General features: G+C 42.9%; 2 protein-coding genes and 1 long non-coding RNA gene across 9 annotated transcripts; 1 reads left to right on the forward strand and 2 right to left on the reverse strand.

The window, feature by feature from the left end:
- Window positions 1–75,498: 75,498 nt before the first annotated feature.
- LOC119715579 (uncharacterized) lies at window positions 75,499–79,600 on the reverse strand. Of its 4 annotated transcripts, none has more exons than XM_072034540.1 (4): window positions 79,403–79,599; window positions 78,243–79,196; window positions 78,126–78,182; window positions 75,499–78,065 (listed from the first exon to the last, which is right to left on the reverse strand). In XM_072034540.1, exons 2-4 carry the CDS (start codon window positions 79,015–79,017, stop codon window positions 77,215–77,217), a joined length of 1,683 nt encoding a protein of 560 aa, XP_071890641.1. In that variant the 5' UTR covers window positions 79,018–79,196; window positions 79,403–79,599; the 3' UTR covers window positions 75,499–77,214. The 4 variants fall into 4 exon arrangements, with proteins under 4 accessions (XP_071890641.1, XP_071890638.1, XP_071890634.1 ...); XM_072034537.1 differs by having other exon boundaries at window positions 78,213–79,196; XM_072034533.1 differs by having other exon boundaries at window positions 75,499–78,182; window positions 79,403–79,600.
- Window positions 79,601–103,117: 23,517 nt separating this feature from the next.
- HMGA2 (high mobility group AT-hook 2) lies at window positions 103,118–219,824 on the forward strand. 4 transcript variants are annotated; one of them, XR_005269008.2, is made up of 6 exons: window positions 103,118–103,966; window positions 106,571–106,657; window positions 114,214–114,264; window positions 147,227–147,359; window positions 196,480–196,512; window positions 216,725–219,824. XR_005269008.2 is itself a non-coding variant. In XM_027456232.3 (6 exons), exons 1-5 carry the CDS (start codon window positions 103,856–103,858, stop codon window positions 202,102–202,104), a joined length of 306 nt encoding a protein of 101 aa, XP_027312033.1. In that variant the 5' UTR covers window positions 103,121–103,855; the 3' UTR covers window positions 202,105–202,144; window positions 216,725–219,824. The 4 variants fall into 4 exon arrangements, 2 of the variants coding, with proteins under 2 accessions (XP_027312033.1, XP_027312025.1); XR_005269011.2 differs by having other exon boundaries at window positions 147,227–147,348; XM_027456232.3 differs by lacking the exon at window positions 147,227–147,359 and adding an exon at window positions 202,081–202,144 and having other exon boundaries at window positions 103,121–103,966.
- LOC119718199 (uncharacterized) lies at window positions 184,649–186,167 on the reverse strand. The gene is made up of 3 exons (XR_011807481.1): window positions 185,893–186,167; window positions 185,288–185,482; window positions 184,649–184,849 (listed from the first exon to the last, which is right to left on the reverse strand). It is a non-coding gene; the product is annotated as an uncharacterized lncRNA (long non-coding RNA).
- Window positions 219,825–220,254: the final 430 nt, after the last annotated feature.

Consider the following 220,254-nt stretch of genomic DNA (forward strand, 5'->3'; position numbering starts at 1 on the left):
AAGTCATTTCACCACAGCTTTTAGCCCAGTAGGAAAAAATTCCCTACAAACTTATTTTTGGAGGTTAAAAATAGCATTTGTGTATGTGTGTGCGAGGTTAGTAAAAACAGAAATGAGAAAGACAGAAGCGAGGGTATGCGCCTTCAGCATTTCTGGGCCACCTGGAGCTGGCCCCTGGCTGGGGGGGTTGCCTTCCCTTTTCTTTGGACAAGCACCCTTTGTTTGGAGGGACCAGGTTGGGGATGGAGAGCAGAGGGCTTGTCCCACCAGCCCCCAGCTGCACTCCTGCTCTCTCCATGGGAACAAGGCAGAGATGGACCACTGTGGACAAGTACCAAGGGTCCCTAAAGAGAAGCAAAAGTGAGGAAAGGATTGCAGGGCCCACAGTGGTGTGGTGGCGATGGGGCATCCCAATGTGCAGGCTCCCTGGGGCAGGAGAAGAAGCAGATGCCTCCACCTTGGCCCTGCCCGCTGCACCTGGAGGTGGCCAGGGCCATCCCCTGGGTCCACCGCCAGCAAACATCTTTCTGTGGGAATAGCATGGGGGCCTCCAGGCCATAAATTTCCTGCAGGAAGATTACACTTTTTGGCAGCCCACATTTTTGATGTTGCACCTCTCCCGCGGCACTCTGCTTTCACTTACTGCGAGCAGCGTGTGATGTGGATTTTCATCCAGCGCTGCTTTGCTCAGGCTTGGAGCCGTGCAGCGCCAGATGCTGCCCGTGGGCCCTCACATCTGGCGGAGGCAGAGCGGCCAGCTCTGTGGAGGCTGCTCTCCCGCAGATGCACTCAAGTTCTTGCAGGGTGTGAAACCGTTCTTAAGGACAAGATTACCTTATGAGCCACCTCCTGATCCCATCTGCAATCCCCCAGCCGTCGGTATGACAATTGCTCTGCTTGCTCACGGCAAAAATTATGCCGGGTAATATTGCTGTGCTTATCCTTGCCTTTAATATGATGGCTGTCTGTGTGTGTGATTGCATCCCCAAGTGTTCCTCTGATCTCAGGGGTCTGCAAATGTTTAAGTTAACAATGAAAATAAAATATTTTCCTTATCAAAAGCTTGCCTTTCTCATGAACTGCTCTGGTGTGTCAAAGGGAGACATGGAAATCCTCGCTTTCTCTGGTTTCTGTCTGGTTTTCACCCTACTCTTTCTGCCAGCCCCCCTTTCCCCTGCTCCCCCCTCCCTGGCTGCCTGTCCTCGCTTCAGCCTCTCGCCTCTCCCCCAGCCTCACGCTTCCTTCTCAGAGGAGGAGGGAAGCCTGGGGAAGGAGATGTCCTGGCTCCCACACCAAGCTGATCCACGATCAGCCTCCACTGTACCACAGTTGTGCAGGCCCCCCAAGCACGTACCTCAGCTTTTCTCCAAACACGTGGACAGCCTTAACTGCAGTACAGGCTGGGGACAAAGAGAAAGAGCAGTGTCCCCATGCCATCTTCCCCTATCAACACTCAGGACTGCTGTGCCAGCTCTGTGGCCAAAATCTTTCTCCCTCAGAAGGTAAGAGAAGGCTGGAAAGGTACCATTTTTAATGATAAGATATACTTTTTTTATTTGTCTTTCAGAGTCCATGTTGTGAAGGCCAATCTGTTGTGTTCCACAGAAAAATGAGAAGGACTCTCAGCCATAAGAAGATCTATTAGATATGCTTAGATTTCTAGGCTCCACTTCAAGTTATCAGTGTGTAACCACAACATATTTCAGTTATGCTGCTTTATGAACCATAAGTGCATTCATTCATCCCACTAGATAAAAGGCAGAACTAAGGGACTGCTGTTGGCTTTCATCAAAAGTAGGTAAAGGTACTGCTGAGATGCAGTTCAGGCAGGAAATACAGCACTGATGGGAGAGTAAATTGCTTATAATGAGTGTGATCAGTGGAAAGGGGCCACTGCACAAAGGGTAGAAGGATTTGTGTCTCACCTAGAGCAATACGAAGTGTGTGAATTTTAATTTTGTGATTTAAATGCAGAGGGAATTCATCTACCCTAGAAACCTCCAGGCCTCTTCATCATCCCAAAGGTGCCCCCACCTTCTCCTCCACTTACCACAGTACAAAGGGGCCTGTCCTGATCAGACTTGCTCCTCAGGATGTCAAAATGCAATAGTATTTGTATTCCTGTCAAGTTTATTTCTGCAGTCTGTGAACTCTAGGATCCTGGGAGAGGAGAGTTCAATTTAAAATTGAAAAAAAAGTATCTGCTAGCTAAAACCTCTCCTATGTCTTTTGTCCCAATAACATTTGAATAGCATAATTTTACCAGGTACATCTCCTTAACTCTGCTCATACAAATAGATACTCCAACAAAAAGACATTAAATTCCCCTACAGTTACCCTAATTTTCCTGATATCCAAAAGGCGTAGCAAACAAGTGAGATTTGGATGCACTTTGAAGATCAAGAGATGGGTAAACATTTGGAAAGGTAAAGGTTGAATTCTAGTTTTCTGAAGCAATGTATGAGCTAAGTTCCACTCATTTCCATTGAAACTGGACTCAGAGAATTGAACATCTTCAAGACGAAGTCTGAGGGTTCAGCTGTTCTCATGCATACTTTCTATGAAAACAAGTCTTGGCCTATTCTCTGAAGTCCTTTGAGCATTCACAAAAATCTTATCTTTTGGTTGTTGCAAGGGCAAGTATAAGGAGTATGTGCTATGTGACATTTCATCACATTGCCAATATTGTAGCTAATATCTGTTTCTTCAATCTTTAGGTATGAACAGAAATGGAACTATGCAGAACATTCATTCTCTAGTGCTACTGGCACCTTTGCCTGGTGCACTCCAGGCAGATCAAGTGATATCTCATGGTTAAAACAGTGATGAACAGGCTCTGGTCTGGGGGCTGGCTGTACAGAAGGAGATCTGAAGCAGTGCTTCCCTCCACAGTGCCCTGAGCCAGAGCTGCTCCACAGTAACCACCACAGTGCTTGTGTGCTTCATCCACTGCCTCTGCTGGGCAGGTTGCACATCAGCTCCAATTTATAGCTCTGGAGGAATATAACACTTCTAGAGTCTCAGCTGCTGAGTGGGTATCCCTCAAAGTGCTAGGAAAATCAATATTTAACGTAGAGGGATGACTCAGATAAAAGAGACTATGGATAGCTTCTCCTCCTCCTTTCTCTTTCTCAGTCCCTTTATGAACATCCAAATTGGGGCAAAAATCATCTAGAAGGTGGTATGTTTACATGAACCGCCTCTGTGCAGAACTGAGGAGCTATGTTTTGGCTAGGTGCTGTCTCTCTCCCCCAGCTCTTGTCTGGCATGCCATGCGCTAACATACTAGCTTCCTTCCACCTTTCTCCCCAGAGGACGTTTTATATGAGATTTACTATCTCTTTCTAGTTTTGCACTGAGGCTCCCTTTTCCTGAGGAATTTCTGAGGAAATTTGGGGTAACATTGGTGAATTCCGTTAGAGCATTCTTTTCTCCCATGTGGAAATTCTCGGTGTCTCAGCCAGGTCAAGGTTTCTGAGATTTACTTGCTTCTGATGATCTATTTCTGGCTTTCTCAGAGAGCCTGCAGCTTCCTTCCCTCCCTTACAATGGCAACGTGGGCAGTTAACCTTTGGGGAAATACTTATTGTACTTCTTCTGTTCCTTGTGCTGCTGAAGTGGTTTAGTCTCTCTGGTGGTCAATACCACAACTTTAGTCTCGCTTTTGAGACCATCTAGATTGCAAACAGTACTGCAACTCCTTTTCTCTGTCAGTGTCTTTCTAATCTTCCTCGGATATCTCCTTTCTGCTGTAGGCTGTCAGCAGTGAAGGAAATCTCTGCTTCTGCTCATCCAAACCTCCTAACAGTTTGTGAAAAGGATTGATCCATGAAAGAGTTGATTGATGTTGATTTTTTATGGTCTTTGAAGCTTGACCTTGAATATCTGCATATGTGTCTCCTGATTATTGCAGCTGACAATAAAAATATGAAGGAAATGACTCTTCAATATCACATAACAGTGAAGCTTCATCATCTGTGAAGCTCCTCCTCAGGAACACAAAATAACTCACAGGATGGCAGCAAAATGCATGCGGGTGCATCGCTGTGTGCTTTTTCAGACATGGTGTGTTGGTCATGATAAAAGCCTGTTTGCAGACAGTAGCCTTACGGGCAGGCAGGAAAAACAGAGCCAGAGACTCATTTGGTGGAAACTGGCATTGCTCCATTGATGCCACCAAAGCTCTGTTGGTTACACAACCTGAAAAAGACCATGTAGATCCTGGAGAAACTGCAGACATGCCTTCTAAAGGGGGAGGGCTGTGTGTGCCTTCTTGGGGTTTAGCTCATATCTGGAATATCCCTAAATTCCACTCACACAAAACAAATAACTCAGAGCTCATTATTTCTTTAATAAGACACTAAAGTCCCTGTTTATTTAAAGCTCTGCAGAGATAATCGGAACTAATCATCATATGTAATACAAATAAAGGCATTCCTCCCTTAATAGTAGGAGCAGATCTAAGCCAGTTGTTCTTCAGCTGAACTCAGCTGGACTAAGAGGGCTTTTCTGTACTTGTAGTGATTGTTATTCTGTCACTAAGGGGATAATGGGAGGAGATATTCTGTTTTACAAGGTAATAATTTGGTTTGCAAGGGAATAAACCATGAGGAAGAAGTCTGAGTCATTTATCTCAGTGAGGGGATTGGATTATTCCTGAGGAAGATGAGGCGTTCATTCTGAGGGAAAAATTGCATTTATATTATCAATAAAAACCAAAGTCATTCCTTCCCATCATGTCATCCTGAGCTCAATGTCTCCTACCCTCATATACATCTCTCTGGGCTTAACCTGTGTATGTTTCCATTCATTAATAAAAATGAGAAATCTCTCCAGTGGCTCTCCCAGTTTCATCCTCTGCACGCCTCTCTGTGGCTGATTTAGCCAAATGTTACACAAAATATGCACAGTCTTTCCTTTCTTTTCCCGTTGTGCTTGTAGCTGTCTTAACCAAGCTGAACCGTCAGCTTCAGTGCTGAGTGGCTCAGAGCACTCGTGCTCCCAGGGAGCGCTGAGCTGCTCGGGACTCCAGCTGACACTCAAAACTGGTGCAAGGCGTGAGAGCTATTGGGGGAGGCAAGGACAAGGTTAGGTTGAACGTAGCCAACATTTTTATAAATAAACATGGCAGAAGCCTGACTGATTTGTTGGTTCAGAGATACACAGAGGGAAAACTATTTACTGAAGTAAAACTAGAGAGGAGTTGAATGCCCATAGGGAACGCTGTCCTTTCCACAAATACTGCATTGCTCACAACGCTGCTGTGTCATTGTGGAAGTGTGATCATTTCAGGTATAGCACTAGAAAACTGAAACATGTATTTCTTAATAGGTGGAAAGATTTCCTGTCTCAAAGGCAGAAAAAGGCTTTGGAATATGATCTTGTTCTTTGTGTTGATACCCTGGGGGTCTTGACTCCCCAGTTCTTCATATATGCATCATGAGCAGAGCATATGGAATATCACCATTCTCAATAGAGCTGACGTTATCTTCACTGACTTAAAGACATAAAAGACTTAAAATATTGCAGGACATTCAATACCTCAGAAGTAAAGACAGGGACATACAGAAAACCATCTACATCTGACTTTGTTAACTGGATTCTCTTTATAATCAATGAAGAGAAAGAGACAGGCCCAAATTTATCTCCTCCTAAAGTATGTATCTAATACAGGTCAAATAACTCACACCCTATCCATTTCTTTCCACTGGCTGTGAAGTGGATCTAAAGCTGTATCTTCATCAAACGTCATGTGGAGTGGAAGGACCACCCCTGTGGTGCAAAACATCTGACACCAAGAACCTGACATCCACACTATATGCACTTAGGGCTTTTATTTTTGACTAGCTCTAATCTGCTCCTGTGAACTAAATGCTCATTAGCAGTTGGGGCACATTAGATGCTCCTCCAGAGATCATTTCATGGCTTAGTTTTTATCCTAAATGAATCCATTTTGCACACTGAGAGGACTCCACAATGCAAACAAAGTGTGCAAAGTGCTGGCAATGAGGAGAATGACTTCTGAAGTACTATCCAGATCCAGCTTAAAACACTGATGTAGTTGCAACCTAAAGTACTTAGCAGTTAGTCCACCAATCAGCAACACAGACATTTACAATTAGGTGACATGAGTTTCATCCTACTTGTGTCCAGCACATTATAAATCATCAATAGCCTCTTCACAGAGAGGAACAGTGATCAAAAGAGTCTCCCTGTATAAATTTCATCTCCTGCACCAAGAACCTTCGCCGTAATTTTTCTGCAAAGCAGAACCTAACATCTTCTGAAAGTCAGTGCCCTGTCAGTATTTTGTTTTGGAGAGAGATTCCTGAAGAAAACAGGACTTGCTCCAGAGCTTCGTGTCACCAGCTCTCCTTCATTTCAAGCAGATCAATATGAAATCAGCACGAACACCTGGATCCCAGCAGTACAAAGTGCAAAAGGGAATGTCAGCAATGTGTGCTTTTGTAAAAACCAGTAAAAATATTGTGCACATCTCTGGATTACCTAAAATCCATTTTTTTTGTATACAGTTTGCACTTCTGCACATACATGGGGGCTTACTTATCTGGTGTGCTCAACTTTCCCAACTAGACATGCACATTCTTAGATATCAGCAAGGATAATGCTATATACAGAGAAAAGAGACTCTACTTACAGTTCAGCTCTTCTGCAAATTTCTGAGTATATGCCTTATTTTATGTAAAACATCAATTCTCCATAAATTTTCATCTCCAATTTAACACTATTGTAGAAGCGCATATGGAATGACACAATTCACATATGGCTGTACTTTTGTCCATTTAATGGGACACAAGCAGCAAGTAAGCTGTATTAGGCTGTTCAGGCCATTATATATATATATATATATATATATCCTATGCTCTATACGTACACGCAGAGTGTAACATCAGCTCACATTTCAGCAACAGCCTGGCACACAATTGCTGCTTGATTCCAACTGCCTCTTTATAGCAAGCCTTTCCATAAAGGCTTCCCACTCTGCTTTGCTCATGCTGTTGCAAAGCTGGCCCTTAAAATTTGACACAGACATGCAGCTGTGGTCCTAAAATGACCATTTGGCTTTTGGCTGCTGCCATTTCTCCCTCCTTTCCAACAAGCACACTTAACATGTGCGTTGTTTTTCCTAGCTCTCCTTTTGTTACTCCTCACGAGTCACCACTTTTGTGCAGAGGCACATTGTCTGCATCCTTTGCATGGAGTGTCAATGGGTCACCATCCAAGGAATGGCAGATTTTTTCTTAATATAGGAAGTCTGTGGAGATGATACTGAGAGAATTTGTGCTTCTGAGGTCCTCTTGAGTCACCGTGGCTGCACTGGCATGAGGGAATTAGCCAGAACCATTTAAAGAGACTATAAAGAGATTCTCTTTCACTTTCTGGCCAACTAGATGTGGCTAGATAAAGTTCTAACTTGAAATAACTTCAACACCTCCCCAGATATTTTGCAGGAAGATGTTAGGTGGGGATCCCCAAGGCAGCTGAAGATGCAAGCCATGAAGGGGCGCAGCGAAAGTGATACCCCTGCCTGCCTAGATGTCTGCCAGCATGCACCTCTCCACCTTTTTAATCTTTCTCCTTTAAATGGCAGCCCTGACGGCAGCCTGATTGTCAGTGGCACATGAGGTTTCAGCCTGATTGTCAGCGGCACAGGAGGTTTTTTCAGGAGCACAGCCTCCCGGAGCACAAAGACTCCCTGTTGCTCCAGCAGGAGGAGAACCTGTGAGGAAATGGGACATGAGGGGACCTCAGCACATTTTCTTTCCTTCAGGGCCTCTGCTTGTAGTTTTTTCCATTGTCAGGGCACTCCCTGTCTCCCTTTGCTGCCCTCTGGAGAAATGCTGGGCACCTGCTCTTTCCATCAACTTCCCAGGGAGCTGCAGGTACTCAACACCTCTCCGCGGTGACTCATGGACATCAATAGGGCTGAGGGCACTTTGCATCTCACAGCTGCTTTTAGAGGATCAGGCCTGGGGAGAGCCTCTGGGAAAAGCCATGACAAGCTGAAGGACACATGTACTTCTGTGAAAGAAACTAAAATTAAGTTTTTTTCCAAAAACTACACGTGCAACTGAGGCTCCAGGGATGTTGAAGCATTAAGGAGCCTGTAGTACTTCCTGAAATTCACACCATCCTGTTGACGTAAAAAAGGTCTCTTGCATGTGAATTTTAAGAGACCTGACCGTGCTCTTCAGAAGGAGAAAACACACAATGCCATAAGTAAACATATAAATCTGTTAGAGGACCTAGAGATTAAGGATTAGGTTCATAAAGCTTTATGTCCCATATTTGGAAAGTGCCAAAAGTTGCTCTTAATGACTTAGGAAAAGGTATGTGCTTTTTCTGTAGCCCTAGCTCTCTTACCCTTGTTAGCAAATGGTTTCATTCTACTCTTGAAAAACTCACAAGCCAAGAAAAGGGGGAAAAAAAGGTGAATGGAATTTAACCAAAAAAATAATAAAAGTCATTCGTGGTTCAAGGGCTCAGCCTAAGCTATATTTATTCAGTTGACATTTTTTCCAAAAAGACCAATGCGTAAATTAATGTGCACATGGGCAAGTCTGAATTATACCCTGGCCATTTATAGTATGCAGGGTTTTATGCGACTTTTTACTCTCTTGTTCAATAAAACAATAAGTAGTTATGCAGCAGCCAGAGGAGCCAGTGATTCATTTACTTCCACGGTTCGCCAAGAACCTTCTTAAGGAAATACACTCACCGATATGTAATGAAAACCTTTTGTACTTTCTGTGGTGCTTCAAGGATTAATCGAGTTTCCAAAGACAAGAGATGAATGAGATACAGTAGCAAGCGCGGCAGAGGTCGGGGTTGGCCTGGAGGTGACCAGATGCAACTCAGCCTTCTCTGAAGCTGCACAGCAAGTGCTGTGCTCACACTGCGGTAAATACCATCAAATGCTGCCTGCCGCCAGATGATCCATCCTGCATTTGGCTCGCTCGGTTGTTTTTGTTAATGTTGTAGGAACCGTAAAGTAAAAGCCTGCAAATCAACTCTGATGTGTTTAATAAAGAGTGCCCTGTGCGTGCTTGTCAGCCTTTCTGATGGACATAAAGTTTCCTTTTGGGTGGCTTTAGTAGGTGGAGAAGGGGCATTTGTATTCCGAACCAAAATCAGGTACATCTCCAGGACATGAAATACGAAGTTTTTCTTTATCTGTAAAGGAAACAAGGAATCATCCTCCCTGATGGGTGGTGAGAATTGCTAGAGGGAACCTCAGAACAAGAGAAAGCATCGCTGTGCCACTGGGTAAACCATGCTGAATGTACTTGTAGAATAGCATATGCATACCAAAAAAAAAATAATAATAAAATAAACAAAAACACTGAGAGTCCTCAGAAAGAAAAAAAAGATGCAGCTGAAGGGAGACATGACAGGCCAAAAAGAGGGGAGGAAGGGAAAAGATTATTTGTTTCTCCCTACAAACAAAAGCCAGGACGCCTTCAGAGAAAATACTGGAAAGAATAAGATTTAAGCCAAATATATTTTTTCACATAATTCATAATTATGTTGTGGAGTTTGCTGCCATCAGACTGAAAGTGGAGACTGAAAGTATACATGGGTTGCAAACAGGATTGGGACATATCCGTGGAGCAAAAGTGCATTGATGGCTACTGAGCAGTGACTGCCCAGATGAAACCTGCAGATCAAGATGTACCTCGCTGAATGCCTGAAACTGCAATGATTTAATTCACGTAGTGCCATGGAGTACCCTTTGCTGCCCATTGACAGTATTTCTCCTACTCCTAAGCAACAGATTTGGGGCAGGGGAAGAAGAATTTTCATGGCTAAATATTCCTTTTTTGTTTTGGTTTGGTTTGTTTTGGTTTGGTTTTGGTTTGGTTTTGGTTTTGTTTAGAGTAGCAGTGTAATAACTGGTACCCAGTCAGACAATGAAATCTTCATATTTCAACTAAGAATTCATTTCAGTTAACGAAAAACCACGTTTGCCTGCATAGATACTAAAGTAGGGTCTTATAAATCAGTATGAAATTTTGATGCTGCAAAAGTATTTTCTCTGACTTTTCATGGCTCTTGGTTGCAGCTGAGGACACTGCGGGGAAGGGTGTAGCATTATACCAAACAAAATCTGAAATGTATTCGTCTTTAGAGACTGAAGGGAAGATGGGAATGGCTCAGCATCACAATCCGAGATTGTAAGATTGTAAAATACAATCTACACATCCTGAAGAGCAAGAAAAGCAAATTGATTGCTTCTCATGGTAAAAGGGAGTCAGAAGGGTCTTTACCTACTTACTCTCCTGTGTGTTTATGTGGGCAACACTCACTTGTACCTGGCATGGTTTGTCCAAGACCACAAAAGTGCCCAGGTACAAGAGCTGGAGCTGAGGGAGTCCTGCATGCAAGGCAGGGTGGCTTGCCAGTCTCCTCCTTTCTTTCAGAAATGCTCGTTTCTAATGGAATGAACCCAGACTTAGGAATTCTTTAATATTTTTGGACTCCACATATTTCCAAATGGGCCTGGAAAAAGCAGCCCTCAGGTGACAAATCAAAGATTAATTTAGGTAACAAAACCAGAAAAAGTCACCTCCAATCATACATGCAAACAGAAACTTATTGTACGTTAAATTCTAGATGTCAGAAAGTAACTGTCGCAATCCAAGCGTGCTGCAATCCCCTTGGAGAGCTGAGTGATAAATCTGTGTCTTTTGCAAGAGATGAAGCATTATCATGCCCTAGAGATTCACTGGCTCTGTTTTCATGAAAGTCAAACAGGGAACCAGTGACCCTGGAAAAAGTCTTGTACTGGTCATTAACAAACAGCCAGTAACATACCTGTAAGACTTGTTTAATGCTCACTGATAAATGCTAATATATATTGCTAGCGAATTCTCTGAAAGGAATCCAGACCTTGAATGGACTGTTTCCTGTAGAGACAGTCTGACTGGGATTTTCATTCATATACCTTTGAGGTTATTCCAATACGTCTGACAGTGCTATACACACCAGAGCTTCATTCTTGCCTCTCTTACACTGTGTATATCAGAAGTAACTTCCAGACACAAAGAATTCTCACCAAGGAAGTGTTGATATGTAGGTATGAAAAAAACGTTATTTGTCAAAATTTAGTCCTTTTTTTAAATTCAGTTTTCACCTGTTTCATATTAATTTTAATAGAAAATGCATTTGTTTAAAAAATGTTTCTGCTTTTTACACTTATGGTAAAATATTTCAAAATCAGAATTTTGCCTAGAAGTGAAAAAAAAAAAAATCTATTTAAGAAATTGAGCAATGTGCAGATTTTTTTCTCAAACTTTTGGCAAGAAATCTTGGAATGACTGAAAACATTAAATTATTTTCTTTCTGTTTCAATTGACTTTTCAAATTTTCTCATCAACTCTATAAGCTTGAAATGGTATTAGGCAAGCAATGGTCTTATTTCAAACAATATTCAGATTTATCGCTCAAATTTAAAAGTCTAAAATCAAATACTGAATAAACCCAAATGTGCTAACTTGAGAATTTATAACAGCTACAAGTAGCATTGTAGTTTCCTCACATGTTATTAGATTTCCATACAACTCACCTTTAACCTCACAACATTATAACAGGCCTCATTGTCTTCATCGGTGATTCAGCAATCTCACAAAGATGGGAGAGGCAAGTGGACTCACAGTGTTAGAGGTTGCTCTGTTTCAATAAAAGGAGCGTTTGGCCTTTTTTTTTTTTTTTTTTTCTTGTGATGGGGAAAAACTCTTTACTGGTGAAAGGATTGTTAGATCCACAGCAGAAATCTTCAGATGATCCCAGGAAGCTGCTGTCATTGGTATTGGAGTGTAATTGGAGTGTAGTTCTTTGGGGATTTCAGTATAACTTAGATCCCTACATGATGACTGGTGTCTTGTGGATTTAATGCAAACTTTGTACCTATGTTATTGCAGAGAACATTTGTGGAGCTGTCTATCAGGCTTTGACCCATGGCATGGAGGCACTGAAATGCCACATCATCTATGACAAGTCAAGTATTCTTCCTTACTCTTAATGCTGTTGTTAGGGTTTTTCAGTATGGCCTTACAGCATAACAGATCCATCTTATTTTAGTAACTTTTATATTAGTGCAGCTCAGAGAACTGAATAACTCCAGCTGAAAGAGATCTCAGCAGGTCACTCAGACCAACATTCCACTGAAACCTGGGTCATCATTGATTCAGACCTGGTTGCTCAGGGCTTTGTCCAGCTCGAAAACCTCCAACTACAGAGATTTTGCAGTTTTTTAGACAATCTCTTCCAGTGCTTGACTCTACTGACAAAAGGATGTAAGATACTTATCTAGCCGGGAAAGTGGCTCATCAATAACCATGATTCATTCATAAGGGAATCTTTTGACTTGTGAGCTCTATACTATACCATCTCAGATTCTGGGAAGCCATTGGAGTTTAAGAGGGATGTGGAGTAAAAGCATTTGGATTACAGCCTGGAGAGGAAATGGCTGAAGAGCATCTTGGAATTTGATCATTTGTCGGACCTTTCAGGTATCCGGGGGTGGGGGGAGATCATGGCTGATGCTGGAAAACACAAGTGTTCTTAGCAGTACACGCTGCAACTTACCACCCTCTATATCTACCTTCTATAAAATGATGTGAATACTTTTTTACTGTTCATTTTGTAAAAGGTAAATTGGCAAGTGTTTTTTTTATTTATTTATTTTATTTTTACTAAGAGCTCAGGGTTTACATTTACAGGCCATTGCTTGGTGAATGGGTTCAGGTCAGCTTCTGGTGAGGCAGCCTCCAACATTATTACATCCTAAGAACTAAGAAGTATAATCCTCTCCTATCCTTCACAGTTACTTAAGGCAAGCAAAAAGGTACAGTCATTATTAGCATGTTATCTACTGAAAGTTAAACACCGATGATTTTAAAACATATGGGCATTTCACCCAGTCCTCAAGAAATCACCTCTTCTTGTGGAGTACTTGCCAGCATCATTCCATCATAAACCTCCTTTTTTTTTTGGAGAAACAAAATTGTTCTTCCATACTAAGGGATGTTGGTTCACATGTTGTTCCATCGTTTGGTCTTTCTTTGTAGTCAATACCACGCATAAGAAGCTACAAATCATAGAATCACAGAATGGTTTGGATTGGAAGGGACCTTAAAGCCCACCCAGCTCCACCCCCCTGCCATGGCAGGGACACCTCCCACCAGCCCAGGTTGCCCAAAGCCCCATCCAGCCTGGCCTTGAGCACCTCCAGGGATGGGGCATCCACAGCTGCTCTGGGCAAATCATTTCCTGCTTGTGTAAGATCAAAATCTACAAGCTGTTTTGCTTGTGCTGGACCTCTTGGCAGATAGTAATATATCTAATCATGGGCAGTTGCTTCAGCAGCCAGGGATATTGTTGCTTTGCTTGAAGCTGCTCTCCAGTGGTTCCTCTCCTTTCAGAGTGCAGGAATCCACTTCTAGTGATGGCTGCTTGGACTCGTCACGGAGGACTCTGAAATATGGGTCAGCTTTTCTGTCTGTGTTCTTTAAAGTATAGCCAGCTGGGGAGATCATTATAAAATATAAGGTAGAGTATATCGACAACAGTCATCTTGTATTTCACATGGACACTGCAAGTTCAGTCTAAGTTATGGAGGAATGTCTGAATGTTATTGCTTTTTGGCTGCATTAGGACTGTCTTGTCCTCAGCTTTGGAAAGACAGAAATATTGTTGCTGGATATACTGTCTTCTTGGCTAGAAGGGACTTATCTGGAGACTGGGAATCAGGTTAATAATACTGGCATCATTTTTAATATGTCCTTGACTCGGAAAGCCTTGTGTTGGCTATAGAGTTAAAACGTGATCCAGCTACGTGCTTTGCATAAGTAATTCCCCTATTTATCTCATGACAGCTTGGAGAAGCCTGAACCTGACACTGGGTCTTTTACCTCTTTCCCTTGCTGGATTATAACTTATTTGCTGTACTTTTGGTCTTGAAGTCCTGTGACAATATTCATTCTGATAGTGTCTCTTTTATACTGAGTGCTCTTTAATACAGAGTGAAGATTATGTGAGCCTTTATGCTGTGCAGATTTCCAGTCCAAAAGTAGCCTGGTTATATCCAGGATGGTGAACCAAGTTGTCCACCACTTAGTTACTTCTGCAGTCACAAGCCATTTGGCATATCAGTAATACTCCAAGAGATTTTATTTTTCTAAAATCTAGCTTGTTGTGTCTCTCTCTCACATCAAGAAAGGCTTAAAAGGTTTTCTATATAATTAATATTGTTTTATTTATGTATTTACCTACAGTGATGAAATTATAACCAATGTCGGTGATTAATCAGTTGTTTCTATTGTTTTTATCTATACATCTGCTTTGTCTTTTTTTTATTATTATTATTATTTTTTTTGAGATGAGAGTGTCCTTTAGTTACTACAGAATTGGTGTGGGAACCATTAGTGAGTGAGTGCCCTCCTTGGTTTTGAAGGGGATAAGTTTGCAGCACTTTTTAATACTGTTACCTCAATGCTGTATTTGTTGAACATTCACTCCTAAGTATTAAGTCTGTCTTTGTCTTGCACCTATTCAGGGGGGCTCTATATGCCTCAGTGATTTCTCAGGGTATACTTATTTTTGCCTGACTGAACACATCTTTAAAGACCTTTTCATACAGTTGCACTCAGGAGTTTTACTACAATGGTGTTATCACACCTTCTTTTCTCCCTTTTATGGAACTTTTTTTCTAGAGTGTTTTTGGTTTTTTAATCATTCACTAACACCTGCGTCATCTCCTGACGACAGGCATATGCCCATTGTCAGCTCTTCTCCAGCCTGAGCAACATCTACCTGCTTTTCCCCTGTAGGTCATGGCCCCTGACCTTTTTATCAACTGTGTGGCTGGATCTTAGCCCTGGTTTATCACTAGCTCTTCTGAACCAAGGGGCCCAGAACAAAACAGACTACATGAGTTATGCTCTTGGAGTCAGTGGGACTGCTGGTGTGACTAAGTGCTCACCAACATGAGCCAGGGTCTCATGCCTGAGTCCTGAGCTGTGAAAAGGGGAATGCTTTATGTCACTGATTTACTCAGGTTCCCTCGGAACGTGTCCAAAAATAGCAATTTGCTTTTTTGCACAAAGCATCCTGTCATGCACTCATGATTAGTTTATATACTGTCACTGCCTGGTCTCTTCATTACTGGGCTTTGGTATAGTATTTCTGCTGGTATTATTCCCCCCTAGCCTCCTGTGAACTGGAGTAATAACTGCAAATAAGCGATATTGCCCATATTGGCAATCCTGAAAGAAAAGTCAGCTTTTGTTTTTCCTCAGAAGACATTTCTGCATGAGGAGGTCAGTTTTATGTGCTCAAACATATTTTTTGGGGAAGGCCATGGAGAAGAGCAAGGAGTGGGGGCTGCAGTTATTGTGCCCTGGTACTTGGGAAGTTGCACATTATTCACACTGGTTGGGAATCACCCCCCTCACCACTGAGCATTTCATTAGGGCTATGTCATGATGAACACACAGTCTTAATACCTGCAAGAATCACCACCCATGTTGGGCCAAACCTGCTCCTCATGAAGGCAACCATAGTTTTGTTGATGACTTCAGTGTGAATGGAAGCAAGACTTTCTCCACACAATCAGTTTTACTCTCCAAGTGCCATATTCTCCCTACATTATATAATAAAAAGCTCCCTGTTGCCGTGATTATCACTATTCTGAATTGGAAGTTGTGTTAGTTTTGTTTATTTTGGCTACAATGGTTGTGCTCCATTGTATTACTACTCCCCATGAGTTGTGTACGTATTATTTCTTGACTCATTACACCTAATGGGGAGGTGCAGAAACCACCTGCCCCAAACCACAGATGTGACCCACAGGTGTCTACAATTCACCCAGTGCCTTCCCTCTGCTCCACTGGTGACCCACGGAGCCACCAGAGCAGAGCCACTCCGGTCTCTTGGGCTGCCAACATCCACCCCCACCACGCCATTGTATGCAGGTCAGAAGTGGCCATTAGGCATCTGGCAGGTGGCCAACACTGTGCTTGGTTGAGCAATATTTGGGAGCTCTTGTATGTTGTTTATTGCAATTACCACTGGGCAAGCCCTGCAGAGTTTGGTTTGTTTGAGCTGCTACAATCAAAGCTGCAGGGTTCAGTTTTCAGAGGTTAGCGCTTGAGCAACTTCTATATATTTACTCGGAGGTTCAAGATCTATTAAAAGGAACCATTCTGTTCTTTTGTCTCCTGTAAGCTGTATCACATTTGGCAGGAATAAAAGTACAATGGTCTCTTTGTACGTAATATATTGCCTAAAAAAAGGTATGTGATTGGAATGAAAGAAGTGCTGGCTGCAGTTACTGCCCGACTGGAAAGGGATGTATTTTCTCTGATGCAGAACAATTGTGCAAGCTGAAGAAATGGTACAAATCAATTGACTTATTGCACATAAAAGTAATGTTTGTACTCACAACCCTACTCATGTGACAGATAACATCCTGGTAAAAAGAAAGCACTTTACAAATCCAATGCACTAGCAATTATCTGTTGCGGCTTTCTTTTTCTTTTTCACATTTTTTATTTTATCCTGGACAGTGAAAATCAAAATCATCCTCGCTTTTAACAAATAGCTTTGTAAGAGTTCTTAGTGCTTGGGGATCTTAAAACAATACCCATTTGTTTCAAAATATATTTTTTTTTCAATTCACCTCTAAAATCAAGGAAAGGTGCATTTTAAAAGTTTAAAACATCATTTCTCATGAAATTCACACATCCCAATAATATTGACTAAGCAGATCTGAATGAATGACATACAGATGAGGAAATTTTTTTTTTTTCTTTAATTTCATGCTTCATTTCCACACACAACTGTAGGACATGGGATACTGAGACTGGGTAAACAGATTTAGTCTCTTCCTCAAAATTTAGGTATTCCACTTATAAATGAGAAATAGAGTATAGGATGATGAGATGCTGGAGGGCAGCCCTACAGAGAAGGATCTGGGGGTTGTGGTTGACAGCAAGTTGAATATGAGCCAGCAGTGTGCCCTGGCAGCCAGGAGGGCCAGCTGTACCCTAGGGTGCATCAAGCACGGCATTGCTAGTTGGTCAAGGGAGGTGATTGTCCCGCTCTGCTCTGCGCTGGTGCGGCCTCACCTCGAGTACTGTGTGCAGTTCTGGGCACCACAGTACAAAAAGGACATGAAACTGTTGGAGAGCGTCCAGAGGAGGGCGCCGAAGACGGTGAAGGGCCTAGAGGAGAAGACATATGAGGAGCGGCTGAGGGCACTGGGCCTGTTCAGCCTGGAGAAGAGGAGGCTGAAGGGAGACCTCATCGTGGCCTACAGCTTCCTCACGAGGGGGAGTGGAGAGGCAGGCGACCTATTCTCTGTAAACACCAGAGATAGGACCCGCGGGAATGGTGTCAAGCTGAGGCAGGGGAAGTTTAGGCTTGACATCAGGAAGAGTTTCTTCACTGAGAGGGTGGTTGCACACTGGAACAGGCTCCTCAGGGATGTAATCACTGCATCAAGCCTGTCTGAATTTAAAAAGTGATTGGACTGTGCACTTAGTCACATGGTCTAAACTTTTTGGGTAGACCTGTGCGGTGCCAGGAGTTGAACTTGATAATCCTTATAGGTCCCTTCCAACTCGGGATATTCCATGATTCTAATTCTTCTACAACAGTTATTGTCTGTAGGTCACCAGTTTTATCCTGGTAGATTTATAAAACCAGGCAGTAGTTGAGCCAAGACTGTCCTACTCCAAACTGAAACCAACTTTTCCTTCCATGCTGAATGCTAGAATTGGCCTTTGCAGTGTGTTTCCCATGAAAATATTTTTTATCAGCTGTGCCAATTCAGAAAATAAATGGTATGCATTTAGACTAAATGTAGTACGTATCTCTATAAAGCAAAGTTAAAATAAATACGGAAAAATATTAAGATTGCATTCGTTAAAGTTAGAATCTCTCTGAAATACTGATGCTGATGCAGGGATTTAATGTATTCTATGATTTAACTCCTTATCTTTCTTTCATCCAGTTTTCTTTTCCCTGGAACTTAGTTTTCCAAGGACACAAACTTTGAAATGTATCTGCAGTATCTTCAGTTATCTTTAGAGAAGTGTCAATTTTCAGGATGGGAAGCAGAAAAATCAATTGGTTTTAATTGAAATAGGAACCAGACCTCCTTCAATACTTATTTATTTTTACTTATTTATTTTTTGGATGGAGTTATTTTGAGAACGTTATGTTCACATCACATATTAATACTGATTAGAATTTATTATTTCTGAGTTGATGAGTCCATAAAACTTCATTTCTTCATGTAGATGTTTGGGTTCCTCTTTTACTCTTGATATTTTCCTGGAAATTTTATTCACCTTCAAAAGCCCGGTCATTTCACCCCCAACTTTATCCTGGGTTTGTTCCTAGAATAATGTGTGCCTTTGATCTGGTGCACAGACAATAAATAGTTATTTTCCATGCATTTTCTATTCAGTAATTGAGACTTTCTAAATTTCAGCAACATCAGTTTCTTCACATTTTCCCATCTGAGTTGCCGTATTAACTCTTGCTGAGCTGTTGCTTCAAAACATCACATTGCATACTTTAGAGTTGACAAGGTCATATGTCACCTATGTGAACAGGTGTTTGTAAGTTGTGGTTCTTTTTACTGATTTCACATTGCCAAGCAAAAACAGCGTAACATGATCCATAATAGCAGTCAATATTCAGAGAGATTAATTTCAGATATAACTATCTCTGCAAGTGTACTGGCTGTCTTGCAGCAAACTCTTCACAAGCATTAGTGTCACTAAATGCTGTAATTATAATTGCCTTTCATTGGAAAAAAAATCAGATTTTATTGACTGTACCAGCATATCACTTTCCTAGAAACTTCCTAGAAATATCCTTTCAGAGTCTGTGAACAGAATCTGTGAATTTGATTTGACTCTTTCTCAACCATCTAAAAACCCTGGGATCATATTCTAACTTCAGAAAAAAGCAGTTGAAAGAGTTGCGGACAAATACTTCATATTTTCATCTTGTTCTGAATCATGGCTTCATAGGACACGTTCTTGTTGGCAAGATAATATATTGCACTTAGCATTTTTATTAGAATCTTCCTGTTTTCCTTCTTCTTCTGAGAGTTCTGAAAACGAAGTATGTCACCACCATTCCTTGTGGTCTTTTGAAGAGTATCAACTCCTCCGTGATGACATGGGGAAACATGGTGCCGTTCAGATTTGTCTCAAGTCTTTTTCCAATTAGTGAATCCAGACTGTGTGAAAGCTTCCTCTGTGTGCTTCATCAAAAGTAGTTTGCAAAACAGTAGCAACAAAGTACATTAACCCCATTAGCATAGGAAAAACAGGTCCACTGAAAAACACAAAACCAGAATAAGCATAAAGAAAGGCTTGTTTTTCCAAAATCATGCACAGGGAGAGCCTTAAGGCACAGTTGACAAGGTGTTCAATAGTGTCAGGCAATTAGCATTTGGTTCTTGTTGCAGATGACACTGGAGATGTGTCAGCCCTACAACCAGCTAAATTTGATCCACTTGTTGTTGAAGGTATAGCCTCCTTTTTTTAATCAGCTATGGTTCAAGTGATTCCATTTTTGCACTTTTAAAATAAATACTTCGGGATTTTTCATTTCAGTAAGTCACTGATCACTTAGTAAGAATGGCATGGGATTAAAGAATTAGACACACACAATAACGAAACATGTAGCTGGCCCCTGGCTTTTGTGTAGTGCCTTGTTCTGCCTAAAAGGGTCTACAATGTGGCAGATGGGAGAAAGGAAACAGCCTTCACCTGATCTGTTCATTGCCCAGAAAACAATTGCCTTTATGTTTTGCTTATATAACCCCTGCTTTCCTGCCTCAGCCAGGGACCCTGACAAGGAAAACAAGACAAATAAGATGCCAGTTGGCGGCCCCTTGACCCCCAGAGCTAATTGCACTGGGGTCAGAGACTCCATGATGTCTGGCCTCTCTCCTCCTTTTGTGCAAGGAGCTCGTGGAAAACCCACAGGAAAGACAGAGAAGCAGCACCACGAAGGAGGTTCTGCAGATGTGCAGCTGGGATCTGCACCCATCCCATGTGCCTAGTAAGGACAAGTTTTTCCTCTGCCATGTACAGGGGTTAATCCAGAAAATGCTGAGCAACCCAAGCTCCTCCAAGTGATAGCCTCTTTGCCCACTAATGCTGGGGCCAAGCTACAAAGGAGCTGTGGCCTTTAGTCTACCTGACATCAGACACACAATGGGAGGGAGTGTAGGCATGGCCAGGGAGCAGACAAGATCAGGTTGGCCCCTTGTTTGTCCATCTCTGCTCTCCCTTCTTCCATACTGGAGGCCAGAGCATCTCTCCATGTGTCATACTCACACCCACAAAGAAAAGCATGAGGAGTCCTCCAGCAGCAGGTGAGAAAGGTGGCCGGTAGCTTTCAGGAGAAGTGGCGTGAAGCATATATATATATGTACATATGCGTACATATACAAGTGATTGTGCATTGATTAATTCCAGTGTCCTCAAAATCAACAACCAATAAAAGCTGAGCAAATTGTTGATTTGTTAGGAATTGTAACTATAGAAACATGAAATCCATAATACAGTTTGAATAAAACGTGGTTCAGTCTTCATTTTAAATTAGAAACCATATTGTAAGCTGAAAAGGATGCCAGTTGCAGTCTTAGATGAATATAATAACTGGTGAAGACCCTGTCTACATGCACTTCTGGACTGAGCATCGCTACAGACCAGTTTGGTCATAGGCCAAAAGAGCTGCAGAAAGCAGCAGTACATGGTCTATGAAACAACTGCAAGAAAACTCAGAGAAACTTGTGTTCCTTTCACCAGGAAGGGAATGAACAAGGTGCAGAAAAAGAGCAGCAGAACACAGTCATTCGGGATGAAGTCTGGTTAGTCACAGTATGTAGGTGAAAATCTGTGGAAGTTACAAGATAATATATGGACCTTTTTTGAAACGGGAGCTAAGGGGTGCGTATCTGGTCACATAGCAAGGAATGATGGAGACAGCAGGTGCAGGTTCGTGCAACAGTTCATCAAACCCCCCAGCCCCCAAGAGGAAGCATGGATTATGTGTCTGAGGGAGCTATGGTATGATGTGGCTGTTCTGGTGGGCTTGATCTGGCCTGTGGTCCCCAGTGGGCCACTTCTGGGATACAGGATCTTTGGAGAGCCATACAAACGCTACAATTCTCTGAATTAAACCACCCAACATGGCTCAAGGTAAATCTACCAGAATGTCTGTGTGAGGGATTGCTGTAGGCAAGCACAATGGCGTGAAGAGGACATAAACCTTGTTTTTGTTACCTGATGTTGCTCAAGAGGGAGTGGGGACAACAAGAGATTATAAATATCTGTCTTGGTGCACTAATGCCTCCAACACAGCTACTGGTGGTATCAGTGTCTCAGAAACAGTGCAAAGGTAGGTGATTTCATAAAGCACACTAGGGAACCCAGGACTTCTATGATTTCATTTTCCCTTCTAATAATGGCAGGCTACAAAGTAAAAATAGAAGCTTCCACAGAGATTTGAACAGGGAAATAAAAGCTTTTTTTTTTTTTTTTTTTTTTTTTTTTTTTTTTTAGTATTGTTAAATAAAAGGCTATTGTCACATTAGGAGCAAGCGGCCTAACTAAGGTCACTTAGTTTACTCCCTAGAAGATTTCTATGATATTTTAAAGTACCTGTTTATCACATTGGCTTGTGCAAGATTAAGCATCAGATTGAAACATGGTGCTGTAAGTTACCTGACTGTAAACTGCTGTAAGTGGATATCTGTTGAGAGCGACAGGCAAGTTTGTTGATGGGAAAGCTATTAACAAGAGGTTGTGAGGTAGTACATGGCAGGTACCATTACACTTTTCACCCTGCTTCTTGACTTTCCTACTTGAAATCTGCTTTTTGGTCCCTGTGGCATGTCAGTGACACCACCTTACACTCCTGTACACTTTCCTTCACTGCTAGCAAGGTAACTCAAGCTGCCTCTGAATCCAGCTGCCTGGGCGGCCTGGCTGGTTATTTCATAGTCACCAAGGAAGTGTGGCATTAAAAATGTACTTGAAAAAACTGGACAACATCCTCTCTGTCCCCAGCTGCAGACTGCAAAGAACACAAAGTGATTTTGGTGGCCAAAAGCTGCAAAAAAACATTTATTGCCCTTCCAAGGGCTTGCTGTCCACAACGTGCAAATTATTAGGAAGACACAGACTTCCATGAGCTATAGATCACACACATGCTGTGCATATACACACAAATAATAATATATATAAATGGTGTGAGTATGTAGGCCAAGAGTATATGAAATGGTCACGAGAAAACCTAGACCTTAGAATATGTTTTTATTTTTTAGTTCATACCAAAGCAAAAAGGAGATCTATATTAAAAAAAAAAAAAAAAAAGTAATCTGAAAAGAATGCCTGATTCTTATCTTCAGGGAGAGGGATGCCAGATGCCAGTACAGAAGCAAACCTTGACTTTCACAGTAGTGAACTGCACTACTTTGGGCAAGCTGCACAGTAGGTTCCCTCACCTTTTTGTGCCTGTTTCTCCCACAGTTTTTGACTTGTCTGTTAAATGTAAGCTTTTCCCAGCAGAGGCTCCATGCTCCCACTGTATTGTACAATTCATGGTGATCCTTTTGGTGTTTCATCACACAAACAGAGTAATTTGATCCACAGTAGCTCAGCAGGATGTCTGTTCACAAATGCCTATTTGGATCACATAGGTAGAAGCTTGATGCAAAAGAGAAAAGCTCAAAATGAAGCTTATGCTTAATTTTCATACAAAAATAAAATTCCAACTCCTATCCCTTCACACAAAAGAGATACACTATGAGCAAGAAGAATCAAATTGCCTTGGAAAAGAGAAGTTCTGGGTCAGGAAACATGGAGCCAACCCCATAGGAACATCAGTGCCAGGGGCATGTTAGAGCAGCTGATGGAGGAATGCTAAGAGAAGAGAGTCACCGCTGTGAAGATTTCAGCAGCCTCTCAATCTCTTGCATGCATTGGGAAAGCTGCTGCTGTTCCTCAGGAGTGCCCCTGGTGCCATTTGTACTATACCAGCTTAACCCTTCAGTCCTCAAATCAGCCCAGCAGCAAAAGGCTGTAAAGGCGGTGTATCAAAAAGGCTTTTGCCAGCTGTGTATCACACTGCTTGGAAGATGGGTTTTACTGTCCTTTATTGGGGGAGGGGGGAGGGGGGAAGAGGGAGAAGGAAAAAAAAATGGAAAACAATACATTAAAAAAAGCCTAGACTAACAAATATATAGTCTAGTTTTCTTCTTATACCTCTTCCTGGCTTGCTGCAGCCAGGCCCTTGGAGTATTCCCAAGCACGGCTTGCTTCAGGTACACCGCAAAAGGAACAAGACAATAAAGGAACAAGACAATATAAAGACCAAAGGCATTATACAGTTGAAAACGCCCCTGAAGTTACTCTCCAAGCACACAAAGCCACCTGCTTTCTCACTTGCATCATTGCACTTGTGTTATGGAAAGACTTTGAAATCACATGGAGTCTGATGAAATCCTGCACAGGAAGCTTGGCTGCCCAGCCCTGTCCAATTCAGTATCTCCACGGGGAGGTGTTGTCTGGGATCCTCTTACTAAATGCTGGAGCACACCCTAGTTCTTCCTACACAAAAGGGACGACATGTCTCGGGGCCAGTTTGCAGTTTCAGACACGCCCATCACACTGAGACAGAAGCTCATCCCTTTTCTTAGTAGTGAAGAAATAACATTTCTCAGGAGAATGACACTTCTTTCCCCAGGAATTGTGCTCCTTATTAGGCAATATTTTATGAAGTGAATTAAATCTCACTGAAATACTGCTTTTCTGTTCATAAAGTCACGAGAAGCTGTTTAGCTCCTTTACTTAACTCAGGTGGTGGAAGCTACAGGAGCTGCTCTCCCACACAGGCACAAGTCCAGGTGTAAAGGGAGCCCATGGTCTGAGCTCTGTGATTTGGAAGGCAACCCCAGGCATCAGGATAACAAACATGAGATCACAGAATCATTCAGTTTGGAAATGACCTCTAAGATCATCTAGTCCAACCTTCAACCTTAGTACTGCAAGTCCACCACTGAACCCAGCTAAAGGTCTAAAGTCACAGCTGGTCCTCAGCACCTGTACCGGGGCCTAGCTGCCACACTGCATCCAGCCATGACATTTATGAGCAGGCCTCTTGTACGAGCAAGCTTGCCTGCATGGTAGCTGACTCCCTCCCCTAATCCCTGCAGGGCCCATTTGTCACCGGGAGGTGACATTGCAGGGTCAGACCTGTCACATACAGGCAAGGACCTGTGGGGCACAGGAGAGGGGCCTGGAGCCTGTCCCCAGGTGATGAGGTCCCCAGGTGACGAGGTCCACGCAGCGTGGCTCTGCAGCCACAGGGGGACAATTCCTTACATCTGTGCAACCCCCTGAAACACGCTGGAGCTTGCGTAGATGTAACTGAGGCAAAATTTGGTCCTCATAATCTTTATTGCTGATGATGACGGTGATGATGATGTGTGAGAAGGAAATAGCGCAAGCTTGACCTTCATGTCCCAAGGGGAATTTGCAGAGCTGGCAGTTATAAAACCCCTCAGCTTTTCACTTGTGAACTGAGCAAATTTGTTCTGGGAATCATTAATACATAATGCCATTTTGAAGCCAGTTTTTGGAGTAGAATTGCACATTCGACTATCCAAATCCTTCTGTCATCCCCACACAATTCTGCAACAGGGCTGGGACTGAAAGAAGTCAATTGTACTTCAGAAATTACAGGCAGCCAGTTTAAATAAAGAAAAGTATCTGCTATTTGGTGCTTTCCATTCATAATGCGATTCCGCTCTGTTAAAATTCATTAGGTGACCTAGATCCTGAGAACCCATTCCTGCAAATTGCTGAATGCTTCCTGGGAAGTGCTGCGAGCTTTTGACTCCATGTAATGGGACATGAAAGAGGTCAGCACCGTCCAACAACTGTCCCTTACGTCTCTTCAAAATGCCATGAGTCTGCTCCCTTTCCTTGAGGTGATGTAGTGACAGACCTAACGGTTCTAAAGGAAAGAGAAAAAGGAAAATCAAAAATACCAGACTAGAAGTTAAAACTGAATGAATTCATGACCTCTTGCACAAGCCCACAGTGAGCTCATGCTCCAAGTAAGTGCTGAACATGAATTGGAAAAGCACTGCAATCCCAGCCAGGTGTAGCAACTTGAGACAGGTCTCAAGGTTTTTACTGATGTGCCTAATCTTAACACATCTTTACTGTTTAAGCTTTTTCCATCCACTTCCATCTTACTTTCTTTCCAGATTAAGACCTTAAATCAAATAGAAGAAGACCACAATTCATCCAAATACATCATTCAAATTGGAATTTCACACAACATTTGCATTTTTTGCACTTTAGCTATACAAGCTCAGAAAGCCTTTGATGTGCTTGGAGTGCAAGCTCTCCATTCTTGTACTGACTCTCCTTCATTAGAGCTATACAGACACATCCGCTCAGCCTGCAGAAAGGAAATCATGTGACTTTTTAATTTACCAAGGTTATTGTACTCAGTCTGTACTCAGTCTAAAATTAAATGGAGGGGAAAAGTCTGGACTGATGCTTTGCTACAGATGAATGGTTAAAATCACAAAATGTCTGGAAATGCAAAAGAGGAGTTTCCAACAGCACTCCTTAACTTAGCTGCTTGTCCTCTGTGCTTTTGGAATCTCCATTATATATATATGAAAGTAAATAATTACTTGCTTTTGCCATTTGATCAAGGAAAACAGGAATGGAAAACTCTTCCCATGTCACTGAGTTAACGTTCATCTTGGCAGTTTAAAGCCAGTGCAGGGTATGCCTGACTTTTGCCAATGCCACCTGCGTGCTGCTTCTGCCTTCCCTTCCCTTGCAGCTGAGAAGTAAAGACTGCCATAGTCCCGGTGTCCTCCATCCCTATGTAGGGCACCACCCTTTATTTTACTTTATGATTTTTGTATGGGAGCTTGCCTTGATTACTTTAGGTGGGTGTTGGATTTGCCCTTTAACTACAGTCCATTTTAAGAGGGTATCTAAGTTTTTTTCCCTCTTCCAGCACATCAGCAGTCCTGCTGGGCTCTCCCACTGCTGAACCATAACTTCCCTGCAAGCTGGTAGTTCACATAGAATCACTGAATCATTAAGGTTGGAAAAGACCTCCAAGATCATCTGGTCCAACCATCCCCCTACCACCGACATCACCCACTAAGACGTCCCTAAGCACCAGGTCCAACCTTTCCTTGAACACCCCCAAGGGATGGTGACTCCACCACCTCCCTGGGCAACCTGTTCCGATGCCTGACTGCTCTTTCTGAGAAGAAATGTCTCCTAATTTATAACCTGAATCTCCCCTGGTACAACTTGAGGCCATTCCCTCTGGTCTTATCACTAGTGAGAAGAGGGCTTCCTTTCAGCTTCCTTTCAGGTAGTTGCACAGAGCAATAAGGTCTCCCCTGAGCCTCCTCTTCTCCAGACTAAACACCCCCAGTTCCCTCAGCTGCTCCTCACAGGACTTGTGCTCCAGCCTCACAGCCCTTCTCTGGACATGCTTTAGGGCCTCGACATCTTTCTTGTACTGAGGGGCCCAAAGTTGAACAGTACTCAAGGTGCAGCCTCACCAGAGCAGTGTACAGGGGGACAATCACCTCCCTGGTCCTTCTGCTCTATTCCTGATCCAAGCCAGGATGCCGTTGGCCTATTTGGCCACCTGGTCACACTGCTGGCTCATGTTCAGGTGAGCATTGACCAACACCTCCAGATCCTTTTTCTCTGCACAGCTTTCCAGTCACTCTGCCCCAAGCCTGTAGCACTGCGTGGCGTTGTTGTGGCCAAAGTGCAGGTCCCAGTACTTAGCCATGTTGAACCACATCCCATTGACCTCTGCCCATTGATCCAACCTGTCTAGGTCCCTCTGCAGGGCCTTCCTACCCTCTGGCAGATCAACACTTTCCCCCAGCTTGGTGTCATCTGCAAACTTACTGAGGGTGCACTCAAATCCCTCATCCAAATCCTCAATAAAGATATTAAAGAGGATGGGCCGCAACATCAACCCCTGGGGAACACCACTAGTGACCGGTCGCCGATTCCCTGGTGGTCCCACATACATTGAGAGATTGTGTTCAAGATAACCCGTTCCATTACCTTTCCTGGCACTGAGGTCAGGCTGACAGGCCTGTAGTTTCCCAGATCCTCCTTATGACCCTTCTAATAGATGGACGTCACATCAGCAAGTCTCCAGTCATCTGGGACCTCTCTGGTTGACCATGACCACTAACAGATGACGGAAAGTGTCTTGGCAATCACGTCTGCCAGGTCCCTCAGCACCCTTGGGTGGATCCCATCTGGCCCCAAGGACTTGTGACAGTCCAGGCGAAGCAGCAGGTCTCTAACTGCTTCCACCTGAATGGCAGGGGGTTTATTCTGTTTTCTGTTCCAGACTTTCAGGTCAGAAGGCGGAGTACCCCGAGGATAACTGATCTGACTATTAAAGACAGATGTAAAGAAGGCATTGAGAATCTAAACCTTTTCCTTATCTTCAGTAGTCATGTTCCCCACCACATCCAGTAAAGGATGGAGGTTCTCCTTGGCCTTCCTTAATATATTTTTAAAAATAAATAAATAAATAAGTAGTAACAACAAAAAAATAATGTGTATATATATATCTTTTACCACAGTGGCGAGTTTGAGCTCATGTTGAGCTTTAGCCTTTCTGATTTTCTCCCTCCATATGATAGCAACCTCCTTGTACTCTCCCCGAGTTCCCTGTCCCTTTTCCACTGGACATGAAGTCTCATTTTCTCTCAGAGACTCAGCAAAAATTCTCTGTTCAGCCACGCCAGTCTTCTTCCCCGTGAACTCATCTTACAGCACATGGGGACAGCCTGCTCATTTGCCTTTCAGACTGCCTCCTTGAGGGGCGTCCAGCCTTCCTGGTCCCCTCTGCCCTTGAGGACTGCTCTCTGGAAATTCAAGCAGTTTTACTGACCCCCCTCCTAACCAAGAAAAGAGAACTCTACCATTTTGTGGTCACCCTGCCCAAGACAGCTCCCTACCAGCACATTTCCCACCAGTCTTTCTCTGTTCGTGAAGAGCAGCTCTAGCAGGGCACCCCCTCTGGTAGGCTCACTGACTGGCTGAATCAGGAAGCTGTCTTCCACACTCTCCAGGAACCTTCTAGACTACTTTCTCAGGGCTGTATTGTATTTCCAGCATATGCCTGGGAAGTTGAAGTCCCCCATGAGAACAAGGGCTGGTGATTGCACGACTTCTGCCAGCTGCTTGTAGAACGCCTCATCCATCTCCTCATCCTGGTTTGGTGGTCTACAGCAAACCCCCACCAAGATGTCTGTCTTGTTGGCCTGGAGGCTGTAGCTTTTTCTACCCACACAGCTTGATATAGAGAAATAATTCTCAGAAGAAGAACCAATAAAGTCAATCCATGGAAAGATGCAGTATGGTCACCCAGCTTCAAGATGAGTATTTCAGCTGTTTTTGTTATAGCTGTGTTCAGAAAACCACTTACCGTGGGAAAAGTGTTGCTTATTTTTCTCCACCATTCCCATAAGTAAAAAAAAAAAAAAAAAAAAAGAGAGAGAGATGAAGAGAACACTCCCCAATTTTAAAAAGTAATTGCTATCAGGCAGTGACTGAGAATGGAGAATTTCATCCCAAGAGGGATTTTTCAGGTTACAAGTCTATGGAACTAGCAAGTTATGATGGAAAATGTTTGTGAATCTTAACCAAAGTGACCACCGCTGCAACACTTTGCGAGGCATTATACTTTGAAAGATCAAAGAGCAATATGGAGCTGACAATATATTACTGTCTTTTAAAACGGTCTTGTAAGACTTAAACTTTAACATTTGATGTTGGTCTCTGGGAAAAGAAAAAAAAAATTAAAATAACACACAAAATATAATTAAGATAATAAATGAAAGGCCTTTCTTTTCATCATTTCCATAACTACCTTAAATATCTGCTGGAAATGATTATATCAGCACAGGCTGGACTATATTAAAATAATGAAGAGTGAAGTTTTCACTGTGTTCACATTTAATCATCACCTCACAACTTTACATTTTAATGTCTGACCTTAGGATATCCTCTTCCACTATCACATTAAGAATGTTGAAAGGAAACAGGAAGGGCCACAAGGGCTGTAGTTTCCTCAGAAGAACAGTGGCTATCAGCCTAATGGACTCTGAATTTCTCAGACAAAGAGCAGCAGCGGCTCAGCCCACAGCCAGTTATCAAAAGTTCACACAATACGAGCCTTTCCTCTAATTAACAGAGTTGCCTTCAGTGAGGGCACTACCTTTTTGCATTATGTTACTGAAAAAGAAAAAAAAATCAGCTGCATGGTGTGACTTATTCTATAAATAGCCCAATGAAATGCAGAAGACAAAACAAGGTCCATTCAGTTGCCTTAAAAAAATAGGAAAAAAATACCTGCCAAAATACTAGGAACTGCATTTGACCCACTGCACCTCCACAGTGATTCAAAGCCTAGACTTGACGTAAACTCCTGAAGTCATTATGCAATTATTTGGTAGGTTTCTGAATATCATTTCTGTAGGGAGAAGCTAAACATTACTCACTGCAGTGTACAGGTGAAAAGGTAGAGGGGAAGAACCAGAATGGTTTGTCTTCTGTAACGGAATTTATAACATTTCCAGAGGGGCAGGGGGAAAGGAATTGTAATGAATGAAAACTATAAGTGAATCATTAAACAGATTCCTTTCAGCAAACAGGTTGATGTCAAAACTCCGTGTTCATGTGAGGGGTGAAGAGGGAAAGGAGGAGTGCTCTCTATCATTGTAAATGCCATATAGAACCAAATAGCTGGGAAATCTTGGATATTGTCTTAAAGCAGTTCCAAATGTGAGAGCCGAGTTTGTTTCATACCAACCTAGTTGAAGCCTAGTATCTAATATCACCTAAAACAAATCAGTTTCACATGGTTTTCTCAATGAGAAATAGCTAAGGATCCATCCTGGAAAGAAAAAAAAAAAAAAAAGTAAGGAGCAATTTCACTTTCAACAGCCCCGGAGCTTGGCTGCCTATGAAAAGTGCAGTGTTAATGCTACTGGATGGTCATGAATTTTTGCAGACAGGAGGAGCTACAGTGTGAACTATGGACCACAGTGCTTGAATCCCGTCATTTTTAAATTGACTTTTCTTTGGTAATATCAGGATGTTTGTACTACATTCAAGGGACTCCCTCTGGTGTATAACTTAACACATGAAATTTCTTGCCTTGTTCTTTACCAAAGAGCCTGTGTAGCCTGGCGCATGGAGGAGCTGGTTTTATGGCAGTGCAGAAGGTGTGTGACATGTATGTTTCTACTATAAATGGAAAGAATGTCCCTGGGCCATAGTGGGCCTGGGAACCAGGGAAACACCAGGTGCTTCCCTGTATGATGTGTATCCATTAGACCAAAATGGCAAGGGTAATTTCAGGGGTGCCTCTGTGGCCCCACTACCAAAGGTGCTGAGCATCCCTAGCCTCCCTCCTTTAAACAGGACCCTTCTTTGAAAGTGTTAACAAAATTTTAGCCTTGAAAATGGGTACTGAGGAATAAATTTGTCCTTCACTCATCATTTTTCTTCACAAAGTTAATTGTCTGTCTCACATCCAATTCCCTAGGAAAAAGAGGGATATGCCATAATAATCTCAGTCCTGATCATCCCCAACCATAAAATGGAATTGCAAGGCAAGTGTGTTGTGGATGAGGGTGGGAAAACGTGTAGCCTTGCAATAGAAGCTTTTGCTGTAGTAGGGCAAAGATATGGATGGACAGGCAGTTTGTTTTTGGCATTACTTCATAGTCAGGTGGTTCAACGCCCAGCTGCCTGCCTTCCTTCCTTCCTTCCTTCCTTCCTTCCTTCCTTCCTTCCTTCCTTCCTTCCTTCCTTCCTTTCTTTTCCTTATTTCCTTCTTTTCCTTATTTCCTTCTTTCATTCCTTGTTTCTCAAAATCCTTTTCCTTTTCCTTTTCCTTTTCCTTTTCCTTTTCCTTTTCCTTTTCCTTTTCCTTTTCCTTTTCCTTTTCCTTGTCCTTGTCCTTGTCCTTGTCCTTGTCCTTGTCCTTGTCCTTGTCCTTTTCCTTGTCCTTGTCCTTGTCCTTGTCCTTTTCCATTTTCTTTTCCCTTTCTCATTCCCTTTTTCTTTTCTTTCTCTCTCTTCTTTCCCCCTCTTTCTCAATTTTTCTTCCTTCTTTTTCTTTCTCTTTCTTTCAGTCTTTCTCTTTATCCCCCTCTCCCTCTTTCTCTTTATCTCCCTCTCCCTCTTTTTTTTTCTGTGTTTCTTTCTCTTTTTATCCTTCTCAATTTCTTTCTTTTTCTTTTTCTTTCTTCTTCCTCTCTGTCCGTCTCTCTGTCTCTCTGTCTCTCTCTTTCCCTCTTTCTCATTGCTGTTCCTGTTCACTTTGCCTTCCTCTTTCCCTTTTATTGCCTTTTTTTTTTTTTTTTTTTTTTTTTCCCATGGAAGTGGTTGGTATGGAAGTTCTTAGATGTATCTAAAGAAGTAAATAGAACAAGGGATTATCTTATTTGCTAGGTAGCAGTTCAGTGCTCCTCCAGTCTGCACAGTTTTCGTGTTCAGCAAGGCAAGGCTTCCTTAAAAAAATGACTGGAAACAATGTACCAGACAGAGGATCTTCTTTTGGCACTCTCTCCTTTGATATAGCCTCTCACAAAGCTATGTTCTTTGCATATCACACAAAAAGAAGGGAGGTGCAGGGTTATTTTAAGAGCATCCACCAATTAAAAGTGAAAGTCATTTTCTTCTGCTTACTCTGACATCCAACTATAAATAAACCAACAGCAGAGCTGCTAAGAGATTGAAATTTCCCTTCAGTTCACATTCTGGCATGGGATATCAGAAAACTGCTCCTATGTATGCTTCATATTATGTGTAAGAATAAACTCCTATTCCCTCCTTCCATATCCCACATCACTGATACCCATAACAAAGGCATGCTGCGGGGACTACGGACTGTGTGGAGAAGTTATATTTTTTTCCTGATAAGGATTTGATATTAAATTATTTTTTATCTCAGACATTTTAGCTGATTAAAAGGTAGCTGCCTAAGCTCTTTTCCTCATCAAGAGTACTTCTAAGGAGTGATTTGTTTCCTCTGCCTTAGAAGTGTCATTTTATGATAGTCAAAATTTCCTTTTGTGGTGTCTTGTCTCTTGCCAATGACCACAGATGGTCTGAACTTAGGTACCAATTTTAGGGGAGATGGCTAAAGTGAAACAAGTCTTAATCCTCTGCATCTTTTCCAGTTTCAACACCTAAACCATAAAAATAATCTTTCTTCCCACATCAATAACCCATTACATGACAAAATCTACTGTGCTCTGCAAATATATTGATCTGAACTCTGTCTGTTTAGAACTGATTTTTTCAAAAGAACTAAGCTACAGTGTAATGACCATGTCCTCAGAAGGTATTGTGGTACCTAACTCCTACAAAGGACACCTGAAACTGAGTCCTACCACTCCCAACAAATCAGAAGTTTTAAGTGTTTCCTAAGGAGCAACTGTTCTCAATTTCAAAAAGCATGACAAGTAGTTTTAACAGTGCCCCAAACATGCTATTTCACTCCCCGCTTTCTAAAAGGGCCTGTCCAATTTTGATTGAAGCAGTTCAGTCCAAAACTTGAAACATGCATTCCAAAAAGCTGATGTTTTAACATAGTTCTGAGTATCTGAAAATGAGTTTTGGGGATGAAAGCACTTGTGTAACTTCATCTGGGGGAACCAGAATGCAGTCTTGTAGAAAAATGAATGGCATAATATTTTATGCTAGACTTTTAATGGCTCTGTACGTGTTCCTGCTTGTCTGATATAAATGCAGCACAAACACCATTCACTTTACTTTCGGTTGTTAGAGATAACCATGAAGGGAAAGCTCATTCATAATTTTGCTTTATTTTAGTACTTCCTAAGTTTGAAGTCATTCTTAATTCACTAAAAGGAAACATTCATTTCTGATTTATGATCCCCATACCCTTTCATTCACAGAAGTATTCACATTACAGTCATGCACACTCTGTCATTGCATGTCTGATGGTCTTTTAACAGAGTGGTAATGCCTCAGTGAGGCTCACTGCTAAACATAGTGACAAAAATTTCAGAAAATGCATGAGAATAACTGTAAAAAGAAAGGTGATGTTGTCCAGTAAGGATGAGTGCCTACAGCTGCAGTAAGGGAACTTTTAAGTCCTTTCTTGAGCTCCAGTGACTGAGTCCCTTGGTGATGGCTTTGGCCCTGTCCTTTCATTTCTGTTTCTGACCAGTTTCTAGTGGTAGCATAGGGTCTACCTACGGAACAATGCTGAAAATTTTCAACACTGATTTTCCACCTTTTTTTTTTTGGAACAGGGACCAACTGTTTCGGTACAGTGTGCAAGCCCTGGGCTCTGACTTGTGCTCCAAGAGAGTGCTGCTACATAAAGAAGTACTATACAGTAATTGCAGTACTAGTGGGATTCCAACAGCTCTTATCGCTGACAGGACTGTAACTGTTTGCAATGGTAGGAAAATGTTGCAAATGTTTCCTACCATAAGCAGCGTAACTCCATTTCGCCACCTATAAAATAATGCTTGCTTCTTTCACAGGGGCATTTGGAGGATTATTACTTGGTGTCTCTCTGTTCATCACTTTGAAAATGTAAAGCACTGTGTAAGTGTTATTATTGAAGGGCTGACATCTGTGAAATACAGCGTGTATTTTAAATTCTAATTTTAAACCAAGGAAAATCAAGTAAGCAAGAACTGACCATGTGTTAAAAACACTTGAAGCCCTCTTTCTTGTAACTGTTTATCTACATTTTAAAACCTATGTTTACATTGTAGTAACAGCTGTGTTTAAAGGGGACATGACAGAGCAGACTAATTTGTAAAGCTAAACTTGATTTTGAAGGAAAAAAAAAAGCTAATGTTTGAAAAAACACTTCAAAAGAAGACAAAAATGATTAAAATAGACATAACCATTTGTTTAAACTATGACTTTCTCAAGAAAAACCAGTCTAATGTAAACTGGCCTATGCATGGTCCAAGCAGCTGTTCTGTGTAGCTGTTACACAAACCCCTTGTTTCAGGGAGGGAAAAAAATTAAGACAAAACAGGTCATTCTCAATGAAGGAGCCAAACTAAGGACTGGATTACAAATGAAATGTACACAGACAGGTGAGGTTTGTCCTAATCCATCTGAAGGTGTGCCAACTTTTTTTGACCTATTTGCCTCCAACCATGTTTTTGCCATGTACATCATAAGTGTTTAGCATATTTATTTTTGTCTACACCTTCAGCAAACCTAGAGCCAGCACTGTCTGAGATTAAATGAAATGACTCAATCTCCTATTGTAGGCAAAGACTTTCTTAGGGGTTTTATAGTTGTGTGAGTTTTTTTGTTTGTTTGTTTGTTTCTGGGATGTCAAAATGTTACTGAAGTGGATTAGATCTGTACATTTCTCAGGGGACTTCCAAGAGATCCCTTGCCAAGGTAGTGGGAAATATATATTAATAACTCATTTCTACATCAAGTTATTTTGAGAAAAAAATGCTTTGTTAGGAGGAAGATGTTGTCAAATGCCCAAGCACTAGTCACACAGCATTAAAGTACTCATTTAAACCTCCTTTCATAAAGAAAAAAGAAAAAAAGAAAAAAAAAGTCTTTTGTTTGTTTGATTCATCAGGGGCCTTGTGAACTGTGTTATCTTAGGAGAGGGCAGCTGACCAGAGTGAATCAGGGTGGTGATATCATGGTGGTGATATGACTCAAGTGGGTCCTAAGTCAACCTCAGAGTCTTTTGAAAATCAGAAGTCAAATCTGGAAGCAGAGAACACAGTGTGCAACAAACAAATGCAGGGCTAGAGAGCAGAAAAACAGGGGTTTGTGTTATCCTGTTCCACTGATGAGCAGAGATTTTTTTTTGCATCTGGATCCTGACTCAGCTGGACAGGATGGACAGAAACATCAAAGTACCCACAGTCTTACTCACTTTAAGGTTTTGGTCTTGCTCACGAGTTTTAGTCAGCTCCAGTTAAGGGGAACTGAGGTTTCCCAAGCGAGGTTCTCCTGCAGTAGTTTTGGTAGCCAGCATCAGTAGCTGTGGGTAGCAGCTGGAAGATCCTATGAGAATCTCTGACCTTCAGGTCTTTTGTCAAAGCCAGAAGACAGGGAGGTACAATCACAGTGCAGGCCTCTATGATCCTCCTGTTCAGAGGACTTAGGGGAGGAAAAGAGGTCACATCCTTCACATCAGTGGCTTTTATTTTTCCCCTAAAGAACATTGCCAAACAGATGTTGCTGTCTAATGCTACCTACCTATAAACACCCTCTCCCAGGATCCAGTCAAAAATGTGAACCTTTGCACATAAATCTCTCCAGAAGGTGCTAGGCACACGGAAATGGACTCACACAGGTGAGCTGAATGCTGAATTGCCTGTCTTTTTGTACAAGATGCAGCTCAGGAGAAAACAGTAAACCCCATAAATATACAATCTCTTTGCTAAACTCATTTTTCCAATGGCAAATGAGTAAATCCCTCCAGAAGCAGGGAGGAGATGTTTCTTTGCTGCCCCTTTAGGCTTCAGTCTCAGCTCTGGAGACGGCTGATGGTCATTCCTTGCCACCTTCTCCTTTGTCCCGACTGATGATCCCTGGTGTCTAAAATGTGATCTCAGTGTCCACTTGGCCTACCTCCCTGGCAGCTCCCTTCTCCTCAGTAGGAGCTAGGTCATTGTTGTTGTATGGGGGTTTTCCAATGGCTTTGACAACTCAAATCCAAACGTAATGGGAAAGAGAAGGAAGTTCTCAGGGGATGTAAAGGCCACTGTGGCCACAGAATCTGGTATGGCCATGCTTCAGTGGGACTGCTCAAGGGTGTTTGCACCTGAATTGACTGTTTCCTTCCAAAAACCTTTTAAAAAACAATTCTGTGCCACCACTCTCTGGAGCTTTTTTCCCAAGGAGGTCAAAAAACAGTAAAGGAAAACTGGTGTGTGTTCAAAATGACACTGGTAAAGAGGCAAGCTCACCAAACAATTATGAATTACTTAGAAGCATTTTTAGGCTATGCTAGTGTCCAGGTATGCTACTTTCTTGAGTTTTAATTTTAGTAACGAATAAATCAACACTGAGGCATCAGTGCTCACCTCACTTTTCCTCAGAGCTGGCTGCTCAAGTTACCAGAATGAGCAGTGCTCCCATCGCACAAGAGAGCCCTTCTCTATCAAGGGGGCTCAGCTACCCTAGGGTTGTTTTACCTTTTATTGTGAATGGAATTTGCTGAATGAAAAGATGGGTCTGGCAGGGCAGCTCACCTGATCTGTTAAACACACCTGTAGGCACAAACGTGTGCAAAGTCCTGATCCAGCACCGTCCTCTATCCAGCTGGATGCAGAGACGAGGCTGGCTGACTGCTCTGCTTTCCCATCTTTGGTGGTACATGATGATTAAAAGCCATGTTATCATTTTTCACATGCCCTGGAGCCAGCTATGGCATTGGAAACGTATTGGGAAAGGGCAGCTGGAACAGATTTGCACTGTCAAAACAGTACAGAGGAGCACAGTAAGTGTAAAGCTTATATCTGCAGGCAGGTACTAGTTTTTCATGACATGTTTCCACAGAACGTAGCAGAGTGAGTGAGCTCCAGTCCTCTGAGTATCTAGGAAGTCCCAGAGTAAATAATGCAAACACTCCATGGGCATGCGGAAATGAGGAACATTTTCCCCATCCAGAGAGTCTGTTGTGGCTCAGTGTAATCTGCTTCTGAGGGAGATTGTGGCTATTTTTAAGACAGAATAGTGTTTTTCTTGGTCTTGTGTTCCAGCTAAAGACAGTGTAATGGAACAGTGATAGATTATGTACTCAGTTAATGGACATCCCACCGCAAAGCTTCCAGCAAGTTCATTTTTTGTATAGAATACCAAGGGAAATGTTTTCTAAATTCCAGTTGTATTTATTTGTCACTGGATCAAGAAGAAAAATGCATTGTATTATTAACCAATTCTCTGGATTCTTATTTTCCCATGAAATAAAAATGACTCATTTAACTTAAATATTTTATTTTAAATGTATAGTAATTTATAAAGATGAATCTGCAGTAGGAGGGTACCAATAACAGTTTCTCATTTCAGTGCAATATTCAGGAAGGAAAATGCTGAAATAGATACTTTTAAAAATATGTTTATGGCTGAACAGATAGCTGACTGTAACTTACTAATTTCAGTGCACCAGTGACAGTTTGATCTACAGTGCCAAACTCTCCCCCTGGCTGTACTAACATGTTTATATTTATTCCACTGGCTAACTGAGTTTATATATACAAACAGAACATATTTTTCTGTGGGTTAGATGAACCTATATGATACCTGGCTTGCATTATTTCACTATTTTGCATTATTTTTTTAAGACTGGGAAGAGTCTTCTCAGCATGAGAAGTGATCTCATTTGACTTTAGGTCTGACCCCAAATAGGAAATGGAATACTTGTGGCCTGATACTTAATGCAGTGTGTCTCATTTTCCAGGTGCATACATCTGGTCTTTAATGGCCATTTTATCAGGACTGCATCATTTCATCTTGGCCCTTTCACCACAAATGTTTGATTGTAATGAGATCTGAATGTGGGATGTGTCATCTGTAGTATTGAATATATAGAACCGCCTGGGTTTACTGTTCCTATCTTCAAGGCATCACGTGTGCTGTTAGGGATGACATTTTTTTCATGGCAAAACATTGCTGACAAGATATTGTGCAATGAGATTTGCATGACCAAATATCCTGTGAGTAGTCCAGTGGTTAGGATAGGAAACAGGGAGTCAGGATAGCCTGGCTCGGTTCCCACTTCACATACTGACTCACTGCGTGACCTCGGGGCAAATCGCTTAGGCTGGAATTTCCAAGGGGGCCTCGATGCACAGCTCCCAGGGGAAGCCAGGCAGGGCTGGGTGCCTGGCTCCTTCACAGCTCTTGGCAAGTCTCATGTCCCAACCGTTCTGCATCTCAGTGTACCCATGTTAGTACAAGGACAGGGTTTATAAAGCTATCTGGATCCTCAGGCAGAAGTATTTATTAAGGAAATTGTTAATTGTGTTAACACGTGCTATTTGGCAGGTACAAGCAGATGAACAAATGTTCTCCCTTGCTTCTTGAGAAATGCACTGCATTTTTTTTTCTCTTCCATTAAGAAGAGAAACTAAAAAGACTCAGGGGGTTTCCATTTTCTTGTTAAACCTATGTTTCCAAATTGAATTTGCCTACAAAGCAGCAGCCACAGGGCATCCCTGGTGGCATCAGTTCTTGGTGTTGTGGTAGGTCATCCCTATGGGCCTGAGGAGGCACAGCTTCTTCTCTACCCCATCACTTAATTCAGTCTAGGATCTCAGCCCTGGGGGTGTTCAAGGAAAGCTTGGACATGGTGCTTAGGGACATGGTTTAGTGGGTGACATTGGTAGTAGGGTGATGGTTGGACCAGATGATCTTGATGGTCTTTTCCAACCTGTGAGATTCTATCATTCTTCTCCACCCCATTGAAACATGCCCCAAAATGTACCCAGGCCCTCCACGCTTCTGCCTCTAACCCATGGAAACACCAACCTTATACCCACATGGTTCACCCAGACTCCTCAGTCTGCACCTTTCTATCACCTCCCACCTTGTGCTCTCTTCTTTTATCACCTCGCCTTACTTTTATGTTCTATCAGGAGATGCAGGTGTTGGCATTGGCAGAGCTTTCACTGCAGCTGCTGAAGCAATAAGGTATTGCTGATCTGCTGCTGGATGCACAAAGACCAGAGTGTGAATACACTCACGCCAGAACTTACAAAATTATCTCCACCTACTCTGCTGGAAGCTGTCTGCAGAGCTCGCTTCAAAGTGGCTTGCACATCACCAGGGAGCCATGATGTGCAGAGATCCCTGCTAAGCCACTGGGTCTGAGTGATCGCACTGTTGCAGAACAGATTTTTTTATTTTTTTTTTCTCTTAAAATGTGAACAAAATGTCATGTTATGGGACCAACCACTGTTCTGGTTTGAAGAGAGCAAAGGAGAAAAGGTAACTCTTCAGATCAAAGTGAAACCCTGTGCTTTAAAATTTCTGCTCAAAAGGAAGCACTGGGTTTGAGATGGCCACTTTTTGATATTGTTGGTATCTCTAAATTTCTACTGAAAAATGTGAAAATGTTCTCAAGAATGGCCACTCTCTGACCACTGTGATTGCTATGAAAACCTTAACTTAAATGGCCATCTTTGGGTGAAAATGTAAGATGGGCTCACATGATTCTGCACTGAGATTGTGTCTTTTTTAATTTGGAAAATACTTTAAAATAAATAAATAAATAGAAAATAGCAGAGGCCCAAATCTTCTGTGAAATTGGTGCAGTTACAACAATTTACAGCAGCACAAGGTGAAATAGTCAAGCTGGGCTCTTGTCTACTTATGGCATCTGGTGCTGCATTAGATTCCTGTGGTGTCTCTCATAGTCTCCAGCTGTGATTCTGGAAGGACAAGGGTCTGATTTAAATCCTCTCCCATAGCTACCAGCCCCATAGAGGTGTGTGGATACTCAGGCAGGTTTAAGAGGCCACTGGACACCATGCCCTTGTCCACAGCCCGTCCCTCCCTTAGGGTACATTTGCTGTCTTGGAGTCTTGCCTGGCTAGAGGAACATGGATAGGTGTCGAGGTCTGCTCAGCAGCAGCTAGGAGATTGAGTGTTTGCATGCACCACATTGTTCAGCCTTTGAGAGAGGTGCAAAGGGAAAGGAAAGGAAAACATTAAGGTGAACAGCAAAACAAAAGAAAACAAGGAAGCTTGGCTCAGCACTGAATGCCCTTTGAACAAAGCCAGGCAGGAGTGCAGGGGAGGGGGAGCAGTAGGGAGGGGGAATTTGGCACTGAAATAACTTTTAGCTCACATACAGTGAATTTCCTTTTATCACTAGTAGCCTGGGTCATGGAGACTCAGAGGAAACTCTCCCATTCCAAATGTTTGATACTGCATATATTTGGCTGGCTGCTACTTCCAGATGTGAGTGAATCCAGTTTGTGTGTTTGTCTGATAACAGTTTGGCCTCAATCTTTGCTCTCCCTTAGAAGCACAGAGTACAACTCCACCACCTTTCTACTGCCCCAATTCCTGACCCAGACTCTGCTGAAGAGCCTTGGTGGCGCAGGTTTGAGCAGCTTAGAGGCTGCTGCCATTGGTGCCAACACTTGGTATTTCCAAGGGGCTGCTACTGCACCTGGATCACGGAGATGCCAGGATGACTTCAGACTCATTCATTAGAGTCTGAAGGCATCAGATCCTGTCTTTACAACCGATGGTGGCGGCAAGAAGCATCTCTGCCTCCCAACACTGCTCCATCGACTCTACTGTGGCCAGCTAGGTCTGCTCTAGTGCAAGCCTGCAATAAAACCACAGCACAAATTAGCCTTAGATCAAAGATGATCTGGCCCCGTCTCATTGGTGTTTTTTTTCTTTTCTTTCTTTTTCCTTTTTAAATTTCTGCTTTATCTGCTTAGGCTGCCTGGTGGCTTTACAAGGCTCGTGAACTCATGACCAAAGAGCAGGAGAAGCTCCCTCGCCCCCCTTGTTAGCGTGCTGTCTGTATCGCATGCAGACCAACAGCTCACTCCTTCGGCTTTGAAGAAGACTCGGCTCAACTCCTGTGAGGGAGGTGACCAGGCAGATAAATTATTAGCGCTGCAGCTGTAAGGCAAAGAAGTTGAGAGAACAGTTGTGAGTACAAAGAAAGAAGGGGGAGACCGGGTATACTCTCCAGATAAGATTAATCCAGAATTCTACAAATTCTACAAATCTCTTGATACAGTCAACTCAACTCCTTTGGTGGAGATATGATTGAGAGGGAAGCGTTCTTTCTACTGGAAAATATACATATTTATGTTTGCAGCTATTAGAGTTGCTTTTTTGCAAAGCACTGTGGGCTTCTACAGAAATTACTTTTGGTGTCTGCAAGTTAAAAAAATGTCGTAAGTTGTAACAGTCTTTGGAAAACAGCTTTAAGAGAGCATTGCTTTGACAGAGATAAAAACAGGCGCATTAGGAATGAAGAAACTTTATTACATTCAAGGTCTTGCAAACCTTTCAATACACGCAGGGAATGTGTTATGCTGTTGACAACTTTTACAAATGTTTTTTCCGAAAAATTTTATCTTGTATTTTACAGGCTTTTCAGTTTACATATTTGTTTAAATCTGTCATGTTTATTAGAACAAAAAAGAGGTTATGGCTGCTTTTTAATATTTGTGTTATACTTGCACGGACAGGATCTCAGCTGCCCAGCATAGCGGGTTCTCTCCATACGCTATTTTTGTCCGTTGGTGTATATTTATTTTATGTGTCTGTTTATATAGGCAAAATATAGGAAATCCATATGTCACCAGCATGCCTTATTTGTGCACATATAAACATATGTAGGATCAAATGTAACATCTCCTTTTCCTGATACATATGTACTCCCACACTCGGAAACAGACGTTTTCTCTCAATTCATTTCTGCCTCATTGCAGCCTTTCTTAAACAAAATCTGAACCGAAGTGGGTGGGACCTGCAGGTTCAGACCTGCCATGAAGGGTGAATATGAAACAGGGTTCTTGAGGCGGAGGTCGCAGTTGCCACTGAGATGCCTGCTATTTCCACACCATTGGTTCCCCTCCACCAAGGAATGGGCTGAAATGCCAATCTGTTCGGTGGTGCTGGGAAAGCAAGTGAGCATGATTTCTGATTTTTTAGGAGGAAGAGGAAGAAAGAGAAAAGGAAGAAGAAGGAGAAGGAGAAGGAGAAGGAGAAGGAGAAGGAGAAGGAGAAGGAGAAGGAGAAGGAGAAGGAGAAGGAGAAGGAGAAGGAGAAGGAGAAGGAGAAGGAGAAGGAGAAGGAGAAGGAGAAGGAGAAGGAGAAGGAGAAGGAGAAGGAGAAGAGGAGGAGGAGGAGGAGGAGGAGGAGGAGGAGGAGAAGGAGAAGAGGAGGAGGAGGAGGAAGAGGATGAAAAAGGCTTTCACCAGAAGGCCCGTGCTGTCTCCCCACGCGTGTCCGACCCCGCGGGAAGCAGACGCGGGCTCGGGTCCCCCCCGCCGTGCCCGGGCGGCCGCTAGGGGGGGACCGGGCTCAGGCTGTGCGGGGAGCGGCCCCGGGTGGGCGCCGGGCTGGGCAGGGACCCCCCGGCCGCCTCTCCCCCCAAGTGCCCCCGACAGCCGCTGGACGGACTCGACCTCCCCCCGCCGCGGGGAGGGGGCTGAAGCTGGGAGGCTGCTGGGAGGCTACTGGGAGGCTACTGGGAGGCTGCCGGGCCGAGGGTGGGAGCCCACCTCAGCCCCCCCCCCCCCCCCGCCCGGCTCGGCCGTGGGCGCGGCGGGGAGCTCCGGCCGTCGGGGGGCTGCAGCATCCCCCGCCGCACAGCCCCCCCGACGGCGACTTCCAGGCAGCTGGAAATGCCTGAGTGTTTCTTCCAGCTAAAATAAAATGCTAGCTTTTTTTTTTTTTCCTTTGCTTTTTTCTTTCAAGAAAAGTATTTTTATTGAGTCCTATTCCACGCTAGCGTTAAGACACTAACGGCACTGTAAAAAGAAGTCCCTATATATCACTCAGTCAAGTAGTCTAAACAACCGCATTGGAAGTTTTCCAGTGTTGCCCAGTCAATGACCACAGAACGTATTTGGAAAGCAATCATTAGCAGTGGCAGTCATGTAATCCTGCCTTTCTGCCCGGCTGTTCCTCAGGAGAGACGCACACATCCCGGTGGCTTTGCAATGTATACTGTTAAGAGGTTAAGTGCATATTTAACATGTGATTATCACACCCGGAGAACCCATGACACAAGACAGAGTGTGGGTTTTTATGGCTACGAGGAGTCACAGCTACATCACAGTCCTAGAAGATTTCTCCAGCTCCGAAGAAACTGCACACAGTCGATTAAGAAGGATTAAGTTTATAAGCAGGCAGTTATTAACAAGATTCTTCCGGGTGTCTTTTTCATGGGAACCTGACGAGACACTTCAAGCACCCTCCAGAAATAGTACCTCCCTAGATGAGACTGCAGTGCTTTGGATGTTGGATAAAAGAGAGGGAAGGCCAAGTCCTTCCAATAGCATACGGTGACCATTTGTCATTATAACAGACCAGCTAATTCATCAAATATGTTGTTAAAAAAACAAACAAACAAACAAACATGGGGAATAAATGTGTAACCCTTATTCTTCTACGCACAGGACTTGGTTAATTGCAAGAGAAGAATTGCAACAACAAAGAGCCAGGTCTGCATCTTAGTTTCCTTATCGACGCAGAGGATAATCCTGCAACACTCATCTTCCTCCTAATAGATTTTTGTGCAACAATGCATTAATCTGAAAAATGCATTTGTATTTTCAGACAGTGATAAGCAAGCATGATGTAATCTATTCTAAAAAGTCTTCTGTAAAACAATATACTTGATGTACCTAATTTGAGCTGACAAGTTTTACATAGGTTGTCATATTTAATCAGTGTATGTCAGCTATTCTGAAATGTAAAGTGGCATAAACAGTTACTTACTTCTAGCCGGTATCATACAGACATTGGAAGTAATAATATGCACAGATTTCATTGACTTTACAATTAGCGGTGTTAAGAACATTAAAATGATAAAGTTGCAGGGCAAAACTATAATCAGTCTGATGGATGTGTTCATATCGAATCTTTTTGGAAACTATCCTACATCTTTGTATCGTTTTCATGGTTCATTATAACCTTAATAATTATTCTTGTCTGGGTATTTAGCCCTGAAAATAACAGTAACATTGTCCTATATTCCTTTTTTTTTTTTTCCTTTTTTTTTCCTTTTTTTTTTTTTTCTTTTTTTTTTTCTTTTTTTTTTTTTTCCCTGTTGGATAAATGGGAGAAAGAGTTTGTGTGTGCAGGTGTGTGCATGTGCCTGTGTATATGAGCAAGCAGTATAGAGACAGTGTCTGAAGCATCCAGTGAGGGGATGGACAAGTTCAGTATGCAAGCTCTACCTTTCGCTGTGATTGCTACACGACTTTTTGCCTCTGAGTTTCCTTATTATTCATTGGCCAAGGTCATGTCTAGTTCCCCCCCAAAATGAGTCCTTTTATGTACACCCTCCTACTTCCACTCACGCATTTTGGTATGAATGCTTCCCCACAGAAATGCTGAGAATCACATGAATGCATAGAAAAGCTGGAGGCACCCCTCATTTGAAACAACATGCAGCTGAAAGCCTTGCTTTCTGCACCTTTCCTTTAAAATACATATTTTTTTAATGTTATGTAGCCCTACATGAGAACAATTCCTACTGTAATTCAGCAATCTGATCTTGCAACAGACTAGTTTCTTCCTGTACGAAGTAAAAATGCAGAGACCTCTCTGTTTCCTGCTGCAAATATCGCATCTAGTATTTCTCTACCCTTGCTAGACCTTACGTCTAGACTTACACAGCAGAAAATCCCTCTTTGAATGTATTGGACACCACTTGGTGTGACTGCTGCAAAGAGAAACTTTCACAAAATTGCTTGCTGTAATCAATATCCTGACACTCCACTGCGCATGTTATAGGATTGTCACAAAGTCTCTGATTTCATCAGCCCACAATGAATGTGGTTGCAGCAAGTAATCTTAATACCCAATAAAATTATTTTACAGACGAGAAAAAGCTCTCTCCCCCCCCGGTATTGAGGAATTTGTGAGTAGGGCTTTGCAGACTTGCAATATTTAAATGAAGCTTATAGACAAAACAACAACAAGATATCTTAAATGCTTTTAATAACATGGTCAAAAACCACATGGCTCCTCTTAAAGGCAATCATGGAAGTTAAAGAGCAAAATAAGGTGCCTGATTAAATGTAGAGTCATGGAAGGATACCTTATTATAGATAATTACTTGTAACACACCTGAATACTTTTAATGCAGAATCTCATAACTTCAAATAGTTGCAATTTCTCCAAACAACGATATAGATTAGCCAACAGATTACTATGTTTATTTAGCTTTAAAACAAAGTTTTCTCTGAAGCCACTGGAGTTATTACTCTCCTTTTATACCATCCTGGTTTTGTGAAATTGTAGAACAGCATAATTTTGCCTGCAAAAAGATTGGTATTTGGACCATTCTATTCTGTATTTATTAACTGTGTTTTCCTGTTTGCACTTTTGTTTTTCTTTCCCTCTCAGCATCTTTTCTTACATCCTTGGCAATACAATTGCTAAGAAGTTAAATGACCCTAATGAAACCGAACACAGGTTCAGAACTGTTCCTAGCAAACAAATTACAGTTGTGACTTCATGGTAATTTGCAGGGAGTTGTAGCACCACTGATAGGAGCCTCCCCCCTGCACGTACACACACATGCATGTGAACATGGCAACAGAGCTATCCTGTATACCTACTTCTCCCTCATGAAACCAAAGCTCTGTCCTTCCAGTGCCCTGCTCTGTAAACTGCATTTTAAAATTATTTCCCTTGCTTCAGAGGAGGTAGATGTATCCTTGAAAAATGCACGACTAGGTGTACGTTAGAAGTAATTCCCTTTGGGAAAACAACATGTATTGTCCTCAGGATGACATCCCAGGTACTTCTCTACTGGGAAAGTCTCCATAGCGTAGACTAACAGCATCCCAGTTTCTTGTGAGGGCTTCCCATGCCTGGCTCCATTACCCATACTGGTGACCAGTCCCCACTGCCCAATCTAGTCCTGGAGGGACGTGGCATATCCAAAGTGCTTCTTGGCCATTCATCCTCCCAGTGCTCCTGGGACACAGAAAGTTCATCAGCCTTACTCATTCCATGCTGTTTGAGAGATGGGAGAGGAGGAGAAGGAGGTTGAAGACCTGTCCAAGACCTGCAATGGCCGAGCCCAGCATAGATCTGCTCCCAGTTTCTGCTCGCTCTTCCAGACCTTTCTTTTTTTTGGCACACCCCCAAACTCATCCTGCGGTTCGTGAACCTTAACAAACCTTTCAGTGAAGCTTGTCTGGGTTTTGGATTGGTAAAGAAATTTGAAACCAGGCAAGGTTTTGTGTTGGTGTGTGCTGCACTGTGAAAATTTCACATGCCTGTTTTTCACCCCACTTGTTCAGCCATAATACCACGGCAAGGCAGGCCAGAAAAGTGCAGGTTTTACTGAACAGCACAGTTTATAAGTAGAAGGTGGTGAGAGTGGCGGGTATGGAAAATGGGTTTTCAAGAGTTTATGAAAGTTACCACTTCCTTTGGGAATCCACATTCCTTGCAAAATCTATTCCTATTCCCACCCATACAATCCCTTTGTTTTTACTGCAGTGGTCCTGTGTATCTAAGAATTTGGCACTATGTATTTGTTAACAGAGTCTTCATGCGTGGTTTGAATTACTCATAAAATCCTGTTTTCCGCAACCTTTACAGAGAAATACAGAGTAGCTAGGTTAACTGAAATCAAAGGAAAGCAATCTTAAATCTTTCATAAAATTTTAAACAAGAAAGGACGAAGGGCTCAAACAATAGTGTTTTTAATATGTCTGTGCTTGTGCACTCTTGAAACCAGTTCGCAAGTCAGCCGTGAAAATGTGCAGCCTGAAACATGTTTTCTGCTTGCACGGAGGCAACTAGCCCACTAATCTTCACCCCGAATGTAGACGTGCACTGCAAAAAGAGCACAGCCTATGCAAGCTCTTGCTCAGCACAGTAGTCCTTATTTACTCCCCTGGGGCTTTTCACTACAGCCTATGGAGTATTAGATTAATGGGAGCAGTGTGAGACCCTTGCTTGAGATCAGGCTCTATGCTGTTGATCTGCACTGAGGAACAGGAAGGTACAAGAAGCTCTTTTACTTTCGCTTCATAGCCTGTTTCTGTTGTGTTTTAAGGAACAATACTTCCCATCAAATTGCCATGTAAAATTTTATTGTGTCTACTCAAGCTGTGCTAAAATGGAAGGCAAGTAATCTGCCTCAGTCAACGTGTTGCTGTATGTTTCATTTTCTCAGTAGAGCTAAGGTGGTAGGCAGACATCCGCTCTCGGATCCAATTGTGCTGACCAAAGAATCCACCATCTCTGCTGCTTCACACTTCCCCCCATCTGCTCCGCACTCCCCGGCTCTGCCAGCGGAAGGGCTTGCGGGAGAGTTTAGGTAACCCACTGCAGGCAGGGGCTGCTAGGAGGGCTAAATCCACTCTCAGCAGCCATCTGACACAAAGGAGTGATCATTTCTTTTTTTAGCTATACTGATCTTAAAGAAAAAAAAGGGGGGGAGAAGAAGGGGAGACAGCATCTCGCCCTACAAACCTCACCTTGCTTATATTCCCATCCACTGCTACAACAGTATTATATGTAGGTAGGCAGCCAGACAGATAGATACATTTTTTGTCGTAATGAGACACAGCCTAAAAACATAAGCTACTGCATACAGGCACTCATTTTTCCTCAGACCGTCGATTTTTTTTTGTATCTGAAGATCCCAAACAAATGTTGGGGCACACAAAACTCTCTGTGTAAGATGCTTGTCCATTTTCTCCAGCTCTGTCTTTCAGATTATCAAAGAATTATTTTTCCACTGCTTCTCTAGAATACGGTAAAAGCAATAAGGGGGAAATGTCTTACCATGAAAGAGGGTCAAAGTAATTGCTGGAGATGCATACAGTTTAGGTGTGCTGTGATGGTTCTGACATGAAACCCATTGATCTGTCCACTCCTTTTGACCTCTTTTCATTCTTCATGACATATGTCGTGCATGGTTAGCACATTTCGTTTCAAGTTTCCTGTTCCCTTGCTTTATCTCCTTCCTTGCATGAACACAATCGTTATGAGAAGATATTTACCATCCATACCTTGCATCTCTGCGGATAACATGTCAGGTACGGCTTTCGCAGACATACAGCATGACACATTACATTAGAAGGTTTACTTTGCTAAATATTGTTTGCTGATAATTTTACTCTTTTGTGATGTTTCTTCGACAGACTGTTTTTGACAGGCATTTTCCAGGCAGCTCGGTAACATCTAAATCAAACCAACCATTCTCCTGCCAAAGAAAAACATAATCAACAGCACCAGGACATCCCGGCAGATCAAGTAATTTTTCTCTTAAATCTTAGCAGTTTTCTGACTCGAAACTTTTATTTTCTAAGGATAGCTGTAACGCTGATAGCAATTTAGCTTCAAGCATTCAGACAGCACACAACCCTCCCCCCCTCCCAATTTGCCAGAGAAAAGGCATCTGAAGCAACATTTTCTGTAAAAGGATAATTAATGCTAAGTTACTACAAGGCTTGTTCAGAAATGGTGGCATTAACCACAATCAAATTTAGGTGTGTTTCTTTTTTTTTTTCACAAAAATATAGGTGATGTGTAAATTGACCTATCACACACAGAGTGTATGATTTCCAATTTTGTATTCTTGTTTCTATTGCAATTTTAAAATTATTTTTATGAACCACAATATCCTTTAAACTGACTGCCTGCAAAGGACAGGGACATAGAGGGTTGTCTAAACCTCTACAAGTGTGCTGAAAGTTTCTTTTGTCTTACACACCAGCTAACTTCTCGATTAGATAAAGAACTAAGAAAACTACTCTGGTGGATAAGATGGCAATCAAATGTGGAAATCTTCACTGTATAGAGCACCCTGGGGTTTGTTAAATATCTGCAGATCTGCTTGTTGTAAGTGACAATGTTTATTCTTGCAAGTGAATTCCAAGATAGCCTGGCTTCCTTGGGGTTTAATCTCAGCCTTTTTTTGTTTCTCTGATTAGTTGAAAACTGTAGCAGGTCACCCAGGCTCTTTGAAGAATGAAGGGTCTCATTCCAGGGTGAGGCCCAGCGAATTTGTGAATGAATGAAAAGTTAATTGAGGAAAAGGGCAGAGCATACTTCAGTCATAGTTAATTTAAGAAAAGCTGATAAGTTAGTAAATAGAAACACCAGTATATTCTTTCAAGTAGAATTTCTGCTCTTATGGATATCTTAGGTGCTGTTGCTCTGGCCATTCTAGAGATTGGTGCTTGTCGCTGACACTTTATTATCTAATCTCCTGCCCAAGGAGAGATTCTGTAGTGTTGAGTAATTACGAATAGATTGAGCTTGGCTGGAAAGTGCCTTCACAAAAATCCAAGGGAAGCTTATGCTCTGTAAACTTTGTGAATTTTATTTTAACCTAGAAAATACACATATATATTATATGTATAGTACTAACAAACATTGTGGAAAATACCATGAATGTTGTAGTCCATCATTTTTTAGGGAGGTGAATGAAACTGTTGAATCATGTTCTGGATTTTTATTGCACTTCAAATGTCTTTTGTAAGCACTGCAGGATTGTAGTAAAATACAAAAATGGAGTAGTGACTCGATAAAAGCCATCTATTCAATTTAAAACTGTTACATTAAAGCTATAAAAACAAAACGCAAAAAACTCATGTGCAAGCAAATGAAAGGCACTCTTTCTTCATGTGTAGAGAAGTGGAAGAGAAAGCTGTGTTTTGCTGGAGGAAAGCTGCCTAAGGAAAATGTGTAACTGTGAGCTGTGCAAGGAAGGGAGAGCAGTGAGAAAAGCAAGGGCCACAGGCAGCAGCTTTTAAAACTTCTGTAGCAACAGAGGTTTTTTTTGTTTTGTTTTGTTTTGTTTTTTTTTATTGAGTCAGTGAAGCCACAGCAGACAGCTGGATAGACAGAATCAAACATTTCTTCAATTTTAAATATGCTTTGGGCTCGCGTGGGACTTGCCAGCCACGCATCTCAGAGCACCCTGCCAACATCTCTCCAATCCTCTGAGGTGAGTGTTATCCTCACTTGGTAGATAAGGAAAAATGGAGCAGGAAAAGTGTAAAGAATTTGCCATACGTCACGCCAGAAGACTGCAGAACAGTTAAAAATAAAAGATTGTCTGAATAAAGACAGCACAATTTGGGGGAGGGTAATGACTCAATACTCTGGTTCCTGGGATAGGAAACTTACCCCTACCTTCCAGTGCACAGGCTGGGCTGTGAATTAACGTGTCCAAGTTACCTGGATTGGAATTACCCCACTGGAAAAAGAGAAAGGGGTGTTTCAGGTTGGGATCCAGGAGGGCTGGAGCCCTGCTCTCAGGTGCTGTCATGGCCATGTGGAGACTTAGGGAGGCCAAAGCCTCTCCCTGCACCTCAGCTGCTTGCTTGTCCAGGGTGGGGACGGCAGCACCCACCTTTATTTGAAAACAAGAAAAAGCAAGTGATCTTGGGTCCTTGGACACACACACACAGTACTGAAAGTCTGGGGTTTCCATTCCTTTAATCTCAGGCCTAGATTAAACTCATTGAATTTGACTTTAAAATCCTAAAAGAAAGAAGTAAGAGGTGTCCACTGCACAAGTTTTGCAGGTTTGTAACGGAGGCCTACCAGGGCCCCCATCTCCTTCTCCCTTTCTGTCTCTAGCAAAGGGAATGGCAGCGATTCAGATCGCTGGCCTTTTGGTTTCCCCCTTGAAGAGCAGGCCCTGCTGATGAGGGGAGCTAGCCATTGCCATGGCTAGCCATTGCCACTGCTGCGTGTGGACATGCACAAACTGATCTGTAACAAGGCTTTCTTTGGCAAAAGCTAAGTAACATCAGATCTGCTACTGCTGCTAGTGAAAGAGCCACCTCAGCCATTACAGATCAGAAACCTACCTCATGACTATGTTAAGGGTGCCAAATACACGTCCACTGCCTCTTCTCACACAACACTTTGATGACATGTAATGCAAACGTAATTTAATGAATCTGTAATCACATATAATAACAACTGCAGTGTGATTTAAAGATGTCTACACTGGCAGAACTGGCTCCAGGGAGAAGGAAACGGGCCTGAGGTCCCAACTCCAGCTGGGATTGGGGAGAAGAGCCTGTGCCTGCTTGACTCTAACCCTATGTCCACAGCCCTGTCTCCAGCTGCATGGTACCACAAACACAAATCCCCACAGCCCTCCCACGCACCCTATTCACTAACCCAACCAATTTAATTTCTGTGCTTAAACAATACTGGACACAGAAGAAATTGTGCTGTCAGGGGGTTGCAGGCCAGCTACTTTGCTGACCTGTAGCTCCTCTGAAGCAGAGATTTGTCTTACAAAAATAGAAACAAGAGCTATGCTCTTTCTGCTGATACCAAGACATCATTATCAGCAAAATAAACAGCAACTGATTAAATGAGAAGCTAAAGTTTTAGTTGCAGGGGCAACTTCTAGCAGCCTTAGGTCATGTTCAATTTAGGTAATCATGGTCAGCCCTATGCATAACCACAACTAACTAGCATGATTTTAATCATTTTTTACCATGGATACAAAGTACAAAGGTTTGTTTAAAAATATGTTGATTAAAACCTAGGAGTGAGCCCACTTCAAAAGCCTTCTCAAAATTGCATACATGGGTCCAGATCCAAAAAAGAAAAAAAAAAAAAAAGGCACCTGAAAGTCACATGATTCAGTGTTTCATTTGTAAGCCCTTGACTCCAGAGAGCAATGCAAGCACATCCTGACTCTGGCACCCAAATGTGCTCAGAGGAAGGAGGTGGCTCCTTGGGGACCCAGCAGGAGCTCCTCATGGCCAGGACACACAGAGCAGTGCCTCTGGAGGCCCATCACTACCGTGCCCTCTCCTGAAACACAAACAGGGCTTCCAGGCCCTCAGAGCTTCTCTCTCGGAAGCCAGTTCCTAAGTCGTGGTGCCAATACACTGCGCTGTGATGGCTAATGTGGCAGAGGTTATAGAGTGTTTGCCCAGGCTGAGGTTCAGCCCTTTCCTTTCTGAGAAGGGGCCTGTGCCCAACTCCTGCTGCCAAACCTCCAGCCTGGTCAAGACCAGGAGCCATCAGGGATGGACTTTGGCTTCCTCACCACTGGGTGGGCAGGGTCCTGGCTTACCAAGCAGGGCCAGCCCTTTCGTCCATTATCCGCTCTGCACTCAATCCAAAATACCTAAGTGCGGACGGGGACCAGGACATGGCTCTCTGCCCCATGGCAGGGACCTCCTGAGGGGCAGCTGCTTTGATTTATCTCTGGCCTGTGTGGCCAGGACTCCTCTCCCTTCCACAGATGTCAGTGCGGGGAAGTGTTGCCGCAGCCCAGGACCCTGCCACCTCCCCTCCTGGCCCCCTCCCCAGCCCCCAGTGGCTCCAAAGGAGAAACTCAGGAAACCCAAATCCTGGGAACAAAATACAAAGCACATGGAGGAAAGATGCTGCGCTCGTGTCTGCCACCACCTTTTGAAAGAAGGGAATCTTGTGTTTTTTGTTTTGTTTTGTTTTGTTTTTGGTCTGCCCTTTGTTTTTCTCCTTCTCTTCTTTTAAAAGTGCAATCTTTAATTCTGCAGCTCCTCTGCTACCCATTGCGTTGGTGTTTTTTCTCACTATAACCAGAGAAAGTGAATTTTATTTATTGTAGCTTAAGACACTCAACTTTTAATTTGAAAGAAGCCATTTCCCTCCAATTTTGTTGGAACTGCCTCCACCAACCCCATCCCCCAGCACCACATTTTTCCTCTGGCCAATTCCCACCATGGCACCGAGCGCTGCCGAACCTGGGCCGGACCCACTCTGCCCCTTGCCAGGCTGTGGTGGGCACGAAGCGCAGTGCCAGGGGGTATGGGGCATGCCAGGGGTGGAGGAATTGAGCCCTGTGTGCAGGGACCCTGCAAGGCAGCGTGCTGAATTTAAACTTTGACCTTTTCCCTCTCTCTGCTGTGATACACAACAGGCACTTACCAAACCCAAGCTGGTGAAATACATGTAACAGCCTTTTTTTTTTTTTTTTTTTTTTTGGCTTTTGTTTTGTTTTTGCTAACGATGAAGCCGTGCCAGTTGAGAAGTCAGTCTTTTTGATCCTTTGCAAAGCTAGCAAATACCTCCATGTTGCCAGTTTAGCTATAGGTGTGAAAAATATTTACAGGGTTCTCTTTAAAACTGAAACAGAAAAAAAAAATAAAGATCAGTCTCCTTCTACCCTCAAAAATAATAAGCTATGCCTTCCACTAACTGTCCTCTAAAGGTTTTCTTCTTTTAGGTATAGAACATGGTAATGCGCTCTGGGGAATACACTTTTAATTACAGCTACCACTTTTATTTTGGTTTTAATTACAGATTCAGTGCTTAAAAAAATTATATTTCAAATGAGTTAAGTTCTCTAATTACTTTAATTTCTTTGGATTTTTAGGCCTTTTAAAAGTCAACTGGATAAGGCTTTTCCATCTCCCAGTCAGTTAAGGCAAACAAATGCCATTCCTACTTGATGTTCTTTAAGCTTCAGTGATTTTGTTATTTTAACATCTCTTAAATGTAAAGAACTTTTCAAGATGTCAATTCTCCCACCAATAAACTTAATTAAAATGTACATTTAAATGAAAGAGATAATTAATTCACACCATTCCATTTGCTTATTACTTGACAGTCAGGGTGTATTAAAAGCTCAGACCTGTGAAAAGAAAACACACAGAAAGAGGCACAAATAAAACAATCGGCATCAAAATATCATTTTCTGTCACCATTTTCCTATGTTCCTATAATAAAACTGTCAACTGCGTGAAGTTATTTTCTGCTTTTTATGAGAGTGGATTATCCTCACTTTCCAGTGAATTAATTTCACTGACACTGTAAATTTTTGTTTGCACTCGTTTTTCTTTTTAATTTTAGAAGTCATGATGGTTATGGCTATTGCTATATTTAAACATCCCCCACCCCCCTGAATGGCCGCCTGGACTATCAGTAACTTTTTCCAGCTAATTCTGTATAACAAGTCAGTGTTTCCTTTGTTTGAAAGGTGACTTCGAGAACCAATCACTTCCAGCTAGGAATAATACCCATTTAGTTATTTTTTTATTATTATTTTCTTTACAAAAATCTAACCCCTGTGGGATTTTGAATGGAATGTGTTTTGTCTCAAGGCAAACAAATAATGTTTGTAGAAAGTCTAATTATTAGCAAACCACTCTTTTCTTGTTCAGGGGGCTGTATTGATTGGGGCGAGAGCTCCCTTTGGTAAAGCCGGGCCGCGCTGGCCTTTCAGTGGCCGGCTGATTAATTCACCCACATCTAGCACAGCCAGAAGAAAGGCACACGGAAACAAAGTTGGTTTTGTCAGCAGCTCTGGTCCCCCTTTGCTCTGCTTGGAGGCGCCTGGCCAGCACGGGTGGCAGGGCACTGCCAGCCTCCTGGCTCTCCCCCAGGTACTCGAGGGGCGTACATTGGTTTTCTCCCCAGCTTCCCAAAGGGCACCAACCGCTCTCAAGTGGCTGGAACCATGCTCTGTGTGTGCGCTGGAGCCTTCTGGCCTTGCAATGGGAGGAAAAGCCTCACTTTTGGCCCAAGCGTCATGGAGAAACAGGAGCTGTGGCTTTGTCGTTTGGTGTGTTGGTTGTTTGGGGGAGAGAGAGGGGTTTGAGCAGCCCACCTGGGAACATAATGAGGGGCGATGAGGAATCTCAGCTTCCAGAGATCTCCTCCTTGACCCCATAGGCAATCAGATAACCTCTCCCTGGTAGGGTTTCCAGGGAAGGGCACGTCACATTACTGGAAAGTGAGGGCTCAGTAATGGCCAAAACATTTACCTAAGGCCCTCTTTAGGAAGCTGTTCTTAGGATGTGGTGAGAAGGAACTACGCTGAGGAGCCTCTGGTACAAGTTGTCTCTGGCAGTGTGAACACAGCTGATCTGTTCTTGACTGCATGACTGGCTAGGAAACTTTGACTGTGAAGACTCTGTGACTGTCAAGAAAAAAATGAGTGAAGTACAAAGGATATTTTGGGCATAATAGCTAGTCATTCCGGACACTAAGGAAATACCCACATAGACACGCATCACAAAATGTTACATATATGGAAATGTTATGATAGCTCATACTGCCTCATCATTTCCATTAAAAAGTTCTGTTTTCAGGGATTTCATAATTCACCCATAAACATTTATTCTGGGGCAAAACTAGATGTACCATATCCCTTGAGAGAGAGTTTTAAAAAACCTACTACCCAAACCCAGTAAGTTGATGCAGAGGAAATGTTTTATTAACAAAAGTTCTAACCAAAAATGGTTAGTAGCAGAATAACAGGATTGTTTTGTGCATCCGTACTTTCTGAGACCATCAATATATTGTACTTTCTTGATATTCCACATCCCACATGGGATTATGAAACTGCTAGCAAATGTTAATTATTTTTCAGTGTTGCCTTCAGGTAGAGCAGAAGTTATTCCCTCTTGACACATGAGGAAACAAAAGGGTTCAATGTGATAAAGACACAAATGGCATAAGATGAGACAATTCCCAGTGTCACTGATTCTCTAACTTCCTTCTTTAAAATGCCACCTCTTTTTTAGATACAAAAATGTGTGTCCTTACTTTTGGCATGGAAAAACAAAGACAAGTTCATTTGATTTTCATTGTGATTTAGCAATGTACTTCAATAAATATGTACTGCATCACCTTTGAGACTACAATACACTGGAGTTTTGTCTCCATATTAAATGACTGATAGTAACAAAACTAGGTATATTATCACCCTAGAACATTTGTGCTATTATATCGAAAGAGGGCAGAGCAAAGTACTAGAGGCACCAAAGTTGTGCAGGTTACAAAGTGTAAGGTGGTGTCTGTCCTAGGAGGAGACCTCCCACACTCACATAACTGGAAACACCTTCCACTTAGCACTGGTTGTCTTAGGAACTGAACATCATAAGAAACACCAATTCATTGAAAATTAATTATAAAAAAAAAAAAAGTAAACAACACAACCTTCCCACCCTGGGTGATTTCTTTCAAGTTTTTAGGACACATTTCTCTCACCTTTTCATGCTTTTTTTCTATAGTTCAGAAAGGGATAGTGTGCTTCCTGATCTCTGCATATAAACAGAAAATCACTGGGATCCAGGAGCTGAGGTTTCAGATACTGGAGATGGGCAAATACTAAACATTACGTCTCCACTTCTGTTGGGCTTACAACCCCAGATGCTACTGTAAACAATTTAATTTCTGCCAAGCTCGTGACCCCACTTGTAACTTCTATGACCCCACTTCTGGCCATGAATTCTAGATTGGGAACTGCTGCTGGAGATATCTGATTGTTTATTTCAAACATTATGCTGAGGGTCACTAGCTTCCCCCCCACAACAGATGAAAACATCAGGAGCTGGACTCCAGTAAAGTTGCGAGACTGAAAATTTTGAAGTGTGGTCATTTAAAGCCTTGTCTGTAAGTCTGCCTTTCCATTTCAACACCTCCTCCCTGGGTGCAGAATGTATGCATGACCACCAGAGCCCTACCAACCTCCACAGATTTATAGCGAGCGAAGTAACAGTGATACCCTCTGGAAAAGAAACCTTGTGAAAAAGAAACCCATGGCAGAAATCATGTGTTATCTGCTGAGATCTCAAGGCTTTTCCCTCATGTAGAAATTGCTGGTGATGATGCCAGCTCAGCCCAGCCCAGCTTCCCAGGCCAGCTCCATGTCCAGGCCCAGGCTCCCTGGCAGGGTTTGGGCTGTTCCTTGGCCTCTGTCTTGCCCCAGATGCTGGCGAGGGCAGCAGCCCAGCTTGCCCCCAGCTTGTGGTGGTGTTGGAGGAGGGCAGGAGCTAGCACACGACCAGGGCAGCCTCCCCATGGGCAGGCTGCTGCTCATTAGGGCCAGAGCCCCACGCTGCAGCTTGTCTGAGCAGCCCGTGGCCTTTGGTGCTTCTTTATGACGCGTAAAGAAACCCTGAAATGATATTTTTCTTTTAGCGTTAGAAATTCAGGTGTTGTCTGGCTCGGAAATCTCCGAGGCAACCGGGGAGCAAGGAGAAACAATGACATTACAAGAGCCAAGAGAGTGAAAGCTGAGCAACTGAGAACCATTAGCAGGGTTGCCAACTCTAATGGTTTTCCTTACGGGCTTCAGGATTTCAGACCCTCGGAAGGTTTTGGAGGGTTAAGCTGCGCCTGTAGGAAGAGCTCCCCTGGCTGGTTTTTTTCTCTCTCCCACCAGCCTCCCGGGGAAGCAGTCACCCAGGGATGCTGCAGCTACATCCCCCCACGGCACCAAGTGCCCAAAGGCTTCGCTCCTGGCTGCCTGATTCCCCTGCTCACCACTTCACGAGAGGGGTGCCCTAACGGGAGGCATATACCAAGAGCTAAAGGAATAGTACTAGCCGAGTTAGCCGCTCCATTAATTAATGCAGCAAGGCTAAATTGTGTTTGGAGGAGGGATAGGTGGGCAGTCAATTTGGGGGGCTGCAGGGACGGAGGGGTTTTGTGCATGGGAATTATCCTATATTTATACATGAGAGCAGCATGCAATAATGCTTCTGTGTAGGGGCTGGAGCAGTTCCTGGGGGTGGAGTGCCATCCCTCTCTGTCAACGCTATGGGTTTGGAGTTGGCTGCAGGACAGAAACGCTGTGACAGAAGCAGGTTATCCCTCCCCACGGTTGTGGGACTGTACACAGCAGCACTGCCCTGGGATTTGGGGTGGGTGGGAGTGGGAGAAAAGCAATGAATGGTTTCTCTGTGGTAGAGCACACTTTGCTAATTGCTTCTTATAGTTGTGCTGTGAGGAACTCATGTTAAGCACGTAAACAGAGTTCTGACATATTATGCCAGGGACCTAATTTTGAAAAGTAGATACCAAGCCTGATCACCACCTGGTCCTTGTTTAATAATAAGTTCTTGTGACTTGCTTCACCTGACATTTGTTAGACCTGTCTCTTTGTTTTGCTGATTAAAGAAGCATTTATGGAATGGTAGTGAAATAAATGTGGAGGAAAAGTCTATGACAATGGTAAGTCTGTGGCACAAACCCTGCAAATGGAGTTGTAAGTTAATTCTGAAAAATCTCCCCTTGCTTTTCCCTAGGTATTTCACAGTTGTTCTGTATGTTAACATGTTCCACACAGGGGTCAGCAGTAGTTAACCATAATGAGGTAATTACAAGGTACATTGAGTACGGATGTATGTTAAGGGACATACATTAAGGATGTAGACTAATGTTGCTGCGGTGACAGCAAGTTCAGGATTTGAAGTAATGTTCTATATATTGAATACCTTTAATATCACTTTTTTTTTAATAGACTTCACCAGCTTTGGTTTTCCTTATTATTGTATGAATCACTGTGTATATATTTATCTCTGTGTGTGGAAACTAACTACAGAGGTCAGGGATGTCAGTTAATGATGTGAAATGTAATAGGTGTCTCAATTTGGCTGAAGATTTTGTTTTGTTTTGTTTTCCTGCAGATTTGAAATGACTGCAGATTTCAGCAGATTTAAAATGAGAAAATATGCTAAGCTTTTTTTTTGCTTTTTTTTGCTTTTTTTTTTTTTTTGTGCATATGTGTGTATGTGATTTTGAAGAATAGTTGCAGAAGAGGTGAAGAGGAGGCAATAGGAAAGCTGGCCATGTGAAACAGCTGTACTAGCTGCAGAGAAGAGGAATAATGTGTGAAAGGAGTTGATAGTGAAGACAATACACAGTTACATCATGAACACAGCTTTCGTAGATATCTGAGCTACTTAAGCAAGGTAGCAAGCATAAGCTCCCCTAGCAGGGGGGCTCACAGCAGCAAGCAGCTCAGTTGGGGTGGTAAAAACCAGCTTCAGGCTGGCTAAAGGCTTGCCTTGGGTGGTAATCTGTGCTGAGCAATGAGCTGCTGTGATACCACCACCAGCAGCACCTGTGCTGCTCATTTAAAACCTGTCCCTGAAGTGGTTTGCAGGTGCCTGTGGTACAGTTGCACCTCGCACCTCTGCAGCACAACAGCACTAAGGGCAAATTCGGAGTCTTGTCTTGAAGAGAACGAGGAGCCTCTACGGATGCTCTAAAATATATGATTGAACTTTAAACTTGATTATTTTAAATTATGGTATTTCTATCTTTGGTAATACGGGCATTTAATACACGTTGTATATGACAACTTACTTGCAGTTAAATCACTTTAGGGTGAATGCATCACCTAAACCGAGCTATCAGCATGCATTTTGTGTGTGGCTTGGTTACCTGCTCTAACCTATACCCAGACATGCAAGTGTATGCATGTACAGCAGATATATAATAATCCTTATACAAATAGACGCATTTAACACAGGATTCTTATTTACCTTGCTAGCCTAATTAACTGCAAGGTCGGAAATACTGGGCTTTTTTACCAACACGCGGAGTCATCAAATTAAACCTGCCTTAACATTCCCAGTGTTGAAACCATCAACAAAGCAACAAACCCTAAAAGCGCTCTGAGAAGGAGGATAACACTCGTGGAGCAGGGGAGTGCGATTTCCCTTGAGACCACAGCTTTCTCGACCCACTGCCGCTGCTCGGGTGGGTGCCTCTCACACCGGGGCCCCGTCGGATGCCAGGAGCCCGGAGCCTGAGTCAGGGCTTCCTGCCGCAGCCGGGACCGCCCCCGCGGGGGCTTACTCACCGGCCGTGCCGCCCCCAGCCCTGTCCTTCCCTTCCCTTCCCTTCCCTTCCCTTCCCTTCCCTTCCCTTCCCTTCCCTTCCCTTCCCCTCCCCGGTCCCGGCCGCCCTTTCTGGGGCTGCGGCGGTGGAAAGTAATCGATCTTGTTTAGGAGCCGGTGCGCGGCTAACACTTCCTGCAGTAATTTGTGACCGCGGCTATTGCCGGTGCTCGCCCCCTTCGCTCGCCGCCCCGACGCCGCGCAGTCTGCCGGGGAGGAGCCGCGCCGCCGGGCGAGGGGGCAGGGCCGGCGGGGAGGGGAGGGGAGGGAGGGGAAAGAGGGGAGGGGAGGAAATCCCCCTCCGCAGCCGCCTTCTTTGGGGGTCCCTGCAGCCCGGCACTGAGCCGCTTTTTCCCTTTTTTTTTTTTTTTTTTTTTTTTTTTTTTTTTATGAATGGGCTCGGAAGCCCGGTGACAAATTAAAGCGCTTTTCTCGGAGAAGCCAGCCGGCGTGCCATGGGTTCAAACCGAGTTTCAGCAACAAATCTCCCCATTCAGCGCGGGCCGGGAAGGGAAGAGGTGCTTCCCCCCCCATTCCTCCCGCACGGCTGGAAAGGGATGCGATGGGATGGGGTGGGATGGGATGCGATGGGATGGGATGCGATGGGATGGCACCCCGCGCTCTCGCCCTGTCCGCTCGCCCTTTTACCTCCTCCCTCATCTCCCTCCGTCCCCTCCCGGCCCCGGGGCTGTCCCAGCGGTGGGGCCACGGGCAGAACCGGGGCCAGACCCCAAGGTAAAGGCGTTGGTGCCGCCCGCAGGCGCTGCCGGCCCCGGTGCGGGGCGGTGCGGAGCGTGTCCCCCCCCCCAGCCCGTGTGCGGAGCCCGGGGAGGAGGTGCTTGCTCTCATCTCACCCATCTGTGCCGCTTAATTTTTATTTATCCACCCTTTAAACACCACCCCCTCCGCCCTCCCCCCCGCCCCATACCGATTCCTTCCCGTTGCATTTTAAAGACCGAGGCCGTGCGAGTCGCCCCCCAGCCCCTTCGTCCCTATACACCTCGGGTTATTTTTTGCCAACAGCTCTCCCCGGCGAAGCGGAGGGCTCGGGGCGGGGGCTGCGAGTTTTTCTGAATGGTGGCGAGGAGGAGCGTAGGGAAAGCGGTGATCCCTCGCTGCTGGCGAGCTGGCTGCCCCGATCGTGGGAAAGTGGCTGCACGTAAAGCAGCGGATTCTTTGTCCCTGTTGTTCTTCTGTAATCGATCTCACTTCAAGTCGAGGGGTGGAAAACTTCAAAGGCGGAGCAGGCTGTTGGAGGTCGGGGCGAGAGCACAATCAGCTCGTAATGCACCCACTTTGCCTCCTCCCCCCCCTCCGCAGCCCCCCCCCTCCTCCTCCTCCTCCTCCTCCAGGAGCAGGGGCTGGCTGGGCTGGGGGTGAGGGGAAGAGCCCTCCGATCCCTAAAGCACACCCCATCAATAAATAAAACGCAGACTTTGTGGAAAGAGGGAGGGAGGGAGGGAAGGAAGAGAGTTGGGGGCGTTAAGACACCCAAGTCAAACACACAGGCTCCTGACTGCACTGTTAATGTCTCTCCTGTCTTGTCTAAATAGCTGCTTTCTGGTCATATATGGAAGAGTTTTCGCTTTTTTTTTTTTTTTTCCCTCTAGGTCAATTTTAGGACTGTGCAGTTTACAGTGTAAGTTAAAGAAAAAAAATTAAAAAAAGAAAAAAAAAGCTGCTTGGCACTAGCCGAGGGTTGTCCTTCGTAGTTTGTAGTACAAAGCAATCTCCTATGGCATGCAGTTCGAGCAGAGGAGGGAGGAGGGAGCACGAGCGGTGCCAAGACAATGCACAACCACTCTGTGGACATCTGCCATGTAGAGCCAGCTGCGGCTGGGACTTTGGTCGGAGCTGCCAACATGTGAAAACTGCATCGAGGGATAGAAGGGATATCCGAAGACATGGAAGTGTGCTCTTGCACTTGCATGTGGGTAGACCAGAGGAGAAAAACTATGCAACTATTTCTGTTAACAGTGCTTCATGGCATTTTCTAAACAAGATATTTGGGATAAGATGTCAGAAAACTGCACACAGACAGTACTAGATCCACCCCCAGATCTGCCTATCTCGGTTGGTGTCTTGAAGCTTTTTAGTACTGTGAGTAAACTGAATTTAACTTCACGTGATCGATAATTTTATTCCTCTAACTGACGTACTGGTATGTCTTGATTCAATGTTAAAACACACTTTGATTGTATCATGTAATTTTTCTTGGAAACTATTGAATTTGGTGAGTAACTGCTTAGCAGAGATTAAGTTCCCCCCAGCCTCAGGTTGTGCCCACCTGGCAGTAGAAAAATGCATAAATAAGCTGCTGCCCAGGCCTATCTGAGCCTATTTTGGGATTCCCCTGTCGTGAAAAAATATGGTAGTACATTAGCAAGCAAGTGGCTGGAGCAAGCTATTTTGACTGCTGGGTTGTGTCAGCAACTGTAATTTCGGGTATGCCTCAGACAGCAGAGAGGTGAAAAGATAACTGCAAGTGAGTTTGGTATCTCCCATGCATTAGCTGTCAGCTATGTCATGCTAGGGACAGGGTTTTAGCTGTTCTGATTTATTTATTTATTTATTGTCTTTTATTTCTATTGTTGTTGAAAATAAGCAATATTTTAACATTCTACACATACATGACAGAACCTCAAATATCTTTCCACATGTACAGTTAGCAATGGTCACTTCCAATTCTGCAATAGTAAGATGATTACTTAACAATGCATGGGCACATAGCACAGGTGGAGCTCATGGTTGTATTAGGACATTGTAAAGCTCATTTCCATTCAACTGACTGTAGCCTTCAAGTTACTTGCTTTTTCGATTTCAATTTTCTCTGTTTTTTGTTTGTTTGTTTGTTTTCCTCAGACTATTTTTTTCAGGATCTGTTTCAGTAAATATGATTCATCTCTGCTTAAATACAGGGAAAAAATTTAAAAGATAAAGCTGTTGCCTATTGTTTTACAGCATAACCATATTCTCAACAGGGTTGTTTTTTCAGTGTTTTGGGGTAAGGACTTAAAAGTAGGCAGGAGCCTCTGTCAATTAGGAACAAGCCTTTTAGTGACATGCTTGTACTTGGTGTGATCACTGGGGCAGGATTTTTTTTGGAATGAATGGGTTATTTAAAAAAAAAAAATCCTTACGTCCAATTAACCCAGCCCATGCTGGCTTGGAGAACTATCGTTGCATTGTACATTTGCACATGGAATAGGAATCGTATTATAGTGGTAGGGCTACCATACATCTGATTTTTTTCCCCTTGGATGACAGCTCTCCTTCCCCTCACTCGCCCTCTGGGTCCCATCTGGGTAACCTTTTCATAATTGCACTCTGTGTTTTAAAATCTCTGCCAGAGTGGGAACTGGGGCTTTTTGTTTTGTTCTCTCTCTTGCTCACTCACTTTGTTTTGCTCCAGGGAGAACTAAGCAAGGGCTGGGCTTGGTCCTGTGTGGTATCTAATGAGAGCAGCAATAGAGCACAGGGGGAGAGGCGAGCAAAGTAATGGCAGCAACACGGAGCAGTTCAGTTTGGTGCAGATCCAAACTGCAGATGACTGTTTGGAGGATGATACTTAAGTGAGAGGAGACTTTGGGATGGGTTAATAAGGAGAATAGTGTTAATTTTACAAGGGGACTTTGGGCACAGGAGAAGTTTGGGGTAGTGACCTAAGCTGTGAAGCATTTGGGGAAAGGCGCAAGATGTTGGTGTTGGATAAACCCCTCAAAAATTGAGTTTGATGATCTCTGAGTCAGGGGAAATTAGGATTCTTGCTCTGGGCACTTCTAACCATGACCTCAACTTATGGTAAGGAAAATATTCGGGCCTGTTGGACATCATCTCCCACCATGAAACAGGACAAGCAGAAGCAGTAGGCATGCCATATGGATCTTCTACATACCTGCAGCAGAAACAGATCACAATGCCTACCACTACCACGATACTATTAAACCTTTTAGATATCATCAGTAAGGTCTGGGGGCTATAAATGGGAAAAACAAATTTCTCCCTCCCTCCCTCTCTTATTCATTAGATTATTGCTTGCCAGTTAATCCTCTTGGAAGAGTAGGGTTTATCTCTGGGACACCTCATCCTATGGTACAGGCTGCAGGACAAGATAACTTGAGGGTGCTGGGAATTAATCTTTGCACCCCTCCTACCTCCATCCATATGCCTTGGAGTCCTACTGTAGCACTTTGCAGAGGTTAAGGAGAACCACTTTGTCTCAAATAGAAGAGAAAGAGCATCTCTTCTGCTCCATCATCATTAAGGTGAGTGAGTAATATCAAGAAGGCTTGATTGAAGGAAAGGAAAGGCAGAGGTAAAACAGGGCTGGTTGGCATAAGGTGGCACATAGTGGGTCAGAAGTCAACATAACAAATATTGAAAGATTCCAGTAGGATCAGCAGCTTTTCAGACTGAACGTTTTCAAAATTTTACAGTTTAATATTTGAGTGCATTTTTAAATATAATGGTGGTGATGTCTGCCCTTTGTCTATGTGTCAAGTTTCATTTAAATCTGAGTCTGAAGTTCCATTAATTATTTCCTTTTTTTTGTGTTGCTGTTGAGTTTTGGGCATACATCCCAGTAAATCCTTGCCGCACTACTGTTAGAGAGGTAGTAATATTACCACTAAGCAAATGAGAAACCAAGGCTTAGAGACGCTCCAGGTAAATCATGATGGATGTGGACATTTTGAGGTGAAACCTCAAAGTCCCCCAGCTGTGCAGGTACTTCCTATTCCCTCTCCTGTCTGCACTGAATACAAACTTACAATGAGACCTGAGCTCTCCAGTAGCATGGTGTGATACAGCTGATACTTTACATCACATCGTGGAGAAGCTAGAGTGCTGAGCATCTTATCCTCCACACCAGTTATACAGTTTTGCACCAAAGCTATTTTTTTCAGGCATCTTTTGGATCCTTTCAAGATAGTAGTGTCTTTCTTTCCAGACATGTTCCTGTTATGTATGTTCTTGTTATATGTAATTAGGGCCAAGGGCACTTCTGACCTCAGACTCTGTGACAGTGCTTACAGGCAAAACTAGTTAGTTCTCAGGAAGTAAGTTAAACACATTTAGCATAGATGGTCAAAGAAGCTCAGTGGTAACCTTGCAAGTGACCCTGACAGACAAATCATGGCATTAAAAAGTCTCTGGCATGGCTGGGAAGTGAACCCAGACCTCCACAGTGCTTCCTCGCTTTTGCTAAACATAAGCTCTGCTTCACACTTACCAATACTACCCATATACCACCCATTCTTTTTCCCTCTTTTTTTTTTCTTTCTTTTTTAATCTCTCCCTTTAGCACTTGCCTACTCTTTTTACTCTTCATATTCCGTTTTCTTTCACTTTTCAACTTCGACTTAAAATGCTCTATTTAAAAATCTAGGGGCCAGATCCTCGGAGCCAGCCAAACCACACATGGTGCAGGCCCAGGGTATAGGGAGGGGGAAAGTGGCTTTAAGCCATTTTTCATCTCCCTGGATTCTAGGTTGACTTGATGCCAAAGTGGCCCCTGGCATAACTGAGAGCAGGAATGCTCTAAATTACACTAGTTAGAACAGTTCCCAGGGGCCTATCCTATGCCACTTGCTCCTTTCCGCCTTGGCCACCTATGAAGGCCTCCTACACTGCCTTATTCTGTGCAGGGATTTCCTACATTGGGGAATGCCCAGCTGCCCTATTACAGTACAAAGGTGATGGAGAATCATTCCCTAAACATTTCCAGTATAAATATAGAAATTCTGTTACAGAAAATTGCAGAGCTAACATAACATTAGCATTTTGTCATCTTAATGACTTTGCTTGAGCATCGCATTTTTCCTCCCTACCTTCCATGTGTGTTTTAGTATTTTGACAGAGAAAGGGCTTGCTTTTCATTAGCCTGTAAAGTCTTCAAGGTGCGGACTTTTTAGGTTGAGTAAAGAATGGTATGGAGAACAATACAGGAAATATTTTATACCGGTGATGAAGGGGCAACTTTTTACTTTAGTGAGAATCAGAGTCCCAGGATGGCTGAGGCCGACAGGGCCCTCTGGAGCCCACCTGGTCCAACCCCTGCTGAAGCAGGGACACCCATAGCAGGCTGCCCAGGAGCATGTCCAGGTGGCTTTTGAAGATCTCCAAGGAGGAAGACTTCACAGTCTTGCTGGGTCACCTATTCCATTGTTCAGTCATGATGAATATCATGATGAATATTGCATGTGGTACTATAGTACTGCCATTTCCAAAAGGAGACTGCCATTATGGAGATGTGACAGAAGGGCTGGAGCATGGGAGAACCAAAGTGGGGCTGGAACTGATCCACTCAGAAAACAAGCGAGAGACATTATCATAACATACAGTCTTAGATTTGACTGGGAGTCCTCTTTTACAAAGGGCATTTCTGGTCAAAGGTGGCAAGCTCAAAGCCAGTCCAAGAAAATATTTTCTCATGTAAGGAGGTATTGACTGTGACACTGGAGGCTTCACCAACACCTGGTGGTGAGGAATATAGAAAAAATATTCAAAGTGAGGTAAGTACAATAACAAGATCATCCCCTTTTATAGTTAATGCTTTAAAAGAGTAGTAGTTTGGGTAGAGAATAAAACCTGGTGTTTTATAGTTCATTATGTCTCATAGTTTAAGACTATGTTTTCAGTGTTAGGATACCATTTAATGTGTACAGACAATCCTACAGCTACCTGCAAAGCTAGCTCTGAGGTATCTGATTCCACCAGCTGACACAACTTCCTGGGCTTAAGAAGGTCTCAGATATGGCTCTGTATTGTTGCATATGTACAAGAGAGAGAGATTTGCCTTTGTATTTTGTGGTGATCCAAGTCCTTCTTTGGAACCACTGGGTGCTTTCAGATTATAAATAACCATAAGTTGGATCACAATAAATATAGCCAGAATTCAACACTGAGACATACTGAAATGACAGTTGAAAAACAGAAAAGACAGTCTCGGATCTGAGCTGGTTATCTTCAAAACATGTGGGAGAGTTGGGTTTCTGAACTGTCTGATGGCCAGTAACCTTTGAATTTTAGCTGCCATTCAGCAATTTCTTACCTTCCTTCCAAAAACGTCGTACTTTGTACCCACATCTTCCACTTCTTTGATGACAAGTTTCCAAAAGTATTTTGGGTTTGTCTAAATTTGACAATTTTAGCATAAAGCTTTATTACATGCTATTGTCCAAACCAATTAGAACTAGAGCTGAATTAACAAACCCAGGTTCAAACTGGTTTCCAAAAAATTACTAGATATTCCTGAGCTGCTTCATCTGTAGCCAGTAAGTCTCTCTCTTTCTAGTTGTCTTGCTATGTGTATCTTCCACCTGTATTTTGAACACTAAGTACTAAATCTGTGGCTCCAGTACATATAACGTTTGTGGTTTTTTTTTTTTTTTTTTTTTCTTTTCTTTTTTTAACTCCCTAGGGTATCAAAGAGTCATACAGCTTTCTGTCATGGAAAGCTTCCTCAAAGAGCCGAGGAGACAGGTTAGTGAAATTTCCCTCTGTGTTTTCCCAGAACTATTTCTTTTGGAGAGGGGGGTTTATAAATGGAAGTGTGAATTTTTAATTCCTCCTTTTTTTTTTTTTTTTTTTTTCCTCATCCTGTCTACCAGTTATGAAGATTTACAGGGTAAGAAACTCCTCTTGGATGTAAGAACTATGCTGTTTGCAGGAATGTAGGACTTGATATGCTGCCTTTCCATGCATTACTGCCATAGTTAAACAGTCCTAGGTTCAGATAGAACAACAGGACACGTGAAGGAACATCTGTGCAGTGAAACTGCCGTGGCACATGACAGGCATCTTCTTTTGAGCAAGGAGAGGAATATTTGTCTGCTGAAGGGATCCTCCCTTGTACTTCCTCACTCAGAACAAATGACTCAATCAGATGAGAAATATATATATATATATATATATTTTTTTTTTTTTTTTCCCTGTCAAATGCAAGAGATCATGTTTCTTGAGTTTCTTGAGCTTTCAGTACTTTTGTGCATGGCAGAATCCAGAATCTTAAAAGTGTGCTATTGTTATCAGACATCAGGCATCTTATGAAGAAGTAAGAAGCCGATCACATCCTTAGGACAAATTTTATGTGGTTTCAGTCTCCAGGAGAGGTCTTGTGACCTGAGGCTATCGTGTACTGTATTTTGCTCCACAAAATGTCAGATTTGGGAAACTGGGAAAATAGCTTCTTGTGTGGTGGATGGTTTGTCTAGCTGCTAAACTACAGGCAGCACCAGACAGCTCATGTGCAGACTTCTTGCAGGTCAGTCAGTGTTCAGTTTTAATTCAATTCAGTGAGATTTTATTGGCCTGACAAAGTACCCTAGCACATGAACATGCTGAAAGTTTAGCAAAATCACACCTACTAAAATTGCCCTCTTTTATAGGGCAATTTGTGAAGCACTGGTAGCACTCAGGTGGCATGTTACAGTGTCAACAGAGGCTTTCTGAACTTACTGCTTCCACTGACCAATAAAAGCACTAACAAAGACTTGTAGAACTTCTATTTTTCACAAACGGCTTAAATAACTGTGCAATGGCACTTTCAAGTATTGAAGTCATTCTGCTGTGCTTTAGGGAGATGTTAAGAAAGTTAATTCTATGTTATCTGTGCCGAGCTATCTGGGTACAGCATGTCAAATCAGCAGTAAGACTTTATGTTTTCCTGCCCAAACCCAAGGAAATCAGAGCCCCCTACAGACTATTTAGTCTTATAATATATCTGACAAATAGATACAATTCTAATTTTATAGGAGCAGAAACTGAGTTTATAAGATTTGTGTAAAGTCTCAAGGGCTGTCTGTAGCAGGACCTAGAAAGAACCAAGATCTATTTTAACTACAGGTTCAGAAACATGGCGTAAAATGACGTCTAACTGAATTTGGCATTTTTTTACTTGAGAAAGACTGATTTAGATGGAAACTTCTCAAGGGATCTGAACTAGAATTCACCAATGTTAAGTTGATAGTGTACCTGCTTGAGCTGGGTGCCTCTTTGGATGTGCATATGTGGATATGTAGAGATCAAGGACTCTAGGGAAAAGCAGAACCCACAACCCAGACACTGCCAAGGTTGATTGCACGTCTCAGAAGGAAATGGAATAGTGTTGAACAGTGCTAAATAGTGTTGAATAAATAGTGATTAAATTATCAATTCAAATCCAAAAGCCAGAATAAAATATTTTACATTTTCAAATGGAAATACATCATGTAGACTGGAGAACAAAAAAATCATTCAGCAGGAAATGCAAATAATTTGATGTTTTCAGCCAGAACAGAGATGTTAAAACCTTTACTAAACAGCATTTTTCCTGACAACTCTTATTTACAGTATCAGAATACCTCACTGCAACATTTTCAGTCACCTCCAAACACAATTATATGATTTATAAGTGCAACAAAAATGAGACACAGCTAGGTTTTCAGTCAATATAGACCCCAGCATTTGCAGGTTGCTGGATCTGTTTTTCAAGGTCAGTTCAGAATGCTGGTGTCTGCATCACTTCAGATTAACTGGAGATCCTGCATCTGGGACCAGTTCTTTCATCTGAGAACCATTTATTTACATGCGAGCATTACGTAATTTTGTCTGTGAGGTATGTGAAATAGACTATAGGTCTCATTAACTGATGGGCCAAGTTCTCTTTATGATGTCTGAGGAGCCCAAAAGAGGCCATGAGGCTGGCTGCAAAGGCAGCTTCCCATGCCAGAGAAATGCTTGGGTGGCCGTCAGTGACTGCACCAGCTTGTGTCAGGGGGCAGAACACTACAAGCCAAGTGTGTGAGGATCCGAGCCCAAAAAAACACACCTGGCTGCTGGAAAACTCAAATCTTTGCAGCATTGTAGCACGATCTGTGATTCCAGTGCAGAAGAATATCTGATATGGTCTACATGAGTGCATCCAAGAAAGATAATGGAAAGTACTAGGAAGGACAGGACACGTGGTAATGGTTAACTGTAACTGCTACTTTTGCCTTCTTAAGTATCAGTATTAATTGCACTCAAATTTGTTCTGAGTACCAGTGATTGTTCTCCCACTGGTGTCTTCTTCATTGTGATGAGGGCTTAGCCGCCCCGACAGATGAGTAGGTGTTCAGCACAGCTGACAGACCGAAACAGCTGCGGAAAGGCACGGTACGCAAAGACCTCGCAGATTGATAGTAAAAATGAACTAAGTTGACATTACTTAGCTCTAAGTAACCGTGCTTTCCACAGCTCTAATGCTTGACGTTTTTGGATGGTGTCTGAGTGGAAGGAAAGCTTTATTCTTCTGAAGGAAGAAATCTGAAGGAATAACTTTATTCTTCTGTGCCTGTGAGCAGCCTGACTGGACTGATCGATGGCAGTGGGCATACTCGGTGTCAGGATCAGAACCAGAACCAGAACCACGCAGAGGTGTCACCATTTGCAAGGACTTTGCCAAAGCCTCACACTGAAGCGGTGCAGATAATAACTTGGATGTACTGATACCCATATGTGAAAGTTTAAATAGTATTTGCCTGCAGTTATTCCTGTCTCAGGCCACTGCAGTTTGCCCTTTGCTTTTATATGCACCCACAACATTTTTTCTATGAAAGTAATATATGTGTTTAGTAGCTAATTTGCAAATATTAAACTTACCAATCTTTATTACAAAAATGGTTTTAGAAGAGGCTAATCATCATTATGGACTGGTTTTATAAAGCATAAAACAGCTAGTTTTCATCTACGTAACAGCTCCCATACCAGTACTGGCTTCCAACCTTTACAATGACCAAACCAATATTCTTGAAAAAGTACTGGGATTAATTTATATTTATTTGGAAGTCTGATATAGAATTATATGCAGTGTGACAGAAGCATACTACGCTGCTGCTCTATTGACTTTTAATACATCTTTGCATTGCTTCCTCCTTTGTCAATCTTCTGAGCCCTGGTGCAGAGACTACTTCTAAACGTTTATGCTCACACCTTCTTGGTCTCAAGTGAAATTACCATTGTGATTGCTCCACATATCTGTTGTGTTTTATTCTGATCTTTCTAATCCTGCACTCACTTTGTCTCCCTTACACAGATCCTGTCCCATGCTCCATCCTCAGCAAATCAGTCCCCCATTTTCTCCATGCAATTTCAAGCTTGATACCCTTTGCTACCCTGTGGTTCCCATCATTCCTCCCATAGTGATGTTGTTTGAGATACATACGCAGTTTGTTCCCTTCCCCATTCAGATTCTGTCCCCTAATCTTTGCTTATCTAATGCAAATCCTTTGGGCAAAGTCTGAAATGAAGGTAAGAATTTTATGAATGGAAAAGTGCCAGCGTGGCTTCAATGCTATCATCATTTATTAGAGATTTTAGAAAGAAATTTTCCAGCATATCATTATAGAGGGGGAGAGCGTCCATGTATTAAAAGTCCCTATTAATCCCTTATTCTGGTCTATCGGTTACAGGTGTTGCTGGGGAAAGCAGCTATAACGTGCACCTGTTATTCCCATTTTTCATGCTATGCCTTTTCACCAGTAATTCTAGTCCCCTTCTCAGGCCCTTGTGAAATCATACTCAAATGAAAGCCACAGATGGTGCAATTTAACATTGCTCCACAGCCTTTGTGCAGCTGAATGTTCACATTGGTTTACTTTTTTTTTTTTTTTTTCCTGCTGTAAGCAAGAGTCAGCATACACAGGTGGCTTCCAGTTGCTCTGAAGGTTTTGAGATGATGGCCATGAGAAGCTGGAAGGGCAGAACTGGAAGAAAAATAAAGGGTGAAGAAGGAATGGTATTGGGAAAAGCTGTTGGTTATAGACTGTTCCCTGAATACACCTGTAGATACTCAAAAGAATGCCATTCCTGCCAGTACTTTACGGTGGTTGTTTTCCTGAAACTTCACAAGTTGAACATTATTTTTTCGTGTAGTACATTACTAAAAGAGCTATGGTTGAGCATAGAATAACATGGGATCTCAGAAACTGTTTTCACTTAGTGGGACTGTCATCCTGCCTTTTGCTTCAGAAACACAAAAAGAGGGATATGGTCTTTGACTAGCTGGATTTAGTAACTCAGGTGTTATTGATCAAATGGAACAATTTATTTAATTTTTTTTCCTGGGTTTTAGAGAGTAGTTAGATCTCTCCATTAGAACAGTTTTTGAAAGCAGAGTCTTGCAGAAATACAGATGGTAGTTGGCAGCCACTAGCCTAATGATAGAGTGTATTTGTAATGCTAATAACTCATTATCCATGGAAATATAGCAATTTTTAAGTAAACATAAAGAAAGCTGAAAAGCGAAGGCTAATGTAATGCATTCTTTAAGAAGAAAGAACTAGACAATGTAACTTTTTTTCTTTCTAATCCTTGGCTACTAGCTGCAGGCTGTTACTGAACATACCACTGTGCCCCAGCACATCTGTACATATTTAGACACTTTGGTATAATCCATGAGAAAAATCTTGCAAACATGCTTGTTGTTTGAGGTTCTGCCCTACCACTAGGATATGTTAACTAGTTAAAGTGAAGCCACTAATTTAGATTGTTTATAAAGAAGTTTATTGTTGGTGGCTTTTGTGGAACACATTAAGTGCCTAGATTTCAGAGCAACAAAACTCATTACTCCCTTATTTATTTATTTAATTGTAGGAAGGTCTCAGGTGGAAGAGAGCTTCTTAAATGAATATGGTCTGTTTTTAGTGTCTCCAAGAAGTTTGTCTGTCTGGTGTAACCAGTCTTCTTGGCACTGTGGCAAAGTGGGATACATTCCAGTTTTGTCAATTATTAGAGTATGAAGAAGAATACAAAAAGAGATTAACATTCAATAAATCTACAACGTAAGTAAAATAGTAAAATAATATATAAATAAAATCATAAAAATCAATAAATCTACACCATATAGAAATATGTTGCCATCTGGTTGCTGTCATTTTTACAACCAGGTAAAAACTGGAAAGATTATAGGGCTATAATTTTTAGGAAATCCACTACATTTAGAAGTGTGCAAGTTGAGGCATCCACTTGAGACAACTAAAACCTTAGCGGAGCAAAGAATCAGCAAAATTAACAAATACTGTAAATGTGACCTGGTGGCTCTTTCACTGTGACAAGAAGCATTTACAGTGTCCCTGTAAACCTTCCCAAGTGCTTCACATTTTGCCAAATATTTATTAGAGTTTCATGGGTCTTTGTGCAAGCTTTTGAAGACTTGCTTCGGACAAATTTTTGTCTTAAGTACCTGGCCTTTGTGGTGCTTATTCTCCTCAAATCCTGTTAAGACCAGGGACCGATTGCCCTTAGATTCTTGCAAGGTTGGGCCCTTTGTGGGAATGTATTTGATTAGTTAAACTGGACCGTTATTAGCTGCTGACTTGCCTCCCTTTCTGCTTTCTGTTGATGGCCAGTTGCTCTGTGTTGCCACTGTCTATAGATTGGTAGAAACACATTCAGAGTCTTGATAGAAACTGTTCAGTTGCCATGTATATTTAGTTCTTGATATTTTTTTCCCAAGTGAAAAGGAATCAGGGTTGGCCTTATTTTATTTTATTTTATTTTATTTTATTTTATTTTATTTTATTTTATTTTATTTTATTTTATTTTATTATTTTATTTTATTTTATTATTTTATTTTATTTTATTTTATTTTATTTTATTTTATTTTATTTTATTTTATTTTATTTTATTTTATTTTATTTATTTTATTTTATTTTATTTTATTTTATGTGGTTTTGCTTGGATTGTGGGAGAGAGATAGTTCTTTACTTAGATAAATAAAGCAGATAGCTGCTACATGGTAGTTCAGAACATTAGAAAAGCCCAAGCCATATCCAGGTTTTCTGGTATAAAATTTTGTGTTTTTATCTTTAGCTACTTTCCATTCCAAGTGGTCTTTAAGACAGACTTTTCTAGTGCATATTATAATGCAAATCATGAGTTTGGTAACTTAATGCAGAGAAAATGAAAAAGGAATGAAATCTTTGAAAATTGGTTGTTTTTGTTCTTTTGTGTATTGTTAGTACCATCTGTCTGGCTTTGTTGAACTGTATTAAATAACATTTTTGAGCTTTGGATAAATGGCCGTTCCCCAGTATTTGAAACCCTTACCACTCCAGGAAAAAAGAGAGATCTGTAAGGGAATTTCTGGAGCTGTTGATAGTTTAAATTTATTTTCCTTGACAGAAGGAGACTTATGAAAGGTACAACACTAACAAATAAATGAAACTAATCTGTTTGTCCTCAGAACACGCACAACATAGACAGCAGCTATGGACATTATTTCACCACTAAGCTGCCAATATGTTCCCACCTTGCTCTGCAGGGAACATGATTGTTCACTCTCTGCTGTGCCTGTGTCTTTGGCCTTGCTTACAGAGACACCAGTGGTGATCTGAATGAGCTTGTCCATCAGAAGGAGATAGAAATTTACCCATTTATCCTGAGCTTTTAAACAGCCCATATAAAAATAAGAATAAAACCATCCCTTTTGAATATGTAGCAATAGTAGAGAAAATAACAGTAAATTTCATTCAGAGATGTAAATCTTTGAATTACTGTGTATTCCAATCAATTACCATATACAACAATACTTCTAATTAACTAAACAAAAATGCCTGCATCCACTAATAAAGCCTTTTAATATCTTCAGACATGTGCTGTCAAAAAAGAAGACAAAATACAATTTCTGCTTTTAAAAAATGTCACAAATCACGCTTATTCTAATGGAGTGGGTGCTATAAAAACACCTTGATAAATCACAGGAATTCCAGGTCAGGCTGAAGGTCCATCTGGCTTGGTATCCTGCCCCCAAGAGCAGCCAAATAAGATGCAAAGAGAAGGATGTAAGGGGGAAGACATGTCTCCTGGCCTCCAATAACTTGCAGTTCATGGATTTCCTGTGTCAGGGGTTATGTCTTTGTGTTTAGAAGCCCTCAGGGGATTCCTTTCCCTATTAATTTGTCTAATAAACTTTCACCATCTACAATATCCTAGGGCGTGTAATTCCCCAGTGTGACTGCATGCTGATGTAGAGAACTACTGCCCTTTGTTTTCAATCTGTACACAAATGGACTGTTCTTATTTTCCCTCTTTCCCACTTTTTGCTTCTTCTGATCATTTCTCAGTCTGTGTTGTACATAGGGCAGAAGTCAATCATGCCAACACCTTCCCAGGCCAGTTTCCTACAAACCTCGTGAGTTGTTGCCTTGCAAAGGCAACTTCTCCTTATGTTATGCTCTCATGTTGCTCTCATGTTATGAAAGTTCTTGGTTGGCTTCTCTTTGTCCTGAGCTGGGTTTGCCAGAACCTGGTTTGTTTAGGGAGGCTTTACTCTTGCCCCCTTTTTGAGAGTGCTAGAAGATTGCCCCCGTTGATAGAAAGTTGTGCTCTCTCCAAGAGCTCAACACAGTTTATTCTTTGTTTTGTTACCCTGGTGCAGGCACTGCCCTGAAAACTGTTGAACTTCCATGAGACAGACTTGTTCTTGCCTGTCTCTCACCCACATTAGAGTATGTTTAGTACCTGCTAGCAAGGGTTTGAAGTTGGGGTCTGATGCTGGTGCTTTAAAAGTCCATATCAGAGTGAAAAATGGTACTTAACTCAATTTTAGTACTTGTATCGAAACCACAATCTTACAAGGGTGTTATTTCAACAGGAAAAGTCATTAGCAGCCTTATCTGTTGCTCTCTGTTTACTGTATCACCACTTCGCACTTGTATTAAGCCCAGGGTTGGGATTCATCTCACATATTTTGTTAGGCCTGTAGTAGGGCCCTCTACAACTGAGAGTCATCCCAGGCTCCTTTTTAGGAGAGAAAGATACAGCACAATTCCTCAATGTTACTTGTGCTGCTTCCTTTAGAACAGGGTGATAAATACCTTCTTTCTCTCCACTGACCAGTAAAGTGTTCCCAACTATTACATCAGTTATGCTTCCACACTGTAGGTATGTACCTTTGGTTAGGTGAGTTCTGGCTTAGCGTGGCAGGTAGCTGAGTGCCACAAAGCTGCGTTCCCTCCAGCCCAGTGTGATGTTTGAGAGAAAAAAAAAAAAAAAGTGAGAGTTGTGGGTTGAGATATATGCAGTTTAATAAGAAAGAAAGAAAGAAAAAGAAAAAAAGATTAATAATAATGAAAACAAGTGATACACAGTGCAATTGTTCACTGCCAGCTGACCGATGCCCAGCCAGTCCCCAAGCAACAGCAGCCCCCTGGCCAACGCCCCCAGCTTTTATTGCTGAGCATGTCATCATACGGTATGGGACATCCCTTTGGCCAGTTTGGGCCAGCTGTCCTGGCTGTGTCCCCTCCCAGCTTTTGCTGCACCCCCAGCCCCCTCGCTGGCAGGGCAGCATGAGAACCATAATAGCCCTCAGCTTAGTGCAAGCACTGCTCTGCAACAACTAAAATATCAGTGTGTTATCAACATTATTCTCATCCTAAATCCAAAACACAGCACTGTACCAGCTACTATAAAGAAAAATAACTCTATCAGAACCAAAACCAGGACTATATACACCCCTTATTCCAAACCATCTACTTCATGCTCAAGTCCCATACTTTCCAACAACTCCTCATTAATCAGCACTACTCTTTGCTTTCTTTGCTATATACACATGGTTATCATTCCCTTAGTTTATGTGCTAACCCTTTAAAATGTCTACTGAGTTCATTTAGTCCATGACTTTGGTCTTCATCTGTCATAACGGTCCTTCAGGACAGGAGAGACGGTGTGTGGTGTTGGATTGCTGCGTGATGAAGCCTGCTCTGGTCACATCACCGTTGCACTTCCCTGATTCCATCACTGCTGCACTTGTCCGGTTCCTTACAAGATTCACTCTTCATTAGTATGGGTAATTCTTACTGTAATACCATGGACATGACATGTAGCAGCTGTAACAGTGGTGACATACAACATCGTGTAACAAGTAGCATCACACAATTCAAATCACAGGCTGTTTTCACCCAAGATCAAATCCTCTTAAGGTACACATCAGAGTTCCCCATCCTCCCACATTACCCACCAAGCACACCCATGTCTTTGAGCAAAAGCCATCTCACAGATGGGTTTGCCTTTGCCTGAGGCAGGAATTACCCAGGCTGTCTTCCCCAGCATATTTTTTTACACACTACAGGAACTTTGTCCCTTTCTATAGGATGCAAGAGTTTTGACTGGGCAGGGCCAGATCTATTGGCAGGTAGATCCTGTAGTGATAACTAACAGAGTAGCTTTTGCTAAATGTGTATCCCAAAGCTTGAATGTCCCAGCACCTATTGTTCTCAGTGTGTTCTTTGTATCATTCAATCTTCCTGGAGACCAGTAGATGTTAGGGGATATGTTAAACCCAGTTAATGCCATACCCTTTGGCCCAGCTGTCTGTGAGTTTTTTTCAGAAATAAGTCCTGATGTCTGATTCAATTCTTTCTAGGATGCCATGTCACCAGAAGACTTGCTTTTCAAGGCCAAGGATAGTGTTCCAGCTCGTGGCATGGGACATAGGGTATATTTGCTTCTGCTCAAGAGAGAGGATATCGTGGGTACACATCACGTGCCACCCTGTGCCTTTATCTGCATGACCGCAGGGAAGATAGGAGGAATTGGGATCGTAAATCTACCTTGAACCTAGAAGCCTGGGTACATGATTTGCAAGAAAAAACAATAGACCAAAGGAATTCTTCTAGGAAAATTATGGCTCTATTTCTATTGGGAAGTTCCCCAGACAGAGTAGAAAGTCTGATCTTACTTCTGATCCTAATGACAGGTCTTCTGGTTTGCATTTACAAAAACTAGTAACTCATACTCTGACCAGAAAAGGAAAAAGAGAGATTTTCTTGGTATTGCTGGAGTTTCCAGACCAAGGTGTCCACCACTGGTGCCTCTCTGCTTTTCCAGTTCATGAGTGCCAGCGCTTTGGCATGAAACGGTGGTGCGCTCCGTACAAAGTTCAACCACATGGCCCGCGTGCACTGGACCTTATCTGGATCTACAGGTAGCTGCCCATTGTCCAGGTCACTATAGACCACCTCCAGCACAGCTAATTCCCTCAGGTACTGGATTCCCCTCTCCATGGTGGTCCACTTGCCTAGCTGACATACAAGGTCTTCCTTGAAGGGATACCTTTCCTTCACAGCTGACAGGAGTCGCCTCCAGAGGGTGGAGGCCTGTTCCCCTTTTCTAATCATCCTGTCAATGCCCCAGTGCCTAGTGAGGAATCCCAGCTGCTGGGCTTCCTTGCCTGTCAGTCTGTATCTACCAGCCCCAGAGTCCCAGCATCGGAGCAGCCAGGTGACAATGTGCTCGCCTGGAAAATGCCTGAAGTCTTCTCGGATATATTGTAGATCACGCAGGGATAGGTATTGGGTATTTTCTGACTCACTTACTTCTGTCTCATCCCCCTTCTGTTCTTCCCATTGCTCTGCTTTAGAGCAGCTTTTCTCTTCTGATCCTTTCTCCTGTTCTTGTTTAGGAGAAGCTGCTTCGTTCCTTACTAACTGAGCTGACTCCTCCTGCTGTTGTTTCTCCCTGACTCTGGGGATAAGTGATACCACAGAGATCTGTCTCTCTGCTTTAGCCACAGCGTTTGCTGCAGGAGCTGGATTAGCTGCAGAAGCTCCAGGAGCTGGATTAGCTGCAGCACCTGCCATAGGGGCTGGATTAGCTGCAGCACCTGCCATAGGGGCTGAATTAGCTGCAGCACCTGCCATAGGGGCTGGATTAGCTGCAGCAGCTCCAGGAGCTGGATTAGCTGCAGCACCTGCCATAGGGGCTGGATTAGCTGCAGCACCTGCCATAGGGGCTGGATTAGCTGCAGCACCTGCCATAGGGGCTGGATTAGCCACAGTGCTTGTTGTGGGAGTGTCTGTCGTTTTGTTGTCAGATCCAGAGACAACCTCTTCCCTTGGAGGGTACTGAATAGCAGTTAATGCACCTCGGTAGGCATAGGCCAGGCCCCAGCACGTGGCTGCGATTTGTGTCTGTCTGGAAAAGCCAGGGCAACAACACCCCTTTTTCAAGCATTCTGCCAGTTTTTTAGGGTTTTGCAGTTGTTCAGGGGTGAATTTCCAAAGCACTGGAGGTGCCAACTGCTCTAGAAACCTGCCCATATCCTCCCACTCTCCCTGCCACTCATAACTATCCTGTGTCGGGGCAGACCTGTGGGTTGTATTCTGAAATAGTTGTTCATCATTATCAAAGAACAGAAACACATCGAGACATAGCAATAGGAACATGCTGGTTGCCCAACACCCAAGAGCTATTGTAACTGGATTGAAGGAGGAAGGGAAGGTGCTACTCCTTGTCTCCTCCAGAGGTTGGGTCTCGGGGGAGAAGAGGTGAAGAGTATAATCAATAGCTTCCAAGAGATAGTTCCTGAAGTACAAGGGTGACAGCCATGTGGAGTGCAGATACCAGATTAGGCTTAAATCTAGTGCTCCTATCATATCATAAGCAAGTGTTACACAGTACAGCAAAGAGACAAAATAAAAAGCAATGCTTAACCTGCCCTCAAAGGTGATAAACAGCAAATCGGGGAGCACATACAGCAACAGAGGCATAGCATAAAACAACTCTGCAAACAAATTCATCAGCATTGTGACCAGCAACTCTTAAACTAATATAATAATTACAACAAATGATAAATCAATCTGTTCCCTCTAACACACTCCAGTCAGATCTGTCGTTATCTCAACCGTTGGAGCCCCACGTTGCTCGCCAAAAGGACTGCTGTGGTTCAGCCCGGCAGGCAGCTCAGCACCGATCGCTCACTCCCCTGCGGTGGGATGGGGGAGAGAACCAAAAAAGGTACAAGAGTAAGAACTTGTTGGGTAAGAGAAAGGCAGTTTAATAAGAAAGAAAGAAAACAAATAAAATAATTAAAAAAAAAAAAAAAAAGTGATGTAGAATACAATTGCTCACCTCCAGCCAACTGATGCCCAGCCAGTCCCCAAGCAACAGCAGCCCCCCCAGACAACTCACCAGTTTTATTGTTCAGCATGGACTGCACAACACCATATCGTGTGGGACATCCCTTGGTCAGCCTGGGTCCTGTTCTGGCTGTGTCCCCTTCTAGCTCCCTGTGCACCCCCAGCCTCCTCTCTAGCAGGGCAGCACGAGAAACTGAAAAGTCCTTGGCTCTGTGCAAGCTCTGCAAGAACTTAAACAACAGTGCGTTATCAGCACTACTCTCATCCTGAATCCAAAACACAGCACCATACCAGCTACTAGGAAGAAAATTAACTCCATCCCAGCCAAAGCCAGGACAGTGAGTTGTGATTTTTTGCAAGAATCCATGGGCTAATGAAAAGTAACTGTTCTGATGGGCTTCTTCCTTTTTTTTTTTTAAAGCCAGTGGAGCTCTAATCCCATAGTATGTTTGTGGAGAGACTTCACAGAGAGTGTTTTTGACTGCCACCACACTTCACTTTCTTCTGTCATGGAGATTTTATTTTCTTTTATAAAAGGTTCCCAGCAATTTGACATCCATGGAATTCCAATCCCACTTTCAAAGGAGATGCCAAAGAATTGTGTCTTCATCTTTTTTAATTCCTTTTCTTGTTTTTCTCTTTCATCTATAATTGTTATTTCTAGCCAAAATATAGATATGTTCATGGTGTCAGACAGTAGTGTTTGCCTGAGTCAGAAAGTAGACCCTAATAGTAGCACTTAAAGAGGTAAACTGCTACGTTCATCTTGTCCACAGAGTTCTGCAGTTGTGCAGATGGTCTTACAGCTGAAGAGCATGTCATGCTTTTTTTTTTTTTTTTGGCTTTTCTCTCAACGATAACTGATTTTATTGTGTGTTTCAAATGTTGTACTGTACAACTAGGGAGCTGGGAATCATGGAGCCATCTTGCAGGAGTTAGAAAGTCCAGCTGGAGAGCTAGACAGTGTGGAGATCTGAGGGAGCCAAAATGAACATAATAAAAAAGTCTACATTCGTGGTAGCTATTGTTAAGACTATGTTCATAAGGGTACTTCAAGAGTTCATCAGGACTTGTTAGTACAAAACTTCGTTCTGTTGTATTAGAAAGCATGCAAGACCCTGCCTGGGTTTGCTTTGCCCTCCTCTGCTCCTTCTAGTACTGGACCACATCTGGGCTAGCATTTTTAAAGGGAAGTCACTCTTTCATGTTTCTGTATCTGTTAGCACACTCCTCAGGCGTTCAAATCTTTCAAACCTTCTAATCATGTAGTAAAACATTTTAAAAGAACGTATCTAGCCAAATAGGCGACTGACTCAAAAGCAATCATTCTTTTCCAGCAGTGGCTTCTAGTTCAAAAATCTCAGCCATCTGCTTCCCATCTTATATATACTGCTGTTATTTTTATTTAGTCAGCATTTTATGGGGCCATCATAATAAAGAGAAGTCTGGGTAATTAAAACGGTATCATAGCTTCATGATCATTAGTGGTAAACACATCTGTTGACACAAATTTATGTTTTCTTTTTTTTTTTTTTTCCTTTTTTTTCACTACTTTTGTTGCTTGGGAGACTCCTATACTTTTCTTATGCAACATCAGCTGAGTAGTCTACTGCACCATCAAGGTTGGTGTTAATGTTAAGAAGGGTTGGCTGCAAGCATATGAAGTAGTTATAAGAAAAATGGACATGGACACAGACTGCTGCTTTCCCTGTTTCTCCTGCTTGGCCTTTTCTCTGGAATACAGAGATTTTCACAGAATCACAGAATTATCTAGGTTGGAAGAGACCTCAAGATTTTGAACTACTTCATCTTCTAAAATGTTTTGGCTACCTACATACAGCACAGGAGCAACTATGATATGCTGTGCTGTAATTAGAAGTTGTTATGTTGACATTAATATGGAATAATGCAACATACACATTTAAAGAATGAACTTTTTCATATGAAGTTGGCCAGCAATAATTATGTAGGTTTAGAAAGAGCACTCTCATCCACATCCACTGGCAACCTATGGTCACTACCATTTTTTCTGTAGTGGCTGTTATGTGAAAAGAGAGTGTTTTCAACAATTCATGAATGGGAAGGCCTGATTATATGGGCATGTCTACTACACTGTCTTCTGATGAAATATGATGGGTAATTTATATTGGGGAAAATGTTTCTAGACTAGCACACGTCTTTATAGCTATGCAAAACAAGCTAGCACAGTGTTTTTCAAAAGTCTTATTGGTCAAATTTTGACTCTGGATATCCTTTTCAGACAGAGTCAGTAAAAGTTAAAAAAAAAAAAAGTCAAAAACAACAACAACAAAATAAACATTCAGAGTTGGAGAAGAAGCCCAAAGCTGAGACACGCTATAACAGGTCTTCTGACAGTTTACCGGATGCCTTGATTAGTGATTTCAAGTGACAAATACAAAATACATGAATATGAACAGATCTCCTTTTTGGAGCCACTCAGAGTGGAATTAGAACCGATGAGTGTATTTCATCCTGCACAAGCAGAATGTCCCTTTTTAACTCTTGCATGATAATGCCCAAGCAGGTCACTGAGTAGCATAGAAGTCTCCCATCAATTTCAGAGGAAAGGAATACAGAAAGAATAATGCAGCAGGATGAAACCCTATCAGTTACTTAGAGTTTTGAATACAAAGTTTTGTCTGTGTCAAACATTTTCTACTGTGCCTGATGTAGTGACAGTGGTTTGCCAGTATCTTTCTCCAGGCTCCTTAGAACATGTAAGTTTTCTCTCTTTTGTTCCTCAACAGAGGGTAATTTCTGTGGACTTAGTGCATATGTATTTTTAAGAAGCATTTCACTACTTAACCCTTCTTCATATTCCGGTACTTTATAGATAGCTATACCTTAAATCTCTGACAGTAACATAATGTGTATTGGGATTCTCAACGGAAGAAATATGCAGACAATATGGTCACTACTGTAACACCCCTTTATTAAGCTACAATTGCAATTCGTGAAATCATTGCAAAATAATAAAAAATTGTTGGAAGATAAATACCATAGATACGGTCCCTAGAAACCACTGCTCACTTTAATTGAGAGCAGCTGCAATATTGCAGAAGCCCAGGGAATGTTGCAGTTCATATTCTCCCTCCCTGGCTCTTTCTAGGGGAGTGCAATACATTTTGACTAACATACCTCCTGGCAAGTCTGTATGCAAATGTTTTTTTTTTTCTTAAATATAAAGCAAAATGAATTAAAAGGTTGCTTGTAACCATAAATGTTGATCCACAGGTGCTCTACAACTTCAGAGCCAAAGAGGCTGCTGCTTTCCCGTTCCTTTTGTTCTTGAAAACTTGCCCACACTTTGGGTTGTGTCTCTGAGGTTTTCAGTTGTATGGGCACTTGGGAACTTAAGGGAATGCTTGCACAGCCAAAAGTTTGCAAGCACAAATATAAATGAATTGGAAAATACGTATCTATGTTATCTGGTTCATCTTCCAGTTCAAAGACCGGGTTTGGGCTGGTCTTTCATGTCACATCTTTATCATTACTTCTGGAAAAAAATGCATGAAGTCATGCATTACTCCCAGACTTCATATCTCTATTGAAACAGGCATTAGAGAAAAGGAATAGTGAGAACCTGGTATTTTTCAGTCCCACTTATATAACTGATGAGAGATTGTAACATATCCTCAGTCTGCAAATACTCCTATGTGCGTTTTTGGAGACAGAAAACAGGTATTAGGGAACACAGACAGAAACATCTTAGTAGTCCAGGTGTGTAACTTGCACTTGTAAGTTACTCTTCTCCCTATCCCCATATAAGCCATTTTATTGTTCTGAAAGCCAAGTCAGATGCGAGACCCAATATAACTGTTTTAACAGCATCAAAACTGCCTTTGTATATCTCCTCTCTTGCTAGCTTTAAGGACTGACTAAAGTGAGTGGAATTCTTTGGGGAACTACCCAGGTTTAGAAACCTTCAAAACAATTGCCAGCCAAACACTGTGAGTTCCTGCCAATGAATAGCTCAGTCAGGTGACCTAGGATAGATTTTATAGTGTAGGTATGTTAAAGAAAATATGCAGACAGAAAAACATCTCAGAGTAGAACACTGCACCTCATGTGGAATAAGTCTGTTAGGGTTAAGCTTTCAGGTTAATCCTCACCCTGTGTTTTGCACTAGCCATTTGAAGTGTATGCCACACTTACTGTATTAGTTAAAAAATACATGATTCCTCCTTACAAGATCTTATGAAGCCTGATAAATAATCTCTCCAGTGGTTCTGGGAGGGACAACAGCAGCATCAGTCAATTTTTATTTTCTGAGGGGAAAGCAAGGCACAACAGCTATGTCTCTCACCCAACATCTCCTAGAAAGCCTGATCAAGAGCAAGGAAAAGAGTCCAGATCTTCTTTACTCCAAGCCTCTCTTCCTTCCACTCTAATATTCTCTCTTCCTCTTTAGTATTTCAGATTAGCCATACAGTTCTGTAGGGAAAGGTTTCATAATGAGATTTTCTTCTGTGGAATTTTTCCAGGGTTCCACCTAGACATGGCATTTTTATTTTTATTTTCACAGAAGGACTCTCCCTTCCCCAGGCCCCACAAAAGTTTCTCTGATGGAGAGATGGGACAACTTGGGAGGTCTGTGTGAAGAACTACATTTTGCTGGATACACTCCTGCTGTTAGCAAATTGCTCCAATGGGAGGACCAGCCAACTAACTCAGTCAACCTACTAAAATGGATTCTCTATTTTATAGAGATAGATCCTCTCAGTTAACTCATCTGTTAGATTGTAAAAAATGAGAGAAGACAGAGCACACGCTACATGGGGAGAGTAAACAAAGGCTAATGGGTAAGGTTTTGTTGGTATCAACAAAGGTTGGTACTTCACTGTTTGCTTTGCTCTACATCAGTTTTCATGCTTTCCCTGTCTCTCTTCACTGATTCTGATTTTGATTTTGTAAACATAAACCAGTCAAAAATTTCCACAGGGAGCAAACAAAGAACTCCTTGCAGATTATAGCCAGGATTGTCAGAGGAAAAAAAAAAAAAAAAAAAAAAAAAAAGCATATGCAAACCCCAGAAAGAATTCCCAGGAGACCCTCACCAATGTTTGGATTTAACCTGAGCTCTGTGAAATATGAATCCACTTCTCTTTACTGCTACCTGTACAAGTCGGAAACTGCCCAAGCAATTGGAAAACTGGTCCTAAGTTACAGGCTTTGACTGGATGTTTCCTTCAGTCAGTTTGGCAGCCTATGAAAGCATACTGGCTTTTGGAACAGCTAGTTCATCACATGAAAAACATACTAGAGAATTGTATTATTTCTGCTGCTGTCTTCGAAGACAGGTCTCTGGTTCTCTCTCTTGTAGTTCATGAATGCTCTCTGTTGACTCATTTTGCTCTTGTTAGTTTTCTGGCAGCAATGCCGTTACGTCAGTGAGTTTCTCACACTGTTGGATAGCTTTTGAAAGCTGGTCACATTTTTAAAAAGAGCAATGGGTAATTATAGCTATGTGCCTTTTTTCTTTATTGTACCTAGTCAAAGCAACAGCTATGTCAATCAAAACTGAGCTCTGGGCTGTAAAAGCAAGCAAGCAGGGCATAGATGGGTAATACATTGGAACATCTGTCACATGAGAGATTCAGCCAAAGAACAGGGCAAGATAGGGACTGTTTATTGTGTGCCTTTTTACAGGCTGTGTACAATAGTGAAGAAGGCAGGGAAGACAAATAGGATGCTTTGCTTAGTCTCTCGATATAATTGAAGGTCACTCACAGCTGCAAAGGGAGCAAAATACAACTTAACACAGTAAACAGTTAGCTAAGGAACCGATTGCTCAAAGTTTCAGACCAAGAACTTAGGAAGCATAAAGAAAGCAACTAGATTGTTATAACCATATACATTCAGTTTTTAAAAGTAAACAAAGAATAAGAACTGTAGGGAGTTCTTATTCTCAGCCCTCAAACCCTCAGCTCATGAAGCTGAACTCACTCTGAAGGAAGTTATTAGTGGCTGGTCTAAATACTTAATTGAGCACAGGCAGCATTATATGCCAGTAGAATGACCTATAGCTTCCTTCTGTTTGGTTTCATGATTTCTTGTCGATTGCAGACATTCCTGGAGACAGGATATCAGACTAAACACAACAGTTGTCTGATCATTGTATTCCACATTGATATCAGTGCTCTTTAGTTAGTTCCTGCATTTTTCAAAGCCATTGTGTGGCACTTTCTGTCAGTGCTTCTGACAACACTGATGAACAATGGCAGTCTAGATGCTAGCATGTTATGCATAGCTCTGTAACATGTTCAGCTATCCAGGGCTGGAATGGGTGCAGGAGAAAGTCATCAATGTTTCTTCTCAAAAACAAAGTAAGAAAAAAGGGAAAAAAATTAATTCCCAGGCTCTTTCTCACAAGTCTGTGAGAATGCATATTCTTTCACCTTTAAGTCATGGGGCCATTTTTATTTATTTATTTATTTTAATTATTATTATTAGTTTTGCTGTTATACATTTTTAACTATACCACTGTGAATAAACTTTACCAGACTGAAAATTACCTGTAAAGTCATATGATACATAACAAACTTATGACACAACATTATTTAAGTTGGTCTTGATTCACTTCAGTCACTCTCTGAAGACCTTAAGTTCTGGTCTTGTGAGTTTGTGAGAAATGCTGTCTGCTACTAAACAATTTTTGCCTAGCAAAAATCCTCTCTAGGATTTGCCTAAGAGAAGAGTCTCCTCCCCCAGTTTGACTTCTCAAGTCAAAGACTCACTCTGTTGTGTAGGAAGATACCTTTTCCTCCTTGATCACTGAGCACTGTTTCTTTTTACAAGGTGTTACCATTCTGCTGTTCTAGAGGTGGGTGGCTCTGGTATATTTTATCAAGGAAAAAAAGTTGATGCAGAATGAGCGTTGCATTATAGAGTATTTAAAAAAAAAATACAACAGTATGAGATTTTGATCAAAAGATTAGTACTAACTTCCAGTATACCCAATGAATTTTGTTAGTTCATATTTGGACCAGGAAGTAGGATATATATAAAGATATGACTGACTTGTAACTCAAAAGTAAAATCCCCATTACAGACCTGTGTAATTTCAGACCTTGCATGGAAATACCCAAAGCAAATAAAATTAAGTATCTGCCCGTTTGTATCCCAAGTTCCTTGGGTGGATAAAGGAAGAGGACGAGATTCTCCTGCAACCTGACACTTGCAGGCAAGGGCAGCTAAGCCAGCACACCATTGTAAGTGCAAACTAAGTGACTTAGACTTTCTTTCAGGTATGCAGGTGTTGCTCTCCCCAGAAAAACCCAAAGAATTTAGACTATTGGTTTCGTATTTGAAATGGTTCACAGATGCAGGTCAGATTCAGCAAGGACTTAGGTGCCTTAAAGTTAATTCTTGCAGCACCAGTGTTCTGACATCTGCTCCTCAGGGCTCTGCGCCAGATGCCTAGGTTTCCTTTGCAGCAGGGGGAGAGCTGGGATCCAAACCAGCTGGTAAGCGCCTGGAACTGGCCAGCTGAGAAATCTGAAAAATGGAGATAAATCTGTAAATCTTCTCCTCAGTGGATCTTATTCAATGCTTTAGGAACTGTATGCATTCACTCTGCAACTACAGCCTGGCAGTTGTTGAAGGAGATTATCAACATCCCTTCCAGCAGGAATTCAGCCCAGCTCGTTCTCCTTCTGAAATGAGGCTCCGGTTCTGGTAGCTTGGCCATTTTACCTGTGGTATAACAGTTGAAGCACACACCTCAGACACAAGAGATCGAGGTCAACCCCCAGTTCTGCAGGTAGGGACTCACACCCAAGGCAATTGCCTTCTTGCAGGGTGCTTTAACCACCAGATTAAAGGCTACTGGAAGAAGGGAGAAGATGGGCTTTCCCCATTCCTTTTGTTGCCATTGTGCCATTGCAAAACATAAATGAGATTTTATGGGAAAGTCTAGGGCCAAACATGACTTTGCTGTAATGGTTAAGAAATTTCAACTTGCTGCCTTCTTTGTAGTTTTAGGCAAGGACTACTTAAAAATTAGCTTAGAACTACGAATGGTCCCAGCAGACAGAATGGATTTCTCTCTTTGCGCTTGTTTTAAGAGAAGAGGGTGGTAGACCACATTTTGCAAGATATTCTGTCAGTGTTTTCCATTCATACTTCATTCCTAGCCCTGATAAGGCACAGTCCTGCACATCTGGAAAAACAGAAGTTGTGGGCTTTCCCATAGCACAGGTGCTACAGTGCCTTACTTTTTTTTTTTTTTTTTTTTTTTTAAGCTAGATGCTGCTGAGCAGAGCTTTCCAAGGCTATGTCTCTGTATGGAGAGTTAGTCTCTGGATTAGATCCATGTTGTTTTTCACACCTAAGCTAGTATCATGGAGCATTAAGTGTGTGAGGCTTTTCCGCACGCCGAGTGCACAGCTCTGTGACAGGCTGCAGGCTAGCTCCAGTACTGAAAAATGGCTAGATCTGAAAGCAGATCACATGTTGATCTGATCCATATGTGCATACTTGCATTTGTGTGTGTATATCCACATGTACCAAATATTAATCAACAAAATTAGACAATGGTCAAAGCTAGAGTTAAGCAATAGCAGAATTGTCTGGCTTGTCATCTGCTATAGTTTTCATGCATGTCAGTGAAATGTCTTTTCTAATCATACATGTATATCTAATTGTCCCAGTATAAATCCAAATGGGCTAGAAAGAAACAGACTGCAAGGAGCCTACAGTTATCAGAGTACACTCACTTTACATTCTATCAGTGAGCATGGCTGGTGTTGTCTAATTAACACATTTCTAACAATCATGTCCATTGAGACCAGGCACAAGTATCTTCATAAGGGACTTCTATAGAGTGTTCTGAGTGTTCTGTCCAGTATTTCATGATAACATGTAGAAACACTTCTTTCAGAGTTCATATTTCTTGGACTTTCATTCTCTGTCATTACTCTTCAGATAATAAATGATGATATGCATCACTGTAGTCAGAACGAGAGTACCGCTCTTCTGTTGCATGTTGTATGGGTGTAAATCTGGAGCAAATCTGTTGACATCAGAGGTTTTAACCTAGATTTCGTTTTGTGTACATGAGAACAGAATTTGGACCCTGCATCTTATTTTTCTTTTGATACAATCCAGTGTATCCGGAAACAAGAAAGCCATATCAAGCCCCAAATCATAGAACTCAAGTTTTAAAGATATCAACTTTCTTTTACGATCTGGGTGGCCTTCACCATGTCTGGGAAAACATGAACCCAGTGGCCCTGGTAATGCATCACCTGCTTTTTTCCAGACTGCTGTAATCAATTTGTCTTTATCCACCACATTACCAAAAGACACTATTAAAATTCATATCTGTGTGTTCTCCCCAGAGGGTAAACCATCAGAGATCTCCAGGGTTTTGGAGGTTTTTGTGGAGATGCAGAAGGCTTTAATTACGTTTAAAACAAGATCAAATTTCTTCCTTATAGTAATTTCAGATACTTCCACCAGATTCCTGTAGGGCTATTTTGCACTCTGAAAACTTGATCAATCCCCAACCTCACAAATTACAGCTTTTGTTTACATTTTTTTCTAGAACATCAAAGCAGAAGAGTGTTGCCCTTAAACAGTGTTCCCAGACTTAAATAACGTTTCATTTTTTTTTTTGCTTCAAGACTTATGGTGATCCCTCCTTTAGACCCTGGAATGGTTAATTTGGGAAGCATAAGAATACATTTGGCCTGAAGGATCTTAGTTGCATGTCAGGTAATCTTTAAGATACTTGGTTACCTTTAAGAACCAAATCCTGAGGTTATTCCTCACACAAATCTGTTGAAACAAATGGAGTTCTGCCCAAGGTATGAATGAATAAGAACTAAGAAAAAACTTTAAATTTTGGCTCCAAGATATTCACCTCGTCTAAACTGTCAGGAGAGATGCAGTATTGTTTGATCTAAGGGATGTGTTTCACTGTTTTACTCAAATCCTTGGCATTATAGTGAAGGAAGAAGACTTAGTTCTTCCTCCAGATGCCTCTCCCTTCAAAGCATGACCCCAGAGAAGAAGAAGATCCAAAATAATATAGCTTTGGGCTACCATTTCCCTGCTTGTATTTGAGGCATCTTCTTTCCAAAGAGCACCTCAGGAAAGCAAGCAGCATTCCAGAAATAAATAGAAATGCTGGAAAAGGGGAATATGTATTAATAATAATCCCACAATGAGAACTGTCATGATGAACCTACTGGACTCTCAGAGCAGAGCTGCCAGTAACTCTGCAGCTGTGTATGACTACCCATTTTCTATGCTCTACTCATTCATCATGTCCCAGTGTGTTCTTCTGCGGAAATCCATGAGAACGCTTGATTACTTTGTGCGGGAGACAAATCTTAGATTTCAAAAACTGTACAATTTCTTTAGAGGAAATGTTTATGTAAATGTGGTTTGGCTTCTCTAATATTGCATTTCAAAAACTCTCAATATCTCCTTTTTTATTAGTTTTTGCAACATCATATTTCTTGCATCCAATAAATGTCTCTTCTGTACGTATTTTTCTATTGTTTCCAGTGTGAACAAGAAGTACACTTTCTACAACTGGAGTTCCTTCCCATGAACACTGATTGCTTGAATCACATTTTGTCTCATTCATATTGTTTCCCACACTCTTCTACTCTAGCTGTTACTGTATTGTATATCTACCTACTTGCTATCTAATGTCTTAAAATGATAGCTAAATCTGGAGCAATCATAGGTTTTGTTCAATGAGTAGCTAATGAAGTTAGTCTGGTTATCCTTTATTTCCCTTTATTTTTGCTTAAAAAAAAAAAAAAAAAAGCCTTTCCTTACCAGACCAAGGATTTTTGCAGCGTGCTCTGAATGGCCAGTTACTCATTTGTACTGACTGGCTAAAGGGCTACTGTCAAATTTAACATATTACACCTAAATTCTGCCCAGCTTTTCCTCTGTTGGAACAGTCATTTTAATCCCTCTCATTTACTTGCAGTTTCCTAGCTATTTTTGAGACTCCACCTTCTCTTTTGAGTATGGTTGAAACTGATGGATTGTTTCTTTAGAAGAATAGGCTTAACATAATTGCTGGTGGTGTGCCATCCATTTTGCAGAACTTACTAGGTGTTTCTCTTGAAAGTATACAATTCTGAGAAGCTCGTCCTCCCCACAGAGCAAAATAAATGATCAAATCATGACATCAAAAGCAAACTGCCTTTCCCGTATATTCCACTGCTAAGAAGTCTTCCCCACACTGTCTCAATTCAGAGACACCTAAATTCCTGCAAAATTAGTGGAGCCTTTCAGCTTTCCCTAAATGCTAATGTAATTGGGGTGATGTTGAAATAGAAATATCTTTCCAACAGCATGTTTCTTCTCAGCTAAAATGGTTTCAGCTGATCTTTTCTGCTGACAGCAGTAGTGGCAGAGCCCTGCAAAAAAAGTTTGGTGGTCACTTGTGGATTAGAACTGAGACCAGTTTCAAGTGTTTTTTCCTAGTTTCATCAGTTTCTCTACTGATGCCACCTTTTCAAATCCATGCAGCCCTATACAACAAAACAAAGTGCAAAGTTTCAATATATTCAGCCTGCAGACAAGAATCTGGAAGGATCTGGAATATTCTGTGTTCTGTCCAAAAAGCACATTATCTCCTGCTTAATTTTAGGTATGTGACTGACCCCACTGACAAGAACAGAATCACCTACTCAGCTGATACCTTGCCAAAGTACTTAGCCTATGAAGTACTGAATTCTGAATGAAGATAAGCTGTCTTGGTTTGAGTGATGTAGACTTCAGGAAAAAGGAGAGTATTATATCCCATACAGCTCTGTTATTCCATCTGTTAGTCATGTTAATTAATGAATGAATGTTCAATCTGAAGTTTTTGATTTCACACGAAGTTCATGCATTTGTGAGAGTCTTCAGTCTGTCAGACAGTGAGAATTCAGGATAAATATGCTTATATGTTTATATATTTATATCCTATCTTAAAGGACAAACACACATGAAATAAGCCAACATTCGGATGTCTGACAATTAGACATTGGGGATTTACTTACAAGAAATCAAAATAGAGTCACTACTTGCTCAGTTCTTATATTTTAATCTTCAATAAATATGAGATAGTCTGTTATAAAATAATATTTATCTGTGAGACTGTGATTTATATATTTGTATTTAAAACATTTGTTACTAGACTCATGGAATTTTAAACATTTGTCTTTAAGGACAAAGAAGAAAAACAGTGACTGTTTCTTAAACTTAGTGCAAATTTTCATTGAAATACATATCTTTATAGACTGCATTTAGAGACACAAGGAGGATGTGTATTTTACTGGTTCTTGCTTGAACTGGCTTTCTTTTGGCTGTTCTGTACAGAAAGTGAACCAAATTCAAGCAGTCAAATACACTCAAGGAAAATTCCTGTAAACATCATCTACCCACAACAAAACATTTCTCATCTTCCCATAAATATGGAATATCATCCTTTAATGGGTAGGATAAAAAATACTCTGCCTGGCTCTATGTTAAATTTCCGGTATCCATTTTGATTTATTGGGTAATGCAGAGTTTTAGTCCACATGAGAGCTGAGAATCTGTAAGGTATTTGTTGTTACATATATTTGATCACATGGAAATAGACCGTGGATCAGCCACTGGAGTGCAAGCAGTATCAAACTGCAACGTGGAAAAGCTATTTTGGAAAATATTAGGAGAATCCTCATGTGTTAAAATGCAAATTTTTTTTCTTTCCATCAGGCCTGGCAGTTATACCTGTCATATTCAAGTAGCTAGACTTTGTAAGTGCAAGAAAAAAAGTGCATGAAAAATGAATCTCAAGTTCTCTTGTAAGTGGTTTAAATGAAACAGATTCCTATACGTTATGTTTGATATGCCTTTCTCTCAGAACTCCTGGATGCAACTCCAGTCCCTTCCCTCTTCAGTCCCCTATTCCTTTTTCCCCTCCCTCATTAACACCTGTCATTTAACCCACCTCCCTCCCTGACCCTGACAATCAAATCAGGAAGAGACAATGTATGCTATGGTGTCTGCTTCCAAGCTCGGTGTGTGCTCCTCACCTGACCAGCCTGAGCTGGTACTCAATGAGCCGGTGGCAGAGTAAGTAGGAAGAGGACTGCTGAGCTTCTGATGGTGGAGGCATCTCATCTTTATCTCCTCTACTTGGCTGGAACATTCATGAAACTTGTAGGAACTTAGTTGTTTTGGGGATCTCTGTGCCTTGACAAAGTTGGCTGAAACCTGCTAATTTGTTCAGAAGGCACCATGGGCAAAGGAGTGATGGAAGAAAGGGCATGAGAAGGCAATCAGATAAATAGCTTACCTAATTTTGTTAGGAAGATATCATAGTTGTTAATATTAAAAATAACATCAGTAGAAAAATCGCTAAAGCATTTCCAAGATAGATTTTCTTATAAAATGTGTAATGTGGGAATACCACTTCAGCTACCACTTCAGCTAAGTCAAAAACAATTTAAATACAATAAAATGTTGCACAAATTAAATGAATGGATAGATGATAAATTGAAAGTGCTAATATGTGATAAAAAGGTTTTTACTAATATTTGTTTGGGATAACGAAAATTTCTGTTGGTGAATAGCCTAGTCTTGCCAAGTTCATGCCAATAAAGTGGCAAATTTAAACTGAATAGGAATGAAGAGCTGTATCTGTTTAGCACCTTCCTCATGCTGCTAACAGTAAGTAAACATGGAAATTGCAACCTAGATTTCTCTAAGCAATAGTTTATCTGTCACTGCTAGTGTGTGTGACTGTAAGAGCATTCTTATTGGGTCAAACCAAGGTCCAAGAGCATAACAGCATCCTTGTTGGGTCACACCAAGGTCCACCTAGCCAAAAAAAACTGTTTGCAATAGTGGGTAAAGTCTATGGAAGTGTATGAGAGCAGGGCACATATTTTGTGATACTTAGCTTCCAGTGATTTGCAGCAGGGAGTTCCTGAGCCAAAGATGTGCTCTTACTCAACACAGACCACCTGGACACAAAGGGTAAGAAGTAATGTGTCATGTAATAGGGATGCTGCAGAGCAGTGGTAGACCACTGTTGATGGATAGCCAGCCATTTATGTGTTATGTCTTACTTTTTAATCAAATGGAGCTTTCTCAGTGCATGGAATGTGATGCTAGGCAATAACTGCTCCTGGGATTCTTGTGCAGATGGATAACCAAGGACCGAATCTGATAGGAAGGACTGGGATCATCTGGTGAGCTCAGATAGCCCTTTAATCTTTTTCTTCTGCAGGAGTGATTTTGGTGTCTGAAGTGACCCCAAGTTCCTCAACTAAGTTAACAAACTGACAACAGAGGCCTCCTTGGTGGAGCATATTGCTGATATAGAAATTCTTTTAAGTGCATCCCTTTCTAGTGGAGCTGCATTGCGGTGTCTTGGGTTCTGTTTTGGCCAGTTACTTTATGTACAGATCTGGATTTTTGTTTGGAATTGAGGAATGTGAGACATTTTGCTGCTTACATTTGATGAGGAGAAGCATAGAGCTGGACAGGCTTTGTGAATGGCTAACACCTCGGCTCCTCCCATCTTGCTAGGTCTTGCAGATTGAACAACCAGGCAAAGACTACATTTGGAAAGGCTCGTCAGACAACGACTGGGTGCTGAAGGTGGCAGTGGACATCACAGTTCCCTGGGTTTGGTCTGAAGGGATGGACCTGACTCATTCTCGAGCATTCCTATTTTTTACTTTAGGTTTTTAGAAACCAGTCAGGACTGCCAGGTGATACATACTACGAAATGCTACAGGAAACTCTGGTAGGGCTGGTAGTAGAGGTTAAATTCCTATGCCAGTGGTCTGAGTAACACTGTCCATAAGATCACAACATAAACTGTTCATTATGCAGATACATAACCTCATTATATAGGATATTCTAAATGTGTGCTACCTTAACATGCAACAAAGAAGATCTGAATGCTAGGAAATAGTGATAGGCACTGACTTTTGATAACCAGCTTACAAAGAAAAGCTGCCTAGGAGGTAGCATTTTTCTTCATCAAGGTTCTTGCATCAAAACAAAACAAAACAAAACAAAACAAAACAAAGCAAAACAAAAACAAAAACAAAACAAAACAAAACAAAACAAAACAAAACTTGTGTTTCATCACTGGTCAGGTGAATCACTTACAATCTGCTGGTAATAACCCGAATGCACACAGAGGGCCTTCCTTCCCTGCAAATCCCAGACAAGATGATTTTCCGGAAAAAAATTTTATTTGAAAGATTTCTTCAAAGCCAGCCCTGCAGCTAGTCCAGGAGGGCAGTCTGGTTTTTAAGTAAACCTGAAGAGAGAATTGAGAAGTATATAACTGGCACACCATCTCTTGCCCTTTCTGCCCATACATTTGAGTCAGTACAGAATCGGTTCTCCTGTGAAGAAAAAAAAAAAGAAAAAAAAAATAATCACAAGGAAAGAAAATAACCACTTTTCCTTTGGGAAGCTCTGGAGATTTTAGTGCCATTTGCTGTTGAAAGCAGAGGAGGGAGTGGTGCTCTAAGGACAGACTACAAAGTTTGGTCTAATAAATGTGAATGGATATAGAGGGCTTGATTGTTCTTTCACACCAGTGAAACTCCATGGACTGAAATCAGGCACACTAATTACACAATATACTTCTGTAAACGATTTCTAACTCTGGAGTGGTTGAATTGTAATACAACCTAAGGCACAATTAGAATGTGCAGCCCTGGTCCCTGAGGCATGTGTTAATAGTAACACAGCTTGTCATCGTGTGTTTTTAAATTTTTAAATCTAAATAAAATATAACATTGCATGTAATACGTACTTTAAATGGCAGATGTGTAATAAACATCTCTATTTATGACAGACTTAGGCAGCAAAACATAATGAGGTGTGGTTCTGGTACAAATTTTGCTTCAGGTTTACTTTGTACTTTTAACCACCCCAGTTAATTACACAGCTAAGATCATGCCCTGGAGAGTTTTAATTTTCTTGTGATTATATAATGGACTCTTACTACTATCATTATTCAAAAAAATAAATATAAGGCACGGAGTATTTTCAGGCAGAACTTTAAGTATGAAGGTTTGTTTAGACCTCTTTTTACAAATTCTGAGTCAACACTCAAAACATTTAAAGATGTCTCTTTGCCATAGGTAACCATACAGCTGTTCCTCAGCACTACTCTCTCTCTCATACATGTGATTTTTGAATGACTGCCATCACCCTAGTTTCTGTAGGCCAGAAATGTCTTCATCTTCATAATGGCCCTGGCAGATAGGGAACACCGACATCCGTGTTTCTCTGATACGGCACAGGCTCTCAGTTCTTGCTCGGCTCTGTGGGAGGTAGGCACCCAGACACCCCCAAGGCTCTGGGTGTATCTGGTTTGCCCAAGGTTACACAGGAACGCTTTGCTATGGGAAAGGAGGAAAATCTGCCTCCTGAGCTCCAAACCGGTACTACAGACCTTGGAGCCTCCCTCAAAGTCCATATATGCACGCAGGGAAAGCAGACACAAATCTAATTACCAAAGGAGCTGAATGGTTTGGGAACACGATGACCATAAGCTGTAGGAAACAGGTGCTCGCCCTATAGACTGCAGGCTTTGGTGGTGGAGGAGACTGTTCCTCAGTCCCACAGCCTGTTCCCAGCAGCTTTCCTCTGCGGGCCCAGCTTGGGTGCATCGTTCTGGCAGCAGCAGCAGCTCCCACCCGGCCCCAGCCTCTCCTGATGGCTGCTTGGCTGCTCTCCCATCGCACGATGGCTGCGTGTCTGGGATGTGACAGGCAAATGACCCCTGGGCAAAACGGGAGCAGCTGCCATCAGAGGAAGAATGTGTCCAGCTTGCAGGCAGCTCTCCTCCCTGCTCCTGAGCCGGCCAGGGGAAGGAAGCGGCGAGGCATCCTCTCTCGATCCGTGAGAAGTTTCAGTCAGAAAGGTTGCACGCAGTGACAAACACACCGTGACACTAGGAGATGGGTGTTAGACAGAGAGCAGACCCCGGTCTTCAGCTGTACATTCTCATTACTTTATTCATCAGCATCTATCTGCTCCATATTGCTTTCTTTTTTGTTCCCCTAGGTTCGTTTCTTTGACAAATTTGTTTTGTTCTAGCCGTATTACAGTGGTTTTAAGGCTTCAGCAGGCAACAACGGATTTTAAGGATCTTAGCTTTCATGCACATTTACAAAATATCCATTAATGTGAGTGGGAATGCTGATTTTAACACCTTTTGGAGTAGGTACTAAGAATTTACTGTAATGTAAATAGTTTACTACATACTTTGTGAAAGTAAGTATGGTGGAAAATTATATTTAGCCACTAATTTCTAAACTGAAACAGCAATATACTTCTCTGGTGTAATATATTTTCCAGTCATGTGCTGAAGAGAAGCATTTTTTTCAGCTGAGCTCACTTAAAGTTCAAAAGATAAATATATCACAATGACAAATTGCAAAATGCTATTCATACATTTAGGTAAAAATCGTTCCCTCATTTGTTTGTATTTCACATAAACTGTATTACTGTTATTTCCAAAGAAAATACAGTACAAAATAATTCTGATTAAAAATACAAGTATTGTTAATGGACCAGAGCAGAAATTTATCTTAGCTTGGGGGGAAAAAAATTATAGAAAGTCAGTATACTTTCATTCCAGCACAAAATGACATCCAGTTAGCCCTCTGAACTGCCTAACCCCTGGCTCAGGGCCCTGCAGGGTGGGAGATGAGTGGAATAGTCAGCACAGGGCTTTTTGCATCTCTGCTCTCGTGGGTGGCTGAGAACTTCTCCCCGTGGAAAAGCGGTCTGAATTTGCATCACCTGCAGACTGCCTTAGGGCTCATCCACAAGAAGTTAAAGTTGGGAGTGAATTTGCCTCGTGCTTGTGACTGCAGCGCCGCGAGCATGAGGGCGCTCGGCCTGCGGTGAGCGTGGGCTCGTTCATCTGATGTGCTGGGGGCTGACTCATGCTTGCTGTGCACAAAATCTGTGTGGGCATCAAATTCTGCTTTTTCATAAAATCTCCAACTTGCCCTACATGTATATGTTCTCTGTGTGGTCGTTAGCAGGCAACGAGGTTCTTGTGTAATGAAGAAGGACGTTCAGCTTCTGCCTTGGTTTCATCTTCAGGTAGCTTCCAATTGACTAACACGTTGTATGGCTCAGATTGAAGAGTTTACATTTAGAACCTATGTAAAAACGAGGAAATGTGACAACAATAAATCCGATCTTTAAAATTATATAGCAATGAAAGACGAATGAGTCATTTTATTGGTAGAATATATACAGCAGAGTAACATGTTGGGATCAGAAGTATTATTTACCACACATGCAAGGTAGGGCACTGGAGGTCTATAATTTCACTGCTCACTATTTTTATCATTTTTATGTTATCAGTTCAGAAATCACTTATGGAATTAATATACCCTGATTTCTCTTTCCAAACAATTATATGCACCCTGCCTCCCTTCCAACACATATGCATGTTCTCTCTCTCTCCCTCACTCCCTCTCTCTCTCACACACAAAGGATTCTGTAACAACAGGACCATTATAGAGCATGATCTAAAACATGTGGACTGCAGCCAATATTTAGATATGGTATAGTAAATTCTGGAAGGTATAAAAAGGAAATAACTGAACTCATTGCAGAGAAAAATGAGCCAGTCTTAAGTACTTTTAATCACAGAGTTTCATATAAAAACACATGCAAGATACTGAGCCTAATATTGGAGGGGAAAAGGTCTAAGGGAGAGGAGAAATCCAGTTGCACTGGGACTCATGATGGGAGTTTTTCACCCTTTTTATAAGTGCCTTTCAAGAGATTAATGCGAACCGTTTAAGCAAATATATAAATATGCTCACCAAGAAGCAGGCTCCTTGTGAGACAGCTATGACCTTGGAACTTTGTGACACATCCCCTCAGCTGGGTCTGAGCTAAACAGCAGTGGGTATGTTGCTCCTCTTCCTCCCAGGGACTGCCGTGACACCTGCTTTGCAGGCACATCACTTCACTCGAAGAGATCCCAGGCAGAGGATCCACCACAGCAGCATCAGAGGTGAAGGAAGAGCAAGCCAGTTCCTTTCCCCTTTCCCAAAATTCCCATTTATTTCCAGGTTTCTGCCAAATCAGATGTTGTCCAACACCCCAGCACTCTGAGCTGGGGTCTCCGGCTTACTTCCACGGCGTGTGGCTGTAGATGGCATCCCCTCTGGCTCTCCTCTGTCATTCCCCTGGGCAGGTGCGTTGAGCCGCTCCAGATATTTATAGGCACATGCAGTCTGCATACAGCTATGTTCTCTATTTGCATAAAATGCCAAGCATGAAATGAAACCAGGCTGTCATTAATCACGGGTTTTAGAGAGCTAGAGTTTTTCAGTGAGGTTTTTGCTGAGCCTGGGCTTCAACATTTTCACACTTCCAAAGTGCAATTAATAGCTGTTCGGAAGTTTTAACAAATGCGAAGCAACATCTCCTAGTTTTAGTTAGTGGTGGATGTGGGTGTGGGTAGAGGATAAAGAGGGGCTTTTGGAAGTGTTTTTCTTCCTCGGAACGGGGCGAAACTCACCCATGTCACCAGCCTGCTGCTTCCTAAAGCACGTGGAAAAAAGTGGGGCTGGTTCTGCCAACCCCACTCATTCCAACAGAACTTCACTCCATCACAATCAGCTTGAGTCTTCACAGTGCTGTAAATAAGGTCTTACTTGGTAGCATTAAAAACCAAAAGTGCTGATGGACAATAATCTCCAATGATAAAGAAAACAGCTAGACCTGCATTACAAATTAAAATAAATAAATAAATAAATTAATAAGTTTCTGTAAGTGACAGTGCAGTTTTGAATTAATGAATGTATAAAACAATTAAAAGACACTACCAGATAATTAGCTCTTTGTCCTCACACATCTTCAAGTCCAGGGCAGGTGAGGACTAAACCACCAGTTTGCTGAGGTGAAACCCACTGGGTATTTCATACAGAAAGATCTCCTCACCAAGGGCAACAGCCTAGGTGCATAGTTGTTGAGGTGAGGTGGAAGCATGTTTTGGCCCATGAGGTGGCCATGTTGTATTTTTAGGCTGTTTTTAGGTTAGGGAATTGTTACCGAAATAACCCTGCATGGGCTGATTCCCCTGCAGCTGCACCAGGGCTAGCAACAATGGGAGCCTCAGTATAGACAGCTTCAGCTCCAGCAGCCGTTTTCAGCACTGTATCAGTTAACCCTGCTCTGAGGAGGGTTAATTGACACAGTGCTGCAAATGGCTGACGAGATGAAAACTCATATATTATGACTCCCAGCATCCCTAACAATTGTGCAGCTGCATTCATATGAGCAATGGTGGGAATTTGGAGGAGGGAAGAAAATTCCCTTGTGCAGACAAGGCCTGAGATCGAGCCTTAATGTTCTTTTCTGAGTCTTGGTTGTCAGTTGCAGTCATGCTTCCCTAAAGCATTATCCCAGCCATCTGCAGACTGCTGACTGTGAGGCAGCAGCCGCTGCCGGTTCCACCAGTTGGATGAACAGGAGCAAGTGGGAGCACGGCAGCATGGCCAGGCCCATCTGATCAGTGCCCTCAAGGCTCCTGTGCCTGCTCTTCTCCTTGCCTCGTGTTCCCCAAGACCAAAGGGAACCTGTTCCAAAAGAACCAGGGAAAATGAAAGTTATCTTTTCCCGCAAATCCAGAAGATATTTGCAAAATGTACTTCTCCTGGAAGGGGTGGTTTTCTAGAAACTGAGCATCAGGATTCCCAGCTCCTTGGGTACCCACTGTTGCTTCTGACCACGTAAATCCCTTTGGCTGCCTTCCCTGCTTGGCCACAGAAGTGAAATACCTACCCAATGTATGGCACTTACAGACAGGGCAGGTTTTAACAGTTGTAGCCCAAGACAGTTCCTCTAAGGAGCTCTCTGAGGCCATGCAGATCTGTGGGCTCCCTGAAGAGCTGAGGAAACGGGCAGAAAAACTTCTGAATTTTCCCATGTGCTCTCCCATCCCTGGCCATTGATCTCCTCCAAAGCCAAACTTGCCTTGTCACTATCCCTTTGGGGTAGCCTGTACTCCATGAGAAGTAGGGTGGAGGGAACAGGACTCCCTTGAGCAGAAAGGATGTATAGCCTGGCTCTTTCCACTCTTTGTCTCAATGCATGCATATCCATACGTGCACGGCAAGCGGGCACTGCAGAGTCAGTGACAGGCTGCCCATCACACCAACTACATCTACAGGTGGCATCTCCCTCTGATGGTCCACAGCACAAGCCCATTGACTTACAGGACGGAGTGCTGCACCCACAGGCTTGTAAAAAAGGAGGCAGATGAAGAAACAAGCAAGTGAAGAAGGTTCTTGGCTCTCCAACACCTGATTAGCTTACTGTAGCTGACTGGGATGTCTTTCCAAAGGGCACCTTGCTGCAACTTGGAGTTAGTTCTGTGCTCTGATGCAAGATGTTAGTGCTGCTGTTAGGGTTGAAAAAGCCCCCCTGGGAACAGAACCAGGCAGCACTGGGCCAATGAACCCACTGCAAGCTGTCACGCTGGCTTCAGAATAACACACAGCCTCCTGAGAAGTGTTGCAGGTGAGGTAGCAAAATCTGTCTTGCCCTCTTCTTCTTAACCTTGTAGGAAGTTCCTCTAATTTCTGTGAAAATCTGACTTTTTAGGCTCATGGAAAGTAAAAACCAGGACTTATTTTAAGTAACCTAACTTGTTAGGGATGCTTTCAGGAAAACAAAAACCTTTAAAGCACTGACAATTAATACTTCAGTTGACAGACCAAAGGTTAAATCTCAGATCAAAGCTGGTGGAAAGCAGGTCATTTCTACTCCGGTAGATTTGCCGTGTCCTGTTCAGTGAGTTATACAGTTCTGTTTACTGCTGTTTGCTCTGGATGGAGCAGCGATCCATACGCAGGGAGGATGGATTGGAACAGTTACCACATCTCTTTGGGGAAGGAACCTGGAACAAAACCAAGAGCTGTTTCTGGCTTCCCCCTTCCGCTAGCCACTTCAGGGAGTCGGGCTTTCTGAGTTCTGGATGTTGTGTGCTTACCTGTGTTAAGGTAGTCTGGATATAAATGATGTAAGGACAAGATGTTGGATTAGTCTAGCCAATCCCATGTTCCCAGATGCTCCATCAGGAACATCATCTGCCTTATGACTTAAGAACTTTTGGATAAGGAAGGAACGAAGACAGTTTCGAATGCAAGTCAGACCCATAGTCGTTCCCATCTCCGATGCTAAGCCTTGTCACGATAGTGAATTTGTGGGCACACGTCCCCAGCAGGACCAGAACTCTATTATGCTGGGCACAGCACAAGCACCGAGACCTTTCATGTCCGGAATAGCTTTCAAAGTGTGAGCTTAGGAACATTGCTCCCATGTGAAGATTATTTGCTTATGGCTTTATGTAAAAATCTTTGGACCATGGTATTGTTACTAGAACTGCTCGAGGAAAGACTAATGGAACTACTAATAGCCCATATGGGATGAATCTGTAGAGACAGCAGCTTTGGAGCTACAGGTTTTTAGCAATTGCATGTACCACTGTCTTCCACAGCCATGAATATGCTCCAAAGAGATTAATGGATGTTATAAAAATTATTTGCTGCTGCGCTTTAAACTATAGACTTTACAATCTCCACTTGGATTCTTGATCTCATACAGCAGCTTAACCTTTTGATGTACAGAGTGGATGCAGAGACCTTCAGATTTCTTCGTGGCGTGATGGGAACCGAACATTTTACAACACATCGTTGGGGCTGTGTAAGACCTTTCCAATAGCGATGAGATTTAACAGGTGGACCGTGTCCATCTTCCATAGCTGGTTGCTTTCGGGGACGGGAGGGAAGAGGGCTTGGAAGGCTCGTGATTGGATTAAGCACACTTCGGGAATATTTGCAGCCTTAAGAAGTGTTCTAGGATTACTCTTTCCTTAGCCCATCTGTCCGCAGTGTTAGCTTTCCTATTCCACAGAAAGTAACTCAGCTGCCTGCTGTATGTTTGACTGAAGCAACTTTTTGCCTAATTGCACTTCTTTACCAATCTGCAGACGACTAAGCGTGTGTAGCCTACCCAGACCACTGGAAGCACCCAGCCCGGCACTGGACCAGATATTTTTGTCCCTTCCTCGGGGCTCTCTCGCACTGCCCATCCCAAAACAGCAGCGGACGAGGAGGGCGCCACAGGGGGCTGCCCAATTTTGGCGGACCCCCGAGGGAGCCGTGGGGCTGGAGCCCAGGTGCGACCACAGCAGCACCGCGGGCACCACCGGGGCTCCCCCCCGCTGCCCGGCGCTGTCCCGGCAGCACCTCCCGGCCAACCTCTCGCCTCCTCCGGCCCCCCCGGTGCAGATCCCCCCGCGGCCGCGGGCGGGGCGCGGGTGGCGCCCGGCGGGCCCGGCCCAGGGGCGGCCCCGGCCCCGCCGCCTTTGTTCCGCGCCGCGGCGCCCACGTGGAGCGGCGGCGGCTCCGCGCCCGCGCAGCCCCTGCGCGCCCCCTGCGCGGCGGCGGCCGGGCCGCGGGGAGCCCGCCCGGGGCCTTTCAACCCGGCGGCGGGGCCGGGCCGTGCTGTGCCGCCGCTTCCCCCGGCCGCCGGCTTTCTCATGTTTTATCTGGCCCGCCGCCAGCCAGCTAGGTTTCCCCCCCCCTCTTTTTTTTTTTTTTTTTTTTTTTTTTTTTTTTGCTCTGCCTCCTCCCCCCCCCCCCCCCCCCCTTTATTTTTTATTTTTTACTTTTTGCACAGCCCCCTCCTGGTTTTTCCACCCACGGGTAAAGGTGGTTTTTCCTCTTTTTTTTTTTTAAACCCTCATCCTAGTTTAGTCCGTGGGCAGGACTCGCATAATAATATTTCCAGTCCCAGCAGCTCACATCACAGACACGAACCCAGGACCGCCCCCCCTCAGTTTTTTCTTCCCAATCTCCCAAATCGCTTTATTATTATTTTTTAAATGATCGCGCTTTTTGCCCGCTGCTCCCGCTGCTGCCGAAATCCCCGGCTTCCCAGGGTGCATGCTTCTGGCAAGACCGTGCAGTGTTCTCAGTCCACTTTCAGTGTGTCTTATCTTAATTTGTCCTGATCCGATCTAAGCGCGATAGCCACCACTTGCTTTCAATTTGTAGGATTTTTTCCCCTTCTCGGTTCGCTCCGACTACCCTCGCAGTGTTTCCCTCTCTGCTCGCATTTCCAGGGTTGCGATCTACTACTCTGCCTTTATTTCTTCTTCTCCTTTTTTTTTTTTAAAAAAAAAAAAAAAAAAAATCCTCCCCTCTCTTGAATTGCTTCATGTTACTAACCATTCCTAAATTGTAGGAGAGCTCCATTCCCCCTCCTCTCCCACCACCACCAGCACCACTACCACCATCACCTCCTCCTCCTCCTCCTCCCCTTCTCTTCTCCTTTTTGGCAGCACCAGGACGTCCGGTGTGGTGGTGGCAGCGAGCAGCAAAAGCAGCAAGAGCTCCTTTTGATTCCCCCCCGTTCCAAGGTGCTTTGGAGAGACCCGGTTCAAAGCTGAGCGGCAGAAGTCACGATGAGTGCACAAGGTGAGGGACCCGGTCAGCCTTCCACTGCTGCCCAGGAGCAACCTGCAACCGCAGAGCCTCAGAAGAGAGGACGAGGCAGACCCAGGAAGCAACCACAAGTCAGTATTCGCGTAGAGGCGTAGAGCCGCAGATCTGTAGTGTTGTAGGCATGTAACCATGTACGTATTGGTGCAGGCGGCCGGGGACGGGGCGCGGGGGCTCCCGGCGGGGCGGGCAGCGCCCGGCGGCGGCTCGGGGCGGGCGGCGGGGCCGCGGAGCCCGCCCGGGGCTTTCGCTATTGTGCGGCCGGCGAGCCGGGGCTTTTCAATGGGGACGGGGAACATGGAGCGGCGAGGCTCCGACCAACCAGCGCTCGCTGGCTCCTTTCGAGCTGGGTTTGAAATTGCGAAAGCGGCGAGCGGGGGGAAACGGGGCTCGCCCGGGCTCCCTCCTCTGCGAGCCCTCGCAACGTCTCAGCGTGTGTGTGTGTGTGTGTGTGTGTGTGTGTGTGTGTGTGTGAGTGTGTGAGTGAGTGAGTGTGAGCCTGTGTGTGTGTGTGTGTGTGCGCTGTGTGTGTGCTGTGTGTGTGTGTGCGTGTGTCGGGTCCCACCGGGGCTGCTGCCGCCTCCGAGCTTGACCAGCCCAGCCCCTGACTGCCCCTAGATCCTGGGGTTGGGGGAGAGGAGGGTGTCTAGAAAGTCGCATAGGGTTGGCTTTTTTTTTTTTTTTTTTCCCTTTTCTTTTCTCTCTCTCTCTTTTTTTTTTTTTTTTTTTTTTCCTGGCGTCCCCCCCTTCCCCACCTCCTCCCTCACCCCCGTCATCGTCTGCAGAGAGGTGCCCCCGTTGCCGACGGAGGTGGGGGAGGCAGCCGGAGGGGGCTTGCCCTGCATTTGCAACACCTTTTGCCTCGGCTGCGCCGCTTTCCCAGGCAGGTCGAGGCGCGGGGACGGCGCCCGGCTCCCCCCGGGGCCCCGAAGGGGACTCGCAGGGCTCCTCTCTGACTCGCCAGACCTCAATCCGCGCTAAGGTTGCCAGATTCGCGCATTATCCCCCCCCGCCTCCCCATCTCATCCCGTCCCGTCCCGTCCCATCCCACCCCATCCCTCCCGAGTGCCGCTGTCGCACCGCCCGGCACAGCCGCTCCCGGCTCTCGGGGCTCCTCGGGGGCTGCCCGGGGCTCCCCGCGGCCCTTTCCCTGCCTCGGAAGTCGCGGCTGGAAGTAGTAGGGCCGCCCGGGGAGCCGCATTTAAAAGCCAAGCTTCCGCGGAGCTTTAAAACCTCTCGCCCCATTCATTCAGCATCAGCGCCAAGCCCCGAGAGCCTGCGAGGGGCTTCGGGGGCACCCAGCGAGCCGAGGAGCTGAGCCCCGGGCCGGGGGCAAGCCGGTGCCGAGCCCCCGGTGTGCTCCAGCAAATTGCACAGAAAGTAAAAATTATTATTGTTTTTTAATTATTCTTATTTTTTTGGAAAGCCGTGCGAGTGGAGCCCCTGCTTTTCCCGCTCTGCCCTCAGTGCCACTCGCTACCCGCCCGCGGCTCCGTGCCCAGCATCAGCCCAGCACCCTTTCCTCCCCCCCCATTCACTCCCCATTTTTTTCCCTTCTGCCCCCTCCACCCCTTTTCCTTTTTTTTTTATTTTTTTATTTTTTTTCATTTGAATGTATGGCAGAGAAAGCAAGCCGCGTCTCCTTAGCCGTGCTCAGCCCAGCTGTGCGCTGCCTGAGCCCCTCTGCAGCCTCCCCAGCCTGAGCCTGCACCCTGAGCCTCCCCGGGAGTGGAAAAGCTGAAGGGTTTTAAGCTGGTCTAAGTTAACAAACCGCATTGAATTAGATTTGCCACCTCCCGTAGTCCGAGGGAAATGTATGATATTGAAGGCTTGAAGAGTTTTATAGTATTTGTGATTCGCTGAATAAATATTTGGAGTCCGAGCTCGTAGTAATTCATAGGCATTTTTAAGGACTGGTTGTTTGCTGTCAGCCAGAGGAGTTAGTTAACAAAACTCCGAAAACAATCATTGCTTCTGCTCAGTCATTTTAGATTTTTGTTGTTGTTATTGTTTCAGATATTTTACGTCCTCGGGTTTTTTTTTGGCTTGCTAGTGCTCCATTTCAAGAAACTTTAGCGTTTGCATTTTACTCGGATCAATTCTGTTTGCAATAGGTGTGAATGTAATGCAGAGCTCAGAACTGCAGAAAAAATCCCCCCAAATTATTTGTACCCTTGAGAAAGAAAATAGTCTTAAGCTTACTTTCAACTTTTCCAGTAGTTAGCATTGTTTTGTGTTTTGTTTTTTTCAAAAGTGTGTGCTAGTAACTGCATATGATAATTGTATCTTGTTATAATGAAATGCAATTGACATTAAATGGATAACCGTATTAATTTTGAAATAATCATTCTTGCATGAGGGAAACTATGGCCATCTTCTTTTAAAAATGTGTTTTCCCATATAACTAACTTGCTAGAGTATGCAGACTCTTTATTCTTTTTTTTTTTTTGTATGCAATTACAAGGAAAGTTAAAGTCTTTTATTATGTTAAATGCATTTTTTCTTCACTTTGAGTTGTTTAATTTTTCAAGTTGCATTTTAAATACTGTTGCATTTATTTATACTGTTAATTCACGTACTTTAAGTAACTGCTCAGTTTTCTGCTCAGTAATTTATCATTCAGTTCTTCTTGGTTAGCTGTAGCTTCTTGCCACAATAGCATGTTTTCCTGTATTTAGGAACCAACTGGTGAACCATCTCCTAAAAGACCAAGAGGAAGACCCAAAGGAAGCAAAAACAAGAGTCCCTCTAAAGCAGCCCAGAAGGTGAGTTTATTAAAGAAAGAGAGTTCCTAATGCTGTTTTTTCATCAACTGGTAGCAAAAGAGCCAGTCATTTAGGCTGTGAACTGTGGGGCTGGGACCCTTTCAATAATGGCAGCTACATCAGAGAGCATATATTTTGCATTTGTAAGATTGGAAATAACATGCTGCAGGACGACCCTAGGCACAGAACCCATAAGGGCAGCTTGCTTTTTGAATAGCATCCAGATTAGTGAAGTAACATAGTGCATTCGATGCATTTACTGAGATCTCCTGTACCTAGTGAGGAGATCAATATTAGGGATATTATTTGCTTGATTAAGGTTTTTGAAAGAGGAAGATTAATCTCTTACCCACTTGCAGACGTTATTACTACAGACCAAATCTGTGTATTAAAGCTAAATGTTTTGTCAAACAGGTTAATTAGAAGAAAATCCAATTATGTGTTGATGGAAATAAGTGCATATATTGAAATTTACAGCTTTAAAATGTGATGGTAAAATAAACTGTGAGTTACAGTAAAAGCCTACCATATCTTGTTTAGCAATCACTTTCAAAGAGTTTTTTACTTGAAGTGCTATTTGTCTTCTGAACCACTACTTCTGTTTGGGGATGGGAGCAAACTTGTGTTATGGTGGCTCTGAATGCATCCAGCTATAGTACAAGCTCACTGGAGTCCTTCCACTTAGTGCATGGACTTCAGATCACAAATACAATGTGAAAACGTGCCTTAATTTTATTGGAACTTGGGAAAGCTCAGCGTCAGAAGACTGTGCTATCAAGGCAGATAATACCTTGCTGCATGAATTATTTTAGTGAAGATAAATAGTTGTGTATAGGCTTGGAAAGAAAAACTGGAGTTTTGTTTATGTTGATGGTTACACAGCAGTTAGCATTAATTTACAGGTACTAAATTGGAAACAAAAGCTTGCAAAATCTGTTAGTGAACTGTACTGCTTAAGTGTACCAGTATCTTTTAAGTAGATCTTTGACAAAATCTGTGTGGAAGATATTTGTAGTCTCATCTAATTCTGGTTCATTTTTCAGTATGCCTATGGTCCTGACCATATTAAGTTTGATAGTTTTCAGTGTTATAAATTACTATAGCAACTCCTGATAAATATTAAATTATTAGGGGGTGACTGTGATTTCATGTCTGTTTTGTTACAAGTGTTTTCAGCATTTGTTTGAGGGACGTTTTCCAACTCCATTCAAATTTAAAATAGTTTTTTTTACATTCTCAGCTGGAAAAAATGGTATATTCTGTCAAGAAGTTCATGAATTAGTAAAAATGCTTTACAAGTTAAGTATTTAAAATATATCAAAGCCACGCTGCAACCTAGTGAGCTTAAAATGTTGATTTTTTTTTTCTTTATATAATAAAAATGTTCCTCAGATTCACTTTAAAAAAGTTTAAATTTCACTCTTCAAAAGGGAGAGAGCAGTTTTTTATTAGTCTAGTAAGTCCAAATGTGAGCTTTAGTATTTTAAATATTACTCTTAGGAGTGTTGGCTTTCCTAGGAGAAATATTTGTAATAAGATTAAATTTTAAGTAATTCATAGAAATGTGTTTTCAAAAGATATTTCTAAAAGAAATATTAACATTATTTCACTTGTATGAGTGATTTGAAAATCAGTTTTAATGGAAAATAACTTAAAATCTTTCATACATATGTAGGCATATCAATTCAAGAGCTTTCCAGATGATTCTGGTACATACAGTTGTTTTTTTTAATCTAATTTATGAACTGAGCAATTTCATTGTAACGTTTTGATTTTCAGAATGCATCAAGTTACTGCCCTAATTAAAGCAAACTTTTTTCGGGTGTTGATATTATAAAAAATTGACCAAAGACCATATGTCTTTTTAGCATTAAAAATCTTTGAGGGGTATGTAATTACAACTTTTATTTGTTTCTAGGTTTATAGATAAAATATGTAAATGTTTGATAAATCTCCTAAAACATAAAACAGTGATAAAGCCTTCTTAGAAAAAAAAGTCAGTGATCACATTTCTGATAAATATTTTAGCTCTTTTTCCAAATAGATAATTAACCCTCTCTAAAATGGTTCAGCTTCTCACCAGACATCTCAAAGCATCTAATACCAATTTTGATAGTTTTTCTACCAGTAATAAGGATGGAAAGGTTTTGACACTTTTTTCTTTTTTTTTGACACAGAAAGCTTCATTTGCTGATGAGGGTATCACCTCTTAAGAGAGTGATCTATATGTTTGATTTTGTGATAAACATATTTACACATCCATAGACACACATATATTTATTTAAGGCTTTCTATCCCCTGTCTCAACTCTCAGAAACAGAAGTGGGCTAACTTCACTTCAGACCCTGTGCCTGTGAACATGAGTCCTATACATGCAACTGGAAATTGCTGGAATTTCTGCAGAATAGTGTGTGGCCTGTGTTTTTCAAAGTGAGCTCATTGAAATGTTCTGTAGTGTTCACAACATGTAAGATAAACGCACGCCACTAGCACCCACCGAGCAGACATGAGAAGGCACTCGTGATTAATTGATGGGGTGTTCTCTTGCAAACCATTACACATCACAATTAAAAATGCATTGCACAAACTGGCAGTCAGTTAAAAATACTCGAGTGCTGGGGCTTTGTTTTGTTGTGCTTCAAAAAGCAAATGCCCTTAAATCAGTTGAGGGACACTTTTACCCTAGAAGCTGATTGTGTTGTGGATTTAAAATTTCTTGGTTCATAGGACTTTTTTTAAATTTTTTTTTTCCTTTAGCTTTCAGAGCTTGTGTTTGGTCTTAGTAAACTGGCCTTGGGGCATCTGAAAACAAACTGTGCTTGTTAGGAAATTAGCAATGTGAAACTTGACAATGCATACAGAATGTTGCAAGACCAATTGGATAGCTAATAATGTGGCAATTACTCTAATTTTAGGTAATACACGATTTAAAAAAAAAAAAGGTTTGCATATCACACATACCTAACTTACGTTACACAAAGGGTAAACTGCATTTTATGGAAAAACAAATAATTTCTCAATTGTTTAATTTTCACGAACAGAACGAACACAACATGTTAGCAGATGAGAAGAGAGACACAAAAAGGCTCTTATCACCTTGTACTTGAGTCTCCCCAATCAGACTGTTATTCAAGTCTGTGTCTTCAAACAAGTCATTCTGTTATTCATTTAAAATATTTGTAAAAAATTAGCAAAAAAGGAAGCTTTTATTTTTTTTTTCTTTTTTCTAATGAGTAACTTGAGTTTTTGTGGAAGGATCATAGTAAGGATGTTCCTTTATAGTTTCCTGGATGTTGTGTGCTTGAATTTTATTTGTGAGGCTAAGTTGTGTTCCCAGCCCATCACATTTCCCTGAAGCATTCAGGGGCTTCTCTTTGTTTAGCTCCTGTATCTGGGCTTAACAAAAATACTGTATGGGCATAAATGCTCTCCTGTTTGGAAGGAAGAAACACAATTGTTGGGTCCAAAAAAAAAAAAAGGTAGGGGGATAGTAACTAATGTGTGTTTGTTTCAAAAGAAAATGTCAATGGGATATCCCAGGAATATCCAAAAATAAAGTATTTTTTGTAAAATTCGCCTTCAGTTTAAATGTTGTGGCATTTGTTGTAGTTATTCATGTAGTGAACTTAACTAATGGTACCTCTAGATCTTGAAATACCATTCTCCAGAACTTGTGGAGTCTCTCTGTGATGACTCTTACTACTGTTTCCTCACTACATGGCCAGAGTTTGGTATGTAGAAAACCACGTCCCTGAGTTAAGCAGTCCAAAGGTAAAAAAAAAAAAAAAAAAAAAAAAAAAAAAAGTGCACGTGACCAGGACTCTGCCCTAAATTGGTTCATGAAAATCTATTTGGCTTCTCCATGCTTCATTCATTCTCACTAGCACCAGTCATAAAAGGCTTAAAGGGAACACAAGTTCAGATTTATCAAAGGATTGTAGTATGGTTGTTGTACCTAAAGAGTAAGGGACCACAAATGACCACAAATGTTTTGAGCAAGATGGGTTAAGCAGGAGAAGACTGACTCCCGTTTAGAGTTAAAAGGGGTAAAGCATGACGTGAAAAGTGTGATATATTTGTATCCAGCCAATGCTTAAGTTTCTTCTAAGAAAGAAAAATTAAGAGCAAAAAAGAACTTTTTTTTTTTTTTTTTTTGGTGGGAGAGGGATACTTCCCTGCACAAGCTCCATTGGCATGGTTTTGCAGCAGTGATCCTCATGCTGGGACCTAGCAGTTGTTCCACCAGACCTCAGTGCTGGCACATTTTATCTGAGGTTTTCAGATCATTTTGCACAGTGGCTAGAGTTCCTAAAATTTGGACTCTGTTGCATTCACAATCTTCCTTGACAATAGATAGATATCTGAAGAGCACGTTCAATTATTTATACCTGTCTTGTCTTGTTTATTGCCTTCAGTAGTACAGCCTCAGCTCCTGCTCGGGCTTGGCCCAGTTAGGCAGCAGGGAGATGCAGGGATGCTGGGCAGTCGGGTACCACGGAGGGTGACGGCAGCCATTTGGAAGCAGGTTTTGGTGGCCTCATGGTAGAGGGCTTGGATGAGTTGCAGATCTGTCTGGGGACAGGTTAACGACATGGCAGTGGTTGGAGTGGCCATCTTTCTCACCCAGGGCAAAAATATCATTTCCTGTGCCGAAGAACAAGTAAATCCAGTTCTGTTCCTAAAACGTGACACAGCAACAATGAAATGTTTATGTGAGTGGTTTTAAGAAATTTCGTATTTTTCCATGAAGTATCATAAACTTGGGTTTGATTACGGCCCCAGCCCTTCTTTAAGTTGGGTGGTTTTGTGTCTCAGCTGTCCAGAACAAGAGGATGTCTCCTAGCGCAGCACGAAACGCTCAGAAAAGCCTGACCAAACACATCTCAATTTCAGAGAGTGCTTTAGAGGATTAAGGCAGCAGCTTCCTTTCTGACTAAGCTATTACAGGCTGCTGTGGGTAAGGTGGCTGAGAGCACTTGCATCTTGCTGCCCAAATAGGAATCCTTGTGATCTTTGGGTGGCTTGAGGCTCTCCCTGGATTTGTTCCTAGCTGCAGAGGCAACACTTCAGCTAAAGCAAAGAGCCAACGGACTAGCATGGTTTAGATTATGTAAATACCTATTTAAGAGGAAAAGCAAAGCTTTAGCACTTACGTGTTCCTGTGCTTATTAATTACTCGAAAATGATATGGAGAAACATTGAATTATTTGTCTGATATGCAATAAAACCTTTCTTCATGCACTGACATTAAAAGACAGCCTTGTGGGAGAAAATACGGGTTAGGTTTGCAGAATTCAAACTAAAATAAAAAATAAAAAATAAAAAATAAAAAATAAAAAATAAAAAATAAAAAATCCAGATGGGAAGGGGGGAATATTTTCCTAAACTTCACGCCTGTATTATCACCGCTGGACTGCCACTACTCCTTCATGGTTGTTCCAGGAGTGTTTTGTCTTTCCCTTCCCTCAGAATGGAGATAAAAACATCCACTCGGGAGGTTCCCGTCGCTCACTTTCTGCAGTTTAGTCTATGGAAACCCTCCTATTTACTTACAGAATCGCCCTGTACCAGAACATAGTATCTGGCATGCCCCGCTGTTTGCTCAGCTCACCTCTGGGAAAGGTTTGGTTTTGATAAGGACTCTGGAAATGTTTTTCTTCTGACATGAGGTGGAAATCACATGCAGCAGGGATACAGCGCCGTTCAGTGCAAAGGGTCCCTGCTGCAGGGGCCAGGCACCACCGGTGGCTGGAGCAGCTCCTGGCACCCCCGTGCTGTGCTGCGGGGTAGACAGTGGCACGAGGTTTTGCTCAGCTCCCCCAGCCTGTCAGGGGTTTTGCTCAGCTCCCCCAGCCCATCAGGCAGCGTTGAGTGCCCTGGTTAAGCTTACAGCTCTTGTCAACCTTTGGGTAGTGTTAATTGGTAGAGCAAAGTGGGTTCAGTTTCCAAAAAGTTAGGTTTTGGCGAAGGGTCTTTCAGTGAATACAGAAGAAAATAAATGGTGTTTATCCTTTCACAGCGTGTCAGGTGCAGATTTGTTAAGAATAATTTTAGCTGATCTTTTTTTCTAGGCTTACGTCCCCTGTTTTGAAAAATAAACATAAATGGGACACACATACACAAAAATAAATTTTCAAAACTAAACACCTTTTTTGCATCCTTCAAGTAATAAGACTGGAAAAAATGAACACTTTAAAAGGCACCAAAACTCTGAAATAGACAGCTCCAGTATGTAGCAAATGCACTTTAACAAGTATTCTCATAAGAGGGTTTCACCTTACATGTAACGCTGGTATAAACGATTAAAGAGCAAGTTTACTCTTTTAACAAGTCTGAGTGATAATTTTGCCCTTTAGGAGTGTGAATTTTATTTTTCACAGCTTTCTTCTTGGTGAGATATTTATTTCAGAGTAATTGCATTTAACTTGTGGTACATTTTTTTTGGGTAGAGATTCCTCCTCTGCTTCCTTGTCTCAGGTTCTCTTGCAGAGGGATCTGCTTTGCCTAGCATTAGGTGACAGTGTCCATTACAGAGATTGATCGGCGAGTGATTTATTTAATGAGACAGCTGATTTCTGAGGGCAAATCAAATATGCATACAGTTAACTGGAAGCAAAACAGCTCATGGAAATTTGGGAGCACGTTTACAGAGTGCATGCTAAAAGTGTTCACTCTTAGGGACTTCTTATGCAGCACAAGTCCTGTTCTCACTGAAGCTGGTGGCAAAATCTTGATCACCCTCAGTGAGACAGGATTATTTACCTGACAAGGTGTGTGCATGGGCAGAGCCCATCTAGAGAAAATAACTTGTAGTTCTCATTTTGAGGCCTGTAAGTAGTTTCCTATAGTGAGCAAGCAGTGCTATCCACAGTGTCACCCAGTGAGTTTGTGGAAAAGGCTGGTAGCAGAACCCAAATTTCCTTTAAGCTGAGCTCCAAGACCAACTGTTGGGCTTACATAAATATCACTGCTACTTCTAGGGCAGCTTCCATGCTGTTTCCTTAAACCTTGAAAGGGAAGGTCTGTTTTGGAGCAGTGATGGGTTTGCTTAGAGCTTAAGGATGCATGTCTACCTGGAAAAGCTCACGTGAAGCAGAGGAGTTATCTCCCAGTGTCACATTCCCGGTGGCAGTCTGTCCAAACACAATTCATGCATGAACATCATGAGACGAAAAGATAGAATTGTGGCTGCTATAAATTGCTTTTTTTCAGGCTTGAAATGGGCTGTATGTTTTACATAGTACCTTCAGGTGATGCCTGGCAGCCTGTGAAAGGCTAGAGGTGATGCTGTTGGGGTTCTGCAGGTCCCAATCCTCTGTGAACCAGGGCTGGGGGCACGCTTGGGTGCAGGTGAAGGCATTCACATGGGCTTGGAAATGGCAGAACAAAACAACGTTATCACCTTCTGACAGAAAACCCATAGAGCAAGGGGGAGGCTTGGTGCCACCCTAGAGATATACTTATGGATAATGTTACAGGAAAGGAGTTCCTAGTTAACCAAGGCTGTTAAACAATGCTGGGGTATAAAACATGCTGTGTTTCTTTTCCCTTTACAGAAAGCAGAAGCCACTGGTGAAAAGCGACCCAGAGGGCGGCCCAGAAAATGGGTAGATATTCCACTTCTAATCATTTCATTTATTTTCTGTGTTATAAAGCATGTTATAAAATCCATTCTCTAAGGGAACAATCATTTCTGCTTTGTTTGTGAAAAGAGCATCCATCTTCTGTGTCTGTTCTGGTGGATTGACTAAAGGGTTAAGATAGCAGAGAAGTTAACCACAGCTTCCTACCTTTAGACTCTGGTAGTTTGCTCAAGACACTTTACTATTGAATGTTTGTCGGGAGTGAATATTTATGTGTCTCTTATCAGCATGGAAAGGGGCACAACTCTTCCTCCAAAAAAGAGTAACAATGAGATAACTTGTTCAGTAATGGAGTAACAAAGGTTAAAGGGGCACTATCAGACATCGGAAGGTGATTAAAAGAGGTGATAACATTCAGATGTAGTTTGTACAAGGTAACGTTTAAAAAATCAAAACGTCTTTGTCCCACATTCCCTGGAAATACGGTGTATTTTCCTTAAATCTGGTGAGAAAGAGCAGAAATGAACAGCAGGATATCTGCACTTAGAATTAAGCTCTTTTGTTCTTGGCCATCTGTGCTTCATATAATTATAGTGACAGTGATATGTTTCATTCAAAGTTTCCTCTTTTCCTGGCCACTTACTCTGTAGATGTGGCCATGGACAAATGTGCTTTGATTCTTTGGCTGTGGAAAGATCTCACTCTCAGGTACCTGAAATGCTATGTTGTCACTGATGTCTACCTCTCGTGTGTATGTATTTCATGCAGAAATACATTTTCAGAGGATGTGAGGATACCACTTGAAAAATTAGAACGTGTGGAAGGTTGTGGCCATTTGCTCTGTCATAAGTTTACATTTCTGATTTCCCTTCTGTAGTTACCTTTTCCTTTTTGTGGAAAACCTTCTTCTCTAAACTTCTTTTTTGAATCCTTCTGTCCCCATCTCAGTTTTCCAGTCCTGTCATTTTTCCCCTCCTCTGTTCAGTTCTTTTGGATGGATGTTAACACTGCTGTCAACGTGTATGCTTCTGAAGGCTCAACTGGCACCAGAAGGTCATTAAAACTGCAGCTGACATTCTCCAGAGTATCAACAGCTAAACAGAGGAGAGAGGGCTCTAACAGTCATGTTAAGAACTAGTTTTGTAGCGTTGTCCAGAGATAAAGTACCCCAGGACACCTCTGTAGTTCAGCAGAGAAAACAGACCCATCCATACCAGATGTGTTGTTTGTGCTTGTAGTTTTTAGATCAAGCAGATTTGAGGTACATGAAGCAGCTCCTTGGCATTATGAAACAAGGTGGCTTCCTCAAACCTACCTGTGCTGGTGATGTTCCCAAAGGCGGTTTGCAGCAGGCACATGCCAAGTGCAGTAAAACATAGATTAGTTACTGGCTGCTTCCTCCCGTTCGGTTTGGAGCTTGCACATGTGGATGCTAAGTGGTGCTGGCTTGATCCTCACCTTGGGTGCAGTCCCAGGGGAAGCAGCAGAAATAGCTGTTTTATGAGAGTAATTTATAACAGGCAAGCCATCTCCACTGAATTAGAAATGCATGATGGTTGAATAGGGATGGCTGAATAGCTTTGCGAAAAGGAGAAACATAGCAGTGTGAAAAGTTAAAAGGTTTTATCTCCCAAGTGCTCATAGTCAGAAATTAAGGTGAGTTTTCAGTGGAAGGGGCTAAGTATAACAATTGTGGCGTGTTTAGGTTAGAATGTTTCCCTTTTATTTTTGTATCTTTATGGGGAAGAAAGAATAGGCAGTATCAGGGAAGCATTAATTTCAATATGGGCTGGTTTGGGATGAAGAATCTGATTCACAGAAATGGGAGTTATTGGCTATTTAGTAGGCATACGCATTACTTTGTTATGAGACCCATAGTTACAAGAGTTGCACTCATTTCTTTGAAACTAAGGCGTATTCTCAAAGTCCTTATTGCTTTCCTGTTGTGTCTGTTGGAAGCATGGTCTTTTTATTTGCTTCTTCCAGTGGTGTGATTGCTTCTTGTGGTTTTCAGAGATAATACTCATATCTGCAGCTTGCATTGAGATAATTTTGTAGACTACAAAACCAAGTGTGCCTTTTTTTCCTCTCTTTCTTCTCCCTTTCCAGTTTAAATTAGGTTCAGGGTTCTTTCTCTCCTCATGGTGAAATGGAGAGTGATACTATGCTCCAGAAATACAGTTAAATTATTACAAGCCACTATGGTGCCAACTGTAAGTTTATAAGTGAAATCAAAGAACGATTCTATCTAAAAGCAGATGGCACAGTATCATCCTCTGTCTCATGTATTCAGAAAACCTTCCGTCTTATCACCCAAACTTCACTGAAGTCCTTAATGATTATTTTCTTCCTTAATCCCATTTTATTTCTGTATAACCTTGATGATAACAGTTCTTTTTCAGTTAAAGTAAGGGCTGTTTGGATTTTCTTTTTCTTGGAGAGGGCAGAATTCTGCCTGGCAGGTATTTTCCTAAGTTTGTAACCCTTTTTTGCAAGTCTGGAGGTTCAGTGTCATATGTTGTTCATCAAATTGTAAAGTATTATTTCTGCTGTTTCCTTCAGTATGCGCACGCAGAGACATATGAGCTAACAGACCGCTGCAGAATTCCAGTAGCTGGTCTTTCTGCCGGTTCAAATTAAGTATTTAATGTTTGTGACTCGCAACGTATTTATTTATTTATATATTATTTTTTAGAAGAGACATAAATCTTCCTGACTGATACAAAACTGGGAAGGGGGGAGGGAGAGCCCTAGTGAAGAAGGCAAGGAACCCAGTTTATCGCAGGCTTATGAGACATGCGGTGATTTTTTCAGAGCATTAAAGAGTGCTTTGCAAAGCTGTCAAGGAAAAGTAGCCCCTTGTAAGTAGAGCAGACAGTAAAGAGTGACAAACTCTTCTGAAAATAAAATACTCAGCTACATAGAAGAGCTTTCCAAATGTGAAAGGCTAATTGAATAAAAATCCTGAAGGTAATAAGGATCACACAGATGGGAAATGAAAATATTTGGAATCAGAAACACAGTGTCTGCTGCTGGAGAACTCATCTTCACTGTAAGTTGCTGCACATGTGTGAAATGCATTGAAGGCTGTGAGTCCTATTAATTGGGAGGGAGGTAAAACTCTTCATGACCTTGGTACTCTGTAATTTTAGAGATTTTAGTGCAGGAACATGTTCTAAGCTCTTTGGATGCATCTGCATTAGCATCTTAGGTCAAATGGGGAGTGTGCTATGAAAACAGATCTCCTAGTTGTCCCCAGGTATTGTTTGCATTGCAGAGCTCATGGGCTGGATTCCTTTCTAATGAAACAAAATTGGAAGACCTGCTCCCATTGTACACCTAACACAGTCCAGTAGGCAGTCAACCCATAGGGCTAGGCTAAAGCAAAATAAAAACCTCTTGAAAGGTGCCTGCTATGGAGTTTGGTCCTCAGAATCAGCCTGTTTTCTGCTGCTGGTCCATGTTGTTTGCTAGTGCAGAAATAGCCTTTGCTGCTCAGAAAAGGCAGGTAAAGCAACCTGTTTTTTATTAGCAGAATTATTTTATGTATAGGTATAAAGTCATATTCATAAGCATGCCCAGAAATCACTGGAAGGTTTGTCTTGACTTCATCAGTGCCAGGCTTACTCCACTGGGATCCAATGCTGCTTCTTGTGGAATCAGCAAAGGGTTTTGTCAGTGGCTTCACATACAAAGAGCTCACAGTCAAAGATATTTCATTTCATTTCAATTTCATTTTTTTATTTGTGTATATCTAGAAGTTGACTGAAAGTATCATGGAAGGAGTAGAGCAGGAGAGTGATGAGTCAATTATTCTGCTGTTTGTTGTGAGGAAATGCACTGAAAACCCCTGGAAATTTCATAGACTTCTAGAGCTCCCAGGCATCAGTTTAATGGAGAAACCTGAAACCCAGTTCTGAAGTTTATGCTTTAAAGGATGTTTGTATTTTATTTCCATTGTTTTTGTTATGTCTTCAGATAGATTCTTGGCATTGTCACATCCACCTTGTTTAACCTGAACCACAGATTCACTGTGGCATGGCAGAATTGCTTTAAAAAAAACAACAAGGAATAGCCCGGAGCTTTTCACAGCTTTGAAGAGGACTTTGTCAGGGAGGAGGGGGGACTGATGCCATTCCATGAAACTGTTTTAAAGGGTGGAAAGATGTGGTTCTGGATGATCGTAACAGCAGAACAGAATCAGTTGATTTCCAATGACAGGACGTGCATATAAAGCATCTGTGTGCTCACCCAGTCACTGACACCCAAGTAGGAATTGTGGCTTGTTCAGAAAACCTCTCTGTCTTTCAATAAATCTGTTTTGTCCTAGATGGTCTAGATAGCACATTTCAGTTTGCTGGAAGATACAAGATAACCAGAAATGAACTTAATTTCCTTAAGCAGGAGTTTTAACTGATCCGATCAGGATTAGCTAGCTGTTACAGTATTTCTGAAGCTCAGGTTTTCCCCTTTTTAACGAGGGCAGAATTTCATTTTATACTCAAAGTCAGTTTAAGTTATGCCAAGGCACGTTTAAAAAATCATTACAGAAATGCTTTTTTTCTGCAAAGTGTTTCCTCAGATTATTTCCCGCTGCAGTTTTGACATAGCTGACATATCAAGCTGTAAGCATGGAGCATAGGAGACGTTTCTGTTCCAGCCATTCCAGGAGGCCTGAGCCAGACTGAGGGCTCCTAATCCTCCTTCACCTGCAAGACTTGGAAAATGAAGTTCTGAATTTTGAAGAAATACATATCCAGAGACCCCCCTGCCTCAGATTCTTTATAATCTAACAGGAATACCAGAAGAGCCATCAATGTCTTGAGGCTATTTCTTGCCTGTAACGAGTCTTTGCAAACAATTATTTAGCTAGAAGTTTCTCTCTGGCAATGCCATGCTATGTGATGTGCTTTTTAACCAATTTTTCTGGTTTCTCACTCAGTGCAGTCATTTTTGTCTCATGTAAAGGTGTAATCTCAGAAGCATGCAGGCTTCTCCTCTGGGCAGTGGAGAAAGGTGCTGTGCGATCGTGGTGCGTCCTGCCCTCAGAAAGGCTTTGCTTCAGTTGTGGTAAATTCCCATCTGGAGATGGCAATCTTTTGCCACTGGGAAAGACAGCATAGCTGAAAAAATAGGCACAAACCTTACTTAGACAGCAAAAGCTATGTGAGGGAAATCCCACCTTTGGCAGCAAGCTGCTTACCAATGCATACCTCAGCCAGGCCAGAGCTGCCATTTTTATGAGAACCCATTTTTGTTTGAGTGAATTATTTCATGGTCCATTTGGAGCAAACCACGACTGAGGTAAAACTTAAATCACCTGCATTAGATGATTAATGTAAAAGAAAGTTGCTATTTACGTAATTACAGATACAGAAGATATCAAAGGTAAAAAATCTGTTACTCATACTTGTGGGAATAATGTAAGTTCCGATACTTTATGTCTTTCTAATTTGACTGCAATATATGTGGTGTTACGGCTTTGTGTGAAGCCCACCATGAAAATTTGCACGTGTTCCTGTTATTTTAGTCTTCCAAATTACCTTACCTTCTTTGTTAGGGTAATTGCTATTATTTTGTAACATGGTAATATGAAATATTTTCTGTCATGAACATATTCTATCTCTGCACAGGCAACACTATCATCTGGTAGGGGTCATCATTTCAGTTGTCTAAAGGGCTTGAAGAGTCTTTTGCAATTATGAAAACCAGAGTATTGACTTCTTCTGCAAAATTCCTAAGCTTAAAGAGTGGATAAAGAGCATGAACTAAAAGCCTTAGAAGTTTTATACCTATGTATTTACTTTCCAGTTCAGAAGTTCTGTAAAAGAAATCATCTCACAAAATCTGAAATTTTTGAGAAAAGCAGCACTAGTGATTATTAACCTTTTCTCCTATGTCTAGCAGATATTTAATGATTTTTTTTCTGATTTTCTTCTTTTGTTTTTCTATTCAGCATTCTGGGGAAGGAAAAAAAATCCGTGCTTGTACTAAACGCATAAAAATACACTAAAATATGTTCTACCTTACCTGTGTTTGGAAAGGTATGTGTCTTCATTTCTCTGAAAGCTTGTCTAAGCAAAGATTGGACACCACTGTTGTCCTTCCTCATAACCTCCTAGTGTATCCCTTATAGGTGTAAATAGATGTGTCACCATCTATTTCAGGTACAGGTCTTCTGGAGACCACAAGAGAAAATTTAGCCATGATCATTCTTTTCTAAAATAAATCTATATTACCAAAAGGATATTTCAGTCATTCTGTAATTTGCTTCCACTTCTGTTAAGGGATATTACAAGACATCCAGTTTAGCTAAACAATGTTTTGAATTTGATTGTCACTTCCGAATTCTTAAAGGAAAATCTTTTATTCTGCTTGAGGCCCAAAGAGGAAATTTTAATGGGCAAAAATGCTGAAAGTAAAAAATACAGCACCTGTAGTAAAAGGTAAACTGAATTTCTGAGCTGTTTCTTTTATGATCTCAGATAACAGGTGTTTAAGTACTTTAGCAAATGGTTTTCTGTTTGGCTGTGTATTTTTATTTCCATAAGCCTCATTGTCCATTTTACATACAAGGAAACCGAGCAGTGGGGCTGGTCGTGGCAGCATCCAGAGGCATTTTTGCCTCACACACCTGTGGTGTGTGAAGTCCCTGCTTTGTTGCTGGCAGGGTTATCTGCAGCAATCATGCATCCAGCTGCCTGACAGAGAAGACATACCAGGTAGTAAAAAGTGCAGGCAGTCATTCTTGCTCCTACAATTCCATTTTCACTGTTGGAAACGTTATGAATGCAGAAAGAGGAGCTGGGCCTCACCTCCATTGAAAATGTACTCCACAAGGTTAATTGCCTTGCCCAAGGAAATCTGTAGAAGCGCCAGGAATAGCAGTCAGATTTCCTGGCACGCTGCCCTGTGCCTGCAGCTCAAGGCCATCCTTCCTCAGTACAGCTTGCTGTGAGCAGGTTGGGTAGGGGAGGGAAGCACGCTTTTGAATTCTGTGTCTTAAACCAATATGTGTTTTTTACCTGTTGCTGTGAACTCGGGCATGAGTTTGCAGAGCACACAGTCGCTCTAGCACGTGTCTAGCTGGTCGACAGTGACAGGTAGGAGTAGGAAACTGGAAAGATACGTGTGTTTTTTAAATGCAGGGTAGCGTGGAGAGGTTTGGTACCAGCAGGGGTTTGATACTTGAACCAAACTCAAATGTAAGTCTGAAAAGTGTTTGAAAACAGTGTGCATATCAGTGGCATTTTCTCCTCTTTGTAACCCAATTACATACAGAAGTCCAGTGCTGGTTCAGTGAATGTCAGATGCAGTCACATCACCATGGTGCCTAGTTTCTAAAATGCTTTGAATGTGGTTGGTCTGTTTTTCAGGACTAGCTGGTGTGAGCCATAGCTATGGGACAAGGACAAGGGGATGCCAGGCCACCTCATCGGGAGGTGGTATTTCCCTTCCCCATCCTTCTTTTGGGAATTGGTGCAGAGGGAATGAAAACCCATGTGATAAAGCGCGATCCAGGATAAAAGGATCGGAGTCAAGACTTCTAGGATTTCTTCTAGTTTCTGGCTAATTATGCACCTTATTTGATGTATCCATGCCAAACTCGGTTTTAAACTGCACGCGTCAGTAATACAGTACCCATCCAAGAAAATACCAGGTTTACTCTCTGCCAGAGATAGAAAATGGCCATCTTAGAAATGGCAGTCATCCCCTGTGGGGATGAATTTACTCCTCTCAATTAAGAACTCCGATAATAACTAAAGAGAAGTAATATTTTTGGCTTCATTCTGCATTTTTTACAGACCCAAGCAGGAGATGTGGATGCTGAAGGAATGCAGGGTTGATCCTGTCCTGGACTAAGGGGAGGCTAGTATTGGGATAATTAATATTTGGAAAGTGCTTTCAGGTGCTTGAATGAAAGTCATGACATGCTGTAAATGCAAGTATTATTTCCTATTCCTAAATCCTGGGAGTGAGTCTCATTTGAAATTGCCATTCAGTATTATATTTTAGGCACAATGCTAGATTTTCAACAAGAAAGCGGGTTTCTTTCAGTAAATAGCTACAAAATATCCTCACCAGGAGGTGGCTTCTGATTTTGCTGCACACAATTTGGAAGGAGAACAAATATTTTTTTTGTACCAGCAGTGATGTATTTTATATGTGATTTAGTTAGCGCAGTCCATTCTCACTCTGCTGTCTTTAATTTATTTTGTGCTGGGTATCAATCATAAATACAAAGGGAGCACATTTTACAACAGTGTTTACAAGTGCACCTCTTTTTCTATCCCAAGACCTATCTGAGATACTCATCAGACTACAAAGGGAAAAAAATAAAAATAGGGGGACAAGAATCCAGCTGAAATTGCAATCAATGCATTTGATCGAGATCAATGCAGGCCTTACTATTCAACTAGTCAGGTTAGGATACAGGGTCCAGTGGTTTAAAGATGTGGTAGTGACGGTGCTGGGAAAGGAGGAAGAGATCTTTTAAAGTCCCAGATTTTTCAGCCTTCAGAGGGAACCCTAAACCAGGACACCAAGGCCTGGGAAGATACAGGACTGAATGAAAGAGCCGTACATTGAGGAACATGTAATCCTGGTGCTGTAGCTGATAATGCTCATAATGTGCTGTTTGTTTTGCAGTTTTCTGTTATTGCCTGTTCAGAAACATTCTGATTTCACAGAAATTGCTTATCAGCCTTGCTGTTGCTGGAGGCTGTTGGTGGGGTATGATTTCCTTGTTTGCAGTGCAGAGAGGCAGGCAGGTTTCATAGAATCATAGAATCATAGAATATCCTGAGTTGGAAGGGACCCTTAAGGATCATCAAGTCCAACTCTTGACACCGCACAGGTCTACCCAAGTTCAGACCATGTGACTAAGTGCACAGTCCAATCTCTTCTTAAATTCAGTCAGGCTCGGTGCAGTGACCACTTCCCTGGGGAGCCTGTTCCAGTGTGCAACCACTCTCTCTGTGAAGAACCCCTTCCTGATGTCCAGCCTAAACTTCCCCTGCCTCAGCTTAACTCCATTCCCGCGGGTCCTGTCGCTGGTGTTAATGGAGAAAAGGTCTCCTGCTTCTCGACACCCCCTTACGAGGAAGTTGTAGACTGCGATGAGGTCTCCCCTCAGCCTCCTCTTCTCCAGGCTGAACAGGCCCAGTGCCCTCAGCCGTTCCTCGTACGTCTTCCCCTCCAGGCCTTTCACCATCTTCGTAGCCCTCCTCTGGACACTCTCCAACAGCTTCATGTCCTTTTTATACTGTGGTGCCCAGAACTGCACACAGTACTCGAGGTGAGGCCGCACCAGCGCAGAGTAGAGCGGGACAATCACCTCCCTCGACCTACTAGCGATGCCGTGCTTGATGCACCCCAGGACACGGTTGGCCCTCCTGGCTGCCAGGGCACACTGCCGGCTCATATTCAACTTGTTGTCTACCACGACCCCCAGATCCCTCTCTTCTAGGCTGCTCTCCAGCGTCTCATCGCCCAGTCTGTACGTGCAGCCAGGGTTTCCCCGTCCCAGGTGCAGGACCCGGCACTTGCTCTTATTGAACTTCATGCGGTTGGCGATCGCCCAGCTCTCCAACCTATCCAGATCCCTCTGCAAGGCCTTTCCACCCTCATTCGAGTCCACAACTCCTCCAAGTTTGGTGTCATCAGCAAACTTGCTCAAAATGCCTTCTATTCCTACATCCAGATCGTTTATAAAAATATTGAAAAGTACCGGCCCTAAAATGGAGCCTTGAGGGACCCCACTGGTGACCGCCCGCCAGCCTGACGCAGCCCCATTCACCATAACCCTTTGGGCCCTGCCCGTTAGCCAATTGCTCACCCACCGTATGATGTTTTTATTTAGCTGTATGCTGGACATTTTGTCCAGTAGGATCCTATGGGAAACCGTGTCAAAAGCCTTGCTGAAGTCCAAAAAAATCACATCAGCTGGTTTCCCTTGGTCCACCATACGGGTGATCTTATCATAAAAGGAAATCAGGTTAGTTAGGCAGGACCTACCCTTCACAAACCCATGCTGGCTGGGACCAATGACTGCTTTGTCCCCCAGGTGCGCCTCAATACGTTCGAGAACCATCTTCTCCATGATTTTACCAGGCACTGACGTGAGACTGACAGGCCTGTAATTGCTAGGGTCTTCTTTCTGACCCTTCTTGAAAATCGGCACAACATTTGCCAGCTTCCAGTCTACCGGGACCTCTCCAGACTCCCAGGATCGTTGAAAAATAATTGAGAGAGGTTCCGCGATGATGTCCGCCAGCTCCTTCAGCACCCGGGGATGAATCCCATCCGGACCCATGGACTTGTAGGGATCCAGGTGGAGTAGCAGATCCCGCACACGTTCAGGGTCGGTTGGGAGTTCGTCATCCCCACCGTCCCGGTCCTCCAGCTCGGGGCACCCTGGGTCCCGAAGCCCATCATCGGCATTGAAGACAGAGGCAAAGAAGGAGTTAAGCGTCTCTGCTTTGCCTATGTCATCGTCTGTGAGAAGACCTTCCCTGTCAAGGAGCGGCCCTATGTATTCTTTAGTTCTCCTTTTTCCATTCACATATCTAAAAAAACCCTTTTTATTTTCTCTCACAGACACAGCCAGCTTCAACTCTAGGTGTGCTTTAGCCACACGAATTTTCTTCCTACAGACACGAGCAGCATCCCTGTATTCTTTCCATGTCACCTGGCCCTCCTTCCAGTAGCGAAACACTCTCTGTTTCCGCCTAATCTCCATAAGAATGTTCCTGGTCAGCCACGACGGCCTCCTGCCCCGCCTGCCTGACTTGCGGTATTTAGGAATCGCCTGATCTTGTGCTTCTAGGAGGCATCGCTTAAAGAGTGACCAGCACTGGTGGACATCAAGGCCTTCAAGAGCAGCTTCCCAGGGGACCTTGCTGACTACTTCCCCGAGCAGCCTGAAGTCCGCCTTCCCCATATCTAGGGATGAGGTTTTGGTGGCACTTTTCCTTCTGTCACCGTAAATTTTGAACTCAACCACTTCATGGTCGCTATGACCGAGGCGACCACCAATCACCACATCTCCCACCAGACCCTCTCTATTTTCTAGCAACAGGTCCAGGAGGGCACCTTTCCTAGTTGGCTCCGTCAGCACCTGCACCAAGAAGTTATCATCTAGGTGCTTCATGAACCTCCTGGACTTGCTCGTGTCAGCCGTGTGGCACTCCCAGTTAACGTCTGGCAAGTTGAAGTCCCCCATAAGGACAAGGGGAGTTAATCTCGAGGCCTCTCTTAGTTCTGTAAAGAATAAGTTATCGGCGCTATCTCCTGGCCAGGCGGTCTGTAATAGACTCCCACAACGACATCCCCTTTATTCGTTCGTCCCTTGATCCTTACCCAGAGGCTCTCAACTTTGCCATTGCCGACCTGAAGTTCCACACAGTCCAGCCCCTGCTTCACATACATCGCCACCCCACCACCTCGCCTACCCTGCCTGTCCCTCCTGAAGAGCCTGTAACCGCTGTTTCTTCCTCTTGTTTCAGTGTTGTGGTGATTTCTTTCTAGGTAGGTAATTTTCCTGTTGTGCAAGGGCAGCTGCTGGCCACTCTGAACTGACAGCAGGGGAAGGATGTGGTTTTGTTTTCTGAACACAGACATCCCTGGGGCTCATCCCTCATCTCTTGTAGCCTGCTGTTGTGGAAAATCTGTTCCACCTATGTTGCACACAGCCTCACTAGGAGTTTAGGAGCTTGACCTGGAAGGGGACAGCTGCTGTAATCTCTGCTTGACAAAACCATTCTCATTTAGTCTTTCTATAGGCAGTGATGTGAAATAGGTGCAGAGAGGGATCCATTCACCTCACGTATCTCCATCCCACACTCCACAAGGTGATCCACTGAGCTTTCATGGAAATAATATATCTATCCTTCCTCTCACTGTATAGGGAACCAGAAATGTGGCGCTTCTAGCATGCTACTTGTGATAAATTTGCTTAGCCATCTCATAAGGATGGACTCTTGATGGAGAGGGACTGGAACTCCAGTGTTAGTGTAAGAACCTAATTACTGGAGCAATCAGAAACCCTGCTCAGCTGGGGCCGAACCTGTGTGCCAAGAGAAGTGACGTGCCATGAGCTGGTCTGCGTGAGAACTCCTCAAACCCAAAGCATTTAAAAGTAACAGGGCTAAATGACAGCAGATGAAAACGAGAAGCAGCCTTGCCTGGTGTTTTAGGTAGGCACATAGAGATCTGGGGTGACGTTCCTAGAGCTGCTTCTTGTCTGATCTAAAATGCCCACTCTGGAGAACATGGCCTGCAACACCACTTCTGTCTCAGTTTCAATAACTAACAAGTTAAGACCGTTAACTAATAAGTAATAACTCAAACGATAGCCTTTTTCTTTCTTGTTTTTCTTCTGGGGCCTTTTTTCTATATAGACTTCAGCTTCAAGGAAAAGGCTGGAGAATGTTTCTCATCCAGGGAAGCACAGGAACTGAGGATTAAGACACTTGTGTAGGAGATGTGGGTTTGGTTCTTTGTCATGTTAACTAGTGGGCAGACTCCCTTTGAGTGCTCCAACTCCGAGACAGCAAACTACAAGTTGGGTGTGAGTACTGTAAATGGAGTTGTGTTCTGTCCTGGCCTGAAGGACATCTCCTGAAAGGAGTTGTGTTGTGTCCTGTAGCTCCAAAGCTTTCTCCAGGCTGTTGAGCTGGACTGTGGGTGGCTGTCAGCTGAAACTCAAAATGCACCAAGTGTTAATTGGGATGTAAGGCTTACTACCCGAGACTAACAATTCTGAGCATGTTCAGCTAATTGAACTTCAGTGTGCAGAGGGCTTTAGGGTTAAGTAGGAAAATACTAGAGCTGAGGAACTTACAGAGTTAGGCAGCTGAGAGGAAGGAATAGATGTGTTGGATCCCATCCTAGAGCACTCTGCACACACATAAGACATTATTTGTATGTTTTAAAGCGTGGCTGCAAAAATTTTGCAGGCAACAGCTTGCTGTAATCTATTTACACATGATTTTGATTCTTTCTCTTACTGATTCAGATAGTATTGCATGCTATTATTGTACGTATCATAAACTTCCAGGATTTTGGTGATTCAGTCATATATATATGTGTGTGTGTGCTATTTCCGTATCAGTTTTAGGAGGCTAGCAATGTATAACATATTTCTTTATTCTGCTTTTTCTTTATATATATATATATATATATATATATATATATATACTTGTAATAAACTTGCTATCTTCACTTTATTTTATTTCAGTCTGTCGGCACTGAGAACTGTTGAACTGTGGATCTGCAGGGTCAGACTGTGGTGCTGCTTATGATGACTTAAATAATAGCACTGATAAATTACATTTGAAGTAGCGTATTACCGGTGTATCTGCATCGGGGTCAATGAGAACAAAGCCTGGTCCACAGAGGTTGGTTGGCTTTGATTAACAGTGATTTGCCTGTAGTGGCAGTCTCCATTTTGGAGCCATTAAGGCTGTCGGTGAATTGGCAAGATGTAGAAGTTTTACATCCTGTCTGTCTAAAGTAACTGCTGGGAGCTTAAAAAGCATTCAGACTGGTCATTCCTGTATGTAGAAAAATCGTGACTTTACCCAATACATTATCTTAATCCATTATGACTGTTATATCAATTATCCTAATAAACAGCAATTGGAGCCTTTTACAAGACGTAATACAAACACATATGTGAGCTTCACTATTGTGATCTTATCAAAGTTGCATTGTGTTAACATGTTCTTGGGGTTTCCTTAGTATTCACACTGAACTCATTCATACTTTGGCTGCTCATGCTGCATTGTTTCCTGTTAATGATGTTAGACACCTTAAGAAATCTGCTCGGGGACTCTTATTCCACAGACAACTGTCTGTTTGGGTCTTAAAAAAAGAAGCAATTCACACAACACATTGACAAAATAATGTACTTGGATCACAGTGTTAAAAATGCAGAGGAGACAAAGATCTCTGCTATGGCATGCACTTTTGGATTCATTACCATCCATCGACACTCATAAACTATTTGGAGGAGGCTTCACTTGCAAACTTCTCATTTAAATCGGGGATGACCATCCAAGCATGAAACTATTATTTTATCAAGTTTTATATGTAAGTCTGATTGAGACAGATAGATGAACAGTCTGTCAGTGACTGGTGGTCCCTCAGGTCAAGTAGACAGGGCATGCAGCCAGGAGATGAACGATTAAATCTTACACTTGCTGAAGTTAGTGGCCAAATTCCTAAGGACATCAGTTACCTGGGTTTCAGCCCATCTGCCTCTTGTGTGGTGCATAACTGTGTCTGCTGGTTGGTTATTAGCTCTATGAATTATGCAGATAGCTATGTTTGGACAAAACAGGTCATTTGAGGTAGAAGATCTATACATGTTCCTGTTAAGCACCAGATGAACAGCACCACATGGCAAGGATATTATTTGAATTGATCTGTAAATATGATAGATTTGTTACTTGTGTCAAGAAGTTTTAAGCCCTCACCCTGTGAATACAGCCAGGCTGTACTTGCACAGAGATACACAGACAACAGCTTTTTGTTGATACTTTTTAACTGTAAAGTGACTTGTATGCTGTATAAATAGTATTGATTCTTAGAGAAGTAGAAGCTTATTATTATTTAATCACTTCAGTGTGGACTATTTGAAAACTGGAATATGGATACCGCTGCACTTCAGCCTTCCACGTTTTCTTCTAAGATAGAGACATGGTTTTGAAATTGCATGAATGATCTTGCTGCTTCAACTTGTATAGACTTCATTAAGGGTATGCTCAGCAGTGGTCAGAGGTAGATACATTCAGGGAGTATGTAACTCAGTGAAACTGTTTTTAAGGCAACTCTGTAAAATATTTGCTCCATTGAAGAAAATTCAGTAATAGGATTTTCATTGACTTTGGATTTCGATTTTCCTCCAAATACTTGTAAATAGTGATATATAAATTGGCATCCCCTTCTTAGTTGTGCTAACCCAAAGCCACTGATTATGATTTTGAATAAAGGAAAGAATTTTCCCCTTCATCAGCAGCATCTCTTGAGGGAGAGGATTTTGTGCATCATACTTTTAGTTTTAACTAGATTCCTTAGGTAAAGGCAATATCCACTGCACAGACAGCAACAAAGAGAAATTATGTTCTAGCTGTAGTTCACACACGCACACAAAAGCATTTCAAAATTATATGCTTAATAACAATTTTGCTCCAAGCAGAAGCTATTTCGTCTCTTTCATCACTCATTTCAGGAAGTAGAAGAGCCACTGCAGGCAAACCAGATGCCATTGTTTTCCAAGAAAAAGATTATTAATCCTGTGCTTACATATCACTAAGAAAGCTATTTAAGGAGAAGTTAGAGCCATCATGATCTTTGTGCATAATTATAAATCATTGTGGTTTGCTTTGTGTGATTAAAATTTCAGATAGTTAATTAAATGATGTCCCAGAGCAAGTTTTGTACATTGCAAGACTCTGTGCATCCTTCTGTACACTCATTATCTTGAGGGTGTAATAACTGGGGTGCAGCACTCTATTGATTTCTTTAGCTTCCTCATGTTTTTGTTGACTTTTTAATTTTCACAAGAGCTTTAGCAGCCATATTGCAAAAAGCCAGGGTAGAGGTTTTGTCCTTCCTTTACACTTCTGCAATGTGAGCAGTTTGCATAAGTATAGAGACAGAAGTGAAGCGTAGCTGCATCCTTTCTCAGTCTGTCATCTCCTCCACACTGACTTCTGAGTACTTAGCTTGCCCACTTTCCTCATTCAGGGCTATATAAATGTCAGGGGTAGAAGCTTTGAAAAAGTTCTTGTTCTGAGTAATTTGAGCATGATAAGACAGATGAAAATTTGAAAAGGGCATTTATTTAATTAAAAAATGTCTGATGGGATTTATTTGGAGGCTATCCAAAATAAAAAAAAAAAAAAACAACACATCTGACTAAGACTAAATATGAGAAATTTCAGGTAACCATTAAGGAGGTCTTTAATTAAGTTGTGTCCCATACACTGATACCATAGTTTTCAGTGTAGGGTGAAAAAGTGCAGAAGTTATCCATCTGACTAACTCACCTTACATGACTGCAGTGAGTCAGTCATAGCCCCTCTAACTCCTGCTTCTAGGAAATTGAAAGGAAAAATAATTTTTGCTTTTTCAGAACTGAAGGTGATGCCGAAAGGTCTTGTGTTTACAGCCATTCTACTCCACATCTCAAGGCTCAAGGCAGTTGTCTGGTATATGTGGGTTGGCTGTGGAAAGACACAGTTCAGGAGGTCCCACCCTACCTCCCCTCCTTCCATTTTTCCCTCTCACATTCCTTTTTCAGATCCTATTGCTCAGCCAGACAACCAGGGATCTTCTAACACCTTTATTACGATTGTCTTTCTCTATTGTGGAGGGAGTGGCCCCAGCGCCAAAAGCCATGTCGGCTTGAGGACAGGGGCAGAATTTCGGGAGGTTTGAAGGCAGTTTAAAATCACTTCATTCCCTTCATATCCTGTCTAAAGCTGTGTTTTTTGTGCTTCCAGAGAGTGCAGCAAAGAATGGGGCCCATAGCACATGATTTAGACTACTGCTGACGTCAAGTTTGGCCCACACATCACTAGCGCCAAGGCTGAGTTTGGGTGGCAACAGATCAGCACCATGAATGACTTACAAATGAAAGAGAAATTTTTAAGGGGTATTTTCATACTTGGCGTGCGTGAAAAGTCAAGGATATTATATATGCAGATGGGAATGCCTGTGCTCAGTGAGGTGCAGTGTTGTCGTAGCTAATCTCAGGTATATTTGTATTAGAGCGTGGATTTTCTCCTTTGCACAGAGGTTCCCCTTCTAGTTGGGCTGTCGATGAAGTCATAACCCCACAATTGACATCGTAGTCTGTGGTCATGGAAACTATGGCGATCTCACTTCAGTTTTATAGCAGTCTCTGAACGATGGGAAAATAAGCAGTAAGAGAGGAGTTCGCTGTTTAAACTCAAATATCTTTGGTAACTATCAGAAAGAGAAAGTATTAAGACATAGCTCTGTAGGACCAGATTAATTCTTGGTGTAGCACTGCTGAAGGCACTTGAGTTACCCCAGGGAGGAACTTACCCCCTGTGTCTGGAATGACTTGATGGCAAACATGTGAAGAGGAAGTGAATTTATGCTCCAGTTTAATATATTGGAAAGTTTCCCCTCGTCTGAAAGTCTTTCTTTATCTCTGAATTTCCTGGCTTTTGTGGATTTATATTAGATCCTTAATGTTATTTCAATGTATTTTTTCTGGAGTTTGATGTCTTTTGGGTTGTTTTTATTGGGGATATAATATATATATATTTAATGAAAGTAAAAGCAGTCTTCCATTGAGGAGGTCACAAAACTTTCATGAACACTATGTACCTACTAAGAGCAAGGCATCTTCTTATTTGAAATCTGTGGTTGTTGCTTGTGTACCTAAAGCATTCATTTTGATGAGAAGAAAGATGAAAACATCTTCTGAAGAGCACTATAGCACCTATTTTCCAAAGTTAAATATTAGTCATTTTTAATCCTTTACTAAAAATTACCTCTATAGCTCATGCAGAAAGCTTGTATCATCTTAAAATTAATGAATTGCAATATAAATAGAATATCAATGCAATATGGTTGTTGAAATCTTAATTATTTTTTTTTTTTGGGGGGGGGGCACATGGAAAGATGGAATAAACCAGTTACATGCTGTACTGACATGCAAGTGACTCACCCTTGTTCTGCATGAGAATTCCCCATCATAAGCCTCCTTCATAGCCCAAGTTGTGGAAAGATTATGTACAAAGTCAGGCCATGGGGAGGAGAGTCATTTGAGGATGTGGGTTAATGGAGAGTGTCATTTCTGCACCAACAGAATTCCTAATATAAACAGGACTCTGTTCTCTCTTGCTTGCGTAGGTTTACTGAACCCATGACATTTCCCCAGTTATGGAATGGTATAAGGGGACGAGGAGCAATAGCCAGGAGGCAAGGAAAATTCCCAGGGAGCACAGTGAATGGGGGTGACCAATAGGATGCACACTGAGTTATCTCCCTCCTTGAACATTTTCAAATGTCAACTAGAGAAAACCCTGACCAACCTGATGTAACTTTGAATTTAGAGTTAGTTCTGCTTTGAGCAGGAGGTGGGACTAGAAGATATCTAGGTGCCTTCCAACCCAGATTTTATGCTTTTATGTTATACCTGTGAAATTAAAGAAGCCCATTGTATCTTAAATCTTTGAATGACTGAGAATGTCACCTGAGTAATTTTATAATAGGGTCCAATTGATGCATAAATACTTGATGCACAAAATCAGCCACAGAATATTTTTTTCCTTTGTTGAGAAGGGAAGGAGACACAAGGTTAACAAGAGTTTTAAGGTAAGGTCCTGTGTTCTAGAAATACCTTTTCAAAATGCAATAAATATATACATGACCAGCAATCTTTTTCTGAACACTGCTCCTGGACCAATGATGATGAAGGAAATTCTTCTCTCTCTGGTCTATGACAACACTATGTGAACATACGTTATACATCAGATCTGGGGAAAAGTTTTTGTTTCCTTCCTTTTTCTATTTCTGTGAGTAGTTACGGGAAAACAGCCTTTTTGTTTTTAAGAGTTCATCTGCTCAACCTGTTTATTCCCTACTTACAGTTTTACTAATCCTTTTTTTGTGACACCAGAATCATTTCCACAGCAACCAGTTGTGATGTTGCAAACAAAGGATTATGACTTCAGGTGCAGCATGAACAGATGATCTCTTTAGAAACAGGTTTTCAGTTAAATGACCCTATTAATAAAGAATGAGAGTGGAAGGAAAAAAACCAACCACTCACGATCTGCAGTACCAACAGAGTTGATTCAAGCTGAACAGTTGTTAGGACTTCCTATAGGGTTATAGCATTATATGAAGGCAATAAAATGCATGAATCAGTCAGAAATGGATTTTTCATATCTCTGTTAGAAATACTGAAGTTGCTATTTAAAGCTGGTCTGTATGTCAGAAGCAAGTTACGTCCTGACTTGCGTGTTGATTCAAAGCAGCACAAAACCCCACGGTGTAACTATTATTGAAGAAGACACTACTGATTCCTCAAGGGCTTTGATGTGAGTGTGTTCCCTGTGTAGCTGACTGCAGCAATGAGTTTTTTTGCCAAAGCTTCCTCACGCTGTCAGCAGCAAACATTTCTGATGAACTTTCATGGCATAACATTGACTGTTGGAGTGACCCGGGGAAAGACTTCTGCCAAGAATAATCTTACCTTTGATGCCAGAAGCTCCCAAATCTTTTTGTTGATGTTTCCTACTTCCAGTTTCCCTTTGGTTTTATGGCTTTTCTTTCACATCCGCTGCTTAGTTGTCGTCAGGCTCATAAACCCCACTTGAAGGAGTCACGACACTCCTCAAGGCTCAGGAACATCTGCCTTACGTCCTTACCAAGCAGGCAGATTTTTAATTCCTCTGCAGTTCAGTGGAGTTGTAAGTGTGAACAAGACAACAGATAAAGGAACGGGTCCATTCTGGCTGTGGCCATATGCATCCCTCTAGTCCTCATTCTTCCTAGAACACTCTGGGGAGGCTTACAAATCACAGAAGCTCTGGGACCAAGTTTCTTGCATTTCTTTCTGGCTGCTAACATTGATGGAGGCCTGTCCTTGCCCATGCTTTGGCCTCAGTTCGGGGCTCTGTGCAGAGTTCATAGCCCTGGTTCACTTCAGACGTGTGATCTGCCATCCTGCAACCACTTTCCTGCCCCATGGCAGCAGTTTTCCTCCACTGCTCTTTCCTGGATATCTTTACCTAAAAACACCTTGGAAGGAGTAGCAATTTTAGGGAGACTTTATTAAAGGACTGGCATATCCTCATGGAGCTTTCATCTCTCCACGTTCATTCTTCAGCTTCTTCCCATGTAAGACCTCAAGACAGGATTCATAGCTGTGGATGTTTCAATTGATGAAGCTGATGAGTTATTGTAGGTCTTGCCGTATTTAATTGCATTTATGTTCTTGAGACATCTTTGTCCTGCTTTCATTTCCCTCTTCTGATAAGGACAGGAGGGGTTTCTGTATGGGCCAGTAGCTCTAATCCTAAATGATTTCTAAATTTCCTTTTCCCTTTAGTTTCCCACGAGCACTATTTCTTAGTTTCTCAGAAATATTTCCCCTAGGATTTGTCTCATTTTTCTGTAGCATTTCAAAGTTTGGACAGAGACTCTTTGCTTCCTGGAGTTTTAATAATTACATCCTCTGTGCCCAGTCATGGCCTGTTAATTGAGTCATACACACCAGGCTTCATAAAGGAATTTTCTGTTCGCTGCTCCTGAGGCAGAAGAAAGAGTTCTCACAAGTGGTATTGGAGGAACAACAACAAATGCATAGGGCTTTTCCTGGGCAGCATGACTGGCTGGGAGGGGTGGGTTGGTGACTCTTTGTTTATCCATCCTGAGGAAGTGTCCTGTGTGAGCTTGATCTTCGCTTTTATGAGCTGAGAGGAGAAGAGGTAGAGCAGTCCTGGGCTGGGCAGAGTGGTGTTCTGTGACACCTCTTTCATCAGATGTCTTCTATAACTTTTGTAAACGTCAAGACAGTGCCCTTGCCCTTTTGAAAACAAGGCATCTTTATCAATTCTGGCCGCAGTACAGTATGTGTTTGAAATTTAAAGTTGTATAGGGGCAAATGTACTTGGCAGAAAGGCATCTTTAAAGTCATTACAGTGGTACTGACGTCTTTACATCTTTGTGGGGATGTGGACTGTCTTCAGCCCATCAGTAATACTCAGCTACCCATGGTAGATCTGTAATTGAAGTCATTAACCAACTTTCCCCATTGACTGGTGAGTCAAGACCAGAGGTGATCGTCTATCTCCTGAGCTGCACGTGTGGCCCACGTACAAAGCCAGGCCAATAAGGAATGAGCAGTTCTTGTTTGATTACTCTTCCCACTGTTGCCTGTTGCGTTTCTGCTTTCTTTACCCCGTGCCAGGTCTTGCAGCCTGCAGCAGGTTGCTGTAGGCACCTCTTCCCAGTTCCCTCTTGCCCAAGTAAACCTAACCCATGGGAATGATGTTCTCAGAAGTATCTACCCTAGCAGACACTGCTTTCCCTGCTTCTTGCAGATAAAGGACTAAGCATTCAGCCTTGTGAGGAGACTTGCAGATATTAATAGGTAGTGTCAGCTGAGGGTTTTACATACCAGAAATGACAGGATAGAAAAAAAACACGCTGCATTTATCAGGTAGCTAGAAAATCTATGGCTGTCAGTGCATAAATGCAAAGATAATGCTGTTCACATTCCTGGTACACGCAGAGATACGAAGCATTCAGAGGTCCTGCTTGCACTTGCTGCAAAGTCGTTCACCTTTACACACCCAGAGACGTTCTGGCTGTGGTGTGGGTGGTTATTTTAGTCTCGGTTTCACAGTAACTGTACCTGGAATGATTACGTGGGCAGCAATGTGAAGCATTTTAATGCAAATGAAAGTGATGAGTGGCATTGAGTGGAAGTCTCTCTTCCCACACCTCCATGGCAGCTGTGGTGGCAGCTGCAGCCGCTTGGCTCGGGGCTCCCTGTAAGTATCTTCTCCTTCATTTTGGGCTCACATTCGTTTTGATTGTACATTCTGTTTTTGATTTCTTCAGCCTTTTCTTTGCATCTTCTTTTTGATAAATGAGTGCTCTATTAGTCTATTCCATTAGCCAAAGCTACCTCCAGAGGTGAGTGGGAATGCATTTTATTGTTCATTGGTCAAATATTCATCAGATGTTACGTATGCAAAGCACCCATGCCTGATGAGTATGTGGTAGTAAAAGTATTTAAGTTAAAAAAATACTTACAGATCTTCAGTGATTCAGGACCTTCATTGGTTTGAGGGACACTCCAGGAGTGCTGTCAGCAACTGTGGTGAGCAGTCACGTAGAAATTGGGCAGATCTGATTTGATGGCAAGGAGTTAGTGAATGAAGGAGGTAGTTTGTGTGTAAATTGGATGCTATATGAGAAAGAATAGATTGATCAGTATGTGTTTTGCAAGTTTCCTAGAAGTGCCTGTATTTGAGCAATTCTTCTGTATACGTAAACACACAGACACACACGGATATTTTCAAATTGAAGGAATTCCAAAGCAAAAATATTTTATTAAACTGCAATTAAAAAAATAAAATATTATTGCAGTTCAAACTTTTGAATCCTAATGTTTGTAAGCCTGAGAGACTCAAAATTAAGGTTACATTTGGGAAAAACAAAACCACCACCAATCCAAAAAAAAAAAAGTTTTAAAATTCTTACTTAAGGTCAATCAAGTTTCTGATGTCCTCACAACTAGAATTTTAGTGTCAATCCTTCTCATAAAGACATGGCAGTAGTGACCCCTGATAGAATGCATTTGGTAATGTCACCCTTCATTACAGCTCTGTCAAACATCAGTGAGGACAAACTTTTAACCTCTCTCTGCAGTGAAATCACTTGGCTTTTTTTCTCATTTTGTGATTTTTGCTTCATCCTTGAATAGCTTCACTATCAATCTGAAATGTACATCGTCCTATCATTTGAAAAGAGCTGGCTAACCTTTCTGATTCTGTGTCAGCTGATGGACTAAGTTTTGTCTGGAGTCACTGTGGCAGCTCCTGCTTGTGCCCGGCTGTATGGGAAGTGTGCTCAGATCCGGAGAGTGAGTTGTCTGCAGGTCAAGTTCAGCCCTCTCAGGTTGTAAGCAGGGCATCACAGATTTGCACCCAGTGGCAGCAAAGTTAATCAATCTTGTATTTCTCTGCAAATAAGAGTCCCATCTTGCTCCTAAATTTATACGTAACCCCTACGTCCACAGTCACAAAAATGTTGTACCTATACATGGAAAATTGCATTAAAATCCTTAAGTTATCTGTGGAATAAATGATATGGAGTACTATGTACAGAATATATCAAATGTATGGAATACAGTCAGAGCAATGTTTAATGATTTGGCAAGCAGTCTCAGTCTCCGTGCATGCAGCTAGGGTTGTATTTAATGTGGCGTGTCCTACATGTGGCATTCAGCTCACTGTGACTTTTCCATTAAGTTTTGCTGACATGTGTGCTGCTTTTCTTGAAGTGCTTAGGAAAAGGAAGTTTTGCAGCAACTAATCTCTTTCAGAAAAATAATGATAATGCAGCACTTTACAAAATAAATATGAAAGGTAAATATTTGGTGGGGTTAGTGAGAAGAGTTAAGGTTAGGTAGACTGCCGTAACTGAACAATCCTGTCCTTTACTTGTTGGCATGCTTGTTGAGGTGGCTAATTGCTGCTTCAGTTTTTATTTAAAAATTTCAAATTGATATGCTGCTTTAAAAGGCATCAACTTACCTTACCGAGCAAATGAGCAATGATACACTTTCAAGAATACTTGTTAAAGAGTCATTTCCTAGTACCGCAAAGCAAGGAAGTAATTTTAAATGAGTAACTAGTCGATTTAATAAGTCAGCTAATGTACTGTTTACAGGAATGGAAATAATTTAATATCAAACTAAAATATTTGATAAAGAACCTATTGTACCTTCATCTGTTAGGTTTGAGTCAAGTATTTAAAATATGTGGAAGTGTTTTCTGTGACTTTGGTATGGGTTAATCAGATTTTTACAAATGCATTAAACAGACTGGTTGATCCTTTACAGTACGGTTTTAACAAAAGATTATACAGATAGATGGTAATGTTGACCTTTATTAACATAGCCTTCTGTGGCGGTACGTGGAGATCATTGAATAGTAATGAGGTGCTGATGTAAAAATTTTGTTTTGCCATTACTGCAAAAATGGTTCTGTAGTACTAGAAGGCAGTTAGCAGCACTAAGCAATAAAAGCTGTATGCTCAGAAAAAGTCCAAAATTTCAATTCCAATATGTTTGTCTTTTAGGTTGGGCTGCAAAATATTTTTGTGTTTAAAGTGAAGTTAACAAGCTCTTTTACATGGAAAATGTTTTCCTTCACTCAAGCTTTAAACTGTTTCTCTCCTCTATTTGTAAATTGCATCTGTCAGTCAGATGGGAGAAGTATTGCTGAATTATCTTAGCCTGTTCTGATTAAAATCACCTCCTTTATGTAACAGCAGCATAACTTCATAGCTTTAAAAAAAATCTTTTTTATGTATTAAAAGTCAGTGTAGCAACAGTAATAGGTGCATTAGTAGTAATGAGTGATGAAATGAACGTGGAAAAAAAAAGCAATGGATAAGTAGCTGTACTACAGTACTTTCAGTGACTTTTGGTACTTTCTTCCCTATGTAGGGATTTTGCACACATAAAATGAGCATGGCTGAAAATGGAGTATCATAGAAAAGTCATTAGTGATTAATAATAGTGTAACTTAATGTGGCTATAGAATTTGATTTGTTTCTTTTAACAGTTTTTCTAAAGAGGTAGAAAGTAATAGAAAAATACGTTCTTAAAGTCCTGTATAATACAACAACAAAAAGAATGTTTACTAAGTACACTAGTATTTGGGTGTTTTTTTTTTTTATTTGTTTGTTTTCGTGCTTTCCTTCTGTTGCTCTTGATACTGTATTTTTAAGGGTAGTGAGATTCATGACTTTAAAGATTTTTGTAATTAACATCTTCTTGGGTTATTTATTTATTTATTTTTCAGTTAGGGGCTATGAGAATCAGTATTCCAAACAGCATATGAAACGCTTATAGATTTATAAATATTAGCAGAGGTTCAGTATTTTCAGCATGTTTAGTGTAAAAATGAACAAAGACCCAGTAAAAAATAAAAGATAAAGTGGATGTAATAGGAAAAACTGACCAAAGGAAAATTTGTGTTGAATATCATGAATATTTCCAAAGATCAAAATCTATAAGGCCACAGTGCAGGTTCCCGAGGGACGTACTGGAAACCCCATTGCTTTGAGTCACTTAGGGGAGAGCTACCAAACTATGGTGAAACTGGAGCTCAGCTCCACTGTGTCTGCTGGGATGCTGCTGGCTGAGCTGGGCTCAGCAGTGATCACCACAGGTTTCACTGTTGGATTTCCCCACTGCCTTTTGCTGCTCTGGTGGGGTTTTGCTTACCTAGGAGCATGTCAGGTTGCTGGGGCGATGTCCCAGGACAGGCAGTGTCATGCTTTCTTGGTCTAGGAAGCTTTCCACAGCCTTATTTCCTGAAGTCTGCCGGAGTAGCTCCCTCTGTCAGAGCTGTTAGTTTCACAGATGTGAAGCCAGATGGCATCTCCAACCACTGATCCCCTTGGCTCTTTCTCGTGTTCCTGTCATCCCAGAGGGCCAATCCTGAAAGCCGCATGACATGCTACTTCACTGTCAGACATATGCTTTATGAAGGAAAATAGACATATAAGAGCTTCTACATACAAGGTGTTTTAAGCTGCTCTGGCATATGGAGATCTAAGCACAATAATGAATGTCCACATGTATCTCCCTCCCTGTTTCTTCTTAGGTTTGCAGGGTAAGAGCAAAGTCAGGCGAGAAGCCTGCGATGTCCTGTCTGATGGTTTTCTGCTCTTACAGTCCATGGAGTTGCTTTCTTCTCGGCAGTGAATTTCCATCTTCCTCAGCTAGTTCAGCAGCTAGACATGCTTGTCCCTGTGAAAGCACCCTTCTCTTTCCTGCTAAAGCTTCCTCTTTGTGTGAGTCCTGTTCCTGGCTCCCTTACCTTCATATTTTTAAAAGGTTTTCCCAGCACATAGTTTCATTCTTCTACTCTTTCTTTCGACCCTTAGTTTCTTGTGAGAAATGGAAAAAATCTGGTTGAGAAGAGGTGGAGTAAGACAGACCATCTGACAGTGATTGTAGACACATCAGAACAGCCCACAGATGGGGGGACCGAGCATGCACAGAGGGAAAAGGAGCAAACAAAAGCATGTTTTTTCTCTTTCAGATACAGAGAGGTTAAAAAGGCAATAAAGGATTCATACTCTTTAGACAGTCTAAGGCCTGAGGCTGATGTATAAAAGTAATCAATGTCATACCTGAGATGAGAGAGACATGAATGAATCTTTCCTGTACATCTTTGGTTAGAAGGCCTAGTCCTCTCATGTAAAGATGGGATGATATGACAGGATGGAGTGGCAGACGTGCTGTCAGAAAAGGAGAAGAAAAAATGCAGGGGCAGTGTAGCAGAGGCATCACAGAAAGGGGAAAAAAAAAAGTGGATAAAAAGAAAAGGAAGGAGGAAGCAGACACGAAAGACAAAGTGGAAAGAAAGATAGGCCGTAATCTGTTATACAACATAAACGAAGGGAAAAGTGGAGCAAAGCCAGAGGGCAAGAAGAAGCAAGAGATTACATTGCGTTACAAAAAATGTACTGAAAAGTCAGTGGGCTTTCTTGCAGTCAGTGGACTAGATGATGTGAAGGGTCTCTTGCAGTTCAGAATTTGTAGTTCTGTGATATTAACGAAGCAGAGTGAGGGAACTCAAAGAAGGGACAGAGTAAAAGGGACTTCGAGTGGAATAAGAAAGACAGAACTCCAGAGGAGGCCTCAGAGTGTCTAAAATGATGAGTTTATACTTACATATTTAATTGGAGAGTAAGTGAAACTCTGGTGTTTAAGACGTTATTCATTTGGGAAGCCGTTCTGAGCAGTCCTGAACGCAGTGCTCATAGTCTGATCAAGAGCTCGGTGCGGTCAGCACAAGTGTCCCGCTCTACTCCGCTGGTCGTTGGCATGTTTCCAGAGTCTCCAAACCACTCAGCCTGAAAGGCAAATGCAAAACGTTTGCCACGGCAATTTGGCAAGTGTTTCTGAAGCAAAGGAAATAGTAATGAGCATATTTTGCCCACTGACCTGCCCTCTGACTAAAACGGTGGTGTAGGAGGAGAACTCTTATATAACATGAGTGAGGCAGAATATTTCTGCTATTAGTGTCCATTGTTAGAGGGAAAAGGAAATAACACAGAACTGGTTCAAGTATCGTCACTCCACAAATTCTAAACACTGGTATCACTCAAGGAATATTTAGATCACATTCCGGTCTTAGTTACTCAATGCTGCAACATACTTCTGTCACTTCACAGTGCCAACAAGAAAGGCAGCTAACACTGAAGAGTCCAGAACCTATTTTTCAGTTTTGCTTTGTTTCTCTGCCCTTTTGGTAAAGGTGGAGTGATTCCTTATAACATGTTTAACCCTGGTGGGTACCAGATAACTAGCAACTGTAAGCAAGTTTCGGTCTCTGTAACTAATCAGCAGCTCCTAAAACTCTGACATTCCTTGACCATATCTGGTGCTCTGTGAGTTTCCGACTTCATTTGATCAGTAAGTTACTCTTCATGGTCTTTCTGGAAAGAGAACTGTATCTGTATTTTCACATCCAGGCTCTCCACCCACTTGTGCCATATGTTCCATTTAAAGTTCCAGGACAGGAAGTATAGTAGAGATACCTTTCACTTTTACATCTAATGACAATTAAGTGCTTTACATTGAGTCAGTTTTTCAGTATCCCAGTTCCAGCATTCCACAGCTGGGACTTTCAGTTAAAGAAATGAGAATTAAAGAAGGCTTTGCCTCTATACTTAAGAGTGTTGATTTTGTAATTTTCCTTCATTACTATCCAAGGCAAAAACAGGCAAAATGCCTCTTGTCTGTTGCGGATTTTTATTCCCATGGAAAGATTTTACAGACACAGTCTAAAGTTTTCTAAAAATCATGAGCCTCATTAGGTTCATGTGGGCCCACTTCTCAAGCGGGTCCAGGTCCCTTTTGATGGCTTCCCTTCCTTCTATTGTATCAACCACACCACTCAGCTTGGTGTCATCTGCAAACCTGCTGCTTGTGTTATTGATAAAGATATGTTAGTGTTAGGTCAGAGGTTGGACTCGATGATCTTGGGGTCTCTTCCAACCTAGACAATTCTGTGATTCTGTGATAAAAAACAGCACTGGTTCCAAGACCAGTTCCAAGACACTAAGGGATACGACTCGTCACCAGCCTCCATGCAATGCAAGGCATTATGCTGTTTCCAGCCCAAATGTCATATAGAAGGATGACTTAACTTCTTATATGCTTATCTTGCATGCTGTTTGCCTTTTATTTGTTTAATCTATGGAAGATAAAAACCTGAGGATGTTAGGCCAGAGCTTACAATGCTGTTGGAATAGTCAGAAGTTGATAGGAAGTATCTCAGAGTAGTATTTATACCAGTCTCATTCATGCATTGTTTAGTTAGAAGAAGGAAAGGCTTCACTTTTATTGCACATGTACACAGGTATGCATACAAGAAATGCTGTGCAGTAAAGTACACATGGGCAAACATTTGCCCAACTCTTTTTCAGGTTTGACAATCAGTTCATAATAATTAAGAAAAGATTTGAAAAGTCCAAGCATAATGTAGTACTTGTCACCACATAACATTTACAGCTTCACTAACTGTAGCCAATATCTAACAATTATGAACCTAGCCTTTGCCACTTTGGGCATGGCACCTCTAGCTGTATTTTACTGCTGCTGGGGATGCTTTTATCTACAATTAAAAACACATTTCTAGTCTGTTTTTGAAAAATGGCCCTCATTTTTGTGCCTGTAAATTTGCTTCAGGAAATAATTGTGGGTGCCATTTATAGTACTTAGAACACTAACTACCTGATCACATCTACAAATTAGGCAATTAGACATCTAAGAACTAGAAAATGAACCTATGAAATAATCCTCACAGGTATTTCTAGAAGCAAAATTCCAACCAAAGAATTAATGAGGTCAGGCCCTTTCAATAACAGCAAAAAGCCCAGCACCTCTAAATTAGTTTTCATACAAAATGGTTATTGCCAGAGGTTTTGTTAGGTGAATGATGATACAAATATTTGACTAATCTGGAAAAGCAATGACCTAAAGCAGCATTTAAAAGTATTGACAAAAGCAACATGTGTGGAATATAAATATCTTAATAAAACTAAAAGTATTAATTAAAGGTGCTGGATAAATGGCCTCTGAAAATAGTATCCTGCATGCAAATAAAAATTTGATCATAGCCAGAAGAATTGGAGGTTGGTCCACATTCTTCCACCAGTTTGCCTAAAGCTGTTAAAGGGTAGCTTTAAATCCAGGCTCCAGAGCCTTTTCTCTGAAATCCTCAAAAATGTACACTTGAACTGAGGAATAATATTTATGAGGAGCTGAAGTTTCCCACCCAGAAGCTTTCTTCAGAGTGAATGATTTTGAAGAACTGTTTAATATTGAAATACAGATAAAGGAGCTTTCAAACTTCAATAAACTTGAAGTGAGAAATTGTAACAACCAAATACTGTTCTCTGAAGAAGTCAGATTGAACTGGTAAGAAATTCTCAATCTTCCTACAGCAATGCTCTAGCAGTAGCACATAAAGTAGGTGTTCAGCACCGTAGAAGAAGGTGGCAGTTGTTCCACCTTCCACACCAAGAGAGCTCCAGAACTGCAGACCAGTAGCTGTGATCACCACACCAGGCAAATAGGTATAAGCTATGAGAAAAAATAAGATTTATAGGGACTTGGGTAAATATAATATTCGTAGGAAGAGGTGCATAAAAATAAGAAAAGAGTAAGCTTTTTTAGAAAGTTTTTTAGAGTTGTGTGTCACAAACCTATTGGAATTCTCTGAAACAAGACTGGTGTGTGTGTGGCAAAGGAACGTATGTGATATGTCTGGTTTTCCAAAATAGTTTTTTTCAGTGTTATTCACCAAATGCTCTTAAAGGGAATAAGTGATCAGAGAACAACAGGGTTCTCTTCTGAGCTGCTTTGACAGTGGAGGGGAGGTATCAGTATACTTCTGATAGGAATTATGCCGGGACCTACACTGCTCAAAATTTGTGATTTTGAAGATATAGTTGAGTAAAGTTATGATTTGGTGATGTCAAAAATTGTTTAGAAAGTTAATACTAAAAAGGATTATGATCATTTGAAAAGGATCTCATGGTACTGAATGGGCTTGGCAATGCAACAGCAGGTGACACTTTTTGTTGCTGTCTTCAAGGTAATGAGAAGGAGCTCTGCCTTTGCAGAAGTGAACTCCTACATAGCTGTTTCCAAAGAGGAAAGAGAACTTGGCGTCATAATGGAGTTCATGCAAAATGTCAGCCCTGTGGTAGCCTTGGTCAAAAATAAGAAATAAAATATTGATAATTGTTAGGAAGCAAGTAGAAAACAGAATGCAAAGCATAATTCTGGCATGTACAACTCAGTGGCAAACTAGCATTTTGAATGCTACAAATAATAAGGGACCTGAAGAAGTGCAGATGAATATTAGATTGTCCAAAGGTGCGGAATTATTTCCATACAAGGGGAGAGTAAGTAGACCAGGTCTTCTCAAATGAAAATAAGAGAACTGAAGCAGAAATATGTCAGAGACACATAAATCCAATTAGTTCTGTGACACGAATGGAAAATCATTATTTATAACTTCTCAAAATGTAAGAACTAGAAGACATCAACAGAAATGGTTAGAGTAAAAACAAAAATAAGTATTTTTTTCACACAACACAGTTAAATCAATGAGCTAATTAGAACAGAAGATTTTCATATAAGGTGTATTTATAGTTTACAAAACAAATTCATAGAAAAAAGTAAGATACAGAAGAAGGATTTATACAGACGTTATACAGAAGGTATTTTTAAACTCAGTAGAGGTAATGCCATCTCCCACTTCAAAAATGCAGGAAGTTTTTATTCCAAAATTCCATATTTGCCACATTTATTTTTCCACAGCATCCATTACTAGCCACTGTCTGAGCTGGTACTACTCTAGAAATAGATTTTTATTCTGACTCATTGCAAGTGCTCTTACTGTCTAATTTCTAGTTCAGTGTGCTTCTGTATTATGGTAAATATTTCAGTAATAAGAAATGCAACTGAAATAACAGTTCATACATTCTAAAATGAGGAATAAGTATTTTGATAAATGTAGGGTATCTGGGACCTCTCGACTGGAAGTCCATCCAATTTCAACATATTTTTAAAGGATGCAAAAGTGTAGTTGTTTCAGTGTGCTTTCTGTCAGTTCTTTGCCTGCTTTAGATATGTTAGTATATGGTAGTATGCTATAGGAGAACTTTTCTGGACACTGAATGGAAATACTAGCATTTTTTAAATGAACATGGGTGTAGGACAATTTGTACCACAACAGCACTTCTTCAATTCCACAGTAACATATCTACATCTCTATGTCAGTCATTTTAAATATATATACACCCATCTATATGTATCTGTGAGTGAGAATAACCCTTAGTATGTTGCAAATAGGTTCTGGAGATGAAAAGCTTTCCATATTAATAGCCAAACATTTGCAAATGTTCCAGGTTATACATACATATATATACAGTGATACATAATGAAATGCATTTGTTGGATGGGAAGAACACACTGAGTTTCAGGTGGTATTGTGGTAGAGGTTACATTTGGATTCACTGAAATTCATCCTAATATCACAAGGTGGGACATAATGAATGTAGACAGAGCAGGAAAATAATGCTCTTAACTGCACTGCTCTTCTCCCTCAAAAAGTAACCAAACAACCAAACAAAAACGAGGAATTCAAAGGACCCTTTCAAAGCAATGAGGTAGATACAGCTGTGGTAAAAGTCTGTTGAGTCAGTCAACTTCTTTCACGGCTGATTTTGTAGAAGCACAGTGCAGAGAATGTAAATCCTGTCAGTCGGAAGGGTACCCCTCAGCTGGTGTGCTGGGCGCTGCGCTGTGCACCCTGTAGGGCTGCTAGGTTCCGCAGGGGCAGGTGGTGGCAGGGGTGCCTTCATCTCAGCCCTCCTCCAGGGCCTGCAGCGAGGGCAGCGGTGCCTTTCCTTTGTGTTGGGAGAGTCCAGGAACCGTAGGGAAGTGCTGGGTTAGAGGGTGTTGTGCAGTACCCTACAAGCACTGTCTCTGCCTTATTAGCGGGTTTGTGTGTGTTTTTTTTTTGTTTGTTTGTTTGTTTGTTTTTTTTGTCTGGTTTATGTCAGTGGAAGCTTGCGTGGATTTTAGATATTATTTTTTTTCTGATGTATTCAGCCAATACAGACTCCCTAGCCTCTATAACATTTGAAAATGTAATCTTTATTTATTGCAGCACTTCCATAAGGGCTTGTAACCTAAGCTGGGATAGATACGAGGCAGGGATATCCCATTTTATAGCCAGTAAAAATCAGGGTCATTGTCTTTGTCGGAGAAGCACAGAAAGTCTTTGGCTCAACCAGGAACAACATCAAGGTCTACCTGTCTGGTTCCCTGTAGAATTGTCCCTCCTCATGCATCAGACATGGCATCAGAAAAGCAAACGCTTTAAGAAGCCTTGGATGAAATCGTGCACGTGTTAAAGTGCAGTAGATTTACATTTTATGAAGCCTCCGTCTGAAGATGGGAGACCAGTTACACATTAAAAATCTGTTTTAAGTTCAGGTTAACTCAAGCTTTAAAGCATTGCCAAATAATGCTGTGCCTGTTAGTGTAGGTCAGTGGTGGTTTAATTTCTTCTTTTTTTTTTTTTTAACTATATAGAGAACAACAGGTGCTCATGTGGTGCCAAAGTGGACGTAAAAATCTATCCAGGGCTCTGTAGAGAGACAGTATCACAACAGCACTCCTCTATTTACCAAGAAACTCCAGTCTCACTTCAGGTGCAGTTACTGAAGCTGTCACAAGAGAAGCCAGATCCCTTGAGCTCTTGTCTCTTTGGCCGAAGGGGCAGTTGAACAGTAGGAAGACCACATTTGCCATCTGACAGATCCTAGGTTTCCCAAAACAACTGGAATGTTGTCAGGAGCAGCTCAGGGCAAAGACAGGTTGCTGCAAAGCTAATTTAGCTGTGCCTGCATAGGCAGTGCACAATTCCTTAATGGGAACTTAAGCAGCTTAGTTTAAAAAAGCAAACAAACCGTAAACAACAATAAATCCTCAAGAATACGTACTTTGCATGCCTAGCACAAGTCTTGGAAACACTGGTAACTCAGTGAAACAGCCAGAGGCTGTGTTTTTGTTTCTGGTTAATCTCTGTAAAGAGAGAAAAAGGTAGGACCTGCACGACCGTCCCTGGTTTTACCTCATCTCCTCTGCATTCTGCAGAACGAGCCTCGGGGAAAGCCAGAGGTCCTGTGGAGAGACTGCAGCTGAGCCGGTGATGCTTCGCTGGGGAGGATGGAGACTTCACGTGCAGAGACCCCAGGCCGTCACTATTGACAGCACAGGTGTTTCCAAAGTGCGATATGTTCTGTACAGTCACAGGGAAGGCTTGCAGTCTAAAAAATGGAGGGGGAAAGGGACAAAACAGATAAATTGGTATGGTATGTCAGGCCGCTGCGACATTGTTCATCCCCTGTCTTTGGGGCACAGTTATGTGACTGACATAGGGAAGCTGAGATAGCAGCAGGCTTCTTTCTCGAGCTGTGGACTGACGGGTATGCAGGATTTTTAGGACGCCTGAGTTCGTGCTAATATCAGGAAAGCATTGAGTTATAAAGCACTGAGTTGTAGAAGGGCAAAGTCAGACTTCACATTTTGCTTGACCTTCAGAGCAACAGAAATCATTACTTACCCAAACAGCTAGGCCACTCATAAGCCGTTTTATGAGAATATAAAGGTTACGTATGAATTAGCGCACTTGAGAGTATTTGCAAGCTTCTAACTCCAGATGTGCACCCCAGCCATGCTCCAAATCCATGTCCAGGCAAGACACAGAAGCCTCCTACTCTTCCCTCGCCCAAAACACATACAACTCTCAGTTCAAAGGAAACAAGAAGGCATGGGCCAGAAGGCATGCTCAAGCCCCATCCCTGAGCAGGACAACTGGCCCACCACAGGATTCAGCCGCTGCCCAGTCTAGACACAGCCAGGGCCAAAACGGAGCCATGGCATGCTCAGGCTCCATCCCTGACCAGGACAATTGGCCCACCACAGCATTCAGCCGCCACCCAGTCTAGACATAGCCAGAGGAAACTTCAGGTCTCCTCCAGACACCACTGAGCATTCCTCAGCCATCCAGGAGGCTCTCCTCTGGTAGCCAAAAATGCAAGTACTGAGGGTGTGGGGAATTAAGAAGAGAGTAGAACTGGAGAAGACACACAAGAGTAAAATTGGTAATTAAAGGTATTGAAGGAATTTCAAGTGAAAAAACAAGTAGAATGGGGCTCCTTGGCCGGGATGGAAGATGAGTGGATAGCATGTGTTCAGAGGGTCTCAAAGTCAGTAGTGGCACGCAGAAGGGGAAATGTTCACTTTCATGCTTTTGATAACAGAACTGGGAGTCATTTAATGAAACTGATAGCTGGTCAGTCTGATGGAAACAAAAGGAGATGTTTTTTCACACAATACATTTTGAAAACAGAATGCTGAAGCAACTGAAAGTTTTTATGGGAATTCAAAGATTAATTGGATAGATGCAAAGAAGGCGATTTCATCCAGGGCATTTCCATACCACGGCTTAGGTTCAGGATGTCCCAGAGCCATAAACCATTGAAAACTGAGGCAGCATTATGGGAAATATCATTATGTGCTTGTTGTATTCCTACTACTTTCTGTAAGTGTTTCTCCTTGGTGGCTGTTTCAGAAGAGTTGTTGGGCTTCATGGCCTACCTGGCATGTCTGTTCTGATGTTTTTAGGGAAGAGGTAGCAGAGAAAAGATTATCATTCAGGATCTGAATAACAGTGCAGAGATTTTACTAATAACGTGATACGAGTAACCAAATAAACAAGTCATTAGTGTAATTAAGAGTGGAGGATTAACCGTACCATATCACCAGCCACTTGTTTTCATTATGAAGGCTTTTTTAGTGCTGTTCCAACTGTTTGGAAACTCATGGAGGTCTCAGAGCTCCCAGGGGCCAGGCAGTCAGCGAAATCCTGCAAGCACGGTGAATTCAAATGGGCAATAAGCAAAATAAGCGGGATTGGGTCACTTATCCCTCTTACCCCCCGTGACAGTGTTTATTTAGGTCACACGGAAAGCGAATTTCTCCTTTTGCAGGTGTCACAAAATTAGCTCATGACAATCTTCGTACAGGATTTCATTAAGTATTACTTTTGAGTTGTAATTTTATTGGACAGTCAGTTGACTCGTTTTTGACACTATTTCAGAGCTGGAAATTGGGAATTAATCATACTGTGTAATTTGTAGTAAAAATCTGTATTCAATTGCTTTGCAAATGCATATTTATTTGAGCAAGATGCTGCAGCAAAATATACCTGTGGTAGGCACAGGACACAGTGCTCATGGTGGGAGGCAATTTACTATAATTCAGTCCCAGCTGGTGACATCTGCTCTTATGTCATTTGGGGCCTTTCTTGAGCAGGGAGGTTTGTGCCAAACTACGTGTTCACTTGTTTGTTTTATGAGGTGAGAATAAGAGGATGCTAAAGATCATTTCTGCTCATAATATGTGCTAAGACCTTGTGCTCTCGAGGTAAAATGGATTAACATACTGTCTCTGTTAGTTAAAATTCCCATGGAGTTCTTCAATCTTGATATAAAAAAAAGTAATTTAATAGAAGAATGGAGCTAATTTAGGTCTTTTTAGGCCTTCATGTTGTGTAGATATATAATTTAGTATGGCCTGAATTACACTTACAAGGTAAAAGTGAATTAAGAGTACAATAAAATTAAATATTTTATTTAAAAGTGCCTTATATTTTTGTAATTTCTATTTAAGTAGGCCAACAGAGTGTAGAGCAGATGGAGACAGTCAAGACTTTATAAGTACCGTCAAATGTAAATGTCTAGTGGTAATGTAGAAATAGTTCCTTGGAGTTCTCTGCCCCTTACTTCTTCTGTAATGTCAAAAGCTCTCTCAATCAAAAACTGCATATGTGATTTTGAAAAGTGCCTCAGTGCTTCCTGTGTATAATTTCTGTAGTTGTACAGAAGTTTTGCTGAAAGAGAACATCTACACCAGGCTTCATGAGATTGGCTGAGAATCATCAGCAACTTGAAAGAGCAGCAGCTTTTATATTTGCCTTCAGGATTTTGAGCTTTTCCATTAAAACGCCTTAATGATGATGTATTTTAATATTCTTATATTTGCATTTGGCTTCAGCATCTGAGATTTTAAGAAAGAAGTTCACCTAGTATCCCAGGACCCATTATGGAGCTTAGCGTGCAAGTCTTTCGAGGTAGCAGCTCCCAGCTGCTTTCCTGCCAGTCACCACTGCCATCCTCTGTGTTCTCCTGTTTCTGTCACCTGTGTCACTGGTCCCAGGAGCCCAGCTTTCTCCTCTCCCTGCCTCTTCCCTGTTCCATCAAAGTGACAGAGATCTCAGCCTGATCATAATGCCTAAGCAAGCGAGTCTGGGCTCCACGCCACGTCTCACCTCTGTTGTTGCCACACCTCACGCATCAGGAATGCTGCATTTCAGTGTCAGAACAACAACAAAAAAAAATCTCCTTCTAAATGCAACGCACAACCCGAAGTGGTGGTTGCTTTCTTTGTATGCTTTGTGCAGCCCCCAGGCTTGGAAGGCTTCGATCCAGACTGCTTCGCTCACTGGCAGCAGTGATTGTTTTGACTGGCATAAACCAGGGCACTGATACGCATATCCAAGCCCGCAAGGACTCCTTCAGGGAGCAGAAGTGGCAAGGTAGATATCAGAAAAGTCTTTCGCATTCTGCTAGAATGACCTGTACACAGAAATCTCTCCAGAAGGGTTTTTTGACCCCTACTACATGCTCAGCAGGCTGCACTGCAGACTGCAGCAATTCCAAATAAGCCATTTCAGCCCAGCATACGAATTACTTACTTGACTGCTTTGGTATGTTGTATAAAATATGTATTTAGGGCAGAGATTTTTAAAAAACATATCTCTGCAGAGTTTAAAGAAAACTGCTTCTTCGTAGCTGTGCAAGTCTGCCCCTTAAAGATGGAGGACCAAGTCCTGCTGCGAATGGAGCCATGTTAAAAGGTGACCAGTAGGGTGAGAGGCAGAACAGAACACCAGCTCTGTCTCTCCTCATTTATTAGGAAAAATGTAGCAATACAGAGCCACAGAAAGATTTCTCATTACAGAGGTGGTACTGCTTTTTTTCAGTACTCTCCAACAAATTTGCTGGTACATTACTGGTTACTAACACAAGCAGTAAAAATATCTGAAAAGCACCAAGCTCCACCAGCCAGCTATATTATTTCTTCTTCTTTATGGTGTTTTTTAGTCACTAGCTTGCAGACATGGATAACAGACCGAGCAAATCCAGGAAAGCCTGGTTGCCACAGGCTAAGAGCAAGAGATACTTTGTTTTCTGAGGACAAACAGGACAGGGATGCATGGTTGTGGTGTACCCTTTGCAGCTGATGTCCCAGTGGTATGTACACTGGTGAGGCAGGATGTAGATGAGGTAGATGATGGAGTAGGCGCAGTGCTGGTGTGTCTGCCAAGCAGTGTGTCTCCTGAGACGAGATGAGGTGATGTAAAACAGGAAAACTCCATCCATGGTGAAGCTCATTGCAACAAGGAGTTTGATGGTGTGTCACAGGTCATCGCTCCCAACATTTTGCTCCCTAGGGCTGGTGCTGTGCTGTGGTGGCAGTGATGCATGGAGAAAGCTGAATTTGAGCAGCCTGTAGCTTATAGCAAGGCTAGGCATGCTTCATTTTAATCACTGGCTGGTAAAGTGCCCATGCGTGGGCTGAGCATCTTGGATACCTGCTTGCCATTTTGCCCACACTGTGAATTTTCACTAATGTCAGTGTAATTCAGCATGAAACAATTATTCTTGTGCTAATTTCTACAGTGTCAAGCATCATGTGAATTCTCTCTAGAAGGCATGCTGTCCAAGCAGAGGAAGAGACATCCAGATCCTTATGCATGTGGAATATGTACCTGCTAAGCTGCCTTTTTATGACTGAGCATGTTGGTCATTACTCTTTTATTTTCCCAATCAGACTGGCTTACTAGGAGATCAGTTGCCTGCCAGCGTTTCTTTGTAGAAATGGAAGATATACGCTAAAAAGCATCCAGACATGGTAACCTCATTTTTTAAAACATTAGTAAGATTTTAAAGAGCCAAACCAATTATTTTTGAAATATGGTAAAAATCGTTTGCTCCCTGGCTAACAGCTGTGCATGCCAAGTTCTGCTCAGTGAGCCAGTTTTACAGCCAGCTGTAAACTTTCGAATTTAAGGGTTTATGATGGAAACTGCAACTCTTGCCTTCACCAAAGCTGTGCAGACACCCCACGGTAATATTGATTTAATTACATGCTGCATAGTTATTACTGGTAACAAAAGCAAAGGGCACACAGCATTTTAGCGTCACACACAGTGCTTTTATTTGGGATACTTGGCAGGTGAAAATCTGAAGGGCAGAGCTAGAACTGGAGGCTCTAAGCTGTTTGAAATCACTCCTTGCAGCACTGGTTTGTGAAGTGATTTATTTGAGCTGCAGCCTATAGACCATACATCACCTTCCTGGTTGGCTTTGTTGGCACCTTGTCACATTCTTGCGGGCTTGAGGAATTCATTGTTCTTGTTTGAACTGATAAGAACAAAAAAGGATTTTCTGCCTGAGACCTTGGGAAAGGCAGAGGGGGAGGAATGTTGACATGAAACAGCAGGGCTGCACTTTCCCAAGCCTTTCAGCCAGCGCAGCAGCCCGCATTCTTCAATTGCTGGGGAGCCCGGGCTGGAGGTGTGCTGATTGCCCCTTTATTTGCTGCTGCCCAACAGCAGGGCCCAGGGAGGTGGTGGGAAGAGGAGTGAGCAGGGCAATGGATGCTCCCAGGAACCAGGACAGGATTGCTCTGAAGGGAATCTCACGAAGTATCAGGCTGCAGTCACTGTGAGGGGTGTGAGACGTGGAGTGTAGCTGGGTTTGGGCCAGTCCTCTAAAAGTCCCCGCGTTGCACGTGTGCTTTCGGGGAGAGGAGCTGCACCGATCCTGCTTCCTCCGCTGAGTCCTTGAATGCTCAAGGGAGGCAGCCCACAGCTCCAGGCTCAGCGGGCTGATGAACTTGGATTGGGTAACGGATATTGACAGCACTGCTTTGCCTCTTACAGACTTGGTAGCAAGTGCTTTTATAGACATGGCATTGCATCGCTATCCTGGGGATCAAAACTCCTCTTTTTTTTTTCTCATCCTTCCTCAATGCTATGAAAAAGATGCACTTTCTTGTTCCTCCTGAAACCACAGAAGGTTACTGCAGGTGCTTGAAGGCTCATGAAAACGTGCCAGTTCGAACCATCTTGATGAACTGTGAGCTACAAAAAGTACCAATTAAAAACAGATTTTTTCCTCTGAGAACATAAAAGACAACCATCTGCACCAAGGTTTTGCACCTGCTCTGTGCACAGAAAAGTGTTTTGCTCATCCAGTGCCTTCCAGCATGCCTTCTCCTGGGGAAAGGAGATCACTGCCTCCTCAATCTCTTGATTTCAGAGGATATCAGAAAGCCCTAACAGAGGCTGTTATTTAAATAATACTGGCTTAATTTTATAATAATAATAAAAAAATACAATAAAGCCTTTTTACTTTTCCAAGCAGTGCCAGACTGAAATTTCAAAATACTGATGACAAATAAATAGGCTTGTATCATTTCTAAATTTAAACAGAAATACGGTATTGCTGGCTGCAAGAGAAGGGTGTAAAGTCAAGGTATGGCAAAGGGTCTGATTAAAAAAAATAACAACAAACCACTCAATTTTTGCTTTCATGGTTATTTTTGTACCAGTTGGACCACGGATCTATCTACAGGCTGCTCAATGTCTCCAAGACCATGTAGTAGCATGACCCGTAGGTACAACATCCCACTGGCAGTACAGCTCAGGCTGACAGAGGAAGCAGTGTTTTCCCTCTCCTTCGCATTGTTGCCCAGTGGTGGGGAAGGCTGGCGACCATTACACAGGACAAAGCTCTGTCTCAGACTCTTTTTATTCACGCTTTGTCCTGCAGGGTCATGTGCCCACAAGATGCAGAAAGAATACTTGGTTATTTGAGTGAAAAAGGAATTGCACCCACGTGCATAGTTGAGATGAAAAAGCGTAGGGCTACTTCGGACAGGATATGGTGACGTGAGAGGAGGAAACAGCAGAATCTCATCTGTACCACTGTGAAGGTCTGTCCTGATGGAATTCTTGCACATTTCTGTTGTATCAACATTTTTACAGAAAAGTTTTGTAATAGGTGCTGCCTTGGAAATATTTTGGGGCTACCAAGGCAGGAATGAAGGGGAAGAGAATAGGAAGAATGAAGACAAGCTGTTCCTTTGGTCCTGGTCACCAGCATCTGCATGGGTTGCTGCACCACAGGGCTCAAACTTGCCTGAACTCCCCAGCCCTACCAATACCCAGACAGCAAAAAGGCAACCCATTCTGGGTCCTGCCAGTGCCAGCAAGGCTCTTACCAGAAAAAGCAAGTTAGGGTTGAAACCATCTGCTGTCACAGGGTGTCAAGGGGTGGCTCCTTGGGTCCAAGGGGGCCATGGGGAGCACTAGCCTATAAACCCTAGCGTGGGTTCCCCACTAGCATGGAATGGTGTTGGAGGGGTGAGGCATTGGGCAGGGAGGAAGGAGCAGGCAGTATCAAGAGGTCAGTGTGGCTAGAAAACAAACATCTGTTTTATTAGCAGATGGGACACAGGAAAAGCTTCCCACTTGTAAAGGCTTTCTTCTAGGGAGCCAGATCAGTTCCTAGGGCTTGGGAGAGGTAAGGCCATCCTCCACCTGTCGCTTAGACTATCTAACAATAAAATACATCTGTGATTTAATTTCTGGCAATAAAATCTGTGATTTAGCAATCTGTGACTTTTCTTGCTTAAGAGGGGCTCCCATTTCGGCTTTTTTACTACTAGTAGTGGCGATTGAGACTATATACAAGTCATATATACAATACATACATGTACAAGGTGTAAAAGCTGAAGTGGACATGTCTGTGGGTGTGCATGTGGATATACGTAAGCCTGTATGTGAAGCATCCTGTATGCAGGGCAAAGGTTGAGAAAAGATGCTCGTTTCTTTTCAGTAGGTATTGGTTTGTCTAATGAAAGAGTCTCCTGCCTGTAAAACTTGCCTTTGCTCGCAACCTGAATTAGTCAAATTTGCAGTGACAAATTTTCCATTTCAAACAGTTTGTAAGGTAGATGCTATTCTCTTGGCAGCATGGTGTCTTCTCCTTGGTATCATTTGAACAGGTATAAGCACATTGAGTGAAGGCTGCCAGAGTATCAGTTGCTAATCTGGAGGCAGGTGGAGTTTATGGTACAAATGCCCCCTGCAATGCTTGGTTTACAGTGCAAAATGCTGCAAGGATCTGACCTCAGATCCTTACTCACATGAGTAGTCCCACTGAAGTGAGGGCTGCTGGTGCAGGCACTGCCTCTGCAGGTATTTTTAATGACTCTCTTTTCAGATGATCCCACCTTGTCATCTGTTTCTCCAAGTCCAGCTCCTGACATTCACATTGGTGAGCTTGCCAACTTTGAGCTTTGCCTTTGCTGGTTCTTGGAAGCTGCCCTGCTTTCCAGGGCTGAGCTCACTGACAGTGTATCACTGCTCTCTGCTGGAGAAGCACTGAGCTGGGCCAGGCCTCTCCGGGTCCCCAGCTGTTTGTCAGGAATGCAGGTGTGATGGCCAAACTGATAACCTCTGAGCCTTCAAGAGCAAACTCTCCACGTACAGTGTATTCCTCCTCACCATGCAGCGCGATTTAGGGTCTTTGTTGTGCAGGCTGCAGGCAAGAGTTTTCAGAAAGAAAATGAGAGAGAGAAATACAATGATGCTGGAAGAACATAAACATCTGTGGTCACGTGGATTTGCTCTTTGGTAGTGCAGGATGACAGACATTAGAGTCATTTTTACAGGTTTCTGCACTTGTCTGGAGTCTTGATTGCATTTGCAGCCATCTAATGTTCCATCTGCAAAATGTTTCTTCTGATCAGATGCAATGTCTATTTATGAGTGTACTGTTTTTCTATGCAGGAGGCATAGGAAATATGAGGTCCTAAGAGTTCATGTTGAAAGATGCTCATTCCGGTCATCTTGATTAGATTTTGATAGTAGCAGAAGGTAATCTGGCTGTTGCATTGAGTCATTTTTCAAAGACACGGGCAAATGATCAGATCTTCCCTGCAAAATGAGAATTGTTTTCAATAGTTTCTCCCATATACCCCCCCACATCATGTACAAGCATACATGATACATCTTCTAATTTCACATACTTTTGTAGATCTGGCATCTTTTTTGCATGAAAACAACTCAAACATAAATCATAAAAAGGCAGCTTTACAGCAGCTTTAAAGTGCTATTATATTCTGCAGCATTCCAAGTGAATTATTGCTGTGCTGTCAAAGAAAACAAAAACATTTGGGAAGGACTGTTTATTTTACAGTGGTTGACCAAAAGTATGCAAGTGGTTATAAAAAATGTAGACAGCTAACGATGGGAGGTGCCATTGCTCATTCTGTAACCCATTCACAAACCTTTAACACTGATTTGAGATCACTAGAGATAGAGCCAGGCACTCCCACAGGAAAGCACACACTTCCAAATCACTCAAGCTATAAACAAACAAAACACACCGTTCTCCCCTCCCTCCCTCCACCCTGAGCCTTCTTCCCTACCCACCCACCCACATAGCCAGCCAAGAAGCATGGGATTTCTCTATGTGTAGTATTCAACCTATTCGATCAACTGCTTCTTTGAGCTGTTTTCTGCTACCACAAGGTGCAACTTACAAAGCTGTGTATTTAAATCTAACTTGTCTTTCTAATAAACATTTTTATTAAGACTGTAACATTTTAGGTGTTATAGGGAGCCATGTCCTATCGTCAGACTCCCTTTGTATTGAGCTCCCCACCAAAACTGTTGCATGGAAGTTGAAGGTGGGTTGGAGTCTGTATGCTAATATGTTTGTTAGCATCTTGAATGCTATGTGGAATTTCTTGCCTTCTCATCCTACAATGGAAGTAGTAGAACAGAAGAATGTTGAAAGGGTGATCAGTGAGGCTGACATATGAGTGGCTAGCCTGTGAAGAATGACTGAGTAAGCTGTGATATTTCAGCATAGGAATTTAGGATAGTATACCAAATCATGAGGGCCATGGAGAACTGGTGGGAATTGACTGGTGACTAGCATTTCTAAGACAACAGCAAGTGGAATTAACTAAAATTAACGGGAGCTTATTTCAAAACAAAGGAAGAAAGACGGTTCTTCACAGAGCACTCAGCTTCTGCTGTCCCTCTTATAACAGTAACACCATCAGGAGTTAATTCTTGAAGATGCTGAACACCTTATGCTGAGCATCCTTGCTTTGCCATAGCTTCTTACATGAGGCGATAAGCACTAAACAGGATCGGTTTCCAATTACAGGATAACGAAGGCTCAGTCTTCAGCTTTATGTTGACTTAATTGGAAATCTGCGTGCATAGGGCATCAATCCTATGACAGCTTAAATCCTTTGTTTAGGATGCTCACGAGCTAAGTGCTGCCCTTGACATCCTGAAATACGCCATACAGGTGCCATCTTTTAATAACTTTCAAGCCAGAGTAAAGAAGGACCATAAATTTATTCCATGAATCTAAGTATCAAGCTGCTGGTGTTTATCAAAATAGGTGTCATACAACCTCATGCTGTACATGAGAACGTTTAGTCTGACTTGAATATAAGTACCTCTATCAGGCTGATACACAGCCCACCAAAGTCAGTAGAAAGTTGGCTTTAATGAGAATTAAAGGATCAAGACCTTGCAGCCACCATGATCTGAGTGGTCTCTCAACACACTGACACCAAATTTAGTACTTCAAGAGAGCATGTCTTCCTAGGAGACCTGTATCTGTTGTCACTGCGCAGTGTGAAGCACTTCACCTGATCACCATCCCTTCCTGCTCCATCCCTTCTTAATGAGAACAACCACCAGAAGCACCAGTGCTTTTACAAAGAAATAGCAATTGTGATTTTTATCAAATGAGCTCATTTCTTGTGGAAAATCCACCTGTGATTTGGGAATGGTCTTTTATTTCCTTGCTCTGTGGAGTCCCTGGATTAACCATCTTGCTTTGGCTGGTCACAGTGTGAAAGCTGGTTGTGTGTGGGGGGCAATCCTTAACAGATCGTGAAGCAATATTTCAGTTAAGAAGCAAAATGGTAATAATATCAATAATTTAATCATAATAATCATAAACATAATAATAGTAATTTATTGAGGAAAAAAAACCTGCCTGCAAGACCTCATTATCATTGCAAAGTGGTGGAAAGATCTGTCTTAGTCTGGGTCAGTCAATATCCTACAGGAAAAAAAAAAAAAAAAAAAAAAAAAGAAAAAGAAAGAGAAAACTGCTGAGGAATTCAGTCCACCCACTGCTGTACTCTGTACACACCAAAACGCGTGCACATGCTCCCTGCGGTTGTTAATGAAGATCTGTTGATGAAGGAAGTATGTTAATCCCAGTGAACCTGCCTTTCAAAAATGTGCTGGGATTACTGAGTCACTGCTGTTTACACATTTTCCTTCCCTGTAGGTGCACACCCTTTCCCATGTGTTCCTGCAGCGTGTATGAATCGGTCTGAGGAGTCCTCCAGCTAAGCCCCTTTATACGGAATTTCATTAGAAAGCCGAGATGGAGAGTGTCCCTGAGCTGCTTAACAGCTGATCGGTGCTTTTGCCCTCTATTTACTACCCTCGTGCATCGACACTGCCAGAGACTGTGCAGTATTACCTTGCATGGCTACGTAATTAAAGCTATCTGCCCTGACCAGAGGGAAATAAGCATGCAAAAAGCCTGCTGCTGTTTGCCAAAGCAACCTTAGTCAATGAGAGAGAGAGAGAGATGTTGTATGCTTGGTCTTTTTGCTGCTTGTATTAGAATCATGCACTGCTATTTCTGCTATTTCTGCCAGTTGGCATCCGTCCACCTTTTCTGTTCATGCTCAAGCCGCCAGGAACGCTACGGCGGGAGAGGAAGCCCCTTCTCATATGTTGCTGGCTGAGCTGCCAGTGCCTTGTGTTTGTAGTGGATCCAGCAACAAAACAAAACAAAACAACCCCATCAAATCAGCTGTGTTCGCTAACGAATAGGTCTGCGGAACAGGATTGGAGCAGCATCCTGGAGCTCCCCTTCCTCTTCTGTCGCAGTAAAGGCGTTAGATTTATTTAATATCAAAAGCCAAAGTAGGCACATGCTTCTCTAAAATTGAATAGCTACTTGTTTAGAAAAATAAAAATCCTGAGTCACTTACTACTCTACAAAGGTAGATGGAAGTGAATGAACTTGGCCTGAGCTGATCAAGTTGATTAGACGGTTTAACTGAGCTCTGATATAGCAAAAAATGTAGAAGTCTCTTCTGACCAGGAAGTGGTAAAAGCTGCATATAAACAGCATGTAATGAGAGAATCTGAGTCATTAACGTACTTACATGTGCAGACCGGGTATACGCTTACATGTCTCATGCCCAAGTTACAGCCACAACAGAAATATTTTATGGGGACTGAGTAATAGTTGGGAGAGACAGAAGGAGTAGGGAAGCAAGAAAAAAAGCCAAGTAATTGAAAACATCCTCTGGAGAAGTAGCCTACAAATGGTATTTGGGATGCTGAATGTGAGCTGGCAGTACAAATACAACTTTTCCTGAAAAAAAGTTTGTCGAGGTAATTGTCATTTCAGGATTGCTTAATTTGAAAGGATAAGCTTGCTGACAGAAACAGGCTTATCCCAGTCATCCCCTGTTGGAACAGTATGTACTGAAGCTGGGGCTGAATCCTCCTCTTGGTGTCTCACTGAGAAATTATCTTTCAGTTTTTCTTCCACCCACTCATTCTGAACTGCTTACTTAGACGATCACCATTGGAGTCAAGTTGTACCCAAGGTGCTGTGTCCTATATTAACCTTTGTGGTACCACTTACTAGTTTTAATTCAAAGACTCAGATCAGTCTGTTTGCTAGAGCAACTTGCTATCAAGAATGAGGGAAGGGGCTGTTTCTGGCATGAATAGTACAGTCTTGTTACACACAGACACTTCTATTTACAAAATTTATTGGTATCTACAATTACCACTTTCCCCTCTTAAGACAGAGGTAGGAATGATTTATTCAGCTTTCTGAAATTTGTAAGGTAGGAGAATGTAAAGTAATTCGGACAAGTTAATCATTTATTTAAAATGGAGTGGCCCACATTTTAAATAGTCTCTTTTTCTTCAGAGTTAACTGGTATTTTTATTCTCAGTGCTCTGGAAGTCTGACTGGGGACGTACTTTTTACAAGAGTGAATCACTGCAAATTGAATACCTTATATGTATAGCACATTTCTGATGTGTAGACCTCGAGGGAATTGTATAAAGGAGAATGCCATTGTCCCATTTAGGAAATTAGGCAGCAGAAAGTGCATTAGTGGTGTATTCCAACTCTTCATTCCCTGCATGATAGTCTGTGCTTCTTCTTTTATCCATAAGTGTGTTCCAGGAGTTTAAATTATATTATAAATTACCTAGTATATTTTTCTACCGGCTGCAAGAAAAATATTTTGTAAAGTTCTATCTGTCAGCTGGGAGAAAGGCTTATTGTGAAGGCATTTCAGAAATTGACATTGTTTTTTCCGAGTCTATCCTTTCTCTTAAACGGAAACTTGCCAGCAGCATCCACCTCTACTCCATACTAAGGAATACTTTGAAAATGGAAAATGTAGTCAATGACCTGCTCGTGTTACAAAATAGGGCAGGGGTTGACCCTGGACTTTCCGTGTGTCTCTTTTCTGCAAAAAAATTCATTCTATTTTCTGCAAAGCAAATCAGAGCTGTAACAGCAATCGTGTGTTATTTTGTAGAGAAAGCTCGTAAAAAGAGTGGGACCTAGATCAGTGCTGCTTGTTGGCTGACCTGCAGCAGCCAGCCACGTGTGTGTCACCAGCCTGCTGCAAATGGAAGGCAAAAGGTATCACTTCAGCTGCTCCTCGTGGGTGAGTGTGGTCAGCAGCTTTACTGTGTGCCTGTGATTTCTATTTTGCACTGACCCAGAGGCAGCCACATGGTAGTAAAAATCTACCAGAGAGACATTTAGCAGAGAACGTTTTAAGACGCGACTTATATAAAAACAGGCCTAGTAAAAATCAGATTAATTCCACGTAACTTGGGGGAAATCTGGCCAAGCTTTTCATTTTAGCATTAGCCCCATCCTTAGCTTAGCTGTAATGTCTCAGGAAGGTGGGCATTTGCTTCTGGGAAGTCTACAAGCCCCAGGTCCCCAGGCGTGGGAAAGTTACATGCACAGAACAAAGCACCAGGGCTCAGAGATTCCAGAGTTTAATATCCTTCGGGGTGTTTTTCCTTCCTTGCTTTTCTGGACAATGAATAAACCTGGGAGAATAATATAAGTCTAGATTTACTGTACATGTTTTAAGTCTCATATTCTTTATGGCACAAGGTAAGCTGTAAAAGTTCAAGGTTTCAGCTCTCTGTAAATCTGTGTGGAGCCATCAAAGAGACTGGGACAATGCTTACATACAAGAATCAGGGCATAATTTGGAAGGAAAAAAAAAAAATCTAGTTCAATATTATCCAACTGTAACCTTTTCTCTACCTTAAAGACAAAACAAGCATCCAGGATTGGTAAAGCTTTTCTAGTGTCCAAACATTCGTCTTTTTTCAATTATTTAAAAGTAGGCCAGTAATCTAAGGCCAATTAGATTTTTTTTTAGCTGTGCATTAACAAAGGATCCTTTTACAACTCTCTGGACTGACTATCCAGTTTTGCTTATCTGTCTGGTGTTCTGGGCTGTCACAGCAGTTCCTCTTGGGAAGGGAAATTATTTTCTTCAAGGTGGACAGTAATTTTTGTACAGGTAAAAAATACCAGCATACTATTTGAAAAGCATCTGAAAGGCAGGATTCTTTTATCTGAAGTCATTGCAGCTCTGCACTCAGGAGCTCGTGGTTTCTCCATTATTTTGTTGTGACCAGGGGTACTTATGGTGTTATTTGTGCTATAGGTACTCAGTATCAGCTAGCTGTTGGATTCAGCTGATGATGGATTGCAAGTGCTGTAGATTCACTGATAATGACTCACAAGTGGCGTACACGATTTTTTGTCCTCTGCTTGAAACTGTATTTCAAAACCTTGTATCATCATCCACCACTGCAGTCTCTGAGTGCCTTCTGCGTAAAATCAATGCCAGTAGCATAAACCCTAAGGAAAAGCACAGAGCTTCTCATTCCTGTCTGCAGCTGACATAGAAACCTTTGCAGAAGGCAGGTGTTTATGGGCTCGGCTGTCCCAGGGCTGGTGGTCGGGCATCTCTAGTGCTGCTTTCAGCATGCTTGCTGCTCCTGACAGCTCCACCAGCCCTTACCTCAGCCCTCAGCAAGTGGGTGGTCAGCTCTCAGAAATGAAGGCAAATCTCCCATCTCTGCATGCTTTTTGAAACATCCAGAAGCCCAGATGCTTTAATTGCAGCAAGTCCCTTGCTTCATACGTGAAGTGCATTTTGTGTGCAAACTTGGCACACAAAACAGTGTTATGCATGTTATCCTCTTCTCTCTCCTGCTAAGTGAAACTGCATGGCCATTTCATGTTGCAGCATCATTTTCACATCCCATTTCACGTTCCTCAAGCTCCTCTCAGCTAATACCCCTTCTTCTCACCTTCCCATCCACCACAGGCTGGGTCCCAGATGCTACAGCCTTGGGAAAGAGCTCATAGCTCTGTTGTGCAGGGGCCTCTGTCGCCGAAGAAACATGCCTGGCTGAAAGCAGCACTGCACTGACCCGCCTGTACAGGGAGGACCGATGAGAAGTGTTTCTGTGAATGGGGGGTGGGTGGGAGGATGGATGTGGTGGTCTGCCGGCCTGCAGTGCTGTGTGGGCAGCAGTGTCCAGCCAGCCCCATGCATGCCCCTTCCCCTCTCTTTGTCTCCATTTCAGCCTCCTACTCACTCCTTTTTTTGCATCCTGACTGACTCCACCGCCCGTTTAGCCATCCCCGTGGTTACAGCTTTCTAACCATCCGCCCGCTCGCCTCCTCCTCCTCGGAGAAGAAGGGAGGGAGCCAGCCCTGCCTCCCTGCTGACGCTCGCCCCGACGGCCTTGGCTGGGGGACAGATGCTGCTGGCAGAGGCCTGGGAGGAGCTCGCAGTGGTAGCAGAAGAGAAGAATTTGGCAGGGAGGTGAGCCACATGATTGTGATTCATACTGTACTCTCGAAATGCGGCAGGAGGGCTCGGGAAGGCGTCGGGTGCCAGCACCGAGAGCAGAGACACTCACGTTCAAACATCACGTTCTTTTTATAGTAAGGCATGCCTCATAGGAAAAATATTGAACTTGGCCTTCCAGGATGAAGAAAATAGGCCCGACTGTGATTTTACTGCTTGAGTCACTCACTTAATCAGTTACTGGTTGCGTGTAGGAAGCCTTCTATTAGGCTGACTTGGAAAAATTGTTTTTAATTAATTAATAGTGACACTGAGCTGTTTTTTAATTTGCTCAAAACTGCTTTCATTTGTAGTTCCCTCTATGCAAAAACATTCTTAAGATACCATAATTCAGAAGAGTAATCTCCCTAATTCTGCCATTCAATACAGCTGCCGTCTAGATAGGGTGCTTGTTTCAGTCGGAGGTGAGAAGTTTGCTGGGAAGGTGAACAAAGTTGTGCTGAACACATGGTGGTTTTGTGGGCCTGGTTCTACCTTTCCTGGAACCAAGTGGCCCCTTAGCCCTGGGTTGTCCCATTCACGTACTTTGTATGGGCAAAGGGAGCAGAAGACACCATTTAATACACGAGACAGCACAGGGTGGCAGTCTAGAGGCCATGTAACCAGTTGATCCCAGTCTGGCTGGAAAATCCTGGCTGTCCTTTTGTTGTAAATACCCAAGATAACAAGCTCAGCCCCTCAGCCTCGTTGTTACCCAGCTCTCCCATGTTTCAGAGGCGGTCTGGATGCGTGATTTGGCCATGGACCACAAGTATTCATGGCCCAGCACATTTGCAAGGCCCAAAGACCTGTTGCTTCCTATGCACCGTAAATCTACATCTATCAAAATCAGAAATAACTGACTGAAATCAGAAAACGTAGAGGCTGTGGTGGATGGAAGTTCCTCTTCCTCAGTGACAGATCTGTATTGATGGCTGCAGTGCTCTAGGGCCACAGACTTTTGTTATGTTCAGGCTCCATCAACTCAGTCCCTATTTCCTGCTGAAGGTGAGACAAGGCCCTGTATGAACGAGAGGTGAAATTACAACTGAACTTTCTAATTGCTGTTAGCACAGGAGAACTTTTAAGGAATATAGCAAGACCTTTTGTGTTCAGAGCTACCTCTGCTCTCTCTTCACCAGTTTGCTTTATGGTAGGTTCACTTTTTTTTTTTTTTTTTCCTCCTATGAAAAGCCACTAAATGTGTGCCTATATCTCTCATTATGTTTACAGAGGGTATTTGAAAAAAAAGGTCAGAAATATTTTATTTTAATTATTGGGGAAAACAAACAAAACAAAACAACAACAATAACAACAAAAAACAGGTTCAGCTACCCAGAACTTCCAAAGTCTGTACAAAAATGTAAATGTTGGTGACTGCTCTTTCAGGCCTTGGGCTTAGACATGATAAATTATCACCCTCCAGATTTCAGTTTGGAAACAAGACCTGATCCTGCATAGATTTATTCATATCCCTCTGGGGCAAGTCAGAGGGGTAATCCCAGTATCTGCCCCCCAGCCTCAGCAGTGACCACTTCCCACTGCCCCCTGGTGGTACCAAGCCACTGAGCCTGGGTGGGACCACTGGCCACAGTAATGAAAGACGACCAAAAATGAAGTTTGGCTCTGTCAGGCTATCCTAAGAATAGATATGCTCCTTCATCGCATCCTCCTGTTTCATGGGGACAATGGAGGAGGAAAAATATGGTACTTACAGTACAGGCTTCAAAAGGTCCAGGAGAGTTTTAGGAGGCGTGCCAGCATCTTAGGGGCTCTGAAGAGTCCTGTTGTGAAGCTGCTCTGATATACCATGATTCTTAGGTGTCCTATGGATTTGACACCACTGTTTTAATTTTTAAGTCTAAGTTGAAAACCAGAGGGTGGCATACTAAGTGGTAACTAGAAGGCAATTACACATTGACCCTTTCTTTGTCCTCTGTAAACATTCTTACTTCTTATGTTTGTTCGACAAACATGCATTTAGCATAAATCAAAGAAACTGAACCAGCCCCGGATACCATGAGGCACAGAAATGCCTCAAAGCTGCCTTTCCACTTCTTTTCATCTGCACTGGACTCTGAATCTAGGCCAGTCAGTTATTTCTTGCTTCAGTCCTTGTTTCACTACAGGATTGAATGGCTTAGGACTTAGTGGTCATTTGCAGTGGTAAATAACTCTGCTTTTGATTGAAAGGAGAGTTCAAAATCTCCTGAACCGAATCCTCTCTTTAAACAGCCAGCCTTTATTTTGTCTTTAAAGAAGAAATCACCAGGGTGTTCCTGCCTGCACTGGATGTGATTCACCTATCTGCCACCTCATGCAGTGGGGTTTTATGGCACTGCTGCCCTGGGCTTCTGTCACACTTCACACTGGAGGCTGTGCTTCTGTCCAAGCTGGGGTGTCTGAAGAGCCAAGGTGTCTGTTTCTGGATTAACACAGTTTCGGGTCTGACATGTTATTGCAAACATCTGTCTGCGCCTTCAGGTTCCTAAAATATCTTTAGATGCCTGGGTGTGCACGTCTTCCCAAAGACACAGAGGAAATCTGTGGTGGAGCAGGAACTTATCCCTAGGGCAGGGATTCTGACAGTGCAGAACAGTGAGTAAACCAGTGTGTGGTTCGTGGATGTTTTTGAAGGCAGCTCCAAATACAGGCTAGCAAGAAAAGCATGTGTGAGATGATGTAACTTCTGCCTGGGAGGAAGAGTCCAGGGCTCCACACCTCTCAGTGACAGTGTGACAAGTCAGGGCTGTGGTGACATTCATTTACCCTTGCTATACTGTGAGTGAGTTGTATCTGGAGTTGTTATGGTCTGGATGGTGAAAAACAAACTAACAAACAGATCTATAGTTCTAGAAGTGTGTTTTAAAATGTCAGCCATCTGCCAGGCAGAGGCTCAATAAATCAAGGTTGTATGAGGATGTTAATGCGCACACGTGTGCGCGTGTGTTTTGCAGGCTTTGCATATTTCTCCGATGACCAGTTTTTCTAAGTTGATACTTACTTTGCAGAAGATGTTCCTAGGATTTATGCAGCTGATGGCAATTAAAGAACCGTGCTGGGGAGACACGTGCCCCTTTTGGAGAGATTTTAATTGCTATCTCTTAGCATTTTTAAAATTATTTATTTATTTTTTTAGTGTAGCTAACTGTGCTTTGATTCTCTTTGATTCTCTTGGAAGGTGCTGGATATCTGCCGTTTCCACTGTGTTTAAGCAGAACCATAGGTGCTGTAAGCCTTTGCTGGAGGAATGATGTGTCATGAAATCTCTTTCTTCACCCAGTGCCCGTGTTAGTGTGGCCCCAGGCAGTGTGTGAGTGGCACAGCCCTTTCAGCCTGCCTGCCCTAATGCCATTTTTGTTCCTTGAGGCCGCATTGTCAGGGCCTGTAACCTGCAGGAGCAGCTTGGTGTCATGCTCTCAGAGGAATGCCATTGAAGGAAATGAGCCAGCATGAATGAGGGTGAGACTCCAGCTCTGCCTCTGCTGCCAAAGGAGACGCTGTCTCGAGTCATGCCCTCAGAGGCAAGGCTCACACTGACACTGAGGGAAGCTGGAGCATCCCCTAATAAACTTGTTCAGCGGTATTCAGAATAAAGGAGAACCTAGTTGTTAATATAAGCCTTTAGTTGCATTTGTTCCTTAAAAACAGAGAAAAAGAGCTCTTTTAACATCACTGCTTTTGTACACACAGCTGAGAAACACAGTGGTGCCCTGCACAGCCCAGTTCTGTTTGTACACATAGCTCTTCATCCCTACCCTGCTGTCACACTGCTTTGTGAATGTAAATCTTGCAGGACCAGCAAAAGATGATTTAAAACAAATAAAATGAGCAGCATTTGCAGAGCAATAAAGGAAACACATTTGCAAGCAATTCACCCCCATTTTGAAAAATGTTTAGTCTCCAAAGTTGCAAATAATTAATATTTTATTAGTTTTCAGATGTACACACACAAGTACACATCGTATATGCCCTTACACACTTACAGAGCCCTGCTAGAGCTATATGGTGATTGTTTCACTCCTTTACCATCACAGCAAATCTTTAATGCAGGACATAAAATAAAAGTCAGTAACAATGTTTATGGGGAAACATATTGTGTTTAAGTGCACATTGTGAAGAAAAAAGGCATTAAGATTGTTCAGAGCATAGGAAATGAGGAGGGGAGGAGGAAATCATGTTTGCTGAATGTGTTTATGTGAGGATTACATGCAGTTTATGCAATTCAAGATTTCAGAAGCAGATAAGAGCTTCTAAATCAGCCATAAAATCTGTATCTGATTTTTCACACCAATGAAATAACAAAAAATGGTTTTGTTTTCTCTGGAGGAAAACAGAGTGAAGGAGGCATGGGGCCAAATTCTGATCTCACTTTCACTGGTGTTCAGTGAAATTGTTGGAAATATGCTGGATTTACACTGATGTAAGTGAGATTAGAGCCTTGCCTGTGGCAGACAGAACGCTGCCTCTGTACGTTTGGTATGGTTTGGGGCTATTTTAATACAAAAACTATTTTAAATACATTGATAATGCTGTAATGCAGTTGACAAGGTCATTGTAAGCAAATACGGACAAATGTTACGTAACAATTTGCAGCTTTAATATAATTTTGCTGATATTTGGCTGAGCTCTTTTGAGTCTCCGTATACTTTTGCTAGCTTAAATGTGTTTCTTATGAATGAGTTCATAACTTAGAAGGAGTAAAAGAACATCAACCATGCAAGTCTGAAATGAGTCAACGTCCACATGCTGTGTCCCTTTCAGTTGCTTAGTGACAGCTTGTCTTGTCCAATCTTTAAATTGAATTTCTGGCTGGATGTGTTTATACTCTCAAGATGAGCCTAGCCAGGCGAATCCTTCGTTTACAGTGCAGCCTCAGTGGCTGCTGCATAGCTCGTAGATGATACATCCTCATTTTGCACATGCGTTAACAAACCAGACTGAATCAGAGACATGGCATCAACTTTGATTCTCCACCATCTTTAGGTCCATTCCGTTGTCTGTCTGTATTTCTTCTATTTCACATTCTAAATCTGAGGTCAAATTGCATATTGCTGTAAGCCAGTGGACATCCTTCTATTTCAGTGGATCTGTGGCAGTTTGCACTGGCTGGGAATTCAGCCCCTGAAAGCTTATGTCAACAGAAGTTTTAATTGGGAAAAAGCAGTAGAAAAACTAAGTGAGTAAAGCTGTTGCTGTAGGGAGACATTCCTATTATGTAATCCTAAAATAGTAGTGTTTTGAGTATAGGCTGGCCTAAACAGAATTAGTACAGTCAAGGAAGGGGGGGAGGTGTGAATGTTTCAAGGAGGTCTTTGAACATTTTCTTCAAATGTTCTTTGCATCCGAGATCCCATTTTTTGTGTGCCTTTATTTGCTCCAGAATACCGCTGGCCTGCCAACAAAGAAGGGCCTGTCCTCCCAGGAATTTTCTGCATTCCTCTCTGGAGTAGGCATTTTTCTCAGCTACAAAGGCCCTTTGGCAAATTCCCTCTAATCATTGGATTTACCCTGGGCTCTGATAGGTGCCATTCATGAACTTGGTCTGCTGTTTGATGGGGCTGAAGCATTAATGGGATCTTTTCATGATAAACAAAACAGAGTAACATTACTGGAGGAAGCACAAAGCCGCTCTCGTAGGGCAGTATGGTTCTTTCTCTCTCCTCTCTCTCTTTTCCTCCCTTCTCCATTTCCCATTAGTAAATTCATCATCCTTTCCTTGCTTTTATGAACATACTTTCTTTTTTTGTCTGGGTGACCATTTTAAGTGGCAAGTCTTGTGAGCTCTGTGCCCGGCCTCAGGAGATTCTGTAAATTCATACAAACTGCCAGGTTTTAGCAGCTCATCGGTTTCTCCAAGAGATCTTATGTGCCATCAGAGCAGAGACTGACAGAACCTGATTCCTGTATTCCCCTCACATGGGTACAGGTTCTGGGTTTCATTCCCATCAATAAATGGCAATCAGAGAAAGAGAAAAAGGAAAGGAAATTAAGGAAGGACTTACCTTGGTATCAAAATCAAAGTTACCACTGCTTCTAAATTCCATTGATAATAGTGATAATCAATGAAGTAACAGAAAACAGACATTTTTGTTCCAGAATTCCTTAAGGCCAACCACTCTTTTTCCACCAAAAAAAAAAAAAAGAACAAAACCAAAAACTTTTTGCTGGAGTTTTCCTCTTCAAAATTAAAAGAGGGAGGAAACATGCAGAAGGGAAATGAGCGTGTCATCTTCCATCTGTCGCACATAACTTCTCACACTTCCAACCTGCTGAACAGCACTGTGCTTGGAAGGAGTCAGGGGACAAGCTGGGTGTACTGCAAGTATGTGAGGGAGAACTTAAACTCATAAGGGGTAGGTCAGCAGATGCAACACGTGGAGGCATTGCAGTCCCCTACTCCTTATTTGGTACCAGAGGTTTTATCTCTGTAAATGAAGGGAAAAAAAGCAGTGAGAATGACTGCAGTGCCCGGTCAGCTAACCAGGCTGGTTGGCCTGGATGTAATGGACACCCTGGTGGCACACATGCCGTGGTCATGCCACAGCCAGGACCTCTTGGGCCTATTTCACCATCTGCAAAGCGCTGTTCTTCTGAGGGAACCACACCTGATAGCATGTGTGGAAATTTGGCAGCTGCTGAGAGTTGGGAGAGAAATGAGAGGAGTCAGGGCACTGGCTAGTCTGCATCAAGTGCAGTTAGAAAACTTCCGTCTCCTTAACTGTACAGAGATGCAAGATATGAATGACCTCAAGGCACGAGAGCCCCTCTAGAGCTCTTCTGTATCAGCTTCCAAACCTGGAGTGCACAATGTTTTATTAACAGTCGCTATAACTATAAACACTTCCTTGGCACCCATCGTTATGGTATGCAAGGGCCTTCATGCATTTTAGCAAATTAATTAAATGTATTACCGTGTTTAATGCCCACGGTGGGAGAGTCAGTCCTGGGCCATGTGGACTCAGAGTTGCATGGTTTGAGTGGGACACATGATTAAAGGATGTGTAGTCATAATTCCAATCAGTGTACTGACAAATTTATTTTGTATTTGTTCTATTTCTAAATTCACTTTCCGAAACACTCATTGCCAAAAATACCACAGGGATAATGAAATTATGTGAAAGCAGCTTTATGTTTGAAATTATATGTTTCATACCTCCTGAGAATATCTTGAATGGTGTAGAAAATTGAATTACCTTTAAATAACGAAGTCTTTTTCTCAAAGAATATTGGTAAAAATGAGCTTTGCTGTCCTCAAAGAACTAGTGCTGTAAAATGCCAATCACTGTTTAATTGTGATTGAGTATGTTAATTACACATGACAGACTAAAGGTCTTTGAAGTCTAATTCTTGATTGTGTCTAATAATCTGTGTTTTATAGTGCTGAACTTTAAAATATAGGCCTGCAGCTAAACCAGAGTAGGGGAATATCGCCGTGAGGTCACATTTAACAGTGATTGAAGGTGAAGTCCTTCTTGTGTTCACTTGGAGACTAGAGGAGAGTCATGAAGGGGTCACCTCGGGGGTCAGAGTCTCCAGCAGCAAGCTCAGGTTTTGTGTAGAACTATTTCCCATGTATTTGGCTGAAAAAGGATGAGAATAACCATTTGAAGACTGTGTGACTCAAATAAAATGCTGCCCTTCCCATTAAACGCAGGAAATATTGGGATGAGCAAGGGGAAGGTTGTGCCTCGGTGTGCTGGTCAGCCACTTCCAGCTCTGACAGAAGCCTCCTTCCTCTGCTGGATGGGGTGAACTAGCAGATGAGGATCTGCTGAGTGGCTTGTGCATACCCTTTTGGGTGATGTGATTCCTCCAGGTGAAACAAAATATCAGGCCAAATACGTGCTCTGTGCAGGAGGTAAGATCTATGTTGGAGAAGACCTTTAGAAATTTTGGCTTATGGAAAGAGCACAGCGACCATTGTCTCCCGAGTCCCCCATGATGATAGCAGGATGAAATTGCTAGCTTCAAGGGAAGAACAGGTGACAGCATACACAAGTGCACATTTTGGGCTTTACTGCAATAAAAGACACGCAACACCTACTAGCTCAAAAGAAGGATGTCCCCTACTGCTCACTGCTTCCTTCTTGCCCATGGCTCCTGTGAGGATGGGCTGTGAGTGGCCATGTCCCACTGCTGTTGTGGGTTCACAGTGCTGGCTCCCATTTCCTCTCTGTTGCATGGGTGTAGTTCAAGAGCAACATAAATCGAGGGTGAGGAGATTCATCTTCTGTCTGTTACATGCAACTGCAGCAAAATTTGAGATGCACTGGTGTGTGGCTCAGCTCGGATAGGAGTTTACTGGCACTGGTCTGGAATTTTTGGAGGATTATTTTTTTCCTCCAGAAATGCTCAGTTGTTTAATCAAAGATTCCCAAGAGGAAAGGGTAATTTCAATTAATTTCCCATTTCAATTAAAAACAAAAAAAGTTGCATGTCCTGTCCCAGCATTTTCTAAATGAAAAAGTCTGCTTTTCTGTTTGAAATATGAATCAGTCCATGATTAAAACAAGCATTAAAGATCAGAATTGAGTACCTATATCTGAAGTGAGATTTCAGTTGATTCCTTGTGTTTCGTGTTCTTGTTTCATGAACATTTTTTGATGTTTTTATTTTCAAAGGACTTGTAATTACTTTTCTTCCTCAGTCCTTGAAATACCAGCTGTTGTGTTGTGCATTTTCCAGTTGTCTGCCCTTAGCATGGCGGTTGTCAGATTACAAGGCAATTTCACTCACGTTTTGGTTGTAGAACAGCAGTGTGTCCTCTGCCTTGGTAAATATGGAGGAATCAGAGCAGTAGCTGGAAAGAAAAATGTGTTTTTTGATTAATAGCACCGTGTTCTCTCTTAGTATCAGGAGCTGACTTCTCAGCCCCAGCTGGCTGGGGAGCGAGACAACGGGGGGGAGGGCAGAGAAGACCATGGTACCACTGCCGTTGTAGGGGCTGTGGGTCATGTACCTTGTGCAATGATGATGAAACTCGTCAAGTCTGGTTTAGTCTGAAGACAGACGCATAGTCTGCAAAGTTCACGAAGTGGGGAAAACACATCCTGATCAGTACTAAATTCTGCGCGAGATCTTTCGGAAAGATAATATAGCCTCTTATGTGGAGTTATAATAACCTCATAAAACCGATATGAGGTCAGTTCTTCACCAGTGCCAGAGCACAGAACTTGCCCTTTACATTTCCAGATCCCACGTGCACATGAGGTATATATATTTTGAAGAATGAAGGCAATCGATCATGGGAACAGCTTGCTTAGGGGATGTGGTGAAGTCTTCAGGACTTGCAGTCTCTAAATCACAATTGGATGTTTTTTCTAAAAGACATGCAGTACTTCAACCTGAAATTATGATGTTGATGCAAGAATCGCTGGGCAAACGTCTGACTTGTGCTGTGCAGGAGGTCATACTAGGTGCTAGCAATGGCACCTTCTGGTCTAATTGGTGTCTGCCTGGAGTGTTTGGGGATTTATAAGTTAATATGACCTCCACACTCTCAGAGTTCAGTGTTTTATTCACTTTTAACTTACCATGGAGACTATTCACATTGGGTTTAAATGGCTGATCTGAGCCAGCCTAGCCAATTTTGCCTGAAGGGGCTGGAAAACCATGCCACGAGGCACGCTGGTGGCAGAGCTGGGAGGGCGGCAGGCTCTCAGCATCCCACAGGAAGAGGATGTCCATCATCAGGCGTGGAGCTGGCTCTCCATCCTCTTCCCCTCACCACTGCCCAGTTCTCACCCTGCAAACCTCCTCATCAAGAACAGATTGCCAGGCCCCCTGTATTAAATATCTACCTCTCCTGTGACACGAGGGATTTTTTGCCATATTTCTGGGCACTTGACCTCCACCTGAATTTTACTGTAATTATCTTCATTGGACCTTTGCCATCCCAAGTCCAGGTTACAGGCACATCCTTTGGAAGAGGGTTGGGTTTATTTGCTTATCTAGGAAACAGAAGTTCACATCCTGTGAGTTACACTGGCCTTGCTTTTCCTGCTTGTTTCTGGCATTACCCTGCCACCACGGCGAAAATCTGTTTAACGTACTGGCTCCTGGGGAGCAATAATTGCATTATCAGCTCTATCAAGTTATCAGTGAACCTATAAAGCAGCGTATTTTCCTGAACCCCTATGCCTTGCAGCCTCAGTGCTTTCAAAGCAGCACACATGAAAGAGATTGCTGTGCCTGGCATCAGTACAGACTTGTGCTGAGACCAGCCTCGTTTACTGCAAGTTTTATTACCTGTGGAATTTTAAAAGGATGTTCAGTGTAGCATGTCCGATGGGCAGGAAGCAAACCAGGGCTTGATTTTTAACTCTGGTTAATATCCAAATATTTTGTTGTACAGGAACTGCTAATTTTTGTTTAATCTTTTTAACAGCTACTGAGCCAACACCAGCCGTGGTCATACCCATGTAACCTCAGAAAGGAGGCTGAGGGCTTGCATATCCAGCAAGCTATTCTAGATTTAAATAAGGCCAATTTAAGAGGGATCTGCTTTAGGACTGGTAATTTGTATTAATTGGGGGAAGGTGCATCAGTGTATAAGACCTGTTACTCAGTGGGAGGGATTTGAGGATGGCAGTCTTCAAGAGCTGGCAGAAGCCAGTCTGTGCTAGTTTTATTTTATTCCAAGCATGATGTTAGTTGGCATGTGATGAGATCACGGTTTCTATTAGATGTTAATTGAATTTCTTACAGTGGTCCTTACTGGTATCGCTTCAGTGGAGGTCCTGTCAATGTTTCCATTATAAACTTTGTTTATTAGTAATATTATAACACAGTCATAATAATTCTACCCAGATTTAAATGTAGGGCTCTGGTTCTCAGCTGAGATCCAGGAACATTTCTCTTTTGCTTAAAATCTGAAGGAAATCGGTTTGGCCATGGTTTAGTTAGAATAAGACAAAAATAGGATTTTGGCTGCATTTGAACATATTTTACATTTCTTCCGCTAAAACAGAAACAAACATTTTATAGGCAATAATTTTCTGTAGTGTTTTTATATATAACAAAATTAAGGAACGGGACAGTAAAAAGATTCAGTGTACAATTTAACTGGCTATCCACATGTGAAAATATATCTTAATTCCCCATCTCCTCAGCAAATAGATTTTATTTAGAGGTTAGTGGGGGGGGAGTAGGGGTTGTTATGCTCTGAAAGTATCATGTCGGCATCTCCTTTTAAAAATATATATTTTTAATAGGCTTAGATCATGGGTTCACTGATCTGATGTTCTGTATATAGTAGCCAGCGTGAGAAAAGGATACAGGCAGTCTCCTAATAGACAGTTATTAACGAAGGAAGCCCACAAGGGAAGGTCCTGTCTGGTTTATGGGACTTTAATGGTTGTCAGATGCCCTGAAACGCTAGGATTTAGATGTAGATGTCAAACAGTGCTAATCCACTTTTTCACTTCTGCCTGTTCACCTTTAGCTCCTGTAGCTGCTCGTGGTAACTCGGTGTAAATAAGGGACCTGCAAGCAGGGTCCTGGCCCTGCTGACACCTCGGACAGCCTCCACAGGCACTCTGCACCTTTGGGCAGGTTGAGGGCTGCACAGAGCGTAGCGATGTCCTGGTTCCTGTTCCTGCTGTGTCTGCAGTCTGGAGTGCTGAGTCCTACTAGGGAGGCTGGCCCCAAAACAAGTGTCCCAAGGCTTGGCAGACTGCTAATGGGAAGACGACTGCATCTTACATTTGTACTCCCCCAGATCTTTCTGCCTGATTGTTTTGGGGGCATTTCTTAGGAGGCAGGAGAGAGAAGGGTTTTTAGGCTGAGTTTGTGGGTACGGTTATTCTGTAACACCCACTAGATTCAAGTGGGAACTCTGTGGTTGTCTGAGGATAGAAAACTGCAGTCAGTGTTTCCCAGCCTGTTTTGCAGAGGCCGGCACGACTCACAGTCTTTCTTCTAAAAATGATTTCATCAGATGGATTTAGTGCTTGTGAAAGGTGTTAGCCCGACAGCCCTGGAAATCAAAGTCATCTGTTAATCCCTCATCTGGATTACATCACTGCTATATTGTCATTGCTATTGTAGCTGCCTGGAAAAGGTACTAACCCCGTAATTCCGGCAAGCAGTCATGCGCTGAAGGCCTGACGGGGAGGAACAAGACAGTTTTAAGCTTGGTTGCCTGCCCTTGGTCTGTGGCTGCTAACAAGAGCTCTGGCGAGCAGCATTTCAGCACCCCTGGCTGCGGGGCAAATAGCAGCTGCAGAGGGGCTGGGGCATCACCATCGTGTTTTGCACTGGGAAACTTGCTGCAAGGTTGTTTTTCACATGCGAAATCTTTATTAATTTTTCAAACTTTTATGCTAGGAACTCCGTAACTGTGTACTCCAATAACTCCAAGAACATGAAGTGAACAGAGGAGGTCTTAGAAGATCATGTAGCAGGGATGGTTGTATGGTGCGATGAGCGTGGCTGCTCAAATGCGCTGGAATTTGGTGCACGCTCATGAGAATATATTTCGTAGACATTTGCTGACTTCAGATAAACCCAAGGCAGTAATTAAGCTATTTCTATGAGACAACAGGAAGGGGGAAAAAGAATGAGAGAGTCATTTTTTATGTATATTTTGAAGTGTATGGGAAATTGTCTGGTACTGTAGCAACAGGGGCTCTATACCAGTTTTGCATGATGCTGAGAGCCAGGCAGAGGTCCCAGCACTTTGCTGCACTGAGTGACTGGGTTGCTCTGAGGGGCTCCACACGTGGCTTCCTCGTGGAGCCCTTCCCAGCGGTGTGGCAGCATGAGCCAGTTCTCACCACCAGCTGCCAGGTGTTGGCTTTGTCCTGCACGTCACCAAATGGCTTATGTTTGGTCCTCAAACACAGCACTGTTTGTTATTTGTACAGGTAGAACAGGCAAATCCAATGGTTTAATTTATTCTGACCTGTTCCATTGAAGTGATGAGGATAAAAGTGGGGTGCTCTGGGGGCTGAGCCGGTGAGGTCTCCATCCATGGAGCCAGACTGAAAGCAGACGTGTGGGGACTGAAGGGTACGGGTTTCAGGAGCAGAAGCATGCAGGAGTGTGCTGTTAGAGCAGAACATAAAGCTTTGCTAGCCACTGCTGACACTAGTAGATGTATTTCTGTTTCATATTTCATCAGAAAATCGGGTTTCAGGTAAAAACTAAATTTTAAACTGAAAGCACTTGCTTACTTCAGAAGATTTTATCTTTGTGGAAAACCCCCAAATGTAGTGTTTTACACTGGACACCGAACTGGTGTACCAGTAATCAGTTTTCCTACAAAAAGCCGACATTATCTCTCCATCAGTGTGTGAAAAGCAGGGGGGAGGTGGCAGAGGTGCGTGTGCATTTCCCAGCCTGCTCTCGCATGACCTGAACCGAATCCAAGCAGTCAGCAGAGTTCAGAGGCACGCCGAGGTCCGCGGCGTTAACCCATTCACAAGTTGGAGACCGAGGGGAAGGAGGAGGTGCCCGGAGATACCACACTCATGTGAACCTCACCGGCCAACTGGTGAGCTGGTGTAAATTGGTCTGGCTCCGCTGACCTGGAGCTATGCTAAGTATGCATTAGGGGGGCTGACGCATTCAGGCAGATCTTGCTTTGTTTGCATTCATTCAAAAATCGTGCCAGTACCCAAGGCAAGGCATCAGCGATTATTTCAAAATTTTAAAATAGAAATCAACACGATTTTTGTGTGCTGTGGTTGGTTTTGGTTGTTGGTTTTTGTTTGTTTGTTTTTAGTGTGTGTGTGGTTTTGTTTTGTTTTTGCTCTGTGTTAGTTATTTATGGCACTGGTAACTACAAATTAGCGTGAATCCCAAGAAGTGTTTGATCTAAAATAAGGAAAATTCCTTTAAAGGAGAAACGCTTAAAAGGCTGATTGTTATTTATTTTATTAAGCATATAAGGGTTGTTTGGATTTGTGTCCTGGCTGTAATTCCTGTGTTTAGAGCGATGCTGATGGGAAAATGGTATCCAGCAATTTATGAAAGGTGATACTGTGTCAACAGATACGCAGTGGGCTGGGACATGTGACAGTAATCTTCCATGGCATTCGGAGCATTCAGACCATATGCTTTAAAACATCACTAAAATACATGTCAGAACCACTTCCTCCCCGTGGCCCCCTCCCGAGGACCTCATGGGGGGACGCTCAGGAGGGGAGCTGTGGGGCAGCCTGAAGAGGAAAAGGGCTGGAGGGAGAGGTGTGTGGTGCTTTCTGTGGGATGAAGGAATGAGGTTCGGATCTGTGAGGAAGGGAACTGGCAGAGCAAGCAGCTCTGTGATGTGGATTGGTGTGAGAGTTGCTCACAAGTGTTTAGAGGCTGCTTTTTGGAAGGTCTCGTTGCAGCAATTTCATGTAAATTAGTGGTGCACACGTGGCTGCTGGCTGTTGTTTCCTCTTCTTCTGCGCTGTCCTGATTTTTGTCTACAGGTTATGAGGGCTTTTTAGAAGTGGTCTTAGCACGCATAATTCACAGAGGGGATGAGGTCTAAAGAATGGTACAGGAAGATTTTCATCTTTGCAGGCTAGCATTGGTGAAAGATTTATTTTCCAATTCAGTCAAAGCTCATTGTCAAGACATCTCGTCTGTACCAGCTGCTTCTGGTCGGTGAAGGCAGGGGTGGCCCATATGAATGCAAGCCACACAACTCAAGAGGATATTTTGGAAGCCCTTTGGAGCATGCCTACAGCCCCGGGGGATGGCAGGAAGCCCCCTTTAAGCTGGGACAGTACCTCTTTGGCTCAGCCTGGGAAGCTGAAAGCTCAGACAGGAGGAAGCACCTCAAACCACAAATAAACAGTCCTGTTCATGTGAAGGTAATGGGCCAAAACTTGCTGGTTTTACTCAGGCAGAGCTCTCGCTGAAGTCGTTAGGCAGTGTGTCTGAAGAAGGGCTGTGGGCCTGGCTCTGGAGTTATTTATTGGGACCTGCATGTCTGAACCTCCCGATGGTAGTGTACTGCTCATCTTCCTCCAAAACAGACTTCCTGGGAAAGGAGCAGTGGGGGAGTCCTGTGTGGGGGCTATAAAATGGTTTACATTCTGTATTAATATTGATTTAACAATCATAAAAGGAACATGAATGTTTAAAAATTAAACATTTTTTTGTTTAAATATTAAACACTGGCATTTTTCCTCCTCCTGATCTTTAAATCAGCCTTGAATGTGGCTGGGGCTGTTTCACAGTCATTTCTTGCCATCCCTCCTAGGTAGCTTTTTAGCACAAAAGCTCCCAGGCAGGAGATGGTACCAAATGGCTGATGGTAACCGAAAGGGTTATTTCCAAATGTGCGTCACTGTTTACTCCAGTCGAGAGGTGTTCCTCACCTTTTGAACTCTCTGACTGCCAGCCCAGGTCATCCCAAGTGTCACGCAAATTGATATTTCTGAATTCAGCACAGCATAGAGGGGAATAACCCGTTCAGGCCTCTTTGAAAGAGCAGTGACAGCTTCCTTAATTGAATAAGGGGTGACTCAGTGTTTTATGAGCATCTCTCAACACAGTCATTAGTTTTATCAGTCTGCAGTTTTAAAAAGACAGCCCTTCTGCGAGCAGCCCCTGAGTCCGTGCCAGCTCGCAGCGCTGCTCCGCCAGCACCACCTCGCCATCCGCGCCGGCTGCTGACTCCCAGCTGCCCTGAGGTGGTCCTGGCTGCCTGGAGAGGGCACGGGAATGTTATACCTATTCCCATTTCCTCTCCTTGGGCCAGAGGAGCAAACCGATCTTGTGTAATTTTGGGCATCCTCGGAGCTGCCTGTGCCAGCGCCGCCTCTGCAGCTCGGACCTGCTGGCGGAGCAGCGGCTCTCAGCCTCAGTCGTGCCCTTCCTTGCAACCAGCCAGAAAGTTTCCTTTACTATGGCCAGTAAGGCTCACTGCCCTCCCTCAGCAGCTCGAAACAGAGATACATCTTGAAACACACTCACCATTAAAAAAAAAGAAAAAAAAAAAAAAGGAAAGAAAAATCACTTCAAGGCATTCCTTCCAAAAGTGAAATCTCTGGGATACGTTCGGTCAGCCAAGAAGAAACTGCGCAAGAAAGTTCCCACAGTCACGCTTCCTACTGAGCCGCAGAGCTGCAATCTGACAGCTAAATAAAGCCATTTTGGGGGCACATTTCTACCTTCGTTCAAGTTGCCTCATGCTCGCTGTTAGGTAAGCCTCAGGGCCGCGGGGCAGGCTCCCTGGGAGAAGCGACAGGCGGTTGCGAACGACCTGACATTTCAGGCAGCACATGCTTCCTGAAGCGTGTGCGATGGGATGTGAGCAGGTAACTCTGCTCTGCCCTGCAGGGCATGGCCGTTCCCAGCGAGTGGGAGCACGGTGAGGAGCTGGGAAAAAGGCTGCTGAAGTTTCATATCCTCCATCTTGGGTAGCAAAGGCATCGCAAATGTGCGGGAGTGCAGGTTCCCTCTGATGGGTCTCCTCCTTCCTGCCCGATCCCTCAAGGTTATGCTAAAAATTCTAAGGTAATAAAGCTGCTAGGGTTTGTGTGGATGGCTGCTCAAATACCCCAAGGGGGGAAATGCTTAAGGGCTGAAGTTTGTTTTCTGGGATGTTCGCTACAGCTGTTGTGGAGGTTGCAAGGCTTGTGATCACCTGGCAGCGGGCAGCTTGCCTTCCCCTGCTGATGCTCCCAAAACGTTGCATTTTCACACCCAATGAATAAAATGCTGGAAGGAAGCTGTTCAACTCCCTGCAGAAGTTGCGCCCGAGTCTCCCATATGCTTGCGAGAGAGTAAATCCTCTGGCTGTGTCTGCCACCTCATTCCTCAGCGCAGCTCGCAGAGGATGGAGGAACTCACTCGAGCAGTAACCCAGCCCGGGACGAGGGCTGGCTGGGCTGGGGGAGACCGAGGAAGCGGCTGAATTGCTCCCATGCTTGTGCCGAAGTGACAGTACGAGCTGTGTGTAAGGCATGCCTATCTTTCAGCAACAAGTTGTTTGTCTTCCCACTCTGATTGTTAATGACCATGAAATGCTAGCGGGAGGCCAGCCAGGATGCCGATTCTCTTTCTTTCTCTCTCTCTTTACAGCTTTCAGGGATCCTAATGCTTTGGGATAATGAAATAATGTGGGTTGTCAGTCCAAAATAATAACACTTTACAAAGTGGAAATGCAAATTTCCTGCGATATCCCTGAATAGCAGGTGGTATTTCCTGATGTATTGTTTCTGACCTTCAGGGAAATTGATATTATGAACTGACGGAGGAAAATTAGTATGGTATCAAGCTCCAGCAATTAAAGTGAAACAATGAGAGGACAGTCAACTGAATAAAGTGACAAGCAAGGGAAAGCTTGGATTTTGTGTATTTGTTGCCTTTGTTGTTTTATAACGCTGTGGGCAGGGGGTGTGGTTAAGATGCAGCAGCTCTTTTTGCAGAAACACCGGTGTCAGGAAATACAAGGAGACACTTAGCGTTAAGTTCAATTACTTCTAAGGGCATGAGCATATATTATGGAATAATGAATGGTATTAGTATTATTAAATAAGTAAAAATTATCTGGGTAACAAGTTAACTGACACTTGCATATGTCTGGAAAAACAGGCAAAGATTCACTTGAGCTTCTAACAGTAAGATCAGGAGCAAACACGCTTGTGTTTCTGTTGAACAGATTTTGCTTTGAAAACAGGGCAATCTGTGCTTGGTTACAGGCAGGAAAAAATCACAAGATTTTGGTCCTGATTTTGTAAAAAGGAGATGAGCTATTATGTTTGTTAATCTCCACCTCATGTAGATCATATCGTGTAGACTCATTCCTCGTTTGAGTGAAAACCACCTAGGGCTATCTCATGTACATAATGCTGTCTCCGGTACCTACCTAAAGCATGGAGTGATAACTGGTTTTACATTTCTTCCGAACAGACTGCTGCATGTCCCTGTGTTAAAGATAATTTCAAGGCTGAAGGGCCTTTATAATGCCTTGTCTCATCCTGTGGAACCTCCAAGATCCATTTTCTTCCAGTACAGCCATCCTGTGCGCTCCCTCACTCTTACTCTTGCTATCAACCCAGTTGATTTGAGCGGGGTTTGCTTCTGTGAGGTTGTTCAAAGTTGAGATTTCTAGTTATGTGCAGCTAGTCTTAGTGGATTTTCTGTCAACTCCCTAACTTTCCTTGGTGATAGTTTATTATTTAATTTCTCTGCAGAAAGTGCATGTATGCTCCTGTAGCACAAGGAAATGCTTGTGACAAAGAAACCCTCCTGGTAGTCATTCCACAAGATAGAATCTACAAGATAGAGTCTTGCAGAATAGCTCTTGCTTGTTATATTGGTGATGGAAGTATCTGACCTTTGATTTGTAGATGCTAAAGCCAGAGGGGACCACATGGTATCAGATGTGACCTCCTGCACAGGACGAGCCATTGGAGTCCATCACAGATTGCACAGAAATGTGCCCAGGGGAATTCCTTCTTACAGGTGGCATTTGAATGGAGGTGACAAACTCTCATAGAATCAGAGAATGGTTCGGGTTGGAAGGGACCTTAAAGACCACCCAGTTCCAACCCCCTGCCATGGGCAGGGACACCTCCCACCAGACCAGGCTGCCCAAAGCCCCATCCAGCCTGGCCTTGGGAATGGTGATAGAGGTATAGACTAGTTCCACAAAGCCTGCATTCAGTGGTGTTTTTGATGCCAACATGTCCTGTAATTAAGTGTTTCATCTCTCTGGACCTTTTTTCTTCACAGCCCACCTTTTATCAGTCTTCTGTGTTTGTAGTACGTGTTCTTTGTTTGAAGACATCAGAGTAGCATCCAGTGCAGGGACAGTAAATTTCCCTGATTCCACAAATGTGGCAGGAAGGTCTTGTTGCCCCAGAGTGTTTCTGCCTGGCTTGCTGGGTTCAGTGCTTGTTGCCGCAGAGTTGCAGTACCACGGGAAAACAGGAACAGGCTGAGGAGCTGGGGCAACAGTTGCTGGGCAAGGTGGAAATGCCAGCTTTGGTGGTTTTTTTCTGTTTCCAGTAGTGCAGGATTTGATTCCTCCCAGTCACACTGCTGGTCGCAGTACATAGTCCAGCGTGAGACAGATAGCTCATGAGCTATTGGGGAGGTACATGCCGGCATGCAGAGGTACATGGAGGCACCTGCTGCTAGGATCTGCTCTCAGTTGACAGAATTGAAGAATTGCCCTAGAAACAGCAGTGGCTTGCTGAAAATTGTGTGATGTTTGTACCAGACAGAATCTGTACAAGGTGGGTAGGTTGCTGAACTTGATTTTAAGAGTGTTAAAAATGAACTCTGTGAGCCAGTTCAGTGCATTGGCACTAAATTCCTTTCTCTAAATCTGTAAGAACAGATACAGCCAGAATCTCTAATCTGAGGTGTTTAATGTATGACTGAGTTACAGCATCCTGGCTGAGCTTTGATAAGTGTTAGTGACTACCTGTACACAGGCTTGCTACCCTGTCCTCACTGCTAAGTACTATTTTTTTACCTTAGTAAAATAAGTGTAAAGTGATGCTGTATATCCTCCCACCACAAGTAGGCTAAAATCTGTATAGTCTGTTATTGCTGCTTAGCTGGTGGTGACTTTTAAAATGCTTTGTAAGTCAGTGATGTGTTCATATCCTAAAGTAATGAAGAATACAACAGATGCATAATATCACAACAGAAAGTTGTCTTTTTGGTTAGTAGACATTAACATTTCAAAAACTCGGTGATCCACATTGGAGATAACACAAGTCAAGTCATGAAAGGATCATGGATGAGTACTGGCATTTTGAAAATTGTGGGGTTGTGATCTGAGTTTGTGGTAGATACATCCAACATAAACAGAGTTCTGTCTTGTGACAATGTCCTGTTCTGTTTGGACACTAGTGTTGGAAAGGGGCTTGTACATGTCCCCTGGGCTATCAGATTATATAGATTAACTGGGAAACAAAATGAATACCTCCCAAGACACCTAGCTGCTGCAGTGGGATTCACTTTCCTTTCAAATTCACTTAGGATGAATACCTCTGCATGGCGCTCAAGAAAACCATGTCATTAGGGGTGTTGTTTTTCAGATGAGATATAAAATCAAGGCCCTGACCACTTGTGGTCATTAGAGTTCCCATGGCACTTTTCAAAAGAGTCGAGGTTTTGACCCCAGTGTCCTGGCCAGATTCCAATTTGTGTAATTACATCCTTCCTTCCCTGCCGCTCACACTGGATGTGGTGTTCTTTACCTCCTTCCCTAGCTGTATGCTACATTGTCTTGTGCTGCTAAAACAAGACAGATCTCATCCCAGGAATGGCTGGATTGCAGTGCAGAGTTACACGAGTCCCTTTTTCAGGTTCCTGAGTTACTTCCAGTATGGAAATCACTTCAGGATCTGCAGAGGTGAATAGGATACTCAGAGATAAGATTATGTATTTAAATACTGTGATCTTTGCTGGTTATCTGATTTATTATGTATTCTTAAGCTTTTTGTAAGAATGTCCGTGTTGAGCCAAGGAAAAATACCTGTGTGACCCCTTACACAGTGTCACAGGTCTCTCACAGGACACCTGGTAATGTGTTAGGTTTCCATTTCTAAAGGAGCCCTGAGGATTAAGAAAAATGTTCTTGGAAAAAAGGAGAAAATGTACTATGAGTAATACTGATGAGGACATAGGCAAACATGTTCATCACTGTGGTGTCCAGGCACTTCCCAGTTTGTTTTGCTTGGAGTTGCTTGTGTGCTCTGTACCAATAGGTCAGGTTCAGATTCAAATTAGTTCTGGAGTCTTCAGGAACTAGATGTACTCGTCTCCATCTGTGTTATGACACGATGCTAATCAGTGAATGCATTATGCATTTTGCTCCTAAAGTCTCCATGGTTTACTGGCATCCCAAGCATTTCCAGGAATGTAACCTCTGCATGCTGAAGACTCCTCCAGGACATTGGCAGCCCTGTACTTGGAGTGTAGCATGGCTCAGACAGCCGGGGAGCAAGCACACTCCCAGGTATTAATGGAAAGTGCCGTAAGCAAAGGATCAGAAATACAAATGGACCGACTATTTCCTATGGAAGGGCTGATTAAAGCTCATGGGCTGGATCCTCCCTGCCAAAATTATCAACAGTGTGAAATTATCCTGCATCCTCTTTCCTAAAGGCAAAGAAAAGCAACCATCTTTCTGCTGTGCTCTCTCTTCAAAGACATGTGGATCCTGTTATTCATCCATCTGATCTTGTCTCAGCTGGTCTGAGCACAGACATCATCCATCATTTTATCATGGGATGAGTGTGGATGTGAAAGTGTCTTCATGTGTTAAGTCATGGTTGGACTTGGACATAGACATCTCGAGTACCTTTATAAGGGATGTTTCAACCAGCTGCAGCCCAAAAGTGTCACCAGGTCTCATGGCACTTAGGAGTAAGGAGAGGGAGAGCATCACCACAGTGCGGTGTGAGGAACCATATGGAGCATGCGCAATATTAGGGGGATTCCCCCTTAGGTACACAACATTTATTAATAATATCCTGATACGGAGATCTGACAGAAATCCTGGCTTGGCTTTCTTGTCAGTCAGGAAACTTTCTGGAACGATGATGGTGCATCTGGAAGACTTACGAAATCATCAGTTTCAGGCTTGCAAATCAGTTTAGAGTTAGCAAAGTGTTGCATTTTTGACTGAGAAAAAGAAGCAAAAAAAAAGGAAGAAAAAAAAAGAAGTGGTGTTTACTAAGCAAAATGGAGCTAGGCTATATCACTTTCATGAGCTCTGCATTTGTTTAACCATAAAAAAATATCTAGATTCAGTAATAAAGGACAATTATACAATGCCGAATGAGCAAAACAACCGCAAATTGCCAAGGGCATGTGCCAGCAAGGGCAGACAGGAATTAAAGTGAAAAAACGTGGCTGAAAAGGCCACACATTTATTAACGTAAATGCATCTAAATTAGCCCTGAAGGCAGACATTCCTGGGAGGTGATGAAAGGCGAAGAGGCATGGGCAACTCCTTATCCCATCACTGTCCCCCACCCTCTTGAAGTGCTTGTATAACAAACAGTGAATGTCCTGGCTGTCCCGCTGCCAGCGCAGGCTAACCACAGAGCTGAAGCAGACCTGCTTCTGCACAGATTGCCGTGCTGAGAGATCGCTTGAGCTCTTCTTCAGGAAGAGCACGAGCTCCTGCGGGTCCGGCTGTCATCAGCCGGGAGCGGCAGGTTGTTTCTCTGCTTGCGGCTAGGGGTGTGATCCTCCGCCCCCCGAGGCAGTGCAGTCCAGGGGCCTTCCTCTTTCTTCCTTCTTTTTCATGATCTGAAAATACAAAGCCTATGAAACATACCTGATCCTAAAGTCTGAAAACCCACTGGTACGTAAAAACAGTCCTTCCATCCAAACTTCCTCATCACTCAGATCAAAATCACACGTCACTAACACGCTTAAGAGCCTAACAGAAGCCAAAAATAGGACAACACAGCCATCTTGTTTATGGCAGTGGGCAAAAAGAAATGCGAATAAGGTATTTCTATGTTTCCTCTCAGTTCCTTGCACTTCCTGGGCAGCGCAGAGACCTCATTCCCATCTGTGTGCAAGCGGGGAGAGTGTGGTGCATTTGGCCCCCTCCCTCCTACCATCTCTCTTTGCCACTTTTCATTTCTCCATCCATCCCTTGGGATCTTTCCCACCACACGACCCAACCACAAAATTCCAGCACCGTTTCCTACCAGCCAAAGACTTCCAGAAGCTGCTAGGTGTACACACGCTGCCCTGAGCTGTACTCTGGTTTCCTCACGTCTCTCTCAAATGCTGGCCCTCCCTCCTTCACTGGTGGCCTCCTTGCTGGCCATGGGGTTTGCCGGGGTGAGCACTGGGCTCACAGCTACCTCTAGTGTCCGTGGGGCTGCCTGCAGAGCTCACCTCAGGGTGCACCCTGTGCTCCCCAGCTCCCTTCTCAAGATAAAGCCTTGCTGGAGACTGGGCTGGGAAGCTGCTGGCAGGGGACACGGGGACATTGAGGTGCCTGGGAGCAGCCTGCTCGCCACCAGCAGAAGGACCTTGCTCCCCACCATCTGTATCTTCCCTACCTGTTAATACCTGGAGTTGATATCAGGGTGTCCTTGGCACACTGCTGCCAACGCTAAAATAGTCTTGCAGCTGCCATTAATCACTCCAGTGCTGGTACAATACCTGAGCTCGTGGAGGCGGATTACGTCCAGCTGCAAATTGAGCAAACTGGCTACCCATCGTGTAGCCTAATCCCCAGAAGACATACATCTTTCTGTGCCAACCACAGCAGCGTCTGGAGGCCAGCTATCCTTCTCCTTCACCCAGCAAGCTGATTTCACCTCTGCTGCCAGGACCACCTAACCACAGATGCTACCAACTTGTGCCTGTCTGGCGCCTCCCAAATCACATTGGGTCCAATCAAAGTAAAATGTGACTAGCTGGGAGATGGAAGCATTTACCTCTTTGGGTAGACTCTGCAACTAAGGATGTGTTTTAGCCAAGGACAGGATTTTACTCTGTTTTTCTGCAACGCAAAAAAATCAGCTTGTTTTGTCACCTAGAAAGAAACAACAGCAACAGCAAAGTAGGGAAAGTTTGAGGGAAAATCTTAGGGATTGAGAGCAAGTATACAGCAGGCTGATTATCAGAAATGAACTGCGTTTGGTAAAACGTCCCTGAGAACTGTACCATCTAAAGCCAGGCTGCTTTCCTGGTGCGTACGGTGCTCCGTGAGCGAGGTGACCCCTGCGAGCTGTGTCGGGGAGCGGGGCTGTGTCGGGGTGCTGTAGGCACTGCATTCCCGCTGGGGTATCGGGTTGCAGCACCATGATGAAAAAAGCTGCAGGGGATTTGCATGCATACCTAACGCACATACCTTTGATGTTCATGTCTGTTAGATCCGAGCAGCAAGTAGGATCTTCAGGTCAGTTGTAGCTTCCAAAAGGCTATTAAATAACTGTAGCTAGACAGTCAGGTAATTGTCCTTTAAAAATTAGGGTTAAAATTCTTCTCTACTAGGCTGGGCTAAATTCAATCTGTCCAGGACGTAAATAGCACGACTCCAAAACGACATGAGGAATATCAAGAGCAGCATCTTTTTCTCCCTCCCTCTCCCTTGTTCCCCTTCTTTCTCTCTCTTTCAGACCAGAAGCAATGTGCACACAGACATTATTCATATTTCTTCTGCCGTCAAGAGGCTGATGGTACGATATTGTAGACTTTGTCTTTGCAGTCTTTTAGCAAATGACTTCTAGCTGAATAACAGAAAATAGTTTTGCTGCCACCTTTCAAATGTGTTACTGTGTCCCGCAGATTTCACAGTGATGTGTATGATGAAATTACTGAGTGAATGGTAAAAGCACACCAGAAATGCAATCCAAAGCTTTTTTCTGCTTTGCAAGGAGTGCCTACAAATCACTCATTTGGACATAATGAATGTAAGTTCCATTCAAAACCAACAGTATGAACTGAGTTCAGTATTTAACATACCACGCACCAGAATGATCCCAAAATATATCAGGCCAGGAAGTGGATTAATTACAACAACTCGCCACCAAGCCCCTGGTATATTTCAAGTACATAGAAAATGTATTTCTATTTTGGACACTGACTTCTTTATGAAACTGTGCCAGGATGTCAGCAGGCTGTTTGGACTCTCTGACAGACACTCTTAGCAGCATCAGTTTCCTGGAGGCAGTAATAATTATCAAATCTCTTCGATAGACAGACAGCTATCAGACATCTGTGTATCCCAGACGTACAAAAACATCCCCAGCCAACCATGTGGCTACCAATGGATGTGCTCAGACAAAGAAGTTCAAGAGAAGTGCCTCAGGCCAGATCCTCAGCTGCAGAAAATCAGCGAGGCACAGTCGACCCGCCTTCCTCGCGCCGTGTGCCTCTTCTTGGGAGGAAACCCCTGCCCAGCCATCACGGGGCAATGGGAGGTCACGGAGGGAATGGGTTGGATGGGACGGGGAAGCTCCTGCAGGGCTTCAGGGCCAGGCCCGGGGATGACCACATACGCTCTATACAAGATACTGCCCATTTCTAAAGGGTCAGAAATGGATATGCAAAAGAGGCTGCCTGGGTTCCTTGTGTCCTTACCTCGGTTTGAGCTGATGAGGGGACAGATTCCTCCTTCCTGACAGGGTCTGGAGATGTGTCTGAACAGTGCCTGGGCACAGCCTGAAGCACTGTCTGTGCTGGCAGCTGGGAGCCTGCCCTGTGGCACTGTCTTGTCCTCTGCCAGTGCAGAGGTTCAGGAAACAGCACAGGCTCTGGGGCTTCTTCCTCCAGGCGGTGTGGAAGAGATGGCTCCGTCTGGGAGGAGGAAAGGTCGTACGGATGCACACCAGGCTGCACCTGGGCTGGATTGTTTTCCATTGTGGGTGAAGCCTGCAGGTTTTCTAGGCAGGGCCCACTGGGACAGGCTCACACAACAGCCAAGTGCTTGGGCACCCAAGGGAGTGAGGGTATTCCTTCAGGAGAACACGAGGAGGAGCTTCCCAGATCCAAAAGGGGTTTTGCTTTGCAAGAAAAGATGAAGAAAAGCACTCATCAGCAGAAGATGAGTAGAATCAAACACTCAGTTCCCTGTGAGCCTAAGGGCTTTGGTGCTCGGTGCGCTCACAACCTGGCTCTGTGCCTCTAAGAAAGTGCAGGGAGTGCTTGCCCGGTGCAACTGCTGGGTGTCCGCCCCAGGCAGCCTCAGCACTGCCCGAAGGTGTCGCATCCCCCTGGGTCACACATCACTGCAAAATGCACAGAAACAGTGTGTTTTTCAGGGACTCTTGTGAAGTGCAGCTTCGGGCTGCAGTGTGGCCAGGGCAGCACTGTGGTGAGACGTGGGCAGTGGGGCAGAACTGTCACCTCTCCCTGCCAGGACACTGCTGAAATCCCTGGGCTACCCAGCGGAGCAAAGTTTGCTCCTTGCTTTCCGTCACTGCCACTTAAGGTCTTTTTCTGTCCCTAGCTCTAGACTGAGGCCATTCGTTTGCAGTGGCTGTCATAGACCTGGAAATGAATTTGATTATTCGTATCTAAGCCTGTATTGTGCAAAACGGGCCGTGCATGTTTTCCAGTTTCTGTGTGACGCAAGAACACTGTTACCAAATGAGTTAAGGTCTCTGTGACCTCAAAATGAGGAGGAGAATGAGAAAGCCCAGAAAGATAAATGTTACCTGGCAATAGTTTTATTTTCAGCTAAAACACTGAAGTTCAGTGTTTACTTTCCAAACAGTAGCCGATTTTGCAGGTCTGGTTTGGGACTTTACCGCCCTATTGTGTTACTTCACTGGAGACCAGAGCAAAGTTCAGGGAGATCCAGGAGCTGCTGGCAGTCAGGTCCAGAGATGAGGCCACAGAGGCCAGTCCTGCAGCCCTGATGGGCTCCAGGCAGCCACTGTTGGTGCTACCACCAGGAATGGTCTCTGAAGCAGGACCCTGGTTTTTTGGTCTGTATGGTGGGAGCTGCTGGAGCAAGAAGAGAGGGAAGACACTCTAACAGAACTAAGTTGGAACCGGATGGTAATGTGATACGGCGCTTTTTCACCTCCAGGTCATCAATTCAAATCTCGCCTGTTCAGAAGTGGTCAAAAATTATTTCCATATGGGTCAGGAGAGATCCATGGTGAACGCAGGGGTTGCTGTATCAAAACAGACAAGATAGTCTGGAGATAAACAGTTGCACAATAGTTACTTGTGTGGAGAGGTCTGCAAGGTATAAAGCTAAGTAGTTCCTGACCAGTTTATACGCCTGGATCATGAGAGCTAGGTTTCTTTGCAAATAACTTATCATTTATTTCTGTCTGCTAAAATGTATTCTTTTTTTCTTACACTATAACTATAAATAATGAACCTCCCCTTTGACTTTCTCAATAGCCTGTCTGTGCAGGGGGTTATAAACAGGCAGGTATATATGACATTCATTTAACAGGAGTCAGCTCAAGTTCCTTAGGTGCTTATCAAGAAAACATCAGTGCTAAATTGTGTACTAGAATTACTCTGAGAGGCAGAAAGTGCTTCTCAATATTTTAGCAGAAAAATGCACAGGGTGCTGAACGAAGCCTGTGTAAAATGCATCAAGAAAGCTTATCAAATACATGATGGGTGGTAACGAAGTAACAGGGGAGCCCAACAGAGCAGAGGTGTCTCTGAAGAGCAGTCAGCAGCAACAGATCCTCCTGCAGCTGAAATGTGGGACTACAGCAAATGTATAGATTTCAGCTAGGTACAGCAATGGAAATTTTGCATATAGCATTTAACCACGGCTACAAGGTCCATTCATAGAACCAGAGAATCACAGAATGGTTTGGGTTGGAAGGGACCTTAAAGCCCACCCAGCTCCACCCCCCTGCCATGGCAGGGACACCTCCCACCAGCCCAGGTTGCCCAAAGCCCCATCCAGCCTGGCCTTGAGCACCTCCAGGGATGGGGCACCCACAGCTGCTCTGGGCAGCCTGTGCCAGGGCCTCACCGCCCTCTGAGTGAAGAATTTCCTCCTAACATCTAACCTGAATCTCCTTGTTTTAGTTTAAAACCGTTCCCCCTCCTCCCATTTCATAAGCTGCACTACCCTAAGTATTTTATGGAAATATACCCAATATCAACTGAAAGATTATAAAAATTAATATAATCGAGAGCATTGAACTAACAACTACTGTACTTTGAATTTTGCTTATATCCTTGATAAACTCAACGAGGTATTGTGCTTGAACTAAGCTGTTCAGCTATCAGATGAAGAAAAATGACACTTTTCCTCTCCCTGTTCTAACCATTACATTTGTATTTCCAAGATCTCTAGTTGTGGTGGGAAGCCTGCCACTGAGGAAGGCTGGGTCAAAGCAACTGAAAAATAGTGGATTGTACTAGTGTAGAAGAAATGAGAATTTGATTTTTAATACATTTTTTTCACAGTTTTTTTACTCCCAGAACATAAAACCATTGCAAAAGTAGCAACCTTAAACTTGTAGTAGTGAAGGTAGCTTTCTGTATATAAAACATATGAAATCCTAACCCCGCTGTTATCAGTTGGTTGACTTCCATTGCATATATACCTACCTGACTGGATATAGATGCCAGTGCATGAATTTTCAAGCTACCAAAAGAGCAATTTGAAGCAATGTGTTTTGAATTTGCCAGGTAAAATATAAGATTTCAGTGCCAGCCAAATAGCTATTAAATGTCACTTTGTGTACTTGGAAAACTGTGATGCTTTCTGCTCTCCTCCACAAGTGGAGTAGAAGTGCTATTTACTTTGTCATCAGCTAAAGTTATTGGTGCAGCTCCTGAGATGTTGCAGGGTTTTCCAGCAGCAGTCAGGGGAGGTCAGTTTAATATGCTAATAAATATTTTTTGAATGACCTGACTTTGTATTTGGTATTAAAAACTCAGAGCAGCGCCAAATAGGATAGAAAATAAAGAATAAAAGTTCCACAGATTTTGCCAAAATTCTCCACAGATTACTATTAGCTTCATTTATGAGACTGCACAGAGGACTGTGAAATCTCCTTTGAACTCTTAGGGCCAGATGGTTTTGCTGTTACATCCTAATGACCCACAGCAGTGTGCATACACAGGCGCCCTGGTTGCCAGTTGACTGCAAACATGCGATGTGGGCAGGAGAATTCACAACCTGCCCTTCCAAAACACGAGCAGCTCCTGCTTGGGCGGAGAGGGAACCTCCCCTCGCTATTGATGCTGTGAAAAGCTTTTCTCCTCGCCCCTCTAAGGGAAGATCATTTCCAAAGCAAGCCGTGAGCATACCTGGATAGGAGCAGTGAATGGCAGGCTCGCTGCCCCACACAGCCTGTGGTGGAGTCCTGCTGGTGGCCGTGAAGCTGGAAATTGCTTTTGTTGAGAGGAGAGGAGGCTCTCACAGCCTCTGTGGGCCTCCAGTCCCAGCGTTGGAGCACTGCGTGCTCGAGGAGTGAGGGAAAGGCTGGACTCGAACCAATTAAAGCTGTAGGGCAGAACAGTAGTTATTACGCTGTCATATGGAACTGCTTGGAAGACATGATTTATTTTGGATTATATTGGTTTCAACTGGTATAATATGAACTTCCTGATTTTTCTAGGATATGTAGACAAAAAGTCTAAATATGGTTTTACTCATCTTTTAATTTAGAACTACAAGTGTTTGGGTGACCTATGAAATTATTTTAATGATCTCTGCGCAACACTGAGCTGTCAGCACTATAAATGTCATCCTAACTGGGTATTAGTTTCCATCACGGTCATTTAGCCTCACCAGCAGAGCTACCTCCATGCGAATGTCTTGTCTGTGTCAAGCTGTGGGAATAAAATAGAGAGTCACTGTTGCCAAGAAGCATCAGTCAAACATCTTCATAATACCCCATTTAAAGAGGAAGACGCAGACACAAAACCTAGGAGCACCGTGACTGTGCGGCGTGTCCTTGGAGCTTCAGGCACAGCAGTGGGTGAATGATTTGCATGCAGGCCAGTGCTTTTAGCTCCGATCGTTAAAAATGTGTTCCAGCGTCGCTCGTCCTGGTTGACATAGACTTACCCGTAGCCATCCTTATTTTTATAGGGCTACGAAAAGTCAAAGGGTAAGAAGAAGCACTTTAGAGAAGGGGAGGTGTGACAAATTGAATTTGATACAACTTCTGGCTGCTGGTACAAGATGAATATGGACTCGTCACATGAGGCGGCTCTTTTGTTCTCGTGTAGGAAGCAGAGAAATTGTTTGACCGGTGTCTGTATTTACCAACAGAGAGAAAAGTTATCTGATGATACAGGTTTTGGCAGAGGCAAGGAGTGCCTGAACAAGGTTTTGTCTGCAAGGACACATCTAGGATATTGACAAAGGGTAAAGTGACAGAATTTGAAAATAAATAGAGGGGTGAGGTGGCAGAGGAACGGTGAAAGATGTGTGCTGTAGAAGATAAACAGTTGGGCTTTGAACTTCCAAACCTTACAGCCAAAGATAAAACCACCAAAAGGTTTGTGTACATTGCTCTCTACGTGGTTAATTTTTTTCTCTTCAAAGTTAGAGATCTTATCACAAAGTTTTAAATTACAGTATTTTGTCTTAGCTCGTGTAGACATAGTAGTTTAAACATGCACTCTGCTGTATTTTGGATTTGTTCTCGTACGGTAGGCTTTTAAATGACGTGGTCATAGAATTTTTCCAACACTGTCACTTGGTCTTTCTGCCTCAAAACAGATTTAAGAAAGCTGCTTGAGACTGTCCTGCGCTTGTATTTGACATAAACCAGTAAAGTTTGATTTCGGGTACCCAGAATTTCAGCTGATACAGTTTCAGTGTAAAATAGTTGGTTTTCCAACTTGGGATAAAAGCAAAATGTGAAAGTTGTGTGTTTCACACAGCTCCCCTTACGTGCGATCACTTAGGTAAGCAAGGCAGCCTCTGGCAGAGCAGGAGGGCTGCCATCTTACTCTGCAGTCTCCTGGAGGGATATATAATAGTTCAGAGCTCCCCTGTCTCACGTACAACTTCATTTTGCTCCGAGGCATCTCTTTAAAGTCTCTTGTCCTTGTCTTTTTTGTGGTTCCAATCTTTTCCGTAACCAAGACGGATTCCCTTTCTTCCCAACTAGTCAAACACGCATTTGCAAGAGCCTTTCAGCTCAGAGGTGTCTCTGAAAAGCTCTCTTAACTCTCTTTGTGAACACAGGACTCAGTGAGTAGACGCATTTGTATCCACAGTGTGTCCAGCAGTTCCCAAAGACGTCGCGTCCACAACGGTTATAGAAATCAAGGGGGTGCTTAGGAGACTTTTCATTATTCCTGTCCGCCTCAGTTCTCCTGCTTTGGGCTGCCCCAAGGGCCGTGGTCCCTGAGTGAGCAGACGCAGGGATCCTGGCAGGATTGGACCTTGCTGGTTTTACCCAGGGAGTGTTTGTCTGGTTGCATCACCAGCGGGGCGAGCGGTGCCCCTGGGTGCCAGCCCTTGCCGTGCTTCAGCCCGCACAGGCCGCAGCCCTGAGCTTGGCAGGCGTGGGCACGGCTCCCAGTGTGTCGGTGCTGCGTGCCGCGAGCGCCGGCCAAGGGGCTGAGCCCTGCTTTTCGTCCCGCGTAGCTCCGCTTCTTCCATCTAAGGGAGAAAGCACAACATGCGCTGTTCCCTGCTGGAAACCTCGCTGGCAGCAAGCAGACGCTGCCAGGGAGCTCTTGACATGAAGCACTGAGATAGCAAAGATCTCGAATGACTGAGATTCCTGCGAGCTTTGGTCAGTATCACAGGCAGTTTCCAACTGGGCAAAGTACAATATTTTCCCTCTGCTTTTTATGAATGGCTGTATAGTATTGTGCTCGAGTCAGAGTCCCCTGCAAAAGCCATTCATAAAAATAAAAACAAAACAAAACAAACACACACAAAAACTTTCTAGGTCCAGTCTGGAGCCACTGGGTGCCAGAGGCTGGGAAAACACACTGGCAGCCCGAGCCCCAGCTATCACTGAAAGTATTCAAGGGGCTTTCTGGTGGTCTGAAAAGTATGAAGTGCTGTGTAGAAGGGCAGCTGGTAGAATTACTTTGACACATACTAGGCAGAAAGCCAGGGCTGGCCTTGTTTCAGACATTGTCTTTCCTCTCATTGAAGTGTCAGGACCTAATTCATGGAAAATTTGGTGAGTTGGCAGCCCTTTCAGAAGATTTCATTGAGCTACAGTGTGTGAGAGTCACATGAATGCAGAGCACACAGCCAAAAATATATGGGGATTTCTGAACAGGAGAAAACAGTCAGCCGCTAAGAATGTCTACAGATTTCATGTGGCTTGGGAGTAAACACGTGCACAGGTGTAATCAGCAGGCAAGAAAAAGAAAATAAAGTGGAAAAGCACTTCAGATTACCGAGGAGCTCAATGAACTCTGTAATTACGAGGGATTCCTATGAAACAAATAATTCCTTTGTCCAAGGGCAGCAAATGTCCCGTAATCAGTTCAGGGCTTGCAGTCCACCTGGAGAAGGCATCAATAAAATGTGTGCTTGGGTAATCGCTTCTCCATTGCGAGGGAGTTTAATGGAAAAGAAAAGGATCCACCCTGAAGTTTAAAGACGGACCCAGTCATCGCTTTTTTTTCCCTCTCATATTTATTCGAGAGCAGAACTTGGAGCCTGAGGCAGAGATACAAAAAATAAAACAGCAATAGGATTCCGCTGAATTAGAAAAAATGACTGAAAATAAACAAAGCATCTCTTGTTAAAATGGGACGCTTGTGGTGGGCAGTCTGAATTGAATCAGTTACATTTAATTTACATTTTCATTGATCCTTCCCACTGAAATATTGCTCTGAAAGGCCAGTTACACTAAACTGTTTATTCAGAAATATTCCAGTTATTTCCTACTATACTGTCATGAAAATTAGGGTTTTGGCTATCCAGAGGGACGGCATGTTGGCTTCTGCCCAAGTGAGGCACTAAAATCACGGCTGGGATTAGGAACAGGCAGGAAGGAAGGGCAGGAAGAAAATCATTGGGTGCGATTCATGTACTTTGAAAACAGAAAATCCTGGGGGGCAGAGAGGGGGAAGGCAGGCAGCTTTTCCCCACTGGAGTAAGAAAAGCCCTTTTGTGCTCACGGTGTCAGGATTTCATCCTTTATCTGTGGCCTTATTGTTCGTGCTGCTCCTAGCACCCACAGGGGTCACATCAGCAGAGCAGCCGTGGTGTATTTTAAGCGTGCAGGCGTTAGTTCCTTAACTGATCCTCCTCCTCCTCCCCGGGGCTTGGATGCAGGGCCCCGGCACCTCAGTGGCTTTCCTGACTCTCCTGAGGACCATATTTCCTGCTCCTGGGTAGGGGCAGCCAGAAAAAGATTGCTGCTGAGGTCCCTGTGGCTGTGCCACCAGGTTGTGGGCAAGCAGGTGGACACAGCCCCCATCTCTCCTTGGCCACGCACCCAAGCAGCCTGGTGATGGGCATCCCCAAAATCACATCCAGTGCTTTCATTCAGCTACAGCTTCCAAAACAGAGCACCCAGGGAGCAGAGGTGCTGCCCACCCCAGCCTGATGGCTTCAGCAGGGATGGCTGTGGTTGGGTGGGAAGCCCTGGCTCAGGAACATGTCCCTCACCTCTCACCTCTCTGCCTGAGCCTCATAGCCAGCAGGGAGGGCTTCCCCACAGCTCATGGCCAAAAGAGTGGGGGAAAAGAGTAATCAGCATCCATGGAAATAACAAGCTCTCCATTTCTGATTGTGGGTTTTGCCTGTGTTTTTATTTCTTATGCTGAAACTATTTTTCCCAGCACCTGTGAAATGACTGCTAAGTGACCTCAGTAAATTTTGCTTCTCACCAAGCTTTTGTTTCATTTTTCAGCCTCAACAAGTGGTTCAAAAGAAGCCTGCTCAGGTAAGAAAAAATGCTTTAAATTCCTTACTCTATCTTAAATTGAATACGTCTTCAGTATTTAAACTGGTAAAGAGTGAGGGGAAATGCATCAATAATATGAAATGGAGGATAGCTGCTGGCTTGTTTGGCACAGCCACCCAGACAATTCACGTGGTGGCCCTCAGGAAGGAGAGGAAGCAGCAGTGGAACTGCTTGAAGTGGAAGGTGCTTGCTCAGAAATGTCCTCAGAAATGTCATTTATGCAGCCTCCACCTGGTGAAGACAACATAGCCACACAAATGTCTGGTGCCCGTCCAGCTTGAGCTGGGCACCCTGGGCAACCATGAGCCTGGGCTGCTTGCAGGAAGGGGGGACACAGGTGTAAAACCCTTCTCCCTACTGGTATAAACGAGTCTCTAAATCCACAGAAAAAAAATAGACTGAACTTGATAATTAAACCATCTTAAATACTAATGCATTTGAGGATCTTTTGTTGGATGGCATTTTTCTTCTTTAACACCTTGGACAAAGTGCAAGCTAAGGTGTAGTGAAACCAAACACTGCGTTTATGGTCTTCTCTTCCATTTTCTTTCCCCACCCACTCATGCCAAAAACAAACAAACAAACAAACAAACAAACAAAAAACATTCCAACTCTGCCACTTTGTTATGTATGCTGCAGCAGAGAAGAGTATGTGGGCATGGGAGCAGGTCTGCAGAAAAGGTTCATTGCTTTTCTGGAGAGAGGTCCGCTTTCAGAAGGGAATAATGCCTCTGTTTTTCTACCGTACGGTTTTAATACAGTATCGTACAGTGTACACTATTGTAATGTCTCCCGTAATCTGAATTAAGAGCTGTTACATAAGAAACAGAAAACATCCTAGCTGTGAGTTGAAGGGGTGAGATGATGCAACACTCAAAAGTATGCAGAGGAATCAGGTTTCTGCAAAACGAATCAATACACTCACAGTAGTGGGGCTGGCTATGATATTAATGCCTCCTAATGGCAGAGATAACATTCAGGATGAATGTGGTAGTATCTTGAAGGAAGGTAAATTTTGCAAGGAGAGGTAATGTCTTTTATTGGGCCAGCTTATGGAAGAAACGCAGCAACCGTCCCCGAGGACTTACCTTCTGACTGCAACACACAATTCAAAACGCGCCGAGTTGGTCTAATAAAAGATATTTCCTCTCCCTGGTCTCACTTACATCCTTCAACTGCTAGGGCCGCAATCATGCTGTTCCTCCCGCAGCCTGGTAGTAAATCTGTCGGTGGGCACAGAGCCAGCCGTCTCCTCCGTGGCACCTGGGGGGCTCAAATCGTGCTGTGCCAAGGAGGCCAAGCCCAGGAGGTGAAGATGGGGGCTGTTTGCACTGCCGGTACCCCCGGTGGGTGGCAGGGAGCTCATGCCCATGGGGGTCGGTAGGGTAAAGGGAGCTTGTAGCCCTGCCTCTAGCCAGGCAGAAACTGTGCTGCCCATAGTGTTGCTTGCACCTCCATTTCAACCAGGCACTTAGTCCTGAGTGTTTAGTTTGAATGCTAATCGAGTGCGAGCTCTGGCATGGGAGAGGAAGAAATGCCCGGGACCAAGGCTGAGGTGGGGTGTCAGAGGATGGAGCGGGGACCTGGGACTCATCACTTGGTAGCAGAACAAAGTAAGGACAGATTTCATGATGTAGGAGTTTGAACCGGGATTCCCTGTATAGACCTTCTTGTCCTTTATTTCCTGAAACGGTGACTGGTGGGGATGCCACAGGGTGTTTCAGCCGCAGCCGCTGCTGCACGGTGCCTCTGCAGCATCTCCGTGGTCGGGGAGGGCAAGAGAGAGAAAAGGAGGCCCTTTGACAGTCCCATTAGTAATGGAAATGTTTGCATAGAAAACGAGGAGGCACAGAAGAATGCATGAAAGGAGAGAGAAGGCTTTTTAGCAATCCCCAGTCATCACAACACAACTAGTGAAATTGCAGTCTTTAAATTATTTGTGTGCCATGTCTTCACTCAGAGAACATTTCTTTTTTTAATCCTTGGCCTGAGGGATTTTCAATGAAATCATTGACTTGTCTTTAACCCTTCCTGCTCTAAATAGGCCCTGCTCCCACACTTAGGCTGACACAACATTGCATTTTTGCTGGCTGTGGGTGTGCAGCGGAGAAAAAAAATGTATATTGCTGTGAACAAGTCTTCCTGAGGCTAAAAGAAGGAAGAGGTAAAACAGTGTGATTCCTGGGACGGCCAGGAGCTTCATGCTGCTGGTTTTCACTGGAGTCCGGTTGCCTTTCTCCGTTGTCTTTTTACACTACTGAATTTCCCTTTAAAGGAGGGAGGTACAGACTCAGAATTAACAACACGAACATGAGCTCATGCAGGCTTCCTAATCTGAGCTGTCTAAGGAAATAGTGATAAATTATATAAACATGGGGACTACATGGAAGTTCATGGAGGATAATGTAAATCTTACACTACATTCAGAGGAATCTCTTCCTTTTCCATCTGTTTCCTTCAAAATATCCTCCCAGATGGCTTTACCATGTGGCAGTCTGGATTAAGTTAGAAATGTATCCTTTCTTCATCAGTGAGGACTGTAAGAGGTTGCAGTCAAGACCTGCTGTGTGATGGTGAGCATGTTACCCCACTCTGCCGTGGTAAAAGGGGCAGAAAACCCGGGTCAGGGTTTTCCCTGTTATCCCTGAGTGCCGTGCTTTGAATTTCTGGCATTTTCCAAAAGATTTCTGTTAGTGTTAGTTTACATCACTGTTGCTCTTGTTCCTGTTGCTACTGCATATGCCTCTTGGTTTTGTTTTATGTTTAAAAATGTAGAAGCAGCAAAACCAGATAGAATTCTTCTATTCATCATAGCTCCTTTCCCATCACCTTTTCCCAGGTTTTAAGCATTGTGCAGGGCTCTTCCATGCTCTAAATTTCTTTATGGATGTCTAATGTCCAGTTTAGGGCCATGCAGATGCCAAAATAATCTTCTGTGATATTTTCAAACATCCTCAGAGCTGTGAAGATCGACCATAAGACAAATCCTACAGTAAACTCCACTGGACATCTGCCCACCCATATTATTAATACAAAGCTTTAAATACTATAGTCTGTACACACGTTTTTGATGGTCACTGATGCATCCTCTCACACTTCCTTGGGGAAATGAGGAGAAGATAGCAAGCCTAACTGCACGTCATCAGTAAATTCAGCTTATTCGTGTAATTATGTGCCTAAACCTCAAAAACAAGAAGCTCCTTTTAAATCCTCTCTGTCTCCAAAGAATGGGCAGTCATAACTTATAAGTATGATGAGGTAATATTCTTACCAGGGTGTAAAAATAAGCAGGCCAAATAGAAATTTCTGCATTTCCTTGTTTTTAAGCTATTTGTAGCAGCTGTAGCCTCAGCCATATGGGGGAGTTACACTCTTAAGTAATGCAAAGGAAATAGATATTTTTAGGAAAACATCATGAAAGCTATCAAAGTTTTCTGGAAACAGGACATGTTTTATTTTTATCATTTCTGGAGAGAAGAAATGCAGTGAGTGTAGAACAGCCCTTTGAAAACTTTCTTATAATCTCTTTGGGAGGTCTATTAAAATCTGAAATCCTTGCAGTCTCTTAAGTTTGTGTCTGAGTCTGAAAGACAGCATATCACTCACTCCAAGCCTAAGTGTACTTTTCACCTAATGCTAAGCACATTAGGTGCTTTTAAAACAAAAACAAAACAAATAAATCCCAACAAGAAAAAGAGCAAAAAAAGAAAAGTATTGTTTTGTATAAGAAAGTAAATGCAGATTCACTGCATTTTTTCATCTTACTCAGCTCTTAGGCTTGGTATCAATAAAGTTGTGCATGTTAATTAGTCATAATGCATATACACCTCACAGCTTCAGGTTGTATGTGTTCCCCATCTGCCTCCATCACATGTGCACTTGATGTAGGACAAGCAGTAAATCCTAAAAGCGTCAGACAGGCTCTGCAGCCCAGGACTTGCACTGATGATTCACACATTCATATGCAGCCCAGAAGCATCAGGTTTCGTGAGTGCAGCTGAGCCCAGGAGACGTGGTGCTTGTGGGGCAGGTCTGACACGCTGGGACAGCCTGGCTGGTGGCCCCACTGCGCCCAAGTACGGCGTCACCTCTTTGCACTGTGCAGTGCATCTGCACTTCCACAAGCTTCAGATGTTGTGCATACCTGCTACCACCACATGGGAATTTTTGTCTTGTTCTCTCCAGGAAATCCCAGAGAGAAATGTGGTCAAAAATAACCCAAAGGTTCCGTGTTAGCAAGGGCTCTGGCTGAAAGAAAATCCTAGTGTCACAGAAAGCCTGGCAAATCACTCGCAGCCACACGGGTGCACTGACATGTCGAAGAGAACGTGTCCCTGCCCAAGCCCACCCCGAGCCCTTCCCAGTGGGGAATATTGCAGCTTTGCTCATTGCAGCCATGGCTGTAGAAACACCTCCGCCCTGGGGGTGGACCTGCTTCCCAGGGGTTTCCACTCTCTTCCCGCTGCATCCAGCAAGCTGTTTTGTGTGTCCTGTACTTTTTGTGTATTTACTGATAAGAAGAATTGGAAAGCTGTCAGTTCCCAGAGGGAGAAAACTTTATTTTCCATATGTAGGTGGAATTTTACACTTCAGTGTATTTTGCATGCGTGTTGTGCATACCACTCCAGAACATCCTCCGAACGGTTGAGTTACCATTCTTTTATTAGTGTTATTTTTAAAGCAAACACTGAATGTTTTCCCAAAGACAGTGGTAGAGGCCATCTTATATATGCTGGAGGCCCCAGGCACGACATGCACACACGTGGAGCAAGTGGATATCATGATATCACAGCTCAGTGAGCCTGGACGCACTGCACCTCCCCATGTGGGCCATGGTCCCAGAGGAGCTGCCCAAGGCTTTCCCAGTGCAGGTAAACCCTAGACCTGCTGTGGGGCCCCCCAGCTCAGTGCCCTGCCTCCCACCACCGCCAGACAGGGGGGCAATGCTTACTGGTGCTGGCTAGGGTTTTATTTGCATAAATAGCTTCGCGATGAAATAACCTGTTTTTATTGACCTTCTTCCCCATAGGTGTCCTTGGAAGGTTAGTTTTTCCAAAGCTTCACATTATTATGATCGCTTGAGGTTTTTTTTTTAAATCAAAATAGGATTTAATTTTGGGTTTTGCTTTGGAAAAACCTTCCAGATTTTGATTCTGAGTGTTCTTGTAACATTGTTCTGATTTGAGGAGATTTGTTTAACAAATGGATGAAAATGTCTTATGAAGAAAGGGCTTGGGTTGAAAAATAGCCTTTATTGTGGCCATTTCTGTTGTTCTGAGCAACCTGTAAGGATTGCTTAGCATAAGATGCAAATAAATAAATAAATAAATAAATAAGAATAATACGAAATTTGTGGATTAGAGCTAGAATCATGAAGGAATTAGGTAGGTACCTGTACTGCAGGAAGGATGTTACCATTCCTCTGGAAGTGGTCCAAGTTTGATTTTAAGGGAATCAGGAAAGCCTCTTACTTTCCACGTAAATACAGAAGATTGGGTCTCAAGGAGGTTGACAGTCTTTAAGGTCTTACTTTCTTTCTCCTTTCAGGGTAGAATGGTGGCAACTGCATGATGTGGTTTCCAGAGGAAGACATTCTCAGTCTTCTTTTATGGTTGGTTTATTGTGACGGGGAGTCTGAACGGTTTGTCTAAAATTTAAAAAAAAAAAAGCAGTTTTTTGAAACAAATACAAAAATATGTGGGGAAAAATAAAGAAGGTGCAGTTACCGGTTCTGTGAAATGCTGTGCTAAAGAATGAGGTCTAGAATAGGAAGTCGGGCATTTCTGATAGCAAATATTTTGTTATTTATATGACATAACTTCTGAATAGAATCTGAATAACATAAATCAGTGAGACCTAAATACACAAATCATTTTAAGAATCAAATTTCCAAAGTTTAAGGGTTTATGATTCTTATTTATTACATAACCATGATTGAGTATCATTTTTGAGATTGCTGCTTCCAGAAATTTGGATTTAAATAAATGAAACATAGGAGTAGAAAAAATATGTGAAGGGAAGGAAGCGAAGAATAGAAAAAAATATCTTTAGTACAGGAGTATATTCAGATATTTGGTTGCTTTAAAAGAATAAGAAGTCAGAAATACAGTGATCTGAAGATGTAGGTTGCTGCTCAATGAGGCACTCTTTTTTCATATTTTTATGGTTTCTTTTATTGATGGTGGTAGGCACACACTGGCCGCTCCGTGTCAGGATGGCAAACACTGCCAGTAAGTATAGTCCCATGGAGTGAACGCCGGGCCAGAGTCATCTACCGAACACCAATTTTATGAAAAACACTTTCATAAAAATTGCTTTTGCTCACAGCAAAATACTTAAATACTTATTTATTTTCTTCAGCTGAACCCCATTATGTCATAAAAAAAAATACAAAAAGAGCTCCCCCAGCATTTCCACCGTTTCATAGAGAATGCAAAGGGAACAGACAGATGGGTTTTACAAAGGTACTTAAACATGTAATTGTTCATTAGAAACCACTACTTCACTTAACAGTGAGTCGGTAGATACTCAAATAACCTTGGTAATACAACCCTCAAGTTTTTTGGTCTAAATTTACCGATATATCCAGGCTGCCAGAATTTGTGTGTTCATAGAGAGGAGCACCAAATGCCCAGCTCTCTGCTTGTCCAGTTTCTCTCGGAGCCAGCGGACACCTTAGCTGCATTGCAAGACCGAGGGACAAGCTCACAGCTGTGCCTGCCCAGCAGCTGCACTGCTGCAAGGCACTGCCTGCCCCAGGCTCTTGTCTCAGGTTTCTGGGGACTTAGAAGCCCTCTGTGCCCTCTGCCAGCAGCCAGGATTTGGGGGGTGGTGGTGGGAGTGGAATGAGTTTTGCAGGGGAGCAGGAGCAGCCTGCTTCTCACAGTGCAGGAAGAAAATAGTTTGGATAAGCCCCAGCTTCACAGCAGCACCTGCCTCAGTGCTGAATTATGCATTCCCTTGCTTGGCGTGCCCATGGTACACAACACAGGCTGAGTGCCTGTCCCTTTGTCCCCATATGCTGACTGAGGAGCAGAAGTGTCCCAGTCACCCATGATGGGTGATCCTTATGCTTCCTTTGAATCTGTTAGTGCTGAGCACTGCAGTGTGCAAGCTTATTTTCAGGCAAGTCTTGCTGTGCCTTGATCCCCCCTCTGTTAAAACCAAGATACTTCTTACGTGAGGGAATTATGAGCATGCATACTTTAATGATTTGATGTGACTAAAACAGAATCAGATCGTGGAAGATACTTTTGCTTCATGGTTTTCTGGGGACTAGCTGGGGGATTCGGAGTCTTATGTGCTGCAACATGCAGCTCAGGAGATGTCCTGGCTTTGTTGGCCGGCTTCTGAACAGTCACAAGGCAAAAAAAAGGTTATTTTAACTCTTTAAACATGCTACACTTAATGTCCTTGACACAAGCCCTAGCACAGGAAGCCACCATTTGAATGCAGCACTGGTCACACATTTGCCAATTCGATACAGACATGCTATCGGGTTGCTGCTCTTTCCCGGGGTGCTGAGCAAGGCCTGCTCCTAAAATGCTCCCTGCAGAGGAAAGGACACAGAAACGTCCTGGAACTACAACCACTGAGCAGCTCCATGCATGGCACTCGGGACAGGCTCTGCAGCTGATGGCTGGGAGGCTGAAGGGGTGAGCTAAAACCTTTTCGTGTCCTTGCATTCTGCCCACCTCCTGGTTCTCCCTTTGCAGCTTGGGGAAGAAGCCCGCCATGGACAGGTGATGGCTGTGGACAGGCAGGCTTTGTGTTTGACCCCAAGGCTGTGACCACGGAAGCTGCTGAGAGACACCCCCTCCAGTTCAAAACCTGGCTCTGATTTGACACGAACCAAAATCTCGCTAACAATAGCCAGAAGAGACGGGGCTGTGACGTGTGCCTGGGAAACACCACTGAGAAAGATGGCTGGGCAGGGAACAGTGTTTACAGAATGTCAGTCAAGAGTAAATTAAACAGTGCTACTTTTACATACATGTACTATGTATTTTGGCCGAGGTTTCCAAGAGTAACAAGAGTCTGTACTGCTAATACTTGGGCATCCAACTTCACAGGCGTACAGGATTCTAGGAAGTACTGGGCCACCCCCTGAAAATCTGGATTATTTTAGGATGTTTCCAGAATGATATCCAGAAAGTTGAAACTACCAGAACAATCAGCCTTTGGACTTCTGGCAATAAAAATAATCAAAATGCTAATTAGCCAAGATGAGGCATGTCAGAAGGCTGTGCAGAAAGAAAGCACCCTTTTCACTAAGAGCTTGGTTACGGAGCCTCTCATAAAGGCTCTGCACCTTTCACAATCAAGCATTATTGCTGTTCCTCCACACCTAGCTGAAGTCACTGAAAAATGCCCTAATTCTTGGCATAAATATTAATAAGTGTCCAAGGGCTGTAACCCAGCTCATCTACTACACTGAAAAACATGGGATGTAAGCCCTCTCTAACTCAGATTGTCCTCAGGGTTATGTGATATGATCTTAAACAACAAAACTGCAATCCACTTCTAGGAATTGCTGCATCTTTGCTATGCATCTTTGCTTGTTCAGGACCATATAAATTTTGTTGCAAATTATATGTTAAGAATGGGATATGCTGTAATGGAGGTTGAATAAGAGACATAATGAGAATGGAAGTTAAGACCAAAGAAAATACGTTTGTCATCTGTTAAATAATTTGCTAGAATAGTCAGTTACAGTATGTGCATACCAGCAGTATTAAAAAAGATTTGGCTAGGGAAAATAGCAGTATGCTCAGCCCTCATTAACTGATATACATCTTTAAACATGTTCTGGAAGGAAGCAATAAGAAGCCAATATTTTATTTTATTCTGGGGTTTCCATGGCACTGGGGGAATTTTATAAGGTCCCCTTGTTGCCCAAAATAACAGTCTTAGAATAGAAGAATAAGGAGTATTTCACAGCTACTCTGTCAGTCACTACGGGGCATTTGTGGAATTCAGCGAATTTAGTTCCTTGAAATCAGTGCTGCCATGCTACCCTGGGTGGACATCTGGCCTCCCTGGGCAAGCCCGTCAGCTTGTGACACCTGTGCCAAACATTAAGGCTGGGACGGACAAGCTGGACCTATGAGCACGCCTCTTCCCATGCAAACTCACAGAGGAAATCTCAGGCAAAGAATTTGTGCAAGTCAATGCACAATAAAATCACAAAGGACACTCTAAAACCACTTATGGACAGAGTAAAATTTGGGAAGCATCACAGCCTCTTAATAGACTATGCAGTGAGACATGCTCCTAAGTACTTAAATGTTGAAGGCTACAGGAATATGTAGGTGTTTTTCAGACATCAGCACATTGCCAAATAGTGCATAAAGGACCCACCTCCGCCTTTGGGCAGTCCAATATTTATAAGTGTCTCAAGTGCCTCCTTATAGGACCTAAATAAATAAATGTGCTTTTCTCACAGAGGCTGGAAATAAGCCATTCAAAATGACTGCCTAACTGTTGGGCATTGTAGCACTCACACCACCATAGCAAACTATCTCATGGATCCTGTTTCATTGGGATCGTTCAATGCCACAAATGTTAAATTCTTTATGAAGTCTGCTCCACCAGATGTTGAGCATCACCCTGATGAAGTTCTGCTGCTGATCTTGCTGTAAGGCATTTCTGGAAATTCCAGAATGTTTTCAAAAAATGTTGGCCAAAATCTCTCTTTAGGAATGACTGTTGCATGTATTAAAAAGGGATATGATATTGCCAATGTACTTTGTGCATTACCTCTGATCTGTTGATGTAGTCATGTTGTTAAGGGCTGATCTCTGATCTCAGGTTTGGAGAGCTATTTGCCACACAACAACCATGGGAAAAGAGAAGGAGAGAAAAAAATAATAATAATAAAAAAAGAATCACCCACATTCTGCCCGAATTCAGATCTCAGATTTCCCACATCCTGGTATTTAATTTCTCACAGAGTTACCAATGGTTGATCTCACGGCAGGATTAGTGGGAAGAAAAATGAGAGCTCCATTGAAACCAGACTTGAGTCTGGAAAGATGGGACATGTGAGCTCTAGGACCAGGGAGATATCAGATTCAGGGTAGTGAATGGCTTCCCCCCAACCCTTTCCCTGATAATCACGCTTATTTTCAGGCAAAATCTGGAAACTGAAATCAGAATAGTAGAGAGACAGTTACAATATGTTAGGCGGCTCGCCCATCACTTTAATAGCCTCCTGAGAACTGTGTTATATGGTGGGGTATTAACTGTAATTTATATTAGTATTTTTTATGTTTAGGAAGAGGAGAATAGATTAACATTGAGGTATAAATTGCAGTAAATCTGTCTCACTCCTAAAAGAAAATGTGTTTTGAACACACATTTCCAGCAGGAACCTTTTCTGATTTGATTATAGAATATAGATGTGTTCAATTGGAAAAGAAACTCCCATAAAAGGCTCTATAATCAAAAGGAAATAATCACTATCTATTAAGTTGGACAGGCCCACTCCATTTAAATCAAACTATCTTGCTTAGAGAAAGAAAAAGCTTCACCCTGTGGTAACCCGAGTCGCAGCACAGATGGAACTTGAAAAGTTGGGTTCCTGCTCCATGCTGAAGAGGGCCGTACTTTATTGCCCTTCGCACCAGATTGTGTGGAGATATTCAAGAAGTTGAAAAATCTTTAAATGCATCGCACTAAATCCTTTAGGAGTTGAACATATTAAGATGACAAGAAGAGTATGTCATTAGACCATAACTACCCTTTTTGGATTACCTGGTATTTGTAGATTTATTGGCAAGATGGCTTAAATTAGGGATATATTTTTAGCCTGCAGCATTACATAATAAAATAGCAGCAGAATTCTTTGCAGTAAAAAGGAGAAGGGATGGGGGGGAGTTTATTAAAACCAACAGAAAGCTCTCTGATTTTGCACTCCTTGCCTGCACAAAGAGGTGCTCCACGGTTACACAATCAGTAAAGTTTGCAAGAAAAGCATTCCCATTACCCCATTTTGCTCAGGAGTCGTCGCCGTGCCTTTCGCTGCAGACCTGCTGTTTAGTCTGAAACCGAAAATTAAACCCAGAACTTCAGCTCTCAAAGTTAAATACTCTGCTTTACTGCCAGCACACAGCCTCACCAGTGTCTGTGTGGTAAGATCTATGATTAAACTCTTCAGACATTTTTAAAAGCATTTTACAAGTCTGTTAAGCTTTAGTGTTTTTTCTTTTCTTTTTTTTTTTTTTAAGAAAAAAAAAATCATTTAGCTGAATTATACCGCAAAGTCTCACATGAACTCTGCTGAACCAAATGAGAGGGCCCAGCCTCGCTATCTATCTTTCTGAAATATGTTTCTCATTTGGGGGGCTTTTCGGAGCACAGCTTGGGGAAGGTAGAGCCGCCTATGTTGAACTCCTTCCTTCACAATCGGAAAAGACGTGCAGGGAAGACCAGGGGAGCTTCAGAAAGCGCGGTGGCCACCGTGGCCTCCTCCAGCACAGCTCCTTGCAGGCCCCGCTCCCCATGGGCCCCGGCGCGGGGCGGGTTACGGGTTACGGGTTATGTGCGGGGCCGCGAGCTGCTCGTTCGGGAGCCTTCAGGCCCGGTGCTCGTAAAAATGTCACCGGCGCACTTCCCCTTTGAAAGGCCCTTTTATCTTACCCTCCCACAGCCCCTCTCCAGTGGGCAGGCAGGCTTGACCGGGAAGCTGCTGCCTGGCCTTCCCGCATAGCTGGGCCCTAATGAGGTGTGTGCGGCTCTTGGCTGCAGGTTTTCAATCTCTTTCTTATTACTTCAAAGCTGCTGCTCCAAGGCTCAGACAAGTTTGATCACTTGGCAAAATCTCTCAGCTGGGACTCAAAAGGAAGACGTTTTATTTTATTATTTATCATTACGGATAGATAGCTGGTCCCAAACCGCAGTTGCCAGTGGCTCTGTAAACGGAGCCGTAATGCTTTTTTAAGTGATAAAGGATTGGAGGTGAATAACTTCTGGCAGTTGCTTCCTGTCTGTAACATGCAGTCATTTTGAGGGGAAAAAAAAATAGAATAGAAATCTAACAGGCCTTACTTTATTCTCCTTTTCATGTTGTAAAATAAGAGTGGGGAGCAAAAGGTAAGCAATGTGGGTTTGACCCTCATTTCAAAGCCTGTCCTGGTGTCCGTCTCCCTACGTCTTCTCCATGCCAGGAGCCAGACCTTCACTGTAGTTCTTCCTCCATCACCAAACACAAAATATACACGGTTATCAACGCTATATACACAGTTATCAATGCTGCCAAAGGAAGGCAAGGTTATTTAGGTTTGCCTACATGGGCTCCAGTATCCTTCTGAGCTTTTCAATATCCACTGTCAGCAAAAGAAGAGCTTATGCAGTGGCCCACAGGGTTTTATTGGATTCTAAAAGCCTAAGGATTTTTTTTTTCTCTTTCATGTAATTGTTGACATACGTATTAGTAATTAGAGGGTATTATTATAGCCTCTTCTTGCCTTATGCTCCAGTCTGGCTTTTTGGCTCTGGAGCGTGGTGTCCTGTGTGAATACAGAGCAGTTTACCACTCCTCCAGTTTACAGCCTCCACAAGAGGTTTGTAAGAGCAGCTTCTCAAGAGTTGGGGTTGGTCCAGCTCAGTTGTATATGTTTCTAACGGCATCGCTGCCTTCTTTCTGTAATATTTTATTTCCTTCCCACCGGAACTGTTTACATCTTGTGGGGCTGAAGCTCTCCAAGACAAAATATGTCTCTGTCAGTGTTAGAACAGCACCCATGACTGCTTCAAGCACCATTTTTGCCTGAGGTCTCTGCTTTGCAGGCTTTAAATGGTGCTTCCTGCAAAATTCTTCTGACCAGTACTGAGATTTTGCTGGAGATTTTCACTCTCCTTTTAATCACATGGGGAACAGATCTTTTCAAAGTGTTTTGACCTGCGTAGGTCAAAAAGGCATTTGCTGTACTCAGATGCCAAAACGCGTTTAAGAAATCTGGCCTGACGTAATTTAGACAGCTGAGTCTCAATTTCAAAAGGCTTCAACAGTGCCGGCTTTAGCACTGAGCGACCTGCTGCCTTGCAGAAACCTCACTGCTGAGTTAACATCAGGGCTGCTATAAAATCCATGGCAAAGCTGGGCACCTGAAACGGGTGTTCATTTATGCCCATCTGTAGAAGATATTGAGAGGCAGAGCCTGAAGCTGGTATTTTTCAGGGTATCTAAACACAGACTAGTGTAATTCCTGTCTCTGGAAGTTCTCAGTGTGAGCCCTCCTGGATTACAAATTCTGTGTCAGATAAACCCTTTCTCTCAAGGTAACCAGAGAGAGTCATTGTCACTCCATTATATCAAACAGTTCTCCTAGTGGCAGATAAGCTAGGAGATAGAGAAATATTTTTGTATTCCCCTTAATCTAAAGGGAAGAAGGCTGTTATAACACAGAGAAGAATGTCCTGTCCCGAAGGGATGCTCCTAAGCGCTGTCCTGGTCCCCTTCTGTTACCCAAACCTGTGACTTAAGGACCAAAACTTGGCCAAATCTTGAAAGACACTTCTACCAGTAGAGGAAAGTGATCTGTAGGAGCGGTTTGTGGGTGCGCAAGGATGGTAGCTCTCTCTGACCTCTGCCACTGCTGCTGGTCTGGAATATGTTGTTGGTAGTGATTCTCAGCTTGACAGCATCTGAGTCCCAGGGCAGCCCCAGCAACTTCATTCCAGCTGCCCCAGCTAGAGTACACTTCCTCCAGCAGCTGGGGATGTGGATTATCCAGTAATCCCCATGAGCAGCCTTCTTGCTAGTAAAGCAGGATTGTTCCAGCAGTGAAGGGAGAGGACACCTTCAATTTACTTAGTAAGTCTGTGCATCGGAAAAGCCACAGGCTGATCACCTGCAGAACAGCATCAGTATTTTGCTTTGTTTTCTCTGCTGCATTTCCATCCCTCACAATATTTGGTGATTTATGTAAAAGTGGAGTGACTTCAACAGACAAAAGATACATCCTCCATATACAGCAGCTGGGTGGGTAGGCATCTTCATAGGAGGTAGAAAACCCAGCTTGAAGTATCTGGTTCAAATCAGAGAGCATGGGGATTTCAAAACAAGCCTGCATGTGAGTTTCCAAACCAGTACTATTGCATACATGCACAATCACAGAGGAGCATTATTCTTGCTCTCTGATGTGCATTGCCTTCCTGACTGTGAGGCAACCTTTGAGGACATCTCCAAGTCGAAATGAGCTTTAAGATGCTTGCCAGCTCTTAGACTGCTCCCAAGAGTGTTAGGCAGCTCTGCATATGCCCACCAGTTTGCAGACAGGCATTAGGAAGGTTAAGCAGCAGCTCACTAAGCCTACTTCTTAGTATTCCAACATTGGATTCCCACTGTGGTTGTCTGAAGCCTTTTGAAGGCCAACAGGTGACAAGGTGGACCATCAGAGGCTAAGTCCCCAGTGACTTAGGTGTTGAAAGCAAAAATGTTTTTTTCCAGCCCTTAAATGTCATCCCCCAACTGCCCCATCAGCTGTCACCTCTCCATTTGTCTCTCTCTTTATCTTTAATGTCATCAAAATACCAAGAGTTTTGCTTCCTTGGCGGGACCTGCCTGCTTGCTATCCTCAGAGCTGTCCCATGCCGTAGTCAATGTCTGTGTTGTGTCAAATGCAGAACCAGCGTGTCAGAGTTTTCAACTGTGTTTTTAACCACCAGGCTGGAGAAGTTGATCTCTCCCTTGCATGATAGCAGTGACAGTACACAGAAATTGCTTGCCTGCTGGCTGGTTGACTCATATGTGGTGATGGTGGTCTCTTCTGCCCTAATAAATCCTTTTATTGTGATGTGTGCAGTAAATACCTGTAACAATTCGAGCTCTGGATCCAGATTCTTGAATTTAGCTTTGCTTTACTGCTGAGTGACTGCTGTCATGGGCTCAGCAGGGCTGCGTGGTGACTGATGGCCTCTCGGAGCAGGAGCTCCAGCTCTTGCCAGCACGCTTTGCGGAGGGCAAAGCAGCTTGAAGCAAAAGATCCCACCCTAAGCTTCACACAAAGCAAACTGACTCTGAGTGCCTGTTAGTGCTGTGGGAATTTCTAAAGGAGTTTGTTGGCCATGGAGCAGTCAGGATGACACTGTGTCTTGGCTGGGCACAGCCCGGGCCTCTGCAACTGCAATAGGAGGCACTGGCTTCGGGGACTCCTCTGAAAATATTAGCTTGCATGCCAGGGGATTTCAGACAAGTTAGCAGACAATGGTCCACAGTCTGCAAGTTGCTCTTGTCAGCAGTTCTTTTTGACATATCTATTCAAGCATACCCTCTCGGGCTTAGAAAGCAGCCAGCAAAATCTGTGCCAATAGCAAATACTTTGTTATAAAATAAAAGCTCCAACAAATTCAGAGGCTCCATATGTACCATTACTGTGATCCTCCAGTTCATCTCACAAAATTGGTTCTAGTTTTTTAAAACTACCATTCAGAGATTCATGAGCAGAAGGCGAAAAAAAAATGAATTGCCAAGTGAATTGCCAGCGAGTTTCTGGAGGCAGACGATTAAACTTGAAGTAGCTGTAAAGGAGTTATGTCCCGGGGAATTAGAAGAGAATAAACATCTTTATAAAAATGCAAAACAGTTGCTCTTCTGCAGGTGGGGGGATGCTGTTGTCAAACAGGAACAATTGTCTCATCATCAGCTTTTGCTATGACCACCTTCAGGGGGTCCACTAAAAAAGAGAGGCAAAAGGATGTGCAATGCCTGAGCTAAGCCTGCCTGTTCTTGAGGGCACCAGGGTGCTGCTCACTGCTTGTGTTGCCAGCAAAATAACATAATCCAGCCAAACGTGGGTCACCAAATGGAGGCCTCAGCTCAGAGGTAGATCCGCTGTGTCACCTGCACAGGATGACATGGGAAGGAAGTCCCTTGGGAACAAGAGATAACTGACATGGAAAGGCTCTGTGATTTACGTATGGATGGTGCCGCCACTGAGCTTTATGAATGAGGTGTATGTGCTCCTAGTTATCACTTCACATATCCCTACTATTTACCTATTTGCTTCTTTTTTCCCAGTGAAGAGCCTTTGAAGGCAGAAACACAGCATCATGGCTCTGGAGAGGGTTAATGTGTCCAGTTCTCTCAACCCTGCTGTCCTGTGCCTTTTTATGTGTCCTGGAGTCCAGCAGTCTTCTGGTCTGGCTGCTGGGTGCCAAACAAGATACACAGGGCATCTAAAATGGTGTCGGGCTCCCATCTTCAGGCATCTGGGTCCTTCCTCTCCTGCTGGGACCCTACATCAGGGAGAGGTGAGGGTGCATCATGGGCAGGTCCCAGTCCAGTGAGCGCATCTTCCAGCCATGTGCCAATGGTGCCCCTCAAGAAAAGACCTCATAAACATTTGTGCACATACAAGTTTTGAAGAAAGACTTCCCAGTGCTCTTTTTTAGAGGGAGAGGCAGCAGCTCCCCATCACTCCCTGCTTGGTAGGGTAGTTATAGCAATTCATGGGGCTGGATTGCAGTCTGTCCGACAATATCACGCTGTGACCTGCAGCAGCTCAAGGTAAACGTGCCAGGGGCAGGACGTGCCAAGTAAAACTGCCTCTGCAGTGTGCTGTGTCAGTCAGCTGCAGCGAATATGTGTATGTGGGGCACACGGGTGCGTGGGGAGCTCACCCCAAACTGGCCACTCTTGGAGGCTGGGAGTTACACATCAGAGTGTGTAGCCATCCCATTGTGCTTGTCCCGTTCCCCTTAAGATCTGGCCACGGCTTCCCTGCTAGCCGAACCCCATCTGGTCAGTTTGAAGCATTCTCAGGTTTCCCTCCGCAGCCTGCTACCCCAGCCCCTCGCCAGCTTGCTGCAGCAGAAAGCAACCAGGGGAGTAGCTGTTCAAGGCAAAACTGGGTCGAGGAACGTTTACGCTCAATTAACACATGTCACCATTCTGTCTCCACAACTGCAGTGAACGCACCTCAAAAGTGAGAACAACCTGAATTAAGGCTGCCTGTAATGTGAAACCTCTGCTGCCTGCCCCAGCGCTTCCTGGGGTGGTGTTTCTGAATTTATGCTCTGCATGGCTATCACGCTGTGACTGAGTGACTTGGATTTCTAACGTCTGCTCTAATGACTGTGCTTTGCTCCTCAGTTTTTGCCCTTCTCTTCAGCTTGATCGGAAGCACATCTGGAGTTACAAAGTATTTCACTCCAGCCCAAGTTCCTCCTTTGACTATGATACATGGCAATGCCACCAACATTGATCGGGGCTGCGAGGACTTGTGAGTCCCTGGAGGGTGCCCCGTAACGGTGGAGCATCCTTCCCCTGAGGTGCCCGAAGCCCTGATGTCCCACGCAGAGCATGCCAGGGGGTCTCTGGCTGTGCTGCCCCAGTGCAGAGCTGGTCTGCGACTTGTAAGGGGTACAAAGAGTTTCCAAAGCACCTTCCCCCCTCTGTCTTTTGGGGAGAGGTGGGTGTGGGTGCTGCACACGCAAAGGCTGGGCTGAGATCACAGCTGCACAACCTTCTGATATTTGTAAACTTTTTTTTTTTTTTTTTTTTTTTTAACCAGTGCAAAAAATCCGGCTCTGTTCCTGTCACACATCTGCATTTTCTCTTTCAGAACCTCAACTCACTCCTTCCTTTGGGTCCCTCCATGCATATATGTCTGATTTGTATTATCCCTTTGTTTGAATTGTAAGCACTTCAGAGCAGCAATCATGTCTCCATCTGTGTCTTGACAAGGGACTTACATGATAGGTTGGCTTAAAACCACCCGTCTGTAACTGAGCTATCTTAGGCTTTTGCAAGGAATGAACTTAATGAAGAAAAGTTTTCTTTTTGCTGCACAACAATCTGATCTCTTTGCCAGCTTTTTTTTTTTTTTTTCATGAGAAAAGTCTTTCCCAAGACTGATGTGAATTTGAAAGGCAGAGCTGCCAGTCTCAAGTATTATTGATAATCAGTTTATTATTGTGGTGGTTTTAGCTTGCTTTTTGGTTTCTCGTACTTCCAGTTACTACAAGTGCACATTTGCAGATACATATCCTTTATTAAATTAATATGTATGTATATATAGATAGATGAAGGGAGAGCTCACTCATTTTCTTGGTCACAGCAGCAGAGGCTACAAGGAAAAAATGCTGTGAGATTCACAGTAAAAATCACTGGAGTGGGCAACTCTCTAACTAAAAATAGGCTGGGCTCAGAAATATGTCCTTCTACATACTTTCCTGTCCCCTGCCCATGTAACACTGTGTAGTCCATGTTCCTGAAAAGTGAGTCAACCAGGTGGCAGTGCTATCCTGACAAGCCAGGTGTAAATCAAGGTGAGCTGCCCAAATGTGTGCTGTGGTCTTTTGGGACAACCGGGGGTGTCCCTGGTTTGGGGCTGTAAGGAGTTAGGCATGCGATCATCATCAAATGCCATTAACCAAATGTTATAACCTGTCATAATGTTATGTTAAGAGCATGGAACCCACAGTTGTATTTTTTAACTGCAATACTTGGAGGCAAAGTTGTTGTTTTGGATGGTCATCCTCACCTCTGAATTTCCAAGACACAAACCAACATATTTTGCTCCGTCTCCGCACACATAGTCCAAATTAGCTCTTAATTAGGTGCATGTAGATACCATTTTTCTTCTCGTCTGAGATGTAACAGACACAGTCCCATTCTGTGAGGAAGATAAGCGGGGAAAAGGCACTACATGATAACAGGATTAGACGGAGTGTGAGCACCCGTCCCCCAGCGCTGAGAGGGACGGAGCAAAATTCGCTTAATGGCTTCGTGAGTCAGGGATCGTTTTCACAGCAGCACTCCAAATACAGCCGTGCTACGAGTGGAAATGACTTGTTGTGAGGAAGAAACTGTTTATCTGCATGATAGATTGGTGTCTTCTGGAATTTAAATATTAATTGAAAAGTCAAGGTCAGAGGGCAGCTGACACTTGACTTTGCTCTCTTTCCTCCATCCACGGCTTTGATCATGCTACATCTTCCTTTGTGCCTGGTGCTCGAGAGAATATCCCGGGGTCATGGCCCGCTTCCTAGTCAAGAGGTATAAACCTCCTGGCTTAACCGGCTGGGGCCTGGCTTTAGCGGGGGGCAGGGGTCTGAAGGCAGAGGGGGGAGCGTTTGCTTCATGCTTTTCACATTTCCCACATAACCCAAAGCAGACTAAACAAAACCAGTGTGAAATCTCATGGCTTGATGCCGCTATGGTTATATTTTTTAAGCTGTCATCCATTCATTTATACTTATGTTTATTCCCTGGATTTACAGCTTTTTTTTTCACTCTTTTCTTGTGGGGGGGGCTGAAGCCTTTTGAAAGGGGATTGCAGTGAGCAGTGGCCTATGATTAAAGCTGTGTGTTTTTTCTTGATGCCGCTCTTCTGCAGCAGTGTCACACATGGTAGCATTTAGGAGCCCTTCACAGCTGAGGTGTTTCAAACACTAATGAATGGAAGTTTGGCCATATAATGCAGACAAGCTTGAAGGCATGCTCTGCTGAATGGTGTACTGTAGTGGCCTGGGAAAGGAAGAGAGTTATAAATTGTGTCAGTTAGCCACCCAGACAAAATGAAGCCATGTGGAAAATCAAATCTATTAAAGTATGAAGACTGTTATAAGCTGTTTTAAGCTGGTCATTCTTAAAAGGTCTCAGTTGGCTGAGGGGGTAAATTCCTATTCTTCCTAGATCTTTTTCACGTGCTGGCTTAGGTGATGATGTGCAGGATTTGATAAAAAACAACCTTTCACTCGCAGCCCCTTTTATCAGAAATGTTTATTGCCCCCGGTTTACCGCCCGTGTCCTGAAAGGCCGAGTGCATTGGTTAAATAAGCAGCGTAAGAGCGCTGCGTTCAGTCAGGCCTGCTGAAGGCAAACATGAGGGCAGCACCAGGGCAGAGCTGAGGAGGAGGAGAAGGCTTTCCAGAGCACCCACTTGACATTGGATACCCTCTCAAAATGCTTTCCAGTTTCTGGAAAGGCCCATGACAGAACACGACAGGGCTTTCTTTTTCTTGGCACCCCCTGGGGTAGGAGGAGAGCCCAGCAAACCATGGCAGTGTGATCGGGATCAGGGGACCTTCTTATCCTTCCCAAGGTGTCTTTTTGAGAGGTCAAAGGAGCTGTAAAGAGCGTTTTGTTAGCTCAGGATGCAATTGTCAGCTGCGTGAGAGAAGGAGGTGACAGCCTAAGACCCATGCTCACCATGTATTTATTTTTCCTTTTTATATGTTCTAGGAAGAGACTGAAGAAACGTCCTCACAAGAATCTGCAGAGGAAGACTAGGAGACCGCACCATGCAATTTCTACCTCATCAGCAGTTGGGTCTTTTGAAGGGAGAAGACACTGCCTTGACCACTTATTTTCTATTGCCATGGTCTTTCCACTTTTGCCTGGGGGAAAAAAAATCGCATAACCTTAAAAAGGATTTGACTAATCATCTTCTTTGTAATCCCTTCACAGTCCCAGGTTTAGTGAAAAACTGCTGTAACACAACGGGGACACAGATTAACGATGCAACTTTTAATTACTGTTTTCTTTTTTCTTAACCTACTAATAGTTTGTTTGAGCTGCTAAGTAAGGGTGACTGGGTCAAGAAGAGCTCCAGATCAGGTTTAAGTCATTCACTGCACTGCATATAAACAAGAAACTTGTAACATATTAATTATAATGGGCATTGAAATAGGAAAGGCCTGGTGTGTAACACTAGGCCTTGCAACACTTCCAGCAACCCACTCCCTACTTAGTGTACTCCCTGTTTTAGAACACCAAAGATAAGGGATAGATACTACTTTTTTTTTTTTTTTTTTTTTTTTGGTAACCTTCTTGTAGACTTGTACTTGATTTTTTTATTTTTTTTTAAGACTTACTGTTATTTCAGGAAAAAAATGAAAGCTGATCTCTCACTTCATTCAGCTGGTAATCAGAAGAAAGAAAACAACACGAAAAAGGTACTTTCATTTTGCAAAAGGGAAGAAAGACAAAGATACGTTGTATAGTTACAGATACAAACATATCAGCAGAAGTAGTAATAAACAAAACGAACAGCCCTCACCTTCTGGACAATAGGAAGTCCGACAGAGTCGGCTTTCTGTAGAGCCAGGCGTTTTCTGTGGAAACAGAAATGACTGGCACCAAACACTTAAGCCATTAATGACTAAGTCTTTATCAAGAAAAGTGTTTTAAAACGTATAGAAAGGTACCTCGAAATTAATACTGAATTTGTCTGAACAAAATAATCCAGATGTTTTAGTAGTTTCAACTAATTCCACTCACCCCATACCAGGTTTCAAACAAAACGAATCTCTTCTCATTACTCATCAGTCATGATGTAAGAACCAACACCATGTACCTCAGCTAAGCTTGTGTATTACTTTAAGCAATGTATTTTGACATAGGATGGTTCACTGTGCACCTCTGTGCCGGTGGCGTTTCTCCATCTTTTCATTCAAAGCAGCACTTTTAGCAACAGATGCAATATTACCCCACTATTCAATACTACCTCTGATTTTTACAATTAACTCAACAGACTGATAAATACATGCTGCTATACACATTCAATGCAGGAAATTTTTACTGGGTAGATAATCACGAGTATCTGCATTTTGCCCTTATTTCTACTTCAACACTTAATTGCAGTTAAGGAAGCAATATCTTTATTGTGTTTCGGCATGACTATGTATTTTTCTTTCTCCTTTTTTTTTTTAATGTACTTACCCTATTCTCTGCTAGACTTCTGTGTAATGTACTGTTAACTTGAATATATTTTTGTACTGAATTGCTGATAGGTTTGTAAGGATAATTTTCTTCAATGACACTACATGACATAGAAAAAAAATTTAGCTGTAATGTTTAAATATTACTGTCCAAGTTTGTACCTCAAGTGAATTGTTTAAAGAAATGGACTAATTGATTGACAAAGACCTACCTCCAGACTTTAAATGGAATGAACTTGTTACTTTCAGCATTAGTTTTGAGACGTTTGAAACAGTTAGGACTGCAACTAATCCCTAATTCAAAACTATTTTTGTAAAATAACTTGTGGAAAATGAACACGTTTTAAATTACTTTCGTATTAAAAAAAAAAAAAAAATGAACAAAAAAAAACCTTCAAAGAAACTTGAAGCTTTGTAGGTGGGAAGCAACAAGCTCAGCTTTTGCATAATGCAATCACGAATATGTGTTTAAAAAAAAAAATTAGTAGATTGTAAGAAAATACTTGACAAGTATTTTCATGTATTTTACACAAATGTGATTTTGTAATATGTTTCAGCCAGATTTATTTTAAATGCTTCTTATGTAGAGGTTTTTTATTCTCCTCTCTCTCACTCTTTTTTTTCCCCTTTTTTTTCCTCTTTCTCTCTTCCTATTTCATTTTCTCTCTTTCTGTTTAATTTCCCTTCTTCCTCTCCTAGTCAGTACTTTGTAACATTGTATTAATAACTGGGCCAGGGGTAGGTTCTCAGGAAGGCGTCTGTTGGTATGGCTTTATTAGCAAGCCAAACGCAGTTAAAGGTAACTACTTGCTGGCTTCTTCCAAGAGGCAGTGTCAAGAACTGCGGACCTCCTCAAAAGACTGCAGAGGGTTCATTGTCGGAGATCGCTGAGAAAGAGCTGATCGGAGTGTTAAAACGAGACACGTTGATATTAAGTGAATGGGAAATAATCCCAGCTATGCAGTAGCTCTAGCAGGCCAAATCCAGCGTCACTTGAAGTCAGTAGAAGGAATTCTGCTGACTTCAAAGGGCATCGAATCGAGCCTTAGCAAATCCCTTCTTATTTTTTGCCTTTTTTTGAAACCACAGTATTCAGCGGCTGACACAGAAATAATCACTCTGTGTGTGTCACACTTCAACCTCCGAGAGACTTACCACTCTGATGAACTGAATCTTGTATTTTCTATATATTGTAGTACAATCAAAACACATTACTACCTCTTAGGGCCTACTATACCTCATTTTTTCAGACTGAAAAATTGCATGTGGCCATTGAATCAGTGAGAACATCATAAAATTTTTTATATATATAGTTTATTTTTGTGGGAGATAAATTTTATACGACTGTTCTTTGCTGTCAGTGGTCACTGCTAACTAAGACTGGACATTTAACTCTTCTACCATTTCTGCAAGAGAGGTGTGTTTGCAGGAAAAAGAAAAAAACGCTTCAAGATGTTTAACTACAGTTTACTTTTCCTTTTGAGTGTCTTCTAACTTTTCGCTTTGTTCTTTGTGTAGAGTTGCTGTCTACGATTGTACTTTGAATCGCTTGCTTGTTGAAAATGTTCCTTTAATGGATTATCACAGTCTGTTCAGCACAATAAACATCATAGCCTCTGTGATCCCCATGTTGTTTGATTCTTAGACTTTTGTCACAGTTCCATAAAATGAGTAATAAAGTTTGGTCACAGTGACCAAATTTGTAAAAGCTTTGCATACAAGTAGTCTTCTTTGTCGCAGGACCGTAGGCGCGTGTCTGAGAAGAGCATTTGCTGTCAGGGGCCCCCAGGGTGGGCGCTTGGCGGGGGGCACGTTACAAATGTCCCCTCAAGGAGAAGCACTCATTCCCAGCATGGGGCTCGTCGTGCACGGGGAGCGGAGGTGCCACCAGCCAGATGGAAGCACCACAGCACGGGTGAGGCTGAAGTGGGTTTTGTTGCCCTGCCTCGGACCTGCCCGGGGGGGGGGGGGGGGTGTCTGCCAAGTTTAGGGGCTTTCTCCTCTGGTTAGGCCAGATCACGGTTTGCATCCAAGACAGTTTACGGAGTTTAC

Source organism: Anas platyrhynchos, chromosome 1 (genome assembly GCF_047663525.1).
Source record: "Anas platyrhynchos isolate ZD024472 breed Pekin duck chromosome 1, IASCAAS_PekinDuck_T2T, whole genome shotgun sequence".
Lineage (NCBI taxonomy): Eukaryota > Metazoa > Chordata > Aves > Anseriformes > Anatidae > Anas > Anas platyrhynchos.

Bases quoted from the DNA above. Each gene is read 5' to 3' on its own strand.
- LOC119715579 (XM_072034528.1), bottom strand. From the start codon at position 79,017: ATGCTGATGAATTTGTTTGCAGAGTTGTTTTATGCTATGCCTCTGTTG. The intron at 78,183-78,212 runs GTGCTGCAGCTA...CCCCTATGGCAG, and splicing joins TAATCCAGCCCCTATGGCAG to GTGCTGCAGCTAATCCAGCT.
- HMGA2 (XM_027456224.3), top strand. From the start codon at position 103,856: ATGAGTGCACAAGGTGAGGGACCCGGTCAGCCTTCCACTGCTGCCCAG. The intron at 106,658-114,213 runs GTGAGTTTATTA...TTCCCTTTACAG, and splicing joins CCTCTAAAGCAGCCCAGAAG to AAAGCAGAAGCCACTGGTGA. The intron at 114,265-196,479 runs GTAGATATTCCA...TTCATTTTTCAG, and splicing joins GAGGGCGGCCCAGAAAATGG to CCTCAACAAGTGGTTCAAAA.